The sequence below is a fragment of the Equus przewalskii genome, chromosome 11, assembly GCF_037783145.1.
Source record: "Equus przewalskii isolate Varuska chromosome 11, EquPr2, whole genome shotgun sequence".
NCBI lineage: Eukaryota > Metazoa > Chordata > Mammalia > Perissodactyla > Equidae > Equus > Equus przewalskii.
The window spans coordinates 11,917,190-12,166,514 of NC_091841.1; the positions used below are offsets into that span (position 1 = coordinate 11,917,190).

A 249,325-nucleotide genomic window follows, 5' to 3' on the forward strand; every position below is an offset into this window, starting at 1 on the left:
CAGGTGGAATGCAAACAGTATAGTAGTTTGTTTGTTTTTTAAATAGGCCAACGTCGTTTATTGGGCAGGTTCTACACTTTGTGGGACAGTGAAATGCAGACAGAGGAAAAAAACCTAGTTCTGGGAACTTTTGGCCCCAGCAACATGCAAATAACTCATGGGTTTGCAAATGATTTCTCTGTAACATCATCTGGCTTCCCAGAGCAAATAATTCTTATACCCACAAATACTGATTATACCCTCCCTTACCGCAGAAAAATAAGTGGACTCCCAAGCAGAAGCCTCAAGGGTTTTCCCATGTGTTGGAAGCACTTCTTTCCCCCTTGGGGGGAAAAAAAACTAACCGCAGTTTTTCTGGTCCCATATAGATCAGAACAATTAACCCCTAAATTGTACACTATCATCTTCCCTAATTGTACTGCATAGTTTATCATTTTATATACATTTATAATGTTGATATATGATCCTGTTCTTGTTAATAGTTTCATGTGTAATTTACTGAAAACATCCTATTTTTATAGATCATTATAGCTTATAGAATGTTGTCACCTACATTACCACAATTAATTTTATATTTGTCTCTCAGCTGCCATAGGTTGTGGAAACTTTTTAAACAGAGAATCTGCCTCATTCTTTTGTATGCCATAGAAGCTTCCAGATACATATGTGGCTGGCTTCCTCATCTCCTTCTGGTCTTTACTCAAATGTCACCTTCTCAGTTGGGCCTTTCCTGACCACTCTATTTAAAATTACACATACATACACTCATGCTTCCAATTCCCCTTTCCCGCTTTGTTTTTATCCAAAACACTTATCACCACCTAGCATAATGTATTTTGTACTTCATACTTTACTTATTTTATTTGTAGTCTTTCCCACCAGAAGGTAAACTCTATGAGGATAGAGATTTTGTCTGTTTTATATCCTCAGGGCCTAGAATAATGCCTAACCCATAGTAGGTCCTCAATAAATATTGTTTTTTTAATTTGACTTCCGTATATTGTGAAATGATTACCACAATAAGTTTAATTAACATCGTCTCATATAAATACAAAAAAAGAAAAAGAAAAAAGTGGTTTTTCTCCTTGTGATGAGAACTCTTAGGATCTTCTCTCTTAACAACTTGTAAATACACCACACAGCAGTCATCATGCTGTACATTACATCCCTAGTACTTGTTTATCTTAGAACTGAAAGTCTGTGCCTTGTGACCCCCTTCATCCCATCCCCCCATCAATGAATATTGTTGAATTAATGAATAGGCATGTTAGGTGCCGAGAATGAGAAAAGAGAATGAATTGCTTAGCCTTCAGAAGCTTCCTTGAGCTAAATGCAAGCAGGGAACACCCCTGTCTGGTTATTCTCTTGTCTGTCCAGTGCTTTGCACAGTGTCTGGCTCAACAGATATTTCTTGAAGGAGAACCAGAAACTTTTCCCTATTTTCTCTGCCCCTTGAATTAGGGCTCCCATGGGCAGAGAGGGACTGCCACTCCTCGCAGGGTACTAGTATCCCTTGCTTCTAGTGACCAAGGAAGGCCGCAAGCCATTAGCCCCAACTGGAAGGAAGAGCAATTATATGAAGAACATGAATGGGCTCTTATGACTTCGAAGGGCCTCAAAGCATAGATAAAATACTAAACAGTAAAAGCCTGATGTAAGATGTAAACAAGTATGAGAAGCTTCCTGTTTCATTTTTTGCTTTCCAAATTATGAAGACTTATTTTTAAACAGAGCCAATGTTAACAAGAATGCAGGGAAACACAGCCTCTCCAAGTGCTGGTGGGAGTAAAATTCGGATAGTCTGTCTGGAGAATTTGAAATTTTACATACCTTTCTAGGAACTTATCTTAAGGAAATAATCATGGATAAGAGATGTACTGATGTATATGGATCATACCAGTGTTGAAACAGCATAAAATTAGATACAAAAAGAGGTTGATGAAAAAAAGTATGGTAGAGCCGGCCCTGATGGCGTAGTGGTCAATGTCTGGCCATTTCACCAATTCCGTGGCCTGGGTTCACTTCCTGGTTACAGAACCAGACCACGCATCTGTCAGTTGCCATGCTGTGGTGGTGGCTCACAGAGAATAACTAGAAGGACTTATAACTAGGATATACAACCACGCACTGGGGCTTTGGAGAGGAAAAAAAAAGAGGAAGATTGGCAACGGATGTTAGCTCTTTCCCTAAAAAAAAAGTATGGTATAATGCCACAACTAGAAGGACCTGCAACTAGGATATGCAACTATGTACCAAGGGAATTTGGGGAGAGAAAGCAGAAAGAAAAAAAAAAGATTGGCGACAGTTGTTAGCTCAGGTGCCAATCTTTAAAAAAAAAAAGTATGGTATACCTAGAACCTAGAATATTATATATAATTTTCAAATAATGATACAGAAAAATATTTAATTGTGGGAAAATGTTCATAATACATGCTTAGTGAATAAAGCAGGTAACAACTTAACAGGTACAATACGATCCCACCTTTGTTAGAGAGTGTGTTTCTTGAGAGAAAGAGAAACAAAACCAGAGAGAATATTTATTAAAATATTAATAGTGCTCTGCATCCTCACCACCACTTGGTATTATCAGTCCTTTTAATTTGAGTCATTCCGGTAGGAGTGTAGTGGTATTTTATTTTGGTTTAAATTTTTGTTTCCTTCATGGCTAATGATGTTGAGAAACTTTGCATATTTAAGGCTTATTGACCATTTGGATATTTTATGAATTACCTGCTCAAGCCTTTCTCTTTCTCTCTCTCTCTCTTTTTTTTTGCTTTGCAGGAGTTCTTTATATATTTTTGAATACACGTTCCTTGTCAGATTATGTATATATCTTCTCCCAGTCTTTGGCTTGCCTTTACCCTCTTAGTAGTTTGATGAACAAACATTTTTAATTTTAATAAGGTCCTATTTATTGGTCCTTATTTTATGGTTGGTCATTTCTGAGTTCTATTTAGGAAATCTTTGTTTACCCAGGTCTTGAAAATTTTCTCCTTTATTGTTTTAATCTTTCACATTTAGATCTATGATCCATCTCTAATTTTTGTGTCTGGTATGAGAGAGGGGTCAAATTTCTTTTCTTTTTCTTTCATGTGGATATCCACGCGATCCATCACATTTTAAAAGACCATCTTTTCTATACCAAGATTTGAAGTTGAGCCTTTTTTTTGAACTTGTTGGTAGGAATGAAAATTGATACACCCACTTAGGAAGACTTCATATGCAGTAACGACAAACAACTAAATGGACTGATACCCTATGATGCGGCAATTCTGTTCCCAATAGAAATGAGTACTTATTTCCACCGAAAGAATGGTTTGTAGCACTTTTATTAATAATAGCCTATGGGGCCGGCCCCATGGTGCAGCAGTTAAGTTTACACGTTCCGTTTCTCAGCGGCCTGGGGTTCACTGGTTCAGATCCCCGGTGCGGACATGGCATCGCTTGGCACACCATGCTGTGGTAGGCATCCCACATATAAAGTAGAGCAAGATGGGCATGGATGTTAGCTCAGGGCCAGTCTTCCTCAGCAAAAAGAGGAGGATTGGCAGCAGATGTTAGCTCAGGGCTAATCTTCCTCAAAAAAAAAAAATAATAATAATAGCCTAAACAGGAAATGGTAGATAAATTATGGAACATACTTATAATGGACTACTTGTATAGCAATGAAAAGGAACAAATTGCTACTACATGTAACAACATGGAAGAATTGCACAGACACAATATTGAGCAAAACAAGCTAGAAGAAAAACAGCATATATTGCATAATTAAGTCTGAGAACAGGCAAAAATTGTAAGAAAAGTCAGAATCAAGGTTACTTTTGTGAGGGAGAAGGGATTGACTTTTGACCAGGGGGAGCACGAGGGAGCTTTTGGGAGTATTGGAATGTTTTCTGTCTTAGTCTGGGTGCTAGTCGCAGGAGTGTCTAGATATGTAAAATTTATCAAGCTGGACACTCAGAGTTTGTGCACTGTCTGTAGCCAGGAAGAATAACAGCAAACAACCCGTTAGACAAATGGGCAAAGGAAATGAACATGAAATTCATAGGAAGAATATGAATGCCCAATTAACTTAAGATGGTCAATCTCAGCTCACAAATACTTAAAGATATTCAAATTAAAACAAGGTGGTTTTTTTTTTTTTTTTTTTACCGTCAGATTGGGAAATTAAATATTGAAGGTTGATAAAGTTGTGAGAAACAGGTACTCTCAATGAATACAGATATAGCCATATTGGAGGGAAATTTAATAATAGTCATTAAAGTGAAAAATATTCACATCTTGTATATAAAATTCTAGGGGCTGGCCTGGTAGTGCAGTGGTTAAGTCTGCGTGCTCTGCTTTGGCGGCCTGGGGTTTGCCAGTTCAGATCCTGGACACAGACCTACACATTGCTCATCAAGCCATGCTGTGGCAGGCATCCCACACATAAAGTAGAGGAAGATGAGCACAGATGTTAGCTCAGGGCCAATCTTCCTAAGCGAAAAAAAAAAAAAAGGAGAGGATTGGCAGCAGATGTTAGCTCAGGGCTAATCTTCCTCAAAAATAACTAACTAAATAAATAAATAACTTTTTAGGGGCTGCTCCCATGGTCGAGTGGTTAAGTTCACGTACTCTGCTTCGGCGGCACAGGGTTTTGCCAGTTCTAATCCTGGGCACGGACATGGCACCGCTCATCAAGCCATGCTGAGGTGGCATCCCACATGCCACAATTAGAAGGACCCACGACTACAAATACGCAACTATGTACCAGGGGGCTTTGGGAGAAAAAAATCTTAAAAATAAATAAATAAAATTTTAGAAAATTCTAATTAATCTATAGTGAATTGGCGGTTGCTAGGGGTGGTGGGGTGTGGGAGGAAAGAGGTGGGGCAGGAAGGGGTTACAAAGGGGCATGAGAAAACTTTTGGGGGTGATGGATATGTTCCATTATCTTCATTGTGGTGATCGTTTCACAAGTATACACATATGTCAAAATGTATTAAAGTGTATACTTTAAATATGGATAGTTTAGTGTATGTCAATTATACTCAACAAAGCTATAAAAAATTTTCCATGACCCTCTTATAAAGATGCTCATATCCTTTAATATAGCAATTGTATTTCTAGAAATGTTTCCTTCAGAAGCACAAGTGGGCGAAGCATGTACAAGGGCATTTTCCACACCATTCTTTGATTCAGCAACTAGTATTTACTGAATGCCAACTATGTCAGGCACTGGGCTAGACAATGCGGTTATAGGCATGAATAAGACAGACAAGGTCTCTGCCCTTATGGAACTGACTATATTTGTTATTGGTAAAAAAAAACAAGCAAAAAATAGAAGCTACCTAGTTGGGTTCTCTATCCATCAATAGGGAAATAGTTGAAGAAATGATGGTACAATTACTTGTTAGCATAACGAAAGCTATAAGGAAAATATATATATAATTTTAAAATATATATATATATATACACATGGAAAGATGCTCAAAATACATGGTTAAGTGTCAAAAACCAAGTTAAAAAATTCTCACTGTTGCTTTTAAGAAAAAGACAGATACATATATATGTGTATACATGTCAATTCTTCCTTGTTAACAACTAAGAGAAGAGATGTAGTCCCTTGTAGGAGGGAAATGTGGCGAGACTTGGGCGTAGGAAGGAATGGTGAGAGACAAAAACGTTCTGGCAGCATTTGAATCCCCGGCTCCCCTGGCGTCTGTCGTCATCTGCCCGCTTGCCCTTTCCGAGGCATGTTATATAAGTCAGTAGATCATCCTTTTGCCTAGGCTAACAAAGAGTTGAGTTTCACAGCTCGAGTGTTCATCAGTGGATGAATGGGTAAACACAACGTGGTATATACATACAATGGAATATTATTCAGCATTAAAAAGGAAGGAAGTTCTGACCCCTGCTGCAACATGAATGAAACTTGAGAACTTAATGCTAAATAAAGTCAGTCACAAAAGGACAAATACTGTATGATTCCACTTATACGAGGTACCTAGAGTGGTCAAGGTCATCGAGGTGGAAAGGAGAACGGCTTCAGGGAGGGGAGGCTGGGAAGTTGTTTGTTTAATGGGTACAGAATTTCAGTTTACAAAGGTGAAAAAAGTTCTGGAGATGCTTGACGGTGATGGTTTAACAACTATGTGAATGTACTTCATGCCAATGAACTAACGGTACACTTAAAACGGCTAAGATGGCATATTTTATAGTATGTATGTTTTACACACACAAAAAAGTTGGGCCTCACATCGCAACTGACTAATGCACATATATGAGTTAGGATAGGTTAAAACTAATATAACAATCAGACCTAAAATAATTAGCTGAGGGGCTTGCTTGTGGCTGAGTGGTTAAGTTCGCACACTCCACTTCGGCGGCCCAGGGTTTTGCGGGCTCGGATCCTGGGTGCGGCCCAGCACCACTCATCAAGCCATGCTGAGGCGGCATCCCACATGCCACAACTAGAAGGACCCACAACTAAAATATGCAACTATGTACTGGCGGGCTTTGGGGGGAAGAAGGAGAAAAAATTTAAAAAAAATAATTAGCTGAAATAAAATGGAAGTTTAGTTCTCTCTCCCTTAACAGAATAGGGTAGATGTTCCTAGTTAGTGGGAGGACGAAGAGAGGTAGCCTGTACTCTAAGTGGTTATTTAGTGACCCTGATTAATGGGGACTCTGCCATCTGTAACCCGTTTCTGCTCGGATGAATCCAGCTATCCTCATCACCACTCCAGCCCACAGAAGAGAAAAAGAGTATGGAGGAGATTCATGGAGGGTTATGAACCAGGTCCTCTGGTCCTCTGACGACTTCACACATCACTTCCACTTACATTCCATTGGAGATAACTGAGTCCTATGTCACCTCTAACTATAAGGAACATTGAGCATATGGCTGCTCAGATACTATAGAAGAAGTAGATAAAGAATTTTGATGGATAATTAACGGTCTCTAAAAGAAAAAAACCCCTAGGGGAATATGCCCCTAACTCTGATAGTGATTATCTCTGGAGGTAAGATTATAAGAGACCTTCACTTTTTACACTATATAATTTTGAAGTACTTGCATTTTTTACAACAAGCTTCTGTAACTTTTCTTTTTGGGGGGGGCTGAGATTAGCCCTGAACTAACTGCTACCGATCCTCCTCTTTTTGCTGAGGAAGACTGGCCCTGAGCTAACATCCGTGCCCATCTTCCTCTATTTTATATGTGGGACACCTACCATAGCATGGCTTTTGCCAAGCAGTGCCATGTCCACACCCGGCATCCGAATTGGCGAACCCTGGGCCACCGAAGCAGAACGTATGCACTTAACCGCTGAGCCACCAGGCAGGCCCCGCATCTGTTACTATTATAATCAGAAACTACAAAGTAAAACCAGAGGTGGGGGGAATAACAATAAAAGATTTGACTGCATAAAATCTTAATTGATAAAAACAGGAACGAATCTAAATTTCCACCACAGAAGACTGGGTAAATAAATGATGATATAACATGTAATAGATTATTAGAGAGCAGCAAAAATTACTGAACAATATCTACACAAAACAATGTAGTTGAATCTTTAATGAAAAAGTCATAAAAGACTGCTGTATTTACCATTTTTATTAATCATATATTCATGTGGGAGAAACCATATTATTTTTAATTTTTATTACGAAAATATCTTTTAAAAAGAAGGCAGATGGGCATAATGAATCCCCGTAGAACATTAGTCAGATTCAACAATGATTAATATTTTGCCGTATTTGTCTAATCTGTCTTTTTTTCTTGGTACAGTATTTTGAGGCAAATTCCACATGTCATTTATGTCTGCATACTTTATAGTAAGCACAAGTAAATTTATATTACATTTCCTTACATAGCAACAATGCCATGACCACACTAACAAAATTAACAATAATTCTTTAGAATTATTTCAATCCATAATCAAATGTCTCCAATTGTTTCAAAAAATGACTTTGAATAGCTGATTCATTTGAATCAGGATCCAAATGGTTTGCATGTTACTTTGGATTGTCACGCCTCTAGGACTCCTGGTCTCAGGCAGCTGCTCTCCCATTCTTTTTTTTTTCCCTGCTTTTGACTTGTTGCATAAACTGAGTCAGTTGTTTCTGTAGAATGTCCCACAGTCTGGATTTGTCTGTTGCTCCTCCATGATGACATGTAACTTATCCCTCTATCTCCTATATTTCCTGTGAATGAACGTGAGCTCTTGAGGCCTGGTTAAATTCAGATTCGACTTTTCTGAGTTTGGTGCATCACACTGCATCACATCTGGAGGCCTATCATGTCAGGTTGTCCTGTTTTTAGCAATTTGGAATTTAATCATTGTTTCCGGTGGCCTCAGCCCGATCTTTCTATGGTAAGGTTTCCTATCAGTGTTTCATCGAATGCTTTTATCCATTAATGACCGACCATTGACTGGATCAATTATTTCACTAAGGATTGCAAAACGCAGAGTTTCTAATTCTATCATTCCTTCCACATTTATTAGCTGGAATGCAAAATACTGAGTTTCTAATTTTATTATTCCTTCCAGATTTATTAATAGGAAATCTGCTGTAAAGAAGAACTTTTCCTCACCAACCTCGGATATTGGTTATCCTGAAATACAGTTCATACAGAAAAGGCAAGAGAGGGCAGAGGTCTTCGTCGATACTGTTCACTGACATGTTCCAAGTGCTGGAATATCGTCTGGACTACACAGGCCACTCAATAAATATTTTTGAATTGAATTGAAATCCATACATTGGAATACTATGTAACTCTTAAAAAAATAAATGTACACCTGTCTATACTGACATGGCATAATACTTATATTGTTGAGAGAAAAAAGCAGATTACAGAACAGTGAATACAGGATGAGTGCATTTTTATAAAATATGTATATTTTAAATGTATCAAAAATAGGATGGATTAATGGGTGAATATGTGATAAAACATACAATAAAATGTTAATTGTAGAATTTAGATGGTGGCTATATGGGTTTTTCCTGTTCAATTTATTCAGTTTTCATTTATTTTATTATGAAAATGTTCATCACAAAATGTTGGAACAATATGTGTGTAAAAATCTGTATTTCTGAAGAGTGGGTTTGGGGGTAAGGATGGAAATTTTCAGGTTATATACTTTCTATAAAGCAAAAATTGTAAATGAGCCTTTGACACAGTAATTTCACTTTTAGGAACCCATCCTAATGTAGTAATTCTAAACACTGAAAATAAGTAAATATACCAAAAAATTTTCATGCTGGAAATATTTTATAATAACGAAAATTTGGAAATATCCTGAATGTCTAATAACAGGAAAATGGTCACATTATGGTGTAGTAATTAGGTTCATTATAAATGATAAAGGCAATATAAAAATATCAAAAATGCTTATAGCACAACATTTTTTGTATCACAAATTGCGATACAAAATTTGATTGACATGATTACAATGATTTTTTAAAATGGTACACACAGACCACATAGTGTCACCGTATGACCCCATAATTCCACTCTTTGGCAGATATCCAAGAGGAATGAAAAGATATGTCCACACAAAAACGTGTATATGAATGTCCACATCAGCATTATTCAAAAGAGCCAAAAAGTGGAAACAACCAAAATTTCCATCAATTGATAAGTGGAGAAATAAAACGTGGTATATCCGCACAGTAGAATATTATTTGGCAAAAAAAGAAATACAATACTGATACATGCTACATGGATGAACCTTGAAAACATGCTAAGTAAAAGAAGTCAGACACAAAGACAATATTGTATGATTACATTTGTTTGAAATATCCAGAACAGGCAAATCCACAGAAACAGAAAGTAAATTAGTGGTTGTCTAGGGCTGGGGGGCTGGGAGGAAATAGGGAGTGACTACTAATGAGTATGGGGTTTTTTTGGAGGGGTGGATGATGAAAATGTTCTAAAATCAATCGTGGTGATGGTTGCACAACTCTGTGAACACTAAAAACCATTGAACTGTATGCTGGAAATGGGTGAATTCTATGGTATGTGAATTATATCAATAAAGCTGTTATAAACATTTTTTAAAATGGTACACATAGAAAATTGGAGGATCCCACAACTAGAAGGACCTGCAACTAAGATATACAACTATGTGGGGGGCGGGGGGCAAGGTTTGGGGAGATAAAGCAGAAACGAAAAAAATTGGAGGAAATAAATCAATGTATTTGAGGTAGTAAGGTTATGGGTGAGTAAAGTATATTCTACTTTCCTGGATTTTCCAGTTGTTCTGAGTATGTATTACTTTTATAAGGAGAAAAGAAACCTTTCTTAAGAGCACCAGATGCATGTTTCAGAGACTTAAATGCAAATAACCAGTATTACAACCATTCCTCTTACTTCCTGTAGGTTGTGGGTTTTATATTTAAACTTATAATATTTTTCTTAATGATATATTTTCACAATATATTATAGATATTATATTTATTTATTTGTCACAATAAGTATATACACTGTGGCTTGGTCAGGAGCGAGCCATGAATTCAGGCGGATGGGGCTGTGGCAAGGGCCATATAGACCCAGGTCCCCTGTTTGCCCAGGACCAGCCCCTCTCGACCAAGGTAGCCCCTCTACTTAAAAGAGCAAAGCCCCTTCCACTCTCCGCTCAGGGCTACCCCTACCAGAGTCTCTTCCTGGTCTTGTCTCTTTGATGGGGTCACATCCTCACCTGGGATCACAGGCCCCTCCCTTTGGTCGGGGGTTGAAGAGTGTCACAGGCCCACCGGCCAGGGACAGGGCCCCGCCTCCCTCGGCCTAGGTCATTTCCACACACAGGGGTCAGAGCCCCCCTCATTTGGGGTCGCAGCCCCCTCCCTCGGGGGAGGGGTCGCCGGCCACAGGCAGGGGCCACACTTGGACACGCCTTAAGTCACAGGCCTCTGACCTAAGACGCGCCCTCCCTCGGCGGGGACTCAGTTTCGCGCCCAGGAATCCCTGGTCCCTCCCCCGAGGCCGGCGGCCCCTCCTCCTGAGCCATGGTCCCCGCCGGGGGGGCCCCAGACCGTCCCGCGGCGTGCGGAGGGGCAGGGCCGCAGGTCTCGGCGTCCGCGCCGGACGCCGCCGCCACCTCGCAGCGCTCGCCGCCGTCCGGGTTCTCCTCGTGGCCGCGGGCCGCGAACTCCGGGGCGGGCAGGTCGCCGCTCCGCCAGCTCCGGGGGCGCAGGATGGCGGCCGGCGCGTTCCTGGAGGCCGGCCTGGCCCGGGTGCTCTTCTACCCGACGCTGCTGTACACCGTGTTTCTCGAGAAGATGCCGGGCCGCGCGCACCGCGACTGGTACCACCGCATCGACGCCACCGTGCTGCTGGGCGCGCTGCCGCTGCGGAGCATGACGCGCCGGGTGAGCGGGCCGGGCCTGGGAGCCGGGCGAGCGCCGGCCCGGCCCGGCGGCCCTTTCTGAGCCCCCTCTTTGCCTCGGCAGCTGGTCCAGGACGAGAACGTGCGCGGGGTGATCACCATGAACGAGGAGTATGAGACGAGGTTCCTGTGCAACTCCGCCAAGGTGAGGGGCCGGGGCTCGCCCCCGCCGCCCCGGGCTCGGCTGAACCGGAGGAGGTTGGGCGGGAGGGGGCGCAGCAGGTGACCGTGCCCTAGAGACAGGTGTCCGGGCTTGTGTGCTTCCTCAGGAGGGGGATCTGGTCCTCCAAGCTTAAATGGCTGCGGCTGGAGGTAGAAACTGATGTGAGAGGCGTTTAAAAGTAGAGTTGACAAAGTCTTGATGACTCCTTTGTGCACAAAGGTATTCTTAGTTTCGGTAACTTAAATCGGTAACCAAAATTGAAAGGCAGCTTTTCTATGGCTTGCTGATTTCATTCATTCAACACTTATTGAGCACTAAGTATGGATCAGGCACTGCTTGGGGCGTTCAAGATGAAGGCCCTATAAACTGTAAGAAAAGCTCCCCTCCCCCACTCCCCCTCCCCAGTAAATTTATCATAAAACGACCCGTTGAAAAACTGCATGGGGTTCATTTGGCTCTGATATGAGGGAATTTTTATTTATATGTTAGGGATATAGTGGAACTTATAAGCACTGTCATATAAAGTTCAGGCCTAAAACATAATTTTCATGAAATGTGAATGCTTGCTTGTGGAGCTCTCCACAATGGTTATTAGACATTGCCCTGTCTTCATATTGTCTGACATCTATTAACACTACACAGTTATCTTTCTTGTTTACTGTACTGATATAGCCTGATGAAGATGCTGTTATTTCAATCAGTAGATTTTTGGGAATCTTAAAAATATTTGCGACACATTTAAAAATTTAAAATACATTGATTCGTGATGGCACACATTTTTAAGGAGTGGATAACAGTTCTTTGGATGTCCCAAAGCACTTTGCCACAAGGCCTCAGGAAGTTACTAGGCAAAATGGTAAGTATTCCTTAGTGTGGTCAGCCCTGTGGAGTAAGAGGAGTCACAAAGCGCTTGGTCTCTGGGTGTGAGGCACTGACATTGGTCCCATGGGGCTATGTTATCCCACTAGCCTAGAGACAAGAAATCTCCAAGGCAGTGGTTCCACATTTTAATATGCCTAAGAATGATCTGGCAGTCTTGTTAAAAATAGCAGATTCCTAGGTACAAGCCCCACAGATTCTGACTCAGGAACTTTAGGGTGGAGCCTAGGAATCTCAGTATATTTAGTAAGCTCCCCTGGTGTTTCTGGTGCAATTGATACATAAGCCAGGTGCTGCAAAACTGCTGCTTTTTGTTAATTTCATGAGCAGTATAAAATATTGACCTTCATTGAGAGTCATAAAATCTCTGGTTCCAGCTAAAGAGATTAATAATAAGAGTAGCTGGAACCCATCTGAAGTCTTAAAGCAAAATGTTACCCATTCACCAGAGGCCTTTCTCTTCTTATTCTTTTCTTCTTCTTAAGTGATAGTATTGCACTAACAAAGGTAGGTGCGTTGTTTTAATTTTAAAAATGATAACTTTAGGGGCTGGCCCTGTGGCTGAGTGGTTAAGTTCGCGCACTACGCTGTGGCGGCCCAGGGATTCCCCAGTTTGGATCCTGAGTGCAGACCTAGCACTGCTCATTAAGCCATGCTGAGGCAGCGTCCCACATGCCACAACTAGAAGGACTTGTAACTAGGATATTCAACTATGTACTCGGGCTTTCGGGAGAACGAAAAAGACAAAAATAATAATAAAAAAAATAAAAACAGGGGGCCAGCCCCATGGCTGAGTGGTTTAGTTCATGCGCTCCGATGCAGGTGGCCCAGGGTTTCGTTGGTTTGAATCCTGGGCACGGACATGGCACCGCTCATTGAGCCACGCTGAGGCAGCGTCCCACATACCACAACTAGAAGGACCCACAACTAAGAATATATAACTATGTACCTGGGGGCTTTGGGGAGAAAAAGGAAAAAAAAAAACAGAAACAAAAAAAATAAAAGAATAACTTTGGGGCCTGCCCCGTGGCTGAGTGGTTAAGTTCGCACGCTTCCCTTCAGCGGTCCAGGGTTTCACTGGTTCGGATCCTGGGTGTGGACATGGCACCGCTCATCAAGCCATGCTGAGGTGGCATCCCACATGCCACAACTAGGACCCACAACTAAAAATATGCAACTATGTACCGGGGGGCTTTGGGGAGAAAAAGAAAAAATAAAATCTTTTTAAAAAAAAGGATAACTTTATTTTCTAACTCTCAAAAAAAAAAAGTGGTAAAAAAGAGGAGACCTGTGGATAGAGGAAAAGAAAGCTCTTGCAAAATATGGTAGCCCAAGCTTGCAGCTGGATCACTGCATAGGTCCCAAGATTATGCAAAAACAATTACACAACTTTTGTAGATGAATTTTAAAGATTTTATTTTTTATTTTTCCTTTTTCTCTCCAAAGCCCCCTGGTACACAGTTGTATATTTTTAGTTGTGGGTCCTTCTAGTTGTGGCATGTGGGACGCCACCTTAGCATGGCTTGATGAGCGGTGCCATGTCCGCACCCAGGATTCGAACCAGTGAAACCCTGGGCCGCCGAAGCAGAGCGCATGAACTTAACCACTCGGCCACGGGGCTGGCCCCAGATGAATTTTATACAACTAATATTTTGCAGCTAAAGATTCAAATACCAACGTGTACTTTAAGAACACTTACTTATTGGGGCTGGCCCCGTGGCCGAGTGGTTAAGTTCGCACGCTCCGCTGCAGGCGGCCCAGTGTTTCATTGGTTCGAATCCTGGGTGCGGACATGGCACTGCTCATCAGACCACGCTGAGGCAGCGTCCCACATGCCACAACTAGAAGGACCCACAACGAAATATACAACTATGTACCGGGGGGGCTTTGGGGAGAAAAATAAAATCTTTAAAAGAAAAAGAACACTTATGTTTTGTATTTTATTTTTTATTCTTTTGAGGAAGATTAGCCCTGAGCTAACATCTGCTGCCAATCCTCCTCTTTTTGCTGAGGAAGACTGGCACTGAGCTAACATCCATGCCCATCTTCCTCTACTTTCTATGTGTGACGCCTGCCACAGCGTGGCTTGATGAGCAGTGTGCAGGTCGGGACCGGGATCCCAAGCGGCGAACCCTGGGCCACTGAAGCGGAGAGTGCGAACTTAACTGCTGTGCCAGTGGGCCCGCGCCCAAGAACACTTTAAATCTCGGACATAATTCTACCTCGGCAGCACAGCTGTTTGGTGGAAGACCAACCATGTAGCTGAGCCATCTTAAAGACATTTCTTTTCTGTAAGAAGTTTCTTGTTCAGAAAACGGTAAACAGTCTATTCATGTTGTAGTAAAGCCTGAAGTGTCCTTGTTGCTTCGCTCCGTCTTGGGAGCCCATCTGCATACCACTTACATCAGGCTTTTCTCATTCTTTTTTTTATGTTGGTGGACCTGGTTCCAGGAGTGGAAGAAAGTAGGAGTTGAGCAGCTGCGGCTCAGCACAGTAGACATGACTGGAATCCCAACCTTGGTTAACCTCCGGAAAGGAGTCCAGTTTGCTCTCAAATACCAGTCGCTGGGCCAGTCCGTCTACGTGCATTGTAAGGCTGGGCGCTCCAGAAGTGCCACTATGGTGGCAGCATATCTGATTCAGGTAGGAAAGGTCTTTGGGTCCCATTCACAGCACATCTCCAGAACTTCGGCAGCTTGGTCTGCTGGCGGGCCTTGCTGGGAGGAGCCATGTCCCCAGTTTCAGGCTGCCGGGAGGTGGAAAGCGCTTGAGCTTTGCAGATAAGCTGACTTCTGGCTTTGCCGCTTGCCGGTTGTGTGGCCTTGGGCAAAAGTGGTTTCCTCTCTCTGCCATTCAGTTTCCTCAAACTAAATGTGTTATGAAGCTTGAATAAGAAAGTATGTCAGGCACTGACCTACAGGAGGCACTCAAAAAAATGGAGTTGCAAAGGATGTAAACACCAGCAAAAGGCTAGAAATACTTGTTATAAATTGCGTGTTAGGAAATCTAGTAAATAGTGCTGATCACTTACAGCTCTATACTACTCAGGTTTCTTCACGCATTTCAGGGTCAAGTTCTGGACACTGGCTTCTAGAAACAGAGGTTGCAATGGAATTTTGCCTATCAATTTGTCATGATGGGCAGATGGGATGCTTTTAAACATCTTTAGAAGCAAATACTCTCTAGTCTGTCATTCCCTGTTACACGCTCCAGCTGGACTAATTTTTGTTACCTGTCTGGCCCCTTCAGAGCATTTCCTAAGTCATGTGGATAGTTTAAGGAAAAAGGAAATGGACATAACCAGCCTGGCCTTGTTTGTGTTACCCGGACTGGTGGATATATGATTTAACAATACTAAAGCTTTGGTTATTAGGGCTCTGTTTGCTGGAAACAGGGTCTCAGGAAGATATTTTTGGCTGAGTGAGAATTGAACCAGCAGGCTAGAAATCTCCATTTTCTTGGTTCTTTTGAGTATGAAACCAATAACTATCCTTAGGACACGAAGATAACCCTCCTGTTTTTCTAGCCATGGTGACAAGTTGTATAAAAACATCCACTGTATACTCTTTCAGGAAATTCTTGTAACCAACACTTCCTCTCAGGGCATCTAGTAGGCCCAGGCAGGCTTGAATTTAGGACCTCAGCTTCATGTGTTCAGCCTTCTTTGCCCAGGGTTTGACAAAGCAAGAATTAGATACAGACTGACTTGTCCCCGGGCCTGTTGCCTGATACTGTGGAACTGGCTGGCTGAGGGGTTAAAGTGCTCCCCCATTTATCATATATGGGGCATGGCTTCTAAATCCCCCCAGATGGAGTTTTTTAAGAAATGAAATTCTGGGAGCCCTTTAGCACCTGTTGTTAGGTCAAGGACCCCTCCATACCTGCTCCTTTCTTTCTCTGCTCATCTCCCAACCCTGGACTTCAGGTGCACAAGTGGAGTCCAGAGGAGGCTGTAAGAGCCATCACCAAGATCCGGTCACACATCTACATCAGACCTGGGCAGTTTGAAGTTCTCAAAGAGTTCCACAAGGAGATCACTGAAGGGGCAGCAAAGGATGCGGCTCATCACACCTCACAGACATGAAGTACGTGGAGATGTGGATTCGAAGGAACTCAGGACAACCCTGCTTGCTACAGAATGAACAGGTTTCACAGGATCAAGGGGACTTAAGCCCCGACTTGACATAACAGAAATGTGCTAAGTAATGGATCATTTGCTCCCTTTGTCTTGTTTCATTTTCCTGAAATAACACTGTTGTATGGCTAGAAAGATTTAGTGTGACTTCTGTTCATGGAGTATGGGGATATGGGACAGGGATGAGGGTATTTTTGTGAATAGGGTCAAAGAAACTACCGTGCACTTAACATCATGCCTGATGATATTTAGCACCATAACTCAGAGACATTTAACACTACGAAAAGAGGGGAGAAATACTCAGCTCTTGTTTTTTGCCATTAGCAGAAGCCCAATTCACTGGCCCCATGAGGCTCTCCTCACTTTTGGAGCAGTGATCCTGTGTGTAGAAAAGGAAGTATGAGATTCAATCAGTATTGTGACTGACTCAGAAACAGGTGGCTATGTAATTAGTTTCCCTTAGGAAGTCACCCCTTTAGAATTCAAAACAGACACACATATCCCTTCAAAAACTTTTATTTGTATGAACAGTTCCTAGCTCTTGACTTAGCTTAGAGCTGTTAAAAGAGTAGGGAGCTTATATATTTGAGTTTGAAAAAAGTTTCTGCTATTAATCAGAAATAATCCTTTCTGCTTCTTTCTGGCTTACCCCTTGGAGTAAGCCAAAAATAAAACCAAAGTATACATTTCCTGACAGATAGATGAGAAAACAATAGACGGAACGTCCTGAATTCTAGAGCTGACTCTTGCTGGTGAAGGACACCTTCAGCTTAGTCGATTCTCCCAACTAAATCCTGAAGGAAAACTAACACCTAATTCTTTGTGGAAAAATTACCAACTAGCCACTTTGCAGGCTATAGAAAAAAAGGAAGACTGGGCATCTTTTCTTCGGTCCTGGGATCAGGGGTGCTTCTACTTAACAGTGATCAGGTAAGGAGGGGAGACTGTGCCTAAGATCTGAGAAGAGGCTTGCTCTAAGCAATCTGTAGTGGGGCACAGGATTACCAGGGGAGAGCAGGGAACAGGCTGGCCTACTCTCCATTCAAGCAGCCAGCTGAGTCTAAAAAGCCCCAAACGGAACACCCTATGGGTTCAGGGGAAGTTGAGGTGCTGCCTTGCTAACATGTGCCAAGAAATAACATAGTATTCTGAGTTGGGACCTTGGGGACTTCAAGTTTGGATGGGTAGGTGCTGGAAAAGGGGAGGACAAAAGTCAGCTGCTCGTCCCTCTCACAGTCTTAGGCCAACACAAACTGCAAATTGGTAAGCAGCACCTTAATGCCTCTGGTGACAGTTACAGCTGAAGTGGCAGGGTCAAGCTTGTAGGTGTTGGCATCCCCCTTTTTATATCGGTCCCGGAAAACATAGATGCTCCCGTTACAGCTGGCGATCTTCCAGAGGGATGGGGCAGAGCTCCAAGCCTCAGGAAGGCAAAGCCGGGTAAAGCTGTCTAGCAGGGGATTGTAGCACACCAGGGAGTCCCCTTCAGCCACGATGAACACCAGATCCTTGTGCACAGCTGCGTGCATGCGGCCTGCGAAGGGCAGCACGTAGGGCTTCACGTGGCACTTGTCTGTCTCTGTGTCAAAGCACTGGATGAGTCGGGAAGGTTTGGTAAAGAAGTCCAGGTCATTCTCCTCCCCCCCTAGTAAATAGATGATCCCGTTGAGGTTGGCACCAGCGGCCCCTGACACAGCCACCTCTAGCTGGGTTGTCTCTGTCCAAACGTTATCACCTACCCGGTAATAGATAACTGCATTGGAGAGGGTATCCTGCAGTGTCTTGCCACCCAGTGAATATATGGCATCTTTCCCGGGCACAGACACGAGGGTGTGCTGGAGCCGGTCCCGGGGCAAAGGTGCACACCACTCCCAGTCCACGGTGGCATTGTTGCACTTCCACATACGCCGTGGGATGGACCCTCCCACCACATACAAGTCTCCACCATGCTTGCAGGCTGCAGTGATCTGGTGGCACAAGCTGTTTTGGCCACTTACACTGATGGAGTCATCTTCCGCACAGTGCAAGGACACAGCCAACGAGTGGGTACGAGATGACTCTTTCCCGATCAGGTAAATGTGCACATTCTCCCCAATTTCCTATTGGCAAAATTAAAATTATAAATGATATCTATCAGTTCTAGGCTAAGGCTCAGCTGAGACACATATCCTTGAAGTCCTAGACCACACACTTGTATCTTGCTCTAACTTACTCCCCTTAGTTACTGTGTGTCATCCTGACTCTCCTCCAGTCACTTTTGTTCAGGCATTTTATGCTGGGGCAGAAAATCTGCTGGACTCATCCTTCCAGCTTTTTTAGAACTATCATGAGCTGGTGCTTCAGACAAACAGTGCTTAGGATTGTTACTGCAGGACAAAAGCAGTTCTCCCAAGGAGCTTTGCCGCTCCGAGGCTGGTGGCTTCTGGGCTCACGCACACATCCTCCTCCCCAGCTCTTAGCAACTTCAAGCCAGAGACGACTTATTCACCAGCCATCAAACAGGCCAGGCCAACTGACGGCTGGAATGCATGGATATCATAGCGTCCCAACCCTAGAGAAACCTGCCTTACCTTCAAGCTAGTCCTGAGGGACTCTGAGAAAGTCTCTCTTTCCTCTTTATTAAAATTGATCCAGGCTTCTATTGCCTCTGTTGGGTTTTGGGAACATGGAACTCCATCTGTAAGAGCCAGAGGAAAGGCATGTTCAATGGCAATCCGACACTTTGAAAGGGAAATTTAGAGCCAGGGGCTTTAAAGATGTGAACCGCTTTGTTAGACTACCACCATGTATGTATGTGTATGAGAAATTAACCTAAAATGGCCTTCTTTCTTTTAATCCAAATGGATGCCTTGATATGCTCCCATCTGCTATGGAAGCAATCTACTAGGCTGCAGACCTCACACCTGAAATATGGTTATACCTCATTTGCAGGGTCAGGATTGTTGCCTAAAGTTGGCGCATCACTTAAATAAAAGTTTTTTAGCTATCCTGACTCATCGTCAACTGACTTAGGTTACTAGTCCCATGGGTACATGTAAAGTGCAGGACCGAGAATACTTATGCACAGGAGATGAGAGTATAAATACTAATAGCTCCTCACTACCTTTTGTGTCAAGTGCTGCTGCTTTTGTTTTCCTGGCTTCTTCCTCTGTCTCTGAGAGCAGCTACACTAAATCTCCACTCAATCTCTCTCAGAAGGTATCTAAATTCCTACCAGGAATAATGGAAACTAACACCGGGAAGCCTGAGGGTTCCTTTCTCCTGAACCAGAACATTCACTGAACATCATACCCAAGTAGCTGAGTGTGAGGTGTCCCTCCGTCAACTTACCCGAGATGATATCAGTGAGTAGACGGTGGGGCAAGTGGAGAAATTCTTCTGTGCTCTGCAGCTGTGCCAGGTGGGCCTTGGCACAGTGCTTGGCAGCAGTGTAGAGCTCAGGATCACTGTGCCGATCTGCCAGCCACATCACCTGAAGGCAGTTCCCCACCTGCACTGTGCGGGCCAAAAACCGAGAACATTCCTCAAAGAGAGATGTCAGCTGATACATGTCTGACACCTCATAGATTTCCTGCAGCTCATCAGCTCGAAGTTTCACAGTCCCATGGTAGATATAATCAACCAGAAGCTGGAAAACAGACTCGCTAACATCCTGCAGCACAATCACCCGATTGTGGGCCTCCTTCAGGTTGGAAGTGAACATGGACCGGAAGAAGCAGCTCTGAGCTGAGAGGACCAGCCGGTGGAGTTGAAACTCCCGGCCTTCCACTGAGATGGTGACATCAGCAAAGAGCTCTTCCTCCAGGCACAGTTTCATGATCCCCTGAGCCACACGCCCTGAGTGTGACCGATCTTTGAAAGTGTAGTTCACAAAGTAGTTCTCATCCATAGATGCTCCAGGCTCCTCTGGTGATTCCATGGTGGCCAGCTTCTCTCTCTGCCAGCTGTCTGCAAAGCAACACCACCCTGCGTAACTTGGGGAATCCACAGCCACAGTCAATGAATCCAACTGTCCAATTCAGGGAGGGAGAAGGGAAAGGTGAGAGCAAAGTGGGTCCAGATTGGCCCTAGTCCTGGCTCTGCCAAGAACATCTCTGATACTCCTCTTTGAACGGGTTCATTCTCCTGCAGTGGCACCCCAGCCCTAATAAAATCAATAAAATTTCCTACTGTGGACGTTTCCCCGAGAAAACATGGAATATTCCTTTCCATGATGTAACAAAAGGTTGGTATTTAGGTCAACACATGAAAGCAAGGCGCTGGAGGAAGCCTGTGACCTTAAAAGCCTGCCAAATAAGACTTACTAACCAAACAACTACTGGGCATAAAACTAGTGAGGCTCGGGGCAGCAGAATCAGACAAAAACGCTCCCCATGTCCTGTATCCAGCCCCCCGCCCCTCCTCCCTGCCCCACGGAGTCCAGACTTTCCAGTATGAGGCTTGGCTTGGGACACGGGTCAGACCACATTTGCTCTTTTCTGAGCTTCTCCCCCGCTCGCCCTAATCACTCCCCAAGGCTCCGTCCCAGAACTCGACACAAACCAGCCGCCTCCAGCCCGGGGGACGAGGAGGGCCATTGCCCTGTGCAGTGTCTCCGCCCCACCAAGAGTCGCCTGGGAAACGGTCGCCAGGGAAATCGTTCTTCTCGCCCCCCCACCCCCCTGCCCGCCGGCCCTCGTCAAAAGCTCAGCTCAAGGAGCGGGGGAGGGGTGTGGAATGTGTAACCCAAAACCCTCGCCCCTTCCCCTCCTCTCACCCGTTCAGGATCCTCGCCTTCTCTCCAGCCTTTGCCACACCAAGCTAGGGCCACGCTCACCTCACGGTTTCCCCACCTGTCTGCTTCGCTTTCTCACCTGCGTTCTCTCCTTTCATTCCGAAGCCAGGAACCCGGAACCTCTGCTTCCGGCCCCGCGTCTGCCCGGAAGAAGATCGGATGCACCCTTCCGCTTCCGGTCCGTGCCCTTGGGGCTCCGTGTCCTGTGGGTCTTGCCTCGGCTGCCTGGTCTGCGTCCGGAGAACATGGCGGCGGCGGCGGCTAGGGGCTGGTGGCGGGGGCTCGTGGGGACCGTGGCGCTGGCCAGGGGTGAGCAGGGGGCAGCCGGCTGAGGCCTGGGGCAGCAGCAGCGGTGCGCCCAGCGCAGGGAGCCCCTGAGGCCTCACCCTGTGCTCCTGTGCCTTTTGTCTCCCCGTGCAGCGGCCAGGCGACCCTCGGTGCTGTTGCTGCCAGTGAGGACGGAAAGCGCTGCAGCTGACACGCGCCGTGAGTATGTGCGGGCCGGGCCCTTGTCGGGATTCCAGGCGGGGGATGCTTTGCTCCCTTCCTCCGATGTTTGTTCTTGCTCTGGGATGCCCTTCCCTGCGTCCTCCTGGCAAATCTCTGCCTGCCCTTGGAGACCTGACTGCGGTGATCCTCACTCTGCAGGCAGGATCGGGCCTTCCCTATGCCCTAAGTCTTTCTGTTACGTCCCTGCTTGACCCATGTCCATTTCCAAGTTCCCTTTTTCTTTGATTAAACGGTCCGCTCTTTGAAAGCAGTAAACATAACCTTTGGGCTTCAGAGCGCTGTTAGAATAGTAGCTCACGTTAATTGAGTGATTATTGTGTGCCAGGCAACTTGCTGAGCGTTTTAGTGAAGGATCTTATGTAGTCCTCCCAACAATCTTATGAGGTAGATAGCGTTATGCTCTTTGTCGATCTTAAAATAAAACAGCCAGTTCTTCTGCCAGCAAGGTTTATTTGGGAATGGCAGAGGAATTGCAATTCGGAATAGCCAGACCCTGGCTGAACCATAGGCAAGTCAAGTTGGGCAAACCAAAGGAGAGGAGCTGTATAGAGAAAAAGAAGGAAATGGGGAGGGGCTGCTTTGAAGGAAAGTCCATTGGAGGAAAGCTGAGAGTGCAGGGTGGTGACGGTTTCTCATTCACCGAGCTTGTTGCTGGGCCAGGAGAAAGTCTGCCTTCTGCGAGAATAGCAAAGTAAGCTTCTTGTCAGAGATGCCAGGTGCCCCTCTTCCTGTTTGGGGTCTGCAGACAGCAAGGAGCGGTGGTTCATAAACGTTCCCTTACAGGGCTTGCTGAGTCCATTTTAAGTTGTTTCCTTTATTAATTTTCACATCTTCATACTAAAAATCAGGAAACAGTCCAGAGAAGTAGCTTGCCCAGGGTCACAGCACCAGTGAGTGACAGAGCAGGCCTGCCTGCTGTCAGAGGCAGGGAACACTTAACTGTTGGTCTGCAGTCTATGAGGTGTGGGTGCCTAGTGATTTAGGGTCGCATGAATGAGTGTATGGAGATATGTTACAGTCAACATGAGCTGACTGGGAGTCAGGAGACCTGGCATTTCCCCCCTTTCTGGGCCTTAGTTCCCTCAACTATGCAAAAAAAAAAAAACCCCAAAAAACCGGTTTCAACCACATAATCTGTGGGGGCTCTCATAGCTTGAGAAGCTGCTATGAGCCAGGTGCTAAGGAGATACAGAGAAGCAGACGTTCAAGAGCTCCTAGTTCAAGAGCTCAGACCCTTCAAGAGCTCCTAGTCTGGTAGAGAGCTGAGACATGCGGCTTTAGCAGAAATACAGGCATCGTGAAGCAAGAACCATGGACTAGTTTTGAGAAGAGGCAAATGGCTCAGCTGCAGTAATGAGAAGAGTCTTTTGGATTGTGTGGGTGGTATTTTCCCTACGTTTGCCTCACTTCCTATTCCCTGGAAGAGGAATCCTCCACCCCCACCTTTCTCAAGGTTCTGCAGGGATCCGTGCTGGGAGACGGCACCCTTTATAAGCTCGAGAGACTAGATGCTGGGCTGGATGCTGTCTTCTCCACTCCTTCGTTAAATATGCCTTCTCCTTCCAGCCACTGTCAGACCGCGGAATGACGTGGCCCACAAGCAGCTCTCGGCTTTTGGAGAGTATGTGGCTGAAATCCTGCCCAAGTATGTCCAACAAGTTCAGGTAAGATTCACTGCTGCTGTCTGGTCTGGGTCCAGAAAGAACCGTGTTCTCAGGGCTTGTGGGAGTGGGCAGCCTGGCGTCAAAGAAACCACAGACCCCTCCATCCCCACTTGGGCTTCTTTCTCTGCCTTAAACCAGGAGAATCCAGCTGAAGTTAGCTGCTCCCTCGGTGGCTCTTTATTCTCTCTCCCCTCCCATTCCACCTCTGCAGGTGTCCTGCTTCAATGAGCTAGAGATCTGTATCCATCCCGACGGGGTCATCCCAGTGCTGACTTTCCTCAGGGATCACAGCAATGCACAGTTCAAATCCCTGGCTGACTTGACGGCAGTGGACATCCCCACCCGGCAGAACCGTTTTGAGGTCAGTCAGGAGATTTGAGAAGGTTTGGGGAGTAAAGGACAGGGGACAGAACAGTCTTGGAGTGACAGCTCCCAATGAGAACCATAGCTTCCTTCGTTTCAATTCGGGTCAAATAATACAACACGGCAGTTAAACCAGGGCCTTAGAATCAGGCAGACCTCGCATTAGAATCCTGGCCCTGCCACTAACAGGCTGTGTGACTTCAAACATTTTATTTAATTTTTCTGAGTTTTAGCTTTCTTACCTGCAAAGTAAGTATGTAATTGTCCCTACCTCATAGGGTGGTTGTGAGGAGTAAATGAGATAGTACAGGTAGACTGCTAGCACACAATACGTTTAGGTATTGATATTTACTGATCGCATACTGTTTGCCAGATCCTGGGATTGAGAGAGAAGTAATATCCAATATCTGCCCTCCAGAAGCCTCCCACACTAGTAAGGGAGAAGGACACATGAACAGCTTACTGGGGAATATAATACTGGGGATGTTAGAGAGATGCTGACAGAGCACAGGAGGGGCACTTAGCCCAGGCTGGGAGGCTTTGAAGGAAGAGAGAATGTTTGTGCTGAATCTTAATGGAAGACCAGGAGACCAGGAATTAGCCCCCTGAGGATTGGGGCTGGGGGAGGTGAGGGTCAGGAGACATCCCAGACAAAGGGAGTAGGCTGAACAAAGACAAGCATGTGACATGCTGAGCTGCAGCGTGGCTTAGGCCTTTGTAAGTAGTTGTTAAGTATAGGAGGATCTTGCAGTTTTGAGCTTTGGGACAGAAGGCAGGTTCACAGGGTGGAACCCTAACTCACCCTGTATCCTCATCATTGATGCTCCCCCTCAGGGACTCCCACCCCAGACCCCTCAGCCTGTGGCCATCTTGGTCCTCCAGCTCCCTCGCTTCTCCCTAGATTGTTTACAACCTGCTCTCTCTGCGCTTCAACTGCCGGATCCGTGTGAAGACCTACACAGATGAGCTGACGCCCATCGAGTCCGCTGTCTCTGTGCACAAGGCCGCCAACTGGTATGAGAGGGAGGTGAGTTACGGGACGTGTGGACCGTGCCTCTGGGCCAGAGTCGTGGAGGTGACTAAAACCCCTGGATGCAGTGCAGCCCCTCAACCCAGTGTCGGCCATCATGGACTGGTCGCCTGAGGACCTCTTTTTTCCAGATCTGGGACATGTTTGGAGTTTTCTTTGCTAACCACCCTGACCTAAGAAGGATCCTGACAGACTATGGCTTCGAGGGACACCCTTTCCGGAAAGACTTCCCCCTGTCTGGCTACGTTGAGGTAGGAGCCTTGGAACTGGGGTGGCAGCCTCGGCGGGGGGGTGGGGGGACTGGGAGGGAACTTAGGGGACCCTGGGCATGGCAGGAAATATGGTCTGTGGATTGTGGTGGTTTAGGAGCATTGACTCTGGATTCAAATCTCAGCTCCACTTTTGTAATCTAGGGCAAGTTACTTAATTTCTCCAGGACACAGTTTTCTCATCTGCAAAATGAGAACAATAATAGTACTTAACTAATAGATTTGTGCTGAGCTAAATGATGTATGTGTAAAGGCTGGTGTACTGTAAATGCCCAGTTGACGTTAAGCATTATTGTAGTGGTCATTTTAATGACCAAGGTAGCCTTGAGGACACACTTAGCATCTCCCCAAGATCTGAAAGTGGAGTATCATTTTATCCTGCCGTGGCTCTCTGAGAAGGCAGCTGACAGGGAAGACACTAAATGTTGAGCCCTTGAGAAAGGCGCGAGGCAGAACCAGTGACATGACTAGGGGACCTTGTAAAGAATCTCAGGGCTTTCCTTTACTGCCCACGTGCTGCAAGTTGGTTGTTAGCAGGAAGATGGTCTATTGTATACATAAACACGTGACTTTGTAGCAAAGTAACTTTTCGGGAATGTTGAGATAGTGGCCATCCAGCCCTTCTCTTCAGTGCCCAAGTGCTCCTGTTTTCTTAGTGTTGAGCATGGTCCTGTTGCTACCACCTGTTTGTCCTTACCTTATCCAGCTGACCCTCCAATAACAAGAAAAGCCATGCCAAATTCACTGCCTTGCATCTTGACAGTGATAATGCCAAGGCCACAGGGCCTGAACTTGAGTGCTTGCCAGTTTAGATTTACTCTTTTCAGCCACTGACTTGCTTACCAAGTCCTGGGCAGATGCTTACCACGACCTTATAAGAGCATGGGGATGAGTGAGCAAAGTCAGTTCTGCTAGAAAAGGGGCTCAAAGCTCATGATGTGGGGATGGTGGGCAGGGCAGCTTGACTGGTGGTAGCAGGGCATGAGGTGGAGGCCAGTTTGGACTGTGGTTGGGAGTGACTTGATGGGTCACACAGATGTGGATGGAGACTTATTGACAGGCTGGGACAGGAGTCAAGAAGTTACCCAGGGCTGTGGGAAAGTGGACTCCTTAGTGGCCCTAATAGGGCCTTCCTCAGTGCTGAAGTGTGCCTTTTCTTCTGCAGCTACGCTACGACGATGAGGTGAAGCGGGTGGTGGCTGAGCCGGTGGAGCTGGCCCAAGAGTTCCGCAAGTTTGACCTGAACAGCCCGTGGGAGGCTTTCCCTGCCTATCGCCAGCCCCCCGAGAGTCTCAAACTTGAAGCTGGAGACAAGAAACCTGAAACCAAGTAGCTCCAGGGAAGGCATGTGGATCCTAGAAATGTAGCGCCTTATCTATAATTGAGTGTCCATGTAAATAAAATCCTACTTAGACTCACCACTTCCTGTGTGCATATCATGGGCAGACGTGAAGCTGACTCAGGAGAGAGATGCAAGTAGGGGTTTTCCCTGCTCCCTTAGACAGACTACCAACCAGGAGTCTCTTTTCATGGGACTAAACAGTGCAGTTGCAGACTTGGTGACCTGCAGACCTGGATGTACTTCTAAGAGGGATTCTGGAGCTGAAATTGAAAGTTCTTATGGTCCATAGTGCTCAGGATGGGTGTGGCATGGTCTCTCCTGAGATCTGGAGGTGCCTCAACTGCTAGAGAAAGCCCTTCATCACAGCAGACTGTCTCGTGGCAGCTGACAGATCCAGGGGCCTGGGTGGAACCAGGGAAACACCCACCCACCCTCATCCCTCCAAACATGCACAGGGTTCCATGAGCCAACAGAAAGAGCCATAGCTCTTTTTTGTGTGTGTGTGTGTGGTGAGGAAGACTTGCCGAGTTAAGATCTGTACCAATCTTGCTCTATTTTACCTGTGGGTCGCCACCACAGCATAGCTGATGAGTGGTATAGGTCTGCACCCAGGATCTGAACCCGCAAACCTTGGGCCAGCAAGGCAGAGCGTGCCAAACTTAACTACCACACCACCGGGCTGGCCCCAACACAGCTCATTTTTGAGTCTTGAACCCTGTATCCTGCTCCCGCAACCTGACAGCCCATTGCACTTGAGCTAAGGGAATCTTCCTGGACTCTGACCTGAGCTGAGAATGTTGTAAGCAAGCAAAGGTCCCAGGGCAAGGGTAAGAGACACTCAGGAGCTGCAGATCTGTCTTCCAGGGGACAGGACTCCTTACCCAAGCTGGTTGGGGGTCTGTTCAGCTGGTGGCTGAGTGCTGGAGGTGGAAGCGCTGGCCTCTGCCTATCTGTGGGGCCGCCCAGCCAGCCCGCCCTGCATTTGGAGGGCTAGGCTTTGCAGCTGATGCTCTTGGCTGCTGAGGGGCTCCCTGGAGGCTGGGCTGGGCTGGGCTGGACTAGGCTGGACTGGGTGTCAGGGGCTGGGCTCAGCGAAGGATGTTTTGTGAGTGAGGACAGATAGTAAAGTAGCATTACTGCCTGGGCTCTTTCCTACCTCTCGGGAGGGCCAGGCTAGAGCTATTTGCTACCGAACACCTTTTTTTTATTAACTAAACATCCCACCCATCTGGGCAGGAACAGGCTGAGGGCCTGACAAGCAGGGAGCGAGGCTCCTACTGCCAACAATCAAAGATTCCACATTTCCATGGGATGGAAAGAGCCCCTGGAAGCCAAAGCCAGCCCCTCCCTGTTCAGCAGTGAACACTGACACCAAAAGCAGGGAACGCCAGAGAGCAGCCTGCAGTGAAAAGTCGGAGCTGTGTGTGGCAGGCGGACACGGCAGCAGAGAGCAGTAGGGAGAGTAAGACTCAGAGGACGTGTTGGGGCATGGCTGGGACAATGCAATTCCTGGCTTGGCTAATGGTAGCCATCTGCCTCCTCCCAGGGGTGACCACAACCCAGCACTATGCAGGTACCGGGGCTTCAGGGTGGGGTGGATGGGAGCCAAGGAAGCCTCCCAGCTGACAGCAGTCACAGTTGCTTCTATCTGAGCCTAGCAGGGCCTAGGAACTGTGGGCATGGTGGGTACCAGTGCTAGAGGCGGGTAATGGTGTGGGCCCCACCCCCAGAACCAGAAAGGTCCAGGTGAAGCAAAGGGAGACAGCCCTAGGTGCCCTCACTGCTGGCCCTGGACAGAGTTGGGCCCTGGGCTTATTCTGGATGATGTGCAAAGCAGGACCCCTTGACTCGCCCTGGGTTTGGGACAAGCATTCCAAGGGCTAGGCAGCACCCCAGGGTGGGGGATGAAGGAGCTGCAACAGACATCCTGCCTTGCCTGGCCTCTGCCTTGCACATGATCACTACTGAGGAGCAAGCAAAGGGTAGGTTCTTCCCAAAGGGGTCCTCGACCTTTTGGGAAGGGTCATTGGCACTGTTTTAGGTCACACTGTCCCCAGATGGTTGTAGGGAGGGGAAATGGGAAGTGAAGTGTCTTGTGACCCACTGGCCTGGAGCTCTTGGCCAAGGGAACTGCAGAAGTTCGAGGAGGAGTGCTGGACATTTGCCGAGGTGGTATCTGGGTGTGGGATGATGATTTTGGGATCACAAGACCTGTGCTTGGGAGGGTGAATGTCAATGTGCACGTGTGTGTAGGGGGAGGGGGCACGGGATGGCATTCCTGCTCTTTTGTAGATAGAACAATCTCTAGGCACCCCTCCCAGGCAGCTGAGGGACACTTCTAGGAGGCCGAGGTGTTCAAGGTGGAGCTTGGCAGCGGCCTGACTCCTCTCTGCTGCCCCAGGGCAGCCCATGAACAGCGCCAGCGTGGGAGGTGGCCTGCAGGAGCCAGAGGCCCCGGAAGTGATGTTTGAGGTCTTTCCTCCAGCCTGGGACATGGGGGTGGGAGTGTTCAGAGGTCCCTAAGCTCAGGGTTGGGAAGGGGGATGTCTCAAGCTGGACCTGCTGGGGGAGGAGGGGCAACCCAGCATGGGTCCTACTGCCTGCTTATGCCCCGCTGGCCCACTCTAGCTCCCTGCCCTGCCCCTAGGCCCCAGCCCACCCCTTACATGGCTCCCCTTGCAGCTGCTCTGGGCTGGGCTGGAGCTGGATGTCATGGGGCAGCTGTACATCCAGGACGAGGAACTGGCATCTACACGTCCAGGCCGCCGACTCACGTTCCTCCTGCAGCGCCACGTGCCCAGTGACGTGGAAGGTGCCAAGCAGCAGCTGCAGCAGTTCCAGAACCTGCGGAAGGGGCCTCCTCTTAGCCCTTGGGACTTTGAACATCTGCTCCTCACAGGCCTGTCCTGTGTCTACCGGCTCCACAAGGCTAGAGAGGCTGAGGAGAGGGGTCGCTGGGCCCAGGTCTTCGCCCTCCTGGCACAGGAAACACTCTGGGACCTGTGCAAGGGCTTCTGCCCCCAGGGCCAGCCCCCTTCTCTGGGGCCCTGGGCCTTGATCCTTGACCCCTTCCCCTGACCCTCCCCCAGCCAGACCCATCCTGGGCAGAGACTTCCATCTGGCACCTGCTTCATCCCACTGTGCTCAGGCCTCTGGGCGTGGCTTGTACCCTGGATCCCAGCTTACCTCTCTCCCATCTTCTTCCCTGGGCCCTGACAGGCTAAGAACCCAGACTCTGGGTCCCAGGCAGCAGGCACAGAGCTAAAGGCAGGACTTGCAGGCAGTATGTGTGTGTGTGTGTGTTGGGGTCAGAGTTGAGAAGCGTGTTTAAGAGATGCTGAAAGGGAAGCTGCCCCCAAGTAAGGCCAGGTCAGACCCTCCAACTCCCCCACGTGGCAGTCCATGAGTGGTCCTGTGGACTCTACAGGACCTTTTAAGTGCTCAGCACCCAGTCCTAATTTAGATACTCTTTTTAAGCCCAACCAATGCTCTGGGGTCCCCGAGCCTCCAAGTTCCCCATTTGGGCTAGAAGAACAAAATGGATTTTAGTTCAATCTGTTGGAGGAGTGGAGGGAAGAAGGTGGAGGAAATGTTTTTTTGGTCCATCTCAACAGGCTCAGATGAACACCTCAGAGGAGGGAGTGAGGCTGGGAGGAGATTGAGAGAGACAAGCTGAGGCTGGCTGGCGTAGCCCTGCTCCTGTGTAGCTGTCCCATAAAATGTTCTGTTCTGGCCTCCTGGAGCCTGTGTCTTTCTGTGTCAGAGGAAGCTGTTTAACCCTTGCCCTGAGCAAATCACCCTCCCTATCCTGGGAGGGCGGGAGTCGGGCAACCAGGTGTTAACTGCTCATCCCATTCGCACGCCCTGTGGAAGAGGAACGTGCTGTTTCCTTGAACCCCAAGCCCCCAGAGAGGTAGCAGGTTGTTGCTCGTTGTCACAAAAAGGAATGAGCCAGACCGTAAGAGTGACGTTGCAGGTCAATGAGGAGGAGTTAGACAGAGGGGACTGATTAGAACGGGACATGAAGGGGAGGCCCACAATGGGTTAGGAGAGTAGGGTACAAATCCCCACCTCCTGGTCCTCCCAGGGCCTGATAGAATCCTGCCCTCTGACCCCTGACCCCGACCCCGCGCCTGCAGTAGTCAGCGCCTTCCCGCGCCGCCCCCAGACAAAAGCGTCGCAGTCAAGACACAGGGCAGGACCCCCGGGCACAGAGGCGCCCCGCAGGCCCACTTTATTAGCAGGGTGCAGCCGCGCCGGCGGGCGCTCGGGCCGCGGCCCTGGCTGGGCATGCACGCCCCGGCTCCTCCCGGGCCGGGGCTCAGAGCTCGGGGGGCCCGAGGCCCGGCGCGCCGGCGAGGGCGAGCTCGGGGTACACCAGGAAGCCGGAGAAGGTGATGTACTTGCCGTGGTTGCTGTAGGCGCCGTAGCCGTCGTGGTCGTGGCTCAGCAGCCAGACGGCGTCGCCGCGCTGCAGCGCCAGCATCACGCTCTGGCTCTGCATCTCGCGGCGCCGCGACGCGCCGTCGTCGTAAATCATGGCCTGCACCTCGTCCCGGTTCTTCATCAGCTTCACCGACAGCGTCTTGCGCGGCAGCTTGCCCAGCGTGAAGGAGAAGAAGTAGGCGCCCGGCAGGCGGCAGCGGAACACGCCGGCCGCCGCGTCGAAGTCGCCGCCGATGTTGACGAGCTCCGTGTCGAAGGCGAGTGGCCGGTGGCGCGGCCCGGGGCCCGCGTCCGAGCCCACCAGGCTGCGCGTGCGCGCCACCGAGAAGGCCGAGCGCGGCTCGGGGGGCGCGGGCGTGCCGCGCGCAGGCGCGTCGGCGTCGGCGTACACCAGGTAGCCGCTGAAGGTGGCGCCGGGCGCGCCGAGCGCGTACTGCGGGGCGCCGTGCAGGCGCAGCCACACCGTGTCGCCGTAGTCGAGCTGCAGCATGGCGCTCTGGCTGGCGGCGCGCTGCGCGCCGGGCCGCCGCTGCTCGTCGAAGGCCAGCGCCTGCACCTCGTCGCGGTTGCGCACGAGCATCACCGACAGGGTCTTGTGCGGCGCCTTGCCCGCCGTGAAGGAGAAGAAGTAGGCGCCGGGCACGCGGCAGCGGAACTGGCCGGTGGCCGCGTCGAAGTCGCCCCCGATGTTCACGTACACCTTGTCGAAGGTCACCGCCATCTCCGCCGTGCCCTCCAGCGGGGTGGTGCGTGCGGCCGAGAAGGCTGAGCGCAGCTCCGCTGAGCCCGGGGCCGGGCCCAGGGCCCAGCAGGCGGCCGGGCCCAGCAGGGCCAGCAGGAGCGGCAGCATGGCGCCTGGGAGGGGGGCGGCAAGGGGGGAGAGGAGAGTTGGGCAGGGCCGCCTCCAAATGCCCCGAGCCCCGGACTGGGAGATGGGTTCTCTTCACAGCCCTGCCCTTGAGCCACAATTCCGACACTGTTTCCTACACACCTGAACTAGGTCAGTGGGTCTCAGCCTTCAGCGGGCCAGCGTCACCGGGAGGGCTTGTTAAAATACATGTCGTTGGGCCTCCTCCCCAGAGTCCCCATTGATTAGGACTAGGATGAGGCCTGAGAATTTGCATTTCTAACAAGTTCCCCCTTAACGCAGATGCTGCTAGTCCAGGGATCACACTTTGGGAACCATTACATTAGGCCCATGACTCTTTTTTTTTTTTTTTGGTAAGCATCGAACCCGTTTGTTAAGTGAAAGTGCGCACACCTATACCACAGACACAAGCAGAAATGCTTTGATTGAAGTGGCTGGGTTTACCCCATCCCTTTTCCCTTGGCACCCAGGGGCCCCGGGAACACAGGGAGTGGTCAGGGGGTCTCTGAGTTTCCTTCAGCCACCGGGTTGCTGCATTTTCCTGTGGCTATTCTGTGGTCCTTGGCCTGCCTCTCACTCAGGCGCTGGCTCTTTCTGATGCCCTCCATCATGGCCACTGTTTCAGCCTCCATCTGGGCAGGAAAGGAAATAGCTGCTCCCTGACCCCTTTCCTGGCCTCTGACCCCTTCAAGGGTCAGCTCCCACACTGAACCTCTGGACTCCCCAGGGGTCCTTCTTGCACTAAAGAGGCCAGAACAGTTGGGCTTGAAGGTAGCTCTCTCCCCTGCCCCTTAAATCAGAGTAAGAGAAAGTGACTCCCTCCTCTGGGCTTGGGGGCTGCTCTTTGAGGGGAAGCAGGGAGTCAGGGGCTGCTGGAGATAGAGAGGGAGGGCAACAGCCCCAGCAGGGCTTTGGCTAAACCATGAGGTCAGCAGCTTTGTTCCTCAGTAGCGGGGAAGGGGAGAGAACAGACCTGAGTTTGGGTTTTGGCTTTACCACTTATATGCTGTGAAACCTTAGGCAATTTCCTTAGCTACTCTGGGCATGGCTTCCTCTGTGTACATGGAGAGGAGACCTGCCTCTCAAGTTTACTGTGAGGATGCTCTGAGTTAACAGGTGTGAACAGGGTTTATGAATGGCATTGCTGCCCAGGTGTGCAGATGCTTCTGCCCTTGGCCTTGAGAAGAACGATCTGATCAAGTTCTTGACATAAGGGATTAGGGAACTCCTGCTTCCTGGTAGGGCATAGGCTTTAAGGCTTGAATACCCAAAGGCCCTGAAGTGCAGACAAAGCGGAAAAGAAAATGAGTTGGCAACAGCCTAGGATGGGGGCTTCTACAGGGAGTGTGTGTAGCTTTGTGTCTCTTAGAGACACTGGGGCCTGCTGGGAAGTGTTGCCAGGTGCAGCTGTGCAGACGTGACCTACACAACAAGGATGTTCACCTGGGGGAGGTGGGTCCTGGCATCTAGCCCATGTTCTGCTTGCCCAGCTGTGTGGAGCTGCCACACCTGGGGAAAAGTGTGGCTTTTTCTAATTCTCATACTAAAGACCCAAGTGCCTAGCCCAGCTGAACACTCTCTCCCTCCAGAGGCGGTACCTTTTCTAGTTCTTAGAAAGGCGCCCCATGGACTAGCCGATACCCTTGGTGAGGGTGTGGGGAGGAAGGGGGCCCGTCTGCCGTGGAGAAGGTGTACCTCAGGAGTACTGAGTGCATTCCTTTTACAGAACCCTGGACACATCTGTTCTCATAGCAAACCTGAGAGACTGGTGGGCCCTCTCCCATTGCATAGATGAGAAAGCCAAGGCCCAACAAGGGGAGCCTTTGGGCCCAAGGTCACCCATGGAGCACTAAGGCAAGCCTTCAAACAAGGTCTTTGGGCTCCAAATTCAGCGTGCCTTCCTCTCCACCACTTTTTCCTCCTAGACATAGATATTTCCAGCCAACATGTTCTCTGCCTCAGTTTCCCTTTTTGCAAAAATAGAGGAGACAAGTGGAATGACTCTTAGGATCCAGGGCGAAGGAGAAAGCAAGCAAAACCAAACAAAAACTCGAGCATTTTGCCTTCTGAGAGTATGGGGATGTCTCATCTCTTCCTCACCCACTGCATTCCTAGCAGGTCCTGCCCCAGGAGCACCCTACCCCAGCAATCCCCCTGCCCCGTTGTGCACCCTGCTAGTCTCAGAGGGTCCTCCTCTGTGTCCGTACCCAGCCTCCGTTTCACCAACCACTGCCCATTTTCTAGATCCCTAGGTCCCCATCCCTCCCGAAACCCCTCCCTGAGCAGGGCAGAGGTGGGAGGGTGTCAGGTGGGCATCAGAGTTCCAGGGAAGGAAATGGCTGTTCCTGGCTCTGTCCAAGTGGGGCTCAAAATAGTCATCTTCAAAGAGAAAAAACTGGGATAGAGAGAGCTGGGCTGACCCAGAGCCCCGGAACCGACGGGGGAGGTGCAGCGATGTCAGGCTAAGGGCATCTCAGATGCCCCCTCCCCGACAAGCCCCCTCCCCGATTCCCCCCTCCCTCAAGCCCCGCCAGAACCCCCGTCCCCACCTTCCTTGAAAGCCCCTCACGCTCCCAAGAAGATAAATCCCCCTTTGACAGAAGAAGCCAATTAATCCTTTCTCATGGAAAAAAGAATCCCTCAGAAAGGGCTACCCCAAACCCTCTCTCCCCAGACCTTCCTTCATCCATCCCTCCGGAGTAAAAGCCCTGGAGCCTGTTTCATGAAAAAAAGCTCCCAGGTCCTCCTTTCAGGGAAAAAGGACCCGAAGCCCCCGCGCCATCCCCCGCCCCCGCTCCCGATAAACCAGAACCCTCAGCTCCCCCCGCCGCCGAGCCGCCCTCACCTGGCTGCGGGCGGCGGTCCGCCCGGTTCGCTCCGAGCCAGCGATCCAGCTCCGCGCTCGGGCGCCGGGGCTGCGCACTGCCCGCCCGCGCTGCGGCGGCCCGGCCTGGCGGGGGCGGCGGGGGCTCGGCCGGTCCTCCGGAGCCGAGGCGGGCACCCCGGGGTGGGCGCGGGGCAGGAGGCGCGAGGCAAAGAGGACGGCTTGAGAGCAGCGAGCTGACCGGCGGGAGGAGAGGCAGGGGAGAGGCGGGGAGGGGGAGAGGGAGGAGGGGGAGAGGGAGGGCGCGCCGAGGAGAGGAGGGGGAGCCGAGCCGCAGGGCCTAGGGGCACCAAACGCGGGAGGCCCCTGCGCAGGCTGCGCCCAGCACGGGGCCCTTCCTCGTCCGTGACCACCCCCCCCCCATCCCCGCCCAGAGCTTCGTCCTCTTGGTCTAGAGGGCAGGATTCATTAATCCAAGTTAGCAGATGGGGAAACTGAGGCCTGAGGCAGAGGCCAAACTGGGGATGGCCCAGGGCACCCTGCAGACCAGCCTCCTCCCTGTTTTGAGGAGACGAGACTGGAGCAAAGGCTGGACTAGCCTCTGGGCTGCAAGGACAATGGAAGGTGAGATTTTGGCTGGGACAGATGTCCAGGCTGAGTGGCATTGGGGGAGGGGGCTGAGGGAAGAGAAGGATAAATGGGTCAATGTCACCAGTAAAGGAAGGGCTTAAAGCGGCCTAATTTTTCTTCCTCACCTCCAGATCTGAAAACGCCTATAGCTGGTTAGCAAGGAAGGAGGAAGGCAAAGCCCCCAGACATCAGAGGGTCAGCCTGGGCCCCCTGGGGAGGGGGTGAGAAAGGAGGGGAGTCCTTGGGGCAGAGTTGAGTTTTGGCTGGTCATACTGCTTCTGCAGTGCCTGTAAGAAGGGAGAGGTTCAGAGGGCAACGGGAGAGCGCCAAGGACCTGTTTGCGGAGGGACACTGATGCCCTGCCTAGCTGGGGCTGGGGTAGCAGGAGCCAGCAGGACATCAGGGCTGGGTGCAGCCATCTTCCCACCTCAGCACTCACCATAGGCCCTTCCCATGGCCTCCGCTCTGGGCTTGGACCCCACTGAGCGGGGCTCTGGGACTCCCTTCCTCAGGGCTGCTGTTCTCATGACAGCTGGAGGTGTCAGCCTGCCTGGCACTAAGCAGATAACAGAGTGGATGGCTTTTGAAGAACCCCACACTCAGCTGCCAGCACTGGTGCCCTCCGTCTGCCCCTGGTTGACTCAGGAGGCCTGGTCTCTAGTCTGGACTCTGCCACACACCCTCTGTGCGGCCCCTGAGAAGCCCAGTGCCCTGTGAAACCCCTCTGGAGCGCTCCTTCTGGAACTTTCAAAATTTATGTGACCCTGGTTAACCTAATACAGGTTAGTCCTCCTACAGGTCTGCACAATGATGACTGGCCCATTAAGTTTTCGTCAGGGTGCTAGGTGAATGCTGACATGAATGAATGAATATGTGCCTTAATGGGAAGGAATGAATGGAGGCATTTCAGGCTGGGCATGGGGTGTTTGGGGGCATAGGATGGAGCACCTGTCTAGCCCTATCCGACCACGACTGTCTCCTTCACCAGCCTGAAAAGGCCTATGGGGAGTGCATGAGGCGGGGTGAGGGTGGGACGCGCCACACAGGGATGTAGCAGGAGGGCTGGGGAAGCAGGAAGCTGACCTGTGGCAGCCACAGCCCTTCTTAGGGCTTTGTCCTATTCTGGACCAGAGGGCAGGGCTGCCATCTTGAAAGTGTCTTCTGAAGGTGGGAGGGGAGGGAAGAAAGCAAGACTCCAGGCAGGACAGTTAAAGCCCAGTGGGGACCTGGCTCCGGCTGAAAGCCATTTGACACTTTCCCTGGGTCCACAAAACGTTCCACCAGAGAAGTCAGAGTGGGGCGTGGAAAACAGTGGTGGAGGCAGATGACAGTAGGGTTTGCTTCAGGGGACTGGGACAGGGTGGAGGCCACTGGGAAAGGGATATGGAGAAAGAGGATGCCATGAGTTGGCGGGTGTCTAGGGCAGGCCGGGGTGGCGAGTTAGGAGGAGGTGGCCCAGGGTTCAGAGAAAAGAGCCGTCGGCGACGTCGGCATTCCTGCCTGCTCCCACTTTGTGCAGCTACCACGACACAACAGTAATTTTAAACCTGCTCAGATCTGGATGCTTTACCTGCTTTCCTCCCCTCCTTTCTCATTTCCCCACTCCCTCCCGCTGCTTCTTGGGATCACCTCCTAAATAAACGACTTGCACTCAAGTCTTTGTCTCAAGGTCTGCTTTTGGGGGGAACCCAAACTAAGACAATGAACGATAACTGTGTCTCAAACTGTGCTAAGTGCTTTCTCACATCCATTACCTTATTTAACTTTCTTAACATCCCCTGAAGTAGGCATCATTAACTCAGTTTTATAAATGAGGAAGAAAGAGGTTAATGCAGGGGCTGGATTCAAACCTGGTCCTTTGCCACTATGCTCTGCAGCTCCCCTAATTCTCGGATCCTTTCTAGGCCATTTTTTCATCTGTAAAAGGAGGGATGAGCTCTTGAGTTTGAAGGGAGGCAGTGTACCCAGTTGATCCTGCAGTTAGGCACAGTCAACAAGATGTAAGTGGAAATTATTGGGAGAGAATGTGCTTTAAAGGGACTGACTCATCAGAGGGGCCCACTCTTTTTGCCCTCTCTCTTCTCTTCCCTCTTCCTGGAATGTATACCTGAAGGCTGGAGCCCCAGTTGCCATCTTGGTCCAGGAGACAAGGAAGTGTTCTAAGACACAGTGTTAAGTAGGTGCTCAGGAGGAAGCTGAGATGAATAAGACCTAGAGACCCTGCCCTAATGGAGCTAATCATTTAGTGGGAGTGGCTGGATGTGGATACAAAGCACCACAATAAATGGAAAGAGATCAGTGCCAGGAGAGAGCTGCAAAGGGCTATGAGAGCTAGAGACAGAGAAATTCCACCTGGGGGGATCAGGGAAGGTGTTAGAGCAGGCTACTTGTAAATAATGGTGAGGATTTGACATAGATGGAGGAGTGAGGGGATGGGATCCAGTCAAAGGTAAAAGCATGAACAAAGGCGTGGAGGTGGCCTAGACAACACAGAAGGGTTTGTGAAGGGAAGTTATGGCGGGTAAAGTGTGTGAAGCTCACATGCTGAGCTAAGGAGCTTGGTTTATCCTGCAGCAGAGGGGAGAGTGCTCAGAACTGTATTTTAAGAAGATTACTCTGGCTGCAGAGTGAAAGATGGGACCCAGAAGAAGAGTGGAGAGGCAGGGAGATGTGCGAGAAAATAGTGTCCCGATGAATCTCAACTACGCAGGGCTAGTAAGAAAGGAGAAGAAAGGGAAGAGAGAGATGACAGAGAGACTGAGAAGAGAGATTCAGAGATTGACAAAAGAGTGTGTGCACAAACTCACAATTTAATTAGCTTCCTGGTTTGCTGGTGGATAACAGGGGAATTAGCAGAGCTCAGAGTCTGGGGACCTTGCTGGGAGTGACCTTGAGGGGAAGTTAATGAGAAAGATGACGACATGCCCCGGGGAGAAATGAAAGAGGAGAAATCATTAGCCAAGCAGAGATGCCGGCAGGAGAAACAGATGTCTGGGGCGAAACCCCTGCCTTCCTGGGAGATTTCACCCCTCCAGGGGAGTAGATGTTTAGATCTCCCGGGTTGGGCTCCTGGCACCATCACCCCAGGTGACAATTCCTCTGAGTACCTGCTCCATGACCCAGGAGTGGGGAGCTGGGAGCGTCTGTGAGGATCAGACCTCAACTCTCCCTTGGCCCTTTTCCCAGATGGGGACCTGAAGACCCATGCCCCTTCTGCAGATGGGGAGGTTGAGGCCAGGGAAGGGGAGATGACTTGTTCATGACCAGATGTGGCAAACTGCATTTTCCAAAGTCAGCTGTGACAGGATTGCCCATCCCACATGCTCTTCCTACACTGTGACCTTGCCGTTCCCCTCCTTATAAGAGGAGGGCTTAGGTTGGGTCATAAAAGGTGATACTGATTATGTCTCACTTGCTCTTTTTTTTTTTTCTTTAAAGATTTTATTTTTTCCTTTTTCTCCCCAAATCCCCCTAGTACATAGTTGTGTATTTTTAGTTGTGGGTCCTTCTAGTTGTGGCGTGTGGAATGCTGCCTCAGCATGGCTTGATGAGCGGTGCCATGTCCGTGCCCAGGATCCGAACTGGCGAAACCCTGGGCCGCTGAAGCAGAGCGTGTGAACTTAACCACTCGGCCACGGGGCTGGCCCCTTGCCTGCTCTCTTGAAACTCACACTTGGATCCCAGCCATCATGATGTGAGAAAGCCCAGGCCACATGGAAAGGCCATGTGTAGATGTGGTGGCCCACAGGCCCAGTCAGGACCAGCTACCTAATTTGCAAGGTCCAGTGCAAAATGAAAATGTGGGGCCTCTTGTTCAAAAATTAAGAATTTAAATGGTGACAACAGAGCATTAAACCAAGCATAGGGCCCTTCTAAGTTTGGGGCCTTGTGCAGCTGCTCAAGTTGCATGCCCATGAAGCTGGCCCTGACCCCAGCTGAGGGTCCAGCATCAACTGCCTGCAGTATGAGTGAGGAAACCTTCACAATGACTCCAGGGCCAGCCACTGTCCGATTGCGACTGTATGAGGATCCCTGAATGAGAATCACCCAGCTGAACCCAGTTCACTTACAGACTTGCAAGGGATAGAAATGATCATTGCTCTAAACTAGTAACTTTTGGGTTACTGCCGCAATGCATTGTGGGAAGCCTGGGAGAACAGGAGCTGGTCAAATCTGGGGTGCAGATGCAGGCCAGTTGCCGATTTTCTCCCCAAACCCAGGCTCATTCCCTGAGCTGTTGGTGCAAGTTCTCCTTGGCCATGTGGGCAGAGGAGACTGGAGGCACGAATAACCCCGGACTGTCAGCAGACCCCAATCCTGTATGTCTGACCATGATTGGCACACCCTTGGGGGCAAACATCAGCTTTTCAACTGGAGGAGGCTGGGAAGAGACGGGTCTTCCATGAGCTGAAACAGTGGTGGCAGCAGCCCTAACCGGAGATAGTGGTTAGGTCTCCATGGCCTACAGGAGCCTCAGGGAGTGACAGTCCCTGGAAAAGAGGAAGGCAGAGAAGAAAGGAGGGATATGTCCTGCCCAGGTGGGTAAGGGAGGGAATCCCTGTGGCCCCTGTGGCATTCTGATCCCTGTTTCTGACAATGAAGAGTGTCCTTTGATGACCGGCACTGCGCTTTGATTCTGAATGGTGCGTGTGCGGGGAGTTGAATCACTTGGCTTGTGTTTCCCCCGGGGCAGTGCCAGCCAGCCAGTGGGTGAGGAGTCTTGAGTGATTGGGAGCGAGAGCTGGGTTGTAAACGTAATCCACAACCCAGCTGAGTGACCGTTGGAGGATGAGGGAAGGGGACAGGGCCTGAACGGCATTTAGCAATTTATCATGGCCACCTTAGTTTTCTAAAGTTTTCTAAAGAGGAGCCATAATAAAAATGATAGGTCAAGTGCAAAGGGAAGATCAGGAAAAGAACTGAATTCTAAGTGGAGGGATCCAGCAAGGATTAATGAATGAAATGACACCTGAACGAAGTTGTGAGGGCTGCAGTGGACTCTGCCAGCCAACAACAGATGGGACACACACTGGGAGAAAGGGGCAGGGAGCAGGGCATGGAGCTACCCACCCCTCCCCCCCAGGAGGCAATACAGAGTGAAGGTGAAGAGCAGTGATTGACATCTGACTGCTTCGGTTTGAATGCCAGCTCCATCACTAACTGTGTGACCTCAGTTTCCCCACCTGTAAAATGGGGATAATAAAAGTATCTATGTCTCACTGGCTTGTCACATGCACTGAAAGACATACGTGATGCAAAGCACGTAGCACAGAGCCTGGTGTATGGTAAGCACTCAGTATGTGCTGCTGACTGCTATGGCTCGGTGTGTTTGGAAAATGAATAATAATTTTGGTACGGCTGAAGTACGAAATCCAGGGATGTTGCCAGGAGACAGGTCCAGAAATCATGAAGGATTTCAAGTGCCAAGCTGAGCTGTCTAGACTTTATTCTGGAAGCCGATGGATCGCGATCCTGTCTCAGCTAACTTCTTTCATAACAAGTATTTTGTATTGCCCCCCTTTCCTATACTGAAATGAAATTCATACAGAATGGGATCTACTGACATGTAATTTCAAAAAGTCAATATAATGCTCTAAGTGTGACATAAAGGAAAAATAAAAGGCAAGTGATTTTAACGAAATAATGTTTTTCAATATGTGAATACTTGGGCATTGCTACACCAGAAGAAATAATCAAATAGAGAAGTTGGATGTTTATTATTTCTAGAAACACCACAAGTGCAATAGCTACAAACACAGGTTGATACGAGGATGTGCCAGCCGGAGCTGCGATACCGCTAGGAGCCTTGACGTTTAAATTCAATGAACGAATCTTGGTGAAGTTCCAAACACAACAAACAAAGTCGTTCCTCAATTTACAGCGAAGTGACATTCCTGGAAAGTTCAGTGTACGTTAAAACCATGCAAAAAATAGTTTGTTTTGTGTGTAAAAATAGACCTGGGTTCTGGTTTTTTCACCTACAGGAATGTTGTGAGGAATGAGAGGTAATGTTTCACTTAAATATCCTAAACATTCCAGGGCATCTAGCATCTCTGGGCCCTGTGCCCTAAACGCCAGTCGTGTCCCTCAATCACTGTGACAATCAAGAACACCCTCCTCGGGCTGGCTCCGTGGCCAAGTGGTTCAGTTCACGCACTACACTGCAGCGGCCCAGGGTTCGGATCCTGGGCACGGACATGGCACCTCTCATCAGGCCACGTTGAGGCGGCGTCCCACATCCCACAACTAGAATGACGTGCAACTAGGATATACAACTGTGTACGGGGGGGTGGGGCCAGTTTGGGGAGATAAAGCAGAGGAAAAAAAAAAGAAAGAACACCCTCCTACATTTCCCAACTACCCTCACTTCCTGTTTTGGGCAACATGGAACTAGGAAGAGGCATACTTTCTTCGGGCCTTTATGTAATATTATGTGAGATGATCCATGGAGCCTCAGTCACCATCTTGCAACCATGTTGGGGAAAAGTGCGAGGACAAAAGCCAATACACGGGGGATGGCAGAAAGGACAGAAGGCAAGGATCAGGGTCCTTGATGGTATCACTGAGCCACTGGGTTAACCCACCCTGGATTTAGCCTACCTATGGACCTCTCGTTGTGGGAGACGATACATCCACTTCTTGGTTGAGCCATTTGGAGTTGAGCCCTCTGTTTCTTGCAGTTGAAAGCACTAACTCTTACAAGTTATATCCCCCTCTCTGGGTCTTGGTTTCTTCATGTGTATATTGAGAGGATCTCACAATCCAGGGTCTGGGAGTCCATGGAGGGAAAATATGGAGGACCCGGAGTGAAGGAGCTGGAGGAGGCGAAGGTGACCCCATCTTGCGCTGGGTGTCTGGAGGATGGTGAAAGGGGAGTGGATGTAGTCTTGGTAAGACGATGACGAGTTCCACTTTGGGCAATTGGCTCACAGTAGATTTGGGGAATGGAAAATTAGATTTACACAGTATCATCTCAATTGAATAAAAAATATAATTATATAGGAAAAGAGATTGGATGGATAAACACCAAAATATTTAGTTATTTATAGTAGGTTCAGGGATGCTATTTATTTTCTCTCTATAATTTTTTCTATTTCCCAAACTTTCTACAACAAATATTGCTTTCATTTGAAAACAATTTAAAATACCAATGAAAACTATAATCTTTTTCAAATGTGTCAAAAGTAGTAGATCAATGGAACAGAATACAAAATCCAGTTTTAGACTCAAATACATACTGGAATTAGAATATTATAGAAGTGGGATTTTAAATGAGAGGAGAAAAGATACGATTTAATAAATTGTATGGGAATGACTAGCCATCTGGAAAAAAATTAAGTTGGATCCATATATCATCCCTGCTACCAAAACAAATTCCAAATGGATCACATATTTATTTATTTATTTATTTACTTTTTCAGATTTTATTTTTTTTTTTCCTTTTTCTCCCCAAAGCCCCCCGGTACATAGCTGTATATTCTTCATTGTGGGTCCTTCCAGTTGTGGCATGTGGGACGCTGCCTCAGTGTGGCTTGACGAGCAGTGCCATGTCTGCACCCAGGATTCAAACCAACGAAACACTGGGCCGCCTGCAGCGGAGCACGTGAACTTAACCACTCGGCCACAGGGCCAGCCGTGAAATTTAATGTAAAAGTGAATGTAAAATATATTTAATATAAATACATTTAAATGTGTTAAAAGGAAAACATATTTATATGGCGAAACTGCCAGGAACAAAATCAAAAGACAAACTAGAAACTGGAAAACATATTTGTAACTCATATCACAAAGAGCAAATTTCTTTAATATATAAAGAGCTCTAAGAAAAAGACAACTCAGTAGAAAAACGGGTAAAGGATATAAACACTTAATAAAAAAGAAAATACAAATAACTATTAGAATAAGAAAATTACAGTAAGATGCCATTTTTTTTTTTTACCTCTCAGGTTGTCAAAGATCAATAGATTCACAATACACTCTATTGGTGAGGAGGTGGAAAAACAAACATCCATACATTGGATCCATATATCCATACATCCGTCCATACATACCATAGTGGGAAGTAAACTGGCACAGCTGGGCAATTGGGCAATAGTTACCAAACTAAAAAACGTGTGAGCCGTTTAGCTCAGTGGTTCCACTTCTTGAAAAGCTGTTCTTCAGATACATGTCCACATGCATGAAATGACATTATTCACTGCAGCATTGTTTGTCATAGCGAAATGACAAGTTATCCATTGTAGCATTGTTTTTAATAGCAGAATACTGGAAACAATCTACATGTCCAGCGACAGAGGACCATTAAATAAATTCTGACACATATACACAGTAGAATGTGTACCCTTTACAGTAAAAGAATGAGGAATCATTTCACAGACTGCTTTAAAATAATCTCTAGAATACTCTGCACCCTTTACAAAAGAATGGGGAATCATTTCATATGCTGATTTAAAATAATCTCTAAGATTCACTGTTAAGTGAAAAAAGCAAGGTGTACAGCAAGCTACCATGCATGTACAAAGAGAAAGTATGCATTTGCTTTTATGTGCCTAGAATACCTCTGAGGATCTACCAGAAATCGTTAGCAGGAGGCGCTTTCCTCCTAGGAAGAGGAATCGTTATGGGAGAGAGACACACTTTTCACTGTTTCACCCTTTTGCACCTAAAATAAAAAGGGGCGGGGACAACCACTATCTTGTGAAGCAGCTGCTCCATTCCTACTGGCTTCTATTCAACCTGAGGCCTGCCGAAAGCTCTCAGCCTCTTTCAGGCGCACACCACTGTCAAGCCAAACTTCTTTCATCCTGCGCTTGTGCAGCTGATTAAAAAAAAAAAATCTAAATGCAGGTCTTTCCACTTCTTTTAAATTCATCGTGCTGGTTTCAGCCCACTGTTTCAAAATCGTTTAGAATCTTGATTCCGACATCCAAATAGGAGCTTTTCCTCCCAATAGTGGTGCCATCAGCAAAAATGGTGAGTGTGGCAGACTGATAACTGCTGAGCCGACCAAATGCAGAGTCTAGAAGCATGGAATTTAAGACTTCTCCCCAGATTTGCATGAAGTGAATAACCAACTCGGGGGAAGGGGTACCGTGGTTAAACGGGCTATAAATCCACCCAGCTGGGTGATTCCTGGGAGCACAGTTTTCCTATTGTCTCCTCGATCGGGAGGTATTTGATGTCTAACTGGAAACAAGTACACTACGCCAAGGAATTTTCCTAGCGGCCTTCCAAATAAATAATAAATTATTGTTAGTGTTATTATTGTTTACTGGATCTTGTTATTAGTGAAGGTACCAATTCTTTTTCTAGGTGTTCTCAAACCCACAGCTTACTATTATATTCTAGAATAAATTTGGGAGCAAATGCCTGAAATGTACCCACCTAGAGTTTCCAGAATCTACCTTCTCCTCTTTTCTGAACAGTCAGGACATGTGCAGCCATCGGGCACTGTGGTGCCTTCCCTTTCCTCCATGGCTTTCTCAGCTACACTGGCAAAGGTTCCAGGATCTTAAATCTGCAAAGGTTTTTCCACACCTTGGGATTTGCAAGTCATTTTAAATGGCTAGGTGCTTAAGTTTTCTCCTCCTATCATCTCTTCTGTTTGGGGTTTCAATTTCCTCTAAGCCATGTTTTGCTTTACTCATCCCAGTTTAGAAACGCTTTTCCTCCCGAGAGAATGAAGACAATCGGGGTTGAGTATTCCGCTTTCTGACAACTGGTAACCTGACACCTTCATCTCCAGGGGAAACCCTACCCTCTCTGTATTCCTCTTGCTCGGAACAGAACCATTGATGTCTTTTCTCGTCCGCACTTTTCCCAAGTCTCAATTTATCAGGGCCTTCACCCTTCCTTCCATCTCTTATCCTCTGCCTTTTAATTTGAGAGCCTGTCAGAGAGCTCTCTCTAGAGCCACAATGCTTTCTTTAGCTGTCTCTCTTCTTTGTGCTCAGGGATTTTCTGAAGATGGGCTGTCCTACTTTTCTATTGGGTAGCTTTCTATCCCTCTTGTACCACATTCCCATGTAAGTCTCTCTAAACGTGGGAGCATAACGCTTCTCTAATTGTTTCAAATTATTTTCTAGGACTATTTATTCATTCACCCACCCATTCCATGCCCAACAAGCCCTTCCTTCTCGCTTCAACTTTCTCCTGTGGTTCCTATGACACCGATAGCACCAGGCAATGCTTTCCCACGGTCAGAATTAAGGTTGGGGGAGAAGCTTCCTGGTCGCTATTTCATTCTACTGAGAGAGGAAACTGTCACTGAACTGATGCACGTGAAGAATTTCTCAGCTGCTCAGCCAGGAGCTGGGTAAGACTGTGGCTGCCAGAGCAGGAGCTGTCTCCCAGCCTGGTGCCATGCTGCCCTCAGAGCATGGCTGGGCAGTAGGAAGTGTACTCCCCCAGGGACATGGCTTCCAAGCGCTCATTTTTCAGTCTCACCGAAAGACTCCCCGTGTCTGGCTCCTCCCCGATTGGCAGTGCGCTGCAGTGTAAGGCATGCAGGATTTGGAGTGAAACATATCCAGGTCTGAGTTCCAGCTCTGCCTCTTACTGGGAAGTTGTTGAACTCTCTGAGCTTCAATTTTTCTCACTTGAAAAATGGGAACATTATCTGCTTGATGGGGTGCATCATATATGTACATAACATATGTACATACCTGTGCACAGGTTTTAATACCCATCAATCCCTGTGCTCATCACCAGTTCATGGATTTTCAGAACTTGTTCTTGGTGAACTGTGTTGCTTTCTTCCTCTTCCTACTCAAGCTGTTTCTTTTGGACAGGTTGCAGTAAATGTCTTTGCCCAACGGACCTTCCTTCGATGAGCCCACGCCCCTCCAGCCCACTGCATATGGTTCCCACGGAGCTGACCCCGTGGAGCTGACCCTGCGTCCCGACCCTTCAGGCTGGGCCTGTGACTCACATCTGGCCAGCAGAGGTAGAGTACTCCAGACACCAGATGGTTTACAGATGGACGTGTGTTTCAAGCCAGAGTTGTCCAGGGGATTTTTGCTGGAGCTTCCCTAAGAGATATTGGCTCGTTCTCTGGAATTTACAAGCTCTAAGAAGCCTATGTGAGTGGAGCTGCCACTTGGCATCTTGTTGCCACATGGAGTGAGCCTGTCTGAGAGGGAAGCCAGGCAGAGGCGGGTGGACCCAAGGGATGAGGAGAACGGGAGTCCTGATGCTTTTGTCTGAATCACCGGATTAACCACTGGCCATTGCTGGTACTTGAGCCAATAAATTCCTTTTCTTAACTAAGACAGTTTGTTGGGCTTCTGAGTATGCAACCATAATATACAACGTTGACCCTTTGTTACCAGATCGTGCGTTCCCTCTCATCAAGTTTTAGTTTAACTCCTTGTTTAAATGTGTTCCCCTATTTTTATGCAGAAAAATAGAACTCAATAGATGTGCATGCCTATTATCAGAAATGCCCCAGACTTGCAGACCCAGGTCTGAATCCTGGCTCTGTCATTTACCAGTCTTAGGAAAATCAGTTAACCCTTCTGAGTTTCACTTTTCTATCAGTAAAATGGGGGTAATATTTTGCTTATGTGGCTGTTTCATAGGTTGGAGCTAATGGATAATATGGGCAGGACATGTGGTAGGCCACTAATAAATATCCTATTAAGAAGTGGCAAGCACATTTATGTTATCTCAATAGCTTTTACTCTGTACCTTTGTCTATAGATGTTGAATCCATTTCTATTTCCCAAACTTCTTTCCAGGTCACATCTCTTAGCCACCATGGTTTCCAGTTTTACTGTGGCCTTGACCAAGGAGAGGGCAGTACTCACAGGCTTTGGGAAGAGATGGATGAGGAGGTGGGCAGGAATGTCAAAGCTCAAATGGAGGAGAGATGGAATTAGCCTTGGTTAAAACATTTGCGAGTGCAGAACTTTACACCCACTTTCTATTTATAAATATCCTTGTATTTCAGCTTGGCTCCTCCCGCACAAGGCTTCAGCGGAAGATAACAGACACAGAGAGCAGCTGCTAGCGAGGTACAAATGTGCAGAGCAGAGAAGGCTGTAGGAGGAGAATTGGGACTGTATGGCTTGGGCTCAGGGTGTAAGGATTTAAGGATGCTAGGGCAAGAAATCTTAAGAAACTTGGGTCAGAAAGAAGTATTTTATCCCTTGCTGGAAGCCTGTGTAGGCATAGAAAAGTTGTAGGCGTCCTCCATAACCTGGTCATATCGTACAGCTCCAGCTGTATCGACTGCCTACTGTCCTGAGATGGTGGCAGGAGACAAGATAGAAGGCTGCTGTGACAGCTGAGCAGAGATGATGCACCAACACAGGGGGACAGAGAGGAGATGACGAATTCAAGAGACATTTCTGAGAATCTAGCAGTGACTTCTCGGAAGTAGAGGGAGGGGGTAGAGAGGACTCATAGTCATTTCCTGGGTTTTTAGTTTGGGAAACAGGGTGATAATAAAGTGTTTAATAAAGTTGAGAATGCAGGTACCACTGTGGCTTGGGGAGAGGGGCTGAGCTGTAATTCAATTTGAGGATCCTGAAGGATATCCACTCATCACACAAAACATTTGAGTAGTGCGTGTTAGTTACTGTTCTGGGTGCTCATTATATAAGGCAGAAATACAGCTTTGAAGAAAGGTTAGGACTGTCAGAGATGCAACTCCATTTGCCCTCAACTCTTCAATCTTTACTAACTCCATGACTTGCCCATTATGTCTATACTTGCAAAGAATTCCCTCCCTTCTAATTATTATTATTTTTTTTTTTGAGAAAGATTAGCCCTGAGCTAACATCTGCGGCCAATCCTCCTCTTTTTGCTGAGGAAGATTGGCCCTGAGTTAACATCCATGCCCATCTTCCTCTACTTTATATGTGGGACGCCTACCACACCATGGCTTACCGAGTGGTGCCATGTCCGCATCCGGGATCCGAACCGGCAAACCCCGGGCCGCCAAAGCAGAACATGCAAACTTAATCGCTGTGCCACGGGGCCGGCCCCACTCCCTTCTAATTCTTAAATAACAATAGCTACCACATACCAAACATTTACTGTGTCAGATACTGTACTAAATTTAATACTCTGATGAGAGAAGGAGTATTCTCATTTTACAGAGGAAGAGCCTGGAGCTTAGAACGATCAAGTAACTTGCCCACGGTTGTGTAGCTGCTAAGTGACAGAGCTGGAAATCGCTCCCATTCTGCCATCCTACCACCCAGCATCTCACTATCCTTAAAAAACCAACTTGCGGGGCCGGCCCCAAGGCCGAGTGGTTAAGTTCGGTGTGCTCTGCTTTGGCGGCCTGAGTTCGGTTCCAGGTGCAGACCTACACCACTCATGGGTGGCTACGCTGTGGTGGCAACCCACATGCAAAACAGAGGAAGACTGGCACCGATGTTAGCTCAGGGCGAACCTTCCTCAGCAAAACCCCAAAAACCAAAACCCAACTAAAATGCTACTCTTTCATGAATGCTTCCCAGAGTTCCCCCAACTGGATGCGACTTTTCTCTTCTGTGGATCCCATGGTGCCTGGTTTCAACTCCTCTGGGCATCTACTGCCAGGTACAACGGCCATCCCAGCGAGGGTTTCTGAGATTGAGAGAGCACCCTTTGCGAGAAGCAGGCTTTGCGGTTTTACACGTGGCTCCGTCTGATCCTCCCAACATTCCTCGTCTTCACATTCTTCTCATACGGTTCCTCTCCTCCAAAGCACAGTGAACGTCACAAGGACATGGAGAGATTGACCAGACACCTCTGCATCCTCCACTGCCCCAGCCCAGGACAGCACAGGCTACCCAATAACCGAGGGCTGCATTTTGAAGCTCTAAACGTGGGCCCCTCAGGGAGGAAAGGCATGATACTGAATTCCAGTGGGAAGAGAGCAGCCTGAGCAAGATGCAGCTCCACCGTCTCCGTTTTCACCCTCTTTTTTCGTTTCCAGCCAGGACATTCTCACCAGTCTTTTCGATGCCAGGAGGGCAGGGACCCAGGCGGGACAGAAAGCAAGTAGGCACAATTCTGTCTCTTGTCCTGATCTAACCTCTGGCTCCTCACGCTACTCGGTGTGGAAATAGACTGCAATACCTAATAGATTTTCCATGGAAATGTGGCATTACCAGAGAAGTCCATTCTTCTGGCTGCCTTGGTGAGGCAGAGGTTGGTGCTAGAAAACTCTCACTCACTGCGTCTTGGAGACTTGGGGAGGGGGCTTCATTCCTTGCGCTCCCTCTCAGGAAGCTGGCGAGTCCTGAGTAGCATCTTCCTGCTTCTCTCCCTTTCCCATCACTCTCTAAAGCACTGTTCTCCCACCATATTTGGTGTGTGGTACTGATCTGAATCTACTTGAAAACATTCTTTTTCAGGGTTGCAGTAAGTTGCTTCCAGAACAACTGTGGTTTTAAAACAAAATCTGCCTAATTGATCCCAGACAGGAGATTTGGGGCCTGGATTACAGAGGAATCCATTTCTACGACCAATGCAAAATGGGTTTTTTGAGATTTCGTCTTGTGACCAGAGAATTATGGCAAACTAGTACAGTGTGTGTGGGAGACTAACTCATGCACTGCTAGGGGGCCTCCCCAAGACACCTCTTCAGGCAGCAAATAGACGGAGGAAGCTGATTCATATGGACAAAGCTGGTTGGAAGGAAAACACTCTCAGATGCTTTAGAAAATTAATCCCTGTAACCATCAAAGATATTCTCCTGAAAATAAGTTATCCTGTGATTGGTGGCAAAAGAACCTTTCATTTGCAACTCTCCCTCCTAAGAAAAAAATGAGTGCAAGGTTCTGACTTTCTGAATTCTGAAGAGACAATAAGATGACGGATCAACAGAGGGGGAAAAAAATAAAAGATGACATCCTTAGGAAGCCTAAAAGTCTCTGCCAAGGAGATAAAACACATATCCTTGCCTCGATTTAAGAAAAGAAAAAACCCAAAGATAGAAATTACTATAGCACTGGGGAGGTAGCCCAAATGAACCTATCCAATCTGCAAGGATGTTCTAGAAGAATCCATCAGAGGAGCTGACACGTAAATTGCTTTCAAGAAACATTGTCCTCCAAATGTAGCAGGAGTCCAAATCCAACTGACCGTACTCGCAGGAATAAATCCTTACTGTACAATAACTTAGCTTTCCATCTGCATAGCCCATCGTAATAGTCTAGAAAAGTGACGGCAATCACTTCTATTTTCAGTGGTTTCACCAATTTATCATTCTGCAGAGGCAAGGACTACGTCTTTCCTGATTTAAGACCATTTGACTCTCCTCTGTGGGAGGCCTGTTCTTCGGTTCACTGCTTTGATTAAAATGCAGGGCCTTTTTCCTCAGATGGATGAATTCTCATTTGGTTCACTGGCTACTTGTTTCTTAGCCTTTCACTGCATCCAGGAGGCAGTAAACATGCCTTGGCATTCGAAAGACTCAGGTTTGAATCCAGGTCTCAAACTTTAAAATATAGTTTTGAATGAGTTGCATAATCTAAGTCTCATTTTCTTTATTTGTAAAGTGGGGGTACCAACTCTACCAAAGATTAGGAGAATTAAAACTTAACACGGCGGGCTGGACGCTCGTCCTCCCAGCCTGTCCCCTCTTCCTCCTCCCTCACCTGCCACGGCACCTTCAACTGACCGACTTCATGTACTGCTACTTGACCAGCTAGTTTTTCTCTAAAACCCAGTGAGGCTGATGCTTTAGTGGGTCTGTTTTGAAGGGCTAAATATCATTTTTTCCACAGATTTTCAAATCAGAGAGAAGGAATGCCACTGCTGTGTGGACCCTGAAGTTGGTGTTGGATGTAGTTGTCCTGTAGTTATGAGCCTCGGGGAGGGGGAGTTTCAAGGCAAAGACCTCACCAGGGTAGAATGACTATGAGAGACTTCACAAAGAGCTGGCGTCAGAGCTGAATCTTACTATATAGAAAAAGTTCAGTGGGGAGACGGAAAGGACATTCTAGATTACAAACTACAGCAAAGCCGAGGGGTGTCCGGGCAACAGTAAGAAGCTGCGATATAGGGCTTATGCTTAAAGTTTCTTTCATCCTAAGGTTGCTTTTATACCCTAGCATTTTTACAACCATCCCCAAAGTTTCTGGAAACCCCAAGTTCTTTTCTTCAATCAAGGCTTCAGTGACCATCCCACTCCCTTGGGGGAGTATTTCCCGGCGGCGTAGCGCAGCACTGCCAGGGCAAACTGCCTGCCCACTTTCACAGGTGCAGCTTACTGGGTAATCCTTACTAAGTATATATTATTTATACACATAATGAGTCAGTTCACTATTTCCTGCATGTGTATCTTAAGAGTACCTTCCACAATGACTAGCCCCTGGATAAACTTCAGACTTTTGATTATGTTAACAGCTTAGAAAATTTTATGGAGGACCACGGGTATAGGACATTACTGGACCTACAGCTTGGATGGAGTTAGACTGGCCGACTGGACTAGTACTTGGAACAATCCGAGGCCCTGGGCGAGACTTTTCAGCAGCCCAACTTGCACAGGCAAAACCGGAGGTTTGGTGCCCTCTGCTGGTAGAGCGGTTCTCACAGTGAGAGAAGCTTCTCAACTAGGAACAAGCAGGCGGGTTTGAGCACAGAAGCCACAGGATAATAAACATGGCACATTTTCCTAGATCATCTTTACTTGAAGATTTTTTTGGGGAAAAAAGTGAGTAATGTAAAACATTTTTATCTTAAAACAAATGCAGATAATATTGAATAGAATATAAAATTTACATTACTTTTTGAGACAAAGAGACATCAAAGACATTTCAAGGTGAGCTCCTCCTGAGCTCCAGGCTGTATTCGTAAACCCTGGGGGAGGAAGGGGACCCCTGCATGCTCACTCTCATATTGTGGGTGCTGCTGCTTTGATGGAGAAGTCTGAGAAGAAGCAAATTAAGTGCTTACTCATTTGGCAACATCCCAGTGGATTATTTAAATAAGTGAAACCATATGCTTTCTCATTTCAAGCATTTTAACCTGCTTTTAGAAGGCCTGAGTAAATAGGAGCATTATGCTTGAGCTGAATGTTATTTCCTCCTAAAGTGACTTTTTCCCCTCCTACAAATGGTGTTTACATGCCTGAGGGTATGACATGCGAGGTGGCCAATGCCCTAAGAACCCTGTGGACTTTAAGTGCATCACCGGATAGGAAATTATAAATACACTTTCCAAGGGTGTGATTAGGAATGAAAAACAAACTACTCACCTTCTGCAACAACAATAAAAAGGAAAAAACAGAAAAAAACTGAAGAACAGAGATTATAGACAGTTGGAATTGCATAATGCTGTCATTTAGGGCCTGGAAAGACTTAGCTCAGATAAGGGGGCTACTGCTGCAGTATTTGCTTTTCATATTATGACAAGACTGTCTTAAGGAAAAAAAGCTGTTTATTACGCTTCCTTTCCAAATCTTGCTTAATTCTCCTCTTTTGTTGTTGCTGGTGACCATTTATTATTTCGAAATAATAGACTGAAGGTGTGGATGCCTCATGTAGAGATTTTCTAGGGTAATTTTGCAGTGTTTTGTTCTTTCTTGAAGTATGAGAAACAGGGTGAATCAAATGTGCTTAGAAGCACACAATGGGAGGCAGATTCTGCTGGATGCTGCTGCTTTTAGCATTTCCTAAAGAAAAGGTAATTCATAACCTCCTATATGGTTTGTCTTATGAATTTTCTAAAGTTTTGCTGAATTATTTCTCTTTCTTCTTGGGATTGTACCTTTCATTTTACAAAGCCTTAAGGTGAGACTCAAATCACATGACAACCTGCCTGTACCTTTAGGAAAACGCAACTTTTTTTTTCTGTTTAAGTAAAATAAAGAGTCTGGAGCAAAAACGTCCCACTTCAGAATAATTAAAGGGAGAATATCACCGGTAAATTATGTTGTGCTGGGAAAAAAAGAACAAAAAAGGCAGACACCAAACACCTCCATTTTCCCAAGATTAAGTGATTATTAAAAAAGCGCACCACACTGTATAGAAATCAACATTCTCTCCCATAATTCTGTGCATCTGGGACTATAGAAATGTCACTGTCCCTGCCCCACATCTTCAAATTAACATTCTCAGGTCACAACAATAAGTCTTCCCAAAGGGGACCTTCCGGAAAAACAAGCTATTTCCTCGGCTCATATTTCCCTGGAAAAAAAATAAAATAAACACAAGTAAAGTCTAGTGTGAAGACGAGGTCAGCCGGTCCAAATCAGCAGAGAACCAAGTGGACATGTTTCCAGGAGACAAGACTAAAAGGACCAAGACGAAAGTGGGACCATCACTACAGAGTAGCAATTTGTACTCTCGACTCAGGCTAAGCTCTTGAGGAACTAACAGACTATAATTCTGCCTCATGGATAAGGCAAGAATTTCTTTCTTTCTTTTTTTTTTTTTTGAGGAAGATTAGCCCTGAGCTAACATCTGCTGCCAATCCTCCTCTTTTTGCTGAGGAAGACTGGCCCTGAGCTCACATCCGTGCTCACCTTCCTCTACTTGGTATGTGGGACACCTACCACAGCATGGCTTGCCAAGAGGTGCCATGTCCGCACCCGGGATCCGAACCGGCGAACCCCAAGCCGCCGAAGCGGAACATGCACACTTCACTGCTGCGCCACTGGGCCGGCTCAAGAATTTCTTATTTAGACAGAATGCCCAGTTTGGATTCTGGCTCTGCCACTTGCTAGCTGGGTTATCAAATGATTCAATATATACAAAGCGCTGAGAACAGTCCTAACATTCACTAAGTGCTAATTTTTATTTATTTTTTAATGGAATGGTCAGGTCTCTAGGGAATACTTACAAAATCTTACAATTAAAGTAATCACGTTGGGAGCTTAACTGAGGAGACTCTGAAGTCAGACAGCGTGCACACAAGCCCCGCTCTCCCAGACACAGGCTGTGTGACCTTGGGTTACGTAATCAGCGTTGTTTGTTCCAAGTCCCAGCGTCTTCAGAGGTGAAGTGGATGATGCAGAACGGCACCCATCCTCACCCGGTTATTTGGGGGGTTACATGAGCCGACACACGGACAGCTCTCAGCATGCCGCCTGATATACAGTAAAAGCCCAACCAACATCTGCTGTTGGCTAAGCTCTTAGAGGACCACTCGTTTGCTCGGTACGGTGTCTGATACCCTAATACATTTCCTATCCGCTTTCTTCCTATAGCAGGGGCTTAGTCAGAAAATAGGGGGAGGGCCATCTTTCCTTTTAAATGCGGACCGCAATGGGAGATGTCCAATAGAGAGTGCAAGACTCAGAATGAAACCCAAAATGTTAGGTCTGTACCCAAATCATTTCAGTGTCCTCGCCTGGATTTGCAGAGGGGTTTGTTGGGCAAAAGCAACCACAGCAGCACTCAGGCCTTTTCATTTGGAGTTCAGGCCGCAGAAGCCTGAGCACTGGGCACAAAGGCCTTTCCCGTATGGATCGCTAGTGCAGTAACATAATGCAACAAAGAGCTGCTCCATACAATTCTTCTACACCCTTTAAAAAGGGCTGCCTACTCAAAACAGCTTTAAACTGATGGCCATTTTAAGTGATCCTGCATCAAATTTAGCACACAGCCCATCCATTATTTTGGTTCCTAATAAAACTTCGCCTAGATTAATCAAGAATTTTTGGTTGCAGATGACATACCTCAAAGCAATAACAAACAATAAATTGGAGGCTGGACAAAATCATCCACTAAACAAGACTCTAGCAGTAGGACACCAGCTCTATCAACATCATTGTGACAAATAACGTCATCAACAAACAACTTCTTTCTCAGTTTCCTCTATACTATAGTGTAGGAAAACACCTGAACACATAAGGAGGTTCTGAGGAGTTATCAAGGCCATCATCTTAACAACCAGGATAACTGTCTATCTGGACCCTATTTGTAATCTGAATGTGATCACTCACATGGCTTCTAGATCACATCTTGGGAATCCCCCTTCTTTGTTACCCCTCGTGATGATGTCTAACAGCACAATTTACGCCTATGCCAGAGTGACATCTGGAACACTGTAAAGGGTACACTGACTGGGAGCTAAAGGGTAAGCTACAAGAGCTGACGGGGGATTCCAGAGACATTAAGAAAACAAACAAAAACAAAACAAAATAAAATATGGGGGCAGGGGGAGAGAGAGAGAGACAGAGACAGAGAGGAAGAGGGAAGAGAAAGAAAGAGGGAGCAAGAGACAGGGAGGGAGGGAGGAAGGGAGACAGAATGAGAGAAAAGTACCTCTTTCTGCAGCAGGCACCAGCAATCTAGCCAAGAAGTGTATATTGGGGAGTAAGGAGGGGATCCGCCGGCAAGCCTGAAATAGGAAACAAGATTCCCTATTCAAGTTACTACTTACAAAACATTGTTGCAAGAGTTCAGTAAATCTTTGTCAAAATATTCTCTTATCCAGAAGGTTCCCTAGAGGCAATTTTAGTTCTAATGAAACAAATTATAATGGAGCAGGGGAAAAAGCAAGCATCCAAAAAGGACTTCCCTCCCTTATATTTAGGTTTTGAACCAATAAACAGAAACTTCAATCAGTTACATATTTTCTAAAACATCTAGGTTTTTAATTTGTGGACAAATAAAATTTTAGAACACACAGCAATTACATGATTAAAGAGCAGCGAAAGGGGGTTTAAAAACTAAGTGGTGTTCAAAAGAACCTAAATATAATGGATATCAACAGTAGCGACTACACGCTCTTAGGCAGGTATAACCCACAATCACTTCCTCTCTAAAAACTGTCAGGAATAATAACACATGTACCGCATCCTTCAAGCATGCCCTGGACTAACCTGTGGCAGCTGCTCTACAGATCACAACAGAAACAGCATGTAACACGATACGGAATATGCTAACTGTGTGCCAAATTCCACACAGCTATCTATTCAGTATCCTGCTGGAAAACAGTCACGTGCCTAAGGGCATCCTGTGTCAGGTACTGGATTCGAACAGAGTTTTGAATTAAATCAAGAGGCAAAACTTCTGTCCAACTTGGCAGAGCCACTCGGCATGTACAAGTTGGAAATCGATGGTGTCTGCCACACCACCCACACTTCCCAACCAATACAGTGAAAGGTTTGGACCAAATTTCCTCCTGCTCCTTCTTGAAAACTCATTTTATCCAAGAAGCCCCCAGCAAAAACAGGCACAGGTTGTCATTCAATACCTGACAAACCTCTTGTTACTTCTATAAAAAAAGGATAAAGATTTCAAACAGAATAATTTCATAAATACCCCACTCTTTTGAGCAGAGGATCTATACTACTGGTAAGTGCAGGTTATCTACAAGTACTTGAGAAATGCTATTTATGCCCTTCTCTATTTCTAAAAGGATATTAGGTATATAAATTGATGCTGTTGGTACATTGGGGCATATAGAGAAAAAAATCAGGAAATCTAGCAATAATATCAACTGTACTTTTCTTCCCCAAATTTCTATCACGACTGCTCTGCCTGTCAGGCATACAGGCAGCCAACTACTAGGATAAGAAATGTAAGGCACTTACCCACAGTTGTTGACAGCCATAAGATTAGAGACAAGCACAAAGGGATAGGTCAACATACTGGCAAAAAACTGTAAAATGGTAAAAACATAGCTAAGTTATTATGTAATTTCTAGTCTTCTTTTTTCTCTTCTTTTCTCTCTCTTAAAGGCCTAGTGACACTGTGGTCAAATATTCTAACAGTGGTTTTGTTTTCTTAATATCCCAGGAAAGATTAAATTTCATATATTTTTTGTTTTTGAGGAAGATCAGCCCTGAGCTAACAACTGCTACCAATCTTCCTCTTTTTGCTGAGGGAGATTGGCCCTGAGCTAACATCCATGCCCATCTTCCTCTGCTTTATATGTGGGACACCTACCACAGCATGGCTTGCCAAGCAGTGCCATGTCCGCACCCAGGATCTGAACCAGCGAACTCCGGGCCGCTGAGGCAGAACGTGTGCACTTAACCACTGTGCCACAGGGTCAGCCCCTAAATTTCATATTTTTGAGCCTGGAGATGCTGCCTCCCCTTAACATACCACTTCATCTGACATTTTAACAAAAGGCCAGAAGACTTCTCTTATTCTGTGACTGAGTCATTAAATAAAACTGAACTATCTTATTTAAAAGTAAACAATTGCATGCAATGAGGCATTTCAGAACACTCCTGAAGAAAAGAAGAAAACATGCGCCTCCTTCCAAAGGCAATGGCAACTACTTTAGAAGTCAGCTACTGGAAGACTCCACAATGATTAAAGAGGTGAAGTTCTCCAGCGTAGGGTCAGCAAGATGCACTGAGACGCAGGCCTGAGAATCAGAGGCAGAGCGGGGAGGAGAAATACCCACACCCCGTCGGAAAGCTGAACAGCACCAAACCATGTGGGCTTGTTACGACTGTTACAGGATAGCCCCAGGGTTATCCTGACCTCTGACGAACAGTAACAAATTTGAGAGACCTTCCTGCAAGGGTAAAGGAACCAATCTGGGTGCTTTAACATAGTGATGGCACAGGCCAAATTTAAAACAAAGCAAAACACAACTCTTCCTAGAAGGGTAAGAGGATTTAAAAAACTCACTCCTGTGACAGCTTGGGAATAACTCTTCATTTCATTCATGGTGGAGACCTAAAACAAGGAGAAAGCCTTTATTAGAATGAGGAAGAAAATTAGGCTGATATTTTCAGTTCATCGTCCCCAACCATATCAATATATTCTCTAAATTATTACTTTCTTTGACAGCTTGAAAATTAATTTCAAGGATGAAAACATAAAATACTGATTATGAACATAAAAAGGTGGTCAAAATGATCAACTTGATTCAACAGTAACAGACAAATTCATATTAGACCAAGATGGCTTAGGAACAAAGGTAACAGCCCCAAGACTTCAAAAACAAAAGAAAACGAGAATGCTAAGCTTTTACCATGTCCTAGAAATACAATGCCTGGAAACGACGTATACCATACAGCTGAGGGACCAGTCACTACCTCTGCACACACCTAGACGCACCAGATGCTTTGGAGAAGATGGGTCTCTAGACTCAACAGGTGCCAACCCCGGGGGTGTTCTGTTTCCACCGGGCTACAGAGCTGCCCATGTGCAAACGGGCCACAACTGCTGAGGTGGGGAAAACACCACCTCTAGGGATGGCTCATTCTCAAGACCTCCCAGGCTAAGGTTTCTAGAAAGCCTAATATAGAGTCCCTTGAACACTTCAGATGGGACGAAACACCCTGAATACACTACGAAACTGTGCTGCTCCACGGTGTCCTCTGAAATTGGGTGTCAAGAGAGACATGAACTCCTTGCAGCACAGAGACAGGGCTGGATCGCTTGGGCTTGCTCTGCCACACCCTCGGGACTTTTGAGGTGCATCTCTCTATGGTACACAGTATAGGGCATCCCATTAGCCTCTGAAAACGTGCCTGGTAATGTTTAGCTATATAACGATGAGTCTGGCACCCGAGAAACTGCCACCTTGCTTGAAAGCTAACCCAGCTGTCGGGTGAAGTGAATAAAGTCGGCACCGTCACATCCCATCACGGTCCCAACCTACCCCGCTGTCCAGTGCGTAGGTATTGACGAGGTAGGCCAGCGAGTTACACAGCCACAAAGAAATGATGTCACCTAGGAGGCGAGGAATAAGACCCCTACGTGGAGAAACAACAAAAATAAGAAAACCAGGAAACGTGATCAACAGAAAGATAATGCACTCAGTACAAACACTTCTCAAAGAATTAGAGATTTCAAAACATTCTAGAGAACTGAAAAGATATCGAATACTGATTCTAGCCCTCATAACCAGTTCATTCTAGTTAATTGTACTTGAGGCTAATCTCTACTGACTTTCATTCCCATTTTTGAAATGCAGGTCAGCTACACCCCTCTAAGCTATGGCCAATGGCTCACTTTACAAATATTAATAACTATAAGCAGGGAGGCCAAAAATTTGCCTACTTCGGAGAAGAAACCTAAATATGGTTTTAGCTAAACGACTTGATATTCAAATTTGGCAGGGCAAAAGATGAGAAAAAACACAAAACGAGAATTGCCCAAACATAGCTATAGGTGAGAGACATCAAAAACACATTTCCAGGGCTTGGGTGACCTAGGTGAGGCAGCCCGGAGCAGGGGACCAACATGACCCCACCAACTGAAGACCAGCCTTCAAATGCCACTTCCGTCACTTACCAGCTCTGTGACTGGCAGCAAACGAACTTCCTGGAGCATCAGTTTTTTAAAAAAAAATCTCTAAAATGAGAATAATAGCTGTCCTGCCTATCTCCCGGAGTATTGATGAGACTCAAATAAGATCAATTATGCAGAAACATTGAAAATTTAAAAGGACTATTTAGTTGTTAATGCAGTTTTTGCTGTTAATGGAAGAATGAGGGTAGTAGTCTAAGTTCTTCCGAAGTAAATTTAAGGGAATGCATACAACCTTGCAAAAACATTCTCTCAGGATAAGGAAGATATATATAGGATGATTTTTCTACTTTTCAAAAATTAATTTTCCTCATTTTATCAACTGCACATAACCGGGAACTTACTATAAGGATAGAAACTTGGAATGAATTTATTTGTTAAAGAAAGAAACAAAACCCGCATTTCAAATGTTTTACATGTTCAGAAGCAAAAGTTTTGGATCTTTACAAGAGATTTTAGCCAAAGGGACCCAAAAAGAGCTCAACATGAAATAAACCCAGAGAGCACATTTTCTCCAGGGATTACACAAAGAATCACGGCCTTATTTTCATTAAAGCTTTCTATACGCACAAAAATCACATAAATCAAAAATTTACTCACGCAAAAAATCCTAGGATGCCCTCTTCCCGATAGATGGTTACTATGGAGTCACAAAGTCCACTAGGTGCAGAAGCAGGAAAGGTAAAATACATTATTTTGGAGGTATATTAAAAAAAAGTTCAATTATCACTTTTGACAAGGTCAAATTTACACCCCTCCCCTCCCTCTTTTCTACCCCCCTCACTCTGCAAAGACAGCTGAATTTGGAGATAGAAATGGAGATATTGCTACTAAAGGGTGCAGTCACATGGAGTCAGCGTGAATTTTGGCTTCGGTGCGTCTGCAACTTACTCTGAGATCCTGGGTAGGCTCCTAAACCCGCCTGTGCCATTTGCTTCTATTTCACTGGTTTTTATGCAAATGATATAAGATATATCTGTTCTGTAAACTCTAAGCCATCATAAAAATGTAAAGTACTAATTTCCCTAATACTTTGGCTTCAACAGATATCCGTGAATATTTGAAAACGAAAAGACTTACCAGTACTTGGATTCTCTGCCAATGAATTGTACCATTGACCTCAGAGTGATCACTGCAGAATAGAGAAAAGATTTTCAAGATTATGTTCAGATAAATTTCAATAGCTCTGAAAAAACAAAAAAAGTTTTTTCCACCTAAAGACACTTTGCTATCTGGATTAATAGGATAAAAGCCAGAACAAGGAAGCAAACAAAAAACATGCATGCAAGGCACTTTAGTGAAGTCCCATGTCAGCCTATCTAAGCCGTTAGGAGAGATCATGTTATAGAAGAAAGGTAAGAAATCAGACTTCAGTTATCAACTGCAAACATACCATGGAAGGGATGTGTGATGAGGGTAGCAGCAGACCGAGCCATCATCTCTCGAGTGGTCTAGAAACAATCAACACACACTTGAAATCTAAACAAATGACACTCGAATTCCTGGGAAGTACCATGGGTGGATACGGTAGAATGAGAAAGTGAGCGACACTGCCCTCCGGCCCTGGAGTCAGGAGGGCTGGCTTGAATGGGATACAGTATAACACACTGTCATTGATCATACCTCTCACTCATGGATTTCACTGCTCTGTTATAGTTATTTCTCAAAATTTCTCTGCAAAGTGGATTTCTGATATCATCTCAATTTTACAGATAAGAAAAACAAAAGCAAAGAAACAGGGAGGGTCACCAGCCGATAGTAACCGAGCTGGAACAAAACTTCAAGGCCTGTATTTAGATGATTAAGTTGTTCTCTCATTGTGAGTGATTTCAGGGACTCTGATATCTACGCTAGACAAATGTCAGGCTCTATTTAATCTGTACCTACATCTCAGGGAGAAGAGAACAACTCTGATTGGTTTTTCAACCACAACTCTCTAATTGTGCAGTATCTAGAGCTGTTCTATTTATCCTAGTCTATCTTTCTTGTCCAGGACTCTGTAAAGAGGTAGCAAAGAAAATTAAATTACAATACTTGGAGGGAGGGTGTAACTATAGCAGGTCTGTCATTCATTTTTGCATTTAAACGTTATCTTCAGTCACTTAGTTAAGACATTCCTCACCGCTCCGCCAATGATAGTTCTGAAAAGATTCTGTGGGACAGGATGGGCTAACTAAAGTCAAGATAATACACAATGCGTATTAATACATGTATGTCTACTACTTTTAAATAAACTCACTTCACGAAAATTTACAGAAAACAAAGTTGATTCATCTGACACCTAGAGCCGCAGTAAGGTTTGTTTTGGAAGCTGTATGTCAGAAGGCAGCATTTACTGGAAAACTGCGACCTCACCAAAGACAATCAGACAACATACAGACTAAGCAATAAAAGAGGAGTTCTGAACGCCATAAATATCAAGTCCGGCATGAAACAAACTCCAGTGGCAGAAGATGGGGCTGGGAAACGGGTGAGGAGGAACATTCCGAAGTCAGAATAACGCTGTGAAAGCATTTCTGGATATTTAAGAGCCAACACACAAAGGGCCTGGCCACTATTTAACACTTTTGTGCTAGAAGTTTTCAACTCTATTAGAAGACTTTCCGTAGAAACCACTTCAATTTTAAAGATGAAATGAGTGGGCAAAATTAGTTTCCTTGAAATGCCCCTATTCCAAACAGCAAGCAGTGCCGTCTTCCTCCCTTTTTTGTATTATCCATGTAATAAAGCCCAAATTAAACTGAAGGTTTAATTTCATTTGGAACAGACACTGAACATACGGGCCTGGTGATCATGCACCTACAAGTGTACACACTCTGACTTAGGGAAATACCGTAGGACAGAAAGCATCTCTTACCTCCTTGATAACTCGGTCAAAGGAACACGACACTTCTTTCTGTACATTTCCAGGTCCTAACTCCTGGAAGTCAAAGTGAAAGAAGACAGATATCTTGATGGTTTTAAACAGAACTGTTCGAACTGGTCGCCACCCTGTATGCAACACACACTTAGACGAAAGGGAAACCGAGCACTTGTCCCTTCTCCTAAAGAGGACCAGAGAGCAACAATGACTTGCAAGGGAAATGGGCCCATGCACGCAAATCGGCTCCAACATACCTCAACCTTGTCACACTCCTGGTAATGCTACAAAGGAAGAGAAAAGAAAGGATGGTCAGGGCTCTCACAGTGTCATTGAGAGAGGACATAAAATGAAAACTGTATTGGTAGAAAGTAAAATAGTTGATTTTTTTTTTTTTTTTTTGCTGCAAATCTCCAATTAACTTCTATTTCTCATTAATCAACTAGAAATGTGTATCTAACATGATCACGTTGCTAAGTTTAACAAATTGGTCAGCTAGAGGAACAAGCAAATGCTCATAAAATTCTTACCTAAAAGAAGAAAAAAGAAAACAAAAGTTCAAGAACATTATTTGCTGAACATACACATCTAACAGAAAATAAATTGGTAAAAACACAGCCCATGACTAAGGCTATGGAAAAAGCCAGACCAAAACCAAATTAGGGCAAGACTTTTCTTCACTGTACAAAAGAACAGAGTTGGTGCTGAGTCTCAACAGCTGAAATCGTCTCATTTTTCCTTTCTATCTTTTTCTAAAAGAAGCAAGAGAGATTTTTTTCTCTTTTAGGGAAGAGAACATGCATACCGGCAGAGCTCAGAAGAGGAAATATTACTTGTGGTCTATTTCAGAAACAGAAGGTGGGCTAGCTGAAACAAAAGAATCAGACAACTGAGCTCCTAGCCACACCAGATTAAAAAAACAGACATCATTTTCTTTTGTAAAAAGAATTATATTTTTAAAAAAATCAGAGGCAAGAGAACAAACATCAAGATTAAGCAAAATGTTTTTCAGTCAAATTCCAAGTCTTTGGCTAGAATTAATTCTAATAGTTTCAGGTATCTTTCAAAATTCTGACTCATTTCTAGACTTTGCTTTTTACTCTACTAATAAAATTTTCTACCTGCCTCTTCTAAATTATTCTGAACACGATTTCTATTTAATTCTTGCTTAGATATACAGAACTCTTTCTTATAAAGGCTAACAGTTTCATCGATCCTGAATTTGTCTTTCTTCTTGACTGTATAAGCTGCTTTTGATACTAAGTATAGTGCCGATCCTCTGTTATATTTCATTTAGCTACATGTGAAACACAATTCAGGGTACCTGGTTACCTCAAGTTTGTCTTACTTTTCCGTTACCTAAAGGAACTTGGTCTTAAGTGGTAATTCACTTTTGCTCAAAGTCTAAACATAAACCTCTTTGACTAGATGACAACTGCCTTCCTATATGTAAATCTCACTTAGGAAACCTCAACACTTTCTCTGAGCCCAGAGTAGGGTGTGGCTGGAAAAGAAAGAGTAGTAATCAAGCCACAAAAACATCAGCCCATTAAGACTCCATCACTGACCATGGGCCACCAGAAATGGTCCGTCTGTATTCAGTCCACAGGCATGACAACAAGAATAAGTGGAAAGGATAACAAAACGACTGAAGGGTGAAATAGCTTCCTCTCCAATTCAAACCAACAAAGGCTGAGGAGAATTTAAAATCAATTCGATCATGAAATTGTTTAACAAAAATCATGATTTACTCATCAGATAATTAGAATCATGGGCAACGCTGAAGCCTAAAAAAGTACACGGAGAGTTGTACCCAATACTATTTAAATAAGCAGCTAGCAAACATTTGGAATTTAGCACACCTGATCCATTATACAGGTTGAAATTATTATATAGATTTGGTTAGCATACCCGCTAAATTTTTTGAGAGTTACAGCAGAGAGTATGGCATACCCTTGCTGCCAGTAGGAGGCAGAATAATGAACTAGAAAACCCGTCAGTTTCATATTCTCATCCATACTTACGCTGAACAACCTTCCCGTGAACTGTTCTAAATGGTACAGAATTTATATTCATAACATCTTTATAAATACAGCAAAAGACAATTCTGTGTGACCTACGTTGTAACTGACGCAACAGAGAAACCAGCAAAATCAAAATTATAAGCTTTAGTATATGAAGTTAAAAGAAGCTGGCAAAACAAAGGGACCAGTAAGAAAGAACGAACTGTAACTTTGATGTTTTTAAAAACATTTTATGAAACATCTCAGACAGAGAGAAAAATTACGAAAATAATTCACTCATATATCTACCAATGAGATTAAAGAGATGTCAACATTTTGCCCTTTTCTTAAGATCGTTTGCTTTCTTAAAATAGAATGCCACAGATATAGCTAAAGTTCCACCCCTCATCTTTTCTCCTCTTCCCCAAAGCTAACCATTATCCTGCAGGTCATGTACACTCTGGTGAGGATTTTTTTTTTTTTTAAAGATTTTATTTTTTTCCTTTTTCTCCCCAAAGCCCCCCAGTACATAGTTGTATATTCTTAGTTGTGGGTCCTTCTAGTTGTGGCATGTGGGATGCTGCCTCAGCGTGGTTTGATGAGCGGTGCCATGTCCGCACCCAGGATTCGAAGCAACGAAACACTGGGCCGCCTGCAGCGGAGCGCACGAACTTAACCACTCGGCCACCGGGCCAGCCCCTCTGGTGAGGTTTTTTTAAAAAAAACTTTCAAATTTATGCAATATAACACACGTACAGAAACACTGCACAAAATACAAATGTACAATGTAATAAACAATTAAGAAGCAAATAGCCACGATCCAGGTGAAGGAAAATCACATCCATTACCCAGAACCCCATGCATGGTCCCTCCTTTGCTCCCTCTCCCCACAGTCCTGACTTTTATATTTATCTCCTTAAGTTATTTTAAAAAAATAAGTTTGTAACAGAAAAGATTTTACTAGAAATAACACTAGAAATAAGAGGAAAAGAACTTAAGAAATATGCATGTTTTAATCAGTTTCCTTCCTCTTTCAAAGAAATAAAACGAGCTACAGGAAATCAAGTAAGCGTGTCTAATTTCTGCTCAGAATGGTTCAGAGGAAGAAGGTTGTACAGATCAAAACCAATTACTTCGTTTTCTACAAACTCGGGAAGCATTAAGTAAGGAAGCATTAAGAATGGGTATTTAGATTAATGTTTTTCAAGAGAAAGAAAGGCCATGGTTATAAGTATATCTTTGAAATGGCCCTTCATCAGTGGAACTAACTGCGCGTAAGAGGTAATCGAAATCTTCGAGAAAATTACCTGATTCTCTTCTTACCTGTAAAACTTTCCCATGGACCACAGTTCCAAGGACTCCTGAACACAGCCTTGGTGTTAAGCCTGTGAACAACCCACGCTTCCCGTCGATGCTCGCGATGTGCTGGGCTGGGAACACAAGTCAGAGATTTAAATTCTACTTGAAAGAAATGGTTACATACAAATTTCAAGGGAACACGCTTTCTACATATTTTCTTTCAGTAAGTCCTGCCTATAAACAGTCCTCAATGTCACCTATTTCCAAATAAATCAAAGACACTTACCGTAACAAAAGAGACCAGGAAGCTGACATACTTGCCGCCCAAAAATATTTCGTCCTATTGTTGGAGGAAGAGGCTCATATCCCACCTTTAAAAACAAGAGGATGCATCAGTTCTAAACGATATTTCCAGGATTGCCTTGGCTGCAAGGTCTTGAATAAAGAACAAAATGAGAGTTATAATTTTTAACACTAGTTAAAATGCAGTGTATGTTTTCCAAGGCAATTATGAAGTACCGCCCTCATCAGTTTTTTATTCTGTCAATTGATGAGACTGGTTTCAACAAACTCCAAGTTTCCTTTTGGTTCAAATTCTACAGAGTAAGCCACGTAGCTAAGACAGACTAATATAGAACTGAAAATAAAATAAGGAAGTTTTGTGTTAGGAAAGCTGCAGTTTACTGAGGAGGTCCAAAAATATTTTCTAAGGAAAACCTAGTGCATTTTTTTATATTTGGACAAAATGAGATGGCGAAGCCAGCATCAACTTCATGTGTGGTTAGATAAACAAAACACTCAAAGGGCAAATGCAGATACAGCTGGATAATTCACTTGGGAAATAATTACAAGCGAAGTCCAAGTCAAACAGGCAGACTGTCACTCACAACCTAGTGAGGGCCATTTTAGAGTTAATGATTATCATTTTATTTCTACAATATATTCAGGATTTTCAATGCTAAAGTGAGAGAATGAACGCTGTAGGACATGGTTTTGACGCTCTATTGATGTGATTCTTAACTCGTTCAATGAAGTAACTCCTGACTGAGCTCCCCGGAAGTGTTATCGTGCAACTATTTTTAAATCTGAGTATTTGGGAATTTCACCAAAACCCCTGAGACACTTGGCAACACATAGATGTTGTATAATCAGGATTCAGGATATTCAAGTTTTTGAGGCATGAGCTCTGAATGTCACTAGAAAACTGGGGCTCCTGGAGAACTGAGTAATGGGTTCATGATTTACTGCAAAATGCTGTCAACTCAGACACTATTTAGCTACAAACATGCCAGTTCTGTTTTAGACATCCATTGAAATAGTCCATTTCAATCAAAGTCTTTATTCTTGGTTCAAATACCATTTTGCAATAGCCTTTTACATATAGAATCTGAATCCACACCAGTCAACTCACCAACACATAATGTGGATTAGCATTAAGTCAAGAATAAGAAATACGGCCTTGGGCCGGCCCAGTGGCACAGCGGTCAAGTTCCTACATTCCACTTCTGGCGGCAGGGGGGTTCGCCAGTTCAGATCCCGGGTGCAGACATGGCACTGCTTGGCAAAAGCCATGCTGTGGTAGGCATTCCATGTATAAAGCAGAGGAAGATGGGCATGGATGTTAGCTCAGGGCCAGTCTTCCTCAGCAAAAAAAAGAGAAGGATTGGCAATAGTTAGCTGAGGGCTAATCTTCCTCAAAAAAAAAAAAAAAAGAAGGAAAGGCAGCCTCCCCTAGCGTATTTTTGACAGTTAAGGTAGATGGTGAGGACAGGGCTTCTAAAAACTGCTCCTGTCCTTGGCACAACGCATGAGGTAATTATGTCAACTCTCAACAAAGGTTTAAAAAATGAATGACCTGCCCATCACAGGGAAATTTAGAAAGGCAACTGAAAATACTAATAGTCTATCATTACCTAAAACCTGGCCTACTTGCCTGTGAATATAAAACACCACTTAAGAATTATTTCACAGTAGATGAGAAACTAATATATGTGCTGAAACTCGCTAAAACTCTTTCAGCTGAGCTGACTCCCGGCTCAGACAGATGTGATTTTCACTGTTATGAGCTGCTGCTGGAGAGCGCTCAGCGGATCCTTCCGAAATTGGACTCAGCGACCACTTCATCACCACTGCTGAATGAGCTCCTTGTGTTTATCTGGGTATCTGGTGCTAAAATCTCGGAACAGAAGAGCGGCAGTATCAGCAAAAAAAAGAAAAATAGCCATTAAAATGTTGGCTCCCCTCTAATTTCAAATTTGTCATCAACAGATTTCATGTCGTGCGTCTGGGGCGGGGGAGGAGAGGTGAACGCTAATTTCAGCGGGGCGAAGGGGCAGGTGGGGAAGCCCCCGGTGGAGACCGGCCAGGATCAACCTCAGGGAAGAAAAAACAAAGTTGAGAGGAGCCGCAGGACAGGGCAGGGCGGCAGTTGGCTGCGGGGACAGGAGCGGGCCGCAGCGCCTGGCGGGGAGGCGACAGCTCGGGGAGGCCCACGGGCTGTGGACGGGCCGCGGGCGGGGAAAGCGGGCCCTGCGGGGAAGGACGGGGCAGCAGAGGAGCGGCATCTCGGGAAACCGAAGGCCCGGGAAGGCTGGAGCCGATCCCCAGGCGCCGTGGGCAGCGGCGACCGAACGGGGCGCCAGGCGGGGCGGGGAACGGCGACGACTCATACCTGGATGAGCACCTTCACGTACATGAGCGGCTGGGACAGGATGGTGAGACCGGAGCCCAGGAGCACCTGACTGGCCGCGTCCGCCATGATGGCACCCGCGGACGGACAGACAGAAGGAGCCACCAAGCGACCGAGCCGGTCCCGGATCACGTGCCAGGGCCGCCGGCTTCACTGACCCGCCCGCGCCGCGCGCGCACGCACGCACCGGCGCGCTCCTCCCCGCCCCGTCCCCGCCCACCGCCCCGCCCCGAGAAACGGCAGGCGCTCGCGAGCGGGCGCAGACGGCGGGGCGGGGCTTACGGGCCGGGAGCGCATGCGCCTTGTCGTAGGCTCCACGCCCTCCGCTAGGCGCGGCGGTTTCTCTTGCGCTTGCGCAGCCTGGAAGCTCCCGGAAGAAGGATGGGCGTGACAATGGGGGGTGTAACCGTGACAGCAAAGGCAAGGTCAGAGGAATAAAAAGAATTGAAAAAGCTTCTTCGTTATGCCTTGCCTCTGCACTTGCCCTTTGGGCACCAGCAAGATCTAAAGGATGTTTGTCAGAACTGTAAACAATCTAACGACTAACAAAAACTGGATAAGTCTGATTCATGCATGCATTCAATTAATGTTACCTTCTCAGAAATGCCTTCTCTGACCTCTATCTAAATTTACCTCCCCCTATTTCCTACCACATCGTCCTGTAGCACTTATAGATGTCTGAAATTTACTTTTTGTTTCCTCCAGTGGAATGTAAGCCCCATGAGTTCAGGAACCAGGACAGCCTTAGTTCATTGCTGTATATTCAGTGCCTGGCACATACTAGATGCTCAATAAATATTTATTGCATGAAAGAATTATTACTGGAGTGCCCACCAGGCTACAGGCTATTAGAGGTGTCGATGAAAATAATCCATAACCAATCTATAAATGAAAATTTGGGAGAGTTTATTCTGAGCTAAAATCTGAGGACCATGGCCTGGGGCCTTTCTTCTTGAAGGAAGAAAGGGCACCAAAGAAGTGAGGTGTACAGAGTGGTTATATACCCCCAAACAGGCTGTTTCACATATGATTGAAATGTCCCTCCCTCAGTAGTCACAAGATTGCCCTGTTGGCACAGCACTTGATGGACACAGCAGGTAGTGGGTCTGCTATCTCAGAGGGCGCAGCAGGAAGCAAGTCTGTTGTCTTGAGCTGGGTGGTCACAGGTGAGCGCAGCAATCAGTTCCTAGCCTAAGGAAAGATGCTTAATCCTTAAGGAAATGCCAACGTTGGGAGGGGGAGGGAAGTTGCACCTTTATCTCAAGGGCTTTTGTTCTCACCATAGGGAATGTCTAAAGCAGATATACAATGCATGCTCGACAGCCTCGGTCAGGCCCTTTTGGAAGACAAGGTCAGGCCGAATTAGGTTTACACCAAATGGCTTCCTCATATACTCCAATATATCCTATTACTTGCCATTTTTATTTGTCAGAGGCAAAAAGAAAAAGGCTTTGTCTTTACCCCTTCAGCCCCCAGCTCACATGTTCTGTATCAAACAACACTTGGTGTGGCAGAGCAGGCATGGAGAGCAAAGTACCAAGAGAAGACTTGTATAGGGCTCCTGGTTCTCCTTTGTATCCAAATGATTCATTTTATATTCTATTTTCTTTTTGTATCTAAATCTAACACTACTCCCTACTTCTCAGGGTTATTATTGAGCATTAAGTGAAACTGCACAGAGTAAGATTTTTTTTAAAAGTCTATATTGAAGACAAATGTTAGTTTTAATTAATATTGGCCTGTACTCAGCACAGTGTTGGGTGATACCTGGAGGCAGTTTACGGAGCCGGAAGGAGCGCGGGCTTTGAAGTCCTATGGACCTGGTCCAGATTCCACCTCTATCGGTTATTAACTGGGTGACCTTGGGCAGATCTGCTTTGAGCCTTAGGCAAATGAGCAGAGTAATGTCTACTTCACACGGCTGTTGTGAAGATTGGATGAAATAATATGCCCACCCAGCTTGGCACACAAAAATATAATACCAAATTATAGCTTTTGGAGTTATAGGAAACTTACAAGTTGATTCTAAATAAAACCAGAAATTTTTTAGACGTCAATACAATTGATGTCTAACAACAGTGTCTAACCAGACAATGTCTGGTGTGTAACCATAGAGACCTTGAGCAAGGGGACTCTTTATTCGTGGATTTGTACACTGGTGGTGCCAAGAATATCCACTATCTTTGCCCCACTGATGCCTGTGGGCACTGAGAGGTACAGAGCCTCTTGCAAGGGTGGGTGGTTGGGTGATGGACGCAGGTTGCTCCAGCATGTTCTCCAATGGTGCAGGATAAAAGCTGCTTGTGAAGTTTTGGGGAGAATCTGCAGAGAGGGAACTGAAGTCAGTAGCATAGATTAAGAGAAGTGCAAAATGTCTAGGGCTGCTATATACAGCTGCCCAAGCTGTACACTGCACAACTCCAAAGGGGGCCATTCACAAAGACTATTGTCTGAATGAAAGGTGATCCCTGATATAGTTCAATATGGCGACCATAAGACGGGTTGTATTTGGTGATCCGTATTCAAGTGGTGAGAGGAACAAGAAAAATCAGAAGAGGCAGAACTCATTGGGGAGGGCAGCGACTAGAACAGCATAGTGTCACTGAAGTCAAGAGAAAGGTTGGAAAGAGAAGGATGTTCAGTAATGTCAAAAGCTACCAAGAGGCCAATTATGATAATGAAATCCAGAGGAAGATGAGTGGATTTGCCAGTTAGAAGACTCCTGGGCTGGGAGGCAGTCTGACCCAAGAGAGAGATCAAAGGTCCAGTAACTTTTTTCCCAGTTTTTAATTCTGCTTCTGCTGCTTGCAAGTTGGCAATGACCTTGGGCAAATCATTTAAGCTCTTTGTGCTGAAGTTGGGGTGAATAAACCCTCCTCACTGGCTCATTGTGATAAATTTCAAGACCAACCTGGCACTGCCTAGTCCCCCTCCTCACTTTATTTTTCTCCTTAGCCTTTATTACCTTCCAAAGTATTATACAATTAATTTTCTATTTTTATTTTTTAATTTAACTTAATTTTTTGTGAGGAAGATTGGCCCTGAGATAATATCTGCTGCCAGTCTTCCTCTTTTTGCTTGAGGAAGAGTGTCACTGAGCTGACATCTGTGCCCATCTTCCTCTAGTTTATGTGGGACGCTGCCACAGCATGTCTTGACAAGCGGTGCTAGGTCCGTGCCCGGGATCCAAACTTGCAAACCTTGGGCCGCCGAAGTGGAGCATGCAAGCTCAACCATTATGCCACTGGGCCAGCCCCCTATTCTTCCTTTTGAATCCTCTAGAGCAATTTACATAGCATTGCAACAGTCTCTTAAAGTTTTGGTAGAATAACCCTGTGAAACTGGTGCTTTTTTAAGGGTTTGCTTTTTGACAACATTCCCTATTTCTTTGAAGGCAATTTGTCTCAATTTTCCATGTCTTTTGATAATTGACTTTATCTAGAAATTATTTATTTGATCCAAATTTTCGAATTCAATTCACAGAACTAAGCAAAATAGCCTCTTTTTTTTTTTTAAACATTTTATTTTTCCTTTTTCTCCCCAAAGCCCCTGGTACATAGTTGTATATTTTTTTGTTGCGGGTCCTTTCAGCTGTGGCATGTGGGATGCCGCCCCAGCATGGCCCGATGAGCGGTGCCATGTCCACGCCCAGGATCCAAAACCCTGGGCCGCCGAAGCAGAGCACATGAACCCAACCACTCGGCCACGGGACCAGCCCCGCAAAGTAGCCTCTTAGGATTCTTTTTTATATATGCTGAATCTGGTATTTCTCATTAATCATTGCTTATTTTGAGCATTTGTATCTTCTCCCTTTTTTCCTGATTAAATTAGCCAACATTTTTTTCAGTGATTTTATTGAGATCATAATGGTTTATAACATGGTGTAATTTCAAGTGTATGTACATTATTATATGTCAATTTCTGTATAGACTGCATGGTGCTCACCACCAGTAGTCTAGTTTTCATCCGTCACCATAGATATGTGCCCCTTTACCCCCTTTGCCCACCCCCTAACCCCCTTCCCCTCTGGTAACCACTAATCTGTTCTCTTTATCCATGTGTTTGTTTATCTTCCACATATGAGTGAAATCATGAAGTATTTTTCTTTCTCTGTCTGGCTTATTTCACTTAACATCATACCCTGGAGGTCCATCTATGTTGTTGGAAATGGGACAATTTTGACTTTTTTTTTCTTTTTATTAAGATTATGATAGTTTACAACCTTGTGAAATTTCAGTTGTACATTATTGTTAGTCATGTTGTAGGTGCACCACTTCACCCTTTAAATTTTGTCTTTTTTTCTGGCTGAGTAGTATTCCATTGTATGTATACACCACATCTTCTTTATCCAATCATCAGTTGATGGGCACTTGGGTTGCTTCCACATCTGGGCTATTGTGAATAATGCTGCAATGACCATAGGCATGCATAAATCTCTTTGGATCATTGATTTCAAGTTCTTTGGATAAATACCTGGTAGTGAGATAGCTGGATTGTATGGTATTTCTATTTTTAATATTTTGAGAAATTTCCATACTGTTTTCCATCCTAGCTGCACCAGTTTGCATTCCCACCGGCAGTGTACGAGGGTTCCCTTTCCTCCACATCCTCTCCAACATTTATTGTTTTTTGTCCTGGTAATTATAGCCATTCTGACTGGTGTAAGGTGATATCTCATTGTAGTTTTGGTTCACATTTCCCTAATAATTAGTGATGTTGAATATTGTTTCATGGGTCTGTTGGCCAGCTGTATATCTTCTTTGGAAAAATGTCCATTCATATTCTCTTCTGGTTTTTTGATCAGGTTGTTTCTTTGTTGTTGAGTTGTATGAGTTCTTTATATATTTTAGAAATTGGGGCTGGTGCCGTGGCCGAGTGGTTGGGTTTGCACACTCCGCTGCAGGCAGCCCAGTATTTTGTTGGTTCGAATCCTGGGCGTGGACGTGGATCTGCTCGTCAGGCCATGCTGGGGCAGCATCCCACATGCCACAACTTGAAGGACCACAATGAAGAATATACAACTGTGGACTGGGGGGCTTTGGGGAAAAAAAGGAAAAAAATTAAAAATCTTAAAAAAAAAAGAAATTAACCCCTTATTGGATATATGATTTGCAAATATTTTCTCCCAATTGGTGAGTTATCATTTCGTTTTGTTCATGGTTTCCTTTGCCTTGCAGATGCTTTTCAGTCTGATGAAAATTTTTTTTTTCTTTTATTCTTTTCTTTTTTTTTTTTTTTCTTTTGTTTCCCTTGCCCAAGTAGGCATGGTATTTGAAAACATACTGCTAAGCCCAATGTCAAAGAGTGTATTACCTATATTTCCTTCTAGGAGTTTTATTGTTTCAGGTCGTACATTCAAGTTGTTAATCCATTTTGAGTTAAGTTTTGTGCATGGCAAAAGATAATGGTCTACTTTCATTCTTTTGCATGTGGCTGTCCTGTTTTCCCAACACCATTTAGTGAAGAGACTTTCCTTTCTCTATTGTATGTTCTTGGCTCCTTTGTCGAAGATTAGCTGTGCGTAGATATGTGGTTTTGTTTCTGGGCTTTCAATTCTGTCCCATTGATCTGTGTGCCTGTTTTGTACCAGTACCATGCTGTTTTGATTACCATAGCTTTGGAGCATATTTTGAAGTCAGGAATTGTGATGTCTCCAGCTTTGTTCTTTTTTCCCAGGGTTGCTTTGGCTCTTCAAGGTCTTTGGTTGTTCCACATGAATTTTAGGATTCTTTGTTCTATTTCTGTGAAGAATGTCATTAGGATTCTGATGGGGATTGCATTGAATCTGTGGATTGCTTTAGGAAGTATGGACATTTTAACTACGTTTATTCTTCTAACCCATGAGCACAGAATATCTTTCTATTTCTTCATGTCTTCTTCAATTTCTTTCAATAATGTCTTATAGTTTTCAGTGTGTAGGTCTTTCACCTCTTTGGTTAAGTTTATTTGTAGACATTTTATTCTTTTTGTTGCAGTTGTAAATGAGATTGTAGTCTTGAGTTCTCTTTCTGCTAGTTTGTTGTTAGTGTATAGAACTGCAACTGATTTCTTTCTTTTTTTTAATTGAGTTCATAAAAGTTTACATCGATGTGAGATTTCAGCTGTACATTATTTCTTGTCTGTCACCACACAAGTGCTCCCCTTCACCCCCTGTGCCCATCCCCCACCCCCTTTCCCCAGGTGACCACTGAACTGTTTTCTTTGTCCATGTGCTACTTTATATTCCACATATGAGAGAAATCATCTTGTGTTTGTCTTTCTCAGTCTGGCTTATTTCTTTTAGCATAATTCCCTCCAGGTCCTTCCACGTTATTGCAAATGGGATGAATTTGTCTTTTTTACAGCTGAGTAGTATTCTATTGTATATACATATACCACATCTTTATCAAATCATCTGTCGATGGGCACTTGGATTGTTTCCATGTCTTGGCTGTTATGCATAGTGCTGCAGTGAACATAGGGATGCATGTGTTATACTTTGGATTGTTCGTTTCAAATTGTTTGGGTAGACACCCAGTAATGGGACAGTTGGGTCGTATGGTAGTTCTATTTTTAGCTTTTTGAGGAATCTCCATACTGTTTGCCATAGTGACTGCACCAGTTTGCATTCTCACCAGTAGTGTATGAGGGTTCCCTTCTCTCCACCACCTCTCCAACATTTGTTATTTTTAGTCTGTGTGATTATAGCCATTTTAACAGGCGTAAGGTGGTATCTTAGTATAGTTTTGCTTTCCATTTCCCTGATGATTAGTGATGTTGAACATCTTTGCATGTGCCTGTTGGCCAGCTGTATATCTTCTTTGGAAAAATATCTGTTCGTATCCTCTGCCCATTTTTTGATCAGGTTGTTTTTTATTGTTCACTTGTGAGTTCCTTATATATTATGGAGATTAACCCCTTGTCAGATATATGATTTGCAAATATTTTCTTCCAATTGGTGGGTGGTCTCTTCATTTTGACTCTAATTTCTTTTGCCTTGCAGAAGCTCTTTAGTCTGATGAACTCCCACTTGTTTACTTTTTCTTTTGTTTCCCTTGTCTGAGAAGACATGGTATTCGAAAAGATAATTTTTAGTTTGATATCAAAGAGTGTACTACCTATATTAATTTCCAGGAGTTTTATAGTTTCAGGACTTATTTTCAAGTCTTTGATCTATTTTGAGTCTATTTTTGTGTATGGTGTGAGATAATGGTCTACCTTCATTCTTTTTTTTTTTTTTTTTTTAAAGATTTTATTTTTTCCCTTTTTCTCCCCAAAGCCCCCCGGTACATAGTTGTATATTCTTCATTGCAGGTCCTTCTAGTTGTGGCATGTGGGACGCTGCCTCAGCGTGGTCTGATGAGCAGTGCCATGTCCGCGCCCAGGATTCGAACCAACGAAACATTGGGCCGCCTGCAGCAGAGCGCGCGAACTTAACCACTCGGCCACGGGGCCAGCCCCCTACCTTCATTTTGAATGTGGCTGTCCAGTTTTCCCAATACCATATATTGAAGTATTGAAGAGACTGTCTTTTCTCCATTGTATGTTCTTGGCACCTTTGTTGGAGATTAGCTGTCTGTGTACATGTGCTTTTATTTCTGGGCTTTCAGTTCTGTTCCATTGATCTGTGTGTCTGTTTTTGTACCAGTACCATGCTGTTTTGATCACTATGGCTTTGTAGTACATTTTGAAGTCAGAGATTGTGATACTTTGAGCTTTATTCTTTTATCTCAAGATTGCCTTAGCAATTCGGGGTCTTTGCTTGCCCCATATGAATTTTAGGATTCTTTGCTCTATTTCCATGAATAATGTCATTGGGATTCTGATTGGAATTGCACTGAATATGTGGATTGCTTTGGGTAGTATGGACATTTTAACTATGTTTATTCTTCCAATCCATGTGTATGGAATCTCTTTACATCTGTTTATGTTTTTATCAATTTCTTTCAGTAATGTCTTATGGTTTTCTTTGTATAAGTCCTTCACCTCCTTGGTTAAATTTCTTCCTAGGTACTTTATTCTTTTAGTTGCGATTGCAAATGGAATTGTATTCTTGAGTTCTCTTTCTGTAAGTTTGTTATTAGAGTATAGAAAAGCAACTGATTTTTGTAAGTTGATTTTGTACCCTGTAACTTTACTGTAGTTGTTAATTATTTCTATTAGTTTTCTGATGGATTCTTTGGGGTGTTCTATGTATAAGATCATGTCATCTACAAACAGAGAGTTTCACTTCTTCACTCCCTATTTGGATTCCTTTTATTCCTTTCTCTTGCCTAATTGCTCTGGCCAAAACCTCCAGTACTATGTTGAATAAGAGTGGTAATAGTGGACATCCTTGTCTTGTTCTTGTTCTCAGGGGGATGGCATTCAGTTTTTGCCCATTGAATATGATGTTGGCTATGGGTTTGTCATATATGGCCTTTATTACGTTGAGGTAATTTCCTTCTATCCCCAGTTTGTTAAGAGTTTTTATCATAAATGGCTATTGGATCTTGTCAAATGCTTTCTCTGCATCTATTGAGATGATCCTGTGGTTTTTATTCCTCAGTTTGTTGATGTGGTGTATCATGTTGATTGATTTGTGGATGTTGAACCATCCCTGTGTCCCTGGTATGAATCCCACTTGATCATGATGTATGATCCTTTTGATGTATTGCTGCATTCGGGTTGCCAAAATTTTGTTGAGGATTTTTGCGCCTATGTTCATCAGCGATATTGGCCTGTAGTTCTCCTTTTTCGTGGTGTCCTTGTCAGGGTTTGGTATCAGTGTGATGTTGGCCTCGTAGAATGTGTTAGGAAGTGTTCCATCTTCCCTAATTTTTTGGAATAGCTTGAGAAGAATAGGTGTTAAATCTTCTGTGAAAGTTTGGTAGAATTCCCCAGGAAAGCCATCTGGTCCTGGGGTTTTATACTTTGGGACGCTTTTGATTCCTGTTTCAATTTCTTTCCTTGTGATTGGTCTATTCAGATTCTTTGTTTCTTCTTCTTTTTTGTTTTTCCTGCTTTATCTCCCCAAACCGCCCCCCCCCCCGCCCCCGTACACAGTTGTATATCTTAGTTGCAGGTCCTTCTAGTTGTGGGATGTGGGACCGCGCCTCAACGGGGCCTAACGAGCGGTGCCATGTCCTCGCCCAGGAGCGCGCGGACTTAACCACTCGGCCACGGAGCCGGCCCTTGTTTTTTCTTGATTCAGCTTTGGGAGGTTGTAAAAGTCTAAGAATTTGTCCATTTTCTCTAGATTATCTGTTTTATTGGCATATAGTTTTTCATAGTATTCTCTTATAATCCGTTGTATTTCTCTATTGTTTTTTTATTTTTTGAGGAAGATTAGCCCTGAGCTAACATCTGTGCCAATCTTCCTCTATTCTATTTTTTATTTTAAAAATTTTTTCTTCTCAGGGCCGGCCCCATGGCCCAGTGGTTAAGTTCGTGTGCTCTGTTGCAGGCGGCCCAGTGTTTTGTCGGTTCAAATCCTGGGCGTGGACATGGCACCACCCATTGAGCTACGCTGAGGTGGCGTCCCACATGCCACAACTAGAAGGACCCACAACTAAGAATGTACAACTATGTACCTGGGGACTTTGGGGAGAAAAAGGAAAAAAATAGAATCTTTAAAAAAAAATTTTTTTCTTCTCCCCAAAGTCCCCCAGTACATAGTTGTATATTCTAGTTGTAGGCCCTTTCTGGTAATGCTATGTGGCAGGTTGCCTCAGCATGGCTTGGTGAGCAGTGCTAGGTCTGTGCCCATGATCCGAACTGGTGAAACCCTGGGCTGGTGAAGTGGAGCGTGTGAACTTAACCACCTGGGCACAAGACCAGCCCCTATCTCCCTCTATTTTATATGTGGGATGTCTGCCACAGCGTGGCTTGATAAGCAGTGTGTAGGTCTGTGCCTGGGATGTGAACTGGTGAACCCTGGGCCACTGAAGTGGAGCGTGCAATCTTAATTGCTACACCACCAGGCTGGCCCTGAAATGCAAGTCATGTGAGTTGATTTTGTACCCTGCAACTTTGCTGTAGTTACTGATTATTTCTAATAGTTTTCTGATGGATTCCTTAGGGTTTTCTGTATGTAGAATCATGTCATCTGCAAACAGTGAGAGTTTCACTTCTTCCTTTCCAATTTGGATTCCTTTTATTCCTTTTTCTTGCCTAATTGCTCTGGCCAAAACCTCTAGTACTATGTTGAATAGGAGTGGTGAGAGTGGGCACCCTTGTCTTGTTCCTGTTCTCAGAGGGATGGCTTTCAGTTTTTCCCCACTGAATATGATGTTGGCTGTGGGTTTGTCATATATGCCCTTAATCATGTTGAGATACTTTCCTTCTATACCCATTTTATTTAGAGTTTTTATCACAAATGAATGTTAGATCTTGTCAAATTAGATTAGCCAACATTTTGACTCTTTCATTGCTTTTTTCCCCCAAAATGATCAGTATGCTGTTGGACAATTTCAGTGAGAACAAATGAAAGCTCTTGAGGCTGGCAGATAAAAACAAAAGTTTTAATGTAGAAGATAGAAAAGCTAGAAAGAAGACAGTTAAGCAGATCAACCTGACAGGATTGGAGCCCATACTCCCAGCTCAGAAAGACAGAGACCACGTAGCAGCAGAGAGTAAATGGCACTTAGAATTCTTCTTGCAGCAAAGAAAGAAAATGCTTCTGCGCTCATCTCCGACTTGGGCTTATTATACTTTAGCAATTACAAAAGTGGCTAAGCTTGCCTGTTGTATAAAAGATTTTCTTGTTTAAGAATATGTGTTTTGTCCTTTACTGCCTTGCCCATCCTTGGCCATTGGCCCAGTAGAGGCTCACGAAATTGAGGAAACACTTTGGACTCCCTGCCAGGTTATGCAGGACTCATTACAGTTCAGCTAGCTCTCAGATGTATTGACTACTTTTTGTTTGTCTCCTAATTAATCATTTTCCATCCCTAACTCTATTAATTCCTTGTATCTGCTTTCCTTGACTTTATTTGGTTGAGTTGTTTCTAACTTCTTAAGTTAAGTGCTGTATTCATTTTCTGTTGCTGCCATAGCAAATTGCCACAAACTTAGTGGCTTAAAACAACACAAATTTATTATCTCACAGTTCTGCAGGTCAGAAGTCCAGTAGGCTTGGCTGATTTCTCAACTCTGGGTTCCACAAGGCGGAATTCCTTGTTGGCAGAATTCAATTTTAGTTCTGGGTGGTTATAGGACTGAGGTTCCCGCTTCCTTGCTGGCTGTTGGCCAGGGCTTGTTCTCAGCTTCCTGAGGCAGTTAATATGCCCTGACTCAAGGCCCCCTACTCTGTCTTCAAAGCCGGCCATGATGGGTCAAACCTTTCTCATGCTTCAGATATCTCTGCCCTCCTCTTCTAATGTCTTTTGCTTCTTCTTCTACCCCATCTCTCTCATGAACTCTTCTGCCTTCGTTCTGCTTTTAAGATGTTATGTGATGACACCGGGCGTACCTGGATAATCCAGAATAATCTATCTATTTTAAAGTCAGCTGATTAGTAACCTTAATTCCATCTGCAAAATCCTTTCATAGTAGTATGTAGATTAGTGTTCGATTAAGTAACCAGAAGATGGGACTCCTGGGGAGCCCTTTAGAATTCTGTCTACAAAGAATGCTTGCTTCATCCATTGTTACCCTTTCTTGTTCATTACTGTATTTGAGTATGAATTTCCATCTCAGCACTGCTTTAGCTCATAGATTTTCATACGTTCTTCAGCAATCAGCAATTTTGGTTTTGATTTCTTCTTTGACCAAAGATGTGTTTGAGAGAGCTTTTTGATTTCTCACTGGCAGTTTCTGTTTTTACTTCCCAGATAATATTATTCCTTACTAGTTTTATTGGTTTTTGTTCAGAGAATGTTGTCTTTTCTATCTACTTTTTTGGAGTTTTACTTATAAATTTATTAATTTGCTTTGTGACTAAATATATGAGTGATTTTTGTGAATGTTCCATGAGTGTTTGTAAAGGACATGCATTTTATTTTTCAGGTTTTAGTGGGGTTTTGTGTGTGTTGTGTGTGTGTGTGTCTTAACTTAGTTTTTGTTCACTTGATCAAAGAAAAGTGAAATAAAATCTCCAATATTAATGTCTATCTGTCTAATTCTCCTTGCATTTCCTAGTCTTCTCTTTATGAATGTTGATACGTTATTTGGTATACAGACTTTGTGACTGTTAGAGCTTCCTTCTATATTATACCCTTTCAGATAGTTTGTCTTGTTAAATGCTTTTGATGGGGTTCAGGGCAGGCCACCTCAAGACGCACCACCCTGGTATGTGAGTTATTTCGAGCTGAAGACAATAAAGCCTCAGAAGACTCAGGAAGAACGTTTGACCTTCCCCTAATCTACCTAAAAGAATTTAACGTAGAAGGTCTGTTCCAGAAAGGAGCTAACACCATAAGATAGCTACAGTATGATGTAAAATAGGTGTGATAGAAAGGCACCAACGAGCCCATTTTTGGTGCAGTAAAACTTGTTAACAAACATTTGCATTCCCATCTCCATGTAAATTGTCTTCCTCTTCTCTAAAATCCCAAATCACTACCCCCAACATCCTCCTTGTCTTTAGCTGAAGATATTTAAACTAAGCTCTTTGGCCATGTGGCCGTGTTACCCAGTTTCCTGGGTTTCTCCCATGTATACATGTTAGAAAGCTTTGTTTGATTTTCTCTTGTTATTCTGTCTCATGTCACTTTAATTCTTAGGTCAGCCAGAAGGACCTAGAGTGGGTAAAGTAATTGTCTTCCTCCCCTACAGTTCGGCGACTTGGATGGGATAACATTTCACTGACTGGACTCTGCTCGCTCCTGGCCTACTTCAGCTGAGAGATCCTGGACCCCTGACAAGAGCCGGCAGGAGGTAAGAGTTCTTACCACGTCAGTCTCCTGGATCTCTGCCTTCAAGGTCCAGTGGAAGCAAGAGTGGTAGTTTTTTTCATTTTCTTGGTTTAGATTAGCAGGTGAAAATATTGGTGAAGCTAGATTCTTGGAGCCAACGACTCTAGGATTTGGTTTGAGTACCCATTGATTATTGATCCTTTTCCTCCCAGAGATAGTCACTATTTCTCCTTGTCCTTTTCTTTTTTGTCATTTGTCATAGACACAGGAATCTCTATAACCCTGGTTGGGAGTATGCTGAGGTGAAAGCTGATGCCAAGGGTCATCTTGGAAGCCAAAAAGCTGCAAATTTGGTGGTTGTGGGTGGAGCAGTTAAGAGCCATTAGGGTGCTTGCCACCTCAAGAAGTCTCCCATGAAAGGATGAGTTGGTCATGGAATGGGGTGGATGACACAGATCCCCCTGTCAACTTCAAGAAAATGTCTGTGCAATGACAAGGTACTCTGTAAAACACTCATGATCCCCAACCTCATGGCACCTCCCTCCTAGGTATTAGTCTGGCTCCAAGAGATCCAAGGCTTAGCTAAAGCTGATAATGTGCATGTCAGATGAGGTTTTCTCTTTTGTCTTGTTCTATGTCTTGAGAGCTTGGCCTTGTGAACTTTCTAGTCTCCACCATCCAGAGGATGCATGTACCAGCATGCATCTTGGTGGTCAGTCAAGTAGACTGGGGTTCTGAGACGCACTCTCTTTGTCCTGCTATGTCAGCTCTCAGGGGAGTTTATCATAAGGGACCCCATTTGCCTTCATTAGGGGCCTTTGTCATCTCAACCTTTGTCGCTTATTGTGCAATGATGGCCTTTGCTTTCTTAGACTATTTTTGGGAGTGAACTTTCTGGATCTCTTTTGGGGATGCCTCTTGCATCCATGGTTAAGCTTATTGGTATGAGTCACTGTTAAGGTCCTACTCATCAATGTGGCCAGATGATGGATCATTTAAATCGGAAAAACTTGGGGCTGGCCCCATGGCAGAGTGGTTAAATTCGCGTGCTCTGCTGCAGGTGGCCCAGTGTTTCATTGGTTCGAATCCTGGGCGCGGACATGGCACTGCTCATCAAATCACGCTGAGGCAGCATCCCACATGCCACAACTAGAAGGACCCACAACGAAGAATATACAACTATGTACTGGGGGGCTTTGGGGATAAAAAGGAAAATAAATAAATAATTAATTAATTAATTAATTAAATTGGAAAAACTTCTAAATTGGAAAAACAAATATTATGAGAGCTCTCATCCTAATTGTTTTATTGATACCTATGAAAAGGCCAAATTAAAACAGGAAATAGAGATCTGGCCCTGTGGCTAAGTGGTTAAGTTTGTGTACTCTGCTTTGGTGGCCCAGGGTTCACCGGTTCAGATCCTGGGCATGGACCTAGATGGCTCATCAGGCCATGCTGAGGTGATGTCCCACATAGCACAACTGGAAGGACCCACAACTAGGATGTACAACTATGTACTTGGGGGCTTTGGGGAGAAAAAAAAAGAGGAAGATTGGCAACAGATGTTAGCTTAGGGCCAATCTTCAAAAAAAAAAAGGAAATAAAAAAATAATGACTGGCTTAACACCCTAACTCAGGCTACAATTAAATTGAGAAAATGTAAATGTATAAATATTCATAAAATTATAAAGGTTGAAATGTTTGAGCTAATTTTATATAAAGAGGTTATATCAACTTTGTCTGAGTATGTTTTAAAATATCTGACTGGGAATGCTACCCCTGTCCAAAATTATAAGACCAAGACCTATTGATAAAGTCCTAATGAAAGCTGTGATTAGAGGTATAAGAGTTGATGAAAATCAGATGAAATTTTGTAGAAAATTGATATATTTAGGGGCTTTATGTGTAGTGATTGCCTCTGTTTTTGCATGATTATATTGTAGATTGTATTGTGGGGATAAACATTGTGACTCACTGGGGAAGGTTTCCCCTGCCTGATTGTAAGACAGCATATAAATCTGCCCTTCAGACAATGGTAATTAAACTTACAAAAGGGAGGTCAGTAGGGCTGCCTGAGCCCACACAGTATGAGATAAAAACTAGGTATTAATTTGGCTCCAAGTATGAGATAAAAACTAGGTATTAATTTGGCTCCAAGTATGAGATAAGAACTAGAGACTAATATCGGGTGCTAATAAAAAAGATAATAAAACCTCCCCACCCTGCAAGGTAAATTGGTCTAAGGTTAAATTGTACATTTAGAAAAGAAGGCCCTTTGTTAAATGCTTTGTGCAGACTTTTAGAGCTGTGGCACATTGTCCTAAAGTTTTAAAACAATAGCTATAAAGTCTTTGTGTATGTGTGTCTATATGTGTGTTATGTACGTGTGATATTTCACCTCCAGAGAGTATGGCCAAAAATCAAGAGCTCTGTTTAATTGGCTTATAAAGTAAGTGCTTACATTATTTCTAAATGTAATAGGAATTAACCCAAACGTCTTTCAAATTAACATGATATGAAATAATCTTTGGTAAATGAAAGCTTATTTAAGATTGTTGATTTGATGAAAATGGACATGTCCTTAACATAATCAACAATGGGTATGATGCAGACATGCACTCTGGGTTTACTAGTTAAATAAGCTCATGGTATCCCTGTCACAACTTTGTCAGCATAACAACTTAAAATGATAGCTGATTTTTCTAATATCTCATGAAGTTTTCTTAGATAATCTAAAGATAATTGTCAGGAACAAATAATTTAGATGTAAATAAGATAAGAGTTTAAACTTTTAACAATAATTATATTTTATGACACACATTTAATAACTTCCAAACTCTCTTTAGGAACTTGAAACTTTGAAGTTTTGCTCAATTAAATGATGGAAAATTCATTGAATATCTACATTATTTCTAAATAAGATAAAATTAGACATTAATTACTAAATATAAATTTACCTACTTTTGTCTTATTACAGAGAAACTAAAAAGTGTTTGGGTCTGTTGGCCCAGTGTCTTGTGTTTTATTAAAAGATTGTACTATAAATAACACATTTCTAAAAATTATAAAAAGTATCTGTAAATTTGTCAAGCCACAGAATGCTAACATAAAAGACAGTTTGTAATTGCTTACTTCTTACTTTTTACTTAAAAATTAGGGTTTCTAAGGGTCAAAAATTCTAATAGGTGATTAAAGCTATGGGAAATTAATAAGAAAAACATTATTATTCAAGGAAAGTAAGATGTACTTTTTCAATAAAGAAGGTATAAAGAATGAAAATGTTTTTGTTTGTTTTGTTAAGAAAGATAAATTTGTCCTAAACTATTAGAAGGGAAGAAAGAAAGCAAGGGACAAAAATCTAAATGTAAAAGAAAGTTATAGAAAGGTTGTGAAAAAAATTTATTTCTAAAGTTTTGTGCATGGTCAAGTTGGCTAAAATTAAAATGAATTTAATTAAGTAAATAAGTTTTTTTTGGGGGGAGATTAGCCCTGAGCTAACATCTGCCACCAATCCACCTCTTTTTGCTGAGGAAGACTAGCACTGAGCTAACATCCATACCCATCTTCCTCTACTTTATATGTGGGACGCCTACTACAGCATGGCTTGACAAGTGGTGCCATGTCTGCACCCGGGATCTGAACTGGCGAACCCTGGGCCACTGAAGTGGAACATGTGAAGTTAACTGCTGCACCACCAGGCCAGCCCCAGTAAATAAGTTTTAATATCAAAAGCAAGCTAATGCAAAATTAGAATTTATTTTTTTCCCTGTCTCTTAAAAGGATAATTTTCGAGGGCCAGCCTGGTGGCTCAAGGCTAATCTTCCTCAAAAAAAAAAAAAAAAAAAAGGATAATTTTCTTAAACTTTTAGTCTGCTTTTGGTAAAGAGATTATGAAAGATTTTTTTTCTTTGAGTAGTCTACCAGAAGGGTAGGGATTTTGTGTTTTATCAAAGTAAATTTATATTGTATTTATAAGGTCTTTAACCACAGGTATTAAGGTTCTTCTTAACAGCTATTCTCTACATTGACCTAAAATTCTTTAATTGTTACCATGGTTAAGGTGATAACTAAACGTTGTTTCTTAGGGACCTATGATATTGTGTGGGTAAATGTTATTGATGTAAATGTTTTAAAAATTATATAACATTCCAGGGGCCAGCCCCATGGCCGAGTGGTTAAGTTCACACACTCCACTTCAGCAGCCCAGAGTTTTGCCAGTTCAGATGCTAGGTACGGACATGGCACTGCTCACCAGGCCATGCTGAGGTGGCATCCCACATGCCACATCTGGAGGGACCCACAACTATAATGTACAACTGTGTGCTGGTGGGATTTGGGGAGAGGAAGCAGGGGAAAAACAAACAAGATTGGCAACAGTTGTTAGCTCAGATGCCAATCTTTAAAAAATAAATAAATAAATAAAAAATTATATAACATTCCAAAAATTCTAATCTCTCCTGGTTGTCAGTCATAATTCTAGTTATTATCTTAAAGGGTTGAATGTCACAGAAATAAGCAAGGTTCTTTATTAATTGTCATTTTTAAGCCTTTTGTCATTTACAGATAGTTATTGTTTTATTCTGAGGCTTTTGAAAATATATTTCATTTTCAGAGAGATTCACAGAAGGGACTCTGACATTTACTCTGGAATGCAGCTTTCTGATAAAGTTTCAGATCATAAAACGGAATTGGGTAAGAAACTACAGAACTCTAATGGAGAAACTGATGACTTCATGAAACTGCTAAGAAAAGAGCAAGATCAAAAGTTGATTATATGGGGGCTGGCCCCATGGCTGAGTGGTTAGGTTCACATGCTCCACTTCAGTGGCCCAGGGTTTCACCAGTTCAGATCCTGGGTGTGGACCTGGCACTGCTCATCAAGCCATGCTGAGGTGGCATCCCACATAGCAGAGCCAGAAGGACCTATAACTAGAATACACAACAATGTACTGGGGGGTTTTGAGGAGAAGAAAAAAAAACGAAAAGAAGATTGGCAACAGATGTTAGCTCAGGTGCCAATCTTTAACAAAAAAAGAGTTGATATATATGAGACTGGAAGAACTGATGAAGATGATTATAAATCTTACGACTTTTCATTTGAAATGTTGCTGATTTTTTTAATGTTTTGTTTTTTTCAGATTTAAGGAAATGTTTTTCTCTTTTCTCTTAAGCTATGACTTATAGAAATTTGGTAAATTATACTTTTATAAACAGAATTGAAACATTTGTCTTTTTTCTCCCTAACTGATCCCTCCAGAATTTGGAAACTCTTAGTGAGTAAGTATTGTTATTTTCAGGGCAATATAGTTATGTGCATAAGTTCAGTTAGAATCTGTTCTCCTGGGGCCAGTCGGTGGCACAGCAGTTAAGTTCACACATTCCAGTTTGGCAGGCCGGGGTTCACCGGTTCAGATCCAGGGTGCGGACATGGCACCACTTGGCATGCCATGCTGTGCTAGGCGCCCCACATATAAAGTAGAGAAAGATGGGCATGGATGTTAGCCCAAGGCCAGTCTTCCTCAGCAAAAATAAAGAGGAGGATTGGCAGCAGATGTTAGCTCAGGCCTAATCTTCCTCAAAAAATTTTTTTTAAAAAATCTGTTCTCCTTATAACAGGACACAATTGGAAATATTGGTTATATTACCAAAGCTTTGACTGGAATGTCATATTTGAGAGAAACATACATAGACTCAGATATGACAAGACAGCTTTTGAAAAGCAAAGGTTGGACTTTATGAAATAAAGCCACCCAGAAATATTGGCCTGGTACCTTATTTACAGGGTTCCCAGCAACCTTACTGAGTATGTAAAGAAGGTCACTTATCTGGCAGGTGCAAAGAAACCCCAATGTTTTGGGAAACCTCAAAAGAAGAGAGAACTTCACTCAAGTCTGTAGGTATTGCAGGCAAAGTCTGAGGACAAAGTCCTTGCCTTGGCTTTCCTGGCTTTGAGAGGCCTTTAAAGTTCAATCTGAGATTCCTTATAAAAAGTTCCAGCAAAGCAGGTTTAAAGAAGCCATTATGATTGATTGCTGTTCTTGCTGCACCTATGTAAATAATTTGGCCAAATTTATTGAAACTAGACTTATTTTACAAACCAGTCTTAATTTGGCTATCTTTGGTAAAAAGGAGGGTGATTTTAGAGAGAGAAATTATGTCTCAGTAGAAACTATAGTACATATTTGTGGATATTAGATCCTAGTTCTGTTAATTGTCTTTGAGGTTTTTGTTTTCTACCTGTAAACTGGACTGGATCCTGAATTCTTCTGGTCTCCTGAAATATCTAACTACAAATCTCCAAACTAACATTTTCAATTTCTTTTCCATCATTTTTATTTGAAATCATTGAGAACTGAAACCACCCTTACTCCTAAAGCCCTGCAAACCGAAGCTGGATAACTTCTTATAAACTTTGCAAAGATCACCATGATAGCAGGTGTGTTGCTATGTAAGCCACTCAAAAGGATACCTGAACACTCAATGACATCATCAGAAACATTTCAAGCTGCAAAAGATGCTTCAACCCTGATGTCTAAAAATTTTCTTGACAGGTTTCCCCTTGGGCTCAAAAACTGGCTTATAATTTGCTCCAACCATTAACCTTGTTTTTCTTTTTGTTTCCATGGAAATGCTTCTTATTAAATACCTGATTGTTTGCTTCCACAATATAGGCCTAACTTTGGGAGCCCATCTGCATCACCACCTTCTAAAATGAATTTAACTGGATGACCTATTATCAGAACTGAGAAATATGTTCAGTGAGATGGAGCAATCTACCTGCTCAGCTTTTGATACGTGAAACTTCCAGAGAAGTTTCAGAGGAGGGATCTGTTGGGGTTCAGGTCAGGCTGCCCCAAGGGGCACCACTCTGGTATGCAAATTATTTCAAGCTAAAGACAATAATGTCTCAGAAGGCTCAGAAGAACATTTGACCTTCCCTCAAACTGCCTAAAAGAATTTAACATAGAAGGCCTGTTCCACGGGCCAGCCCAGTGGCATAGTGGTTAACTTTGTGCACTTTGGGCAGCCCAGGGTTTGTGGGTTTGGATCCTGGGTGCAGACCTATACACTGCTCATCAAGCCATGCTGTGGCAGTGTCCCATATACAAAATAGAGGAAGATTGACATCAGATGTTAGATCAGGGCCAATCTTTCTTACAAAAAAAAAAAGAAAGAAAGAAAGAAAGGAGGCCTGTTCCAGGATGGAGCTAATGCCATAACATAACTATAGTATAATGTAAAATAGGTGTAATAAAAAGGCACCAACAAACCCATTTTTTAGCCAGAAAAACTTGTTTAAGAAACATCTGCATTTCCATCTCCATGTAAATTGTCTTCCTCTTCTCTAAAATCCCAAATCACTACCCCCAACATCCTCCTTGTCTTTAGCTGAAGATATTTAAACTAAGAGCTTTGGCCATGTGGCCGTGTTACCCAGTTTCCTGGGTTTCTTCCATGTATACGTGTTATGAAGCTTTGTTTGACTTTCTCTTGTTATTCTGTCTCATGTCACTTTAATTCTTAGGTCAGCCAGAAGGACCTAGAGTGGGTAAAGGAATTGTCTTCCTCCCCTACAGTTTTGACTTTGAATTCTGTCTTGTCTAATACTTAGACTGTGGTTCCCTTTTGCGTTTTCCTAGTGCTCCTGTGCCCTTTCTTTCATTTTCAACCTTTCTTAGTTACTGTTTGAGATGTGTCTCTTGTTTATGTCATATAATTGGTATGTTTTATTTTGTGATTCAATCGGAAAATCTATTTTCTTTTAATAGATGAATTTAGCCAATTTCTTTTTCTTGCTATGACAAATATATTTGGTCATAGTTCTGCTATTATACTTTACAAACATTTTTATAACTTTTTTTCTTCTTCTTCTCTCCAAAGCCCTCCAGTACATAGTTGTATATTCTAGTGGGTCCTTCTGGTTGTGCTATGTGGGATGCTGCCCCAGCATGGCTTGATGAGTGGTGCCATGTCCACACCAAGGATCCAAACCGGTGAAACCCTGGACCGCTGAAGTGGAGCGCATGAACTTAACCACTTGACCACAGGGCTGGCCTCAACATTTTTTAAAACGTGATTAAAACTTTTAAAATAGCTTTTTGTTGATAGCTTAAAAATAAACTTTTACTATATGAACTATTTTCTTCATGAGTGTATGGGTATATTTGGAAGACTTCTATTTTAGATATAGTAGTTATTTTTGTAAGCACAACTTTATATACTATACCTTGTTCTGTCTTTATTAGACAGTATCTATTGACTCCCTACTCTGAGCAATATTGAAGTAAATTTATATTCAATTCTTTCCTGCCCCCATCTCCATTGTCTTCCCACCTTCCAGGTTCCATGTAATTGTATTCTTGTATTCCATAGTATCTACACATAGTATCCACAGCGTTGTATTCCATAGTGTTTGCATTTATATCTTTAAATATACTTATACTTCTATTACTTGATTTATCAGCTTTTCATTTCTTTTTATGAAATTGGCATGGTCCCTCTACTTTTCATCTTTACTCCTCCTTTTTTCTCAACTATTATAATAAAATTTATGCATTTCTAGGTTTATAATATTTTCATTCCATTCTATAATAATAAATTTTCACATTTTAAAAAGCCCCAGGCCTCAAATAAAATAAAATGGCTTTCATATTCTCTATGAGTCCTTTTGGTCTGGTTGTCTCCATTCATCTCTTGGTTGACTAAAGTTCATTTTCTAGTATATTTTTCGAAAAAGGATCACAGAACATATATTCCTTCAATGTATGCATATTAAAATTTTTTATCTTTTTGCCTGGAAGACTTAATTTCACCTTGAATTTCAATAACTTTACTAAGCCATGTCTTAGTGTAGTTTTTTTTTTGTCATTAATTTTTCTGAGACAATGTGTGATCTTTGAATATACAGATGCAAGATTTTTTTTTTTTTTTTTAGGAAGATTAGCCCTGAGCTAACATCCGCTGCCAATCCTGCTCTTTTTGCTGAGGAAGACTGGCCCTGAGCTAACATCCGTGCCCATCTTCCTCTACTTTGTATGTGGGACGCCTACCACAGCATGGCGTGCCAAGCGGAGCCATGTCTGCACCCAGGATCTGAACTGGCGAACCCTGGGACCACTGAAGTGGAACGTGTGCACTTAACTGTTGCGCCACTGGGCCGGCCCCCAGATTTGTTTTTTATATTGGGAAGATTGATTGAATTGCTCTTTCTTTTTAAAATTTAATATTATGTTTTGAATAGATAGTCTATTTACATAAGTCAAAAATGAAAACAAACATGAAAGATGAAGACCGGTCATTAAAGCGGGTTATAAAATAGTATATACAGTATGATCTCATTTTGGCAAAAAAAATATTTTTTTTTTTTGAGGAACTGGTGAACCCTGGGACGCCAAGAAGTGGAACGTGTGCACTTAACTGCTGCGCCAGCGGGCTGGCCCCAAATACATTTTTTTTAAAGAGAAAAAGATCTGGAAAGATTAAAAATTAAAATGTTAGCTATGATCATCTCTGGGTGTTGGGAATATTGTTTTTATTTCCTTATTTTTGCTTAACTGGTTCTCTAATTTTCTATGATAAGCCTATATGGTTTTTACCGTAATAAAAGGTAAAAAATTTTTTTATCATTGGTGATGTCATGTGGACTGCAAGTGGCCCTGATATAAGGTGATGAGAAGGGCACTTCACCCCTATCGTATTCTTTCCAAACACCCATCACCCCAGTCAAGTCACGAGAAAAACATCTGACAAACCCAATCTGAGGAACAGTCTACAAACTCCCTAATCGGTACTCCTTAAAACTGTCGAAGTCATGAAAAATAAGGAAAGACTGAGAAAGGGTCACAGACCAGATGAGACTAAGGAGATATGACAGTGAAATTCATGTTCTGACTTGGATCCTGGGAGAGAAAAAGGACACTAAAGGAAAACTGGTGAAATCCAAATAAAGCCTGGAGGTGAAGTCATAGCAACGTACCAAGGTTTGCTTAGTTTTGACAAATGTGCCACAGTCATGTAAGATGGTAACCTTACAGGGGAAACTGAAACTGAGTGAGGGGTATATGGGAACTCTATCTTTGCAACTTTTCTGTAAATCTAAAATTATTCAGAATATTTAAAATATACTATTCAAAACCAGAATAAAAAGGTTATAAAAAAAAAAGAAAGACATGCAAGACAGATGTTCTCTTTCACTGGGTGTCGTCAGATCTGGTGGTTTGCCTGGATCCGCGACAGCCGTGCAGCCAACAAAGTTGGGCCAAGTTGGCACCGAAAGTGCAGAGCTGGAAGACGCTGAGGCCTGGATCTTGGATGCTGCCAATGAACTGCTGAACAAATTAGCCAGTCCTGGAGCTGCCCTTCAACTGGGCGTCTTGTTTATGTCAAGAAACATCTGCCCTCTGATTGAGTCTCTTTTGTTCCTCCTGTGGATTGTGGTTGAAATCCTTCTAGTTAGGAAAGGCAGACAAGGAAACCAGTTGGCGCACACAGTGTTTCAGGCGCTGATGTAGAAATGTGTGGGAGGCAAAGGAAGGACGGGTGAGTTCTGCCTGGAAACAGCATCAAGACCAGTTCGCACAGCAGGCTACCACTGGAGCTGTCTTTTTTTCAACTGAGACATAATTGACTTCTAACTGAGCTGAGTCTTGAACGATGACAGGTGTTTGCAGAGTAACGGGGGCGAGGCGTGGAGGGAGCGGGGAGAGGCAGTTGTGTTCCGGATTCACAGGGAACAGCGGGAATTCGGAGTTGGAGGCTGATGGGGCAGCAGGGCCATACCAGAGATGGACTGTCCTGCAGAAGAGAGGCAAGGGCACCCTGCAAGGGGACCAACGTGATCAGACTTGCCTCCTAATGGGCTCTTCTTGGCTGCTCTATCAAAGGAGGTCAGGATCCTCAAGACTGAAGGCTGGGAGACCAGATCTAACAGTTCAGGAGAACAATGACAACCTGAATCAAGGGGGCGGAGAGTTTACGGATTTACTTAGGAGGTAGAGTCAATAGGATGTGGCCTCTGCCTGGATGTGCAGGTGCAGGGCTGGGGGACTCGAGTGACGCTGGGGTTATAAGCATGGTAGTGATGATGGTGGTACTGTTTATCAAGACAGAGACCACAGAGGGGCTGGCCCTGTGGCCGAGTGGTTAAGTTCGCGCGCTCCGCTGCAGCCGGCCCAGTGTTTCGTTGGTTCAAATCCTGGGCGCGGACATGGCACTGCTCGTCAAACCATGCTGAGGCGGCATTCCACATGTCACAACTAGAAGGACCCACAACTAAGAATATACAACTATGTACCGGGGGGCTTTGGGGAGAAAAAGGAAAAAAAAAAAAAAAGGGAGAGAGAGACCACAGAGAGAGGCTCTGGTTTAAGGAAAAGATAACAGAATGATTCCGTTTGGGCATGTGGCCTTTGAGGTACAGAAGGGAACTAAGTGGAGATGGAGGGGAGACAGTTGGATGGATGGTCTGGACGTAGCAGAGGCCTGACCCAGCACCATGGTGTACAGATGCCAAGGGTCGGCACAGCTCATCCACGTAGGGTGTGCACAGGGAAAAGCCGCAGAGCCCGGGGGCACATTCAGGGAGCTAAGATAAGTGGTGTCTCAGAAAACAAGAGCCCATATTGCATTGTGAGATGAATATTCTAGAACAGTGTTGTTCAGTAGAAATACAATGCCAGCCACGTATATAATTTCAATATTTTTAGTAGCTACATTAAAAGGTAAAAAGAAACAGGCAAAATTAATTTTAATAATATATTTTATTTCACAGAAAATATCCAAAATATTTCAACATGTAATCAACGTAAAAAAAAATATATATATATTTTTTCCCTTAAAGACTGGCCCTGAGCTAACCTCTGTTATCAATCTTTTTTTTTCCGTCTTCTCCCCAAAGCCACCCAGTACGTAGTTGTGTATTCTAGTTGTAGGTCCTTCTAGTTCTGTTATGTGGGACACCGCCTCAGCATGGCTTGATGAGTGGTGTTAGGTCCACACCCAGGATCTGAACTGGTGAAACCCTGGGCCGCCAAAGTGGAGCACACAAACTTAACTACTGGGCCACGGGGCCGGTCCCAATGTGAAAACATTAATGAGATCTTTTGCAGTCTTTTTTGTACCAAGTCTGAAATCTAGCCTGTATCTCCACCTACAGCACATGTCAATTTGGCCCAGCTCCATTTAAAGTGCTCCATGGCCACTTGTGGTTTATGGCTGCCAAGTTGGAATGTTCTAGACTGAGGCAGATCGACGTTCAAATCCTCTCAGAGCCCAAGTTTTCTCATCTGTGAAATAGGGGCATAATAGCGATCTCCCACGTAAGGTAAAGCTCTTGACACACAGTGGGGCTACACTAAATGGTGGCTATTATTATTATTTTTTTGGTGAGGAAGATTGGTCCTGAGGTAACATCTGTTTCCAATCTTCCTCTTTCTGCTTGAGGAAAACCGTCCCTGAGTTAACATCTGTGCCAATCTTCCTCTATTTTTTGTATGTGGGATGCCACCACAGCATGACTTGAGAAGTGTGTAGGTCCACACCTGGGATCTGAACCTGCGAATGCTGGGCCGCAGAAGTGGAGCACGTGAACTTAACCACTATGCCACTGGACTGGCCCAACTGGTGGCTATGATTAAGGGAGGGGAGAACGTTTAGAAGGGGCAAGTGGAGACAGTAAGGAATGGAAGGTTCACAAGGACATGGTCGAAGGTTTTGTGTTTTCATTCAAGATGGGAGAGGCTTGGCATGATTTTAGGCAACAGAGAAGTTGCTGGTAGAGGAGAACCACTGAAGAAGGAATGAAACAATGTGGAAAGTTGGAGAAAAAGTGGGGAGATGGAGTTGAAGCACAGATGGAGAGATTAGCCTTAAATCTGAAGCTGGGCACTTTTTTCTCTACGAACAAATGAAAGGATGTCGGGGCTGACAAGAGTCATGCCCGCTGACCACTGCTGAAGTGTTTTCTGCGTGTAGGCCCCTTGACTAGGGGTGTTCTGTGCATTCTCTCGTCCAGTCCTCCCAACACCCCTGAAAGGCGGGTCCTGCTAGTGTTCCCATTTTACAGACGAGGAAACTGAGTCTTTGGGAAGGTAACTTGCCTAAGGTCATAAAACTAGTCGAGCCAGCATTTGAACCCACTCTGATGCCGGAGTCTAGATTCTTCTTTTCAATAGAATGTTCCTTATTTGGGCTTTGTCTGATGTTTCTTCAGGATTAGATTCAGGGTATGCATTTCCGACCAGAATACCATGTAAGTGGTGCGTCCTCAGGCGTCGTATCAGAAGGCACCTCTGATGTCCATCTGCCCTGAGTGGGCACTCAGTCAAGGTGTTGTCCAATTTCCCCACTATACAGTTCCTATTTTCCCTTTCAACTAATAATCTGAATGGAGACTCTTCAAAACCTGCTCCTCATCATTGTTCCTCCTAAATCCAGCCTCCGTTGATGATTCTTGCCTGGGCCATTTTACTATAATGGTTGCAAAATAATAATTTCAACTCCGGCACGCCCTGCTCATTCGCCAGCTGACTCAGCATTCATTCTGCTTCGGCAGGAGCCCTCCTCTCCTCTCTCTCTCTCATCAAAATGAACTCATTCATTCCTAGTTTTTTCAATGGGTTATCATTTATTAATGTTCTTAATCATCTTGCTGCCTAAGATCCCAGATTTGGCTGGTGGCAGCCCCTTCAAGCTGGCTCTTCGTCCTGTGAAATGCCACCCACATTTTTTTTAAGTACTTTCTTACTTTTTGGCGTAGCAAAATGTTCCAGGCTCCTCATCTCGTGTCTACATTGCCCCAGTCCTGAAACCAGCCATTTCCGTAATGAACCCTGCTTCTTTTTGATGGGGAATGGTGTTAGAGGACAAGATCTGGGTGTAAAATATGCTTATTGCTAATGGGGTATATTTGATTTTAGACCTTTTTAGTGGCTAGAGTTGAATATATATACAAATTTTTATATACACATGTGAATATACACACACATATTTTAGAAATCATGAGTTTACACTGATATCTCCAATTCCAATCCATTTCCACAAGGTTTTTTCTTGTTTCCCTCCATCAAATATTTGTATGTTTCTTCTTCAAGAGTGAGAACCCTGGCTCCTGACATCAACGCATTTAATCATTTGCCTGATCACATAAGACATCTCAAATAGTTTCGGAATCACTTTGCAAATACTAGTACATAAGCACACCCACTAAAGAGAGTCCAGAAGTCATCTGTGCTTTCCTCCCTACTCCCACCCGACCAGCGCCTCCTTGTCAACCTCGACCTCCTGGCAAGGTCATTTGCTGGGAGGAAGATGAGGCAGGGAGGGAGCAGGGGACCTGAGGAAACGGAGAAGGTGTGAAGTAGCATGGAGCGGGGGAGGTGAGGGAAGTCAGTTTCAGAAGCAGAGGATACATTTCCCAGACTGGAGGAGATACATGAGCGGTGGCCCCGGCCCCCTCGATGGCATGTTTTCCTGTAGCCATCCTGGCAGCCTCAGTGTAGGAGGCGAGAAGACAGATGGTTGGGATGGCTGGATGAATCCAAAGTTGGGGAACTACCAGGTGGATGTGGCAGAAGGACAGAGGGTGAGGACTCCGGGGTGCTGGCAGGGAAGTGGTTGACGTCATGCACCCCGGAGTCTGGGCTGAACGGAGGAAGAAGTGGAGCCAAGAGGGAGCAAGGGGAGAGACCGGCACTCGAGCTGGGCTGAGAAGGGGGTTGCAGAAGACACTTCTGGTCACCAAATCCAACCGTCTAGGAAGAGCGGGTCAGGGGCTGGGGGAGAGATGCTTGTACCAAACTTGGTTGGGGGGAAGACGGGAGGGGCTGTGCTTTGAGCAATCAGAGTCTTTGTTTCCCCAGAGACCGAGCGAGAGGAGACCTCGCTGGCCTCGGCTGGAGAGGGACGCTGTTCCAGGCACATTACTGCGTGTATGATCAGCAGCCGTGAACGTGTCCAGGTAAATGTAATTTTGTAAAAATGAAGGGACCTTGGAAGTCATTTCACTGGACAGTCACTTGACTTCTAAGGTCCGGGAGTCAAGGGCCAGAGCCATCAGGCAATTGTACCCCACCCAGGCTTCACAGGCATTTTAAATTTAAGTTGGTGGCTTTCTCTAATGCTCTAGAGCGTTCTAAAGCTAGCGGAATGCCTGACTGACAGGTCTGCGGTGGTGTTGTAGTCCTGTTCTCCAGCTGGCCTTTCAGCACAAGGGAGGAATGGGGCCGCCACATCACTGCCTTCTCCACAGACCCCCGTCAGTCACTGCCGAGCGCATTCCTTCTGATGGATGAATTCGTGGGAACAGCCCAGATTTAGGGTACGCGTGTCAGCGGGGAGTCAGAATTGTCAAGAAGCAATGTTTCTTCCTATATTCTTAGGAATCGTCCTTTCTTTTGACCCTTATTAAGCAAGCCTTGCTCTGGACATGTGGCGTCTACTTTGTCACTAGAGCTTTGTCTGTAAACATACTAATTAAAATGCCTTTCTAGGGGCCGGCCGGGGGCTGAGTGGTTGGGTTTGCGCCCTCCACTTAGGCGGCCCGGGGCTTCACCGGTTCGGATCCTGGGCGCGGACATGACACCGCTCATCAGGCCACACTGAGGCGGTGTCCCACATGCCACAACTAGAAGGACCCACAACTAAAAATATGCAACTATGTACTGGGGGGCTTTGGGAGAAAAAGGAAAAATAAAATCTTTAAAAAAAACAACAAAAAACCCCACCTTTCTGAACCCAATCTCACAATTTCAGCCTGTTTCTCACAGACCGCACAACTCAGCTGCACGGAGTCAAGGTGGGACCCACTTAAAGGGGAAAACAATTTCCGAGCTGCTTTTTAGTGCTCAGGTAGCATCGAGGTGAGGAAAAGGGGCTAAAGCTGCTGGACCTCGGCGAGCAGGAGCAGAGACGAGCCTGTCCTCCCCAGGAACGTTCCACTAAGAAACGGACAGCAAGGTCCCTGGTGGACTGCAGTTCAACTGAACTAGCCAGGCCGTACGGGAGGTCCTGCAGTCTAAAGGATAGAGTGGGCTTTGTAGGTTCAAGGGCATCCTGTGCAGAAGGTGCCGGGTCTCTGTGCTCTGGAAACATCTCTGCTAGTCTAGGTAATTAAACCGGAACTGGTCTGCGAAGAGCCTGAGAGCCAGAAGTTAGCAGTTCCAGTCCTGCAAAGCAGGCCTTCCGGGTGGCATTCTTGCCAATAGCTGTGATCAGATTTGGTGACAACATGGCTAAACTGGTGGTAGTTTCCGAGTGGCCAGGTCCCGAGACCTCCAAAATTCTTGCACTATTTTAATGACAAATGGAAAAAACACCCAGGATTTTTGCTTTCAAGGAGGCTCTGCATCTACAGTGCGGAGTTCCCATATGTAACGTCCCATCAGAAACTTCTTCAGAGTAATGCTTACTACCTTTGCCTTATCTGTTTAGACTTGTTTCTACCACTTTCAAGAGGTATTGTCACCTCTCCAAAAACAGAAAGGGGTCTGCTGCCACCAGATGGTAATAGGACCTCACTTATGACCACGTAGTCTGAAAAGTAAGGCTTCTAAAGAAAACGTGCTCGTCCCAAATCCCTTTTTTTTTTTTGGTAAGGAAGATTGGCCCTGAGCAAACATCTGTTGCCAACCTTCCTGTTTTTGCTTGAGGAAGATTGGCCCTGAGCTAACATCTGTGCCAATCTTCCTCTGTTTTGTATGTGGGATGCCATCATAGCATGGCTTGATGAGCAGTGTGTAGGTCTGCACCTGGGATCTGAACCTGAGAACCCTGGGCCACTGAAGCGGAGCATGCAAACCCAACCAGTACACCACGGGACTGGCCCCTCAAATCCATTTGAATCTCAAAAAGTTACTTTTATCAGTGACTATGCATTTAGATTATAAAGAAAACAAAGTATAAAGTACATTCATTACTTTTTCCCTATATCCTTGACTGTTGTTGACAACTGCTGAATATGAAGTTGACCTTGTCCTCTGACCCATTAAAACGCTATTTTTCAGGCTGGCCCCATGGTACAGTGGTCAAGTTCACACACTCTGCTTTGATGGCCCGGGATTCACTGGTTTGGATCCTGGGTGCGGATGTGGCACTGCTTGTCAAGCCATGCTGTGGCAGCATCCCACATATAAAACAGAGGAAGATAGGCACAGATGTTAGCTCAGGGCCAGTCTTCCTCAGCAAAAAGAGGAGGATTGGTGGTAGATGTTAGCTCAGCGCTAATATTCCTCAAAATAAATGAACAAATAAAATAAAATGCTATTTTTCGACTTTTCCCTGATTCCACTCTCACGGTTCACTCCTAGTGATCAAGATGCTTCGGGTTGTTTCTCCTGCAGCATGAGATTTATCATGTTCACACAGTCAGAATTAATCACCGCAGTTTGTCATTTTTAAGTTTCTAGCCAGAGTCACTGCTCAGCCTCCTTCCAAAAGCAGAACGAGAAATGACAGGCACATTGGCTTCTAGATGCTGCAGCATGGAATTCCTCGTGGGGCCTTCTTCCTAATCCGAGCAGGAAAACTTGCTCTCTTTTTTTCCTTTTTTGGGGAGGAAGATTGGCCCTAAGCTAACATGTGTTACTAATCTTCCTCTTCTTGCTTGAGGAAGATTCGCCCTGAGCTAACATCTGTGGCAATCTTCCTCTATTTTGTATGTGGGATGCCGCCACAGCATGGCTTGATGAGCGGTGCATAGTTCTGCGCCCAGGATCTGAACCTGCAAACCCCAGGCTGCTGAAGCAGAGCACACAAACTTAACCACTGGGCCACGGGGCTGGCCCCTGCCTCTCTTTTCTAACAACATCAAATAGCTCCTCCTTTACAAGACTGACTGAGCTGGGCAAGGCTCAAGACTGCTGAGTCATGGCCTCTTGGAGGCTGTGCCTGGATTGTGTAGGAGTCTCTCGTTTTTGCCCCTTCAGTATCTTAGCATCCAAACCACATCTCTCAGCGAGCTTTTTGCTCTCAAAAAGCACCTAAAAAAAATCTGACCATGCATTATTATTTTTGATCTCCCGAATATCACCATACTGGAGTGCCTTTTATAAACTTCCTTCAAAATTATTTGGAGCAAAAATAAGTTATTTCTGAACAAACTTGCAAACAAGGTTTGCCCTCAGCAATCTGAAACTGTTTTGGAACTTCTCCTTTAAAGTTAGCCTTTTAGGGACAAAAAGTGGGATTCTGGCTGGGTGCTTTCTAGATACTTAAAAGGCTGACTAATAGTTTCAGGTGTGAGTGAGGTGGGGAACAGGAGAAGGCCATGTGCAGACTCCTATGGAAACAGCACGGGCAGATATCATTCCTTTTAAAGAGACTCGCCCAGTGTGTGTCTGTCGGGGGGCGGGGGGTGGGGGGCGGCAGTATACGGGAACTCTGTACCATCGCCTCAATTTCTCTGTAAACCTGAAAGTGGTCTCAAAATAAAGTCTATTAATTAAAAAACCCACAGACACTGGGACTGTAATAAAATTTGTGTTGCCATGTGGTTCTCATCATGTCCCCCAGCTAGGGGTGGTGACTGAGAGAGTTTAAAAGTGATAATGAAAACATACTAGAAAACTTTCAATCCAGTGTGACAGGAAGAGGGTAAAGTCAAGACAGGAGGCCTGGCATGAACTGGAGTGCCCCTTCTTTTTTTTTCTGTGAGGAAGACTGGCCCTGAGCTAACATCTGTTGTCAATCTTCCTCTATTTTATGTGGGACGCCGCCACAGTGTGGCTTGATGAGTGGTGTGTAGATCTATGCCTGGGGTTTGAACCCGTGAACCTCGGGCCGCTGAAGTGGGGCGTGTGAACTTAACCAGTACACCACCGGGCCGGCCCTGAGTGCCCTTTCTTTGACATGTTGATGTCACAGGCTGTAGCCAGCAGATCATGCTTGGTGCTTGTGCGGAATATAAAATATGAAATGTCTGTTCACCTAAGATTATGCAGTTAACCAATCAGAGGAAACAACTGGTTAGAGAGAAAAAATTTTAATCAATGGGTTAAAAAACTTTTATAACCATGTTGAATATAATATATGCAACATTAGACTCCGAGTAATACATGAGCTGTCTTCTCTAGGTGGGAACGCCTCACTCTGAGCAAACCCGATAGGCCACAGCTTGACGGACCACTCATCGCTCCAAAGCTTTGACACAGGATTTCCTTAACATAGCACGCTCCCAGAATGTTTTAAAATAGAGTTTGATCTCTTAAAACTGATTTGCACATAATTTGAGAGAGAATATGTATTGGTTAAAATGAGGTATATCTGTGCTGTGGTCGCACGAGCACACACTTCAACTTCTGATAAACGAAGCTTTTCGATACAGCATCATAAAATTTCACTTTATCAAAAAATAATTTAATTCATGAGGTATGCATCTTGAGGGCATGCATGCAGTGTAAGCACACAGTGTCAGGACGGTGCATGACGAACGCACAATGCAGTATACCACAAAGGAGCGGAGCTCCCAATCGCACAACTCCCCTTGGTACAAGAAGCCTCTAGTCTACAACACACTGGGGAGCGCCCGTGTGGCACGGCCCGGGCACCTTACGGGTACGTGTATACGTGCAAGGATGGGTACACCGTCAGGGTGGCGCGGCCTCTCTTTGCAACAGGATATCTGTTTCTGGACCAGCTCGGCTTCATGTCTCGAGCTGGCTCTTGGCTGCGGTTTGTGCTTCTCTTTGCAGAACATGAAGCTGTAAATCCTGGCTTCTCTCTCTGGGAAGACAAGATAGAACAGTTGAATCACTTTATGCTGCAATTTCAAAAGTTAGAGTGCGGGTTGGGGTTGGTTTTATAAGGAGTTAGTGAGAAGTAGTTGCCTTTCCCCCCAAATACCAAAGTAGCTGACGTTGTCAGAGGGCAGAGGTGAGTCAAACCTTAGCCCTGACCCCTCGGAATGGCAAAGAAAGGTCCAGAGCGATATTGGAACTGCCCTGAGAAGTTGAGGGATTACATTTTATAGGTCCAGAAACATCACATAGAGGAAGAGAAGAACATGACCTATCCCTTGAAGGGGGAGACGGCCCTATTTTTCGCCACTCTGCTTATCTGACGTCATGGAAGTTAAACACCCACATCTCTGTTAGAGAAATATTACACCAAAAATCTTAAGAAAATGAAGTGGAAAAAAAAAACAAATGAAGTAAAGGAAAAGGTTTGGGTGGCATTCATCCACCACACTGGGTGTAACGGCCTGCCTGCTTACATGTTACAGCCTAACTGGCGCTGTGGTTTGGGATGTGTTTTCAGCCACCCGCGGCTTGCAATGATGCTGAAGGAGGCCAGAAGCCAGTTTGTGACTTCTCAGTCTGTCAGGACAGAATCCTCTGTGACCTGACTTTCTTTACACCTCTCTTCACTGCTCTTCCGTTTCTGTTACACCACGGCGGCTGGACTGTCTCGTCAGCCCTCCCGGAGGACCATCACCTCACAGGAGGGGTTCATGTCTGATGGTCCTCAACAGGCCCCGCACAGAGTAGGTTCTCCCGAAGATACCGACGGGTGAGTGAGCATGACCAGGAGAATGCCCAAGCGACAGATGTAGGAAGATGCAGGGACCTCACCTTGGGAGAACTGTCCATTCTGTATCTACTCTATCTACCTCCAAACGCTGTGGTTCTCAATCTTTGTTCCACCCGGACACAAGCAAGCAGCACCCTCCCACAGACACACCCAGGGCTTTTCGAAACAACAGCTTACTAGCTGTTTCCTCATCTCTTTTCCCCTTTCTCAGGAAAGATTATGCAAGTGCAAATGAGCAAGAGAGATGTTAATACAGGGATAAAAATGAATTCATACTAACGTATTCTTTTTTTTTGTTTTGTTTTGGTTTTTGTGAGGATGAGTGTCCCTGAACTATCATCTGTGCCAATCTTCCTCTATTTTGTATGTAAGACACCGCCACAGCATGGCTTGATAGCAGTGTGTAGGTCTGAGCCCAGGATCCGAAACTGTGAACCCCAGGCCACCAAAGCAGAGTGTATGAACTTAACCACTATGCCACCAGGCAGGCCCCTAACTTATCCTCTCAAAAAAGCAAATCAGGGGCTGGCCTGGTGGCATAGTGGTTAAGTTCATGCGCTCTGCTTTGGTGGCCCAGGGTGTGCAGGTTCAGATCCCAGGAACGGATCTGCACACTGCTCATCAAGCCACGCTGCGGCAGTGTCCCACATACAAAACAGGAAGATTGGCACAGGTGCTAGCTCAGGGCCAATCTCCCTCACCAAAATAAATAAATAAATAAATAAATATGGGGACCGGCCCAGTAGCACAGCGGTTAAGTGTGCACGTTCTGCTTCTTGGCGGCCCGGGGTTCACCAGTTTGGATCCCGGGTGCAGACATGGCACCGCTTGGCAAAAGCCATGCTGTGGTAGGCGTCCCACGTATAAAGTAGAGGAAGAATGGCATGGATGTTAGCTCAGGGCCAGTCTTCCTCAGCAAAAAGAGGAGGATTGGCAGTAGTTAGCTCAGGGCTAATCTTCCTCCAAAAAAACAAAAACAAACAAAGAAAATTAAAAAATAATAATAATAAAAAAGCAAATCATTCCCAAACCACGGTCCTGAACCATCGCTGGTAACCCTGGACGTGAGGCGCACCTCGTGACGGATGGCGGCGCCCCGTTTGTTGTTGACGTCTCCCAGGGTGGAGAACCGCTGCATCCCCACTATCACTGTTTCCCTGAAACGTTGCCATGGAGCTACAAAACGGCAGCTGCCTAACAAATGTTTGTTGAAAGAACACTAAACTCTCCACGGCAAGCTTTCGGCTGTGGGTGGCGTCCTCCGGGCCTGCGGCACCTGGTGGTCAGGTGCTTTGTAACCGGAGGGTGCAAACTACTGGAGATGCTCACCTGAGCAGGACAAAGCCGGGAAGGTGAGACTGTGCGGAGTGGGGATCCGCCACCCCTCCAAACCACATAATACATCCCAAACCCAAATAAAATTGCTAGCACGTGTGCATAAACGAGGTGGACTACCTGCGTTCTCTCTTTACTCTGAGACAGAATCAAGGCAGTCACGTTCGATGGGTCCAGGGAGGTGTCTTTGTCTCTCGCATTTAACTGTGACTAAAACAAATGAAGACATTCTCACTAAATTTCCACTCGGACAAGTGTGATTATATACGATATACAGCATTTCAGTGCTTTTTGACTCATGCATGTTGACTCATTATGATACTTTAGGAAGAAAAGAGAGGCAGGACACAAATGAATAAGAATTCAAAGAAAAGAAGGACACTAATATTTACTGAGTGCAGATATGCCAGGCACTTCAGACAGTTTCTCCTCTAATTCTCACACCAACCTTAGGATGTAGATTTTATGAGCCCGTATTTCAGATGCAGAAACTGAGTCCCAGGGTGGTTAAGTCAGTCACAGGATATTACACGGTGGGGCTAGAATCTGAACTCGAAACAGACTTGGGAGCTTGTGCTCATGTCACTGTTATATCAGACGCCAAACAGCCCTCAAGGCCGAGCAGGGCGAGGTGTGCTCCGTGGGGCCTCCTCAGAGTAAGGCAGTGGGGCCTCATTATACCACTGTTTACCACAGGGTAGCACTCTGCATGGTGAGGGCTCATTTTGCACCCTCTTCACTAAGAATTAGCTACCAATGTACTAAAATCTATTTTTATACATAAAAGAATCAAGAATTTCATAGCCACAAAACTCCAGAGTCCTACAAGTTGGCTGGGTGCCTCTCCTCTGTGTTCTCACAGCATCCCACTCTGTGATGTAATTTCCTGCTTACTTGTTAAAATCCCCGCCAGACTTTAAGGTCCCTGAGGCAGGGGTAGTGTTTTGTTCAATGCTGCATCTCCGGCATCCAACAGAGGGCCTGGCATGTGGCAGTCACGTAACGCCCTGTGTTGAACGGACGGATAGATGGAGGGACAGTAAAGCAGCCTGTTCTTATGTTCCGGGTATAAAGTCACAAATCACAAATATCTGACATCAGACTTCAGTGGTGTCTAAAGCAATGTCAGTGTCCCCACCAATTTTAATATTCCCCTGCTCCCAGTGGCACTGACACATAAAGGTAACATAGATGACTATTGGTTTCTTCACCTTGTGGGAGAGATGTGCTAACTGTAAAAATCGGAATTGGAATCCGTGAGATAAAGAGTGAAGCATGGAACAGAATAGAGAGCCCAGAGCTAAACCCATGCATAGATGGTCAATTAATTTTCAACAAAGGAGCTAAGAATATATAATGCGGCAAAGACAGTCTCTTCACTAAGTGGTGCTGGGAAAACTGGATATCCACAGGCAGAAGAATGAAACTGGACCTCTATCTTATACCATACACAGAAATCAACCCAAAATAGATTAAAGACTTGAACCTAAGACCTGAAACTGTATGATTCCTAAAAGAAAACATAGGAGGTAAGCTCCTTGACATTGATCTCGGCAATGATTTTTTGTATTTGACACCAAAAGCCAAGACAACAAAAGCAAAAGTCAACAAATGGGACTAGATCAAACTAAAAAGCTTCTGTAGAGCAAAGGAAACCATCAACAAAATGGAAAGGCAACCCATAGAATGGGAGAAAACATTTGGAAACCACATTATCTGATAAGAGGTTAATATCCAAAATATACAAGAAACTCATACAACTCAATAGCAAAAAAACCCAAAGAACCCAAATAAAAAATGGGCAGCGGGCCTGAATAGACATTTTCCCAAAGAAGACATACAGATGGCCAACAGGTACATGAAAAGATGCTCACCATCACCAATCATCAGGGAAATGCAAATCAAAACCACAGTAAGCTATCGCCTCACAGCTGTTAGGATGTCTATTATTAAAAAAGAGAAGAGAGAACAAATGCTGGCAAGGATGTGGAGAAAAGGGAACCCTTGTGCACTCTTGGTAGGAATGTAAACTGGTAGAGCCACTAGAGAAAACTGTATGGAAAATCCTCAGAAAATAAAAAATAGAACCATCATACGATCCAGCAATCCCATGTCTGGGTACTTATCCAAAGGAAATGAAATCCTTATCTTGAGGAGCTGTCTGTACCACCATGTTCACTGCAGCCTTATTCACAGTAATCAAGTTATGGAAACAACCTAAGTGTCTGTTGATGGATGAATGGATAAAGAAGATGTAATGTATATACAATGGAATGTTCTTCAGCCTTAAAATAGAAGGAAATCCTGCCACTTGTGACAACATGGGTGAACCTGGAGGGCATTATGTTCAGTGAAATAAGCCAGAGAAAGACAAATACTGCATGATATCACTTATATGTGGAATCTGAAAAAAAAAAAAAAAGAGTCAAACTCATGGAAACAGAGAGTGGAAAAGTGGTTGCCAGAGGCTGGAAGGTGGGGGAAATAGGGAGAGGTTGGTAAAAGGTACAAACTTTCAGCTATAAGATGAATAAGGCCTGAAGATCTAATGTATAACATAGTGACTACAGTTGTATTGTGTTGTGTAATTGAAATTTGCTAAGAGAGTAGAAATTAAATGTTCTCACCAAAGCAAAAAAGGTAAATATGTGAGGTGAGGGATGCGTTAATTAACTCAATGATGGGAATCCTCTCATTATATATGTGTATAAAACCACCACATTGTATACTTTAAATACAAAAAAAAAAATTTCAATAAATTTCCATGAGTGAGTTAAACAGAAAAAAAGAGTCAAGCAAAACCACTACCTCATTCAGTCTTGGTTTTTCATTTCTCACCATTGAAGAACTGGTATTCTTGGAATTTCTGGAAAAGGCATGCGGCTTTTGCAGAGTAGAAGCAAACCCTGCTCTTTCCTGGAAGGAGTGAACGCGAAGAGAACGTTTTTCAACTGACCCTTTGCAATTGATCCACTCATAACTGACCCAATTCACCCAACAGTAAAGCCCCCACCTCGGGCAGCATCTCCATCTTTGGGAAGCAGGTGGATGGTGTGGGTGTGGCAGCTAGGACGGGGAAGGAGCTGTCCAGGTGTCCTTGGCCTGGACCAAGCCTGCTCCTCTGCCACCCAGCCACTCTGGACGAGCTCCAGCCACCGCGTTTCCAGTACCACCTCCTTCCTCTGGAAATCCGGACTTGGTCCAAACCCAGAATTGCTATGCCAGAGTATAGTACAGGATGAGCGGGCCAAGGCTGAATCTACTCCGAGATGTCCAGAGGACCCATGGGAGGGCTCTGAATTCCAAACAGAAAGCCTCCCCCGCCCCACTCCCCTTCTGGTTTAGAGGACACCTTAAGGCCCTGTCTGGCTCCCACTCGGGAATACCCTAACCCTTTAACTAGACAGCAGAAGTAGGCGCAGAGCTTTCTTACTGCGACGTCTGTTAACTTGAACTCCCGCATCAAAGAATTTTTCTGATACTGCTCATTTCGCTGTTTCCTAGTCTGAAGTGGCTTCTTTTTCTTTTTCTTATACAGCCTCTTCTTCTTATTCAACTATTCCGGAAAGTACAGAGAAACTCGTTGAAGATTCCAGAGCTGTGTCACCCACATGTGGCACTCTTTTCACATAATACTCAAGACACAATGGCTAACCCAGTATGCGGGCCTTCACAGGGTGGAGTTCTTGTTGGTTTGGAGACGGAACAAACAGTTCAGGCACCTCCTTACCAGAGACGTCTACCTATTTAACACCCCAAACCCACTATCATAGATACACTGCCAAAGGGGCGCTCATGATGTTTACCAAATATCTACGATGTACAATATGAAACCAGATTTCTTACGGCAATGATGTCACGTACGGATAATGCTGACCATTAGATGTGTGGTTAAAAGATCTAGTTTGGTTGTTACCACAAGGTGGCTTTAACGATTAAGCAAATGAAGCTCAGGACGAATCTGCCAGGTACCCACAGCATGGTGAAGCTCATAGTGATGTTGCTGTGAATGCAGCTGAAGAAACCGTAAGGTCCAGTCTGATCTGGCTGCCTCCTGCTGATGCAGCCTTAATTTCACCCTATGATGGAGATATTTCTCAACACAACTAGGAAATCATGCGCATAATGAACCACAACACATATTTTGTTGTTTCTAAAGCTCTTGCAGCATCTATGTAAGAAAAAGTCTGAGGACAGATGGGGTAAAAAAAAAAATCACAATATACAGAAGTATAAAAAACTACATGAAGAAAGAAACATTTTTTTTAAGTATGGATCATTTTTAACAACCTCTACCTGTTTTTTTTTTTAAGATTTTTTTTTTCCTTTTTCTCCCCAAAGCCCCCCAGTACATAGTTGTATATTCTTCGTTGTGGGTCCTTCTAGTTGTGGCACGTGGGACGCTGCCTCAGTGTGGTTTGATGAGCAGTGCCATGTCCTCGCCCAGGATTCGAACTAATGAAACACTGGGCCGCCTGCAGCGGAGCGCATGAACTTAACCACTCGGCCACAGGGCCAGCCCCAACCTCTACCTCTTAACATAGTTTTCACCTTTAGTTAACTTTGGGATCAATACCGAGTCCTCACACTTTCCCCCTAGATTTTAAAATGTTATAAAGGACAAAATGAGAGACGCCAGGGCAGGGGAGCCAGTGAGGACGCTACTGCTGTATTTTCCGCAGATCTTAGGACAGCTGGAAAATTCCACCAGAGTATCCCCGAGTGCGGCTTTCAAGGCCACCACTTCCCGGGTGTGGGAGTCTATATACTCTCACCTCACGTGCGATGTTCAGTAGGTGAGCAGGCAGGCCGTCCGAGAGGGAGCTGTCAGAACCACTGGTGCTGTTTCCAAAAGTAAAGGAGAGAAAGACCCGCTGTTAACGTCCAGGAAGGGGGACATTTACCAGGCTGTCTGCCCGCCATCAGGATGGCCAGTCCACCATTTGCCTCCACTGTGTACGTGTCAGTTACTAAGAATTCCTGACGAGCATATTCATTCATTCACTCTGAACACCTACTGCAGGCCAGGCAGCGCAGCTGGCACAGGAGACAGAGAAGAATGCGGCAGAGCTCCGGCCCCAAGGAGTTCCCAAGCCATGTGGCAAAGGAAATATTGGCCAGATGGGCAAAGCTGCTCTCGGCAGCAACTGTGCGGGCCCCTGAGATTCTCCACGCGCCGCCCTAGAGGACACAAGGGCGTGGGATGTGGTTGAGAACAGAGGCTTTGTCTCATTCATTCCTGGCCAGAGAGCCAGGATCCTAGCGGGTACTCTGTAAAAAAGGCGTTAACTATGTAAATAAATATAATGATAAAGAAGCTGCAGGTCAGAGAGCATGAGCAGGACTTCTATCACCCAGGTGTCCCCTCACAAGTTCTGGATGCGCATCTAAAGTCGTCCCCCCAAGCTGTCTCCTCCCCTTTCTCAAGGGCTAGGATGAAGGAGCACTCAGATAATCAAGCCTGTCTTCCCCTTCATCGTGACCTTTGCTTATGTGTCACATTGTATTCTCCCCTTTCCTGGGCTGTGGGTGGCTAGAACTGAGAGCTGTGCTCTATGACAGGGCCCCCATATATAAAAATGTCTGAGGCAAAGGACTCAAACCTCTTGGGAAAAGACAGCATTTCAAGGCATTCTTTTGCCCAGCCCTCCCACTCTGTTCACGCCCCCTCCCTCCCTCAGTGACAACAAGAGGGCGAGGAGAAAGGCCTCTCTTCTCCCATCTGATTCCTGCTTCCCTATTCTCACAAGCCTTTTCCAGTCTGAGGAGCAGCCCTGAGGCCACTGAATAAGAGTCGCTCAAGTTCCTTTTGGAGATTACAGAAATGGGATTTAACAAACGGGATAAAAGCATCAGATGCAGGTGCCCCAGAAAGTGTCGAAAACCACGTGTGCGCATACAGGCAGGGCAAACTCGAACTGGGCTGTCCCTTCCAGTGTGCTTCCCTGGGTAACTAACGGTGAGAAGGGACGGGGGGGGGGGGGGGGGGGGGGCGGGGAGCCCCGTGGAGTCTGTGATGGCCGGCTTCCCGATGCAGAGGCTGGAAAACTGGTTTCCAGAATTCTTAACGAAATGCAGGCGAGCGTCCATGCTGAGCCAAGTGGAAGGCAGTCTGTGGTTCTGAGCTGACGGCCCGGCTCTACGTGTATGAGTTGATAAGTGGGGGGCATTTTGCCTTTGAGGCTGAAAGTAGAGAGGCGTTGGTGCAGTGGTCCTGGAGAGCTAGGCAAAGGATTCTGGGAGAGTGGAGGGGCGCACGGTGAATGGGGCAGTCAACCTGGCCTGACGGTTTGGTTTAAGGTTCTTAAGAAAACACGCGGGAGACTCAGACACTAGTGAAACCAGCAAACAGCCACTGACGATTAAGTATCTAGGTACTAAAGTTTTTTCCTTTTTGCAATTACTGATTATAGCTGACAAATAAAAATGGCAAGCAATAGGATATATTGGAGTATACGAGGAAGCCATTTGGTATAAACCTAATTCGGCCTGACTTTGTTTTTTCCAAAAGGGCCTGACTGTGGCCGTTGAGCGTGCTTTGTATATCTGCTTAGACATTTCCTATGGCCAGAACAAAGGCCCTTGAGATAAAGGTGCAACTTCCCCCCACATTGGCACTTCCTTAGGGATAAGCATCTTTCCCTAGGCTAGGAACCGATTGCTGCACTCACCTCCCAGCTCACCTGTGACCACTCAGCTGGAGACAACGGACTGCCACCCTGCTGTGTTCACTGAGACAGAAGACCTACCTGCTGTTTCCATCAATCTCTGTGCCGACAGAGCAGTCTCGCGACTGTTGTAAAAGGGGCATTTCAATCCTATGTGAAACATCCTCTCTGGGGGTATATACCACTCGGTGCACCCCACTTCTTTGGTGCCCTTTCTTCCTTCGGGAAGAAAGGCCCGGGTTATAATCCTCAGATTTAAGCTCAGAATAAACTCACCCAAATTTTCATTTATAGATTGGTTATGGATTATTTTCGTCGACATAGCTTTTAGCTGTTTAACCCACCCCTTGTTAACTGTGCTGCTTAGGCAATATGCTCTCTGACTCCCACTAGGTTCCTACAGATAATGTCTCCCTGGAGCCTGGGTCACCATGGTAATGGGCGTGTGAGCTGTTTTTCAGGAATTAGAACTCCTTGTCTACTTCAGGCCGGTTGAGACCACCAACTCATCAACCAGGCCCATGCAAATGTCTGATAGGTGGCCTTTTGACGTCAAGAGGCCAAAAACTCCACCCTCAGATCATGCTCACGCTGCCATTTTGTGAGCATGGGTCCTATGAAGAGGCCTGCAGTCTGACTGCGCTTGCACAGATCAGCAATCACTTCACCTCTCCTCACCTCCAATCACCTCTCTCCACATTTCAGACCACCTTGCCCCCATCCCATAAATATCCCCGAGTCCCTATTTTCGGGGAAGTAAATTTGAGGCTCAGGCTCTCGCTTCCTCATGTGGCTGCCTTGTGAGTAACCCCTCTCTCTGCTGCAATCTCGTCGTCTGTGTTTGGCTTTCTGGGCGGCCGGCAAAAACGAACCTGGTTCGGTAACAGTAGGACTGCTTTAGGGCCCCGGGTCAAATGTGCCACACAGAGACGGTGGGAGAGCCAGCCCCTTCCCTCTGTCCAGCACAGACTATGGTGCAGCCTCTGGCAGAAGACCCACACCCAGCCCAGGAATCTTCCGAGGAGGGCAGCTGGGGCAGGCCTGTGGCACCTTGGCCAGTAAGCTGGAGTAGAAGGTGTTCTTGCACGCCCATGAGATACCAGCCTGCCGGGGGCCTTCTAAAATAGCTGTGGAGCCTATGAGAGTGGGATGAGATCCTACATGCTAAATGAATTCAACAAATATTTACTGAGCTCTCCCCATGTGCCAGGTACTGTTCCAGGTACGTGAGATACAGAGGTGAACAAAATAAAGATCTCCGACCTTGTGGCACCTATATCCCAGTAGGGGGAGACAGACAATATACAACAGACACAATAAAGATGTAAATAACATGGAAGGACAGAAGGGAATAACAGAGTATAAAAAAAAGTAGAGCACCTAAGGGGGACAGGGAATGGCACGAGGGTGGAGGTGGGAGAGCAAGCTGCAGTACTGGAGTCATGAGGGAAGACCACATTGAAAAAGGTGACATTTAAGCATAGACTTGAAGGAGGTGAAGGAATTAGCCACGTGAATATAAGGGGGAAGAACATTTCAGGGATCTGGAACTGCTAGTGCAAAGGCCCTGAGGCAGGAGAGGGCCTGGCTGGTCTGAGGCAGAGGGAGGAGGCCAGTGGAGCTGTAGCACCGTGTGAGAGGGTGACGGGGGAGGTCAAAGAGGTATCAGGTGGCTAGGTCCTATAGCTTTGCAGGCCACTGTAGGGTCCTTGGTTTTTTATCTGAGTGTGTGTGTGTGGGGGGGGGCATTGAAGTGTTTTAAACAGAGGAATGACATGACCTAATTTGTTTTGTTTTTTTAATGATTGGCACCTGAGCTCACATCTGTTGCCAATCTCCTTTTTTCCTTCTCCTCCTTCTCCCCAAAGCCTCCCATTACATAGTTGGATATTCTAGTTGTAGGTCTGTCTAGTTGTGGTGTGTGGGACGCCACCTCAGGATGGCTTGATGAGTGGTGCCATGTCCACGCCCAGGATCCACACCAGCGGAACCCCGGGCCACTGAAGTACAGCACACGAACTTAACCACTCAGCCAAGGGGCTGGCCCCTAATTTATATTTTGAAAAGAATCACTCTCCTGGTTCTCTTTTGGCCTTGCTGGTCCCTTCTCAGTCTCATTTGCTGGCTCCTCTGTATCTCTTTGATCTCTTAAAACTGTGGTACCCAGCTCAGACTTGGCCTTCTTTACTCTATCGGCACTTACCCCCTTGGGATCTCAGCCAGTCTTAAGGTTCAAATATCACCTATCCAATGACAGTTCTCTCTATTGGGCCTCTCCACTGAACTCCAGACTCATATATTGAACCGCCTATTCGATATCTCCCTTTAGATGTCTAACAGACATCTCATGCTCAACACGCCCAACACTAGATTCCTGATCTCCGCAACCCCCTAACCTTCTCCACCCCCTGCATCTTCCCCATCTCAGTTACAGGCAACTCCATCCAACCACTGCACAGCCATTCTCTTTCTCGCATGCCTCATATCCAATTATTAAGCAAGTTCTAACGTTTGCAACTTCAAAATGTACCTAGAATCTAACCAATTCAAACCCCCCAACCACTACTACTACTCTGGTGTAAGCCACCATTACCTTTCACCTGTATTAGTGTGAGGGCCTTTTAACCAGTCTCCCTGCTTAGACTTTTACCATCTATTTTCCACACAGCAGCCAGAGTGTTCCTCCTGAAAATAAAACCTACGTCAGATCATGATGCTTCTCTACTTAAAACCTTCCAAAGGCTTTCCATCATCCTTGGAGTAAAAGTCAAAGTCTTCACAATTGTCTACAAGGCCCTACATAAACCACCTGCCCAACTCGCTAACCCTTTCTAGTGCCTGGAAGAGAGGCTGTCACAGAACAGGCCCTCAGTACACAGCTGCTGGAGGAATGAAGTGTATTTAAGAGTGCCATGATTTACTCAATATTTTCACCTGAGATTCAAAACCAAAGCCAAAATCAACATAACAACACAGCAAACAAAATTAAAAGAAAAAAAAAAAGGAGGTGATGTCAGCAACATGGCAGCGTGAGCTCACCTGGGACTCTCTCCCCTCCAAATTACAACCAAAAGGAGCAACTGCTTTCCAATAAAAAAAAAATCCTAATAACAGAAATTGTCAGAGACCCACAGCAGCCAAACAACGGAGCTTGGAGAGGCTGGAGCCGCCCTCAGAGGAGCTGGAACGGGGTAGGAGAGAACTTCGCTCCCTCCCCTAGAGTCTGGGATCACTGCCACGGGTGCGGGAAGGAGTGGGGGAGGGGCCACGCGACCCAGGTATTGTCCAGGACTCCCACCGCTGGTGCAGTGGAAACCCGCTGATGGGGAAAGCTTCCGTGTGCAGGGACCCCATCAAGCAAGGGCCCCGGGAGACCCGAAAGCGAGAGCAGATCCAATCCAGATGGCATGAGTGAAAGTGCCCCTGCTCCCCCACCCATGCTGCCAGCAGCCATCTCGGCTGAAGGCCAGGGCTCAGAACGTGCAGCTCTTGACCCCCATCTAGTGGCAACAGGCTGAAACTGCAACCGAATAACAGCATCATGCACAAAAACCACTCCTCTACCATGCAGCAATTTCTAAAAGCTCCAGTCCAAAAGGAAAACAATAAAAGTACAGAAGTAGGTCCTGAGGGCTTGGAAATGGGTAAACTAAGTGAAGATGAGTTCAAAATAGCTATCCTCAAAACATTCAATGAGGTAAAGGGATATATAGAGAAACAAGTCAACGAGTTCTGGAGTTACTTCACAAAAGAGATTGAAACTATAAAGAAGAATCAATTAGAAATACTAGAGATGAAAAAAAAAATGGATCAGATAAAACAGAATAGGGATTCCCTGAATGCCCATGTAGACAGCATAGAGGAGAAAATTAGCATAATTGAAGCGAGACAGGCTGAATGGCTCCAGACAGAGGAAGAAAGAGATTGAGGAATTTAAAAAACTGAAGAAAATCTCAGAGAAATAGCTGACTCAATGAGAAAATGCAACTTAAGAATCATTGGAATTCCTGAGGGTGTGGAAAAGGAAAATGGAGCAGAAAGTGTGCTCAAAGAAATAATAGGAGAGAACTTCCCAAATCTAGGGATTGAGAGAGAAATGTGTGTGGAGGAAGCTTTCAGATATCCTAGATTTGTCAATGTAAAAAGACCGACTGCAAGGCATATAGTAGTAAAAATGGCAAAAATGAGTGACAAAGAAAGAATACTCAGGGCAGCAAGGCAGAAGAAAATAACCTACAAAGGAACCCCCATCAGACTTTCAGCAGATTTCTCTACAGAAACCTTACAAGCTAGGAGAGATTGGAGTGACATATTCAAAACTTTAAAGGATAAAAATCTTCAGCCAAGAATACTCTATCCAGCAAAAATATCCTTCAAATACGAGGGAGAAATTAAATCTTTTCCAGACAAACAAAAGCTAAGGGAATTTGTAGTCACAAGACCTCCACTACAAGAAATCCTCAAGAAGGCTCTTATACCTGAAAAAAGAAAAAAAGGGAGTAAGGAGTCAAAAAACACAGAGTAGGGTGACAAATAGATAGACTCTGAATAGGATAGCAAATATTCAACTATAGTATTAGGATAAAGGGAAGGAAATCTCCAAAGCAAAGACAATCTTAACACTCTAACCACAAACTCACAACACAAGTTGGAATAAGAGATGAAAATAATAATTTAGGAGGGGAGGAGGAAAGGGACTGAAATAGTCTAGGCTAAGGAAGTAAGAAACCACCAGAAAATGGACTATGTTATACACGAGATTCTGAATACAAACTTCAGGGTAGCCACTTAACTAAAAAACAGAACAGAGACACAAAACATAAATAAGGAAAAATCTAAGAAACCCAGCATGAGAAATTGCAGAAGTCAATGGGTAGGCTAAAACACAGAGGACGAGAAACAAAGGAAACACAGGAAAACTGGAAAACGAGCAACAAAATGACAGCATTAAGCACTCATGCATCAATACTCACCCTCAATGTAAACGGATTGAACTCTCCAATAAGAAGACACAGAGTGGCAAAATGGATTAAAGAACAAGATCCAACAATTTGTTGCCTCCAGGAAACACACCTCAGCCCCAAGGACAAACACAGGCTCAGAGAAAGGGGTGGAAGACAATACTCCAAGCTAATAGCAAACAAAAGAAAGCAGGTGTTGCAATACTTATATGAGACAAAACAGACTTCAAGATAAGGCAGGTAAAGAGAGACATAGAGGGCCAATATATAATGATCAAGGGGACACTTCATCAAGAAGAAATAACGCTTATAAATATCTATGCACCCAACACAGGAGCACCAAAGTTCATAAAGCAACTATTAACAAACCTAAAAGAAACTATCAAAAATAACACAATAATAGTAGGGGACCTCAACACCCCACTCACATCAATGGACAGATCATCCAGACAGAAAATCAACAAAGAAATAGTGGAGCTAAATGAAAAGCTAACACAGTTGGACTTAATAGACATATATAGAACACTCCATCCAAAAACAGCAGAATACACATTCTTCTCAAGCACACATGGAACATTCTCAAGGATAGACCACATGCTGGGAAACAAGGCAAGCCTTTACAAATTTAAAAAAATTGAAATAATAACAAGCATCTTCTCTGATCATAATGCTATAAAACTAGAAATTAATTACAAGAAAAAAGCTGAGAAAGGCACAAGGATGTGGAGACTAAACAACATGCTATTGAACAAGCAATGGATCATTGAAGAAATTAAAGAAGAAATCAAAAAATACCTGGAGACAAATGAAACTGATAACATGCCATAGCAACTCACATGGGATGCAGCAAAAGCTGTATTAAGAGGAAAATTCATTGCAATGCAGGCACATCTCAACAAACAAGACAAATCCCAAATCAACAACCTTAACTGAATTACACCTAACTAAATTAGAGAAAGAAGAACAAACAAAGCCAAAAGTCAGCAGAAGGAGAGAAATAATAAAAATCAGAGCAGAAATAAATGCTATTGAAACAAAAAAGGCAGTAGAAAGGATCAATGAAACAAAGAGCTGGTTCTTTGAGAAGATAAATAAAATTGACAAATCCCTAGCCAGACTTACAAAGAAAAAAAGAGAAAGCTCAAATAAACAAAATCAGAAATGAAAGAGGAGAAATAACAACAGACTCCGCAGATATACAACAGATTATAAGAGAATACTATGAAAAACTATATGCCAGCAAAATGGATAACCTAGAGGAAATGGATAAATTCTTGGACTCCTACAATCTCCCAAAGCTCACTCAAGAAGAATCAGACAACTTGAACAGACCAATCACAAGGAAAGAGATTGAAACAGCAATCAAAAGCATCCCAAAGAATAAAACCCCAGGACCAGACGGCTTTCCTGGGGAATTCTACCAAACTTTCAGAGAGGATTTAATACCCATCCTTTTCAAACTACTCCAAAAAATTAGGGAAGATGGAACACTTCCTAACACATTCTACGAGGCCAACATCACGCTGATACCAAAGCCTGACAAGGACAGCACGAAAAAGGAGAACTACAGGCCAATATCACTGATGAACACAGATGCAACAATTCTAAACAAAATTGTGGCAACCCGAATACAGTAATTCATCAAAAGGATCATACATCATGATCAAGTGGGATTCATACCAGGGACACAGGGATGGTTCAACATCTGCAAATCAATCAATGTGATCCACCACATCAACAAACTGAGGAATAAAAATCACAGGATCATCTCAATAGATGCAGAGAAAGCATTTGAGAAGATCCAACAGCCATTTATGATTAAAAACTCTGAAAAAAATGGGGATAGAAGGGAACTACCTCAACATAATAAAGGCCATATATGACAAACCCACAGCCAACTTCATACTCAATGGGCAAAAACTGAACCCCATCCCCCTGAAAACAGGAACGAGACAAGGATGCCCTCTATCACCACTCTTATTTAACATGGTACTGGAGGTTTTGGCCAGAGCAACTAGGGAAGAAAAAGGAATAAAAGTAATCCAAATAGGGAGGGAAGAAGTGAAACTCTCGCTGTTTGCAGACGACATGATCTTATACGTAGAAAACTCCAAAGAATCCATTGGAAAACTTTTAGAAGTAATCAACAACTACAGCGAAGTTGCAGGGTATAAAATCAATTTGCATAAATCAGTAGCATTTCTATACTCTAATAACGAACTAACAGAAAAAGAACTCAAGAACACAATACCATTCACAATTGCAACAAAAAGAATAAAATACCTCTGGTTGAATTTAACTAAGCAAGTGAAAGACCTATACAATGAAAATTACAAGGCTTTTCTGAAAGAAATGGATGACAACATAAAGAGATGGAAAGACATTCCAACACATGGATTAGAAGAATAAACATAGTTAAAATGTCCATTCCACCTAAAGCAATCTACAGATTCAACACCATCCCAATCAGAATCCCAATGACATTCTTTACAGAAATAGAACAAAGAACCCTAAAATTCATAGGGGGCAACAAAAGACCCCGAATTGCTAAAGCAATCCTGAGTAAGAAGAACAAAGCTGGAGGCATCACAATCCCTGACTTCAAAACTTACTACAAAGCTACAGTAATCAAAACAGCATGGTACTGGTACAAAAACAAGTGCACAGATCAATGGAACAGAATTGAAAGCCCAGAAATAAAACCACACATCTATGGACAGCCAATCTTCGACAAACGAGCTGAGGGCATACAATGGAGAAAAGAAAGTCTTTTCAACAAATGGTGCTGGGAAAACTGGAAAGCCACATGTAAAAGAATGAAAATTGACCATTCTTTTTCACCATTCACCAAAATAAACTCAAAATGGATCAAAGACCTAAAGCTGAGACCTGAAACCATAAGGCTTCTGGAAGAAAATGTAGGCAGTACACTCTTTGACATCAGTATTAAAAGGATCTTTTTGGACACCATGTCTTCTCAGACAAGGGAAACAATAGAAAGAATAAACAAATGGGACTTCATCAGACTAAAGAGCTTCTTCAAGGCAAGGGAAAACAGGATTGAAACAAAAAAACAACCCACTAACTGGGAAAAAATATTTGCAAGTAATACATCCGACAAAGGCTTAATATCCATGATATATAAAGAACTCTCACAATTCAACAACAAGAAAATTAAATAACCCGATCAAAAAATGGGTAGGAGATATGAACAGACATTTCTCCAAAGAAGATATACGGATGGCCAATAGGCACATGAAAAGATGTTCATCATCACTGATCATCAGGGAAATGCAAATCAAAACTACACTAAGATATCACCTTACACCCGTTAGAATGACAAAAATAACTAAAACAAATAGTAACAAATGTTGGAGAGGTTGTGGAGAAAAAGGAACCCTCATACACTGCTGGTGGGAATGCAAACTGGTGCAGCCACTATGGAAAACAGTATGGAGATTCCTCAAGAAATTAAAAATAGAACTACCATACAATCCAGCTATCCCACTACTGGGTATCTATCCAAAGAGCTTGAAGTCAGCAATGCCAAAAGTCCCATGCACCCCAATGTTCATTGCAGCATTATTTACAGTAGCCAAGATGTGGAAGCAACCTAAGTGCCCATGAACAGATGACTGGATAAAAAAACATGTGCTTTATATATACAATGGAATACTACTCAGCCGTAAAAAAGAACAAAATCGTCCCATTTGCAACAACATGGATGGACCTTGAGGGAATTATGTTAAGTGAAATAAGCCAGATAGAGAAGGACAATCTCTGTATGACTCCACTCATATAGAATTTAAACATGTGGACAAAGAGAACATATTAGTGGCTACCAGGGGAAAGGGGGGTGGGGGGTGGGCACAAACGGTGAAGGGGTGCACCTACAACACGACTGACAGACATTAATGTACAACTGAAATTTCACAAGATTGTAACCTATCATCAACTCAATAAAAAATTTAAAAAAAAAAGAATTTCTCTGATTTTTCTTTGAAATGAAGTTTGTTACCTGGATTCAATGTCAGACAAAGAGATGTCACTCCAATTTCCTTCTAATTCCATATCTTGTCCAAGTTCATTGAATTTCTTATGGATTTCCTGTTGTAAGAGCTCTTTAAGCTCTTCTAGACACTGCATGAACTGTGGAAGGGAAAAAAAGAACTATTTTTCATAATTCATTTATTTACTCATCAAATACTTACTATGTATATGCTGAAAGGCATTTTATTTATTGCTGCGGACATAAAGATGAGTCAGCTGTAACCTCTGCTACTAAGGACACGTGAACAGATGCACTACATGAGCCAGAGGAGGAGACAGAGGGTTTTTTAGGGCAGAACATCCATGAACACTAGCTTAGCCACTTTTCCCCAGCTATAGCCAATAGGAAACTTCTTAAACAATGCCATGGTCTAATTTATTTTATTGTTTTGAGTAGCAAGGAGGGAAAAGTGAGTACGGGGTTGTTCAGATTTTGGCATCTGGCAGATATGATTTAATAGGCCACGTGGTGGTCAAATTCTCCTTTAGATACTTTTTTATTAAACAGTTGCATCCGGAGTGGTGCATATCACGTGTTCCCAGGGCCAACATTTGAGAGCGGGTATGAGAGAGGAGTTAGAGACCATGAGTACAGACTCCTGTTTAAGAAGTTGAACGATAAACGGAAATAGAAATAACTGCTGGAGAGATAAGACCAAAGGAAACCTCTGCTTGCGATTTAGCATCAGGGCAACTTGAGAACATCGGCACTTGAGGGGAAGATGTAAGAAGAGGAAAAAAATGAGGACACAGAAAAGAGGAGGTAATGAACGAGGCAAGACCTCAGGGAGGCCGTGGGGGGAGGTGGGCCAGTGCACAAAGGGCAGGATTAATTTTGGAGAAGAGGAAGGACGCCTGATTTTCTGAAACAGGAGAACGGGAAGTAAGATGGTGCTGCCATGGGCAGGCCTAGCACTGAGGGGCTGTGCAGAAGGGAAGCCGGCACGATGGCCTCCATCTTCTTGGTGAATTACGAGGTCCTACCATTTGCTGGGAGTGCACAGCCTGGGGATTTTCTTTGACTATTAAAACTTCAGAAAAAAATTAAAAGGAAAAGAGAGATGACCCGTAATCTCACTGGGCTGAGTTCAGACCCAGGTGAAATTCATCATAGCAGCAGGCCCACAGTTCCCGAAAGCCCGTTTTTACCTTGGCTCGGTCAGGATCACAGAAGTCCAGAAGGGTGTCACAGACTTGATGACCTAGGGACTTCAGGTCCTCAGTGGTAAAGTGAGTGTCTCTTTTATTGCCTGGAATAAATCCATACACATTTCTTATTAAATTTTAATGAGCAAATGCAAATCTAATTTGTGACTATCTCCTGAAAAACACTACCTCTGATTCTAGAATATTATGCTCCTGGACAGGGTCTCTCTCCTTCTAGTGTTAGTTTGGTTCAGAAGAATCTTTTTTGTTTTTCCTTTAATGTATGCTTTTTTTTTGGTGAGGAAGATTGGCCCTGAGCTAATATCTGTTGCCAATCTTCCTCTTTTTTTTCTTATTTTCTCTCCCCAAAGCCCCAGTACATAGTTGCATATCCTGGTTGTAAGTCGTTCTAGTTCTTCTATGTGAGATGCCGCCACAGCATGGCTTGATGAGTGGTTCTAGGCCCACGCGCAGGATCCAAACTGGTGAACCCAGGGCCACCGAAGCAGAACACGCAAACTTATCACTCGGCCCTGGGGCCAGCCCCCAGAAGAATCTTTGACAAGGAAGAGGTGTCCAGTCACGATGGCCACGGTGACTGAGCTCTTCCTTTGTGGTAGGCACCTGCCAGGTGCTTCACATGCGTTGTCTCACTAAGTTGTACCTACAGCGCAGGTACTACTATTATTACCACGTGAAGTAAAGTGATGTTCAAAGAGGTTGAGGAACATCCCCCAGGATCACACAGCTTTCACATGGAGTTCGAACTCAAACCCAGATCTGCCTCATTCCAGATCCTGAGCAACCACCACTCCACGCCCAGCAGGCGTTACGTTTCTCACTCATGCTTTGGGTATTCCATTTCAGCGTAAGGCACAGACAAGAAAACCCTCCAGGCGAATGATCTCCCCAGCATTCAAAGGGATTTCAGCTCCCCAGTGCTTTGCCTGGCTTCCCCCGCCATGCTGGCCTCCCACATACAAGAGAGCTTACCCAGGGTGGAGCCGCCAAAGGTGGACTCCATGGTGTAGCTGTTCAGGATCCCCATCCGCCACATCACCACTCGGCCTGTTCCTTCTTTGCACCTTTGGACCTTAAAATTACAACTGTGAAAAGAGAACTGAGGGGAAAGCCAAATCCTCTGTTAGTCATCAAGTGACAAGTGCGATGTCTGAGATTCATTAATATCACACAAGGATGGTTCCCTTGGGGTCTATATATTATTTCCTATAGTATGTTCCATAAAATGCTAATTCTGAGGGATATAAACAGGTATTAAAAAGGAAAAAAGGAATTGTGTGGGCATGCAAGTCAGGGAGATGAAGGGTTAATAAAATTAAACAGGCCTCCTCTGCAGGACTTCTCAGAGCATTTAATATGCCACTGTGGACAGTGATCTTCCCAAGGGGAGGGAGCATATTCCGTTTTTCAAACTTACTTGCCCATGAACCCTTCCTTCTCTCCCCCACCCCCTCATTACCCTGGGGACATTCTGCAGGAAAACCTGTTTGGGAAGGCCGGCTTAACTTTGGCATTCAAGGCATTAGCCAACCTTTCTAAGACTCATTTTCTCCCTCTCCCCAACTTGAACCCTTGGATCTGGTTGGGTTTCTCCTCTATATACTGTGTACGCCTCTCCCCTATAATCTCTGCCAGAATGCTCTCGCTCCCTTACCCTAATCTTCTCTGCTCAGGGTTCAATATCCTCCATTGTCTTTCATCACGACCGGAACCCTCTTTCCTCACTTGGGGTTTGTGACATACACTTGGCATCTACGCCACCTGAGCCCATCCTGCTGAAAATGCTTTACAGCTGGAGGGTAGCTCACTACCTAGAGATTTCTAAACGGTGCTCTGCGGAATCCCGGGGTTGCTCCTGCCAAGGCCTGAAGGAGGAGGCAGCGGGGGCAGGGGCCAAGCCCTCTCCCCGCCTTCACTCAGCATAGCTCTGCTTCTGTCTCTGATACCCAGTTCTGGCTGGGATTTCATTTGAAGGAAGAGACCCCCCCCCCACTTTTTTGCACTATCATTTAAATACTTCTCTAATTTCTTCTTTCTAATCACAGTTACATTTTGTGGATCTGTTCATGATGGTGAAAACCAGCTTGTAAACCAAGGCAGACACTCGGTATATGCCCAACTGTCACAGAGCAGTTACTCAGCTGACTCTCCAAGACTTTGCCGGTGTCCCAGTAGCCCTTTAACAGCTTACAGGTCTTCCTGACCTCATGTTACATAAGCCTTTCTGGGAGGCCCACACAACCTCAGCAGCTTCTTCAACCTTCAGTCTCTTCTTCCACTGCCAACCACAAGATTAAAGATGATCGAAAACTCTGCCTACTAAGAGTCCGAACTTGTGCCAGGCAGAGCAGCCAGAGAAATTTTTCAAAATCATCTTTATTGACATATAATTTATATACCGTAAAATTCACCCATTTGAAGTACACAATTCACTGGTTTTATATTCACAGAATTGTGCAACCATCACTATAATCTAAGTTTAGAACATTTTCATCAGCCCGAAAAGAAACCCAGTACCCATTAGCAGTCACTCCCCAGTCCACGCTACCCACACTGGCTGTAGGCAATCACTAAATGACTTTCCATCTCTATGGATTTGCTTTTTCTGAACATTTCATGTACTGGAATCATACAATATGTGGCCTTTTGTGTCTGGCTTCTTCAACTTAGCATAATGTTTTCAAGGTTCATCCATGTTGTAGAATTTCAGTACTTAATTCTTTTTATTGCCGAATAACATTCCATTGTGTGGATATACCACATTTTATTTACTCTCATCGGTCAACAGAGTAATTCACCTCTTTCTAAATTCTTAAAGTGCAGGTTGCTGGGATTTACCCAAGACAATGAAAAGAGGTACAAAGCGGCAAATCGAACACTACACATAGGAAGCAGTGAATTCCCTTCTCCCTTAGTCAACGGACAGAAAACGACCTTACGCGCTTACCTTATCTGGTGCATTTTTGCTTAACATTAAAGGAAAGACTCGCTCATGCAGCCAGTACTTGCGATCGTTGTTGTTACAGCCATACAGGAAGATGTTATTCTTTCGGCTGTGGCCATGGAAATCACAATACAAGAGAACCTCCCTTTCTTCAAGAAGTCTATTGAGGGAGGCAAACAAAGGGCTCAGTGGACAGCCAAATGCATGCGAATAATCAAGGATCTTTTGGAGTCTCTTCCTGAAGTATGTCTGTTGATACTTTCTCTCCTAAGAAAAATTTAACCCAATGGCCTTCAAAGGACTCTATCCCCATCCTTAGCCACTGCTGTAAATGTGTCACCAGTACTCTTTGCCCCTGCCAGTCAGAGGGACTTGAAACGGAAAAGTCCTGATGTGGATGGGGTGGTGGGCAGACCTTGAGAAAGTTGACAAGGAAGTGGAGAAAATTTACTGAGAGAAAGCCCATCCCGATGCAGGGCCGTGGAAGCAGGGAGAGAGTGGAGGCTGTAACTGCAGAGAGAAAAAGACAGCACTAAAGAAAGCCTTGCTTCCTGACGTTCCAGGGCTGGTTCCTAGAAGGCTCAGCTCCTGTGTCCCCTGATCACCCAGGTCACCTGTTCAACCTTCCAGACATGTTCACTTTCTCCGTGATGATGATGGTGGGATGAAGAGGATGATGACAACAACAGCGCATGTTTACAATGTGCTGGCTACCACGCTAAATAGATTACATGGATGATCTCCTTTAATCCTTGCAGTAACCACCCACGCAGGGATTATTATCCCCATTCTGCAGATGAGAAGGCTAAAGGGCAGAGAGGTTAGATCACTTCCTGGGTCACAGAACCAGCCAGTAGTAAAAGCAGGTCTCAAAGCCAGGCCCGTCTGATTCCCTAACATCTGCTCTTAGCCCTTTTGCCTACCAGCCCAACACCACGCCACCCTTTGACACACATATGGTTAGAAAGTGAGCATTCACTTGTTCTTACATGCTATACTTTCACTTACAAGGAAATGGGAGCTCCTTTAAGGTGGCTGCTGTTACATCACAGCCTTCAACTGCTTTTACACAGGCTTGGAAAATGCTAACTGACTTATTCTGCCTTTTTCATGAGAGGCGATGTAAGATAATTAGGAACTCAGACTTTGGAAGCAGAGGGCCTGTGTTCGAACGTCTTACTTACTAGGCAGTATGACCTTGGGCAAGTTACTTAACCTTTCTGGGCCTTAATTTCTTCATCATATACAAAATGCGGATACTGACTGATCATTGATAGGGTAAATGTGAGGACTAAACAGATCGCAGGTGTAAAGCACTGAGAATACTGCCTATCACCTCATCCATAAGCACGGACTAATCGTTGGGTGCTATTATTATTGTTATACCAGCCTCATCACGAAGACCTCAGAACCCGCAGACTTCCGACCTTTTCCATTCAATCATTTCACCCGTTAGTGAAATGTCTCTAGCTAAAATGTTGCATGTTCAGTTTCAACCCAAAGATAAGTCATGATTTGAAAGTCTGAAAATGAACAAACCCATGTGACTGCAAAGAGAACGGTAAAGACTGTCCCCAAAGCCATACCCAATTCTTACAACAGAAGAGTCCTCGTCCCCGGTAAGGTAGTGCTCACGGCATCCAGAGAAAGATCAGCAGATAAAGGGCCTCACCTCTTGATCATGTTCCTGGTGTACCAGATGCAAGGGAAAGAGTCCTTAAGAATGGTTTTATAATGCCTGTTCAAGTCCCTTCCAGCCAGCGAACACCGAGAGTTCCCCACAATGACTCCGTCTGGATTTAACATGGGAACCACTTTGAAGACAAAGATATTTCTGAGGAGCTGGGCATCTGGGGAGTCGCTAAGGATGAAGTCCAAAAAGCCTTTCATGATCCAGGAGCCATTACTTTCCCCGGGGTGGACTCTGGCGCTCAAGACCACGGCTTTCTTCGCAGCTGCCTCTTGAGGCGTCCGGGACGGGTTGGTGATGGTGAGCAGGTAGACGATGTTTCCCGCTAGGCTCCGGCACAAAGTTCGGAGTTTGCAGAACTGAGCTTGCACAGGGTTGTTGGCCACGGACAGGAGGTAGCACTGCAAATCGGTGTACGTATACGGGTAGAAGTGTGCAAAGAAGCAAGTGTCCTGGTCATGTGGAAACTGAATGGTCCACGTGAGACAATAGAAGGGCTGCTGCCCGTCACCCGTGCTGCTCTTGCAGTACTTGATCTCACTTCCTTCTCGCCTCCAGCCAATGTTGTGGGTGTCGGCATCCAGTTGGGAGTACATGAGTGGCTTCATCCCCAAAGTATAAAGGCTCTTGGGTTTTAGCAAGTTGACGATGGTGAAGCGATACGTGGCATCTTTTCTGGTGTTCTGAACTCGAAAATAAAACCACTGAGTGTATTTGTTCGTATAGAGGTCGGTTCGCAAGGTGAGTTCATACTCATAGGTGTCCCTGTATCGGAGAAAATAGAAGAATATCTTTGTAACCCCACACTCCCCTCAGAAAACAAATCTGGGAAAATATTGTTTTCCCCCGGTAAAAACAGATCTTATTACAACAGAGAAGCCTGCTATGTCAAACATGTATTTTCTAATTTACCTAGTTCTCCTGAAATATTAGGCTAACAGCAACTTGGGGAAAGAAGGGTTATTTGGGGTGGGACGGGAAGAGTCTCAAAACTCACACTGCCACGCAGGATGTTCGGGAGCTCTGTGGGCTTCGTGGTACCTTTCTAGCGCACCCAGTAACAGTTTCTAGCCACTCCCATACCCTTCTCTGAAACACAGTGAACACAGCCCTCTGCTGGCGGCCAGCTACATCCTGGACGTCACCAGCGTGGAGGAGACCCTTAAGCCTCTTGTGCTATTTTATCTTTGATCATCAATTATTTGAAGATGACGGGGCATCTCTGGAATGCATTCACCTTGTTGAAAAGAAGCAGGACTAACTTGCAGAAGAGGAAATACAAATGCCAAAGCATGAAAAGATATTCATCTGCATGCACAATTAAAGAGATGCAAATTAAAAGAGAGTGTCATTTTCCCCTCCATCTCATCAACATTCCAATGCTGGGAAACAGGCACTCTCGTACACTGTTGATGGGAACTGAAGTCATGCTGGAGGGCAATTTGGCAAAGCCTAGCAATACTTAGTGTTCAAACCCCTTGACTCAACAATTTTATTCTAGAATTTATCCCATAAAACCAGAAATACTGGGGCTGGCCCCATGGCCTAGTGGTTAAGTTCACGCCCTTTGCCTTGGCGGCCCAGGGTTTTGCCGGTTTGGATCCTGGGCATGGACCTAGCACCACTCATCAAGCCACGCTGAGGTGGCGTCCCACACGTCACAACTAGAAGGACCTGCAACTAGAATATACAACTATGTACCGGGGGGAGGGGGGTGCTCTGGGGAGAAGAAGGAAAAAGAAAAAGACTGGCAACAGATGTTAGCTCAGGTGCCAATCTTAAAAAGAAAAAGAAACTAAAAAACCCCCCACAAATATTTAAAAATATTAAGGCACAAGGGTGTTAATTCTGTTAAACAAAAAACTGTAAACATCTTAGTTTCCCATCGATTGGAGACAGGATAAAGTACGGAATATCCATACAATAGAATAATATGAACTATTAGAAATAAGGAGATATATCTGTGGTACTGCCATAGAAAAACATCTAAAATTTATTAAGTGGAAAAAGCAATTTGCAAACAGTATGTATACCATTACCCTTTTTTTTTTAAAGCAAGATTAGCCCTGAGCTAACATTTGCTGTTAATCCTCTTTTTGCTGAGGAAGACTGGCCCTGAGCTAACATCCATGCCCATCTTCCTCTACTTTGTATGTGGGACACCTGCCACAGCATGGCTTGACAGTGGTGCATAGGTCTGTGCCCGGGATCCGAACCAGCGAACCCTGGGCCGCTGAAGTGGAGCACACGAACTTAACCACTATGCCACCAGGCTGGCCCCCCATTATCCTATTTTTAAAAATACATAATTTGGGTATATTACACATACACAGAGACAGAAAAAAAAAATTAATGCATATACATCAAACTCTTAACAGTTGCTGCATCTGGAAGGTATGATTATAGGACAACTTTTTATGTTACATATTTTTATTAATACAAATTTTAAATGAGCAGTAATTTCTTTCATAAGCAGAAAAAACAATTTAGATAAATTTTATTCTGGGGAGAAATATGAGTCACAAATATTGCTCCTCGTAACCATTTCCCATCACCTCTCTTTTTCAAAAACACTCCTGACTCCCGATCCCTGAAGACACTTCTCAGGCTCTTCAGTCATCATCCCTGTGGGAAATTCGTCTGTTACTCACACTCTGACAGCTTTTTGCAGATTCCCACTCTCAAATCGTGATTCAAACAGCAGAGCATTATCTTCTGGTCCTTGCAGCGTGACAGCAAGGTCCTTGATAATTCCTCGTTTGCCTCCCACTCTGGAACTGGTGAAATAGGAGCCTTCGGTGGGCACTGCAGAGGAGACAGACATATTTAGGTCAGGTTCCACTCAGAAGCCATTCACCACCAAGTACTATCATCACTCAGCCCCTCTATGTGTTCAGCACTATTCTACGTTAACAACAATGAATACTCAAAATTGCAATTGTCCTTGCTGAGAACTTTAATTTGAAACAATGTATTTCTTTGAAGTGGTTTAGAGCCCTTCCTTTTCCTGCATAGCTACTCCTGGCATCTGAGATACAGCTCGTACCCACTGAAACCCTAATGTGAAAGGATGTTGGCAAAAAATGATATTCTAAATAGAGGATCTGAAAACATTTCTACTCTTATTCTATTAAAAAAGTACAAATAACATCTATTTATTAATTTAAAAAAGATAAAGGGGAAAACAAAAAAGAAAATCAACTCCCTATCATTTTTTGGTATATCCTTCCAGATTTAAATGTAACAAAAATAAAAGTTTGAGGAGCTGGCCCTGTGGCCGCATGGTTAAGTTCACAGACTCCACTTCGGTGGCCCAGGGTTTTGCCAGTTCAAATCCTGAGCAAGCTCATCAGGCCACGCTGAGGCGGCGTCCCACATGCCACAACTAGAAGGACCCACAACTACGTACCGGGGGGCTTTGGGAGAAAAAGGAAAATAAAATCTTAAAAAAAAAAAAAAAAAGTTTGAGAAGAATTGGCTTGGGTGAATCTGCCTAAGAGGGAAACCAAAATATCACAGTCATTAGTGAAAAGAAAAGGTTATGACTGAAATTTTATCTTTAATATGAAACTAAAACAAAAAACTATGAAATTTATTTTATCTTTTTAAACAAAATTTAGATTCTAATCACAATCTCTTTCTAGTTCTTGGAATAATAAAGAATCACTTGTTGATTTTTTTGGTGGGGTTGCAATTTTTCAGACAAATTCACTGAGAGTGACATGTGACATCTTTGATTTTTGCAGTTACTTTTGCAAAACTATTTTGGGGCTTCATAGTTTTCCCAAGGACTTCTCTTTGTACCACAATATTCTTATCATTATGCCCAGAAGAACCTATTTTGTCATCTTTTGTTGATCTTCTCTTTAACTGTTAACTGATAAAAAATTTCTAGATTTTCATTTGTCAATGGCTTTGCAAGTAATTTAAGCAATTCTTTAACATTTATCAACTTCATAAAATCCCACATCTCTTTTTATTTTTAATTTTTTTTTTAGAAAATGGTGGGGTTTTTTTTTTTTTTTTTGCTGAGGAAGATTCACCCTGAGCTAACATATGTGCCGACCTTCCTCTATTTTGTATGTGGGTTGCCACCACAGCATGGCTACAACAAGTGGTCTAGGTCCACTCCCAAGAACCAGACCCAAGCCGCCAAAGCAGAGCATGATGAACTTAACCACCAGGCCATAGGGCCAGCCCCCAAATCCTGCATCTCTTGTAGGGATCACCATTTCACTTTGTAATTAATTTTTACTTTATTGACATTATATTGTCAGATCTTAACAATATCTACCAATCAGCAAATGACTGGTATGAACAGAGATGCTGACCATGGGACAGGACAGATGCTAGCATTAAACAAACAGTAACGTTTGTGCAGCACCTGAGTACAAAAGTAGTCAGTTCATTAGTAAACATATTCCCATTATGATGACTTTGGCTTCTATGTGTAACCTTGTCACTATGGAGACTTAGAGAATAAACATTTGGATAACAAATGAGAGCAAAGGAGAAAGCATGCATGCAGAAAAGTGAAAGAAGAAAAGCACACAAGAAGAAGGAGCAGAAGCAGCCCCAAGAGGATGTGTAATCCAGTTAAAACCCAGGGCCCCGGGGCCAGCCCAGTGGTGCAGCGGTTAAGTTCACACATTCCACTTCTGCAGCCTGGGGTTCGCCAGTTCAGATGCCAGGTGCAGACATGGCACCACTCATCAAGCCACACTGTGGTAGGTGTACCACATATAAAGTAGAGGAAGATGGGCATGGCTGTTAGCTCACGGCCAGTCTTCCTCAGCAAAACGAGGAGGATTGGCAACAGATGTTAGCTCAGGGCTAATCTTCCTCAAAAAAAAAAAGAAAAAAAAAAGCCAGGGCCCCAAAATGGTTCCCTCTCTTTATGGCCCCACAATCGAAGTACAAACCACCAATCAGATGTCATTAATATAGGAATTTCAGTATTTTGAGTCTCTCAGGTAATAAAGACAATCGAATTCATAGCCCACAGTAACATTTGTCAAAAAAAAAAAAAAAACAAAACCTCTCTCCTTTTCCCCCCAATAGTCTCATAGTAAGTAGTTGCTCTGAGGCCCTTAAGCTGACAAATTTCCAAATTCTCCCTGGAGCCCCATCTTCTCAGTTTTCCATGTCATCATTCCTCCAATGGGGTTGGCCCAACTCTTCCTGATGTAGCCAAAGGACATGAAGATTGGGTGCATCTGCCACAATTGCATCTTAACAGGACAATTAGGGCAACTCACAAAAGGTGCCTTAGGAGAACCAGCTCTCAGCCCCAGGGTTTCCTTCTATGCAGAAATATCTCTGAAAAGAACAGATGTAGCAATGTGGATTCATGGTCATCTGGTTTTTTGCAAATGACTACCGCCAGGTTAGTAAGAGGTGAAATGGGTTTCCGATCCCAAGGATTTCTTGAGGTTTCAGGAGCAATACATTCTCTATTATTTATCCAAGTCTACCCATTATGATCTCTTTGTTTAATGTCTCCCAAATTCCTCCTCAGACATTCCATAAGACGGAGCTAAGTACATGGTGAGCTGCTTCACCTTATCCACTTCACAGCATATAACTTTTTCCACCATAATGTTATTAACGTGAAGAGAGCTCAGAATCAAGGCAACTGGGAGTGGAGCAAGTGCAATAACATGTCAGCTGGGCCCTCTGCTGTAACTGGCTCATTTTATTCTTCTGGTTGTAGAATTGACATACACTGCAGTCCATCCCTCCTATTTCTAGTTGTTTCTCCAAAAGCTTCCCCTCATTCACTGACTCAACACCTTCTATTTCTACCAGCTAAACTTGCTACACATTCCTCCTACACCAAAATAGATTCCCCGATAATTACTTTCTAGCAGTGATTGATTTTCAAATTGTGAGAATATTTTTCTTGCTTTCTATTTCTTGAAAACAGCATTTCCCAACTGCAGAGAACTCTTTTTAAAAAGTTCCAAGTAGCTCTGGTACCTGTGCGTGCAATGAATCTCAGATGGTTTTTGAGGATGACAAAGGTTGCCCCTGTTGGCAGCATCTCTGCCTCCCCATGTCTCTCCCTATTACTAATTTGGCATCCTGACATTAATAATTCAAAATTTACTTCCCTTTTTTTGGGAAGGTTCATATACATTTCCTGGCTCATTGCTCTTTAACATTACCTTTCCTTTCTGTCTCAAATGTTAGTTTTACCACCTGCTCCACATCCTCCCCAGCACTTGTTATTGTTTATATTTTTATAATAGCTATTTTAGTGGGTGTAAAGTTGATCTACCCTTTCCATAAATACCCTTTATCAAGTTGAGGACATTCTCTTCTTTTTATTTTTTTAAAGATTGGCCCTGAGCTAACATCTGTTGCCAATCTTTTTTGTTTTTTCTTCTTCTCCCCAAAGCCCCCTAGTACATAGCGGTATATTCTAGTCGTAGGTCCTTCTAGTTCTGTTATGTGGGACGCCACCTCAGCATGGCTTGATGAGCAGTGCTAGGTCCACGACCAGGATCCAAAGCAGTGTGAACTTAACCACTTGGCCATGGGGCCGGCCCCAGGACATTCTCTCCTATTCCTAGTTTTCTGACTGCTCTCATGAAAGGCTGGACTTTGTCAAATGCTTTTTCTACATCAAGATGACTGGATGATCGTGTGTTTTTCCCCTTTGTTTCATTAATGTGGTGTGTTGCACCGATTTTCTTATGTTGAATGGCCCTTGCACTCTTGGGACAAATCCCTCTTGGTCATGGTGAATAATCCTTTCAATATCGTGTTGGATTTGGTTTGCTGGTATTTTGTTGAGGATTTCTGCATTCAGATTCATGAGGAATATTGACCTATAGTTTTCTTGTGATGTCTTTGTCTGGCTTTGGTGTCAGGGTACACTGCTTCATGAAGCATTGGGAAAGGTTTCCTCCTCCTCTGTTTTCAGAGTTTATGAAGACTTAGTGCTATTTCATGTTTAAATGTTTGACAGAACTCAAACAAACCCTGTCAAACCATCTGGGCCAGGAATTTCTTTGCAGGAAGATTTTAAATTGTTAATTCAATTTCTTTGTTATAATCTATTCAGTCTTTTTACTTCTTCCCAAGTCAGTTCTGGTAATTTGTGTCTTTCTAGCAATTGTTTCTGTTGATCTATGCTGTCTAATTTGTCAGCATAAAGTTGTCAATAGCACTACTTTATAATTCTTTCGATTTCTGTAGAGATGTTGATGTCCCCTTTCATTCCTGATTTTGATAATTTGTGTCTCCTCTCCCTTTTTCTTGGCTGGTCTAGCTAAAGTTTTGTTAGTTATGTTGATGTTTCCAAACAACCAACTTTTGGTTTGATTTTTTCTATTATTTTTCTGATTTCTATTTCACTTATTTTCATTCTTTTCATTATTATTTCCTTACTTCTGCTTCCATTGGATTTAGTTTGCTTTTACTTTTCTAATTTATTAAAGTAGAAGTTTAGGTAATTTATTTGAGACCCTTCTTCCTTCCAAAGGCCTTTAAAGCCATAAATTTACCTTGCCATGCTTTAGCTGCATCCCTAAATTTTGATATTTCTTTTCACTCAATTCAAAATATTTTTGAACTCTCCTTTGATTTTTTTTTTAAAGATTTTATTTTTTTCCTTTTTCTCCCCAAAGCCCCCCGATACAGTTGTATATTCTTCCTTGTGGGTCCTTCTAGTTGTGGCATGTGGGACACTGCCTCAGTGTGGTTTGATGAGCAGTGCCATGTCTGCACCCAGGATTCGAACCAACAAAGCACTGGGCCACCTGCAGTGGAGCACACAAACCCAAACACTTGGCCAGGGGGCCAGCCCCTCCTTTGATTTCTTTAACTCATAGGTTGCTTAGAAATGTGTTGTTCAATTTCCAAATATTTGTAGATTTCCCAGATTTCATTCTGTTGTTGATTTCTAATTTAATTTTGTGGTGGTCAGAGAATACATTTTGTATGATTTCAATCCTTTTTTTTTTTAAGATTGGCACCTGAGCTAACAACTGTTGCCAATCTTTTTATTTTTTAATTTTTTTTTTTATTGCTTTTTCTCCCCAAGTTCCCCCAGTACATAGTTATATATATATGATTTTAGTTGTGGGTCCTTCTAGTTGTGGCATGTGGGATGCCACCTCAGCATGGCCTGATGAGTGGTGCCATGTCCACGCCCAGGATCCAAACTGGCGAAACCCTGGGCTGCCGAAGCAGAGTGAGCGAACTTAACCACTCAGCCACGGGACTGGCCCTGATTTCAATCCATTTATTTTTATTTTTGTGAGGAAGACTGGTCCTGAGCTAACATCTGTTGCCGATCTTCCTCTTTTTGCTTGAGGAAGATGGTCGCTGAGCTAACATCTGTACCAATCTTCCTCCACTTTATGTGGGATGCTGCCACAGCGTGGCTTGATGAGTGGTGCTAGGTCCGTGCCTGGGATCTGAACCTGCAAACCCTGGGCTGCCGAAGGGAAGCACATGAACTTAACCACTACGCCACCAGGCTGGCCCCCTCAATCCTTTTAAATATATTAAGACTTGCTTTACAACCTAGCATACGGAGAATCCTGCGGAATCTACCATGGGCCCCTGAAAAGAATGTGTATTTTGTTGTTTTTGGGTACAGTGTTCTGCACATGTTTACAAAAGACACGGCTTCCACCTCTAGGACTGCAACGTAACGCAGGAAACCACACAGTACATATGTCATATGCACATGCCACAGGGGAGTCACTAAAGTACACACAGGAGGTGGAGAAAAGAAGAGCAAGCTCCCCAAAGACCCAACATCTGATTGTCAGGAAGGCGAATAACAAGGGAGATGCTATCAGATGGGCTTAAAACTATTACGGAAAAGGGACTGTCATTTTAAAAACAACTGAAATTTTAAAGCTGACAGGTCATGAGCATCAGGTCTCCCATTCAGGTTGGTCTGAAAAAGATAGTTTATTTATCACTAAACTATGGACTTTTTAAAATCACATTTATTACAGGAAACATGTTTATTATAACTTTGTAATGATTAATTACTCACTGTTGAGGGTAATGACAATACCTGAATCTAATTGATAGACAACTGTGCCTTCTTCCTCTCCTACAATTTCTGGTACCTTTTCATTTCCTGTAGGTTGATAGAAATATTCCGGTTGAGGTGGGATCCACTCTGAAAGAAGACATTACAAAAGTACAAAATAAGAAATAATATAAACGCACTTCACCAGAATTGATTTAAAATTACAATAATAATTATTCAAATGGCTAGTTGGTTGAACAAATCAAATTCCCACCCAAAGTTTCCAGTTTGTGTATAAATTAATTACATCTTGCTTTTTTCCATAAAGACTATGAGGAGACTTTTAACAAAAAGCATATACAACGGAAGTACAAATTTTAAAGAGAAGACTTAAAAATAAGCCAGAAATGTGAATATAGTTGCTGTAACAACTCTTTTTTTTTTTTTTTAAAGATTTTTTATTTTTTTCTCCCCAAAGCCCCCCGGTACATGGTTGTATATTCTTAGTTGTGGGTCCTTCTAGTTGTGGCATATGGGATGCTGCCTCAGCACGGCTTGATGAGCGGTGCCATGTCCGCGCCCAGGATTCAAACTGATGAAACCCTGGGCTGCTGCAGCGGAGTGCACGGACTTAACCACTCGGCCACGGGGCTGGCCCCTGTAACAACTCTTTAAAATTTGACTCTGAGCTTCCTTTTAAAGTCAGGAAAACATGATCAGCTACATACTGTTCACTACTATAGAAAACCAAGTAGGTCAATTGTTTCAGAGGAAACAAACCTTTTCCGTTAACACTCAATCCTAAAAGATTTCTCACATGGGACTTGGGCAATTTCTCCATATCATTTTAAGTACAGGTGCCACTGATGAAAGCCGAGGGCACATAAAGACACAACACAGCAAAAGACAATGCTCATTTCTTTTCCTTCCTTTAAGGTAATGGGGAGTGACGAGGCTTTGATAATTCAGTTTAAACAATAAGCTGCTCGTTATTAAATTTCTTTGAAAGTTTTAAAAAATTGCTTTTTTGAAGCTCTAGTGGTTTAGTGGATTACCACTGCAGTAACTTGGATATTAACTTCATTTCCCACTTTTTCTGTCCCCTCTTAGAACGGAGTCTGAAATCCTCACAGGAATTCTCTTAGTCTACTTTATACAGGGAATAGCCAAATCCTACTGTTTGGCCAGATCAACTTGGACTTTGATCTACAATTTGTACAGTGTAGGGACAGATGACCTCAGGACTTCTCAGCTACTGTGTCAACTCAAAATGCCTCCCCCCACACACATTTCCAAACACCCTTAGAGCAAGTCTGTGCCCAGTTAAGAACGCTGAACCTGTCCTTACATCTTCAGCTGCATCTCTTGTCTCTGAAGCCCAATGCTCTATGGCTGCCCACACACGTCACGCTCTGTTTCTGTTCCCTCTAACTGGAATACTTTTCTTTGACAACCCTCAATTGGATCACTTCTAACTCATCCTCTAGATCTCAGCTCACATGTCAACTCCTCTTGGAAACCCCCAGGTAGGCAGGGCTAAGTTTCCCAGAGAGAGCAAGCTCTATGCAATTGCCTGGTTATATCTTTAACTTCCCCGCTAGTCTGCGAGTTCTGGGTGTCTCCATCTTATTCATCACTAAAACATCTCTAAACATCTCTAAAACAAAGCACTGTACTTAGCATACAGCAGATGCTTAATAAATATTTATTGAATAACTATTATAAGAGGGAAGTGAGAAGATAAGAAACATCCAGTTGTTTATCCAGCAATCTAAAGCAGAGACACATGTTTGGCAGACATAGGTGTTCCATCAATTAGAAAAGTCCCCACTTGGAGAAAAAGGAAAAACAAAATCTTTAAAAAAAAAAGAAAAGTCCCCACTTTTCAACGCAACCCACTTCTGAAAATGCTTCATAAAATGAACGCTAAAGATTATACTTGCAGCAATAACTTAAGGATATGACCAGCAATGTCATAAAAAAAGTCTACTATTTCTATAGAAAACTCCAATAAACTCAAAATATAATTGAAAAGAGTAAAAACTATGTTCTGATATATATGGTGTTCATCAATTATACCAAGGCTGGTAAAAACTTTTATAAAACTCAACCAAGCATATCAATACTGAGACAGGAATAATCTAGAAAACAGACTTAAGTATTAATACATTTTGGCCTCTGGAAAGGTATCCTGGAGAGACGTCAGCATCACGGCAGAGTGAGCTGTCTCTCAGTCTCGCCCATTTAAGTTACAACTAACTGGACATTCATTAACCAGCAGAGGACCCCTGCACAGCACAAGAGGACTTCTGAGAGATCCACAGGGCTATACATCTGAAGGTAGGTGGACTGGATCCCCGGGAGGCAGTGGAACCAAGTGAGCACAGCCCGACCCTGGCAGCACTGAGCCAGTTGGTGGATCCTCACACAGCAGCCGCGTGGGACTGGAAGAAATGGGGACAGCCTGGCCTGTGTGAATGCTTTGGGAATTGCAGCCCGGGCCACAGGAGTGCCCAGCGTGCTGTGGGGACCCTGCCCATGGGCACATTCTACACCAAGAGGCAGTGACTCAAACACTGCATGGGCACCCCTCCCCACTAGTGCAGTGCAGGCGAGAAAGCACCCTGCCCACTCAGAAGGCACCCCTGCCCGCAGAGCACAGCAGCCTGTGGGATCCTCCAAGTGGTGGCTCAGCCCCTGTGTGTGGCTCCTCCCACCTAGCATGCAGCAGCTCAGCTGAGTCCCTGCCAAGCACAGAGGCCCTGCCCATGTGAGCACTGCCTGCAGAGTGGCTGTGGCCAGCTGGAGCAAACACAGAGTAGCCCTACCTGCAACTTCCACCAGAAGGGGTGGGACCAGAAAACACAGCTCCTGCCCACTCCCAGCAGTGGCAGGTGGAATCGGTGACCCGATATTATCATAAATGCGTCGGCAAAGGATCACTTCATCCAACATCATGAATAACTACATTAGTACTCCAGAGCAGAACAAAATGACAAGTCTCCAGAAACCAATCCTGAACTCACAGAAATTTACAATCTAAATGACAAAGAATTCAAAATAGCTATCACTTAACAAGCTACAAGAAAACTCAGAAAGACAGTTCAATGATCTCAGGAATAAAATTAATGAGCAGAAGGAATACTTCACCAAAGAGACGGAAACTGTAAACAAAAAAACAAAACCGAAAACCAAACAGAAATTCTGGAGATGAAGAACACAATTAATGAGATAAAGAATAATCTAGAATCCATAAAAAAAAGAGAGAGCTTATTATGGAGGACAGAATTAGTGATTTACAGGATAGAAATATTGAAATGCTTCAAGTGGAAGAGGAGAGAGAACTAAGATTTAAAAAAAAATGAAGAAATTCTTTGAGAAAGATCTGACTCAATTAGGAAATGCAACATAAGGATTATAGATATTCCAGAGGGAGAAGCGAGGGAGAAAGGAGCAGAGAGATTGTTCAAAGAAATACTAGCTGAGAACTTCCCAAACCTGGGGAAGAACTGGACTTAGAAGTACATGAAGCCAATAAACTCCTCATTACTTCAATGCAAAAAGACTTTCTCCAAGGCATATACTACTAAGGCTGGCGAAAGTCAATCACAAAGCAAAAATACTAAGGGCAGCAAGGCAGAAGAAAATAACCTACAAAGGAACCCTATCAGGCTTTCAGTAGATTTCTCAGCAGAAACCTTACAGGCTAGGAGAGAGTGGAATGATATATTCAAAATACTCAAAGACAAAAACTTTCAGCCAAGAATATTCTACCCCGAAAAACTCTCCTTCAGATACAATGGAGAAATAAAAGCTTTCCCAGGTAAACAAAAGTTAAGGGAGTTCATCCCCACTAGGCCTCGCTTACAAGAAATGATAAAGGAAGCCCTCCTCCCAGTAACAAAAAGGCAAAGGTTTACAAAATCTTGTTCAAGGAGAAGAACAGACAGAATCAGAATTGCTGCTCTCTCTTAGCAGAGCTCAGAAAGGTGTCGTCCCACTCTAATGAACTCGGAAGGCTTCCAGGCTGTACTCGAGCGTAACCGTTGACTTTGGTGTGTGTGTCAGATTCGCAGAGCTGAATCATTTCAGGGGGAGCCAACAGCTGCTGAATCTGTACTGCCCTGTACTTGCGCACGCAGGACTTAAAATTGTAAAATCCTGTAATAAAGTCTGTGAGAACAGTAACACCGGGACACAAAAGCCACGTTACCAATATGATGAATGTTTTCCTTGATGACCTCACATTCTATTGGCCATCTTGGAGCCTGTAGGGGCCCGCTGCTAGGCAAAAAGGCAAAGAGATCTCGGGGTTCTCGAAGACGTGGGTTCACTTCGCCAAAGTCATTGTGAAGAAGCTGTCTGCTCTTGAGAAGCGGTGAACTCAGCAGAAGGGAACCTGCCAAAAGGAAAGGGAGCAAGTGAACAGCATCCTTCTCTCCTCAGGAACGTTACTGCTCAACGTGATAACTAAGTACCTGTAAGCACTGTACTAAAATATGGGCACAGATGTGCAGTCCTGTGACATGTTTCTCCTTCAAGAAGATTTAGTCCAAGACGACAGCACTGAAGTTATAAAACGTTAGGTTAAAATTGTGCACACATAGTCTATTAAATATTTAAATGCAAGGCCTTAGAGTAACTTAGAAGAAATTTTGTTTTTTAAATCAAAGCTAGTGGGTCTAAGAAATTTCAACAGTAGGTTAGAAATGAATAAAAAATTACTTAACGTATTTTATTATTTTTGTTTAGAGACAGGCAAGAGAAGGAAATTTCAGTTCATTCATTAGCATTTTAGAAAAAAGTCCACAAAACTTTATTAAGCACAGTGAAACAATCCACAAATTAAATTTCAAGTTCCTAATATACCCATTCAAAGGGCAGAGTGACTAATAAGACAAAGAGGATGGAAAGAGAGGGGCAGAGAAGGAGGGAGAAGGGGCAGAAGAGAGAAGAGAGGAGCTCTTGGGAAATAGAGAATGAGAAAAAAGGGAGGAGAAGAATGGCTTTTGGGGAGAAAGACAGAGAAAGGAAATTCGAGGAAGAACAGAGAGAAAGGAAGGGAGGCGGGAGGAAAGGCTGAAGGCCGGTAATTGCCAGCTCTGCTGGGGAGAGCAGGAGGTGAAGACATGTTCCCACAAGGGAGCTGTTTTCTGATGTGGAAGGACATGCGATACCTCTGCTCACAGCTTCTATCTGTCTGCGCACAGTTGAGGACAGACACGTGGGCCCTAGAAAGACAAGGAGAAGGCAAGGTTTGTCCTGGGGATCTTTGTCTCTCCTTTTCCTGCCTCCCTTCCCCTATTTCTCTCCATCCCCACCCCAAAAATGCGCCCCTGATTTTCTATCTCTAAATCTTTTCCCCAATGTTTAAAGGGGGGGGAAGAGCAATAAACATTCAAAAAGATGGTAAAGCTGCTGAACCTCACTCATAATTAAATGTAAATCGAAACGACAAGGAGATACCAGTTTTTCACTTAATAGACAGGAAAAACATTTCTGTGTTTTCACCCTCATTCTGGCAAAGGTGCCAGTAAGCAGGTCCTCTGAGAACTTTCTGGCAAGAGGGCAAATGGGTACAACCTTTCCAGAAAGCGGTTAGGCTGTATTTAGTAAGATGTAAAACCCTCACACCGTTGACGCAGCAGTCCCACTGCTGGGAGTCGACCTTACAGAGTTTCTCACAGAAGTTCATCGAGATGCACATACAAAGCTGCTCATGGCAGCAACGTTCAAATAACAAAAATGTGGAAACCACCAAAGTGCCCATCCAAAGGAAAATTAAAATAATCATGATACATTAATGAGATGGAACACCGTAGGTGCCCTTAAAAAGAATGAGGTAGATTTTGGGTATGTGCTCATATGAAAAGGCTCTCTAAGATATATTATTATACAAAACATACACACACACAAACCAAGTAAAGACTGTGTATGGGATCCCCACGAGCAATTAAAAAGAAAAAATATATAGATACAGGAGGATATATCTTTTTTTTTCCTGAAAAGAATGATAACAACAGTGGTTGTATTAGGGATGGGGCAGGGCAGGCTTTTAGTTTCCCTTTTGTGCTTTTTTCTAACATTTGAATTTCCTAACCTTATACCTTATATATATGACCTTTCTTAAAAAGAAACTTATTTTTTTTTAAAGATTTTATTTTTTCCTTTTTCTCCCCAAAGCCCCCCGGTACATACTTGTGTATTTCAGTTGTGGGTCCTTCTGGTTGTGGCATGTGGGACGCCGCCTCAGCGTGGCTTGATGAGCGGTGCCATGTCCACGCCCAGGATTCGAACCGGTGAAACCCTGGGTCGCTGAAGCGGAGCACACAAACTTAACCACTCTCAGCCACGGGGCCGGCCCCTCTTTTTTCTTTTTAAACAAGCAGATTGTAACTCATTTCTTTTTACCTGTGTACTTTTCTGGTTATAGAAAACCCAACATAATACACACATTGCCACAAAGATAAAGAAAAAATATCTTTCTCACTCTAATGATCAAAACAGAAAAAAAGAAAAGGGTATGAGATTATCAATTACACTCCAACTAAAACTCATTCACATTGCTGTTACCTCTACCAGCTGATTCTGCACCTTATGTTTTTTAGTTTATTACGACTGGCACTTGTTTCTTATTAATGTTAATTTGACGGTCAGCAAATGGGGAGGAGGAAACAAGCGGAGGCGGTCAGCTGGCTCCTGGGCCATCACCCTGACCAGGCTCCTCTGCTCAAGCCCCGTCTTTCGACTCCCTGCCAGGAGCTCTGGGACACACTAGGGAAGAGCCTTCTGGGCCTGGGCTGAGCAAACGTAGAAGATACATATTTGAAAACGGACTGGCTGCATCAAGGATGAAGTGCTGTTTAAATTTCCCAGGAATTACCAAATCACCTTCCTAAAATAGCCCACCTACTCACATTCCTAACAGCATTGTAGGAGACTGTTCCCCCACACCCTGACTTACACTAGGTATGATTTTTTTTTTAAGTTTTGCCCGAGTCTCATAATTAAAAAAAGATACCTTGACATTTTAATTTGTATCTTTAATTAGAGGTGAAATTAAGCATCTTTTCATAAAGCTTATTGACTGTGTTTTTGTTTTTGTTTTGTTTTGTTTTTGGTGAGGAAGATTGGCCCTGAGCAAACATCTGTTGCTAATTTTCTTCTTTTTTTTCTCTTCAAAGTCCCAGTACATAGTTGTCTCTCCTAGTTTAAGTCATACTAGCTCTCCTATGTGGGACGCCACCACAGCATGGCTTGATGACCAGTGTGTAGGTCCATGCCCAGGATCCAAACTGGCAAAACCTGGACAACCAAAGCAGAGTGTGCAAACTTAACCACTCTGCCATAGGGCCAGCCCCTATGTTTGTTTTTCTATGAACTGCTTGCTCATGTCTTTTGCCCATTTTTTGATCATCTTTTATGCATTTGATTTGTGAGAACTGTTATTTTAAGGAAATTCATCCTTTGACATGTTTGTCACAATTTTTTTTTCAGTTTATTTTCCTTTATTAATTAATAGTACTTTCTTCTATACAGAAGTTTAAATTTTTGCTGTAAAAATTACTGATGCTATATTTTATGGCTTTTGGGTCTTGTGTCAATTGTTTTAACTAGAAAAGGGACACAATCAGATCTGCTCATAAAAAAGAACACTGCTGTGTGAAACGCATGGGAAGAGAGCCTCACGGAACAAGAGAAGAAGCCAGGAGACCAATTACTCGGCGGTTTCAATAGTGGGAAATGACGGCACCTTGCACTGGGGGTGGGAAGGACACAGAGCAAAGAGAAGCGGATTGATGTTTGGTTGGATGTGTACTGAGGGAGGAATTCAACTACACTCCTGCCCTTGGATTCCAGGAGGGACCTGCGGAATCCCTGTGAAAAATGATTTTTCCCTAAGCCAGCTGGAATTGGCTTCTACCACTCTTATGCAAACAACTGAAAAAAAATATATCCATCAAAAGTGCGTGAAAAGGGGCCGGCCTGGTGGAGCAGCAGTTAAGTTCACATGTTCCGCTTTGGCGGCCCGGGGTTCACGGGTTCGGATCCTGGGTGCGGACATGGCGCCGCTTGGCAAGCCATGCTGTGGTAGCCATCCCATGTATAAAGTAGAGGAAGATGGGCACGGATGTTAGCTCAGGGCCAGTCTTCCTCAGCAAAAAGAGGAGGACTGGCAGCAGATGTTAGCTCAGGGCTAATCTTCAAAAAAAAGAAGAAAATTGTGTGAAAAATCAGCGTTACTCTTGACCAAAGAGTCTTACCAAATTTTCCAACAATTTGGAGGAAGAAAATCCAGAATGTGCTATTTGAATTTAAACCTACAATCCAAAGTAGATGTAGAGAGAACATTTTTGAGTGATGTCAGAAACAGTGGCCAATAGGGGCCAGCCTGGTGGCGTAGTGGTTAAATTCACACACTCTGCTTTGGCAGCTCAGGTTTGCTGGTCCAGACTACAGGCATGGACCTACACACCACTCATCAAGCCATGCTGTGGTGGCGTACCACATATAAAATAGAGGAAGACTGGCAACAGATGTTAGCTCAGGGCCAATCTTCCTTACCAAAAGAAAAGAAACAGTGGCTAAGGCTGCTCCCCTGGCTTCTCCCCCATTAGGCCGTGTTCTCCTGAATACCACCAGCAGTCACTCAAGGCAGTGAGGCTTCTGGGGAGGTCATACACATTGATTATTACTCACATAGAAGCTTCTCCTTTTGCAGGGGGTCTGGGGTCAAATCATGTCTTTCCCCAACAGAGCCACTCAACAGACACTGAGGATTATTCTTCCAAAGATGCTGGGGCGTAGCAGAGTTTGGTAAACTGCCTCTCTGAGCTAAGAATAGGTAGGCTAGTTAAAGGTGCTGGAAAGCTAGCTCATCACCTCTAACATCGAGGTCAACACCAAAACCACTACTACCAAACCCCCCGACTTCTGTCCCCACCCACCACCACAGGCCTTTCCCATGAACATGTTCCATTTCCCAAAGAGCCTGCACATTCCAATCTACACGCGTTCAGCAGTATTTTCTCCATTTTACAGTGAGGAGAAGACTGGAGAAATAGTGTGGTACAGTGGAAAGAGAAAGGGCTTCAGAGACAGAAAGATCTGGTAGCTACAAGGGCAGCCAGGAAAGCCACAGCTAAGTGTAGGCAGGTACTGGGGGGGCGGGGGGCAGCTGGTTGGGGGGAACCCCGATGCCCTAGGCTGCTTTGTCCTGAGGGCTCTGCTGAATCTGGCAAACCGGAAACTCAGTTTTCAACAAATTAGTAATCACTCAAAAAATGAAATATTATTAAGAAAGTTTAACAAGGTTGATAGAAATCAAATCAATATGAAAACTTGATTTTATCTCCCAAAACCAGGAACAAAGTCAGAAAATCAAAATTTAAAAAGCTATCACTTAAAATAGCATAAAAATATTAAGTTCTATGAAAAAATTACAAATCTTTATTGGGAGACATTGACCTAAGCCAATGGAGAATTGCGTTCTATTCAGAGACTGGAGAATTCAGTGGCGGAAAGTTCTCATTTCTTGTGAAATTCAATCTACAGACGCAATGCAATCCCCCAAATTTCTTTAACCATCACAAGCCAATTCTAAAATTATATAAAAAGGCAAGAACAGCCAAGACACTTTTGAAGAACAAGACGTGAGGACCTATCTTTCCAGATATCACAACTATTTTAATGCTATGGTACAATTAAGAAAGGGTGGTATTGCTGCAAGGACAAACAGACCCTTGTACACACGGACACTCAACAGAGGTGACGCAGCAGACCAATGGGGAAAGGACGTACTTTTTACTAACACTGCTGGAAATATTCATCATCAGTTTATCCATGCATAACTCTGCCACTTAATCAAACAATTTACTTCACAGACCCAGAAAAGGTGATGCTAGATAAGAACGAGATATTACCTTTAAAGTAGCCATAGTACCGGAGGTGACGGTACATAAAGTCTTCATAGGGATCAGGAAGAGTCTGGAAAAGGAAAGGCCATCTCAATCAGGAAAGTCCTTTCAACGAAAACTCAACTCTTAACAAAAGGTACATAAGTATTGCTGCAAAGGACAAGACACCTGAGGACGTGTGTAAACAAACCAGGTGAAGGACATTCGTGCAAATCATTCTATCATTGGGGATCAAGATCTCCAGCTGGAAACAGGTGCCCCCAGAAGACCCCTTCTGACCTAGTACCGGATTTTGGTGGAGTTCCTGGAGAGGGGGATGTACCCACCTCCTGCTTTAGCTCTGTTTCCAGCGCCGGGAACATGTTACTTCTGCATGATACGCTGAAGACCAGTCGGTGACACTGGCATCCAGCCACAGTACCCACGCAACTTCCAAAAGGGCAGCTGGTCACACCGGAGAAGCTAAAAAACCAGAACTGCACAACTGGAAAAACTGCCGATATTTACCCCCTCGCCCACCTCCCACGCGATTTTAGGAAAACGTGCCGCGTCGCTCCCCTTCCCTGCCTGCCCAGCCTCTCAGACAAACAAGGACCCGGGAGGTGCTTCCCTCTCGGAGGCACTTGAGGAATTAGGGAGGGAGACACGTCTTCCGGCCTCCTCCCCATGAGGCTCCAGGACCCTTGCTGGCCCCATGCTCCCCTGTCCCTGAGAACAGAGATGCCCATCACCAGGACGCCGCAGGAAAGCCAAAGAAATGGGGACGGAGGGATCCGGCGGAGTGGGCTCTGGGTAGATGAAAAAGAAGGGTCGGGGGCCGCGGGAGTGGGCTCTGAAAACGGAATGCAGGGGTTCGGGGCTTCTGGTGCGGGGGCAGGCGGCGAGGGGCAGTTTCCCGAAGGGTCAGGGGAGGGGGCGTAGAGACTTCCTAGGGGGGCAGAGGCCAGCGCGCCGCGGGTCGTCCCGGGCAGCAGAGGAGCCCACGGCCCAGCAGGCAGAGACCCGGCACCAGCACCGGGCAGAGGACCCGCCAGCCGAGCTCACCCTCCACCGCGCTCCGCTCCGGCCCCGGTAGCCTAGCAACCGCGAGGCGGAAGCGGGAGGGCGGGGCGGCCGAGGCTTCCGGGGAGCGAGGCCCCGCCCCCGGGGAGGGGGTGGGGACCCGGAAGTGATCGACAACCTGCGTTTCGGACTCCTTCCTCCTCTCATTCAGCATTGCAGCCCCGCTTACGGGGACTCGAAATTGGGTTGAGGAACAGAGGGCCAGCGGGCCCCAACAGTTTTCTTCTTTGCTGTCCCTTAGCTTTAGGTAACTGCTAAGTATTGCTCAAAGGCAGCTGCTGACCTTCTCCTCTCCCCTTGTTTCTCTCCAACCCATGGCTAGAATCGAAAAACACCTTCTACGCTGGAAAAATAAAAGAAACGGTAAATCGAAAGCACACCTTTTGATCAAATTGCCAGAATTTTAAGAATGCTCCGTTCTGGTAGGATAGTGACAAGAGCACTGCTACTCTGCAGCAGCTCCTACAAGTCTGGAAAACTGTTACAGCAAAAACTTTAATGGCTAGTTGATAGCCTTTATCTTCAGAAATTTGCTTTATGCAAATTACAAGAAAAACAATTTATATTTTCAAAATATTAACATTCCATCATTTCTAGGATTTAAGCAGGTCAAACAGTAGCTAATATTGTGGAATGCAAGCTCTAAAACAGAAGTCTCACAGCATCCTCTGGTCCTAGAAGCCTGTCCAGCCTTAACTCCCTCCCTCCCCTCTCCCCCACCCACTGCCCAACTCAAGATCCGGCTGCTCTTTTTCCGGAGAGCTGTTCTTCAATGTTTGCACATGCCTTACACCGTATTTGATTAGGAAAAACAATTAAGAATTGACTTAAAATATGTCTTGGTTACATAATCATGTAGTAACAGGCTTAGAAGAGCAAAAGGATAACCAATCAGGGGCCAGCCCTGGGGCCGAGTGGTCTGCTTCAGCCGCCCAGGGTTTCGCCCAGGGGTGCACTGGTTTGGATCCTGGGCGCGGACATGGCACCGCTCATCAGGCCATGCTGAGGCGGTGTCCCACATGCCACAACTAGAAGGACCCACAACTAAAATATGCAACTATATACTGGGGGGCTTTGGGGAGAAAAAGGAAAAATAAAATCTTTAAAAAGAAAAAAAAACCAATCGGAAGTATAAAAAAAGCTTTATTAGTGCATATATACAAATTTACAAGGTCAGAAACTGGAGAAATACAAACAGAGCTTTAAAACACAATTTGCCTTTTCTTCAGTTTAAAGTGACTTTTACCTGATTGTGATACAATACAAAGTACGGAACAGTAAACTGTTTTTTAAATACTGGAATTTTTATGGAGAATACATTCACACATATAAGGGAGGTGAATTCTGGAACAAGGTAAGACAAGGGAGATACATCAATACATACAGCGGCTCTTATTACATTTACTGCCACATATGTGAGGGGGAGTTCTCAAAATCAAAGACATGAACACCAGCTGCTGCCTGTATTGAAATCTAAGTATGCCACTCCACCTAGTGTGTGAAACCACTGAGCTATCGGTTCTAGAATTTGTGAGAAACAATACTCTCAGAGAGTGTGGCCATCTGTCAGCACAGGGTAAACAACTTAATATTCCTCCGCACTTCAGGGGTGGCAGACTAGAGGAAGAGGTCAGAGATTCCAAGATCCCAGTTAACCAGGTAGAATACAGAGCTGCCTTCTTAATTGCACTTGTTCTGGAGACGTTAACGAGAGAGTGCCACACCAGGAACTGAATGAGCCTCTATTAGGGAGGAAAATCCATCACTGGGCAGCGAGGCCTCTACAGAGGTGTCATACTTAGGAGCCACATGTTCCAGCTGGATGAGGTTAAGGAACATACCCTGCTGAGTGTGCCAGTGTGAGAAAGGATAAAGGCAGCCAGGTCAAAGCATTCAGTCACCTCACCCTTCAACAAAACAGAAAAATTACGTTTCACGCATGTGCGAATTTTGTACATGGATGCTCTTGCCCAGGAAATTCATATGCTCTCCCTCATAACATTTATAGTTTATTGACAACAGTAAAACTAGTTAAGACTCTGAACTAAATTAAAAAAAAAAGTCAATAATAGAAATTAAAAAAAATTTTTTTTTAAAAAACTATGTGTTTGGAGCCATTTTCCTTCTTTTCAGTCTTGCTCGCCAATCCTCAGGGAGGGCTTCAAAATTTGCATTTCTCTCTGCCATGCCACTGTGAAAACAACACACAGATTACTTCACTGGAAAGAAAAAGAATGAAACCGTTCATTTCCTAGCAAACGAAAACCTCTACCTGAAACTGAAACTCTTACCTATCATATCTATGTTCATGAAAATGCTTCAAGTTTCTCAACTAAGTTTCAGCATATTCTTCATATTTCTTAAGGCTGATAGGTCAACCAAAGACATACACACACTCTTCTCTGTCATTTTATAGACATGTTAAGTACATACTTATTTTTATGTATCTCCAGTAACCACTACAGCCACAGTGAAGGAACAAAACACATTCTGGCAGAAGTTTTTCTTGGCCCCTAGGAGTTATGATTCTTTAAGGAAGATATATTTAACCCTCAATATACCACCAGAGACCTTTGGACCTAATGTTTTTGAGATTCTCTTTTGATCAATTCTAACTAGTTGTAAGGACTAATATCTCATGGCTTGTCCAACATTTAAAAAACAGATTTAAAAAACTCAGATTCCATCTTGCAATTACCAGAATGGGAGCATTGGATCCTTTTATAAATCTGAAATCATCTAAAATAAATTATAGAATCTCTGTAATTTCCCCATCACCTTGAAACAGTTTGCTATTTCATCACTGTAGGAATTAATCATTACTCAATTCTCGGCAATACTGAAAAAGACTAAAATAATAAGAAAACTGAAGAATAACGGTATCCCCTCAAGGATGATGCAAAAGTGAAATAAATTGTCATTAATACTATCCCTCAGTTTTCTTATTATGTTGCCCCAAATAGGGCATCACCTTCCAAGGAAGTAAAAAAAGAAGCCTGGAGACATCTTCATAGTCTTTTTTCCCCCCAAAATATTACCCAAACCAGAAAATCAATGCAGAGAGACAGATGATGGCACTGAAGAGTCTAATCATGATGGTAAAATTGATCCGATTAAAATCTCAGACTATGAGTTTAGTTAAAGGACTATGTCCTGGATGAACTTTCTCAAGTTCAAGCTCGCTGAGTCAACAATATATTTCTACGGACAAAGGCAACGCAGTATTCTCATCTAAAAGAACAGCTTCATCACTCAGCATTTCCTAACAAGAACCTGGACCATCTCATTTTTCTAAAAAGACATGTGACAGGAATCTCTCAGGTTTTATGGTGCTGTATGCTAAAATTTATTTGATAGGGTTCATAAGTGGAAAAATGCTGAAAGCAGGTAGGTAGTAATTGGAGAGAAATAGGTATTTTAGGAACAAAAAAAGTCACTGGAGGGGCTGGCCCCGTGGCCGAGTGGTTAAGTTCGCGCACTCCACTGCAGGCGGCCCAGTGTTTCGTCGGTTCGAATCCTGGGCGCGGACATGGCACTGCTCGTCAGACCACGCTGAGGCAGTGTCCCACATGCCACAACTAGAGGAACCCACAACGAAGAATACACAACTATGTATTGGGGAGAACCCCACAACGAAGAATACACAACTATGTATTGGGGAGAAAAAGGAAAAAAATAAAATCTTAAAAAAAAAAAAAATGAGTCTTTAAGAAAAAAAAAAAAGTCATTGGAATGATATTCTAATTGTATCTAAAAATGAAAATGTTTTGAATAATGAAACAAATATAGCTATCCTCTCACAAATGTTTTCATAAAAAGTGCATTTATGGATGTTGCAAGTACAAGAACCAGAAGTAATGATAAGCTAGAAACCATCAGAGATGAATTTGAAAACTGGCATTACTATTTATGAGATGAGTATGTTCCAGGTTACACATGAAAACTCAACAATTAGTTGCATTCAAAGAATGTTGCTGATTTCAGTAAACATACCTTCAAAACCAGGAAAATAAAGAATAAAAATTTGGATTAGCTATGCTTAAATTCTTGTTAAAATTTCTAAAGAAGTTTTTCTTCCTCTTCCTTTGTTTTTACTACTATAAATTACGTATAAAATAAATTCATATATATATATATAAAAGGGTCTTGGATCTAGAGGGTAAACGGGGACTAAGTTTCCTGGCACGCTGAGGGTTAAGGCAGTCCTCGGCCTAACATGAACACTCAGTGGGAGAAAGGATTACGGCTCTGATACTTCCGAGTTTGAAAAAGCCTAGACTGTAATTTTTATACGGAAATAAACATTTCTCTGAATTAAAAATTGTTTTAGGTTAAGTTTGTAAAGAATACCAAAACTTAAGGGCTGTGATTTTCAGAATATGACTGCTCTAAAACAACAACCACAAGCACCACAAGCCGCCCACCTGGGGTCCCGCTTACCTGACCAGCTGCTGCTGTTTCCACTCCTCGATGCGCTTCTGCGCAGTTGACTCCCGGTCCTCTTCACTGGAACTAGAGTTCTCCTCTTCGTCCAATTCTCGCTGGATACTCTGCCACTTCTTTACCAGAGATGGCATTTTGGTTTTACTCTTCTTTGCCTGTAACGAAGGCTAAAGGTCAGAAGGTACACAATACTTAAAATAAGGAATGAGTCCTCCACACAAGATGAGGATCATTCCCCTAGTTCTAAGGAACAAGTGGACTTGAAAATCACAAGAACAGAAATAGAGAAAATAAATACCAATCTAAGTTCTTGCCAGAAATTTCTACCAACTATAAACCTAATGTTTCGTTAAAAATCTAAAAACTAAATGTGGTTATATTATGAAATCAGGTCAGAAAAATTTCCCTTAGCCTCTTTATTCTATGGAATCAAAACTGTTGCTGTTACCTCATTTCCTCAGAATTACAGTGTTCCCTTTTACAAATTTTAAAGAGATGCAGGATTCACATCAAGTGAAAAACAAAGCTGAGAACCAAATCACCAGCTTTTCTGGAGACAGCAACAAAGTCAGTGGCAACTATTAAGTATGAAAAAGGCAAGGAGACGCAGCAAAATATTAATGATGAGATTAGTTTTAAGAGGAGGTATTATGAAAAATTTTATTTTTCTTCCTTCAGATTATCTTCATTTTCTAAACTGTCTATAAACATGTACTTTTGTAGTAAAAAATACTTGTGATGCTTGCAAAAGTAGCACTATATATGCAACACAGCTTGCTCCATCACCGTTTCCAGGTTTCTGATCAGCGGCACTCTAGCACAGAGGGCTTCCCCAATCACCCTGGCTCAAAGAGCACCACCTCCCGCCCTCTTACACTGCTTTTTTTTTTTCATTGCATTTTAAAACATTGAGGGGCCGGCCCGGTGGCACAGCGGGTTAAGTGCGCACGTTCTGCTTTGGCGGCCTGGGGTTCACCGGTTCGGATCCTGGGTGCGGACATGGCACCACTTGGCACGCCATGCTGTGGTAGGCGTCCCACATATAAAGTGGAGAAGGATGGGCATGGATGTTAGCTCAGGGCATCTTCCTCAGAAAAAAGAGGAAGATTGGCAGCAGTTAGCTCGGGGCTAATCTTCCTCAAAAATAAATAAGTAAAACACTGAACATCTGTTTGCTTATTTGTCGCTCCAACCCTGTCCCCCTCTCCCCCAGTCTGCCAGAAGGGAAGCTCTATGAAATCACAGATTTCATCTGTTTGACTTACTACTAAATCCCAAGCTCCTAGGGAGAAGGCCTGACGAACAGTATGCAGTCAAAATACGCCCTCTGTGACTGGTCACGTGGAATTAGAGAGCTGCTGCATAAGACACTGATGAAATCTAATGTTACCCCGGTGTTTTCGAAGAGAAGCAGAGCCGTGTGCTCAAAGACCAGGTCACGCTGTAAAAACAAGCAGCACTCATGTGGTAGGTGTGACTACGTGCTGTGCTCATGTCAGGACTTGGTGTGGGGCCCAAGCTGTTTCTCCTGCCTGCACTTCAGACAAACACATTTCTCGATTAAGTCCCCAAAGACAGGAGAAAATCAGCTTAATATTTTCAGTCTTTTTTTATTACTTAGCTTTCCGCTTGATACCTATTTGGACTGTCACTGACAGTTCTTAACTTTCTGGGGACGTGAATGCCCATCTGCTGTGCTTAGACCTTTAGCTCCATATACCTTCCCACCCTCCATTCTGTCATTTAACCTGTGGTGCAATCCGACCAGTGCAGGCACACCCCTCCCACAAGCTCCAACACAGCCCATTCTGGGTTAGCACGGAACCAACTGAGTAAAAAGTAACGTGGATTAACAATCGTCACGTGCACATAAAGGGCTCACTGGGGTATAACCTCTCACTGAACATCTGCGGACATGATTAAAAACCATAGATCTAGGTAGCATCACTGTTGTTTCATTTTGACTTCTATAGGTTTTGTTAATTTTTAGCATATTTGATTCCTATCTGTCATGGAAAAATAAGTATGTTTTAGAAGTTATACATTGCCTATCACATTCAAAACCATGGATATAGAGTTGCACTGGACATTTGAGCACATTTTAGGGGAAGAGGCAGAGGAATAAAGATTAAATGGCCTTTTCATAGTTTATTTTCTAGTAAGCTGCACACAAAACTTTCAGAAAAAACATCTAAAATACATATTGGTCTCAAATATTCTTGAGAATTAGAGGCAATTAAGTATGTATTTTATATTCTTTAAAAATGGCCTGTTACAACAAAGAGATGGGTCATTGTCTGCTTCCAGACATTGGTTATGTAAAAATGATTATTAACGTACAATTCTGGATTTTCAAAACTATTATTTGTAAGACCATAAAAGCACGATTGGCTGAAAAACTACTTGTTGAATGAAAGCAGGAGGAAGTAATTACCTCTTGGAGGACTGGAGGAAGAGTGCCAAGGATGTCTTTATACAAGAAATGATTGCTGAGTACTGCTGTTCTGACACTTAATTGTGTAAAGAATGAACAGTAGTGGGACTGGCGGATAAAATAAAAACACGGAGGTTGTAAGCAGCGTGCTGGCTCAGGAGTACTGTACATGCTATGGTAAGTAGACTAACAACAGTCTGTTCAAAATGTTGATTTTTATAACATTTCCTTCATTTTCAGATAATTTCTGGAACTACAGTACCAACTTGGACAAGTAGTTCAATCCAGAAATAGCTTGTCTATTTTGTGTGAACTCAAAACTCATTCAGGAAGGTTCCTTGGACCATTGTAAAGCAAATAAATTTGCCCTGTTGACCTCTAGGGCAAAAGATCATAGTTAAGGTAAAGTGCGAACACTGGGGGGAAAAGGTGATGAGAAACTTTCTTTGGGTAACTAGGGTATTCAAAAGTGCCCATGAAGGAGATGTCAGAAAGACGGCAAACTATGAAGCTCCAGGCCCTTGTTCCTCCATGGAAACAGCATGTAAACAAACACAAACGGACTAAAACGGCTTTGTGGAAACTCTAGAAACCAAAGATCTGCAGCAATCCAGAGAACTCCCAGTCGAGAAAAAGCCATACTCAAAACAGTAGGAATTTCCTGGCATATCTGCCTGCTCATGCGCCACCCCCACCCCCAGTGTGGTTGGGAGGAAGTGGCCCAATTCTGAGTTCCCTCCTTCAGAACGAAAGGAAAAGAGAGGAATGTACAAAATGTTCTAGCCTGTCTGTGGCTGCCTGAGGGACTGGTTTCTGTATTGCTTGCCTTGGAGCTCAGGCAGGAACAGCAACATATTTTGGATCTCAGGTTGGAAGCCATGCAATGAAAGGCAGTGGCAGATGGGGCAGCATGTGAAAAGCACAGGACTGCAGTCATGTAGACACCTGGGGGCAGAGGAATACAAAAGAACATCTAACCCTCCTAGAAGAAGCAGGTGTGAGACTGTTAGGGAAATTAAAATTAAATGTACACAGGAGAATGGGAAAAAGGAACAAGCACAAGTCCAGGGAACACAGATGCCCAGACACAGCCTGAAAAGATGTGAGCCTTCATGCTGGGCTTATTAATGAAGGTCTTCCCCCACACAGAGCCAGTGTGCAAAGACTGGGAGGGGTAGCTGTTTTGCCAAATGCCTGACTTTCAACAAAGGATCACAAAGCATACAAAGAAACTGGGAAATACGCCCATTCAAAGGATCAAAATAAACCTTTAGAAATCAACCATAAAACATGCTTCAGACTTACTAGACAAAGACTTTAAACAAACTGCCAGAGAGCTAAAGGAAAACACAGGTAAAGAACTAAAGAAAATAAGGAAAATGGTATATACACAAAATGAGAATATCATCAGAGAGAGATATTATTAAAAAGAACCAAACAGAAATTCTGGAGCTGAAAAATACACCAACTGAATTGAAAAATTAATTAGCTCAACAGCAGACTCCAAAGGGCAGAAGAAAGGATCAGCAAAATTAATAGGTCATTTGAAACTATTGAGTCTGAGGAGCAAAAAGAAAAAGCAGCAAAGTGAACAGAGTCTAAGCGACTTCTAAGATACCATCAACTGGACCAATATATGCATTATGAGAATCCCAGGAGGAGAGAGAGAAAACAGCAGAGAACTTACTTGAAGAAATAAATGCCAAAATCTTCCCAAATTTAAGGAAAGACATGCATATACGTATCCAACGGGTCTAACAAATGCCAAGCAGGATAAACCCCAGAAGACCACACGAAGCGACATAACCAGTCAGTCAAAAACCAAAGAGAGGGCCAATCCTGGTGGCCTAGTAGTTAAGTTGGGTGCATTTCACTTTGGTGGCCCAGGTTCGATTCTCGGGCACGGACCCACACCACTCATCTGTGAGTGGCTATGCTGTGGTGGAGGCTCACATACAAAAAGAAGATTGCTAGTGGATGTTAGCTCAGGGCAAATCTTACTCAGCAAAACAAAACTACAACAACAACAAAACCACAAAAACCCCCACAGAGAGAATCTTGAAACCTTGCAGGTTATAAAGCAGTGGGATTATATTTAAAGTGATCAAAGAAAAAAAAAATCTGTCAACCAAGAATTCTGTAACAAGCAAAACTGTCCTTCAAAAATGAGGCTAAATTAAGATGTTACTAGACAAACAAAAGCTGAGGGAGTTCATTAATGCTGGACTTGCCCTATAGGAAATCCTAAATGGAGTCTTTCAGGTTGAAATGAAAACATACTAGATAGTAATTTGTCATACAAAAATAAAGCTCTCTGGTAAAAATAAATACATGGACAAATACAAAAACCAGTTTTATTGTGATTTTGGTTCATAATTCTACTTATTCTTCTACAGAATTAAAAAGACAAAAGTAAAAAAATAATTATAAATCTATGTTAATGGGTACACACTATATCAAGATCTAATCTATGACACCAATAACATAATGGAGTGGGGTGCAGCTGTATAGGAGTAGAGTTTTTGTCTGCAATTGAATGTATCAGTTTAAAATAAGTTGTCATAACTTTAGTGTATTGGATATAATTTCCACGGTAACCACCAAGAAAATGTATATAGAATATACACGAAAGGAACTGAGAAGAAAATAAAAACTCGTCACTGAAAAAAATCAACTAAACACAAAGACAGGCATTGAGGGAGGAAATGAAGGACAAAAAAGCTGGAAGACAGAGAAAACAAGTAACAAAATGGCAATAGTAAGTCCTCTTATCAGTAGTTACTGATAATAAGTTAGTAATTAACTAATGTAAATGGATCAAACTCTCCAATCAAAAGCCATATACTGGCAGAATGGATTAAAAAAACAGAATTCAGGGGCTGGCCCCATGGCTGAGTGGATAAGTTCTCGCACTCTGCTTCAGCAGCCCAGGGTTTCACCAGTTCAAATCCTGGGTGCTGACATGGCACCACTCATCAGGCCATGCTGAGGTGGCGTCCCATGTACCATAACTAGAAGGACCCACAACTAAAGAAAATATATACAACTATGTACTGGGGGAACTTGGGGAGAAAAAGCAAAAAAGAAAAAAGATTGGCAACAGTTTTTAGCTCAGGTGCCAATCTTTAGAAAAAAGAGAAATTCATTTTATATCTAAGGACACACACAGGTTTAAAGCGAAAGGCCAGAAAAATATATTCAAATATTATATGCAAATATTAACCAAGAGAAAGTAAGGGTAACTACAATAATATAAGACAAAAGAGACTTTAAGTCAAAAGCTGTTATAAGAGACAAAAAAATAAACAATCTACAGATTAAATGCAATCCCTATCAAAATTCCACTGGACTTTTATGCAGAAACAGAAAAGCTGACCTTTAAATTTGTATCAAATTGCAAGGGAGCCTGAATAGCCAATAACAAAAAAGAAGTACAAAGTTGGAGAACTCACACTTCTCAATTTCAAAACATAGTACAAAACTAAAGTAATCAAAACAATGTGGTACTGACATATAGACCAACGGAATAGAATTGAAAGGCCAGAAATAAACCAATACATCTACAGCAAATTGATTTTAGATAAGGTCTTCCATTCAATGTGGAAAGAATGGTCTCTTCAACAAGTGGCGCTGGGACAACAACATAGCCACATTAAAAATAATGAAATTGAACCTCTACCTGATACCATAAACAAAAAATCAACTAAAAATGGATCAACAACCTAAATGTAAGTGCTAAAACTATAAACTCTTAGAAGAAGGGCCGGCCCAGAGGCGCAGCAGTTAAGTTTGCACATTCCGCTTCGGCAGCCCGGGGTTCACCAGTTTGGATCCCGGGTATGGACCTACACACCACTTGTCAAGCCATGCTGGGGCAGGCGTCCCACATATAAAGTAGAAGATGGGCACAGATGTTAGCTCAGGGCCAGTCTTCCTCAGCAAAAAGAGGAGGACTGGTGGCAGATGTTAGCTCAGGGTTAGTTTTCCTCAAAAATAAATAAACTCTTAGAAGAAAACATAGGGGTAAATTTTCATGACCTTGGATTTGGCAATGAATTCTCATATAGGACACAAAAAACACAAGCAAAAAGGAAAAAACAGTAAGTTGGACTTTACCAAAATTAAAAGGTTTTGTGTATCAAAGGAAAGTATCCAAGTGCAAAGACAACTCACAAAGTGGGAGAAAATATTTACAAATCACAGATAAGGGAATTGCATCTAGAATACATACAGAACTCTTACAATTCAATAAGAGAAACACAAACAATCCCATTCAAAAACAGATGGTACCGGCCCCTTGGCACAGGGGTTAAGTTCAGTATGCTCCACTTCAGCGGCCTGGGTTTGTGGGTTTGGATCTCGGGTGCAGACCTAAACCACTTGTCAGCCATGCTGTGGGGGGATCCCACATACAAAATAGAGGAAGACTGGCACAGATGTTAGCTCAGGGCTAACCTTCTTCAAACAAACAAAAAAAGGAGGCTTGGCAATGATGTTAGCTCAGGGCAAGTCTTTCTCATCAAAAAGGAAAAAAAGGTTCAGTTGCTGTGGAAAAACTTTGGCAATTCCTCAAAAAGTTAAAGAATTATCATATAACCCAGCAATTCCACTCCTAAATATATATCCAAAAGAAATTAAAACAAGTACTCATCATACGTGTACTTATAGACATATTCATATCGGTACTCTTCATAATAGCCAAAAGGTATAAAACAATCCAAATGTCCATCAATAAATAAGCGGATCAACAAACTGTGGTCCATACACACAACGGAAGGTTACTCAGCTATCAAAATGAAGTACTAATACATGCTACAACATGGATGAACCTCAAAAACACTGTGCTAAGTGACGGAAGCCAGATACCACAGTTCACGTGTGCATGATTCCAGAAGAGGTAAATCCATAGAGATGGAAGGCAGACTGGCAGTTCTCAGAGGCAGAGGGAAAGGGTTGATGGGGAGTGACTGCTTAATAGGTTTTCTTTTGGGATGATGAAAATGTTATATAACTAAAGAGAAGTGGTGGTTGCACAACACTGTGAATGTACTAAATGCTAATCAATTGTGTACTTAAAATTATTAATTCTACATGAATATCTCTTCAGTAATAAAAATTTTTCAATAACAATTTTTTTTCCTTCTTTCTTTGGCTTTTGGTGAGGAAGATTGGCCCTGAGCTAACATCTGTTGCCAACGTTCCTCTTTTTTTTTAGTTCTTCTATGTGGGATCCCAACACAGCATGGCTTGATGTGTAGGTCTGCACCCAGGATCCAAACCAGTGGACCCCAGGCCACTGAAGCGCAGTGCATGAATGTAACCACTACACCCCGGGGCCAGCCCATCAATAACAATTCAGAGATTTACTATACCTTATCTTTCTTTCCTTTTTTCGTCTTTTCAGGGGGTGGCGCTTTGGGAGCTGGTGGTGGTGGTGGAGGAGGAGGAGGAGGAGGAGGTGGTGGTGGCTCTATAATGGCAGTGGTAGGCACAGCACCTCGGGCCTGGACTGGCTGCAGCGCGGGAGCAGTCACTGCCATTGGGACAGAACATTCAGCATAGCTCATAAGTGCAGAAGCTGATGCCAATCCTAGGTAATTCGACTGTAGGCTCATTCCTCTGGCCTGATGAGCCATTCCTGTGGCTGGATGGCTAACTGATATTGCCTGGTGTCCGATCCCTGCAGATTGATGTCCAATCCCTGCCGCCTGGTGACCTAAGACAGAAAACAGAAAATGAAACTATAAAAACGACAAGAACGACATTGTGACAATGCCAAAACAAGGAAAAGGGAATTGAGGGTTAGATCGCCTACAAATGATTCCAATACAGCTTTTCCTAAAAACATACAGCCACATTTTCTGGTAGCAAAAGACTAATTTCTGAATACTTTATCATTAAGGTACTTAAACATCAAAATCACTGATGTTATGTAAATACACAGAAAACAATCTGGAAGGATACATGCCAAACTGTTAACAGTGGTTTTTAGTAACTGAAAGGAATGCATATTATGAGTCTTTGCAATGAAAAGCCTTTAACATTTCTTCAATTTATGACACCTAGTTCTGGAAACAAAGACATAATCCATTGCGGGAAAACACATTTTAATCACAATGCTTACCTGCAGCTATAGCTGATTGGCTGTAGAGGACCGGAGAGCTACCAATGGTAGCTGATCTCTGAACTACTGCAGTACTAATTTCTGTAGCTTTCCTCTTTATCGCTTTAGCAGAAGGAGAAGTAGAGACAGTAGAATCACCCGAACTCTGAAACAGAGATTCCAGTCAGTGGCTAAAGGCCCTGGTTAAAAATCCTCTTCTAAAATAAAACAGGATGTCAACCTTGCCCCAGTCCCCAAAACTCTTCAGAATGACAAAGGGCATTTCTCACCTGGCTAGTTACAACCGTGGTTTGTGCAGAAGGTTTCAATGGAGTGTCCTCCTCTGTTCCCGGGGCAGGAGGCTCCTCACTTCCCTCATCCTCCATCTCTACCTCCTGGATCTCACCGTCTTCTACAGGAGGAGGTGGGGGGGAGGGGGAGGAGGGGATTCTGGAGGTGGAGGTGGAGGCGGTGGCATTTCCAAAGGTAACGGAGGTTGAAGCACAGGCACGTTTGACTGAAGGAGGGTCCAGAATGGAGTAAGTGGCATGAGTGATGAAGAAGAAACTTGGCCAGAAAAGGACTCTTTACAAAGAGAACCTATGAAAACAAACAGGAGTCAAGGAAAAAGCAAGCCAAAAACTCCATGGCTTATATTCACAGAAATGTTCAATTGACTGGTGAGACAAAATCTGACCCACAGGCATCTATGTGACATTGATGTCACTGAATTACGAAACAACTCAGTTCAAAAATGACTTCCATGGAAAGATAAATTTATGAACCTCAGTGAGCACTTGCCCCAGCTGTGTTATACTAGTCTTGTTCTTTGGGTCCAGATTTATGGATGAGTAAACGAAGCACATCAACTCAATGAAAAATTCATCGGAATCTTAAGTTTCTTATTTCGAATATTCAGTTTCAACATATACAACTAGAAGGCAACACTCTGGGGTCTTTTTTATTTCAAAAGTGAAGAGGTGAGTGAAAATGATGTGCACTTGCAATACCGAGTCAAAGTATTTTATTTTTTAGTGAGTTAGATAATTGAGGACGACCCAGAGAAGTATCCATTGAAAACACTCACGCAAAGCCTGTTTTAATTCATTTGGGTTACTAAGTTTTAAAAATCCATTTGCAAGGTGCTTTGTCAAGCCTATCATTCCTTCACACCTTTGTGTGAATTATATTCATTTGCTAAATCGTAGCAACACAAATCAGGGAGGGTAATTTTTTACTTCTGTGATGAGAAAAGGGAAATTCAGGAGAATAAATCTTCCAGGTCGACTATATCTCATGTATACATAAAAGAGGTGTTTGAAGATACAGAGGATTTGAAACAGCCATTGAAGTCTGAGTCAAGAACTTACAGCTGAACAGCTATAGGCTCGGCTTCCCTCAAACCTCTGCAAAAGCCATAGTTCATTACTGTCTTTTCTCTGCTGAGAAAAGCTTTAAAGATTAGACAAAATAGGAGAATATACTTACTTGTAGCTTTCCCCATCCCTCTTTATCGTCAATAGGGAAGTTTCACAATATATGGGACTATTAGATATATATCCCAGGAATGTTGAAGGGGATTTTCTCCCTAAAAATCATAGAATTTAGGAGTAGAAGAGACATGAGAAATCATCTAGTTCAACCCTCTCATTTTAAAGGTAATGAAACCCAGGAGGCAAATGACTTGCCCAAGATCATACTGCTCTTAGCGGCCAGGTCTGACTCCTGCCTAGTGCTATTTTATCAAGATGCCCTGGTGAGATATCAGGAGTTCAAGAGCTTTAGAAATCTCAGTCAAATAAATCTCACTTCTCATGGAGCAGAGATCCAGACACAGTCACCTATGAAATGTCATGGTCAAAAGCAGTGGATTAAATAAGGGCTCTATTATGGAAGGCCTAGGACAAGAATGAGGCCTTTTACCTTATTTTGCTCAAAATACACCACACTAGCACTCAATAAGGTAGAACCAAAGTGACCATGAACCATTTAGCTTTTGGAATAGCTTTAACTTTTTATGGAATAGATAAATAATACACTATGTAAAAGATTTTAAGAACACAATTCACATTGTTACTGTAATTATTTGAGCAGTTGCTTACTACTAAGAAAAGAGCACTGAAAAAAATTCACCAGAACACGGAAGTCAGTTTTCCAGGCAGAAGACTTCAAATGTCTCATTAAACATTTCTATTTGATCATATCCAACATGAGTTTAGACACTAACTTCTAGACAAATAAAGTCTGGGTATGGCCAGTCTATTACATTACACAATATTACATTCAAGATTACTTCAGAATTAAGGTAATAAACAATGAAGATCAGTAACTTATTAAACTTTCTTCTACTAAACCAACCACAACATGTCGGTAAGTAAATGTATCAGATTTTGTGCTTAGGTAGATTTCTCATCTAGAAGCATAACTCAGTACTGAGAGTTATGATGGTGATATGCTGCTATGTGGAGGAACTCAAAGAAACACAGTAGGTTCAAGGTTAATAACGTGGTTTACAACCTCCAGCAAAGCTGTTCAGAACTAATTAAACTTTGCGTAAATGTAAGATAAACTAGACCTGATAATTTAGCAGCAAATAAGGAACATACTTTTAGAGTTAATATTTGAATCCCAAACTAAGCTTACTCAAAACATAAAAGCTGCGTCTCAACATTGATAATTCTCTCCTTTAGCTTAAATAGAAAGAATCCTAGTTTGAATATCCATGGATGTCATATTACATGATGCTTCTGTTTCTAAATTTAATCCAGTTGGGATATTTTGCCATTTAAGAGAACATTTAAGTCTGAAGTCCGAGGAGAGATTAAAATGGTATACATAGCTTTTATTATGGGCTAATAGATTAAAAAAACTACAAGCTTAAAGAGAGTATAGTGTGCAGATAGAAATTTTGAATTCTTCAAGAACATATTTCTTCTACGTATCTTTATTTTCTATTTATAGGCAGGATTCCTTTTTTGTTTTCCTATACTTTCCCAAAAAATTTTTGCTTAGTATTTTGAGCCAAGAAACCAGTTTAGCAATTTTAAAGCAAGAAGTTATTATATAAATAATAGTTCCATAGAGACTTTTTTTGAAAAGCAGCTAAATTTAACCTAAGTGACAAAAGCCCAGAAAGACAGACATATTCGATATCATCTTTAGAGACATGACGTTAAATTCAAACAATGAACAAGGATCAAAAATGAACAGAACTTTGAAACTTCCTTGTTCCTCACAATATAGTAATTTTTCTTCTTTAAAAAATGGTTTTAACTACTGCTGGGCTGACAAAGAGCATATATTATATGAACTAACTTTATAGGCTTAAAATAGTGATTGATATTGCTTTTAAATAAAATCTTTGGATTTTACTTAGATCAAGTTTATCATGTGGTTTTAGCAGTTCTTGATAAAGAGGCTTAACAATCTATGCTGGTTTATCACTGGCTTTTCCCTACAGCATAACTAGTTTTGCTTTAAGCAGATAGGAATGTCTCCAGGTCTTCCCTTTACAAAACAGTACCAACTGTGTGTGTAGTCAACAAAGAGGGCAAAGAACTTAATACTGAACCCTAAGCTTTTCACAGAGCACTCAGAGTGGGCATTCTGGACTATTCGGTTTTGGAACATACAAGCAAAGGACATTAGAGAGCGGCCAGGAGCGGAATCACCCCCCAGAACCACTACCAAGCCTCTTCAGTTCACTAACTACTAAAAAGCAAACAGACAATAAAAGCAACTTACTAGACATATCTATCATTGCTACCAATAGAATAGGGAAAGGAATCAAAAGAAAATCTCTTCAGGAAAATGTTAAGTAAAAATACCCTATAACCTGAGAAAATACATTTCTGAAACATCAAGAAGAATAAAGCCACCCTTTCGCTAGTTTTAAAACTATCGCTGCAGTCATGTGGCTTTTCATTCAGACTGCTGACAGGGATTCCTAGGCTAGGCAAGAAGTTAACAAAATCACTTGCTACACGACCAGTTTCACTTGGTATATGATCAGAACTTTCTGACTGGGATCGGGGAGCCAGTAGAGTATAAGGCATCATTTTTCATAAGCAGAGAACGAAAGAATTCAGCTCTTCACGCCCTATCTTACCAACAAATTCCAGGTCTTTTTATCTTCAAAGGTTTATTACTTTAGAAACCACTCCACAGATTCTTGCCTTCATGTGACACCACTTTAAAAAGTAGCTATCAGTTTTTTACATCAAAAGGTTGTTAATGACAGGCTTGACTATGCTTCATTATTTACTTATTTTTGTCCATCCAAGAAAGACAGACTTACAGGGATAAAAATGTGTCTTCTTCCATAATGTGGAAATCAAGCCAGGGCTCTGAAGAGCTACCAGATTCTCAGAGTAACTGGAAAGCTATGAAAGCCTTTTTTCTTTCATGTATATAACTAAACTAAAGACCTCTAAGAGTACTTTAAATGGATTGAGCCATCCTGATTGTTTAATACTAGAATATTGTTGGCGATTTGCAATGATCAATACCCTGAAACAAGTATGGTCCTAGTTTCATTTTTCTTCAGATTGCTTTGATTTGTAACAACCATACTTCTTATAAGACTAGTACAGTTGAAAAATCAACTTGTAACATCAAAGACTAAACGTTCTACACAAAGGTGGAACAAATCTCACATTATCATTCCACATAGATATTGACAATTCAACTATCCAGCTCCTTAACATTAATTAGTATTCCTGTTACATCCTGGAAATTCACAGCTTTGTCCGTGGCAGGACAGAGTGGTTATAGGACAATCTTTTAAATCAAAATATATTGGCTAATCATTTCATTTTTTAGCAGAGTTTGATAGCAATAGTATGCTGATTTCTAACCACTCACTGCCTTGGTTTTCTTCAGTATTAACGCTGGCATTCTTTTATTTTTAGGTAAAGCCACTATTTTCTAATTAGAAATTTACGTTATTGTGATTTAAATTATTTTTTTCTTTTACGATATCAATTACTACAAGTCTTCTTTCTCTAAAATCATTTCTCTCCCATTAGCACAGAGTAAATTGGCCCACCTGTGGAATTCTCGGAGGACTCTGTTGAATTGGAATCAGCGCCAGTTTTGTCTTTCAAGGTCTGTTTAGGAAGAGTCTCGTCTCTACTTTCTGCTGCTTGGCTTTCTTCCTCCTCCTCCTCACCATCTGGGAACTCCCACTGAGACTCGCCCGACTGTTCGTTTACATAGAAATATCGTCTATGATCCCTAAATTACAAGAAAGAAAACACATGTTTTAAGACCCATTCTCCTACAAAGACACTGCCATTTGGTCCTGTCCCAGGACAGCAGTCTGCTCTCACAGGGACGAACCTCTTCTTAACGGACTGCTATTCACAAAGGCAACAAAGAGCTTTGACAATTGAGAATGGAGAACCAAGGATAATTCAAAGCTATTTGCACTGCCAGCAGCTCTGTGAATACAGCCCTGAGCCCTCTCACTCCAACAGATGACTTAGAAAACACCTCTCACATCTTTTTTTTTTTTTTTTGCCAATGCTTAACAGGGTTTCAAGTTTCATTAACGGAGGGACTCAATCTCCTAGAACACTAATTTCCCTTCCGAAGAAGAGAACAACGAAGTTTGCGAAAGCTGACTCTTCCCCTCTTGGACCGTGGAATTCACATTTCATACTCTTGATATCAAACACAGTGAAAGCTAAAGAGAGGGAGAGGATCTGGGAGCTGAAAAATAAAAGAGCAAAGATTTCAAATAATGAAAAAAAAAATCAAGAAAAGCCAAATATAAAAAGAAATGTTTTCATCTGACCTGCTGGCAGAAGATAGTAATCTTGTTCTTCCTTCACATCTTCAGCCACGAAGCTTTCCTTAACTTCACCGAGGTTAATCAGGAGTAGTTGCTTCCAGAGGTCCTGTAAAGCGCACAGAGCTCTCGCATGCGCTTAACCCCCAAGCCCGCCCTACTCCGTGCAACACTCTGGAGAGTAAAAACCAGCTTTGTCCAATCTTGGGAAAAAATCCGTTACATGGAACACTTTAAACATTGCTTTTTGTGTCTCCACCGTGTGGCTGGCCCGAACTCTGTGAGTGCGTGCGATGCTCGGCCTGCCCGGCACCGCTAACTGCAGCTGCTCTGTCTCCACACAGGCTGTCATGTCGTCAGGCGGTGGTGATCACAAATCATGTCTGAGATGTCAAAGGTGAAAGGTGAAAAGGGGAGAAGAGTGCGTACCTGTCCCAGTGGCAGGACCAGCCTTTAGGAGTGGCGTTTATTTCATACTGTTTTAGTTGTTCTGCTGCATCCTGAAGTTTACGTTTAAGGTAGTTTCCATTAAGAGCCCCTTCCCGCCAGTCTGCGATACGAGTCTAGAATCAACAAACAGCAGGAAGTTAAAGATTTCTTATGCTAGGAGGCAGAGAGAAAGGGACAGAAGTCTTCTGGTCCATGACTATACTGCTATACTCTTGGCAGGAATGAAGACCAGAGAGGAAAAGAAATCCCATCTTAATTTCATAAAAAACACTGTTTGATCCACAGAGTTCTGAAAAATGAGACTGGACCCCAGCACATGTTTACACTGTCAACTCTCCAACATCCGTGAAAATAAGTAGAAGTAGTTCTATTTTCCCCTTTAGCCTACAGTAAGATTGGTTTCCCAGAAATTTTACCTCTTTTGGGTAGAGAGTTCATTCAGCTCAGTAACATTAATCAAAACTAAAGATTCAGTTCTTAGGGACATCAGCCAACATCCTGGAGGAGGCCCTTACCTAATCCCGCCCTTCCATTCTGTAAAGTATGCAGGCTACAAATAGGACTCAAAACTTTTCTTTTTAAATAGATTTATAAAGCTTTAACACTTAAGTACTGTCAATGTTATATGGCCTCATCTGATCATTATGAATAGAATTTTAATTTGTTACAAATAAACTTATATTGAAATATACCCCTATTGAATGCAGTATCATCATTACACACAAACTCTCAGTATTTATCTTCAGAATTGTATTTTGTGCTTTGGCTATAGTTTTTCTTCCTGGGGTGGTGGTTCAGATACGCATAAAAGTTAAAAACTTAAATTTAAGATTTAAAATATAACACAGAGTCCTCACACATATAGCATGTCACTCAAACACTGTTTATACCCAAAATGGCTAAATTACCTCAGTCTGTAAGAGCAGCACATGAAAGTTGGAGATGGACTGTCTATTAATGCCTAGGAATTCAAATTTACTTGTCAGGGTATTTGCCAGTTCTCCGATCTGAAACTGTAATGCAGGAAAGAACAAAAGGAAAAATAAAAATAGAATCAGCAATATTTTCTGTATTGTGGGAAATCTTTCATTTATTGTTATAGATACTAGAAAAATGCATCTGCCTACAAACAGCTTTTCTCAGACAGCTGCATCTAATTATATAAAAGATTAAATTCTGGAGCCGGCTTGGTGGTGTAGTGGTTAAGTTTGCAAGCTCCACTTTGGCAGCCCAGGATTCATGAGTTCGGATCCCAAATGAAGACCTAGCACTATTCATCAAGCCACACTGTGGCGGCATTCCACATAAAAAAGAGGAAGACTGGCAACAGATGTTAGCTCAGGGCCAATCTTCCTCTCACGTGCACAAAAATAAATAAAAACAATGTATTTTTTAAAAAAAAAGTTAAATTCTTATTTATAGTAAAATAATTCACAAGAGTGATAGTGACAGATAGTCTAGAGAAATTAAATGCATACGTACTCTAATAAAACACAGAATTCAACAGTTGAAAATTGATCCTAAATGCTCTAACTCCCAATATTGTCCAAACCATCACTTACCCATTCTCCCCATCCCTTCTACATGGTTCTACACTAGCTAGTGACTGGATAACATCTTTCAAGTCAAAAGAATATGCTAAGTAGTTTTTCCAACAGACTGCCCTTGAATAGCCACATACTTATGTGTTATATGGTCCAATTCTCCTCATGACCCTAGGTTACAAATGAAATTGGAACCAAATGTGCCTTTGCGTAAGGACAAGTAGTTCATGCAGGAATTAAATTTGTAACTTTCAGTCTCTTCAGTACTTCCAGAGAAGCCTGTATTTGACAAGCTACTGCTTTCCAATGGAGGCTTACTTGTAAGAAAGTAAGCATTTAGAATTTATTTTTAGATAATTTCTCCACATCAGTCAGTCCTTATTCCTTATTTCAGCCTTAAATATGACCTTTTCACCTAACCAAGTAAATGATTTAAATTTGGAGATAGTAAAGGGCACTTTTACTTCTTGCTAATAGGAAAAGTAGTTCAATGGTTGGCCAATCTAAAAATACTTGTGAAGCTGCATTAATACATACTTTCAAATCCTGCTCCTCTTCTACTTTCGGCGCTGTTTGTACTCTTATCTTCTCTGGGGATTCTTCTACTTCCATCTCTTTGTCTGAATTCTCATCTATTTTTTCTGAATTTTCAGCACCAACTGCTGCAAAAGAACACATGTGAAATCAAATCAAAAGGACCAATACTGATGGAGCCCTACATACATTTTCTTACCCCTGTAGCAGAGATTGCTGACATTTGAATGGCTTATAGGTTTCTTTTGGTAATACAAATGCAGTATTATTATTTTTTTTAAAGATTTTATTTATTTATTTTTTTCCTTTTTCTCCCCAAAGCCCTCCAGTACATAGTCGTATATTCTTCGTTGTGGGTCCTTCTAGTTGTGGCATGTGGGACGCTGCCTCAGCGTGGTTTGATGAGCAGTGCCATGTCCGCGCCCAAGATTCGAACCAACGAAACACTGGGCCGCCTGCAGCGGAGCGCGAACTTAACCACTCTGCCACGGGGCCAGCCCCTGCAGTATTATTTTTTTAAGAGTAAAACATGGACACAACTTAAATGTCCACTGATGGAGGAAGAGTCGAGCAAAGACATCTATACCACTCAGTGGTTAAAAACAGTAATTTTCAAAACACATTAAGTGAAAAAAGTGTGTCGGCCTAACAATCCATATGGTTTATCTCATCTACGGTAAAATTTACATCTGCACATGTACACAGATACACCTACAAATGTATATAAAGATAGAGGAAAAGGTCCGAAGGAAATCCTTTAGGATAGAGGAAACGCACCTCAGGGGTCGGGAATGAGAATCGGGAGAAGATGGAGAGGGACTTTTAGAACTCTACTTCGTATTCTCCTCTAATGTTGATTGAAAAGAAAAACTTCAAACAAGATGTTTGCACTTACTTATTACCTATGTTTTTACTTGTTTTTTAACCAAAACCTATAAGGTATCCTCTGTTAGGTTTACTCAACTAAGGTTAGGTGTTCAAATTTTACTGCTCCCTTTCCACTACGCAGAGAGAACAGAGACGAGGCTGGGCTTGCCAGAGGCGGTCCTGGCCTGCCTTGCCTACCATCTGGAAATAGCAGGCTAAGGAGAGCGCCTGGTCTTTATACAGATCAAGACAACTATAGTGCTAAGTGATAAAAAATAAGGGGAGTCAAGCTTGCTTTGCTGCTGTTAAGGGAGAAGTAATTCCTAATCAGTAGTGAACACACAACCCAGCGGATGCCAGCCTCTCAGACTCTTACTCCTCCACTGGAGGTGGAGAGCAGTGAAGGGACGCCTCCTTCCCAGGACTTCCCTAAAAGGGTCAAAGAGCTGTCTCTCGCTTTTTGCTGAAGAGGGAAGAAAAAAAGCGAAAGAAAGATTCCCCCTCTATATTTTTCAAACTCTGAAGTTTAATGTAGAGCATGAGTTACCAGCTTCTCCATTTTCTGGAGTCTCTCGTCCAGTTTTGCTAGAACTCCGGCTGGTAGATTCTGGACTGGTAGCTCGAACAAACATCTTCCATTTCCCTCTTTTAGACATAAGTCTACGCATTCCATCTTGAGATGCTGGCTGGCTGATATCAGAACATGGACTAGACCCTGACACACTACCATCTCCTTCCTCCAAGGCTCGCAACTCTGCCTACAACGAACAAGACAATCAAGTTAGAGTGTTATTCACTACTTATCAACACTTAAGCATTTGTGAGTTGCAAGTACCCAGGCGTTCTTTGAATTTAAATTCTTTGAAGACAGAAGTATTTCTTAACACATTTTTCCATCAGAGCTGAGCGTTATGCTCCATATTCTATTGTTACTCAATAAATGTTGATTCATGATTATAGTTAACAAATATAGATTTGAAGGGGATAGGTCCTAGAGATCTACTAATAGACTAGTTTTCCAATACATGCACACAACAGATAAAGCTTAACTTAGGTAGTTGCTCTCCATAGCTTCAAATTTTTTAAGATTTTATTTTTCCCTTTTCTCCCCAAAGCTCCCCAGGTACATGGTTGTGTATTTCTAGTTGTGGGTCCTTCTAGCTGTGGCATGTGGGATGCTGCCTCTTCATGGCTTGATGAGCAGTGCCACGTCCACGCCCAGGATTCGAACTGGTGAAACCCTAGGCCACCAAAGCGGAGGGCACGAACTTAACCACTCGGCCACGGGCTGGCCACTCAAATTTTTCAAAAGGGTGGGAAGCTTCAAGGAGATATTACTATCATAACACCTATTAAGATTTTGCTTCACAGTGAAAGAAACAATAGATAAAACTGTTTGAAGAAAAATCAGGGCAGAAAACAGGTAAAACTCAACTTCCCAATCAGGAAAGTTTCCAGTGGACCACCTTTTTAAAAGGAAAGCACATGAAATCATGGGTTCTTCTTAATTCTTGTTCCTTAGAAGGCCCATTTAACTATCCAAACAACGCTGTAGCTGATCACCAGAAGCCAACTTGTACTCTAATGGTTGGGTTAAAAATCAAGTTCTCACAAGAATTTGCAATGCTCATTTGTTAAGAAGCTAAATCAAAGATACATTACTCATTGTATCTATCTTTAAACCAGAACAATGTCAGTCTTTACTGGTTGTCGACTACCAAAAGCATCATCAGGGACCAAAGGAACTACAACTCCACAGTTCAAGCTTTTATTGCAGAAGCTCAAACACTCTAGATGAAAGCATAAGAAAAACAAAATCCCAAGAACAGCTGTAGACTGAGCACAAAGGTCCCAGAGTATGACAGTACCGAGGGGAGAAATTTACTCTGACTAGAACTGCAAACACTTACTTTTTTCCTTTCCAAAACTAGCTCCAGCTCAAGGGTGTCTTGCTCTTCTTCCTCTTCACTCTCTCCAGACTGAACAACACTGCACAGGTCCTCCTGGGAAGGGTCCTCCAAACTGTCCAACATCATCTCCTGGGGCTTTCCGACTGTTGCTGCTTCTTCTACTGTCGTACTTGTTTCCTTCACTTCTGGAACTGGCTCCGCTTCTTTACAAATTACTTTTCTTCTCCATCTCTCTTCTTCCTCCTTTATTCCCTCAGGCAGCAAAGGAGCAAGCAACGATGCTGCCACGCCTTTCTTCTCCTCCTCATTATTTGAGAGAGCCTGAATTCCTTCATTTAGTTCCTATAAAGAATAATCTCACATAATTTTCAAAGAAATCTCACTGAATATATACTGAATTGTTCATGTTAAAAATGACTGTACTTTTCAGTCACTGGATATTCTTAAAAACCACCAAGTCGCAACAGATTAGTATGTCTAATTAGTATTACACGTTAATAGCAGATTACATGTGTATAATGGAGACACCGTTACTTCAGGAAGGCAGGTTTGAACTGAAAGCTAGTTCGGGGTGGGACTCACACTATATACCCTCCCCGCTACCTCCTGTGTCAACAGACAGGCTAGTAAGGAGCAGAGGCAGATTCGAATAAGCTCAACACATGACTGGGTAAGTCTTTACCTTCCTCTTCTGTATGAGGAAGATAACCTCACAGGTATGCTGTGAAGGTGATTTAGGGGAAAGTGAAATATTTCTAAAACGAAATGCATGATTATATTTAAGCGTCTATTTCCTCCATCGGGAGAATATTTATTCTACATCCCTCCTGGAGTTGTACAGAGTAAATTATTCTAAAAGTACTTTTGGTTATTAAAAAACTCCTTTGAACCCATCATTTAAAAATTCAAGATAAAATTCAACACATCCTCTCTCTGTAGACTACAGCTTACTTTTCTTACTGATGAGGCTATAGAAATCATTATTCCACTAATAGTTTTTAATTTTTAAGGTAGCTGATCTTTTTATTAAAAAAAAAATTACATGGAATCCCAAAATAGAACTATTCTGAAGTAGAGAAGGGGACCTGAAGCCCTGCCTGTGTGGCTGCTCCCATGTCCTTCACAATGACCCAAGAAGCCTCGGTGGCATCCCAAAGCTCCAAAAGAACCACCAAACTGGCTAAGTGCTGTAAATGCCATGTAATATACAGAAACAGTTAAGTAAAACTTTAAGAAACAGAATTTATCCTATTCCATACCTGATTGTAAAATATTAACAGAAAGCTTCTATACCTGTGCCAGAGGAACAGTCAAGCTCTTTAGATTTTAAATAAGCAAATGAGGAAAGATGTAACACTGACCTTTTTAACTTCTCGCTTGGGTACGACTGGTCCACTTTTACTACTAGAAACAGAAACATTTTTCTCCTTAGTGTAAATGTCTGTATTTACCACAAAACTAGCTTCGGCACCTGTTACAGAACTAAAAAAAATATACTTAGCAAGAGAAATAGAAGGCCAATATTATCAGCAAAGGTAAGACTCTTAATATCCTTCTAGGTAATTTCTTTCTCAAGTCTATTCTTACCTGGGCTGGTAATGTTGTAATCCCTGTACCTGGGTGGCAAGACACTGGGGCAACTCCCAAGTCACTTCATTTGTTTGTGTGTTCCAATAATAATAGCATCCTGTGTTCTCATCCCAGACTTCTTGCCAATCTCCCATCTCAATTCCAACTAGAAGAAAATAAATTTTAAGAAGCACAACTTCCTCCACAATTCTACCCTTATATCCTAAGTCAGCTCTACAGGCATAGCAATCTAACACAGGGTGTCTCAACGTCAGCACTGGTAACATCTGGGCAGGACAGTTCTTTGCTGTGGGGGGCAGTCCTACGCAGTGTTCAGCAGCATCCTGGCCTCTGCCCACTAGACGCAGTAACACTCTCCTGCCACCTGTTGTGATAACCAAAATGTCTCCAGACATTAGGGGAACTCCTCTCTCCCAAATCATCTTTGCACACACGGTTGAGAAAAGCAGTTTGATGGTCCAAAAATCTATTCTGAACCCCAAAAGGCTTTTTAAAATAGCTGTTATTATTTACCTGACATAACCTGCTACTGGTTAAAAGGACAAGCAATTATCTTTCAAAAGATAAATTTATATCCAGTAATTCCCAAAGAAAACCATCCTACTTATCACCTTCCAAATACTACATTTAAAAGGCCAGAATCCTAAAGTCTGGGGCTACAGCAGACAGATTTTCATCTTTGGGGATCTCAATGCCTAGGACATCTTTAAAGATTGCAATCTAGATTTCTTTCTTTTTTTTTTTTGAGGAAGATTAGCCCTGAGCTAACATCTGCCACCAATCCTCCTCTTTTGCTGAGGAAGACTGGCCCTCAGCTAACATTGTGCCCATCTTTCTCTACTTTATACGTGGGACGCCTGCCACAGCATGGCTTGCCAAGCAGTGTCATGTCTGCACCCAGGACCCGAACCAGCGAACCCCGGGCTGCTGAAGTGGAACATGCACACTTAACCACTGCGCCACTGGGCCAGCCCTAGATTTCTTTAAAAATCCAAGAATCAAGCTTACCTCCTGCCAGTGAACACTGGGTATCATACTGCCACCCTGACGCCTGGGCTGAGTCTGTTCCATTTGCAGCAGTGGAAGCAAGGGCAGATGATGCTGATTCCTTTGGCTCCGGTCGGGGTGGAGTAGGAGGTGGAGCAGAGGCTCCTGCAGGAGCTGCTGGCTGAGGAGCTGTTATGGCATCAATCTCCTTTAGAATGAAAATAGTAACAAATGCATTAATCATATCAAAACCTGAAAACTGAGGAAATGACGATCACTTAAAAAAATCCTACATGATCAGTTCTCAGCTTCTCAAATCAAAACTCTCATCTTTCAATTACACAAGTTCCCCAGACCCTCCTATTTTTTCCCCTTTTCTCCTTACAAGCTTTACAAACAGAGAAGAGGGAGAGGGCTGGAGAGGGACTAAGCAGGGAAGGGACAGTGGGAAGGCGATGAGGAGGAGAAGAGGGGAGAACGGGACACTGAGAGGGATAAGTAGACTAACCACTTGAGATCCAGGTCCCGAAGTGGCTCCAATAACTAAAAACCCAAACAAAAGCACCACTAACCGCTAGGAAGTTGGCTAATGTACTATCAATATCGGCTGACTGGTTTCCATTCGCCTCTTTCGACTGCGCTGGTTTTTCTGAAACATCACTCTCGTCGTCATCACTGTCAGCATATGCACCAAGCAAGCACAGACCTCCTAGGAACAAAAAGGTGAACAACGTCAGGAGCAACAACGCCAGCGTGTCCAAGAGAACGTCTAACGGGGTTCTTCAGGCAGAGCTCACATCTAGTTCACGGCTTCAAACACAACCGCAAATCATCACTGAAATGCCACAGGGAGGGAGAAATTACATTACGCACTTAGAGCTAATAAAATCAATCCACATAGCTACTTGACATCCTTCTCAAAATACATGCTCGATTATTCAACCTCATACTCTCCCTGGGAAAATAACAGTATACACTGAGTTTAGAATTACTTGATTTATGCATCCATCTCAAACAAGCAAAAGCCAATTAGGGTTTAGTAGACCAACAAAGGGATTTTCAAAGTTAAAAAGAAAGCTGTTTTGCAATGATTTTACATCAAAGGAGAAGTGACGAATTAAAATGGAACTCGAAAGTGCCAGAACAAAAACAAGAAACAAACAAACAACAACAGAACAGCTAGAACCAATTATCAATGTCTTCCTCAAACTCCAGTTGTACCGGGTATGACCTCTGTAATGCTGCTATTTCCTTTTCTATCGCCCGTGGCTACACTAATGTTACAATTAGCTAATAACTACCTTTGTATCTAATTTTATTATAGTAGGTACATGAAATGTTAAAGTTTAGCTAGACTGTTCAGCTATCAACAAGACTAGATTTCCCAGTGCCCAGCACATTCTACTTTCTCAATAAATATTCGATAAATGAACAGGAAGTAAAATCTAGTTTTGTCCTAATTCCCTAAGTGAATTTATGGGTTCATCTAAAAAATAAACACTAGTAGCTTCATTTATCATACAAGACTTCACATTCAATGCTTTAGCCATATAAATCTTCCCTTCACTATTTTTTGGTATATAGTTAAGTTCTTACAATAAATATCAATTTCCAAAATATTACTTTAAAGTGATCAGAAAGATTTTTAAGTGGACCTTTATTTGACAGTGTTTCCATTTTCCAGTTACCAAATATTTTATTTCTCATTGTTTTGGAACATGCCAGTCAACTTGCCTGATTTTCTGAACAAGAAGTAAGTCTTATAAGAGCAAAACTGCAGGAGACATTTTGTATGGAAAAACCTGCACTTCAGTATTCAGCACTGACGGTTTTTTGAGGGGAGGAGGAAGGATGGGAAATTTGTTTTTACATAAAAACACTTCTTAGTTTAGAGATAATCAGAGATATAATCAGCCAGGTCATTAGCCTTAATTGTGTATCCTTTGGTAAACGGTTCCAGTCAGGTGAGCCTCATGGAATGTTTACAACACGCCCCAAGCCAGGGTAATTCCCCAGGCCCAGAGTGGGTCACAGGCAAAGGTTTAGCCAAAGCTCCATCTAATTTTTCTTTCTTTTTTTTTTTTCCACCTCAGAGCTTTTCACAATACTCTCACCAGGCGTCTCCCAAGCTCCTAATGACATAATGACGATTAAATAGCAAAGTAAATGAAAATGATTAAACCCAGTATTGTGGGGAAACAGGCATACTTAATATTGTCAGAGACACTATAAATTGATTCAGTATTTCTTTGTGTGTGTGTGTCAGGAAGATTGGCCCTGAGCTAACATCTGCTGTCAATCTTCCTTTTTGCTTGAGGAAAATTGTCACTGAGGTAACATCTGTGCCAATCTTCCTCTATTTCATGTGGGACGTCACCACAGCGTGACTTGACAAGCAGTGCTAGGTCTTCACCCGGGATCGGAGTCTGTGAACCCCGGGCCGCCAAAGCAGAGTGTGTGAACTTAACCACTATGCCACAGGGCTGGTCCCTGATTCAGCATTTCTTAAGAATAATCTGGCCACATGCATCAAGAGCTACAAAACTCTTCAAGTTTCTCTTAGCGATGTAAACCCATCTTTAGGAATATAACCCCAAGAATAATGCAAAAAAAACTTTTGTGTACAAAGCTTCTAGCAGCCTTATTTAAATAAGTGAAAACTGTGAACAACCCAAATGCTCTGAAATAAGGAAGAGAGAAAGCAAATTACAGCACGGTATCTGATGTAGTATTATTTTATGATTAATCAGACCATTATAGGATTACAGGAAACAATGCTAAGGAGGAAAAAAGTAATGTAAAAGGAATAAAAGCAAGTCATGAAATGCACTTAAGTTCCAACTACACCTGTGAAAACTTAGTCCCCATGTCGATAAGGAACAGGCACAAATTTAGACTAAGACTGAAAATAAATATTCACAATATTATGTAAAATTGCTTAATCTTAGTAAAATAAACGAAAGCCTCAAAGGACCATACCCTAGACTACTACTGAGATGTTGCTACTTGAAACCAGAGGAATCAAGGCCATTCTTCAGGGCCACAGTCTGTCCTTAGTGGTCCTTTTTGAGAGGAATGCAGACTCCTCAAATCTCAATTTGTGGTGGCGGAGCAGTTAAGTTCGCACGTTCCGCTTTGGCAGCCCGGCATTCGCCGGTTTGGATGCCGGGTGCGGACATGGCACCACTTGGGAAAAGCCATGCTGTGGTAGGCGTCCCACATATAAAGTAGAGGAAGATGGGCACAGATGTTAGCTCAAGGGCCAGCCTTCCTCAGGAAAAAAAAGAGGAAGATTGGCAGTAGTTAGCTCAGGGCTAATCTTCCTCAAAAAAAAAAAAAAAATCTGACTTTGCTTAACTTTAATGGATGGTGCCACACAAGCTGTAAATCAACTAACTACATTAGGCAGTAAATTATTTCTTAGGTGTGCACCTTACTCTCCTACTAAGCTTCAAACAGTAACTGTGTCTTCAACGTCTACTACCATTTCCTTGCAACATTATCTGAACAGTGTTTTTTAATCCTCTTGATTAGCTGGTCATAGAAACTATTATCAATATGATAAAAGCTATGGACCCTCTCCCAGGAAAACATAGCTTAGTGTGCAATTTCAGGGGATTCAGAGACCTCTGACACTCATCTGTGGAACCCTAAGAACCCTTTTCTAGAAGATGCTTAAATACTGTTAACTATCATAGTAGTCTATTGATCTAATTTCATAAAGCTTATTCTAAATTTTTCTTTAAATAATTTGACATGCATACACCATAATATTTTTCACCAAAGAAGTATTAGATACGCTTGTTCCACCATATTATAAAAGCATACCTTAACAACTTAAGACTTTTACTCCTTTTTTGTGGAAAGAAATCTGGCATGTTTCTAGAAACATAAAGATAAAATCCTTTAACTAAAATCATCTTAAAAAAAAGTCAAGTGCTGAATATCTACTCTAATGGTTACAAAAAGCAATGCAAATAATGGAAAACTGTTTCCTTTCGGTTTTTCTTTCACAAACCTTCGTATGTATTATACCGACTGGTAGGTAAGAAATAATAAAGCTGATACATTGTTATGTTACAGGAGCAAATTGAAGGGAATGAAAACATTTCTGTTCACAAGGCACATAAAGGCCTGAAGCACTGACTGACATAGCAATTGAGGATTTCTCCTGGGTCAGCCCGGTGGCGCAGTGGTTAAGTTTGCACGTTCCACTTTGGTGGCCCGGGGTTTGCTGGTTCGGATCCTGGGTGTGGATCTATGCACTGGTTGGCAAGCCATGCTGTGGCAGGCGTCCCACATATAAAGTAGAGGAAGATGGGTGTGGATGTTAGCTGAGGGCTAATCTTCCTCAGCAAAAAAGAGGAGGATTGGCGGGGGGTGTTAGCTCAGGGTTAATCTTCCTCCAAAAAAAAAAGGATTTTTCCTAGGAACATTTAAATTCTATCCACCTTACACGATTCTTAGAAGACTCAAATGAAATAATATATGCAGTTTACAAACACAAAATGGTATTTTCTAATTCTAAAATTTCTCTCTCAACTAAGTTTTAGCTTTTCTAACCTGCATTGGCTTTGTTTTTGTTTTTTTTAAGTGGCAAAAGGCAAATGGGGGGGGGGCAAGCATCTATTATTTCAGGTGTCATGTAGCACAAAAAGTAGCCCAAACTAAAAAGAATAACATTGTTACCAACTAAAGAACAGTTAGCATCAAAACATATTTTAATCTTTCAACATCTAAAGAGTAGCGAAAACTAACATTCTTGGCACTTGCTGTGTCAGAAATGTATATACATTGTTCAATTTAATCTTCAAAATACCTTTGGGCTGCAAAATCCCTTTTACAGACGCATGAGGCCCTGAAGTCTCAGAATGAACGCTAGAGTGGTGATTTGAACCCAGATTTGTCTATGAAACCACTACCGAAAATATTCCTCTGTGCTTAAGATTTAATAAGAGTAATTTTTACCTCCAAAACATTTGCCAGGTAATAACCAAAGCAGTGTGTTAGAAAAGAAATAGAATGAAAAGACATCTCTGGCGTTCCTGAAGAATGCCAAGCTCGTGGGGGAGCCAGGAAAGGAGTTACAAAATAGCACTAGGAGAAAAAAAAGAGTACAAAGTATTTTGGGTAGAAAGAAAAAGCAACCACAGATTTTACTGGTTAAAGTGTGCACCAACAAGCCCTCCCAAACAGAAAGATTTTAAGTTTCCATTTTCTGGGAGAAATATAAATTAGCAACACTGACACATTCGCCACTCTATATACAAACCTAAATATTGTAGAAAAGCATCAAAAAAACCAAACCAAAACAAAAAAACTATACCTGTTGCTTTCACGGCTGTGGGTCTGGCGGTCATGACTGGTTTTGGAGGATTCTGAACAACTCTGGGAATCTCCACCACCACTTCCTGTTCATCTGGATTTAACAAACGAACAAAAGAACACTACAGTCAGACCATGGGCCCGGGAAAACACTACAGGTGATAAAAACAATCCTCGATTTGCCCTTTCACATTTAGATTCCACCTACTGAAAAATAGCGTGGATAACCCATCCCTGACCCAAATAATTGGGAGATGATAAGCACAGTCAGAATCTTCCATTTGCCTACTGACTTTAAGAAGCTGAACAGTGCGTCTAGAAATTACATCTGAAATGATTCAAAGTTAAAACACACACACACAAACACACACACAAGAAATCTTCTCCAGGCTACCATCGGGCCTTTACAACAGGCACGGCTACCACTGTGTTTCCGCATGAGCTACCCAGGATGATTCTGTTAAGACCTGGAATGGTCGCAGCCTCCCCAGCGCAGGCCCCTGCCGCAGCATGGAACAGTTACTCTTGATCCAAGCACCATTCCGGGGAGAAACACACACGGGCTTGGGAACCCACGAGCCCCACGGCTCCAGGACTCGTTGGGGACACCCGCCCATTTGGAGTGCCTTACGCTTTGGCTGGCATACTAAGAGTCTGCTCGCTTCTAAAGGGTCCCTCCCAATTGCAACCAAAAAGAAGAGCAGATGACGTGCAGAAAAACCCAGGGTCCACTGTCACCCAGCCTCGGACGCGGAGACCCAGACTCTCGCCTGGACCCCCTAAGTTACGCGAACGCGCGCGCCGACACGGAGACGACCCGGGCGCCCGGGCAGCCCCAGCGGCAGAGATGGCGGCGCCTCTGGGTCGCTCTGGGCGGCGCACCCGGCCCCGCGGCGCCTTCCGCCGCGTCGGGGGCCACGGCCGTCCTCCCGCGGGCCCCCTCCACGCAGCAGGCCTCGGATGCGGACGCCGCCCGCCCCGGTTCCTCTTCCTCCCAGGGCCCTGCCCGACAGGCCTAGGCCGCAAGCCCCGAGCTCGAGTTTCGGCCTCCTCGCTGAGGCCCGCGGCCTCTCGCGCACCCTCACCTTCTGAAGGCGAGTCGTCCGGAGCCGCGGCGGCAGTAGTCACCGCGCTCGTCGTGCTCGGCGGCGCTGCCGCCGGGACTGGTTGGGTGGACGCCGCCGCCGTCGAGTCCGGCTCGGCGTCGGGTTCCGGCTCCGGGTCGCGGCCCGGCGTGCTGCTCCGGGGCCCCGGCGGAGAGAGCTGCAGGATGGGCCTGCGGCCGGGTACCGCCCGGGACTTCTTCCCCATCGCGAGCCCGAGCGCGAGCCGCGAGCGTCGGGCAGCCGAGAGGGGCGGGCGCTCGGCACGGCGCTGCGTAATCAATATTCATGCACCGCAACACCGCCTCCAGCGACGATCCGCTTTTAACCGGCCGAGCGCGCCTCCGCGCAAGCGCCTTGAGCCCCTCACGCCCTTCTGTCTCCTCCCCCCGCAAAAGAAGGGCGGGCTTTACCCACGGCGCTAGATGATTGGCTGTTTTGACCCATTGAAGGAGCCAGTAGCCAATGGAATAGGAAAAAGAGTGAGGTTCAAGCCAATAGGGCGGAAGGGCCTGGGTTTGAATGACTGCCCCAGTACGTCGCGCTCCTCCCCATGAGTTTCTTGCAGAGTCTTTTCTTTACCTCCTTGTCCTCCATCTTGTCCCTGTTCTTGGCTAGCTGTTCGTTGTTGTTTGTCTTCTAGGCAGTTGTGCTGCTTTCCCGACTCTTCCCCAAGGTTCGCCCTGGTTATTGTGGCTTACTTTGGATATAGCCCTGAACATTAACTAGAATAGTGGGTCTTTTATGCGTTTGCAAATTTTTTCTTACAGCACAAAGAGGATGTCTCATTATGTTGCTTATCAGCTGGAAAAAAATCACTATACTATACTGCACATGAGGGAAAAGCCTAAATTGTTGCGACGGGATACGGGAGCTTTCCCAGTCTGGCCCTCTGGTATTCTCAGCCGGCTTTCTTAGATTTATCTTCCTTTGGCAATCTCCCTCCCGGGCTCTCCTTTTTCCCACTCTGGAGCCAGCCACTTGGAGCATCATGGCTCTGACCTTGAATTCTTCACGCTAGTTGGCATTAGTACTGCATCACATGGCGAAATTTTTTTCATTCCTTAAGACCTAGTGCAGGCATTACCTCTTTGAACCTAGTGTCTGAATGCCAGCCCCTCCCCAGCACTTGACATCTTACTGTTGATAGCCATCTCCGCCTTCTAAGTTGAGCTTGAGAAGAAACCCAGTGGAGTCAACAGAATTGTAATAACTGTATGATGACAGGTGGTTGTTAGTCTTATCAGGGTGATCATTTTATAATATAAGTAAATGTCAAATCACTATATTGTACACCTGAAAGTAATATAATATTGTATGTCAGCTTCAATTTAAAAAAAAGAGGAGGAAGAAATTCAGTGATGTTATTTTTATATCCACAGTGGCTAACACAGTTCTTACTAGGGCATACTGATAATATCACACATTTATTGAGCACTTACTGTATCAGGCACTGTCTAAACACTTTACATGCAGAACTGCATTTGATTCTTAGAACCTTATAAGGTAGATATTATCCCTGATTTATAGATGAACCTTCAAATTGGCTGTTGGATGAAAAAGCCATGAAAGCAGTTGATGCAGGCTCAGCGAGCCAAGGAGTCAAAAGATTTCTTGGACTCTCAAGGTGTGGCAGTAGTGCTCTTTTATTCAGAGAATAGCATGGGGACAGGACCCACGGGCAGTGAAGAGCTGCAATGGGTTGAGGGTAGGACTAAATTTATAAGGCATAGGTATGTGAGTTATTTCTTTAGAAGACAAAGGAAAGATCACGTGAAAAAGTCATTAAAATGGTATCAGTGCAGGTAGGGTCTGGTGATTGGGTGGTCCAATAACTTTGGATAGGAATCAGGTCGGATCAGGTCACATCCTATGCTTCCCAGAGGATGATATAGATTGGTATGCAGGCCAGGATGCCTTGGGCTTCTCTCCCTGGGGCAGCCTTGATCCTCATCAGCAGTGACTTGTCTGTTTTCTTCCCTATGTATGAAATACACTTTCTGAAACATAAGCACTTGAAACTGGGTACCTGAGGGCTACTGTAGATATTCAATAAGAACATCATTGCCCTTCGACCCTGTTCCCAACACAGACGTGGATGAATCTTGTCAATTTGCTGTTTTCTTATTCAACCTCAGGGGTGACTCAGGGGTCTCAAGAATTTGTGAGCTTGTTTTGCAGAAAGAGAATGTCTTCAGAGAGGTTGCAATCACTGGATGACCAGCCCCCAGCTGCCGTTGATGCCCAGAAGTCAGGTTGCCCAAGAGCTTCTCCGGAGTGAAAGATTACCCCTTTGTTTCTCTGAAACTCATCCTGCCAAGCCCCTTCACTCTGTAAGCACCCCTCTGCTTTCTTCTCTTGTTAAGGCAGATTTGAGAGAGCTCATCCTCCTGCCTTCTCATTTTGGCCAGTTTGAATAAAGCCTTTCTACATCTCCCAGCACCGATGGCTCAGTGATTGGTTTACTGCACACTGGGCACGAGAACTTGAGAATAAGAGGTTCAGTATCACACTCAGAGTTTTTGAATGAATATATACAAACTTGAAATAAGTAGCAAGAGTTCTTTCCTTTTCTCGCCTATGGGAGGAACGTCTGGATTAGGGTGTCCTGAGATTAGACTTCCAAGATTTCTAAAAAATTAACAACTAGGAGGAGAGGGGAATTTGCTATTTTGAAGCCATTAGCAATTTTCTGATTTCTTTCTTTTTTTTAAAGATTGGCACTTGAGGGGCCAGCCCCGTGGCTGAGGGTTAAGTTCGCGCACTCCCCTTCAGTTGCCCAGGGTTTTGCTGGTTCAAATCCTGGGCACGGACATGGCACCGCTCTTCAGGCCATGCTGAGGCGGTATCCCATATGCCGCAACTAGAAGGATGCACAACTAAGAATATACAACTATGTACTGGGGGGCTTTGGGGAGAATAAGGAAAAATAAAATCTTTAAAAAAAAAGGATTAGCACCTGAGGGGCTGGGCTGGTGGCACAGTGGTTAAGTGCACACATTCTACTTCAGCAGCCTGGGGTTCGCCGATTCAGATGCTGGGTGCAGAAATGGCACTGCTTGGCAAAGCTTGCTGTGGTAGGTGTCCCACATAAAAAGTAGAGGAAGATGGCCACGCATGTTAGCTCAGGGCCAGTCTTCCTCAGCAAAAAGGAGGATTGGCAGCAGATGTTAGCTCATGGCTGATCTTCATAAATAAATAAATAAATAAATAAATAAAAATAAAGATTGACACCTGACCTAACAACTGTTACCAATCTTTTCTTTTTTTCTTCTTCTTCTTCTCCCCAAAGTCCCCCAGTACATAGTTGTATATTCTAGTTGTGAGTGCCTCTGGTTGTGCTATGTGGGACGCTGCCTCAGCATGGCCTGATGAGCAGTGCCATGTCCGCACCCAGGATCAGAACCAGCAAAACCCTGGGCCGCCAAAGTGGAACGTGCAAACTTAACCACTCGGCCATGGGGCCGGCCCCTGATTTATTTCTTGAAGGGAAAGGCATTGCAGTATGGTAGTTGTGCATGGGATACTGCTGTGCGTCAAACGTCTGGATTCAAAACCCAGCTGCAGCACCTTCCAGATGTGACTGGCCAAGTTTCTTAGCATCCCTAAACTTGTTTCTGCAATTGTAAAATGTGTTAGTAACAGTGTTCATAGGGTTGTTGTGAAGTTTAAATGAGATCATAGTTTTAAGCTCTTTGCCTTGCACCAGGAACAATATAAGCAATCATTACATGGTAGCTATTATTACTATTAACGAGCCTGTTGCTTACACAAAAGTCCAGATCCTATTATAAAACTGGCTGGAACCAAGTTGAGATTATGAGCTAAACCACGATGCATGGAAATGTGAAAAGCTGTTTGCTTTTGGAGAAACTTAAATTTCTAGAGGTGACTGTTATGTTTATATCCAGAGTTCTCAACCCTGCCTGTTCATAGAACCATCTGGAGAGCATTAAAGCAATATAAGAGGGCCCGGCCCCTTGTCATAGTGCTTAAGTCTGGCACACTCTACATCGGTGGCCTGGCTTTGTCAGTCCCAGGCATGGACCTACAATGCTCATCAGCCATGCTGTGGTGGTAATCCACATACAAAATAGAGGAAGATTGGCACAGGTGTCAGTTCAGGGTGAATCTTCCTTAAGCAGAAAAAGAGGAAGATAGGCAACAGATGTTAGCTCAGGGTGAATCTTCCTCAGCAAAAAAAAGAGACTTGTAAGCAAGCACTATAGCTTGAAAAAAAAAAAAGGCAATATAAGAATCTCAATCAGTTGGACTGGGAGTGAGAGTGCAAGGCCCATATCAATTTTTTTTTTAAAGATTTTATTTTTTTCCTTTTTCTCCCCAAAGCCCCCCGGTACATAGTTGTATATTCTTCATTGTGGGTCCTTCTAGTTGTGGCATGTGGGACGCTGCCTCAGTGTGGTTTGATGAGCAGTGCCATGTCCGCGCCCAGGATTTCACTGGTTCGAATCCTGGGCGCGGACATGGCATGGCTTATCAGGCCACACTGAGGCGACATCACACATACCACAACAAGAAGGACCCACAACTAAAATATGCAACTACATACCGGGCAGATTTGGGGAGAAAAACTGGAAAAAAAAAAAAAAAGCTCTTATATAACTCAACAACAAAAACACAAACAACCTGATCAAAAAACAGGCAGAGGATATGAACAGACATTTTCCCAAAGAAGATATACAGATGGCCAACAGGTACATGAAAAGATGTTCAACATCACTAATTGTTAGGGAAATGAAGATCAAAACTACCATAAGGGGCCAGCCCAGTAGTATAGCGGTTAATTCCGTGTGCTCCACTTCAGCAGCTTAGGGTTCACTGGTTCAGATCCTGGGCGCAGACCTACATACCACTCACCAAGCTGTGCTGTGGTGGCATCCCACATAGAAGAACTAGAAAGACTTACAACTGGGATATACAACTACGTACTGGGACTTGGGAGAGAGAGAGAAAAAAAGAGGAAGGTTGGCAACAGATGTTAGCTCAGGGCCAATCTTCCTCACCAAAACCAAAACCAAATACTACAATGAGATATCACCTTCCACTGGTCAGAATGGCTATAATTACTGAGACAAAAAATAACAAACGTCGGGGAGGATGTGGAGAGAAGGGAACCCTCATACCCTGCTGGTGGCAGTGTAAACTGGTGCAGCCGCTATGGAAAACAGTATGGAGATTTTTCAAAAAATTAAAAATAGAAATACCATATGACCCAGCCATCCCACTACTGGGTATTTATCCACAGAACTTGAAATAAACAATTCAGAGCCTCAAGCACCCCTATGTTCATTGCAGCACTATTCACAATAGCCCGGACGTGGAAGCAACCCAAGTGCCCATTGATTGATGATTGGATAGAGAAGATGTGGCATACATATACAACGGAATACTACTCAGCCATAAAAAAGACAAAATTGTCCTATTTGCAACAACATGGATGGACCTTGAGGGTATGATGATAAGTGAAATCAGCCAGACAGAGAAAGACAAACACCACCTGATTTCGCTGATATGTGGAAGACAAACGCACACAAGGAAAAGAGAACAGATTAGTGGTTACCAAAGGGGAAGGGGGATGGGGATGGGCAAAAGGGGTAAAGGGGCACATATATATGTCAATGGATAAAAATTAAACTACTGGTGGTGAGCACGATGCAATCTACACAGAAACTGATAAATAATACATACCTGAAATTACACAATGTTATAGACCATTACAACCTCAATAAAATGACTTTTTAAAAAAAGAAGTTCTTTGGGTTATTTTAATGCTTAGCCAGGGTTGAGAGCCACTGGCTTTAGAGGGAGACACGTTTTGCTGTTGTTGGCCTCAGAGAAGGTTTTAGGGATCTGGACCTGGAGTGGGCAACTTATGGCTAAATTAGGCCCACCTTTTAAAGGGTTGTAGAAACAATAAAACAAAGAATATGTGGCAGAGACCATATGTAGACTACAAAGACTAAACTATTTATTATCTGGCTTTTTATAGAAGAGTTTGCCTATGTCTAGACTCAGAGTGGGTAAACATGGTCAGAGTCACTCTCTGCAAAGAAAAATCAGGCCTGATCCTTGATTGCTAGGGACTTGAGCGTCTCTGGAATTACTGAGGTTTTTTGGTTGTGGTGATAATGTTATTTCAGTAAAACAAAATGATCAGGGCTGATGTTTGATAAGGAAAACCCGAGAACAATCATTTGAATAAACACGTATTTTCAAATATATTCAGTCATAATCATATGTGGTGCGTGATGTCTTTACTCCGGAGTTGAAGTTAATTTCAAAAGCTGACCTTCCTGAATCCCTTTTAAAGCTCTGGCTTTTGGGACTTTAAGCACCTGCAGGGGTGGACTGTCCACTCAAGTGTCAGCTTCCGTAGGGTGGAATGAAGTTTTATGTTTGCGTGTGTGTTGGTTTATCTAAATTTTGTCACTTATTTATTGTCTTACCCTCAGCTGGGCGTTCTTTGATCAATTCAATTCTGACGATAATCCCTGGGAGCTGGCATCAGACTGTCGGTTTAAAGGGCTTAGTCCCCTACAGGACGGTGATGAAAAGAAGTTTTCATGTATTGAGTTTCACAGGGAAGCCATTCTGGTTTAAATCTGATTCAGCCTAAAAGTTGTTTTTCCCAGAGCAGCCAGACTTATGGTCCACCAAACACGCATCTTACATCTGCTTCAAACCTTTTCCCAAAGCAAAGAAGGCACTCTTGAAAGAGGGATGAATGGCTCCCTTTCTCTGATGCCCATACCAGCACTTCTTTGAAGATAAGCTTTTCTTCCCAGAGAACCAAGGTCTCAGGTTGACCTGCTGTGTATGTGCTAAACTGCGGCAAAACAACTTGTGACTTTGGAAAAAAAATTGTATTCCTGACATGCTTGATGTGTGTTCTTTGTTCTGAAACGGTATATAACCACACTATAAACCATGCTTCCCCAGAGGGCTTTCTTCCCCGGGGAAGGGAGACCTTCCGGGCCAGTCCTCACGTTAGCTCATTAAGTAAATATCTTTCTTACTGATGGATTGGTTATTGATTATTTGCATTGACAACTGCTCTTACTTCAGAAGCCAGTCCAAGTGAGGTCCTCAGCCCACCCACACTTCTGACTGGCTATATAATCGAGGGTTCCCACGGCCTCAAGTTGGAGAGTTCTCTAGAACCATTCACAGAACTCAGGAAAGCGCCACTCCGTTCACTACTACAGTTTTGTTATAAAGGATATGCACAGGGTGGGCGAGTTCTGGGAGGAAGCACAGAGTTCCCGTGCTGCCTCCCTGTGGAGTCACGGCATGTCACCCTGCCAGCACACCTCTGTGTTCTCCAGCCAGGAAGCTCTATGCAGCCTTGGTGTCCAGTCCTTGCTGGGACTTCACTACATAGGATTGGTGGATTAAATTGTTGTCCACATGACTGTGATTGAATTCAGTCTCCAGCCCCCCTCGCCTGTCCCCCACTGTCCTCCCAGGAGGTTGGGCTGGCCCAAGGTTCCAACCATATAATCACCACCCCAGCATTGGTCTTCCTGGTGACCGGCTCCACTCTGAAGCTATCTAAGGGCCCCACCCAGAGTCTCCTTATTAGCATAACAAAGACTTCCATCACTCAGGAAATTACAAGGGTTTTTGAAGCTGTGTGCCAGAAAGCAGGGATGAGGACCAGATATTTTATCATACCACATTATTTGACCTTGTGTGTTTTAGGGAAGTTCATTTAAACCATGAAGCCTCATTTATTGGAATATCTACTTTTAGTCCATAGGGACTGGAATAGGTCATTTGAACAATAAACTGGCCTTTTGATGATAGAGTTTTGTGAAGACACAGAAAGGTATATTCTTATGGCTTGGGGTTAATGAGTTACTTATTACATTAAGGACTCTCTCAATATGAGAAAAAACAATAATATAGGACTGTCTTTGTTTTTAGGTACAAAATTGGAAAGAACTATGAAAATTAAAGGAAATTAGAAGTTTCTATAATACATACCGTATTCTAGTAGAAAAAATGTAGTACCAGGTTGAGGTAAATTAGATTAATTCTATTACTTAGAATGTGTTCACTGATAAGACTTTTCATTTGTTGGCTAATTAAATATAAATCCCACTTAAATTTACATTCCTCTTAGTGAGAAGAATGTTGGTATCAGCCACATGAGAGCAGGCAGGAACTAAGAGGCGGCCAACAGTAGAATCTGTGGGGATGGGCAGTCTCTGGTTTCTACAAACTTCCATTATCTTGTATCCAGTCTTTTGTTTTTTGAGGAAGATTAGCCCTGAGCTAACTGCTGCCAATCCTCCTCTTTTTGATGAGGAAGCCTGGCCGTGAGCTAACATCTGTGCTCATCCACCTCTACTTTATATGTGGGATGCCTACCACAGCATGGTGTGCCAAGTGATGCCATGTCCGCATCGGTGAACCCTGGGCCACAGAGAAGTGGAACGTGTGAACTTAACTGCCGCGCCAGCGGGCCAGCCCCTTGTATCCAGTTTTTAAGCTTTTTTTTCTCTACCCCTGAGTGATCAGTGAAGTTTTAGGAAACAACACAGGCCTGAACTTTGGGAGGGAATCAGAATGGGGAGAGGAGCCAGTAGTGAAATGGTGAGAGCTGACCCTTCGGGCTCTTGAGTTTTCCTGAGGAGGGCTGGCAGAGGTGACTAGACAGCGCCAAGATGGCTTTGCAGAGCAAATTAGCTTCCTTGGAAGGTCACAAAAATCAGTGATGCACTTAGTAGGGATGGGCACTATAAGACTCAGGGTGTCATAAATTCTATTATTAACAGAAATTATACCAATTTTCTTTTTGATTGTTTTTTGTTTTACTGAGGAAGATGAGCCCTGAGGTAACATCTGTGCCAATCTTCCTCCACTCTATATGTGGGCTGCCACCACACCACGGCTGACAAATAGTGTAGGTCCATGCCAGGGATCCTAAACCACGAACGTGGGCTGCCAAAGTGGAGTGCACTGAACCTAACCACTATGCCACGGGGCCAGCCCCAAAAATGATGCCAATTTTTATTGTAAGGACCTCATCAGTTACATTTTGTTAAATTATTTAAGAACTATGAAATTATGTTTTCCTCTAAGAGTCACACCCTTATTTAATGGTAGTTAAATACTAAAAGAGGAGGGAGTCGTTTTGGTCACATTTTGTAATCAGAAAATTGCCAGAGCTGGAAAAAGCAAGAAATAATGATGCTATTGTGGACTATTAAAACATCACATGGTCTAGAAAACAAAAACACAGACCCACAGTGGTGAGAAGAGTGAAGTGAAATAATGCGGGCACCTTCTGCTCTGGCTGGGAATCAAAGTGAGGAAGGGGGAAGAAAAAGGGCAGAAGAGCTGAGCTGGCTCCAGCGTGGGCTCTGGGCCTCGAACCAAAATAGTGGGGACAGGAAAAGCTGGGCAGGGTCTTGGGAACTGCCACCATGGAAACCACTGCTTTGATCAGCAACACCAATGGACAGGTTTCTGGAGCAGAGCCAGTCTCAAGCTACTTGTCCTTCAGAAATGGCTACAGCACAGTTTAATATTTTTCAGACTGTGGGTTATGATCCATTAGTCACTCATGAAAACATCAGCATACATAGTAAGTGAGGATACATATTTTGTGAAACCTTTCTTTTGGTTATATATAGGTCAAAATATATTTCTTACTACAGTTGGAAGCCACAGGTTTATGGAGCTAGGATGACAAGGACTCTCCTCGTCCCCAGTTGCAGCAAACACCTCATATTAATTACAGTGGAGCTAAAATGAAAAAAGAACCAATACTTCAATATCTACCAATAACAGTACCACAGGGAAACTCACATCGTTATATTTAAAATATATAATGTAAATATGGTATTGATAGTATAAAAATTAAAGGCTTATGAAAAACTCAAGAAAGGTCAAAGAGCATACAAGCAAGTAATATACAGATTGTTTCCTTCAAAGATAAATTTTAATATACAGAATAAAATCCAAGATTTTATTTTTCACCTTCCCCCAAATTTGTGCGGAATCAATGCTCTGAATCTGATCAGGAAAGTTTATATTTTGGTCCCATACATTATTAGACTAACTGTAGGATCAAGTCCAGCTTGATTATCATAAATCATAAAGTTAACGGAATTTACTTTGAAAATCTGTTACTTTTGTAGCTGATGGATTTCCAATATTTTCTTAGCTAAGAGTTTACTCAACTTTAGCCTCAGAATCAGATTCAAAATAAAATACCTTCTTTGACAGCTGGTCATCATTTTAGGCTTAATCTAAGCAAATTACTTAATACTTTATTGAAGGCCATACAAAAACTCCACAATAAATAATGAAAAGAGTACACAAAATCATTAGCCTCTGTTTGCAATACAGAAAATACATGTCAGTTCTGGAACAAAATAATTCCATTGTAATACAAAAAGTGACAGGACAGAATGAAAGGACTTGCAGTAACTGCTTTTGGTGGTCAGCTACAACAAGCCAACGACCATCAGCTATTTTGGACAGTGAAGGTGGGTTTTAATTTGCAGATAAAGAATGTCTTCGGTAGTTTAAAAAAATATAAACTCTAAAAAAGCTTGTGAATCATATACAAAAGCAGCTGTTTGAGACCAAGGTTGAAAATCAGAAATTGTGGGTTAGCACCGCCAGCAAGCACAGGTCCTGTGGCCTGTCGCCCTCCTCTCTCGTGCAGAATGCAGACTTGAATGTTATACACATCGCTCACAGGTATCAAAATCGGCCCGGAGGACAGGGTTCCTGCAGGGTAAAGTCCTAAGCCCCAAGAGGCACCACGCGGTTACAAAGGCTAGGCAACCGTCTGGATCACAGGTTCCGACGATATAATAAATCTCGTGTTGCCTTATCAACTTTTTGCTGGTAGTCATCCAGTTTGTCAAGTATTTTCTGGGACAGCTGTAGGAGAAAAGAAGAGAATCCTTACAGAACAGGTCAAGGACTGAAAAAGATTGAAGTTATTAATCACTTTGACTTCACCAACCATATTCCTTCTAATAAGGACGTTAGCCACGCTGCTTCATTTAATCACCGTTCAGTATAGCAGTCTGTCTACTGTGTGATTCAACTGATAAACCTGGACTTCTCTGTTATGCACAATATTCCAATCCTGTTTTCCTAATGAATTTTCTAAATATGCAAATCACACCACTTTTTTTTGCTGAGGAAGATTCGCCCTGAGCTAACATCTATGCCAATCTTTCTCTATTTTGTATGTGGGTTGCCACTACAGCATGGCCACGGATGAACGGTGTAGGTCTGCACCCAGGAACCAAACCTGGGCTGCTGAAGTGGAGTGTGCCAAGCTTAACCATTAGGCCACGGGGCCACCCCCACATCAGTATTTTTAATAAAAGCATTATCAGCTTTCTTCCCAGAACCACAGAGGCTACAACTGATTTAACTAATCATTTTCTAAAGGCATTCAGGCAGCATGTTAAGGGCAATAAATGGCTTCTGTCCTCCCCTTAATCCTCTTAAGAAATGAAGAGCAAGTTTTCAGGTGGAACTACCAGTGCAGGGGCTTATAGGACGCCTCATGAGAGGGTTCACTCACTGCAATGTTGTGACTGTTGGCACTGTTCTCTCCAAGAGCGTGGAGCAGCTGATCAATGGAAGAGTACGGGAGCCACACCATTGGGGCCGTTGCAGACAGTGGAAACTGAAGGGAAGAATACCTATTATTTGAAGACAATCTGAAAAGTGGACCATTTCTTCTGAGTAGTTACTTTTACAGGCCTCGATAACATAAAATGCTTTACCTATTCTTTTCACAATAAGAAACTGTGTGTGCACGCATGTACACACACACAAACTGGAAGCCCCCTGCTTCTCTTTTCAACCGGGGAACTTGTCCTTTTCTCAGTTAAAGCAAATGTGTTTTAAAATTCTTGTCAGCTCTTATCTTAAAGGAGCCCTAAGGCCTATTAAGGATAAACACAAAAAACTCTTCTCTGAATTGTCAACGAGTGACACTATTTCCAGTCTGAGATTTAGATTCAAATTATCTGGGGAAAAAAATTCAGAAAAGGAAGGCTCAACTTTCCAAATTCTGAATACTTTCCTGTGAGTTTAAGAGCTTGGCTCTGTAGTTAGCTAGACCTGGCTTTTAGACTGGCTCTTCTATTTACCATGTGAGCTCTGGCAACTTACTTAACCTCTGAGCCTGTTTCCTCATGGGTAAAAAGAAAGGATTAAAAGAGCTCCTCACAGGCTGCTGGCAGGATTAAAGGAGAAAACACTGGGAGAGACTCAGCACCATTCCTGCACACACCAAATCCCACGTGGTTCTTATTTCCCCCACTCCTGCAGATGCTAACTGAAGCCACATTCCTACGATGGGGAAAAATGAAATGTATTCTCATAAACAAGACACTAGAGACTCAGAGAGTGCCAGTGCCCTGAACTTGGAGAAAACTAGTTGTATAACTCCAAACAGTAAAGGTAAGTCCACTATGCTGCACTTCAATTGACTCTCAGACCCTCACCCTACTTAGTGTGACAATACAGACTCAAAAAGAAATGTGTGCACACACCTACCTCAATTCCGAAGTACTGATGTCCTTTCCCCAACACCGCATCCACGTATTCCGAAACCAAATCTACAGCTTCTTCTAAAAGGTCATAGTTCAAGTAGAGACGGAGCAACTCAGCAGCATCGACCTTCTGTAAAAAGTTGGTGATTAAGAGCATCTAGCTATTTCCATCTTAACTGGGCACTGACTTTACAGAGGATGCTGGGTGTTGAGTCCCTGGCGTTTACACTCCTCAATAAATAAATAAACGAGCGCCTTGGTTACTCCTCTGCATCTTGGGATAAGGGTTGGATTCCCCAGGGCCCAGACACCTCTGAGCACCTTGTGAGGCCCCATCTGTTAAGTGGCCTTACTCTACAGTGTTGTGATCTAAGACACATATTATCTTCTCTCTACTTCAGTTTCCACATTAGTTAAAGTCAACAAAGCTTCCCAGAAATACTGAGTACTAAAGAGACAATATATTTACATTCTCAGATATACATGAACGATAAATGCAAAAGAAATTAAAGAACCACCAATTTTAAATGCCTCGTGTATACATTCATTTACACGTCATTTATACATTAAATTTGTATTTAATTCAGGGTGAGAGAAAAGTGAATACGGTCTCAGTTTGGAAGGGCTCTGCTAATTATGTCAATTATGCATTCTATATTCAGATTTGATCACAATCTTAACTTTTACCATCTTAGCTGCCTTCTCTGCTTTCTAACTTAAAAAAAAATCAACTCTCCTGATTTTAAGCTTCAGATTCTCTCTTTCCCATCCTACTGTGTCTGAAACAGATACAGCAGTTCTCAAACTTAAGGATGCATCAAATCAAACGAGGAGCTTGTTAAAATACAGATCCTGGATCTTAGCTCCAGATCATTTGATTCTGTAACTCTGGAATGGGGCCCAGGAATCGATATTTTGAGGAAGCCCACTACCCAAATAATTCTGACACTTGTGGTCCAATAACCCAGTTTTGATAAGAAGTGACTTAAAGAAACACTGTTGTAGTATCTGAAAACTACTCCACCCACCCCTGTGAATTTTTTGAGTAATGAACAGTAAATACTGTCATGCATATACGCATTGTTCTAAATAAATACTCATTGTTCAGTGAGCATACAAGCAGGCGTTAACTGAATTACTAACCTGTAGAACCGGAAACACTCAGCACTTCATGCAGAATTCAGTTAAATTGTTCTCAGTGTTTTTAGTTAAGATTGAGAAGCTGCTCAAAGCACGTAAGTCAGTATATTTCCATAAATTATCACTCTTTTTCTTTTTAATCATCTCATCAAGTTATCCAGAAGGATAAAGATCAGCTTCTCACTCTCTACAAGTTAAGGTACCACTTACCTTGTAACTGTTTATAAGCCAATTAGGCAGAGGCACTCCATGAGACAAGAGCTTGTTGATTACACAGTGGTGATATAAATTATTCTGGACTTTGTACCTTTCCAGGTAAGTTGATAACAGTCGCCATGCTTCATCTGTAGCACTTGATAAAAGCGAAAAGGACTAATGAGTTCCAGATTCTTAATAGCTATTTATAGTACCATTCAAAGCATGTATACACAAGGAAGAAAATCTTCAGAAGCTCACAACTGAATTGGAAATATAGCTAAATGGCAACTAATATTATTAGGGTCAATGTGACTTGGGCATAGTACCAGAAACTAGATGACTCGGATTCTTGTATTTCTCTCCCACTAACCACATATTTACTTGACTGCTTGACTATACAATTCACATACCTTCTTTGTCCCAGATTTCTAAAACAATGAAATTGGCTCAGATCACTGTTTCCAAATCTGATTAAGCATTAGAAACATGTAATAGTTCTGATTTAGAAAACTAGGGTGATATGTCATAATCTGTATTTTAACAGTGATTCTCGTGGGCTAATTTAGGGGTTGAAAAACACTGTCAAAGGACTTCCAAACTGTAAGATGCGGCAATTCTAAAGTGCTAAGCTGCATTATACAAATTATAAATGCAATTCAAGGAAGGGAAGTTTACCGAGGCTTAGGGTTGTCAGAGAAGGATTCTAAAGAAGACACTGAAGTACATTCAGGTAAACGATTAATGGGGTGCACGAGGGAAGTAGATGGAGACAGGGGATCTGAAGAAGGTCTGGTAGAGAATGGGGGTTTGTGGGTGACAGATTGCTAAACACTAGCCAGAGATGAGCCATAAGAGGACACTGGGATGACAGCCATGACACATCAGCTCAATGGAGGAATGGGGAAAAAGGAATAGCACATCCTAAAATCCAGTAAATACAGACTTTTGCCTGGAAGAGTACCTTTTCTTGTTCTTTTTTTTTATTTTGCTGAGGAAGATTAGCCCTAAACTAACATCTGTGTCAATCTTCGTCCACTTTATATGTGGGTTGCTGGTATAGCATGGCTGATGAGTGGCATGGGTCCCTGCCTGGGATTTGAACCTGAGAACCTGGGCTGCTGAAGCAGAGCACTCTGAACTTAACCACTACACCATGGGGCTGGCCCCAAAGTACCTTTCCTTTTTTTTTTTTAATAAATTGGTATGTTCTTTTTTTTTTTTTCTTTTTTTTTTTAAAGATTTTATTTTTTCCTTTTTCTCCCCAAAGCCTCCCGGTACATAGTTGTATATTCTTTGTTGTGGGTCCTTCTAGTTGTGGCATGTGGGACGCTGCCTCAGCGTGGTTTGATGAGCAGTGTCATGTCCGCGCCCAGGATTCGAACCTACGAAACACTGGGCCGCCTGCAGCGGAGCGCGCGAACTTAACCGCTCGGCCACGGGGCCAGCCCCGCAAAGTACCTTTTCTTTTTCTTCTGGTGAGGAAGATTGGCCCTGAGCTAACACCTGTGACAATCTTCCTCCATTTCGTCTGTGCTGCCAAGCATGGCTTGATGAGTGGTGTGAGGGTCCGCACCCAGGATCTGAACCCAAGAACCCCAGGCTGCTGAAGCGGAGTGCACAGAACTTAACCACTACATTACCAGGCCGGCCCCCGACTAGCTTTTCTTAACAATATAATACCACAAGCCTTTCAGGAGGGGAATATGGAGAAGGACGCATTTTCTACTCAAAGATATCCTGGTTTGCACAACAGACTACATGATTTATAAACTCTCTAGCTTCTACAAAAATTTAGCCAAGAAAGACAAGAGTGAAATGATCAGTGGATGAGAATGTAATCAAAGACAGAGCGCTACAGCTTTGGGACAGGCAGACCCTTGCGGGTCGGATGAGCCCTAGGGCTGTACCTGGACTCCTTGGTGGTGATGACTGACGACAGCTGATTGGCTGCCAGCCAGGCCCAGGCTTCCGCTTGTGCTGCCTCCCCTCCCAACTGCAGCTTGATGCACCTGCCATGAAAACGGTTCCACACACAGTCAACGAATTTGCTGAAAAGCACCGCATTATTCTGCTACTGATACTAGAGAGAGAAGTTAACAACTTTAGCTCCAGTCTATTGCTGAATTCACTGCTGGGGTATTGGCTCTCCTCTCCTCACGGCCACACAACTGGACGAGCCACAGGCCATCAATAAGCGTCAAGAGATAATTTACTTCCAAGAGAAAATTGATGATGAAAACTTCTGAAAGCTTAAAGAATATTTTCAATTCACAAATTACTTAGGTCTAAGACAATTTCAGTAAGAAGTACTGTTAAATAATGCTTACAGTGGCCAAAAGATGTCCTAAAGGACTGAAGAGACAGGCCTTGTCTAAAACAGACACCACTATTTAACCCAGGTTATCTACTATCATGTGGAAATGTGGACCCAGGAATGCCAAACCCTCTGATTCCCAAGAGAAGTTACAAGTAGGGATTTAAAAAAAGTTCACAATTCACTTAAAAAAAAAATTATTGTGTGAAGTTAAGAAAACCACTTCTTCAAAGCACAATTGGCTTATAGGATACTGGCTTGTGTGACAACTGCTTCACACTAGGCAATAGTATAGTATTTTTGCATTAGAAAATTAAGACTCTAAGAAAACCCAATTTCATACATACTTGAAAGCAAGGCCCTCAAAGACTGGCGTTAAGGGAAGCTTAAAAGTCTGGCAGAGCGATATGGCAGTGTCAAAAAGGCCAGCTTGAACCAAGAGAGTGACCATCTCCTCTGCTGACGAACTTCCTGTGGAAAGGGAAAAGGGCGATTTAGCGCAACCAACGGTATAAGCCCAAAGACTGCTCTGCTGATGACGGTCTCAGGATAACAAGGACCTGCTTCACACCACCTAGCATGCTGTGTCCACCGTCTGCCCTTAACATGAGCCGCTGGTGCCGACAGAACGCTGAATCCCTACCTGCAACTGCAACCGCTGACGGATCGTGCTGAGCCAAAGTGAGGCGAATGCGGGCCAGGGAACACTCTTTCTCCAGATCTTCCAGTTCCAGGATTTCAATTTGCCTATTTGCTATAAACCAAAGAAAAGTATTTTCAATTCCCAGAGTACAAAGGGAGTCCCTATTAGTTTAATGGAACCTATCCATTTCCACTAAACATTAAGTAACTTTCAATTTAATTTCCAAAGGCATAAAGATGGGAGAAAATGGGTCTCAATAAAGCTAATAAAAAACAAAGCAACATCCCTGCTTCACACGTGCAGCGGAATCAAATCCAAGCGCTCTAACAACAGCTGCAGTTGAGGGGGCTTACGAGCGATTTCACGTATGATTGCATTTAACTCTCACAACGGTGAAACACTGTCATCTCTACCAGGAAGAAAAGAACACGCCCGAAGTGAGAGAGGCAGAGTAAAACCAGGCGCGTCCTGGTCTAGAGCCCAGGCTCCCTGGAAGGATATCATGCTTCCACGGTAGGAGAGCCTGGTCAGACAAAAGTTGAGGAGTGAGTGAGTCAAATACACTAAGCAACAGAAACGCACACACTCTTTATTAAACACTTCCATTTCTCATACTGCCATTCAAAGTTGTCAAAGGGCTACCAGACAAGCCTTAGCAGATTCAAATATCGAAAATAAACTAAAAAGAAGGAACTTTACAATATTTTTACAACAGTAAAATATATATATAATATACTACACCATATAACTATACATAATATTATAATGTATCTACTGTATTATATATCTTCTTTTATTAAAAAAATTTTTTTCCATTTATTTTATTTTCTGATGTCCATAATATATTTCAAATTATATATAACTTCTATAACAGTGCATACATAACTACTATATACAATATATATAACTCTCTCTCTATATAGAAAAACTACAATAATTTAACAATATAACTACTGTCCAGCAAAGAATCAGCACGACCTCGCTCCCATCCCCTCGCCCCAACTCACTTGGAGCAGCTGTGCATTCTCCGTCATGGTTCCTCTTAGGGGATGCTCCAGGGCGATCATACTGAAAAGACAAAACAAGTGATTTAACTGTGAAACATCAGTACTTTATTTTGATATCACTAACTGTGATCCAGCTTTCATGCTTAAATTCTCTCCACGTAAACTATGTTTGTTTCAACCAGCACAACTCTTCTTACAAAGCACTGTAAAACTATGCGATGAAGAAGGGGAGCTGTTTGCCAAGTTGGCTCACTTATATAACATCTTACTGAGTCCAAGGACACAAGATTTGATCTCCGTATAAACCACCTGACTTTCCTTGGTTCCAGAGTTAATTCTCCATCCATACCCCTGGGAAACAGCCTGGTAAATGCAGGAACAATGCAATAGAAGTAGCTGAGGGTACGTGATCCCATCAGCACGGCAGGCAAAACTCAAAGTGTATGTTCTTTAAAAGAGTAATTATAGATTAACAATTAACAAAAATGAATGATAGAAAAGCAGTTACCACTTACTGAGCACTTTTTGTAGGCCAGGCACTGTCACTGTTCTAAGCAATCTATGTGAATTAACTCATTTAATAGCCAAACAACCCCATAAGGTAGACATTATTATTATCATCATCCCTATTTTATGCAAGAGGATAACTGGACAGCAAAAGATTAAGTAACTTGTCTGAAGTTAGGCCTAACTCCAAAACCACTCTGCAATGCTTCTTTCCTACAATAATTCTCAACTTGAGAACTAAATTGAATTCCTGCAAAAACAGATTAATTTCGGGGGCTGGCCTGGTGGCACAGTGGTTAAGTTCGCACGTTTTGCTTCAGTGACCCAGGGTCGCCAGCTGGATCCCGGGTGTGGACCTATGCAATGCTCATCAAGCCATGCTGTGGGAGGCGTCCCACATATAAAGTAGAGGAAGATGGGCATGGATGTTAGCTCAGGGCCAGTCTTCCTCAGCAGAAAAGAGGAGGATTAGTGGTGGATGTTAGCTCAGGGCCAATCTCACACACTCACTCACACACACACGTGATATTTATATAAAAAAAGTAGATTAAGTTCACAAATATCCCAGTAGAAATTTTAAATGAAATGAAGAAAAACGAGGTAATAGTTCCGACAGGATCATACAAAATAAACTAAATGTTCCACAAATTCCAGGATGGAAAGTTTTCATACCACTGCACCAGATGCTGGCTGCACAATCCATGCATATTCTGGACGAATAAGTCGTAAACAATTAATAGCAGCCAGATAACAGTTGCCTTGCTTCTCAAGTCCCCGGAGAGTTCGAACCTCTCTGCCAAGACGCATTCCGTACTCAAACATCACTGTGCCAGCTATGAGGCAATAATAAATTAGACATCAGAATTTCAAAAATGTGTTAATTTAAAGATACACAGAGAATCTGCTACACTTATCAAATATTAACATTAAAAACAAAATTAAGTTTAACTTAAAACCACAAAAACTCATGTGTTGATGACGGTGTGGAAAAATTGGAACCCTTGTGCACTGCTGGTAGGAATGTAAATTGGTGTACCACTATGGAAAAAAGTATGGCAGTTCTTCAAAAAATTAAAAATAGAATTACCTTATGATCCAGCAATTCCACTTCTGGGTATACAACCCCAAAATTAAAAACAGGGTCTTAAAGAGGTGTTTGTATACCCATGTTCACAGCAGCATTATTCATAATAGCCAAAAGGTGGAAGCAACCAAAGTGTCCGTTGATGGACGGATAAACAAGATGTGATATATATGTATAATGGAATATTATTCAGTCTTAAAAAGCATCCATGCTATAACATGGATGAACCTTGTTGAAAGACATTATGCTAAGTAAAATAAGCCAGTCACAAAAAGACAAATATTGCATGATTCCTGTAGTCAAATTCATAGACAGGAAGTAGATTGGCGGTTGCCAGGGCTGTGGGGAGGGGGGATGGAGAGTTGTTGTTTAACAAATACGGTCATGTGTCGCTTCATGATGGGCCACGTTCTGATGAATGTGTTGTTAGGTGATTTGCTGTTGTATGAACATCAGAGTGCACTTACACAAACTTAGATGGTATAGTCTACTACACACCTAGGCTGTATGCTTCTAATCTTAGGGACCACTGTCATATATACAGTCTGTTGTTGAACGAAATGTCATTACACAGCACACGACTATACAGAGATTCAGTTTTGCAAGATAAACAGAGTTCTAGAGGTTGGTTACACAATCATGTGAATGTACTTAACACCAATGAACACTTAAAAATCGTTAACATAGCGAAGTTTATGTTAGGTGTATTTTACCACAATTAAAATAAAAAAGCCAGTGTTAGCCCTCGTGGCCTAGTAAAGTTTGGTGCACTCCGCTCTGCTGGCCCACGTTCGGTTCCCAGGCATAGACCTACACCACTCGTCTGTCAGTGGCCATGCTGTGGTGGTGGCTCACATACAAAAAGAAGATTGGAAGCGGATGTTAGCTGAGGACCTTCCTGGATGTTCCTCAACCAAAAAAAAGCTACAAAATAATGTAAAATGTTACTCTTGACTTTTAAAGATTTTATTTTTCCTTTTTCTCCCCAAAGCCCCCCAGTACATAGCTATATATTTTTAGGTGTGTGTTCGTCTAGTTGTGGCATGTGGGATGCCACCTCAGCATGGCTTGATGAGCAGTGCCATGTCCACGCCCAGGATCCGAACTGGCAAAACCTTGGGCCACCACAGCAGAGTGTGCGAACTTAACCACTTGGCCATGGGGCCAGCCCCCTACTTTTGACTTTTAGATACTACATTCCCAGGCAGTACAGAAGCTAGCTTAGAGAGCAAATCTCAGCCACATTGTTTACCTAGCCCACCCAGGATTCTGAAACCAAAAAATGTTGTGATGCTCTGCTCAAGAACACTGACTTATTTTTAAAAGACTTTAGTTATGTGGGTTGAATGAGATACTGAAAAATACATTGTTCTGAGACAGCTTGGGACTCCAGAAATTAAATAGCATTTAAAGTTTCATTTCAGTTTTCAAATGAAACAATTTATTTTTCATTCCAACAAATATTTTTGAGTGCCTGCAATACGTAAGACATTTGTTAGAAGAACAGCCCTGTTTCAGAAAGACCTGAACATCAATCTAGTTAAACAGGTCTCAGTCAGGTTGCTGTAATGGCTATTATTGTGAAAGCAAACAATGAGAAATCTTTAATAATCTATATTTCTTTTCCTGTATGATACAAGAAAATAAAACAATACGCAGACATGTTTTAACATTAGAATATTAAGAACATGCCTATGAATTACCTCCATCCATTCTTTCCAATGAGTATCAGTGAGAAACCTAATGAAAAATTCTGAGTGGAAAAAGTTATAAAAATGTTAAAAGTTCCAAAGGGGAACCACAAATGGTTACCCTGTAAAATATGATTTTAAAACAGATAAGTTATCCCTTCATTTCACCTGTTCTGACCAAGATTTCATTAGTCATCCTACAAATCCAAATTAAGATATATCCTACAGAAGTAACTGGCCTGTACTCTTCAAAAATATCAACATCATCAAAGGCAAAGAAAGCCTAAAAGGAGTGCTCCAGATATCACAAGTAAATGCAATAAGTGATCCTAGATCAGGGGCTGAGGGCAGTATGGAAGGAATGTGCTATAAATAAAACCATTATTATGACAATTGGCAAAATTTGAATATGAGCAGCACATCAGAAGACAGCATCACATTTAACTTTAATTCATGAAATTAGTTACATTTCTTTAATTTGATAATTGTATTGGGGCCATATAAGAAAATGTCATTAGGAGGTGCATCTGAAGTATTTATGCATTAAAAGTCATGATGTCTGCAACTTGCTCTCAAAAGAATCAGCCAAAAAAAAGAAGAAAGAAAGAAAGAAAGCCAATGGCAAAATGGCACAGGAACTCAAAACCAGCCACAGGAATTCAAGGGGCTTCTAGTGAAGTTAGTTTCCTTTATAAATGGACAAAAAATACACATAGCATGCCATGTCACTGGAAACATCTCAAGAATGTTCTAGAATGGGAGTAAGTGCATCTCTTTAAGGCTAACAGGTAATCTTCAAAAGGGTGAAGCTAATCCTGTACCTAAATATAATTTCCCCAAATACTTGTAGAGAACACTTGCCAAATGGTAAAAATAAGGTAAAAATTACGTAAGTCAAACACAGTATTTTTGTAAAATATGATCAAATTGATAAGGTTGCCTCCAACTGTCTGCTTCAACTGCTCACCTTTTCGGTAATTGTGGCGATAGATGTGAAAGGCATACAGAAGCTCATAGTAATTGTGAGTCATAAGGTCCACAGCCCTCGCACGTGATTCAATTATTCCCACAACCTAACGAAGGGAAAGCAATCAGATATCATAGTTAGTAGCCATCATAACAACCACCACCGTTGTGTCCCGTCATCAGTGAATAGACAAAATTACCTCATTGTGCAGATTCACATAGGGAAACTCTACAAGATCCTGGAGCTGCGAGCGTTCGCAAAGAACTACCACCAGCTGCCGTAAACAATCTAACTGCCTAGAAGGGAAGAAAGGGATACGGCGGGAAACTGTCTTAGTGGATTAAACAAGGCTGGTAAATTGCCTTCTCCGAAAAAGACTATGTGAGATTAACTACCTGCTGGAATCAGGAATTTGGGTTAAGGCTTCATACGCTTGACTATTGTGACCCAAATCCAAATGATGTTTGAAAATGCATGTTCTTAAAGTAGCCTAAATATCAAGTACAGGGGAAAAAAGAACAATAGAAATTAAAATACTACAGCCATGACAAACTTCAAGGGAAATGACCAGATTACAGTTAGTTCTCACCTGACTTTTCCAGTCATCACCTGCTTCAGTTATGGCTGACGTCGCCAGCTGAATAACCAGCTCAGGCAAACCAACAACATCTAGTAGGCGCAAAATCTAAGGAGAAACAGAAGACATTTCCATTAAAATCGATAGGGAAGTGCACTTTAAATGAAAGAGGATTTTAAATTAGTCAGAAAGACAACTAGGTAAGATAAAGATTAAATCAAATAAGACAGACAGGATTATCTGGTTAATACTGAGGATTTCCCTTTAGATTCTACTGCTAAATAACAGACTTCTCGTAAAACTCTATTGGTTGTTTCTGCTCACAGCTCTATCATCAGTGTTTAGTACACAGTAGGCTCTCAGTAAATATTTGCTGAATAAAGGAACAAATACAATGTCACTACCAACTTTTCCTATTAACTGTTTAAGTCATAGAATAAATTAACATCATAGCCTTATAAAAAGCCTAAAGACAATACGTTAATGTTTGAAATAACCCATTTCTAACACAACAAAGAACAGTGCTCTTCCAACTGTTTTGATTGTCTACCCTATTAATAATGTCTGTGCACACTCCTGCAGACACGTACACATGTATTTACTTATATTACATACATGCATTTCTCTAATCTATGTATAACAATATACTCAAAACATAAATTTAGAGGCTGGCCCTATGGCATAGTGGTTGAGTTTGGTGTGCTCTGCTTCGGCAGCCCGAGGTTCGAGGGTTTGGATCCTGGACATGGACCTAGACCATTCGTCAGCCACGCTGTGGCGGCAACCCACATACAAAATAGAGGAAGACTGGCACAGATGTTAGCTCAGGGCTAATCTTCCTCAAGCAAAAAAAGAGGAAGATTGGCAACAGATGTTAGCTCAGGGCGAATATTCCTCAGCCAAAAAACAAACAAAAATATATATAAATTTATAAAGGATGAAGTAAAGGCAAAAATAGTTTAAAAATTATTATTTTTATTAGTACTTATTATTTGCTTTAGTAACAGTATAAAAACATCATTTTTGTTCTGGATGCTTAGTTTTTTAAGGTTATACTTTTTATTGAAGTGTAACATATATTTAGAAATTTACACAAATTCTAAGTACATAGCTGGTTGAATGTTCACAAAGTAAACATATCGATGTTACCAGCACCCAAATTAAGAATCAGAATATATCGACATTCCAAAGCCCCAAGGTCACGCCTTCCAGACACTACTTTTTTTCTTTCTTCTTCCCAAAGGCCCCCAGCACAAAGTTGTATATTCTAGTTGTAGAGTCCTTCTGACTCTGCTATGTGGGATGTTGCCTGAGCGTGGCTTGATGAGCGGTGCTAGGCTGCACCCAGGATCCAAACTGGTGAAACCCTGGGCTGCCGAAGTGGAGCACACAAACTGAACTTCACCACTTGGCCACGGGGCCCCCATTACTGACTTTTAATAGTTTTGTTCTTATTCAAGGAAACAGAATCTTATGGTATGTATTTTTTGGTCTACCTTCTTTTGCTTAACATGTCTCTAAGACGGATCTAACTTATTATAATATGCAGCAACTCATTTCCTTGCTGTGGTTATTCCATTGAAAGAATATACCATAATTCATTGATCTATTCTGTTAACAGACATTTGAGTTGTTTCTAGTATATGACTTTCATGAATATGCTGCTTGAAACGTAATTATACATTTCTTTTGGAAAATACGTGTGACTTTCTGGATGTATTTAGAATTGAAATTCCTGGGTCTGAGGGTATGTCAGTGACTGGAGCTAGTAGATAACTGACAGTGATCCAAAGTGGTTGCAACCAGTTCATACTCCACCACAGGTGATTAGCATGCTCAGTGTCTTAATGACTTTCATGGTCCCATACTATCTTGAATTGACATTTCAATACAAGGTACACTTACTTCGATTTTAAATAGCATTCCTGAAAAGTTCAATTGTTTTTAGTTGATTCTCGTCAGATCTGACTATAGACTGTCACTGTTTTCACTTTGCAATGTGGCTGATGAAAAGCCTGTATCAAAGGTGGCCATGTCAGCCCGAGCTTTTCCGCATTTGCTTGTACTGTCTTTGTTAGTGTTACCTTCAGTCTGGCTTCTTGGCAGGAACTCTTAAAAGCCAAGTCCATATTGTGAAGACAATTTTCATTAAAGTTAAGCAATATATTGTGCAAGTGAATTTAACCAGGTAATCAGAACCGCCTGAAATGAAGTGGAGGAGGGAGGGCGCCAGTCTGCCCCCACGCCTAACAGTGATGCTCCCACTCTTCCCTCGGACACCTACCCCGAGACTAAGTGACAAATGACGCCCTGCTGAAAGGACCAAGTAAGGGCACTGGCTGGAGTCAACCTTTACATTAAACAGCACATTTTAATTTACTTCTTCTGTGAAAGGTCTAGTATTTTCTTTCAAGGTCCTACTTTGGGGTCCACTGGCGCAGTGATACTTAACGTTTTTTAACTCCAAAAGTTTCTTTCCATGAAAACCATGGAGCCCTTCTACAGAAAAAAATACAAAACATTTTTCATACAATTTCAGGGGATTTATCGATTCCTCAAATCTATCTGGCCTCAGATTAAAAACCTTTACTTAGAATTCAAAATAATCTTCTTATTAGTAGAATGATAGAGGGTCATTAAGAGGTTATTAATAGGGTTTAACAAGCAATGAACAAAACAGTGAAGCCTGCCCTTGCTGCATTCACTTCTTGGTGGGAAATCCAGATATCACACAACACATAGATATGCAAAATATAATATCAAGCACAATGAAATGCTATAAAGAAACAAAGCAGGGCAAGGAGAGAGACTGCCCACAGCGCCTCCATCTGCATGTGTGCACAGAAGGCAGAGAGGGAGCAAGTGTGGGCACAACAGCTGTTCTACAAGGCGAGGCAGGAGGAACTTTCTGAGGAGGTGGCACACGAGCAGAGACCTGAAGGAAATGAGGGCGTGAGAAACCTGACTGTCTGGAGGAAGCGCATTCCAGGCTGAGGGAACAGCAGGTAGAAAGAAAGGTCCTGAAGGAAACAGACGTGCTTGGCTTGTATGAGTCAGTAGGAGCGCCACTATCATTACAGCTGGGTGACCGAGGAAAGACTGGTAGGAAACAAGGTCAGGAGGGGCACCCAGGGCCAAATCATAAACCTAGGTTAAATACAGCATTACTAGCTAATTCTTGGAGACATCAGCAAGACTAATAAAACAGAAATGAAGTAATAAACTTCCGATGATGACTGGGCTAATGAAATGATATCATGATGGGAATTTCATTGAAGTTAAAAACATTTATCAAATTTAATTAAAAATATACATTTCTTCAATTTTTCTAGGGAAATTCATTTTTCTCTTCATTTAAAAGTTCAGAGAACGAGTAAACGTTTATATTATCTGCCTTCCAAAATACCAAAGCAATGGGTTTCAGATACATTTTTCCACAGGGTGGATTAAGAAAACCAAACCATGACATAAGGTACCTTATCATAATACTGCAGCCTGGGCGTGGACACGATCTCCCCATCCTCTGAGCGAATCAAGCGATCCAAGAATTCCTCTTTGCCCACTTCAGAGGCTGCCTGGCAGAAGCACTCCAGAGCCTGGAGAAATAAAAGAATACAAAGCGATTCATAACAAACTTCCACTTCTAGGTGCTGTAAGTTGGGGGTTTGTGTGTTAAGGAAAGCCAAAAAAAGAAAAAATTATTTAAGACCACTGACTACATTCACAATTTCTGCCGTTCTAAATTCCATCTAATGCGTTATTCAACATTTTCCTTTAATTTACCTCACCGTTTTACTTCAACGTTACCAAATAAAAAGTAAACTTCAATAAGATAATTGATGGATAAATATGTAATAAAGCAAGTGTAGCAACATATTAACATTTGTAGAATTTGAATAGTGAGTAGATGGGTGTTTACTATAAAAGTCTTTCAAGTTTTTCATATGTTTAAAAATCTACATATTAGGATGTCAGGGAAAAAATCAGAAATGTAAACAAACTATCATAATTGGGGAAAAAAGCAGCATAAAATTTTTAAAAAGACATAATGAAAAGGTTAATTAAGTAAGAAATTTGATTTATAAAAATGCATCCCTAAAAACACCTGCACGGGGCCAGGGATTTAACGTTTTCTTCTTCCTGTTCTCATGCGTCCTAACCAGCCCGCACAGCTCACGAAGCTCAACAGTCCAGCCCTCACTGGCGTAGCACGCCCCTTGCTGGCACCGGTCTTAATCCTTATCTAGAAGATTCTATGCCTTCCATCCCCCGTGACCTGGTTAGATGGAAACTAAGAGTCATCCTTCGCTCGAGTTTATTCATCCTTCAAATGCAGTTTACCTTCTGGCCCTCTCCTGTGACCAGGTAACACCGTCCCAGCATAAATCGACAGGAACCAACGTTGACTTGACACCAGGGATGTAGCAGTTGAATATAATCCTTAAGGGCATAAAAAGTGCTTTCTGATTAGGAAATAACTACTACTTAAGAAGATATTCATTCACAAGTTCTTCACACAGGGAGAGAAGACAGAGGTCAATCAACACAAAAGCTGTATTTCCTGAAGTCATCTGGAAATTAAACTTAATCCTGTTCATCTATTCCTGTATTAGCTTAGACACTGTAACAAGTAAACAGGACTCCAATAACACTAATACACGTAAACACACATACACTTTCCATCTTAGCAATTTTCCAACTTCTGGTATTTACTGGTTCAATGACTAGATTCCCATAAAGGACTTATATGAAGACAATGGTACAGCAGTCCCCCCTTATCTGTGGGGGACATGTTCCAAGACCCCCAGTGGATGCCTGAAATCGTGGATAGTACTGAACTCTACAGTATGTTTGTTTACCATAAAGAGAACCTAATAGAGAGAGAGAGAATAAAAAAGAGACTTTAGAAAAAATTATGTTAGGAAAGATGCCATCAAGAGAGAAGTAAAGAAAATCTCTCTGGGGTCTATTTTGGTGCAATCAAGTTTAAATTATTGTAATTCTTTTTATGAGCCTATTTAAAATGCAGGTAACATTTACAAAGAAAAAAAAATCCAGAAATCCCATTCTTTACAAGAATGATTAAACCTGATATCTTCATCGGTACTCACCTGCAATTGTACATACTGACAATTTCCCATCAAACATTCTAGAAAGAGACAACCGGGATTGCTAGGCCATCTAGTCATTGGATAAGGAGATTTTTTACTTTTTTGGCAAAATTTAAATATACACACTGGGCATCAAACTCCATGAAATGGTTTAATTTTTTGTTTTTTTTGGAGAAAGAGCTAACTACTGAGCTAACTACTGCCAATCCTCCTCTTTTTGGTGAGGAAGACTGGCCCTGAGCTAACACCCATGCCCATTTTCCTCTGCTTTATACGTGGGATGCCTGCCACAGCATGGCTTTTGCCAAGCGGTGCCATGTCCACACCCGGGATCCGAACTGGTGAACCCCAGGCCGCAGAGAAGGGGAAGGTGCGCACTTAACTGCTGCGCCACTGGGCCGGCCCCTGGCTTGATTCTTCAAAAAGAAGGGAAAGAGAAGGTGGCAGAGCACATGTTCTTTCCACATAACTATAAAACCTCAATATTAGATAAACACAATGAAAAGGTTTAATACCAGGAGCCTAGTCACCTAGCTTAGAACCCAGTTAACCACGGGCTAACACATATTTCATCACTGGGTGGTTGTTTCCAATTCTGGCTGGTATATTGCTCAAGCATACTGTTGGTGCCAGTGGACACCCAGCACCTAACATAGTGCCTGGCATACAGAGCCACTCAATAGCTATCTGACGAGTGTACAATGTTTAAAAAGAGATGTAGGTATTAAACGTGTGCACCATACAATCTAGCTCAATTCCTGAGCAAAAAAAATAAAATAAAATAAAAATTGGGATCATATCGGAATAAGCACCTAACCTCATTAAAAATCTTCATTACATAGGCAGAATAAGAGCCTTAGACTATTTAGACAGAAGAAAACTTTTAAATAAAACTTTTAAATAAAAGGATACAAAAGCTGCAATAAATAATTGGTAATTGCAGTAATCATCTCAGGCCAATTCAACCCAGTTTGGCTAAGAGGTGCCTTTGGTTGAGAGAAGAGATGAGATATAATGTGTTTTCTTGCAACTTCATGGAAGAATAATTCCACAATTGTCTGAGGGCTAGATACTTAAAAAGAAAAAGTTATGACAATCATCAACTTGTGACAGTAATACCAAGTTTCAATTAAGACAGATGATCAATTCATTTTATGCCTGTAACAAAGAACATTTATTATTTCAAAATATAAAATGCATCATGAGTGTAATCGATAGCAATATAAACAAAGCAATTTGTAACCTGTGTAGTACTACACAAACGCAAGAAAAAGCCACTGGAATCGATAAGCCATTAAATTGTAGTCGTTTCTTTTCACTGATCTCACTACGGCTAAGTGTCTTCTCTGGAAAGTATTCACAATAAATACAGTTCCAAGACTCCAAACTTTATACCAAAACAACACAAAATAAATTCTCCAGAATGGTTCTCAAGCATGAGTGGGCTCCTTTTGAGTATTTGTTGATTAAGACAAGATCATAAAAGCTACCTTGAACTTACTAAATTTTAAAAATGATTTTGCTGAGCTCATCACTGGAGCATCAATACATAATGGGCAAGCAGCTATGCAGACTTCTCGTCATGACCAGAGGTCTCAGGCCACAGCTTGTTGACCCTCTCAAACTGAAAGCAGGGCCTAGCCAACCTTTCCACAGCAAAGGTGGCAAAAGACCACATTAACGAATGCCAAATGTAAAACCAAATGCATACGCAGTCCAGTCCTTACCAAACTTATTTGCCATTAAAGCACCGGAGTCAGTTAGTTCCAATACCGACAAGTGTTGGAGATTAGATTCCCTGTGAAAAAAGAGAAAAAGACAGCTTAATAAAGTCGTCTCCACAGACACGACTTCAACAAGTTATCCTGTCAATAACACTGTCAATTTAATCAAGGCATTGCATATAGAAGCTCCACCGAAAACACACGAAAAACCCTGGAAAACATGTCATGGTTTAGATTGTGGCCCACCATATCACCCAGTCAGCTTTCAACGAGAAGCCAGAGCAGAGACATCTTAGCCCCCCATGCCACGAAGTCTTACCTTGCCAGAACAGAGGATGGTTTATCTCATTGAAAATGTGAATCCTAAGTATTGGATTTTCTTTCTTCTTTTGGTTATAAAGAGCTCAGCCTACCTTTAATAACAAGTACATTTCTGTGTGTGGTCTAACTTTCCCTGTGACCTCATCTTATTATTTTGCCTTCAACAGGATTTATCTTTACATTATACACATACATATACAATAATAAAATATATTTATTATTTTCATTCTTGTTAAGTTGTTTTCAACCTTTAGAAAATGAAACATCTAAAAGCTTTCTGAATTTTAAAGGGAAATCATGCTATAGCATCATGTTTATAAATTTTTTCTCTTTAAGACAATGAAAAAAATAACTAAACTCACAAGTTATTTGAAAAACAATTAGAATAATGAAACTCACAGCGTGTCAATTGGAACATCAGTTGCCAAGCACTGACTTCCCCACTTAATGAGGTAATAAGATAAGAGCAGGGGAGCTGTTCGATGTAGTAGGTCTTGCTGAGCTTGAAAGAGCTGACCAGCTCCCAAAATCACCTATTCATGACGGGTGGGTGGATGAGACAGTAAATAGCAATTAGTAATGATAACTCAAGGTTCAGGGGAAGGTAAAAAAAAAAAAAAAAAAAAGCACAGTTACAAAGGGAATATAAAAAAGCAACATACATACATTAAAAAAAAGCAGCACACCTATTAAACTGTGAGGTAGCAGGTGGCAAAAATATCTACCCAAACATTTAATAGTATGAAAATAATCAAAGATAGCTCACTAAGTCATGGGAGCTGACAGTGAAAAAGAAAGCAACAAAAAGCTCAACTTTCATCAAATCTATGGGTTCAGAATTCAGCAAGAAGTATAGGGAAATCAAAGTCTTTTCTTTCTCTTTATTTTGGTGAGGAAGACTGGTCCTGAGCTAACATCTTTGCCAATCTTTCAATCTTTCCTCTATTTTGTATGTGGGATGCCGCCACAGCATGGCTTGATGTGGTGTAGTGGTATAGGTACCCCCTGGGATCCAAACCTGCAAACCTGGGCTGCTGAAGTGGAGCACACTGAAGTTAACCACTACACCACAGGGCCAGCCCCTCAAAGTCTTTTCTCATGCTTCTGGTCTTGGGTAAAAATGGGTATGACCATTAGAGGAAAACTTGGCAACCTTACCAAAAGCCTTAAAAGGTATACAGAAAGTTACAGCTATGAGGAAAAAACTGGCAACAACCTGGATGGCCACAAATGGGACTGGTTAAGTTAAAACTGTAGCAGGTAACTATTAAAAATAATGTCATAGAATACTTAATAACGTGAAAATGCTGATGAAATCTACTGTAAGAATAAAAATAATCAGATTAGAAAAAACAGTATGAAGCATATCCTAATTTTATAAATAAAATGAAAAAAATATTTGCATAGGAAAAAAGGTGTACACCAAAATGTGAATAGTGGTTATCACTGGGTAGAAGATGACAGATGAATTTTAATTTTCTTCATTTACAGACAAAGGCTTACATATAAATGTTCTACAATGAATATCTATTACTTCCATTTTTATAAAACTACATTGGTTATGATTAAACAAAACAAAAAATCCTGAAGAAATGAAAGAATCTACAAAGATTGAAAAGAACTTAGTAAGGGCTGCCCTGAGTGACAGACTCTCAGGAAAGGTTCCTGTTCCTCCTTGGGGGTCCCAAACAAATCATCTTCCTAAATGTTTTTCCTTATTTTTACCTGAAATTCTACCATTAGTAATGTATTTATAAATTCTGATTTAAAAAATATAAATACCTCTGGGAGCCCCAAAGGTCTTTCAGTTTTTTATACATTAACACGAATTAACTTAACTGGATCGCTTCCTTCTCAGGCTTGGAGGGGATTACCAACTGAGAGATACACGGGACTTCTGCCCATGGGCAGAAAGGTAACACGAGAACATGGAACATTCAGTAGGGTGGGAGACAAGGACTGCAGGATGTCTGCAGCCTTCTAAGAAGAAGAACAGGATGTAAAAGGAAGCACAGAATGGAGTTGGGAGGACCCCAAAGACAAACTCTGCAATCTCAAAACTGTGCTTAGGGTAAACCCTATACTGCAGAGAGAGAGAAGTTCTCTTTCTTCTTCTTCCTCTCTCCTCCACACTAAATGGTTCCCTGCTATCATACGCAAAGTAGTACCAACAATACTCAATTCTGGGAGGCCAACTTGGGACATTTTCCCACCACTATACATATGATGATTCATAGTATAACAATCTGCTTCATGCATGTTCTTAATCCGTACTTTTAGATTGTGATGTTTACTCATTCTTAATTCAACATGCATTTACACAGCACCCACACGGGCCAAGCACGGGGACAGAGCAGTGAACAAGGACAAGCCTCTGCACGCGCGGGGCTGGCCTTCAGCTCTGTGCCTGTAGATCTAGATCAGGTTTTAGATTCTACAAGTTTCCCCTCAAGTAGTACTTACTGCGTCTCCTAGTCTCATTAACAGCTGCTGTAAGATCAGAAGGTCTCGGCAGATGAGGAAGCGAGTACTGGCAATTTTACACACAGCTCTGCACACAATAGACCCTGCTGTGCTACTACCGTAGAGCTGGGAAAGATTCATCCGGATATTCAAAGGCTGAGCTGTAATTAAAAAACAAAGAGAGAGAGAGGAGTTAAATGTATTATTGTTTCTCTAAATCAAAGAGTCACATGTGTGGTTTTGTCACTTACCTGGATTGAATCCCTTTTCCATTTCCACTTCTGTTTCATAATCCATTTCCCGTATAAGAAGTCCAATGGCGTGGATTGGGTTCCTAATCTCTTGCAGTTTACTACAAATATCCTCCATCACATTTTCTCTATAAGGACAATTAGAAAACTCCCATTACCACCGAGAATACGTAAGACAGGCTCTATATGTCCTGTAAGCTAAATGCTCTATGAAACGGGAAAACCAGCCACATAATAAAGGAGTGGAGATCATCACTGTGGCATATAAGATACTTTTACTCCACGTTGCAAATTTTCCCTCATTTTTTCAGAAATGACAGGCAAAATGAATGTAAGAAAAATACTTTTATGTTTTAGAGTTTACAGCAATTAAGTTAATAGCTAGACCATAATTTATGAGTCTGTTTCCAGAGCTGAATTCATGTGTTAGATTTTCTGTTTAGCTGAAACACTTACTTAGAATCAAGGCAACTCACTTTAAGCCACTACTTTGTACATACTTGAATGTACATTAAAAACCTGACTTTGGCACTAAAAATGACTAAATTTCCATTAGGGAATGCACTTTACCCTAAATTCTCCTTACACATCAATAGTGATCAAATCTTCCAGAATCTGTTCTGCAGTCTTTTCTGGAGACTGGAGGTTGTAACAACTCATTTCCATCATTACTGACATATCCATAGTCACTGACTCTCCAATCAGCCGAAGGCATTTTATAAGACATATGACATCTCGAGCAACATCCACATCTATGAGTAAGAGAAAGTTAACATTCACGTCTCAAGCCAATGAAGAACGACTAATACCATACTAAAATATTAATAATTAAATGCCAAGGATCTGTCTGAGGTCTTGGAGACGCTTAGGCATCTTCAGTTTTCCTTAAAATATCTATAATGTGGTAAATTGACCAGGAAAGGTCACAGTGGCAATGTTTTTTTGCATCTGTTGAAACCAAGCATAGTGTTCAAGTAGGAAGGGGCTTAAATATGAACATAACAATTACAATTACCATCAGATATGGTTGTCTCATCCTCTGTCAAAAGGTTCTCATCAGGCAGGAGATACAAATGATCCACTAAGGAGGAAGGCGCAAGGAAAGACAGGTACCCCTGGAAATACAAATCTTCCAGTTAGGTTTTTTTTTGGTGAATGTTTAAAGGTATAAAATAATTGAGACCTGATTCTTATCATGAAGAAACACCAGACAATTCCAAACTGAGGGCCATTCTACAAAAATACAGGTACAGTCTTAAAAAAAATGTCAGTGTTATAAAAGACAAAGAAAGGTAACAACAGTTCAAGATTAAGCTAAGGAAACATGACAACTAAATACATGCAAGATCTTAAATTGGATCCTGGGTCAGGAACAGAAGCTGTGCATATAATTGGGAAAATCTGAATATTAACTTTATAACATTGTAACAATTTCAAATTGCCTGATCTTTAAATTGTGCTGTGATATACAAGAACACCCTTGTTCTTAGATACATGGTAAAATATGTAAGGAAAAAGGGGCATGATGTCTACAATTAGCTCCCAAGTGGCTCAGGAAGAAAAAAACATATTTATAGAAGGAAGGGAAGCAAATGGAACTTAAATGATGAATCTGTGTGAAGGGTATACAGAAGTTCTTTGTGCTATTCTTGTAACTCTTACCTGAAGTTTGAAATCATTTCAATATAAAAGGTAAACAAAATGCAAAAAAGCATACGTAATGCAGAAGACTATCTAAATACAAATGAAATTTAGAAAAAAAAAACCCTACAAAGTCCTAAAAGCTAACAATAACACACAACAGACTAACATTCTGGAAGACCCACTGAACCGCCTAAAGGAATTCTTCCGTGCGCTTCAGCTCCCTTACTTTTCTCAGCAGGCACACCATGTTTGTGTGCGGATTCAAATGCAGGGCAAGAGGATGAGAGAGTGCTTCCTGATACTGAAGACAACACGCATAGAACTTGCACCAGAATTCCTGTTGTAAATTTCGAAATTCTTCCTGGGAAAATTCATACTCTGTTACACTTCCCTGGAGCTGGCAAAGAAAAAAAAACAAAACTCTTGATACCATTTGGGATCTTTCTCCCCATAAAACATAACTGTCTAACACCATTTTACTAAGCTAGAGCCAAATGAATACTCCTTACGCGTTACATGCCATAAACTATATAAATATATATCTAATTCTCTAATTAAAAGGTTTAAGCATTTTTACTCCCTACTAATAAGGTCCAGTAAACAACTGAACAATTCCTCAGTACCAATCGGCCCTATATCAAGATGGAAGAAATTATCGTTCTTTCTTTACCCAAACCTTACCTCACTTTCAACAGCTAAAGTAATTTCTTTCTTTAGTTCACTCCAGGAAAGATCTAAATTCCTCTCAGTTCCTCGACAGAAAATCTAAAATTAAAAGAGACATTTTAGAGTATTATACAATATCCAAACTGAATGAAAAATACTCCGGTTCAGGAGGCATCGAGGCAATATACTATACAATGGAGACTGGACATGCCTGGAATATACATTTACTCCTGACACCGCAAATATTCTGTAAGTGAAATCACTGCGAGTTCTATAGAACAGAATAAACTTTAGAAATTCATGAATCTGAAAGAATTATAATTGGGTACATTTGGATCATTACAAAAAACAAAAGGAAACAGAACGGCTATTGCTCAGCTGGAAGGAAGATGTAAGATGATGCTAAACATACCCATCCCGAGACAGACACAACGGTAAGTGGTGATGGAGCTGGGTCACTATACTGGGAATGACTCTCCTAACGGAAAGCATTTGATAAATGCCTCAGTGATTATTTAATGTCTCAGTGTGTAAGAGATTTCATGAGAAATATTATTAGACATTTGATTACTGTTAACAAGGAAGAAGTAGTGATGAGATGAAAGAAAAAAGACCTTAGGAGAAAGTAACCATGTCATCCTAAAGTTTTATCAGAGAGAAAACAGAAAATACGCAATAGCCAGATATTCAAGAATGTACCAGAAGAAAGGTCAAGGGTCTGGAAACCATACCGGAGAGAAAGTTAAGGAACTGAGTGTATTTCGTCTGGAGAAAGAAAACATGGAAAGATCTTAAAATATTTGAAGGGCTGCTTTATAGAAGAGCGATATGTTCTATGAAGTTCCAAAAGAAAGGAGCCACTGAAAGGATGGGGTTAAATTTGATCCAATACTGGGAAGAACTTTTATTTTTTAATTTTTATTTATTTATTGTTTTTAAAGGAAGATTGGCCCTGAGCTAATATCTGCCACCAATTCTCCTCTTTTTGCTGAGGAAGACTGGCCCTGAGCTAACATCCGTGCCCATCTTCCTCTACTTTATATGTGGGACGCCTGCCACAGCATGGCTTGATAAGCAGTGCATAGGTCTGCACCTGGGATCCAAACGAGTGAACCCTGGGCCGCTAAAGTGGAACGTGCAAACTTAACTGCTATGCCACCAGGCTGGCCCCTGGTAAGAACTTTTAAATGATAGTTTGGGAACAATTTACATAAGAGCCGGTCAGAAACTTGTCACTGGAGGCTGACACAACTAGAAACTGAAGAGTTGTCTCTCAGAGAAGCCTCAGAAGGAATTTCTGCTTTGTGTGGCAGCCAGATCAGGAGATTCTAAGGGCCTTTTCAATTCTATGAGTGACTTTTCTATTTTAAATCCATGAAACAGAGTGGCAATTTAAGGAAGCCTAAGTGACTTTAAAGTAAAGAATCCTTTTGTAAAGCATCAAACATTTCTTAAACCACATCTGACTCTGAAGCTTAGATTTTTAGAGTTTCCCTGAACCTGAACCAAGTCAGACCTTCAATGTACTAACAGAAGGGTAAAACCAGGACCATCAAAACTAGCCAAGAAAACATTTTAAATTTCTCTCAAGTTCAGAGATTATATGCAGTACAGCAGTCATGCACTGTATAATGTCATTTTGGTCAATGATAGACCACATATACGACGGTGGTCCCATAAGATTAGTACCATATAGCCTAGGTGTCTCGTAGGCTATACCCTCTAGGCTTCTGTAAGTACACTCTGGGATGCTGGCATGACAAAATCGCCTAATGACTCATCTCTCAGAACATATCCCCGTCATCAAGCAGCGCAAAACTGGATGGTATCTTTACAAGAGGGGAGGCAGAGGTTTCTCTTTTTACTACTGAAATGCTTCACTAATCATACAGAAAGTTCCCCCAACTCTACCTCCCAGCTGGAAGACTTTAACAGAAAAAAATGTTAAAAAAAAAATTACAACAGTATTTATAACACATGTATATGCAACTGCAAATATATGTTCAGTGTTTAGTATATGCAAAACACAAATTAACAGTAATCATTAATTATACAAGAACAGTAATAAAATAAGAGAGAGTCTTAAATAAACGTTAAATCTTTTTTTGCTGACCTGTAAAGCTTTACATAAAGCTGCATTTATGAACCGTCCTGGTGTAAACAGACTCCGTAAATACATCTCCTGTTAGAACATTAAAACAAAAATGAATTTCGCTCTAAAAAGATAAAATCTGGAAAAATCTGAAGGAAGAATTCAACATGTTAACAGCAAAGTTGGAGCTTCTATTAGATGACGCCGGCCCCTCTGCATTTGAGCACTAACAAGCAGTAAGCGTTCCATATTCTCACACTGAATGGAAGCCTGCCGGGGCTCTGAGTCAACCAGACGCACTACACGGAAAATGGTGCGCTCCTCAGGCAGCACTTTGCTGGGTTCCACCGGAAAACACAGCTTGTCAAATGCCAATCTTAAACGGAACAGGCGAATCGAATTTCTGGCTAACATACACTGGTAAGAGAACAATTAAACTAAACTGACTTCTACACATCCACAAAGTACTCATTTTATGGCTCACATATAAAAGAAAAGGAGCCAAAAATAATAGGAATTATATGTAAAAACAAAAAACTGCAATAAGCTCTCACAAGTAGAGGAATGAAGTAGAGAGAATAAAATGGAAAGTCTCATATTGCCTAATTATTTTGACCAAATTTCATAAACCAGATTTGCCAGTAAGGAGCAAACCTGACTGACCTTCCTTCAAGTTTCCTTCTACTAAGGTTCTGCGGGATAATAAAATGACCAAAATGAGGGAGAAAAACAAAGATTTTAATCATCAGCATATGATTTTGGCTTTTAGCGAAAGTCAAGTGCCAATAAAGTTTTGGGATTAGAAATTAGCAATATTCGCTTTCAGATACTTAAAGAGGCTTTTCCAATCCTACGAACAGTCCTTGTTTCAGACCCGAGATCCATACTCTTTTAATACATTTTAACATTAATGCATCAATTGAAAGCTTTTTCTTCCATTTATCCTGAAGATGTCCCTGAAAAACAGGGAGATGGGCCTATTCTGCTCTCCACTTCATTACCTTTTATTTTCCTCAGAGCATATACCTCTAACAGAATTTATCTGACTTCTAGTTTATCTGCGTGCACCAACACCGTTAGTACAGTGGACACGTAGCGTCTGTCCCTGCCCAGAATCTGTTTCCCCTTATCTTTCTCTCGGGAACCATTCCTTCTCTACCCATAATCAACTGACTTCACCACCCTTAGAATAGCAAGCCCCAGGTAGCCAAGTTTCTTATGCTAAGCCCAGGATATTCTATTCCTTTTGATCAGTGTCTACGTCAGGAATGAGCACATGACAAGCCAGGCCATTGAGTGTCAACTCCAGGACCTGGGACAGAGGCACTCTTTCCTCTGAAGTTGCTAAGTTTACAGACTACAAGCTCTCTCAGGGAGCCTGCCTGACAATGAACCCAAATCAAAATAGGAAAGCAGAATAGACAAAGGAGAGAGCAAGCCTTGAAGGCACTGTTCCAGCCCTGGCTGAAGCCAGGTAACTCTGACCTTCTCAGCCGTTCAAGCCAGTACGCTCTCTCCTTTACACTTGAATCAGTTTCACCTGCAGCTGAAAAGACTTCTGACTGACACAACTGCTTCTTCTCCAACTAAGATCAGGGCAGATCATCCCCTTACATAAGACTTCAGCGGTGCTTACTCTGGGGTCTTGATCATCTCTGATAATGATCTCTTCCTCTGGCAGAGGCTGCATGAAAACTGGATTCCACTGACCGGCAATATTACTGCAGAGAAAACAAAGTCCATCAGTTTACACACAAAAGAGGAACACAAACGAAGCTTACGCTGTCGGCAGTTGTCTGAGCGGGGAGGCCCCATCACTCAACCTCTGCTCAGTCAATTCTATTAAAAATGTTTGAAGAAAAAAAGACCACACACTTACTCTTGGCGGAGGCTGGTTTTACAGAAGGCTCCTAGCCATTTTAACAGGCATCTTCCTGAAATTAAAACTCTAAACACAAACCCACAAATGATAGCTAACTTTTATTCTGCATTTACTGTACGCTAGATACTGTGCTAGGTGCAGTTCTGGATATTATTCATGTGCGCCTCATGCTAACTCTTTAAAGGACGGAGTACCCTCATTTTGTACATGTGGAAAGCGAGGTTTAGGGTTTCTCACAGCCAGTAAGTTGCATAACAGGATTAAATCTCTTATCCGACCAGATTCTTTGCCTTTCTACCACTTTGCTTGAATGCCATCTATCAGGAGTATGCTCATATTTTCTGAGGTGTGGCTTAGGGGAAATCTGGGGGCAACCATGCCTAGAATTCTATTCTAGAACATAGGGTTATGAGGTACCCCCAAGTTTCAATTCATTTAGCTCTGGGGATGTCAAGCTGGGTTCCAGAGAACACTCCACAGCTGTTTCAGGGGTACACAAGTGTTTGATTCAAAATTGTTTTTCTTAATGTGTTTTGTAACTACTAAAAATTTTAAACCAATATCACGTATATCAAAAATACTAGATACCAAATATATCTAACATTAGAGATTATCAACACATTAAATTGCTATAATTTTATACTCATAAAATCCCAGTTTCATTAGAGTTCATTATCTCCTGAAAAAAAGTGTTTACTGTTTTTAAAAAAAGTTTGAGAAGTACTGTATTTGTCTATTTCTCATCCTAAATGAGGAAACTGAGAACCCAAAGGGGCCGCAGTACCTTTCAGAAGTTCAGGGTATCAGAAATAGTCCTTGCTTAGAAGCAAAGAAAACTCCTAGATTGAAGTATTTTGCATATTTGCTATCTCTCCCAAGAACATGGTATTTTCCTTATTCCAACCCTAAAAATCCTCATTTTGTCCTAAAACCAAAAGATAAGAAATAACATAAAATGCTAATGAAGGCACTTCAGAAAATAGCTAACAACAGGCAAACCCTGGGCTGAATCCTTTAAATGCAAACTCTCAACTTTGGTTCTAAATAATAAGCTGTCTTGTCTTCTCTTAGTATAACACTGCGTGTGGTAGGTAAGGATGACAGATAAGCGGCCCGTACTGTTCAAAGTTGATGTACTTCACAACCGTTTGGTCCTCAGCATCGTGCCACAGGGCCCAGATATCCGTAGAGGTTAAGGCAAAGTCAATCAGTGTCTCCTGGGAGGAAAGGAGGGGGAAAAAAAAAAGGTTAAAATAAGCAAGAAAAGGTACTGGTTTACGGCAATTTAAATTTTTATTGGTAGAAGTAAATGCATAAAAACAAAAGACAGTACCAGGTGAACTTGGCAAAACCCAAATGAAATGCTTTGCATACATCATGAAATATCCCATTTTACGAGATCCATCCCGTTACAACACAGTGGAGCGAGCCAGCACTTCTCGTGTGACAAGCAAGGGATGATCCAGCCTACCTGAGAAGTGAAGAGCGAGGAAATGTGATCTAGACTATAGCGGTTATTCTCAGTGCTCACCAGCTGGAAAACGCAGAACTGTCAAAACACAAGTAGATAATTCAGTACTTAAAATAATCAACACGCTGCTTTTCTAAACAGGAGTTATTATCACTCAGAAACCAATTTTTTAACAAGTATGGCAAAATGCACGGACCATTTACCATCTTAGCCATGTTTAAGTGTCTAGTTCAGTAGCGTTAAGTACAGTCACATTACTGTGCAACTGGATCTAGAAAATTTTTTCATCTTGCAAAACTGAAACTCTATACCTATTAAATAACTCCCCTCTGCCCTTTCTTCCAGCCCCTGGCAACCACCATTCTACTTTCTGTCTCTATGAATTTGACTACTCTAGGTGCCTCACATAAGTGGAATCTTACACTATCTGTCCTTTTGTGACTGGCTTATTTCACTCAGCATAATGTCCTCAAGGTTTATCCATATTGTAGCATGTGTCAGAATTTCCTTCTTCGTTTTTTTTGGTTTGAGTAAGATTGGCCCTGAGCTAACATCTGTGCCAATCTTCCTCCATTTTGTATGTGGATCACCACCACAGTATGGCCGTTGACGAGTGATGTAGGTGCATGCCTGGGAACTGAACCCAGGCTGCCGAAGCAGAACGCACTGAACTTAACCACTAGGCCATGGGGCCAGCCCCAGAATTTCCTTCCTTTTAAAGCTAATTAATATTCCATTGTAAGCATATACCACATTTTCCTCATCCATTCATCTGTGGATAGATATTTCAGGTCGCTTCCATCTTTTAGCTATTGTGATAATGCTGCTATGAACATGGGTGTAGAAATACCTCTTTTGAGACCCTGAATTGAATTTCTCTGGGTATATACCCAGAAATGAAATTGCTGGATCATATGGTAATTTTATGTTTAAGTTTTCGAGGAACCTCCATACTGTTTTACATAGTGGCTACAGCATTCTACATTCCTGCCAGCAGTGTACAACAGTTCTAATTTCTCCACATCATTGCCAATTCTTATTTTTTTATGGTGAGTGTTTTTTGATAGTAGCAACCTAATGGGGTGAGGTGGTATCTCATTATGGTCAAAAACTTATTTTTAAGTTTACATTTTTACCAAAGTACCAGAGATTATTTAAAACATACACACAATACAAATCAACTTAATATTTATTAAAAATAAGACCCTATAGTTTGTTCAGTATTTAGCTCCACTGCTGAAAAACTGCAAGCTCAAAAATAACATTTGATAGGGGCTGGCCCGGTGGCGCAGCGGTTAAGTTCGCACGTTCCGCTTCTCGGCGGCCCGGGGTTCACTGGTTCGGATCCCGGGTGCGGACATGGCACTGCTTGGCAGCCATGCTGTGTTAGGCGTCCCACGTATAAACTAGAGGAAGATGGGCACGGACGTTAGCTTAGAGCCAGGCTTCCTCAGCAAAAAGAGGAGGACTGGCAGTAGTTAGCTGAGGGCTAATCTTCCTCCAAAAAAAACAAAACAAAACAAAACAAACAAACAAAAAAATATTTGATGGATAACATTTTAAATAACTTTTTTGACAAAGAAAATTCACTATAAACTGATACAGTGATGATGATTCTATCCTTATAACATAAGGAACTGTTCAAAAGGAACTGCTAAGGAAAATAGTGAAACTGCCTTTGGAGCAAAAAATAGGAGTGTACAAAAATTGAAAAATACATGTAGTGCTCACAGGCATCCTAGCTTAGAGCTATGTTTTTTTTTAAAGATTTTTTTTATTTTTTTCCCTTTTTCTCCCCAAAGCCCCCCAGTACATAGCTGTATATTCTTCGTTGTGGGTCCTTCTAGTTGTGGCATGTGGGATGCTGCCTCAGCGTGGTTTGATGAGCAGTGCCATGTCCGCGCCCAGGATTCAAACCAACGAAACACTGGGCTGCCTGCAGTGGAGTGCGCGAACTTAACCACTCGGCCACGGGGCCAGCCCCTAGAGCTATGTTTTTTACAAGCTGCACATCTCAATCCATTAACAGGACACAAATCCATTTAGCAGGTCCCAATCAATGTTAGAAAGAAAAAAAAAGAAACAAAGAATCAGAGTTCATCACTCATTGTAAAGGTAAATTACGTTTCATGAAAAATTTTTTTGTTATATGGTCCATCATTACATATGTGTAAACCAGTTAGTAATGCAAAACACTTCTTATTGTAGATTCTAGCCAAAAAACAAGCTGGAAAAACACTGGTCTGGTACAATGCTTCCCAAACTACTTATGGTAATGAACCAGGTTTTTGTCTGTTTTAAATTTCCAATCCATTGCAAACTAATACTTTTATAAAATATAGAAACCTCAAATGTGATGTCTGTGGCAATGTCAAATCACTATGAAAGTTTCTAAATGCTTTCTCTCACTTTCTGTACCTTACTACAAACTGGTACCAAAGAATTTGTGGGCCAGGACCATTCCATAGACAATACCATAGGTCCACAGGACTTCCATTTGAGATTTTTATTAGTGTCTTAGTTGGAAATACAGATGGCATGCTTATAACATCAATAAGGATATGATGCTGGGAACAATTGAGTTAATACATTTAACAGAATTAGAATCCAAGGAACCAAAAGAAAACCAAGAAACAAATGAAATTAATAGGCACGGATGCAAAATATTACAGAGATTTAAAAAGAACCCCAAACTTCAAATGTGCAGATCAGGGAGAAAAACACGCTGAAGAGCGGTTTTTGTCAAGAGGCAAAAAAAAAAAGACCACAAGTTCATTATAATTCGAATAGGCACAAGTGCCAAAAAAGCTTATCTGATTTTAGGCTTCAATAATAGAACCACAATGCTCAAAACAAAGGAGATAATATAGCCCTGCTCAATGTGACACCGCTCCTACATTCAATTTGGACCTAACTTTTAAGCAGTGGTTCTCAAAATGTGGTCCATAGACTTATAGGGTCCTTGAGACTGTTTCAGGGGGTCAGTGAGGTCAAAACTCTTTTCATAATACCACTACGGCATTATTTGCCCTTTATACTGTGTTGATATTTGCACTGATGATGCAAAAGCAATGATGGAAACAATTACTGGTGTCTTAACATAAATCAAGGCAGCGGTACCAAACTGAATACCCTTTTATGATAAAAACACTCAATGGGCTGGCCCCATGGCCGAATGGTTAAGTTCACGCGCTCTGCCTGGGTGGCCCAGGGTTTCACTGGTTTGGATCCTGGGTGCAGACATGGCACCGCTCATCAAGCCATGCTGAGGACCCACAACTAAAAATATACAACTACGTACCGGGGGGCTTTGGGAAGAAAAAGGAAAAATTAAATCTTTAAACAAACAAAAAACCCAAAAAACACTCAACAAACTAGGAGTATAGAGGAAATTCCTAAACACGATAAAGGACATTTATGAAAAATTCACACTAACATCACACTCAACGGTGAAACACTGAGAGCTTTCTCCCTTAGATCAGGAACAAGATGTCAGGTCTCTGTAGGATCCTCCCAAGGCAATTAAGGAGGGAAAAAAAAAGAAAGAAAAGGCATCCAGATGGGAAAGGAAGCAGTAAAACTATCTTTGCTTGCAGATGAAATTATCTTCTATAGAGAAAGTTCTAAGGATTTCTATAACACCAGCAGAACTAATAAGAGCTCAGCAAGGCTGCAGGATATAAGATCAATATACAAAAATCAATTGTATTTCTATAAATCTGCAATGCGCAATCTGAAAATAAATTAAGAAAATTTCACTTACGATAGTATCAAAAGGAATAAAATACCTAGGAATAAAATAATTAAAAGAACTGTAAAACATACTCTGAAAACTATAAAACACTGAGAAAAGAAATTAAAGATCTAAATAAATGGAAAAGCATCCCAAGTTCACGGACCAAAAAATTTAATATTGCTAAGATGGCAATGCTTTCCAATGCGATCTACAGAACCATCACAACCTCTATCAGAATCTGTGAAATAATAAGAAATATATATGTTAATCTCTGCCCCTGGCTCCTGTTACTGAGCTCCTAAAACCCTTGTAATTTCCTGGGTGATGGAGGTGACAGGAGTGTCTTACAAAGAGTTCCTAAATCCCTTGGAATTTCCTGGGTGATAGAAGGCCTTTTGTTCTAATGAGGTGACTCCTGGACAGCTTCAGGATGCGGCCTGGTCACCAGAAAGACCAAGCCATGATTACAAGCTTGGAAATTCCAGCCTCAAACCCCATTCTCTGGGGAGGGGTAAGGGGCTAGAGACTGAGTTAATAATCCATCATGCCTGTGTGATGAAATCTCCATAAAAATCCCTCAAGTATGGGATTTGGAGAGCTTCTGAGTTGGTGAACACAACTGTGCGCCAAGAGGGTGGCGTGCCCTGCACTTAGGACCTTTCTGACTTCACCCTACACACCTCTTCATCTGGCTGTTCATCTACATCCTTTATCATACAATAAACTGGCAAATGTAAGTGAGTGCTTCCCCGAGTTCTGTGGGCCACTCTAGCAAATTATTGAGCCCGAGGAGGGGGTCGTGAGGTGTATGAAGAGCCCAAGGAGGTACAAAGAGCATTCACATTTGCGAGTGGCCTGGCGTAGGGTGCAGGTGCATGAGCAGGGTGAGAGGGCTTCTGCACGTATGGGAGGCCTGCTGCAGGGCGGAAACTCGAGCAGGATGAGGAGGGCGTCCACAGAGCGGCAGTCTGCACTGGGCAGTAGAGCCCAAGTAGGGGAGGAGGTGTCCACTGCATGGGGTGGCCTAGTCCAGGCTGTGAGGGCCCAAATAAGGCGAGGAAGGCACTCCTATGGAGAGGCAACACAGACTGGGGTATTGGAGCCCAACAAGAGTGAGGAGGGCACCCAGGTGGGGCAGCACCAGCATGGGAATCAGAGCTCCAGCAGAGAGACGAGGACAAACCCTACCTCACTGGAATGTTATTAGGATTAAACTGATAATCTGTGTAGCACGTGAGCCCAGAGCAAGCACAGTTCAAGTGTCTGCTGTTAGTGTACGTAAAGGGCCTGGCACCACGTCAAACACGTAATACTCAACAAACGGCTGTTTACTGTAAGATTATACCACTGTACTACATCCTAAATACCTCATCTACATACAACAGCTAGTGTTTGGATGATGAGCAAAATTATTTCTAAAAATTAACTTCCCTTCAACCACTTAACAACACCTACATCCCTTTTATAACTCCACTTTTTCACCCAGACTTCCAAATTTGCTCTTGCTTAATTCTAGTTAATTTATCCTTCCGCATTCCTCTAAACTCTCTAATGCCTTTCATCCTGATGACCTTCAAGATCTTTTAACTTACATATTAGCACAAAGTCCACCATCTCCACGAACATAACACATGAAACATCTAAGTTGGCGTGAAGAGCTTAAATACTCAGTGAGCCTACAGCTGCTTCCCCACATTGGTACATAGGGAATAACCCAACATGTCTTATCTGCTTCATACCTGGCTTCGTTTTGGCGCATGCATGTACACCCCTAGGTAGAGTCCCATGGAAGGGGAATAAGCAAGTCGTAACTTGTGTCCAGTCCCAGCAGTGAGCCGGAGGTCTTTATTCACAGGGACGTACTCCAAAATGTCAGCCACCATCAGGCACATCTGGTCCTGCCCAAGATAAGAGTTAATTAGTAGTATCAAAGAATATTCAGGTTACAAAAACAACCCTCTTCCCCTTTTAAAGGATGCACATTCATTCTCTCTAGCACTCTCTAGTTCATCCACTGAGGGACCCTACAGATTTTTTTAAGGGCTGAGATGAAAATATCTCTTCAATCATCAACTTTTTTGTGCATCTTAAAAACTATTTTACCAACTTGCATTTTAAAAACACATTTGTCCCTCATAAGAGAATATTCTACTGTTTCAGCTCTTCTGTAGGATTCATAATTTTCAAAATAAAAAGACAAAAAAAAGTTAGGAGGAAAATGTCTAAAAAATAAAGCCAAATGAAACTGTCTAAATCTGGCAATGGCCCATAATTTCCAAACTAAGCAATCTGAAAATCTTTATGAGAAGCAGCAACATTTACTTCATTTCTCTTACAATTTACAATCCTATTTTAACTTCTAGTAACTATAAATACAGCACTTACCTTATAAGACCACATTCGTAGTTTATGGTCCTGGCACAGAGCAAAGACGAAGGCGTCGTGCTCAACACAATGAACAGCAAGACTGAGGGGACGATCTGAAGGCCCCTGATCGCCTCTAAAACACAAGGCCAAGTCTTAGAGTTGTACTCTTACAAATCACCTGATCATTAGAATTTGCAATTAAAGAGATAAAATAAAATTACAAATGTACACTCAATCAACAGAAGGAGCAACAGTTTATATGCTGGTATAAGATAATTGCATTTTCTATTTGATTTATAACCAATTACTATGATAAATTTTAAAAGGCTCTACATAACAACGGAATACTGTTCTAACCATCAAAAGCTTTCTACTTCTAATATTACACAAAATTGGATTTGGCAAGTCAGAGCAGAGCACCCAAGTGGACACTGTGAGAACATATACAGTAAGCCACTTTCTGCTGTCAGTGTCCAATCCCAAATGAAGTGGGCTCTGGAGTGTGGCTCTCCTCAGACGGAATGTGACGTTGGACAGACTCCCTTCCAGTAGAACGCTTTGGAGAAAGACTAGAAACACTAATAGGTGCTGAGCAGTGCAGAAGAATTAAACTCTTGGGGCCTTTGATTTACCTGCCAGACACCACTCACCTGATAGCTGTCGGCATCCAGCCTATAAGCAATCGCTGCATTACTGAACTCTGCTTCAGTTCCACAACTGACACCATCCCTACAAAGTGGAAAACAGACCAACGGTATCCAAGGCACCTCTTGAGGATACTCAGCGAAACCCAAAGGCAAGAAGGATGCGACATGAACAAGGTCTCTGGGACAGGTGACAGGCTTCTACATTTCTCTACTAAGCAAGTTTTAGGGTGTACCTTTGCACATATATCACACCCGAAATACTGTGAATCATTATTTGAGATATCAATAAAACTAACACTAACATATTCCTAGGGAAAATTTTTGCCATTTTACAAACAGTAACGCGTATCACTGCTCAGAAGAATCACTTCATTCTTCCAAAAGAATCTCTGGGTACCTTTTCATGTGCCAGGCGCAGTTCTAGGTGCTGGAGCTACAGCAGTAAACAAACAAAGCAAAAATCCCTGTCCTCATGGAACTTATATTCCATTGAGAGGAGAGGAAAAGCAGACAGTTAACAAATTAAGCAGAATGGTTAATAAGCGGAGAAAAATAAGACACGGAAAGGGTATATACTGAATGCTGGGGGGAGGGAGGGTGTGCAATTTTGAAAAGGGTGGTCAGGGAAGGCCCCACTGAGGGGACACTGAGTAAAGACCTAAAGGAGTCAAGGGAATGAGCAAAGCTGATAGCAAGGGAAAGACTATGCCAGGCAGAAACCTGAGGTAGCAGTGTGCCTGGTATGTTCAAGGAATTCCAAGAGGCATGCGGCTGGTGCAGAGAAGGTGAGAGGGAAAGAATGAGAAGCTGAGGTTAGGAAGGCAGGAGGGGGTCACCGTAAGCCACTGGAAGGACTTGGGTTTATTTAGAGCGAGCTGAAGAACAGCCCTCATGTGAGGGCTTTGAGCAGCGGAGTGACATGACTCATTGTGGGTTTTAAAAGTACCATCTGCCCAAGAAGTTTCTGTGGAGGGGTAAGGACAGATCTAGGGAGCTATTTGGGAAGCAAATGCAATGACCTAGGCAAGAGGCAGTGGTGACTTGCAGCAGGCTATCAGCAGCTAAACTTCCTTGTTTCAGTTAGTTTATTTTAGTTACAGTACCTCAACCAGAAGGTAGCCAACTAGTCAACTCTTCTCTACTACAGGCCTTAGGATAGCTGTCTTAAAGTTATCTTATCTCCCATATTCCAGTCAGCTTTACAGTTCCTCATCCACTCTATAAAATCCTGCCTTCTTGGGAAAAAACAGTAAAGCCGTAGGGACTCTTAAGGCAAGCAATAATGAACGACCACTTCAGGGATGGTATAGAAGCAAGTCCTGCATCGGATGACGGGTCTGGTTCTAAGGTCTGTTTTAACGCCAACACTCCTTGTTTCAAGTTAAATCACACCCAGTTCCCATTCTTACCAGGTATGTCGTAAGGAGGTAGTTTAAGAACAAAGATTCCTCCCGAAGCAGATGGCAGAGCAAACAGGGCCTCCCCATCATGGCTAAGCCAGGCTGCCGAGCTGGTAGAATTCGGGGAGAGTCCAGGTACTGCTGGAATTAACTGATAGTTGCAAGGATCCCTGAAATCAACTTTTCCAACATCAGTGAATATTGATTGCATCTGACTTTCAACTACCAACTCCTGTGGAGTAATTAAAAAGAAAAATCTGTTAAGTGAAAATAAGCTGAATTCTGCTCAGTTCCTCTCAATTGCTACAAAAGTTTTTAAAGTAAAAAATGGTCAAGCTTAAAAAGAAAACTGTTCTTTTTAATGAAAACTATTTCAACTTAAAATGTGTCTGACCATTTTAAATAGTAACTATCACAGCATGCTCTTGAAGGCTAACAAGGAATCCAAATTTCCTTCAGTTCCAAAGGATGTTGCTCCAGCACTAAATGTGTGACAGCCAGAGCCGTTTGGGGAATAAAAGATATTACACTTAACCAACTTACACTCCTATACATCCGGGAAGGGTGTGGTAAGAGTAGCCTGTGCACTGTGTGATTGGTTAGTATCAAGATTATCACGTGATTCTGAGTCTCAGAGACATGAACCCCTCCGGGTAAGAGGCTGCAATTTTGGAATTTGAGGCGAACTGCATTATTCAACAGGTTTAGGTCCAATGACTCTTCCACCAGCTCCAATGTATCTCCGGAGGTCTTCCTACAAAAAGAGAGACGTTTGTTTAAAAAGTTTATGCTTTTCGGGGCTGGCCCCGTGGCCGAGTGGTTAAGTTCGCGCGCTCCGCTGCAGGCGGCCCAGTGTTTCGTTGGTTCGAATCCTGGGCGCGGACATGGCACTGCTCATCAGATCACGCTGAGGCAGCGTCCCACATGGCACAACTAGAAGGACCCACAACAAAGAATATACAACTGTGTACCGGGGGGCTTTGGGGAGAAAAAGGGAAAAAATAAAATCTTTAAAAAAAAAAATCTAAAAAGTTTATGCTTTTCTTTCTAATTGACCATTGCACTGAAATATACGGGAATAATTTCCTAGTGAACGCTCCCAAATTGAAAATTTTGGATAAACAAATTCAGAGCAACTTTTACAATCCAAACCAGCAAATTTTGTAGATTTTCAAAACACAGCATAAATTTCACATCTTACTATACAAGTCTCTGTTAAATGGAGGCATTTCCAAACTTGATAGTCCATTTATTTAGAACGATATTCAATGCACTTAAACTCCACTTTTAATGAAAATTCACACCACATACCTCCATTACTTGTAGAACGTGGCCTCCACATATATTGCTACAGCCTCAAACTAAGGGGGACCTTAATGAATGTGGGTATTTCCCCTTCTCTTACTTCTTCCTGCTAAGATGCAAGACAGACTCTTCTTCAGATGCAACTCTGCCATGTGGTAGTTTTGGAACCATTTAGAAAGCACCACACTGGGAATGCCCTAACTTCCCATCACCTCATTTACCTTATTACCCACATCCTTCCAGAAAGAGCAAGTCTCCTCCCAGCAGTTAAAGGCCAATCTCTGACTTTCTCAAATATATTCCTCCCGCACGTCTCTCCTTCTCCCAGAGCCTTCCATCGACATTCAAATATGCTCTTCCCTGGCCTCTCCATCACCCCATTCCAGCCTCCCATCCAGCTATCACATTTTCTTCATTCCCCTCTAGAGCCAGGCTTTCTCTATTTCCTCACCTCCCTCATCTTACCTAGGTCATCATACCAATTCCAATGGACTCTCCAGTCCTTTCTTACTTGATCTCTTAGCAGCATTCCACAGACTTCACTGTCTGTCCTTAAAACTCTCTTCTCTTGACTTCTCTGACACTATTCTCTCCGGGTTTTAGTTCCAGATCTCTGGGCATTCCCTCTCCTTCTCCTTGACCTGACCCCTGCATACTAGATATCCTCAAACCGTGATCCTGGGCCTTCTTCTCTGCTCACTGCACACATTCTCCCAAAGCACATCTTATCCACTCCCACGGCTGTTAAGCACCATTTGAGCTCTGAGGCTTCCCCAGAGCTACTCCGCTTCTGGTAACTCACGGTACGTCATCAGTACAATTTTCTGGATCAACCTCATCTCTGAACAATTGCTTAACCTTCCTACCTTATGGCTGAAGTTGAGTCCTGGATCTTCCCTGCGGACATTATCCCCCAGCGCCCTCTCTAATGGCCGCAGCTCTCTCTAGCATGCTACCTTGCAGTGGGGCCTCAGGGTAAGGCACAGATGTCCTGCTGGCTCCCAGCACCACTCCAGGCCACTGTTCCGTCCCTGCCAAAACCACTCAGCTCTGAAGCTCATGCCATCAGATACCACCTGCTACTCCTGCTCATCACAGTTATCTACAGCTGGCTCTCATTCCTTGAAGACTTTAGCTCCTGGCTCACTATCACTCTCTCTGACACTTCTCCTGCCACAATTCTGAATGATTTCAATATCCATGTTTTTTCTAATACCGCACTTTTGCGGTTTCTTTAATTCCTCTTCTCTAGTGGTTGCCCTTGACTGCACACAAGTAGACTGTCATATTTTCTCTACGCTCCTCCATTGCCGTCCTGCTACCATTGGATTTCTCTGCTTCCCTTATAGGATTGCTCCTCGACAGCTCTATATGCACAATTCCTCTCTTCTTTTTTTTTTTCAAGATTTTCTTTTTTCTTTTTCCTTCTTCTCCCCAAAGCCCCCCAGTACATAGTTGTATATTTTAATTGTGGGTCCTTCTGGTTGTGCTATGTGGGATGCCGTCTCAGCGTGGCCTTATGAGCGGTGCCATGTCTGCGCCCAGGATCCGAAGCAGAGCACGTGAACCTAACCACTCGGCCATGGGCCCGGCCCCTCATCTTCTCTTTTGAACCCACTCCACTTGGGCTTTTGCACCACTATTGGAGCAGTTCCTGACGAGGTCACCAAGGACCTACACAATGCAGAGGTCAATGTTCTTATGTCTGATCCACATGCAGCATTTACCAGTTTTTCACTCTCCTTCTTGAAATATTTCCCTCAGCTTCTGGGACACCACTCTCTTTCTGTTCAACTCTTACCTCACTAGCTACTCCTCAGCCTCCTTTGCTGGCTCCTCATCTTCCTAAATACTGGAGTGCTCCAGGGTTCAGTCTTCCGCCCTCTTCTCTTCCCTCCACAAGTGGTTCTCATCTGGGGGCCGTTCTGCCCCACTCCCCAAGGACATAAAGCAGTATCTGGAGAGATTCTTGCTTGTCACGCTGGTAGGGGTGGGTGGGTGGGTGGTTACTATTGGTATGTAGTGGGTAGAGGCCAGAGATGCTGCTCAACACCCTATAATGTACAGAACAGCCCCCCACAACAAAGACTTATCTGGTCCCAAATGCCGACAGTGCAGAGGCTGAGAAATCCTGATTTATACTCATTCTATAGGTGATCTTATTCAGTATAACACCTCTGAACGCCATCTAATGCCAACAATTCCCAAATCTGTATCTTCAGCCCAAACTCTCCACAGAACTCCTGATGACTGCCTCAGCACTTCCACCTGGATATCTGACTATCTCAAACTAATCCTGTCCAAAACAGAATTCCTGGACCCAGCAAACCCAAAAAACAAAGAAACAAAACTACCTGCTTACCTGGGCTCTTTTCCAACTGAATTAATGGCTTCTTTATAACTTCTGGTTGCTTGAGGCAAAAATCTGGGGGTCGCCCTTGACTCTTCTTTCTGTATACCCCACATCTGATCCAACAGTAAATTCTAACACATTCACCTTCAAAACACATCCACACTCAGAACATTTCTCACTGCTTCTACCAACACCACCCTGGTCTAAGCCGCCACCATCTCTTGTCTGGATTGTGGCACCAACCTTCTAACTGGTCTCCTTTCTCCCACCCTTTTCCCACTACACTCTCTTCTCAACCCACAGTCACAGCAATCCTTTAAAAACACAAGTAGATCATGTCGTTTCTCCACTTACAATCCTCCCATCTTACTCAGAGTAAAACCCAAAGCCTTAAAATGACCGACAAAGCCCTGATCTGGCCCTTGGCTACGTTTCCTATTATCCTACTCTTTCTTCACTCAGCTGCAGACACCTGTACCCTTGTCATTCTTTGAACATGACAAACAAGCTCCTGTCTCAGAGTTCTTTGCACTTTTTCTTCCTTTTTCTTGGAAGTTTCTACCTGATATTCTTGTGCCCCAAATATCCTTACTTCCTCTGCTCAAATGTCAACTTATCCCAGGGTATTGCCCGCCTAACCCATATAAAATATTAACTCCCACAGGTATCCCCCTTCCCTCGTACCTTGCTTCCCCGTTCTCTATTCCACTTATCACCTGACAAACTACATTTCTTTGGTTTCTTCGGTTATTGTTGTTTACTGCTTGTCTCCCTCCACAAGAGCAGGGACTTTGTCAGCTTTGTCCCTCCCATATTCCCAGTCCCTAAGCATTAACTAGACTACACCAGGCACTCAAAAATATTTCTTAAATGAGATTTGTATCTCTAACATAGGTCTTTCTTCTGAGCCTCAGACCTGTAAATTTCTTTCTTTTTCATTTTTTTAAAGATTGGCACCTGAGCTAGCATCTGTTGCCAATCTTCTTTTTTTCTCTTCTCCCCAAAGCCCCCTAGTACACAGTTGTATATTTTAGTCATAGGTCCTTCTAGTTCTGCTATGTGGGATGCCACCTCAGCATGGCTTGATGTGCAATACCACGTCTGCACCCAGGATTCGAACCGGCCAAACCCTGGGCTGTTGAAGTGGGTGCCCGAACTTAACCACTTGGCCACGGGGCCAGCCCCAGGCCTGTAAATTTCAACACCTATATGACATTGCCAAAGGGCTGCTACAGATACTTCAAATTTAGTATGTCTAAAAGAATTATTCACATCTCTCCAAAACCAATCTTCTATATCTCAGTAAATGGCAACCCCTCTGCCCAGTATCTGGTTAGTCATACTAGAAACCAGGGAGTTATCCTTGCTCCCTCCTTTTTCCTTACCATCCCCCTCCCCATTCATACCCCTTCCCATTCATATTCACTCTATCACCAAGTCCTAGTGAATCTGCCTTCTTTTTCAATTTTTTTTTTTTTGAGGAAGATTAGCCCTGTGCTAACATCTGCTGCCAATTCTCCTCTTTTTGCTGAGGAAGACTGGCCCTGAGCTAACATCCATGCCCATCTTCCTCTACTTTATATGTGGGACGCCTACCACAGCATGGCTTGCCAAGCGGTGCCATGTCCGCACCTGGGATCCAAACCGGCAAACCCCGGGCCACCGAAGCAGAATGTGTGCACTTAACCGCTGCGCCACTGGGCTGGCCCCTGAATCTACCTTCTAAATGTATCTTGAATCCATCTATTTCTCTTTTCCTAGCCACTCCCACAATTGGATCACCAGCATCTCTTACTAGGGCCATCATAAAAGCAAACTCTTCTTTTGTATTATAGCCATAAAACTCAAATCCACTTTCCACAAAGTAGACTGATTCTTCTAAATGCAATTTTGATCACGTTAGTAAGCTTTTAAGACCTTTTAATGATTGCTCAATGTACTTTGGCTAAAATCCAAAAACCTTAAAAGGGATCTAAGGGTCCTCCATGATCTGAGTTCGGCCTACCCCCCCCTCCGCCCCACCCGCCCCCCCGTCTCAGCATCTGTCACATCACTTTTCATTTTACCCACTGCACTTCAGCCACACAGACCTTCAGTCAGTTTCTCAAACCTGTCAAGTTCTTTCCACCTCATGGACTTTGCATATGGTGATCCCACTTGCTGAACTGCTCTCCCCCCCCAACCCCCTGCCTGGCTAACTTTTCATCCTTCAGATTTGGGGTTAAATGTGACTTCCTCAAAGTCCTTCCCAGCCCCCACTAATAATATTTGGTCCTCCCATTATCCTCTCATAAGCCCTACACTTCTCCTCTGAGGCAAATATCAAAAACTTGTATTTATATCTATGTTGTGGTCATTAGTTCTTTTTCCTTCTTAACTGTCCCATGAAAGGCGAGTCAGTATCTATTATTACACTGCTACATCTTGCACGAGGAAAATAGTGGGTGATTTTGTTCATTACTTCCTCCCTGACACACCTTGCACAGCGCCTGACCTGTAAAAGCTCAAACATAACTGTAAAGGAAGGAAGCCGTAAAGCACTACAAAATCATAATGGGTTCATGTTCAAAACTGGTCTTTAGGGCTTTAGCCTCTAAGCCACATTTCCTCTGCTTTTAGTGCTGCCTGGGAGGGTATCTCTCCTAGAACTGTGTCTCCTTAATTTTCTCGTGGTTCAGATATGAACAGAAGGCAGTCTTTCTCTTTTCCTGTCGATTACCGCTTTGGAGAATGACACCTGGGGAACAGCCAAGAAAATTCAAACGCCGAACAACCCTCCCTTCCATGGGGGTTTGGCGAACACAGTACTTACCAATGAATGAACCTGTTTCTGGTGACGGAGAACAGCTTGCCGCTTTCCACATAGTAGAAGCCTCCCGCGCTCTCACTGTATTTGACTGCGCCGGCCAATGCATTTGCAGTCCCTGCAAAAGGAGAGGGGTCAGCCTGCACACGTGGTTTTGGGGGACGACAGGGGCTGATGGCGCTGAGAAAGCAGAAGGTGATAGATGGACAATCCACGCAAAAAGAAGGGGAAGAAAAAAGGAAGTAGGACACTCCCGGGACTATAAGCATGTGGATTCAGGAAGATGAACTGGGGGTCAGAGATTTAGGGACCCACCGGGGGAGCCCGAGGGAAAGGATTGGATCGCGCCCCCCTTGGCTGCTCCCCTACCAACGCCGCAAACGGTGAATTCTCGAAAGTGTCTCGGCCTTTCGCGCTCAGCTCCGCTCAGCTCCACGAAGCTCCGTTCTATGGCTCCCGCCGCCGCCATCTTCCCGCCGCCGCCGCAAGGCCCGACGGGACACCAGCAGGCCGGGCGGCTGTCGTCACTTCCGGGGCGGGGCGGCGGAGACGCGGACTGTGAAGGATCTGGGCGAGGAGGAGGGCGGGCCCGGCCCGTCGCCGGGAGCCTGCAGTCGCGTTGGCTGGGGAGTGAGGGTCGGCAGCTGGGAAGCCAGAGGAGGAAGGGGCTGGGGGAGCCGGCTCTCCCTGCGGGAACCTTCCCGCAGCGGGCTAGGAGGCCTCCGGGGGCGGTGCCCTCAGGAAGGGGGCGGAGCCGGGCTTGTGTCTGTTCGAAAACACGCGCGGGCGGCGGCTGAGCCTCCCGGGAGGGGCGGGTCCGGGGAGCCGGGCCGGTGGGCGCCCTCTGCAGGACTCCGAGATTGCCGGCGCCTCTCCCTGCGTCGGTGTGTCGCTCTGCGAATCTTCGCCGGGTCTCCTTTTCTTCACCCTTCAGCGACACGTGGGATGGGGGGAATGAAGAGGAGAGGGGCCCTCTGTGTTGGAATTCTTGTGTGATGAATTCCATATTCTCGTGTAGTGATGAGTTCAATAAAACATTGAATGTGCAGCCTGCTGAGATTCCCTAAATGCTTCTCCCTTGCGTACGTGAAAGGAATTTGCCTGTCGTTCCACCCGTGGTCTGGATGTTTGGAAGATACTGCGGCTTTACGCATGTCGAGGGCCTAGTAGATGCTCAATATTGAGGAAAATGCTAATTTCCAGGGGGAAAGGTTTTTTTTTTTCCTTGATGGTCACCGTTTGTTAAGCACTGCTCTTATCCTTGTTATTACCAGTGACTGCAACCGTTCTGTGTCCTCTGTTTCATTCCTCCTGTTCTGACCGACCACTCTCCCCTATCTTTCCAGCTCCCTCCTTCTAGGACACCAACTCGAGCAGTGCCTTACCTCCATCCCACTGATAAATAAATGAAAAGCAATAGGATATATTGAAGTATATGAGGAAGCCATTTGGTTTAAAACTGATTTAGCCTGACCTTGTTCTACCGAAAGGGCCTGATGTGGCCTGTTGAGCATGCATTGTACGTCTGCTTTAAATATTTACTATGGCCCAAGGACAAGAATGATGCCCCTAAAGATAGGGATGTAACCTCCCCTGTAGCAGCATTTCCTTTAGGATCAGCATCTCTCCCTAAACTAAGGATTAATTACTGACCTGCTGTGCTCACCTTGTGACCACTCACCTTGTGACCACTGAACTGCTGTGCTCATCCATCTGCTGTGCCAGTGCGGCATCTTGTGACAGTTGTAAAAGGGACATTCCTATCGTATGTGATCTATGTTCTTTGTTCCAAGTTGGTATATAACCACTCTGTGCACCCCACCTCTTTGGTGCCCTTTCCTTAGGGAAGGACGGCCCCAGGCTAGTCCTCAGGTCTGGCTTATAATAAACTCACCCCTATTTTGATTTATAGATTGATTATGGATTATTTGCATCAACACCACCTACAATCCATTGTTCCTACCACCTTTTCACTGTCCCTCACTTCCTTGATGTTTCCTTTTTGCTCTGCTTAAATTTAAATTACTCCCTTGCCTGGCTCTCTGTCTTCATCATATCTGGTAAAAACCACAACTTCGATTAACTCCGAATCGGGAGCAGAAAATGCCTGGAGGAAAATATACAGCTGTACTGACATGCCTCCCTCTACCTCCATCATCACTCTGAACCTTGAATGGGCCCATAAAGCTGCCCAGGAGACATTGTAACACTTTGTATTTTCCTTGTCTGTTTTCCCAGATGAGTATTTCACAGCTCCTCTAACCTGCAACACCTACATCCTTATCTTCACTCTCAGCTTGTTTCTTCACTTAGTAAATTGATGCAATCAAAAGAGAATTTCCCTCACGACCACATCTCCCTCCCTCCCAGCCTCTGTACCCACATACTCTGCTTTCTTTTCCTGTTACTATAAATTGAACTGTTTTGCATAAGCAAAAACAACCTTTCTGCTTTTCCCCTGATCACCTGCTCAAAGACATCATTCCAGCAATTCCCTCCTCCTCCATCTTCAAATTTTCCCTCTTTTTACTGACTTGTTTCTCTAAGCGTACAAACATGTTGTTTTTTTCTCCTCCCCACCGCAAACAATCCTCATTTGATCTCCAGTCTCTTCAGCTACTACCTACTACTTCAGGGCTCCTCCCCACCTTTACAGCAAAATTCAAGAGCATTCTAGTTTCTCTCCTTTCTCTCTCTCTCTTTTTTTCCTGAGGAAGATTAGCCCTGAGCTAACATCTGTTGCCAGTCTTCCTCCTTTTTTTTCTGAGGAAGATTAGCCCTGAGCTAACATCTGTGCCAATCTTCCTCCACTTTATATGTGGGTTGTGGCTACAGCACGGCTGATGCGTGGTGAAACTCTGCACCTGGGATCTGAACCTGTGAACCCAGGCCACCAAAGCGGAGGACGCTGAACTTAACCACTACACCACAAGGCCAGCCCCTCTCCTTCTCTCTTAAACCTACTTTTTTTCTGGCTTTTGCTCCTACTGTTCTGCTGAAATGGCTTTTTTCAAGGTCACCAAGGACATCCACGTTACTACGAGTATGTCTCACACTGAATTCTCATTCCTGCACTTGCTTGACCCCTGCAGCATTTGACTGATTGATTGCTGTCTTGACCACTTTCCTCATGTGGCTTCTGAGACACCACACTCTCGATTCCTCCCATTTCACTGACTGTGGCTTTTCAGACTCTTTTGCTAGTGGCTTCTCTTTCCCCCAACCTCTTACTGTTGGAGTGCCCCAGAGCTCAGTTCTTCATCCTGGCTACACACACTCCCTTGAGGATTTCGTCCAGTCTTCTGGCTTTAAATACTAGATTGCCATATGCTTATAATTTCCAAATACATATCTCCAGTCCAAACCTTTCCCCTGAATGCCTGCCTATTCCATATCTTAGATTTAATGTGCCTAAAATAGAAGTCCTATCATGTCAAAAACTGAAGTCCTGATCTCCCCCCACCACTCACTCCTCCCACTTACTCCTCACTTATCGGCATCCTTCCAATTGCTCAAGCAAAAATCCCTGGAGTAATTTTTGAATCCTCTTTTTTTCTTACCTTATGGCCAATCAGTCAGGAGATCCCATTACTCTTCCTTCAAAGTAGATCCAAAATCCGACTGCTTCTCACTTCCCGCTGCCGTCGCCCTGGTCCAAGCTACCAACAGCTCACCTGGATTATTGTAAATTGCTCCCCTGCTCTCTACTCCTCATCTGCCACCTCTACTAGACACGACGCTCCAGGAATCGTGCCGGGCACAAACAAGGCATTCAGTAGATATTTGATGAATGAGTGAGTGAATGAATGAAATAGTCCAGGCAAGAGTTGATGAGGCCCTGAGTGGCGTGGAGAGGAAGGGAGAAGATTTGAAGTGACAAGAGATTTTCACATATTGAGGCTTATGGGGTACCTATTCGAGTTCAAAACTGAACTAAAGAAGCCTGACTTATAGCCTCAAACATACATTGTATGTCTGCTTTAACCATTAAACAACGCTCTCTCTTAAAATAAGAATACATACTTTCTCACCTACGTCCTGTTGGCAACGTCCACATTAGTCCCTTTCCTGACAACAGGGTCGTGTTGACTTGCTAATTTGCCACTGAATACCTCTTTGAAACTTTGATGAATATGTATCCTGGGTATGTTTGATGTATGTTCTTTGTTCTAAAAACATGTAAGACTAGGGGCCAGCCCGGTGGTGTAGTGGTTAAGTTCGCATGCTCAGCTTTGGTGGCCTGGGGTTCGCTGGTTCAGATCCTGGGCGCAGACCTGCACACCATTCATCAAGCCATGCTATGGACGCATCCCACATACAAAGTAGAGGAAGATTGGCACATGTGTTAGCTCAGGGCCAATCTTCCTTACTAAAAAAAATAAAATAAAATAAAAATAAAAAGGTATAAGACTGTACTGAAAACCATGCTTCTTGGGAATGCTTTCTTCCTTTCTGGAAAAGGCCTTTCCGGGTTATAATCCTCACCCTCACTCGAGTAAAACTCACCTATCTCTCTTATCTATAGAACGGTTATTGGTTATTGGAATATTTAGGAGGTAAAATCGGTGGCATCTGGTGAGTTAGGGTGAAAGTGAGAGAGAGGGCCAAGTCTAGGATGACTCCTATGTTTTTGTCTTGACAACTAGGTGAATGGCAGGTGCATAAATGGATGGGAACAGTGGAAGAGGAGCAGGTCTGGGGAATGGGGAAGAAAGCTGACTTGTATTTCCTTGTAGGAACAATCAATATTGGTAATAAAGGTTCTAATGTTGCTGAATGAAAATGCTGCATTATTGAACAGAACTACCATTGAAAAGATTTTTCCTGAATCAGGAGTTCAAGCTCCTGAGATTGTACTGTTTCTCTCTCACTGAAAGTACTATATACTCTCTGTAAGTGAGAATGGCATTATGTTTTGTTTTGTTTTTACAGACTTTAACTATTATTAGTTACTAAGTTATCACTGATCATGACACAGCAGTATGTGACACACCACAGTTGAAAGTACTACTCTGGGGGCTAGGCCGGTGATGTAGTGGTTAAATTCACATGCTCTGCTTTGGTGGCCCAGGGTTCACACGTTCGGATCCTGGGTGCAGACCTAGCCCTGCTCATCAAGCCATGCTGTGGTGGTGTCCCACATACAAAATAGAGGAAGACTGGCACAAATGTTAGCTCAGCAACGATCTTCCTCAAACAAGAAGAGGAAGATTGACAACAGATGTTAGCTCAGCAGCAATCTTCCTCCAGCAAAAAAGAGGAAGATTGGCAACAGAGGTTAGCTCAGGGCCAATCTTCCTCACCAAAAAAAAAAAGTACTATTTTGAAGACTATTTCCAAATTCATATCTAGAGGTCAGACCTCCTTCCTGAGCATTCAGGCTTTATCTTCAACTGCCTCCTAACATCACTGGGATTTGCCACAGACACCTCAAACTCAACATATCCAAAACTTAACTCGTTTTCTCCCATTCTACACTCTCATTTAATTCTCTATCTGTGTGCCTATCTCTACCCAGTGGCCCAATCTGGAAATCTAGGAATCATCCTGGATTTTTCTTTCTTACTCCCAAAGTCCAAATCTCGTGTTTCTGTATGACAGATTAAAGATGAGCACAAATTGTTCAACATTCCTTCCATCCAGGAATGGAGTCTTGGTCCTCTCTTCTTGAATCTGGGAGGGCTCTGTGATTGCTATAAGCAATAAAACACAGCAGGAGTGACAGCGTGCCAGGCTTGCCTTAAGAAAGTCTACTTCTCTCTTGCAACACTGACCATGGGGGAAGCCATCTAATAAATTCAACTATCCTGGGGTTGCCATCCTGGAGGGATCAGGGAGAGACCACATGCAAAGGCCCTGGGGCTACATAAAGTGAGAGAGGCCTGGTGAGTCCTCGGCTGTTCTAGCCCCAGTAATTTGTGTGGTCTCAGCTGAGGCCCCAGATATCTTGTGAAGCAGAGACAAGCCATCCCCACAGAGCCCTGTCTAAATTGCAGATTCATGAGTGACATGTATGATCGCTATTTTAAGTCACTAAGTTTTTGGATAGTTTGTTTGGCAGCAATAGATATCAGGAACTTTTCCTTCTACAGTCTTCCACATTCCTTTCTTAGATCACTGAAACACCTCCCTGTTGAGCTGGCTCTACTCTTGCTCTCCCTGCCTCTCCACTTTACAAACACCCTGTGAGACAACTGTTCCTATTCACTGCTTATATTGTTATGTTTCTTCTTGTTTGGACCGCTGTAACAAAATACTAAAGACTGGGTGGCTTACACAACTAACATTTCCCTCACACGGTTTTGGAGGCTGGCAAGTCCAAGATCAAGGCACCAGCAGATTCAGCGTCTGGTTTATAGCCATCCATCTTCTTGCTGTGTCCTCAGTGGGCGGAAGGGGCAAGGGAGCTCTCCGGGGTCTCGTTTCTTAGGGGACTAATCCCATTCATGAGGGCTCCACCCTCATGACCTAATCGCTTCCTGTGATATTATGATTTGTAATAAGAATATTATACTTGTTCCTGGCACAGAGTTCCTAAAATCCTTGGAATTCCCTAAGTGATGAGCACACTAAGGGTGTCTTTTGTTATGTTAAGGAATCGACTTTTGGAAAGTCTGTAGGTAACCTAAGGATGGGGCTGGTTGCCAGGGGAACCAACTAGGTGATTAGAGGGTTGGAACTTTCAGTCCCACCTCCCCAACCTCTGGGGAGAGGGGCTGGAGATTGAGTTCAGTCACCAATGACCAAGAATTTAATTAGCCATGCCTATGTAATGAAGCCCCCATAAAAGCCCAGAAGGATGTGTTTCAGAGAGCCTCCAGGTTGGTGAACCAGAATGCATCCACGTGCTGGCCCCTGAACGCCACAGTGACAGAAGCGCCTGCAACTCACCCTCTGTATCTCTTCATTTGTCTGTTCATTCGATTCCTTTAACATCCTTTGTAATTTACTGGTAATCTAGTGAGCAAATTGGTGTCCTGAGTTCTGTGATCCATTCTAGCAAACTACTCGAACCTAAGGAGAGAGTTGTGTGAACCTCTGATTTAAAGCCACTGTTTCAGAAGCACAGGTGACAACCTGGACTTGCAATTGGCATCTGACGTGGGGGCAGTCTTGTGGGACTGAGCTCTTAGTCTGTGGAATCTGCCGCAATCTCCAGGTAGATAGTGTCAGAATTGAGTTAAATTGGTGGGACACCTGGTCAGTGTCTGCGGGGAATGGAGTTAATTGCTTGGTGATGAAAAAACCCCCACACTGGACCTCCCAAAGGCCCACCTCCAAGTGCTATCACACTAGGATTGGGATTTCAACATATGAATTTTGGTGCTATAGACAAACATTCAGTCTGTAGCATGTCTTAAAATCTTTCAGGGGCTCCCTGGTGCTCTGACTTTCCGAGTCTTTGTCCCCATTCAACTTTATCTCCCTTCTGTGAATTCCTGCAGCCTCTTGAAGGAGAAACACTTATTTTGTCCCAATTGTGTACTGCCGTCTTCATAGAGCGCGAGTCCTAATGAGTCCAAGGAGGATTCAGTCGTATCTGGACACATCTGTCAAATTGGTGTGATGGACATGCCAGAAAACTATTGGCAAGGGGACCACAAAGAGTCTTGGGAAACAATTTTGCCTTAGGGGAGGAGGACCCTGTAGCAGTTCGATGCCACAGGACTTAGTTGTAGTGGACAGATCGCTCTGAGTACGGTGTGATTTGTCTTCCTCCCTCCAGCTCCCACTGGACTTGCATCTGAGGCCTATGGAGAGCAGAGTCGGGGACTACAGTGAAAAAGAGGCCAAGTTCATGACAAATTCTATACAACCTTGAGGGCCCACAGGTACTGCTTTGAGGCTGCTCCTGCAGAATGTACATGAAAGGAGAGAGCGGTATTCTCCCTGTGCAAATGACACCAGAGCAGTTTTGCCCATTGAAGGCCTCCAGCACCCTGGGGGGGTCGCCTTCCAGAAGTCTGGTGACCAAAAGGGTGGGGAGAGTACCTGGCAGGGACTGGTGTCCAGTAGAGCAGGGGTGGTCCCCTAAGGAGGCTGGAGCCTGGCCAGCACGGCAGTTCTTAGCAGTTCCTTGTGGGGGTTAGCTGGATTACTTGGAAATGGGTTATTTCATAAGCAGCTTATTCCATGAACACACACACCTCCTGGGGACTCCCAGAAATGTGTGAGGGACTCTTCAGCAGGGACTGAGAAGCTGCCTGAGGAGGTGGGGGCAGAAATCAGTGGAATTTGTCTGTTTTTAATGTAACTGTGCTTTTAGCCATGGGTTGGGGAAATCTGGGTTTTACTGCATCGACCTATTTCCCTTGTGTATATCAAGCTCCTATTAGAGTTCTGTGTGCTTTATGGTATGAGTTTTCCGTTGTTGCTATGACAAAGTACTACCGATTTAGTGGCTTAAACAATACTAAGTTATCGTCTCACAATTCCGCAGGTTAGAAGTCCAACGCGGGTCTTATTGAGCTAACATCCGGGTGTCAGTAGGGCTGTGTTCTTTCTGGAGCCTGTAAAGGAGAATCACTTTCCTTGCCTTTTCCAGCTTCTAGAAATTCTATTGGAATTCCAATACATTCCTTGGCTCATGGCCCCCTTCTTTCATCTTCAAAGCCAGCAATGTCACGTCTCTCTCTGACCTCAGGGAAAGGTTCTCCACTTTGAAGGACTCATGTGATTGGGTTGGGCCCACCCAGATAATCCACAATAATCTCCCCATCTCTAGATCCTTAAATTTACTCACATCTGCAAAGTTCCTTTTGCTGTGTAAGGTAACATGTTCACTGGCTCCAAGGATTCGGATGTGGACATCTTTTTGGGGGGCAAGGAGGAAGGCATTTTCCTACCCACCATATTTACAATTTACTAAATATGTCACATTCTAATTTCATCCTCTTAACATCCTTGTAAAGTAGTTATATTCCAGTAAGGTGGATAACTTTTCTGAACACTGGTTAAAAATATAGTTTCCATCAGTTGTCACCATCTTAACTTGGAGTTCGTTCTTTTTTTTTTTTTTTAAAGATTGACACCTAAGCTAACATCTGTTGCCAGTCTGCTTTATTCGCCCCCTTTTTCTTTTCCCCAAAGCCCCCCAGAACATAGTTGTAGGTCCTTCTGGTTGTGCTATGTGGGATGCCGCCTCAGCATGGCTTGATGAGCGGTGCCATGTCCACGCCCAGGATCCGAACTGGCGAAACCCTGGGCCGCTGAAGCGGAGCGTGTGAACTTAACCACTTGGCCATGGGGCCGGCCCCCCAGAGTTCATTCATAGCATTTCTCATTAACAAGGACAACCAGATATAAAGTGCCTCCTGGTATGACACAGTGTGAAGAATACAATATCGCTTGTAAGCCATTTTTAAACAACTTTAAGATATTATTCACATACCATAAAATTCACCCCTCTAAAGTGTACAATTCAATGATTTTTTGTATATTCACATATTTGTGTAACTATCACCATAATCTAATTTTGGGACATTTTTATCACCCCTGAAAGAAATCCCATACCCATTAGCAGTCACTGCCTTTCTCCTCCAACCCCCCCCAAGCCCCTAGAAACAACTATCTACTTTATATTTCTATAGATTTGCCTATTCTGGACATTTCACATAAATAAAATCACACATATGTGGTCATTTATGTCTGGCTCCTTTCAATTACCGTAATGTTTTCAAGGTTCCTCTATGTTATAGCATGAATCAGTACTTCATTCCTTTTTATGGTTGAACAGTATTCCATTGTATGGATATACTATATTTATTTTATCTGCTCATCAGTTGCCGGACATTTGGGTTGTTTCCACTTTTTGGCTATTATGAATCATGCTGCTATGAGCATATAAATTATTCTTGCCAAAAAAGGTTAATCCAGATTGTGGGAGGCAGAATAATGGCTCCCCAAAGATGCCCACCTCCTGATCCCCGGAACCATGAGTATGTTTCCCTATGTGGCAAAAGGGACTCTGTGCGTGTGAGTGAGGTTAAAGATCCAGAGATGAAGAGATGAGTTTGGATCACGCAAGTGGGTCCTGTCTGACCACATAGTCCTTAAAAGCAGAGAACATTTCCCTGCTGAGGTCAGAAAGAGAGATGTGAAGAGAAAAAGGTCAGAGATATGTGACATTGCTGGCATTTAAGATGGAGAAAGGGGGCCATGAGCAAGGGGTGTGGTCAGCCTCCAGAAGCTGGAAAGGGCACAGAAATGAATTCTCCCCTTGGCCCTCCAGAAGGAATGGAGCCCTGCCAACACCTTGATTTCAGCACACTGATTGTTGTTCTTAGCTGAGCGGAGCTGCCTTGAGTATGCCCCCTCCATCTGATGAGTGGTCAGTGTGGAATTCCAACGGTCCTGCCCCCTGGCTTTGATCTAGGTCAACTCTGAAGGACCATCTCAGCTCTAGAGTGCTCTGTGGGACTGGCCGAGGCCTCAACTTCTCTTTGTGCCCAGTCCTGCCTCCCTTAGTCCCTTCGAAGTGCTGTTTCTCAGAGCGCTCTCCAATAGACCTCCCGCATGCAAATCTCTGTCTCAGAGTCTGTTTCCTGGGGAATCCAGCAAGAGACACACACACATGACATCTTGTCTAAGGATGGGCAGCTAGCTGGGAACCAGCAGGGAGGAAGAATTGGGAAAGCAAAAGAGTGCCGGGGAGGACCTGTTCTAAATTCCAGAATTGATGATGTGATATTGGAAAGAACATCAGCGGAAATGAGAAGACTTGGGTTCAAATTCTAACTCTTGTCTCGACTAACCTCTTGTCATTTGGCAAACCACCCAATATCTTTGTGCCTCGGTTTCTTAGAAGAGAATGTTATACTTATTGATCTTCAAGCTCCCTCCTGGCACTAAAGATCTGGGGTCTCTGGCCTAAAAGCCAGAGACAGGCTTGATCTTTACCTTCCTCTCTCCTTAATTTCCAGACTCTGAACTGAGCCCACCCCAGAAGCTCCCTATGGCTGAGGACTGGCCTGTCCCCCTTGAGTCAAAATAGACTTCTGAGTCATGTGGCCTGTGACCCTTGTGATAATTTCTTAGATGTTTGTCTGTTACAATGCTTTCCATACACAGTATTTTCTCACTTCCGTGATGTACACCTAAAAAATTTTTCACGTGTAAAAAATAAGAATATATCATGCGATCAACGATCAACGTGCATATTTAGTGTAGTCACATGTCTTTTCTTTCTTTTTTCGAAAAAAGTAGTTGTTAAATTGATGGGGCATCTTACAGCTTCCTAGGAATCCAGGAATTAGAATTTTTGACAGTGAGCTGTCTCACTCCTCTTGTCATTTGCAACATCCATCAGAGTTCTTGGGACTTAAAAGTTCCTAAGAAATGTTTGAAGGAATGACTAAATGCGCATATGCATTCTCGGAAAACTCAAATACCTTTTGATCTATTAATATGGTATGATTATAACAAATATGGAATCATATTGCCATCTAGTGGTTAGATGTTGACTTCATTTAGAAACAAAATACAGAATGTTACTGAGGTTATTGTTGGAGCAGCGTCTTATTTACAGATACTTTCATAAGAAAAATATTTTTATAGCTTCACGCTATATTCTGAGAACGTCTTGATTTGTTGGATCACCACTAAAGGGTAAATATGAATCAGCAGTGTTGTAAATTGAACTTTAAAGCAGATTTTCCTAAACTAATGTAATAGCTGTTCCTTGAAAGAGGAATTCAGTGATTTAAGTATGTATGGGAAATGATGATAAATCAAGCTAAACGTATTTCTTTCCTGCAGAACTTTTCAGAGACACTAATATGGCAGTGTGCTCTGTGAAGCTCCAAGAGAGGATTCTGCATGACATGTTTTCCACACTCTTCAGACTTTTTTCAAGGAGCAACTCATTGGACCATTGTTCTATGGGGAAAAATTGGAGAAACACTGCTTCATTGCTATATTTCCCATATGTTGGAAGTATCTATTAGTACACAGTGTTTTTGACTACAAAGCCTTCTCTGACCTTCATATCCATGTTCTACATACAGTGAATTCAAGGAGCATCATCGTAAGTCAGTAGCCATACCTTCCATTTATATGGATCTTAGTTTTTAGGTAATAATTTCTTTAACCGAAATTAATATTGTTTCACACTGAACACTTTTTACATAGTCTACATTCTTTGGGGTTCTAGGAATGTGGTCTCCTGCCATTTGGACACTTTTTTTTTTTTTCAACGTATGCTTTTTGGTGAGGAAGATTGGCCTTGAGCTAGCATCTGTTGCCAATCTTCCTCTTTTTATTTCTTTCCTCCAAAGCTCTAATACATAGTTGTATATCCTAATTGTAAGTCCTTCTAGTTCTTCCGTGCAGGATGCTGCCACAGCATGGTTTGATGAGCAGTGTATAGGTCTGTGGCCAGGAACCAAACTGGCCAAGCCCGGGCTGCTGAGGTGGAGCGCATGAACTTAACCGCTATGCCGCCGGGCCAGCCCCTGGCCAGTTACTTTCAATCAGCGCTGTTAGCAATAGCAGAAATGACTTGGGATACAACCACAATGCAAATGACTTAAGATTTTCTGTTTCTGTAGGTTTTTTATATTGCCTTTTACCTGCGTGTTGCTGTGTTGATCATAGTGACTCAATTTCAAATTCATGGCATTTGTTCTTACAGTTTTGACTGGATGCCTACCATGCGCCAGGCACTGGGGTTGGAAAGACCCCTCAGCCTAGGAGCTCTGTGCAGTCAGGGATCTTGTCTGCCTTGTTCTCTGTCGTATCTCTGATGTCTAGGGCAGTGACTAGTGCTGACTAGGTGTTTATGAAGTACTTGTGGACAGAATGAAAACTTCACACTCTCTGCTTTTGCCGTTCTCCCAGTTTAATAGAGAGACAAAGGAGAAATACAGGTACGGTAAAATATGATAATTCTTATAAAAGAGATATGTGCAAGAAGAAGAAAGCATTCCAGGCAGAAAGTCTTGAAAGCACAAAGAGAATAGGGGCATGGAGTGGTCGAGAAGGCTGGGGTGCTATTGCAGAGAGCTTTTCCTTTCTTGCTAAAACTTTTAGACTTAAACTTCTTTCCTTACAACTCAGTGCTTAAAATCCTCAATGAATTCTCATTGTAGATTTTCTATAAGAATTTTATTTTATCTCAAATCAAACTTTGTAAATAGTTAAAATTTTTTTGAAAGGTTGATCAGACCTCAATACAGAGAGCTTTTACATGTGTGGGCCTGCGGGAACTTTGCTGAAGGACAGTAGACATCGGTGTAAGGTTGGTAACTCCTGGGGAAGGCAGGATGACATTATAGGTACTTAATAACTGCCCAGACGTGCTGTCTAGAATTCTGAAATTCTCCCCAGGAAACCCCCAGAGCAGAGCCCTGTGGGAGAAGCTGCTTTAAAAAGCAAAATTCTGGAATAAGTGAAGTATGTCGGTGACTTCTCACTTCCCTTTTCATTATTCTTTCTACCGGCCCAGGAAGCCACCGTGACTTCAGACACCAGGTCCCTCTGCTGGGCCCCGGAAAGCCCTGAGTCCCCGCCCAGACCTGATGCTCCTGTGTTTTGGACTTATCCTGGGGACCATATGCCCTGGATTTTTTTCACCTTTAATGTAATATTTCCCATAAATTTCAATATGTTGTGATTCATTACATGCTTAATTAAATGTTGTTTTTGTATCCTTGCAAGAGCTTGCACATAATTTAATTCACAAAATGAAAAAGAGAAATCCTTCCTTGAACCACATGCCCTGAGTTTTGCTTCTAAAAATATATGTACTATACCTATTAAAACGAGCTCTGGAAGTGATCTGATATGGATTTGCAGTGAGGTGCCGATGATACATAAAAGCTTAGTAAGTTGCCCTTCCCAGAGGTATGGGTACTGCGACACACATTGCCTTAATCCGCAGACACTAACATGCTTCCCTCTCCTGCTCATCTTGCTATTCGGTGTGGCAGTCCTTTCCCACCTTAATATCATTTTCAGCACAGTGACTCAGAGAGCTGCTATCAGTTGACTGGTACTGGCATTTGGCATATAATCCATGGACCATCTAATTCAAAGGAGTGGAACTCTAATAGTGGAATTGGACGCATGACCAAGGAACCAGATGCGTAGGCAGCCTTAACAGGGACATTTCAGTCATCTCAGTAAAATAGAATTAATATTGACCTTAAAGACTAACATCAAAGCTCCTCCAGTAACAGTTTTTACTTGTGTGCATAGAGCCCAGAGCTGCATTTTCATGCAAAAGCATGCAACACAATTAAGAAGCTAGAGATTCAGATTTTTAAATACGGAAGATTCTCATTAAGTCTAAAGTCGTGAAGTTGCACCCACTTCAGCCACTCCCTTCTCATTCTCTCCTTTCTGAAAACCTCAGGGCTGTCACTTTTTTTGTTGCTGCACGATCACCAGCACTTCCTATCAACCTGCTCATGTCTTTGCATTTTCCTCTACAAAATAATGATGGCGATAAATAACGATTGGGAGATTTTTGCCATCTGTTTAATTCTTTTCTCCTCTCATCTGCCCCTGAAAGTTCTCTCTTTAACGTCTTTCTCCAGTTCTCCTCCTTCAAAGAGTAAAAAGATTCAAATCACAAAAAAAGGAAGCATTTTTAGTAGTACCCCTTCCTCATTTTGCCTGCCAAGTTTCAATTTGGTGCAGGTGCTGACAGATGTTTATAACAAATAAAATAAGTCATTTTCATATTGCAGAGCAAGGATGCTCATTGACCTGAGTAAGGGTTAGCGCTGTGATTAGAGGCTCCAGTTTGAGGTCAGAGGCCAGTGCTTTTCTAAATCCCAGACTTTAGTTTTGTTTTAGCTCGCCTTTGTCATTGTCCAAATGCTGCAAGAATGTCTGGAAATTAAATAAGTCAAAACGTACGACTGCAATCTTGAGCCTGGCAAAGCTTCTATAGGCAACCACAGGTCCACACCCAGTGATTGTTTATATTTCTCTTGCATCCTCCAGGATCCTGCTTACGCACCAGTTTCTGTTGAGTAACGGTGTGTGGAGCCAAGTTAGAAACGGTAATGTCCCTTGTCTGCCTTCTCAGCCTGCTCCTGACGCTGGCCCTCGACAATGCCAGGCTCGGGAACTATTTGTTTCTGAATTTCAGCCAAGAAGTCTAACAATTCTCTCCCTTCCTTTCCATTGCCCTCTTCTTCCTTACCAATGCCAAGTCTGGGACTTTTCCTTGTCTAGAGACTGTACAGGCAAGGAAATGAACTTTCTTAGGATACGACAGACCACTTAAGAGAAAATGTGCCCTTTGTTCTCAGTCAAATGCTTTTTCCTCAAATGACATTTCTCTCTAAGGCTTCTCAGATACATCCGCACTAGTTACTTAATTTCAGCAAGGTTCCTGTCAGAAGACTAAGTAGTGGGTGCTGGAATTCTGATTTTTCGGATCGAGAAGCGATAGCTCAGAAAGGAAAAATGATTTGCCCAGGGATTTAGTTAAGCAATTCTGTTAGTTGTGTCTGATTCCATTCTTTAAAGTCATTTAAAAAAATCCTTTGAACTCCTAGCAACCATGTCCAAGAGGAAGGAAGCGAACCCTTACATTTACCTATAGAAACTAGAAAGACGCAGGTCTGGTTGTTGATGGCTGATTCCATCATGAGTCAGAAAATGTCATTTCACTTGGACACACCCAGGGACAACCCAGCAGAGGTGACAGTTGATAGCACTATGGGTCCTATTTCCCACCGTTCACTGGCCGATTGACCTTGAGCAAGTCACTTCACCTCTCTGGGCCTCAGTTTCCTCATCTGTAAAAAAAGGGCAGTTGGATTTCATCTCCTAAGTTTCCTTCCAGCTCCAGGAGTTTACAACTGGGAAAATGCTGAGATAAAGGCATTCTATCTTTAAAAAGTCTTTTAAATACTCTTTAAAAAGATACTCTTTAAAAAGTCAGTAAAACATCATTATATATAACACTTTAAAAGAATAATGTCTGGTAAATAAAAACGTGTATACACTTTGACTCAGCAATTTCACTTTTAGAGCTTTATCCTAAGGAAGCAATCAGAGATGGACTTCAAGATATAAGGCCAAGGGCTGACCCCGTGGCCGAGTGGTTAAGTTCGCGCGCTCCGCTTCAGTGGCCCAGGGTTTCACTGGTTCGGATCCTGGGCGCGGACCTAGCACCACTCAACAAGCCATGCTGAGGCACGTCCCACATGCCACAACTAGAAGCACCTGCAACCAGAATATACAACTATGTACTGGGGGGAGGGGGGGTTTGGGGAGAAGAAGAAAAAGAAGAAGAAAAGATACAAGGACGACTGTCACAGTGTATTTTTTTTTAAATAAACTTTCAACTTTAGGATAGTTTTAGATTTACAGAGAAGTTGCAAAGGTAGTAGAGAGAACTCTCCTGTACTCCATATACCTCCCTCTCCATTTCCTCTATTATTAATAACTTATATTAGTATGATACTTTATCACAACTAATGACTAATATTGATAACATTATTATTAACTAAAATCCATACTTTATTTATATTTCCTTACTTTTTACCTAATATCCTTTTTCTGTTCCAGGATTCTATTTAGGACACCACATTACATTTAGTTGTTTTTTTTTGTTGTTGAGGAAGATCAGCCCTAAGCTAACATCTGCTGCCAATCCTCCTCTTCTTGCTCAGGAAGACTGGCCCTATGTCCGCACTGGGACCCGAACCAGCAAATCCTGGGCTGCCGAAGCAGAACGTGCGCACTTAACCACTGCGCCACTGGGCTGGCCCTACATTTAGTTGTTATGTCTCCCTAGGTTCCTCAAGACTGTGAGCGTTTCTCAGATTTTCCTTATTTTTTGTGAACTTGACAGTTTTGAGGAACACTGGTCAGGTATTTTGTAGAATGTCTCTTGATGTGGGTTTGTTTGATTTTTTTTTGATCATGATAAACTGGGGTT

General features: G+C 43.2%; 9 protein-coding genes and 2 long non-coding RNA genes across 40 annotated transcripts; 5 read left to right on the top strand and 6 right to left on the bottom strand.

Moving 5' to 3' along the window:
- The first annotated feature begins 9,249 nt into the window (after positions 1-9,249).
- On the top strand, positions 9,250-16,684 carry PTPMT1 (protein tyrosine phosphatase mitochondrial 1). Its single transcript, XM_070565159.1, has 4 exons — positions 9,250-11,355; positions 11,437-11,517; positions 14,866-15,057; positions 16,340-16,684. The coding sequence occupies exons 1-4, from the start codon at positions 10,993-10,995 to the stop codon at positions 16,496-16,498; spliced, it is 795 nt and encodes a 264-aa protein (XP_070421260.1). The 5' UTR covers positions 9,250-10,992; the 3' UTR covers positions 16,499-16,684.
- A 365-nt stretch (positions 16,685-17,049) lies between these two features.
- On the bottom strand, positions 17,050-21,532 carry KBTBD4 (kelch repeat and BTB domain containing 4). Of its 7 annotated transcripts, none has more exons than XM_008535523.2 (4): positions 21,403-21,532; positions 19,880-20,497; positions 19,120-19,226; positions 17,050-18,648 (listed from the first exon to the last, which is right to left on the bottom strand). In XM_008535523.2, the coding sequence occupies exons 1-4, from the start codon at positions 21,419-21,421 to the stop codon at positions 17,788-17,790; spliced, it is 1,605 nt and encodes a 534-aa protein (XP_008533745.1). In that variant the 5' UTR covers positions 21,422-21,532; the 3' UTR covers positions 17,050-17,787. The 7 variants fall into 7 exon arrangements, with proteins under 7 accessions (XP_008533745.1, XP_008533742.1, XP_008533743.1 ...); XM_008535520.2 differs by having other exon boundaries at positions 19,880-20,558; positions 21,403-21,521; XM_008535521.2 differs by having other exon boundaries at positions 21,306-21,465.
- On the top strand, positions 21,102-26,580 carry NDUFS3 (NADH:ubiquinone oxidoreductase core subunit S3). Its single transcript, XM_070565160.1, has 7 exons — positions 21,102-21,632; positions 21,744-21,809; positions 23,400-23,497; positions 23,709-23,858; positions 24,762-24,887; positions 25,022-25,141; positions 26,325-26,580. The coding sequence occupies exons 1-7, from the start codon at positions 21,266-21,268 to the stop codon at positions 26,490-26,492; spliced, it is 1,095 nt and encodes a 364-aa protein (XP_070421261.1). The 5' UTR covers positions 21,102-21,265; the 3' UTR covers positions 26,493-26,580.
- Positions 26,581-27,618: 1,038 nt separating this feature from the next.
- On the top strand, positions 27,619-30,235 carry FAM180B (family with sequence similarity 180 member B). Of its 3 annotated transcripts, none has more exons than XM_008535527.2 (3): positions 27,619-28,074; positions 28,903-28,973; positions 29,184-30,235. In XM_008535527.2, the coding sequence occupies exons 1-3, from the start codon at positions 27,990-27,992 to the stop codon at positions 29,577-29,579; spliced, it is 552 nt and encodes a 183-aa protein (XP_008533749.1). In that variant the 5' UTR covers positions 27,619-27,989; the 3' UTR covers positions 29,580-30,235. The 3 variants fall into 3 exon arrangements, with proteins under 3 accessions (XP_008533749.1, XP_070421263.1, XP_070421262.1); XM_070565161.1 differs by having other exon boundaries at positions 27,938-28,074; positions 28,794-28,973; XM_070565162.1 differs by lacking the exon at positions 28,903-28,973 and having other exon boundaries at positions 27,884-28,074.
- Positions 30,236-30,684: 449 nt separating this feature from the next.
- On the bottom strand, positions 30,685-35,016 carry C1QTNF4 (C1q and TNF related 4). The gene is made up of 2 exons (XM_070565158.1): positions 34,661-35,016; positions 30,685-31,802 (listed from the first exon to the last, which is right to left on the bottom strand). The coding sequence occupies exon 2, from the start codon at positions 31,795-31,797 to the stop codon at positions 30,823-30,825; it is 975 nt and encodes a 324-aa protein (XP_070421259.1). The 5' UTR covers positions 31,798-31,802; positions 34,661-35,016; the 3' UTR covers positions 30,685-30,822.
- A 5,951-nt stretch (positions 35,017-40,967) lies between these two features.
- MTCH2 (mitochondrial carrier 2) lies at positions 40,968-68,644 on the bottom strand. Of its 3 annotated transcripts, none has more exons than XM_070563854.1 (13): positions 68,270-68,644; positions 65,885-65,969; positions 65,623-65,729; positions 62,554-62,580; positions 62,294-62,356; positions 60,830-60,887; positions 60,517-60,568; positions 60,037-60,096; positions 58,787-58,880; positions 57,808-57,855; positions 56,754-56,821; positions 55,480-55,555; positions 40,968-41,163 (listed from the first exon to the last, which is right to left on the bottom strand). In XM_070563854.1, the coding sequence occupies exons 1-13, from the start codon at positions 68,354-68,356 to the stop codon at positions 41,140-41,142; spliced, it is 849 nt and encodes a 282-aa protein (XP_070419955.1). In that variant the 5' UTR covers positions 68,357-68,644; the 3' UTR covers positions 40,968-41,139. The 3 variants fall into 3 exon arrangements, with proteins under 3 accessions (XP_070419955.1, XP_070419953.1, XP_070419954.1); XM_070563852.1 differs by lacking the exon at positions 40,968-41,163 and adding an exon at positions 51,149-51,822 and having other exon boundaries at positions 68,270-68,636; XM_070563853.1 differs by lacking the exon at positions 40,968-41,163 and adding an exon at positions 53,188-53,397 and having other exon boundaries at positions 68,270-68,636.
- On the top strand, positions 68,617-85,795 carry LOC139074331 (uncharacterized). Of its 2 annotated transcripts, none has more exons than XR_011523844.1 (3): positions 68,617-68,712; positions 81,023-81,124; positions 85,715-85,795. It is a non-coding gene; the product is annotated as an uncharacterized lncRNA (long non-coding RNA). The 2 variants fall into 2 exon arrangements; XR_011523843.1 differs by lacking the exon at positions 85,715-85,795 and adding an exon at positions 81,365-82,646.
- Positions 85,796-95,520: 9,725 nt separating this feature from the next.
- LOC139074332 (uncharacterized) lies at positions 95,521-96,818 on the top strand. Of its 2 annotated transcripts, XR_011523846.1 has the most exons (3): positions 95,521-95,865; positions 95,961-96,058; positions 96,591-96,818. It is a non-coding gene; the product is annotated as an uncharacterized lncRNA (long non-coding RNA). The 2 variants fall into 2 exon arrangements; XR_011523845.1 differs by lacking the exon at positions 95,521-95,865 and having other exon boundaries at positions 95,923-96,058.
- Positions 96,819-100,062: 3,244 nt separating this feature from the next.
- AGBL2 (AGBL carboxypeptidase 2) lies at positions 100,063-144,500 on the bottom strand. Of its 17 annotated transcripts, XM_070563856.1 has the most exons (19): positions 144,400-144,492; positions 143,682-143,817; positions 143,362-143,425; positions 142,139-142,273; positions 139,637-139,753; positions 138,616-138,669; positions 137,652-137,837; positions 133,481-133,588; positions 127,092-127,245; positions 124,423-125,205; positions 122,754-122,910; positions 120,779-120,905; positions 119,789-119,889; positions 118,608-118,738; positions 107,736-107,802; positions 106,394-106,516; positions 105,769-105,876; positions 103,081-103,170; positions 100,063-100,818 (listed from the first exon to the last, which is right to left on the bottom strand). In XM_070563856.1, exons 2-19 carry the CDS (start codon positions 143,715-143,717, stop codon positions 100,645-100,647), a joined length of 2,715 nt encoding a protein of 904 aa, XP_070419957.1. In that variant the 5' UTR covers positions 143,718-143,817; positions 144,400-144,492; the 3' UTR covers positions 100,063-100,644. The 17 variants fall into 17 exon arrangements, with proteins under 17 accessions (XP_070419957.1, XP_070419960.1, XP_070419963.1 ...); XM_070563859.1 differs by lacking the exon at positions 139,637-139,753 and having other exon boundaries at positions 144,400-144,500; XM_070563862.1 differs by lacking the exon at positions 142,139-142,273.
- Positions 144,501-145,542: 1,042 nt separating this feature from the next.
- Positions 145,543-177,879, bottom strand: FNBP4 (formin binding protein 4). The gene is given in 18 exon segments (XM_070563855.1): positions 145,543-146,608; positions 148,858-149,015; positions 156,667-157,010; positions 157,419-157,563; positions 157,688-157,830; positions 157,833-157,997; positions 162,445-162,632; positions 163,618-163,751; positions 164,547-164,651; positions 165,720-165,844; positions 167,131-167,341; positions 168,494-168,835; positions 169,855-169,975; positions 170,081-170,228; positions 171,092-171,278; positions 171,643-171,779; positions 176,397-176,489; positions 177,481-177,879. Coding segments are annotated over 18 exon segments (3,063 nt in total). The 5' UTR covers positions 177,707-177,879; the 3' UTR covers positions 145,543-146,517.
- Positions 177,880-187,440: 9,561 nt separating this feature from the next.
- On the bottom strand, positions 187,441-233,158 carry NUP160 (nucleoporin 160). Of its 2 annotated transcripts, XM_070563876.1 has the most exons (37): positions 232,795-232,929; positions 232,432-232,543; positions 229,068-229,247; positions 226,505-226,715; positions 225,971-226,193; positions 224,565-224,643; positions 223,933-224,047; positions 223,287-223,445; positions 217,812-217,889; positions 217,460-217,557; positions 216,095-216,179; positions 214,480-214,548; positions 212,382-212,465; positions 211,927-212,097; positions 211,072-211,171; positions 210,643-210,808; positions 210,057-210,184; positions 209,806-209,966; positions 207,742-207,875; positions 207,025-207,095; positions 206,210-206,369; positions 205,298-205,367; positions 204,528-204,626; positions 203,663-203,782; positions 200,199-200,294; positions 200,005-200,099; positions 199,809-199,905; positions 199,610-199,715; positions 196,540-196,700; positions 195,361-195,421; positions 194,354-194,464; positions 194,058-194,181; positions 193,304-193,405; positions 191,409-191,550; positions 190,063-190,188; positions 189,080-189,184; positions 187,441-188,421 (listed from the first exon to the last, which is right to left on the bottom strand). In XM_070563876.1, exons 4-37 carry the CDS (start codon positions 226,514-226,516, stop codon positions 188,332-188,334), a joined length of 3,798 nt encoding a protein of 1,265 aa, XP_070419977.1. In that variant the 5' UTR covers positions 226,517-226,715; positions 229,068-229,247; positions 232,432-232,543; positions 232,795-232,929; the 3' UTR covers positions 187,441-188,331. The 2 variants fall into 2 exon arrangements, with proteins under 2 accessions (XP_070419977.1, XP_070419976.1); XM_070563875.1 differs by lacking the exon at positions 229,068-229,247 and having other exon boundaries at positions 232,795-233,158.
- Positions 233,159-249,325: the final 16,167 nt, after the last annotated feature.

Bases quoted from the DNA above. Each gene is read 5' to 3' on its own strand.
- NDUFS3 (XM_070565160.1), top strand. From the start codon at position 21,266: ATGTGTAACCCAAAACCCTCGCCCCTTCCCCTCCTCTCACCCGTTCAG. The intron at 21,633-21,743 runs GTGAGCAGGGGG...CTCCCCGTGCAG, and splicing joins GACCGTGGCGCTGGCCAGGG to CGGCCAGGCGACCCTCGGTG. The intron at 24,888-25,021 runs GTGAGTTACGGG...TCTTTTTTCCAG, and splicing joins CCAACTGGTATGAGAGGGAG to ATCTGGGACATGTTTGGAGT.
- FAM180B (XM_008535527.2), top strand. From the start codon at position 27,990: ATGGCTGGGACAATGCAATTCCTGGCTTGGCTAATGGTAGCCATCTGC. The intron at 28,075-28,902 runs GTACCGGGGCTT...CTGCTGCCCCAG, and splicing joins CACAACCCAGCACTATGCAG to GGCAGCCCATGAACAGCGCC. The intron at 28,974-29,183 runs GTCTTTCCTCCA...CTCCCCTTGCAG, and splicing joins CCCCGGAAGTGATGTTTGAG to CTGCTCTGGGCTGGGCTGGA.
- AGBL2 (XM_070563856.1), bottom strand. From the start codon at position 143,717: ATGTTCCCGGCGCTGGAAACAGAGCTAAAGCAGGAG. The intron at 139,754-142,138 runs GTGAGTAATAAT...GCTCCGCTTCAG, and splicing joins GCAAAAGGAGAAGCTTCTAT to CGACCCAGGGTTTCACCGGT. The intron at 137,838-138,615 runs GTATCGCATGTC...TCCTTTTGGCAG, and splicing joins GATAGAAGCTGTGAGCAGAG to GTTCCCTTCTGCTGAGTTCA.
- C1QTNF4 (XM_070565158.1), bottom strand. From the start codon at position 31,797: ATGCTGCCGCTCCTGCTGGCCCTGCTGGGCCCGGCCGCCTGCTGGGCC.
- KBTBD4 (XM_008535523.2), bottom strand. The intron at 19,227-19,879 runs GTAAGTTGACGG...TGGCTCTTACAG, and splicing joins ACTCACTGATATCATCTCGG to ATGGAGTTCCATGTTCCCAA. The intron at 18,649-19,119 runs GTAAGGCAGGTT...TTTTGCCAATAG, and splicing joins CCCTCAGGACTAGCTTGAAG to GAAATTGGGGAGAATGTGCA.
- MTCH2 (XM_070563852.1), bottom strand. From the start codon at position 68,356: ATGGCGGACGCGGCCAGTCAGGTGCTCCTGGGCTCCGGTCTCACCATC. The intron at 58,881-60,036 runs GTGAGTAAATTT...TTCTCCACGTAG, and splicing joins GGCATCCTAGGATTTTTTGC to GGGTCTTATTCCTCGCCTCC. The intron at 57,856-58,786 runs GTAGGTTGGGAC...TCCTTGTTTTAG, and splicing joins CCTACGCACTGGACAGCGGG to GTCTCCACCATGAATGAAAT.
- NUP160 (XM_070563875.1), bottom strand. From the start codon at position 232,894: ATGGCGGCGGCGGGAGCCATAGAACGGAGCTTCGTGGAGCTGAGCGGA. The intron at 224,048-224,564 runs GTGAGTGGTGTC...CTTGTGTTTTAG, and splicing joins TGGATGCCGACAGCTATCAG to AGGCGATCAGGGGCCTTCAG. The intron at 212,098-212,381 runs GTAAGGTTTGGG...TTTCTTTGCCAG, and splicing joins CTTTAGCTGTTGAAAGTGAG to CTCCAGGGAAGTGTAACAGA.
- PTPMT1 (XM_070565159.1), top strand. From the start codon at position 10,993: ATGGTCCCCGCCGGGGGGGCCCCAGACCGTCCCGCGGCGTGCGGAGGG. The intron at 11,356-11,436 runs GTGAGCGGGCCG...TTGCCTCGGCAG, and splicing joins TGCGGAGCATGACGCGCCGG to CTGGTCCAGGACGAGAACGT. The intron at 15,058-16,339 runs GTAGGAAAGGTC...CCTGGACTTCAG, and splicing joins TGGCAGCATATCTGATTCAG to GTGCACAAGTGGAGTCCAGA.